The sequence below is a fragment of the Hoplias malabaricus genome, chromosome 15 (genome assembly GCF_029633855.1).
Source record: "Hoplias malabaricus isolate fHopMal1 chromosome 15, fHopMal1.hap1, whole genome shotgun sequence".
NCBI classification, from domain to species: domain Eukaryota; kingdom Metazoa; phylum Chordata; class Actinopteri; order Characiformes; family Erythrinidae; genus Hoplias; species Hoplias malabaricus.
In genome coordinates, this window is record NC_089814.1 from 23,677,952 (window position 1) to 23,927,634 (window position 249,683).

General features: G+C 41.3%; 7 protein-coding genes across 16 annotated transcripts in view; 3 read left to right on the forward strand and 4 right to left on the reverse strand.

The window, feature by feature from the left end:
* shroom3 (shroom family member 3) overlaps positions 1–64,455 on the reverse strand; it is a 76,055-nt gene extending 11,600 nt beyond the window's left edge. For 2 of the 3 annotated variants that reach the window (XM_066645738.1, XM_066645736.1), the window contains exons 1-8: positions 63,669–64,455; positions 50,233–50,383; positions 27,155–27,268; positions 17,665–17,799; positions 12,159–15,201; positions 6,755–6,816; positions 3,510–4,280; positions 2,247–2,639 (exon numbers count right to left, since the gene is read on the reverse strand). In XM_066645738.1, coding sequence (XP_066501835.1) covers positions 2,247–2,639; positions 3,510–4,280; positions 6,755–6,816; positions 12,159–15,201; positions 17,665–17,799; positions 27,155–27,268; positions 50,233–50,383; positions 63,669–63,801 — 4,802 coding nt within the window. In that variant the 5' untranslated portion in view covers positions 63,802–64,455. Of the gene's footprint in view, positions 1–2,246; positions 2,640–3,509; positions 4,281–6,754; positions 6,817–12,158; positions 15,202–17,664; positions 17,800–20,485; positions 20,608–27,154; positions 27,269–50,232; positions 50,384–63,668 lie in introns of those variants that run through there. The other variant, XM_066645739.1, reaches the window with a different exon arrangement.
* Positions 64,456–75,788: 11,333 nt separating this feature from the next.
* On the reverse strand, positions 75,789–81,955 carry stbd1 (starch binding domain 1). Its single transcript, XM_066646586.1, has 2 exons — positions 81,464–81,955; positions 75,789–79,687 (listed from the first exon to the last, which is right to left on the reverse strand). Exons 1-2 carry the CDS (start codon positions 81,738–81,740, stop codon positions 78,066–78,068), a joined length of 1,899 nt encoding a protein of 632 aa, XP_066502683.1. The 5' UTR covers positions 81,741–81,955; the 3' UTR covers positions 75,789–78,065.
* Positions 81,956–85,886: 3,931 nt separating this feature from the next.
* pdcl (phosducin-like) lies at positions 85,887–91,865 on the forward strand. Its single transcript, XM_066645923.1, has 5 exons — positions 85,887–86,038; positions 87,192–87,375; positions 89,059–89,240; positions 89,365–89,640; positions 90,234–91,865. Exons 2-5 carry the CDS (start codon positions 87,201–87,203, stop codon positions 90,516–90,518), a joined length of 918 nt encoding a protein of 305 aa, XP_066502020.1. The 5' UTR covers positions 85,887–86,038; positions 87,192–87,200; the 3' UTR covers positions 90,519–91,865.
* Positions 91,866–93,857: 1,992 nt separating this feature from the next.
* On the forward strand, positions 93,858–117,582 carry sec16a (SEC16 homolog A, endoplasmic reticulum export factor). Of its 3 annotated transcripts, none has more exons than XM_066645453.1 (31): positions 93,858–93,974; positions 97,890–100,839; positions 100,946–101,076; positions 102,111–102,202; positions 102,694–102,829; positions 103,125–103,299; positions 103,391–103,553; positions 103,873–104,015; positions 104,163–104,224; positions 104,331–104,469; positions 104,597–104,836; positions 104,945–105,042; positions 106,559–106,640; positions 106,761–106,878; positions 107,009–107,120; positions 107,436–107,541; positions 107,767–107,907; positions 108,027–108,140; positions 109,300–109,489; positions 109,644–110,044; positions 110,260–110,310; positions 110,715–110,879; positions 111,453–111,530; positions 111,664–111,720; positions 111,836–111,971; positions 112,877–113,017; positions 113,107–113,198; positions 113,305–113,358; positions 114,419–114,478; positions 115,699–115,773; positions 116,511–117,582. In XM_066645453.1, exons 2-31 carry the CDS (start codon positions 97,945–97,947, stop codon positions 116,574–116,576), a joined length of 6,513 nt encoding a protein of 2,170 aa, XP_066501550.1. In that variant the 5' UTR covers positions 93,858–93,974; positions 97,890–97,944; the 3' UTR covers positions 116,577–117,582. The 3 variants fall into 3 exon arrangements, with proteins under 3 accessions (XP_066501550.1, XP_066501549.1, XP_066501551.1); XM_066645452.1 differs by having other exon boundaries at positions 93,867–94,030; XM_066645454.1 differs by lacking the exon at positions 114,419–114,478 and having other exon boundaries at positions 93,867–94,030.
* A 152-nt stretch (positions 117,583–117,734) lies between these two features.
* Positions 117,735–127,899, reverse strand: LOC136668828 (uncharacterized). 6 transcript variants are annotated; one of them, XM_066646550.1, is made up of 8 exons: positions 127,768–127,899; positions 125,109–125,252; positions 123,783–123,891; positions 121,944–122,062; positions 121,688–121,787; positions 120,758–120,891; positions 119,798–119,892; positions 117,735–119,460 (listed from the first exon to the last, which is right to left on the reverse strand). In XM_066646550.1, the coding sequence occupies exons 2-8, from the start codon at positions 125,197–125,199 to the stop codon at positions 119,443–119,445; spliced, it is 666 nt and encodes a 221-aa protein (XP_066502647.1). In that variant the 5' UTR covers positions 125,200–125,252; positions 127,768–127,899; the 3' UTR covers positions 117,735–119,442. The 6 variants fall into 6 exon arrangements, with proteins under 6 accessions (XP_066502647.1, XP_066502648.1, XP_066502646.1 ...); XM_066646551.1 differs by lacking the exon at positions 127,768–127,899 and adding an exon at positions 125,758–125,768; XM_066646549.1 differs by lacking the exon at positions 127,768–127,899 and adding an exon at positions 125,715–125,735.
* A 715-nt stretch (positions 127,900–128,614) lies between these two features.
* On the forward strand, positions 128,615–131,727 carry rpl28 (ribosomal protein L28). Its single transcript, XM_066646555.1, has 5 exons — positions 128,615–128,653; positions 129,700–129,790; positions 130,473–130,596; positions 131,341–131,459; positions 131,576–131,727. The coding sequence occupies exons 2-5, from the start codon at positions 129,710–129,712 to the stop codon at positions 131,663–131,665; spliced, it is 414 nt and encodes a 137-aa protein (XP_066502652.1). The 5' UTR covers positions 128,615–128,653; positions 129,700–129,709; the 3' UTR covers positions 131,666–131,727.
* Positions 131,728–144,600: 12,873 nt separating this feature from the next.
* On the reverse strand, positions 144,601–217,478 carry col27a1a (collagen, type XXVII, alpha 1a). Its single transcript, XM_066645299.1, has 60 exons — positions 217,457–217,478; positions 215,985–217,131; positions 215,237–215,843; positions 211,578–211,631; positions 207,239–207,292; positions 206,672–206,725; positions 205,970–206,023; positions 200,863–200,907; positions 199,161–199,214; positions 194,909–194,953; positions 193,689–193,742; positions 192,617–192,661; positions 189,228–189,281; positions 187,702–187,746; positions 186,597–186,650; positions 186,412–186,456; positions 184,859–184,912; positions 184,476–184,529; positions 184,313–184,366; positions 184,125–184,178; positions 183,758–183,811; positions 183,582–183,626; positions 181,960–182,013; positions 181,044–181,088; positions 180,902–180,955; positions 180,736–180,789; positions 179,921–179,974; positions 179,560–179,613; positions 174,273–174,326; positions 174,103–174,147; positions 172,885–172,929; positions 171,667–171,720; positions 170,751–170,804; positions 169,983–170,036; positions 167,658–167,711; positions 167,522–167,575; positions 164,539–164,646; positions 164,231–164,284; positions 163,550–163,657; positions 162,702–162,755; positions 162,472–162,525; positions 162,031–162,087; positions 161,106–161,159; positions 160,341–160,394; positions 160,163–160,216; positions 159,784–159,837; positions 159,479–159,586; positions 158,779–158,886; positions 158,574–158,681; positions 157,644–157,697; positions 157,016–157,078; positions 156,221–156,274; positions 149,524–149,559; positions 149,418–149,435; positions 148,510–148,545; positions 148,365–148,391; positions 147,120–147,288; positions 146,779–146,888; positions 146,123–146,323; positions 144,601–145,059 (listed from the first exon to the last, which is right to left on the reverse strand). The coding sequence occupies exons 1-60, from the start codon at positions 217,476–217,478 to the stop codon at positions 144,913–144,915; spliced, it is 5,367 nt and encodes a 1,788-aa protein (XP_066501396.1). The 3' UTR covers positions 144,601–144,912.
* Positions 217,479–249,683: the final 32,205 nt, after the last annotated feature.

The following is a 249,683-nucleotide window of genomic DNA, read 5'->3' on the forward strand; positions in this document are numbered from 1 at the left end:
AACACTACCTGCTGCACCACCATGCTGCCCGACCTAATTATTTATTCCCATTAATCTATCTGAGAGTGATGATCCTGTCCGGGTCTAGACTAAGGTCTGTCATTTGGTGATGCATGCTCTACAAAGTTTGTGAATATATTTCTACCTTAAAGATAGACTTGTAATGGGCTGGCAATTCATCCGAGGTGTGTTCCTACTTAGTGTCCTGTGATTCTGGGTGGGCTCAGTACACACCGTAACCATAAGTGTTTACAGAAAATGAATGAATGAATGAATGAAAAAAAGGGGTCCCAGTATTTTAATATACATCCCAATCAGAGCTAGAACAATCACACAGCAGAGATGAAAGATATGAAAATATAGCAACCTAGAAATGGAAATGAATGATCTTACTAGTCTTTTGCTTTCTGAAACCAGTTTTCTGAAAAACACCCCAGAAAGCAACCATATTTGAGATTAATCTCTCAGTTTTGAAATTTACAGCATTTACGGCAGGTGTTGTGTGGGCCAAACATTGGCCTACGTACGTTTGGTCCACAACACAGTTCATACCTGGCCCGAATAGGCAGCCAGGCTCACCCTGAATTAGTGCCATCATTCAAGGTCAAATGTAAGCCATAAAAGCACTGAAGATGTACCAATTATGGGCCAAACATTCAACGCTATCTGAAAAAACAATGCTACATAAAAGCTGTGTTCAAATCTATGGATGTTTTTTACTGTCGCTTTAATGTTTTGAATTCAAGTTTGAGTCAAAAACAAAGTCTTCATCACACCGAATGCTGAAGATACCCATGTACAGGTACAACTCAGAACACTGCCTGCCTCTCACCATGACACTGGTGAAAAGTCACATAACGCAGCAGCTCCAAAATAAGAGGCCTTGTGTTAATTTTTTGTTGCGTATCGTATTCCCCAGTGGCCTCGTGTCGCTGTTAATCTGTACGGCTCCTGCTGACAGAAAGGCTTGTTGTGATAACACACAGCTAAAGCAATAATCTGAGTGCTAATGACATCAGCTTCAACAAAGAGCTGCAGTGTTTACTGTCCCTGTGGGTTCAGAATCACCCACATCACTGAGTTACATAACACTCACAGAGCCTCTCCTTCCTCAGAGCCACCCCCCTTCCCCTACTCTCTCACTCTCTTTCTTTAAGCTCTCTCTCTCACTGCAGACATTATGTCAGAATTGATCAAGGCAGTCTGTAATATATTATTTTTAAAGATGTCACCCATTTGATATTAGGCATAAGGATGAATATCAGAGGGAAAATATTGTAATTATAACATTATATTTATAGCTGTATAGTTATAATTGTAAATAAGTAGTTTATAATGTATTTCAAAACTTGGATCAGAAAGGATAGAGCAGTATCATTCATTCACTCATTGTCCGTAACTGCTCATCAAGTTCAGGGTCACGGTGGGTCCGGAGCCCACCTGGAAACACTGGGCGCAAGGCAGGAACATGCCCTGGAGTGGGCACAAGTCTTTTAAAGTCTTTTAAACCTATGGACAATTTTGAGTCGCCAATCCACCAACTAACCTGTGCTTTTGGACTGTGGAAGGAAACTGGAGCACCTGGAGGAAACTCACACTGACACGGGGGGAAAACACCAAACTCCTCACAGACAGTCACCCAGAGCTGGGCTTGAATCCACAACCCCAGGCGCCTGGAACACTGTGAAAGTAGCTCTACCTGTTGACTAATGACTAATAATATAATATAATATACAATAAATTACACACTAATTTTTAAGTTGCACTCTCAGTCCATTAGTGTATTCATTCTTTTTTTATTCTTTTGTCTTATGTAAGCAGTTTGTCCAGATCAGGGTCTCTCGGAGGGTCTGGAGCCTTTCTGGATAATTGGTCCTACGCGTCCTAGACAGAGCACTATTTCACAGGGTTTTTTTTAAAGTCTTTTTTAATTGAATGAATGGCAAGGGTGGCACGGTGGCGCAGCAGGTAGAGTTGTAGTTACACAGCTCCAGGGACCTGGAGGTTGTGGGTTTGAGTCCTGCTCTGGGTGACTGTCTGTGAGGAGTTTAGTCGCTGTTTATTTACTCATTTACAGACATTAGGATTCCTCAAACACATTAAACCAATTTTGAGCAGGCAAACACACTGGAGAACAGCAAATGGTGAGAAAATATCCTCAGAATAAAAAAAAAAAAAGTTATTTTAGATTAAAATCATGAAGGTATGAGGCCAAATAAATTAGTGGTGGACACCATGGTCCTTACCTGTCACCTGGACCACTGTAGCTGCTTCTTACAAGTTGCTGTGGCAATGCTGACTGAGAAGGGAAGATGTTCTCCAACAGGTCCAGTGTACTGGTGCTTGACCAGGCATCTAGGAGTGGAGCTAGATCCTCATCTCTATGCACTAGCTCTCGGGCCAGAGCCTCCACTTTCACCTCCGCCGCTGAGCGCTCTCTTCTGGCAAGTGGGGGAGACTCGAGACCCAGGATCTCTGAGGCCTCCTCTTTCTCCTCGGAACTGCCTTCAGGGTGGTGGACAGCAGGCTCAGCTTCTGAGGTCGAACCACCTCTGAATAAGGCTGTAGTAGGGTCGAAGGACACTGGGGCTGAGGACAGGTCATTCGGTAGTCCACCTCTCTCTTGAAGGTCAGAGACACTGGAATGGAAACATGCAACCTGCAGTCATCAGTTTATCTGCATCTGAACAAATGATCTCTGCTGCTAGAGAGCTGAACCTTCTCAAAACTTTCTTGCACAAACACAGGAATTGAAATAAGTAGTTGAGGAAAGTTGTTTTGCCCACACACATTGCAGTATCGTAGTGTGCTCTCACAGACTGTTTGGCCAGAAAATATTTACAGAGGAAACTTTCAGAAAGTGGTGGGGACAATATCGGCCATTTTAGAATGTGATGGGGACTGATAACGCTGATTTCACATCAGAAATGGTGCACAAGGAGTGTCAGAAACATTCCATGATGTTTGCTATTCTGTTTGCCCTGCATTTTCCAGTGATAATACCATCTACAAAAGTCTTTATTACTTTATTAGCCTTTATTAGTACATTGCTTTAATAATCGTTATACTGACTAATATTAAACACAGCTTTAAGTAATGAAAACATGCAAAAATAAAATCTGACTAAAATCAGCCACATCAGGCTATTGGTCTCTACTTGTACAGGATCAGGGTTAAACTCTTGAAATGCTGTTACAGCTTAAAATATTGCTGTCTGTTGACATGTTTATTGGCTTAGATTGTACTTTCAGCAAGATTACTGACTTCTTCACAGAGATTGCGTGTGCAGCATGTGTCAAATATAGATCCAAAACATATTTTATGCACGTAATTTATGCATTACTACTCCTTTTGCCTTGTGATATCTACATTCATTAATATAGTAGTGTATTAATATAACAATGCTGCCTGTTTTTAAAATTAGCTCAACTCATTGGCTATCATCTCCAAACATAAATCCAGTGCTTAAATGTAAATATAATATAGAGTATATTTGCATGTTCAGCTACCTGCTCAGCATCAGTTCCTGAGGTGGAGCAATGTCCTCCATTGTTTGCAGTGTGAGAGGCGGAAAGGGAAAAGGGAGGTCTTCTGTGATGTCCGTCTCTCTGACTGGCAGCTGGGTTGGTGGTGGTGGCGGTGGTGGTGGTGGTAGAGGGGGAGAGGGTGGGGCTAAAAATACCTCATCATCCTCCTGAGACACAGAAGGGGTTGGAGTAAAATGGAGATTGGACTCTGAGATCCGTAGTGAATAGAGGGGCTTGTTTGAAGAGCTGAGCATTTTGGGAGAGGTGGGACTTTTAGGTGAGGTGGGTGGTCCAGACTGAGATGACCTGGGAGGTGGATCAGAGAAGAAAGGTGCATGTGACGCACTGACCTCTAGGTGTGGAGGCATAAGATCAGAAGTTATCTTTGGTGCTGTGGTCTTCTGGGGGTCAGAGAGGTCACTGGATGTGTTAACATCATCACAATGTTGTGCCATTTCTGCGGTTCCGAACAAGCTCTCGTGATCTGTGCCTGGGAAAGTAATAGTGTCCAGGTTTGGCTGGCATTGTGGTTCACCGGTAAGATGGGAACCTGGAGGAGAAAATGGACACGGGAGTCCCACAGAAGCAGCCAGGCCGGTGGCGCTGTGTGCCCGGGGCCGGTCCGAATTCCTCTGCCTCTCCCTTCTTATCACAGGAGTGTTCATCTGACTCGGACCCGGGTTCAGCAAGTAGGTCCGTTCCACAGATACCGAGCCTAATGACGATCTCTCAGGTGCTGCATTCCCCAGTGCCCTGCTCCATTCAAACACATCAGAGTCAAAACTGGCTGCATGTTATCAGTGTCTACAAACATTCCTTGTTCATATTCACTCAAAGCCAAAGATGATCTGCTGGATTTTGCCAACTCAAAATTCTTTCACATGACAACACAAGATCCAAAATAGCAACAGGGCCCTGTTTTCAGCTAAAAAGGCCCTGACCAATTAAGGCAGAGGGAAGGTCAGGATTGCCATAAAAGTCACTAGGTTTTAAAGAGTTTCCAGCTGCCTGCTTACATTTTGTAATGAACAGATCTGACACACGGTCTCCCAGGATTTCTCCATTGTCTGTTTGTTTATTTTGTGTTAAAAATCCAGAATATCCCGGTTAAAATATTCTAATCAAACCTGTGGCTAAAGTTACAGGTAGAGGACTAGGACAACTGATTCAGCCCAAACCTCTTTTTACACTCATTGACCATTTTATCAGCTCCACAGATCATATACTCCTCCAATTCCAATGAAGTTGGGACGTTATGTAAAACATAATTAAAAACAGAATAAGATGATTTGCAAATCCTTTTCATCCTATATTCAATTGAATACACTACAAAGACAAGATAATTAATGTTCAAACTGATAAACTTTATTGTTGTTTTGTGAATATTCACTCATTTTGAATTTGAGGCCTGCAACACGTACCAAAAAAGTTGGGACAGGTGCATGTTTACCACTCTGTTACATCACCTTTCCATTTAACAACACTCAGTAAGCATTTGGGAACTGAGGACACTTATTGTTGAAGCTTTGTAGGTGGAATTCTTTCCCTTTCGTGCTTGATGTACAACTTCAGTTGCTGAACAGTCTGAGGTCTCTGTTGTCGTATTATTAATGCGCCACACCTTTTCAATGGGAGACAGGTCTGGACTGCAGGCAGGCCAGTCTAGTACCCGCACTATTTTACTACGAAGCCATGCTGTTGTAACACATGCAGAATGTGGCTTGGCATTGTCTTGCTGAAACAAGCTGAAAAAAGACGTTGCTTGGATGGCAGCATATGTTGCTCTAAAACCTGTATGTACCTTTCAGAATTAGTTGTACCTTCACAGATGTGCAAGTTACCCATGCCATGGCCACTAACACACCCCCATACCAGCCAGATATGGGCTTTTCAATAACTGGCTTCTGATAACAATCCGAACAGTCCTTTTCCTCTTTGGTCCAGAGTACACAACGTCCAAGATTTCCAAAAACAATTTGAAATGTGGACTTGTCAGACAACAGGACACATTTCCATTTTGCGTCAGTCCATCACAGATGAGCTTGGGCCCAGAGAAGCCGGTGGTGTTTCTGGATGTTGCTGATATATGGCTTTCGCTTGCGTGGTATAGCTTTAACTTGCACTTGTAGATAGAGCAACGAACTGTGTTCACTGACAATGGTTTTCTGAGGTGTTCCTGAGCCCATGTGGTAATATCCGTTACAGAATGATGTTTTTAATGCAGTGCCGCCTGAAAGATCGGGCGAAGGTCACAGGATTTCAGTGTTGGTTTTTTTGGGCTTGCCGCTTACTTGCAGAGATTTCTCCAGATTCTCTGAATCTTTTGATGATATTATGGATAGTAGATGATGAAATCCCTAAATTCCTTGGAATTGTACATTGAGAAACGTTGTTCTTTAACTGTTGGACAATATGCTCACGCAGTTGTTCACAAAGTGGTGAACCTCACCCCATCCTTGCTTATGAAAACAGAGCCCTTCAGAGATGCTCCCTTTATACCCAATCATGACAATCACCTGTTCACCTGTGGAAAGTCCCAAACAGGTGTTTTTTGAGCATTCCTCAAATTTTCCCAGTCTTTTGTTGCCCCTGTCCCAACTCTTTTGGAACCTACTGCAGGCCTCAAATTCAAAATGAGTGAATATTTGCAAAAAAACAAAGTTGATCTGTTTGAACTTTAAATATCTTGTCTTTGTAGTGTATTCAATTGAATATAGATTGAAACGTATTTGCAAATCATCATATTCTGTTTTTATTTATGTTTTACACAACTTCTCAATTTCATTGGAATTGGAGTTGTAGGTGCACTGAGTACTCTGATTTGTTGCTGTACATACTTCATTAACCCCATGTTCTTCAATGGTCAGGACCCACACAGTGCAGGTGTGGTGGTGTATGTTGCGCTGGTACGAGTGGACCAGACACAGCAGTGTTGCTGAAGTTCTTGAACTTCTCAATATCATTGCTGGACTGAGAATGGGTCCTGACCATTGAAGAACAGGGCTAAGTGCACTTGTATTATTAGTGGAGCGTATGGACAGTGAGTGTAGAACAAGGTAATATTCATGTTTTCGCTGGTCATATTATTATATAAATACACACTAGTAACAAGGCAAATAAGTGTAACACGGTACTAAGAAAATCGGTGTTTTTATGGGTTCTGAGAAGCTGTGGGTTGGAGGACACTGGGTCATTGGTCATTATAAAACAAAAGTGCTCACACGCACCTGTTTGCAGGCGGCTCTTTAGAGACGATTCCAAACAAGCTGAGGTCTCCAGCCAAGAAATCCTACAAGCAGGAAAAAAATATATAATAGTTACAGTGGAACAGTACCAGCAACAGGGAAATGAATCAGAGCACAGGAAGTTAACCATTATTCTGTAATTACAGCAGGGGCAGGAGCGTTCGCAGTCCAGGGGCCCCGCTATGTGGAGCATATCATGTTAATTTTTGATCTCAGAGGCATGCCACGATTCCTTAATCACCCAACCATCGTTAATGAGAAATATTTAATACACTCAAATGGTCAGCTATTACGCGGAAACGCAGCTCTGCTGTGGTGGTCAGCTGTGTGATTTAGTTGTGCTGAAAAGTCTTGTTCTCCATTTAGCCTTGTTGATCTACTCATGGCCCTTTTGTTGATATTGTTCTTCTATTTGAAACCAAAACATTTCCTTAATGTAGTTGCTGCTCAGTTCTGATAAACACATACCGATTTAGCTCAAAATATTTTTGTGAAAAGGTCATATATTTGTAATAAAAAAACACATGCATTAAAAAGATTTTGATCGATTCTGTCACAATTCAGCTTCTCTGAACATCATGGATGTCATCAGTGCTTTAAGAACAATAAAAACTGCACTATATAGTATAATACTAAATACTTAATACATTGATCTTTACTTAGCGCTTTCCAGAGAGCAGACACATTTGGGCCTAATTTTGGCACTTATAGCTCAGTTATCGCACTGGAAAACTTTGTGCAGGCCAAAGTTGGGCCAAATGTTCATTGCTATCTGGGCTCATTCTGTTCAGGGTCACAGAGTGTCCAGAGTCTGTACACAATCACCGGGTGTTAATTTCATTAATTATAAGGAAAAACCTTCGTTGACAACCAATTTTCACATAGAAAACTAAAGAGAAACATGAAAGACAAAAAAATCACAAGTAAATAAAAAATGTTGTCTGTTTGCTGTTGTCAGGGCAATGAGAGCGGCTGGGCAGAATAGTAAAGAGGAGTCAACTACCAAAGAATTGATTTTTCGAGTGTCTGGGAGGTGCTCGTAACAATTGTTGGCCAATGATTCATTGAGTTGAATCTATTGGAGGCCACTCAGGCCCCATCCACATGGATATTTGAGGAAATGTTGACATCACTCTGTGCATTTATGGCTGAAATGCAAATAACTCTTCCCTCCCTACATAGTGAAGTACATTAAACAGTCATTAAACAACAATTTGCATGCAAATAGCACTAGATGTAAGATTCCCACATATGAATAAACATAAATAATGCTGTATTAAAAATATATAATGCACTATTAAGTTCTAGATTCAGTAATTAATTACTTGTGTAGTACACTACATAGTATGGAGTATGGAGTGATTTGGGATTAACACCTTTTTTAGGGATTAACCTCTCATGCGTTGTGGTGTTCTGATACCTCTATTTAAGAGGGGATATGGCCCCCTACTGTTCTTAAAAATAAATAGATCCGTGCGGACGAGGCCTCAGTCAATGTATTTAAAAAAGTGTTTATGTACCTTCTATAGTTTTGGATGTTAACATGTTTATTAATGTAGCGGCATTTTTAAGCTATTATTTATAACAATTAGTAATGAAAATTCTGCTTTTTTTTAATTTATTGAACTAAAATGAAACAAAATGTTTTAGTTTTTGTCAACTAAAAATAGATATACAAGAAAATAATTAAATGACTAAAATGAGACTAAAACTATTACACATTAGAGTCAAAAGACTACGACTAATACTAAATCTAAATCAGATGAGAACACTGGGGCAAAGCCGGAATAGAAGCTGAACAGAGAGCCAGGCCATGACATATTCACCTAGTCACTCACACACTCACACTTGTGGACAGTTTCACACAGCCCCTCAGTCAATCACTCACACAGTCAAATTGTGGATAGTTTCAGACACTCGCCCAGTCACTCACAAATTCATACTTGTGGACAACATCAGACAGCCACTCGACCTAAAAAACATGTGTTTCGAATATGGGAGGAAACGGGAGCGCCCAGAAGAGACCCACATGCACACATGAGGAGAACACACCAGTTTTTACAGAGTGAAGAGAGGATCCACTGAGCCGCTTTGTACTTGTTTACAATAAAACTATTTTTTTTCAATTGTTGTAGAACATGTCATCACACATACAATACTGCGCAAATGTTCTAGGCACCAGAGATGATGAGATTTAAAAAGATATTTATCTGCACAGTAAGTGTTTATTTGCTAAAACCAAACAAACAAACAACAAACAACGTCCAACATTAGAATAAAACTAAATAACATTATTCCAGTAAGTGTGATATTCTATGTGTGAATGTGTTGGTTTAAAGTTTTCCAAATCTCTCCTCGTGGCTGTCCGTATTATTTGAGGTTATCATCCAATACCTAGTTTTAACGGTTAAAGAATAATGATTTTAAATAATGTGTGCTGTTGATTTCACAAATTCATGCAATCAAGAAGAATCTGAAAACTCACTCACACCTACTACTGTGATTATATATAACTCCATACAAGCACCACGCTTACTGAGAATGCATTAGTTTAAATATATATAATTATCTTAGGCGCCATCCCAGTACTGTATATTAATGAGCTTCAAATTCATGATCCTAAACATTTATTTATAGGTGTTTGGATGCTGTATAGAAGCTACCAGCCCTCATCTCTCACCATCCCTTCAGCAAATCTATGTCATGTGAAAATCCCTGATGTTTATATGAAGCGTAATCGCTCTCAGAGATAAATAGCCGCTTCTTAACCATCCCAAATGTTTCCTCCCTGAAACCCTGGCAGTTTGTCCGTTATCTCTCCGGACTCCTCCCCATGGTCACGGAGGGAACACATTTATCACTTCAGCATCTATCAGCACCCTGTCTACTGCCAGGCTTAGTGGCACCAAACAGGAAATCAAGAGCACTGAACATTTCCTGGAGTGAACACTAAGCAGTTTATCTGTTCCTCGTCCTTCTTAGCTGAGGATAAATGGGAGATGGTCACCCCTCCATCACTAGAGTCTGACCAATGAATGTCTGCACTAAACCTGCTGTGATTTTGTTGTTTTGCTAAACCCCATGTGTTTATCTAAGTTCCTCCAACATTAATTAGGAAATGGCATCAGATAAAAGGTTAATTCATAAAGAAGATTAACAAGATCATTGTAAATTTGGACATGACTAAAAATACCTCAGAAGTATTTAATTAAAATTCATTAAGGTGCAATTAGAGACTATTTCCTCAAGCCAAGGTCCAGAATATTATATCGCTTACTTGCATTATGATCAGTGCCATATTCTGCATATTGCCTAGTATTTATATTGACATGTTTTGTAGTAAAGGGCAACACCAGCAGCCTTTTAACCCTGTCTCTTTTCTCCTTTCTCCTTTGGGTTCATCTGTCGTGACGTAATCCTGGGGAGCCATAACATAATAACTAGGAGAGTCAGTGTTCCTGTACAATTACTTACACTGAGTGTAGTTTACCTGAGCCAGGGAATGAACATTGAAAGACCATCCCAAGGTCCAGTTAACTGGTAAGTAATTTTACTTGTAAGACAATCTCTAAGGATTTATAGTTCTGTAGTGTTATTTAATATTTTCATAATAATCTTATTTTACTGTAGTAGTTTTAGTAATATCTATATAACATTCCTTTTGCACTTCATTAAATTTTATACTTTTTTGATGACAGTTGTAATTAAATGTCAGAATTTTATTTAAGGCTCTAAATGTGCAAGAGCAGTGGCCATTTAGTCCTGCTTCATAACCAGCTCATGTGGATTTTAAATAGTTAATGTTGACTTCCACTGGTAGCTATGTAAACCATTTGACTGTAGACCTTGGTAAAAGTAAAAATGCACTTTTTGTATATAAAAAGATTATAAAAGTAAAAATGCAATAATGTCACTGGCCCAAAAACAGTTGCATGGATTCTTCAATGGCATTTTCTTGTGTTAAAGACATTAAAAGGCGTTCTGCTCTCCCTGAGCACCGTGACCGACTCATTGCTTGTGTGCATGTGTGTGTGTGTGTGTGTGTGTGCATGTGTGTGTGTGTGCACGAGAGCCAGTACTCTCATGTATGTGTGTGTGTGTGTGTGTGTGTGTGTGTGTATCTCTGATGTTTCACATTGTGTTTATCCCTGCCCAGAGTACTCTGTGTCATCATGTCAAGTGATTTTAATGAAAAGTTAAATGGAGGGTGCTAACAGAGCTCACTTGTTAGAGAGCCATTTCACACATCAACCATCATTAAACAACCAAAAAGTTTAATTTCCAAATGAATTTTTGTTACTTTTTTTTTAAATCCCACTGATGTTGCTCTTTAACAACTGAATGTCATCAAATTTAATCAAATTACTAACAAAACCCATTAAATATGCTTCAACAATATGTGTTCTTTTATCACTTGAAGTAAAATGTACTTCTTTTTGTTGAAAGATTGGATCTTATCCGTACCCAGCAAGCTTATTGGCCCCTTTGCAGAAGTGAGTTTCCTGGACCACTAAACATTAACCATAAAGGAAAATTTACACTCAATTCAAAATTAAATAGCTCTCAATAGTGTATCAGTTACAGGTCAAGGTCCGGCTACAGTGTCTGGGACTGGACCCAGACTGCAATGCAACTATTAGTGACCCCTGCTCTTGACAATTCAGATACTGCAGGGGGTATCACCACTGACACTGTACTTCAGTCACAATAATACTCAACTGTGCCTGTGCATATACAGCTGTTGATTACACTTTTGCAATCTTGAAACTTGACCATAGATCTTACTAGAGAGGTTTTGCAGAAGGTACTGGGGCTTTTTAACACACTCAGAAGCTTTAGGTCAAAACTACAGCAGGGTTGGGATCCTGACCTAAGAGGCTTTTATGAGTGAGGTTTTGTTATGACTAGGTGTGGAGTGCAACCTTTGCCTCCTCTTCTTAATAACAAGTGTCCTTTGAATCTTGCGTTTTGATATTGCAGCCAACAAAAACTGGTCCCACTGAGAAATTTATTTTTCTAGTTGTTGGTCAGTGCTGCTGAAGAATGGTCGGCAAAATCCAACCAGACTGTTCACAACCCTGAAGGTTAGTACAAAACAGAGCAGATATGGGGTGGATTCCCAGACAGGGATTAAGCCTAGTCCTGGACTACTTAGCATTTTGAACTGTGATTTTCCATTGAAAGGAGGATATAGACTAGGACTAGGCTTAATCCCTGTCTGGGAAACCATCCCATGATGTCCTGCCACAAAGGACTTTTCCCAAACTTGACCTTGTGTTCACAACCAAATGACAATTTTCAGAGCATAACTCTAAAACTACATGGTGCAAATCTCATGAGCCATTTTGCTTATTGCTAATGTTATTAAAATGAAACAACAAATTACCTTTTTGTAGTTCTCCACAACGGGAGAGGATCTCGATCTGAAGTGCTGAGTAACTGGACGCTCTTCAGTGCAGTCCAAGAGGTCCTCTGCAGAAGCCGACTTCCCTGAGCTTCTGGCTGGGACTGATCTTTCGAAGACTCTATCCATGCTTTGTGGAACAGAGCCCCTGGAGAAGTGGTCCAAGATTTGAGCTGGAAGGCGGACTGGGCCCTCTGGCCACCTTTCTGGCTTCTGAGGCTCTGCGGTCTGACCCGGTGGCCTAGGATGGTAGATTTCAGGTGGAGCCTGTACCTGTGTGCTCCTGTTGGGGTAGCAAGCCCGCTGCATATTGACCATGAGTGCGGAGGGCTGGCGGCTTACTCCAGAAACACCTTCAGGTCCTGGTTCTTGAAGAGAGCACAGACTGGGTGTAGATGTAAGGCTGTAAGAATCTGTAGAAGAAGAGGAAGCTGACTGCATGTAGGCACTGTGAGGACGATGTGGACGTCCGTCCATCCGTCGACCTGTCTTACGCTCCACATAATCAGCCAGAGCATCTTGCTGCATTTGCTTCAGATCAGGCCTTGAAGTCACAGGTTTAAGGATAGCACTGCGACTAGCTGCGAGTTCAAACATCCTACGGCGATCTGCAACGCTTGTCTCTGGAAACAGAAGCTGTGGAGGTGCTTTCCTCTGAAATGGACCAGACTCTTGATCAGAAACCCCAACTTCATGCATGTTTTCTGGCTCAGAGTATGACATTTTTTTCTGCTCCATGGTCAGTCTTTTGCGTCCACATATCCGTACGACTGGAGGACCTACTGGAGGAATGCTGGGGAGCTCAGGAGGAATCACTCTATCTGGTACCTCAACAGGGACAATATGTCTCTCTTTTGGAGTATGTGGAGAAGTGGTGGGTTTGGGACTTGTCTTAGGGCCCTTCCTTTCCAGAGACATGTGCTTGACAGGGACAGGTGGAGGGGTGACACTCAAGTCTCGCCTTCGGAATGACGTAGATCTAAGAACTTTGGACTGAGCATCCTTGATGCTATCCCTGTATGCACGATTGAAAGAGGTGTCTTGAACTGTGCCTAAGAAATCCTGAAGATCGTCTTTGCTGTTTTCCCCACCAAGTTGAAAAGTGCTCTTGCTCCTGTGGAAGTCATTTCCATTTTCTTCTCCAAGCTGGAAGAAACTCTTGCTCCTGTGCAGGTCATGCGGTTTCCTGTGTTGAGTATGATCAGTGCTTCCATACCTTGGTCGCAAGTCCAACTGTTCCTCTGAGTTTCTCTCATGGAGTGCCATAGCAGAGGCACTCTGAGATCTTCCGTGAGAGAAATTGTGATTTTGCAGGTCCTCTAGACCAGAAAAGGAGCTTTTGGCACTGCGGGGAGCCTGACTTGCCCGTGTAGAGGAACTGTAACTGGAAAGGCTGCTGTGACTGCGTGGTTTGGTTTGTTGCCTTTCAAAATGACTGATTTTCTCCAGCACAGACATGCTACGCTCACTCTGGACGCTGCTCTGGGGGCTAGTACATCTCTGGACTTCTGCTAGTGCATTCTCTAATCGGGTTAAGGGATGCTCCAGATCCTGTTCCCTCTGCTGATATGAACAGGAGTCGCTGTGATGCCTTCCTGAAGAATTGATTTTCATATCATTTACAAGTGCTTGGGCTGTGCTCCCTGGGACAACCTGTCCCTGTCCAATTTTAATGCTTGTTTGAGGAAGTTGGGGATGAACATTCTGCTCTAGACATCTGGTTAACTCCTCCTCTCTAGGCTGTCTATAAGATTCCATAATATCCATGCCATGGGTGTATCTGGGTCTCTCACTTCTTGGCTGAACAGGGGTGTAAGGGTCTCTCCTCTCTGGCCCTATGGATTGTGCTGAGGGCATGTACCCCTGCGGCTGTAAATGCGACTTATAGAAACCATATTTGACTTGGGGGTCATCTTGCACTTGGTTGGACAGTTTAGGTTGCGCAGAAGCATGGGGCTGGACAGAGCCACAGTAGGGAGCTGTGCTTTGGTAACCATTTTCTACCTCCATTCTGACTCCAGTGTCTGATGCTCCACAGTGGTCCCTTTCAGGGATGTGATTGCTCTCCTTGGCAAGGGCTGGATACACACTACTGGAGTTGGGGTTCGTAGTAGGTATCTGTGCAAAATGGGGCTCTGGCAGTGGAACTGGGTAGACACCAGTAGGCAGCATGGCCCTTCCAGGCTGTGAGGAAGTAGGGAAATTCTGTTTGGGTTTAATGGTGGGGCTGCTCTCGGGACTCTTTTCGATAACAGTGTGAAGCTGACCCTCAAGGCCAAAAGATGACTTTCCTGAAGCCACAGAACCACTGGAGTGATGCCAAGACCCCCTGTGAAGGGCCCGCAAAGACCGAGCATGCTCAAGACTCGACCATGAGTTGGGGCGCTCATGGTTCCGGATGGCCGCATAGCTGTCACTGCGTAAAGGGGGTGCTGGTGCACCCTTCAGGTTTTCATAAGAGTTACGGTTATGCGCTTGACCCCATACTGGGCCCACGCTGTGACGCTGAGCCACAGATATGCCACCACTGCTGCTTCCACTACTACCACTACTGCTGCTGCTACTGCTGGCACGGTGACAGACCCCACCCTGGACACTTCGGGACTGTGCCTTTGTTTCATGTGTCCTCAGCAGTGCCACAGAAGGGACCTCGTGTTCTTCAGAAACACCTTGTTGGGAGTCATACACAGTGCGGACGTAACGAATATCAGCCTGCTGCATGCCCTCTGCAATTCTGTGCTGTGGAACATTTTCCATAGAATAAGAGCGCTCCTTGCTGAATGATGGAGCAGCCGCAAGGTACTCTGGGATACTGGAGCTGGTGGAGAAGGAGCTATACGCAGAATCCCTCTTGCTGTGCAGGTGGTCAATGCTGTTAGAAGACTTGGAAGTCGAGAGCTGGTTGCAGGAGCTGTAGGCGGGGTGAGGGGGATCTAGGCTCTCCATGCTGCCCCTGGAACTGTACTGGTCAGGGCTCTTCCTCAGAAAGCCTGTGTCATAGCTGGACAGGTCTGTGCTGGAGGCACTGTGTGAAATGATAAATAACAGAAATCAATTCTACTGTTCTGAGAAGACTTTTCTGATAAGGCTTTACACTAAATGTTGGAACATTGCTGTGAGGTAGGGCTGGACATTATGGCCAAAATTTATATCATAATATATTTCTTAATTTTGGTCAATACTACATAATTCCAATATCAATATGAACAAAATAAATGCCACAAAAAACTGACAAAAAAACAAGGAATTTGACATCACTGTCAAACCTAAAGCTCTTGGCTTTGTCAATATTCATATTTTTAAACTTGTGACAGATCCTGTAAACGTATACTATAATACTGAAATGTGTTTTAATTGTAATTTTGTTACTGAAACATTACATATTGCAAAATATATAGATACTGAATTATTGTCCAACCCAACTATGAGGATTTGATTACATGTAGCCACAAAAGCCACAGTGAGTCAATGTTGGGAACGCTGGGAAGGGTTTATACTTCCTTAGCCCACATTTGGCATTGGTCCAGGTGATCTAAGCCTCATATGCAGCTGCTCCAAGGCACTGAAATCTTTGGACAAGCTTTTTTTTTCAGATTATTGCCTGAACTCCTGTGTTAGCTTATCCAGTAAGTAGGTGTCTATAAACTTTAGGCCATACAGCATAGCAGACCACTGCAAAGGAAGTAGTATGCTGTTCCATAGTTATTCAGGAATTTAGTTATTAAATGAATGGTTGCTATGACCTTGGATTACCTTCAAAGGCAGTAATTTGGCCCCTGTTTAGAGATAATAAAACAGCATATCTTTAAACAAGGTGGCATTATTTTCACTCTTTGTGTTTGCTATCTTTACGGCTTGACCTATTATTCTTTTGAAGATTTTATATTAGATTCCTGATTGCTGCACTATAAACCATCACAAGGTCTATCTCTGATAAACATCTGGTATTTTTACAGCCCTCATAATGAACATTTGGTATCGATTACATTGACAATACGAGCAACTCATACTTCTTCCTGCTCTCCTGCTTTGTCCTGTCTTCTCATGTTTTAACCTTTTAACTTTGATTTCTCTGTTTTCTGGAACAGCCACCTTCTTCCTTTAGGAATCTGTCAAGTAAAGGCTGCTATTTGCATGTCTCTCTCTCTCTCTCTCTCTCTCTGTCTCTGTGTATGTGTGTGTGTGTGTGTGTGTGTGTGTGTGCGTGTTCGAGGCCTTGATCCCATGGGGATGCAGTGGCGTCTGCCCTTGTATGGGGTGGGTGAGCTGGCACCAGCACGCCGGTATTTCCACGGACATAATTAACATGATGTCAGTGACCCTTCAGTGGACACAATAGCTGTGCCCTCGCTCCTCCCTCAACCCAGAATCGACCAATTACACGCCAGTGTTTTGAAAACCTGCCAGCTATCCGAAAAAAGAGACCCCCATTAAACCATCAGACATGCAGAGCTTTGAATTTAAAATCTTAATATATGCTTCAAAAGAGGGTACTTTTTAAAAAAATGTTATGTGTTTTTTAAATGGTTCTTCAGAGTTATGGAGAATATGCTGTACATGGTTCTACATGTAGCATCTTCTGATAATGCTTTTATACAGCAGCAAAATCGTTCTTTTATTGATACAATGTACAAGAAATATTGAGGTGCTATTTAGAACCATTTTCAATAAGGGTCACACAAAACCATGTACAGCCCAAATTCCATCAATCTAAAGAACAATTTAATCATAAGAATAGTTCTATGCCAGCACACATTGTCCTATACAAAGCCTTTGACTTTATTAACGAACCCTTGAAGAACCATCTTTTTTAAGTATGTACAGTTATACACTTACTGTCTACTACAGTTCAACCAAGGCATACCGCCTCTCCCCGAACACATTTATATCTAAAATGCGTTTGTATGTGTACTATGTACAAGTTTTGTGTGTGATGTGTGATGTGTGTGTGATTATAAGTGGTACTTAAAGGTTTTGGTTGGATTTTACTCAGTGTAACATAAAACAATAAAAAAAATGTTCCTGTTAATGGAATCAGTTACAATGGGTGATTTGGGCACTGAGTGAAAGCATTTTGCAAACTCAACTTTGTGTGGTGAATTTTGACATGCAAATTTGCATTCTTGATCAATAGCACTGCCAAATTGGAGCAAATGCTAACAGTAGCTGTGTTTACACAGGACATTATGTATAGTTAAATATTAAACAAAACGGCCTAGAGCACAGCCATTGTGGATGTGAGATCAAAGGATTTACATCTTTGCTGTGGTGCATTTTTAATTCTTTGTATTTGATCAGTTATACAGTTTGTTAGCTAGCTGCATCAAAATGGACTGTTAGCATCACCAATTTTCTGGCCCTGACACAGCCCTAACTTCAGTATTCCTACGTCTGTGGTAAAGTCTTCCTTGAAGTATAGAGGCTGTTACTTTTAGCCATATAGTGTAAAACCCTGATATGCCCTGGTGAAATCTGTAGAGACTCTGACCTGGAGTGGTAGCTCTGGTGCCAGGGAGCCCCCACGGCACCCTGGGTTATCTGCATCATGCTGTCGGGGTCCAAAGGGCCCTCGCCCAGCTTAGTGGAGTGCCAGGAGTGTGGACGGGACCCAGGCTCACTGCGCCTTAAAGGGAGATGGAGAGAGAGAGACACAGACAAAGATAAGGACAGTTGCCAAAGTGCCAAGTAGACAGGGAGCAGGCATTTAGGCCATGGACAAAGGACATCCAACAATAGGGATCACTGAGACCCACACCACCATTCCCTCTGTCTGCTCATGCTTCCCACAACACACACATACACACACAAACTCTAACATGTTAATACAGGCTGTTGTTGTTAAAAACTCAAGTCTTAGCATATAAAATGTCCGACAAACTGACATTTAATAAGGAGACCCTGAAAGATAACCTAGAGAGCCCTAGGAATGCAATTTAAACACTCGGCTCAAATTGACCAATGACTGTGCTGAATTTTTCTAGGCCACTGGGGATGTGTCCAAACGGCCTTTTTGCAAAGTGCAGGAGGAATGTGGAGCTGGCACTCTATCCGAGCCAGACCAGATAAACACCTCCAAATAAACACTTCCTGGTCCAGAGCATCACACACAACATCTTCAAGCAAATGATAACAGCTTCATCTTAATTCTAGACATTCTTTTTGTCTAAATGAGGACAGTCAAAAAGTATATGTTGTCCTGACAGAAGCTATGAAAAGGATAGTTTTCCACCATCTGTATTGTTCTGTTCTCTTAAATATACATATTTGTCAGTGTTTTACCACTATACAGAACAGTCCAAGCACACAGCAGAAAACCTGTTTTAGGATTTCCCAGCATCTACAACATATGCAGAGCATTATATTCTTTCATTCATCATCTGTAAGCCTTTCATCCTGATCAGGGTCTCGTTGGGTTCAGAGACACCCTCGATTCATCAGGACAAGCAATATAGGAACATAACCTGGACAGGTTCAGTTTTGATACATTATGCTAATAAGTGACAGTACAGTACATGCTTTAAACTCATAAGGAATTGAAACTCGACTTGCACTCATGATCTAAGACTTGACTTGGACTTGCTCTCAAAGACTTGAGACTTGACTTGGACTTGTGAGCATCTGTCACACACTCAGCCATTTACACGCACACACACCTGTGGACAAGTCACTCACACAGTCAGGACAATGAGACTCTGCAACTGGGTGGCTGCAAACCACCTGCAGTGCCACCCTTAAATCTATTTAAAACATTCTAAGTATGTTTATAAATAACTAAGCTACTGATCTTGCTCCAGCCCAGTGATGAAGCTGATCTGACTGGGCACGCAGCACTTAAAAGTGGGTGGGTAAACAGGAAATGGTTTTGTCCAGATACATAGGAAGACGAAAGCTGTTATCTCATCAAGGGAGGATAATAACCACATATCTGACATACTTGCTCCACCAAGTAATCACACATCCATCAAATTTTTTTGCTCAAGCGCATTTAGCTAGGATTTCTAAAACAGCTCTGAAGTACATGAATACAGACTTCCAACAAGTACTTAAACAAGAAAGGCAGGAACAGTCATAACTTGTCTGTTTGTACTTGTTTGGAAGCATCGGGCCAAATCTTAGCTTCACATAGATTTCAGAGTTAGCCACCTGATCTAGGACCAGTTTAACGAAGTGAACTCTAGTCAATGGTAAATATATTTTTTTGGCAATTTGTAGTTTACTACATCAATTAAACACAGCAGCTGTCCTTTCCACTTCAAACTTCATGATGAACGGACTAATAGAAATGCTCCAAAATGAAATGAAATAAAATTTTACACTGATTTCACTGAATGTTAAGGTTTGTTCCTTCTCCTGCTCTTGCTAACAGAACAATTAAATACCAAAGTACACTGTTGTACTCCCACATTTCAGTGAATCAAATTTAATGAAGGATCTAACAAGCTAACTTGGCACCTACTCACATTTATATAGCAAAAAAGAGCCAAGGAACAGTTGTACAGACACGCACACACACCACCACTAACCACAAAAACTGTTTAATGGCCATTACTGCACACAAATGCCTAGAGACAGCTAAAATACCCAAAGTGTATTGAAAATTACTGGGCAAAGCAAACACATCCAGTCAGATACATTTAAGACCAAGCACCTAGAGACCATTACTGACCACAGAAGTCTCCTAGAGTCTGTTGTGTAACACCACTTAGACAATGACTTGACCAACCCAAGGCCTTATGAACCATTAATGGGCAAAACAAGAATTTTGCAGATAGCTATTTGCAAAACTGATGCCCACTGACCATAAGACTACCACCAAACACCTGGAATGAAGACCTAGAGGGTGTTAGCTGGACCTCAAAATTAATTAATTAATCATTAATGATCAGTATGTCTATGAGCTTGTTGCTGTGGTGCCTACGGACCAGGCAAACCAAGTTCCTAGGGACCAGTAACAGGTAAATCAAGCACAAAAACATAGTAGAACACTTATTTATTAGGTACCATTACCAAGCACAATGAGAAACACCTACAGAACACCTATTGACCATAAACATCACTACAAGCAACATTAATTGAAACTCCAAGAATCTAGTGGTCATACCATTCACAACAAACTCGGTTAAGTGGAACGGCAAGAGCCTAGTGACCATACCAGTCACAGCACACGCCATCAACTGGAACACCAACAGTCTAGTTACCTTATCCATCAGAACAAGTAGTGTTAACCGAAACGCCAAGGGCCTAGTGACCATAGAAGTGGCAACAAACCTGTCCAATATACCAATTTACAAACCCAAAGGTTTGTTTACCTGGCAGTGAACCTGAGCACCTTGGAGATGAGGCCAGTGGCCAGACTGTTGACGCTGGTCTCCGAAGGCGCCTTGCATAGCGCTCCGTCCGACCTTCCGAGTTCTGACCTTTTCTGCTTCCTTCGCAGCTTCCTGCGGTAAAACGCACCCAGCAGCTCCATGCTCTCCTTGCCCACTGAACTCTCACACTCAAATGGTGGACTGCGATGGACAGCGGGCAGTTAGCGAAACGGAGATTCAAACTGTCCTTAAACCACGCAATTAAACGTCATTACGTCTCGTATGATAAGGCTGTAAAATAAACATCCTGCCTCTGACGAACCAGCACCAGAGAGGGCGGGGAGAAATAAGGAAAGAAAGATGTGAAAACAAGGTAGAGAGAGAAAAAGGAGGGAAGGAGTGGAAACTACTCAGATGCAGAGCTCTATTCTGTTTTGAACGCTGGGAGCGAACACTAACACATGATAGCATGCGCACCCACAACCAAACAAAGACCACTCTGTGTTTGCATCTTTCTGTCTTTCCTCTTCTTCCTCCTTTTTTCCCTCCTAACCTAGCTATCAACACATGACCCCAGTGTGAATCCACTGGGCACATCCAGTCCCTGGAGCTTCTAAAGGGCCAGAAAGGGCAGAACCAATGTGTAACACTGGTTTTAGGTTAGTGTGTTTACTCCAGCTGTATTAACTCACCAATGACTGTGAGACAGTGCAGGTGCAGTGCAACAGGTGTCTTCGCCTGTCTGTTGATTTAGGGCAGTAGGCTGGAGCAATGTGATGACTTGAAGCCCACACAACACCCTTCCACCCCTATCAACCCCCCACCCCGCTCCTTGTCTCACATCTCTCTCTAGAGAACAAGACCGAGGGTGAAATTGGGAAGGAGAGTGTTTCACAAAGCCATTGCACAGCCCCAGCACCTCTCTTTCAGCTCTGACACAATAGCGGCGGATTTCCGCACTGTTCCATGGTGAGTCTCCTGGGAGACTCTAGGATTTTCCCCTCGGACACGCGGAACCTCCCAACGTAAGCTGAGCTCCAGGAATGCGACAGATCTGATACACTCCCTTATTCACACCCTGGGCTCAAAAACACCTCACACTCTCTCACCATCTGTGGACGTCTTGAGTCTCTTTCTCCCTATCCATCTGTCTCTCTTTCTGTCTGCTTGGCACCCTCTTTCCATCAGTCCCTGGCAATATTTATTCTGTCCTGTCTCTTTTTCTCTCTCTCTCTCCTTCCATCCCTTTCTCTCTGTACTCTGTGGGTTGGTCTGTAGCAGGGTGTGTCTGGGTGCAGAAACCTTATCTGAGTCTGGGGAACGCTGGCTGCAAATCTGTTTGATCTGAGGAAACTGAAACTGGAGAGAGAGGATTATACAGTGGGAAGGAGAAAGAGAAATGTAGAGATGGAGAAGAGAGAGCATGGGGTTGAGGACAGAAGAGGGGTTCAGATGCCTGGTTACTGAGTGACATGTTCAAGGTTCCTCCTAACATTCCCCCAATCCTCTACACTGAATAATCACTGGATTAGGAACACCTATCTACATTTGTTGTCCATTTTATCAGCTCCACTGACCATACAGGAGCACTTACACCCTGCTCCTGAATTGTCAGGACCCCCACAGAGCAGGCATGATTTGGGTGGTTGATCAGTCACTGCAGGACTGAGAACAGTCCACCAACCAAAAATATCCAGCCAACAGTGTCCTGTGTCCACTGATGAAGAACTAGAGGTCGACCAACACAAACTGGAGCAACAGATGAGCTACTGTTTCAGATTTCATATCTACAAGGTGGACCAAGGAAGTATGTGTGTCTAAAAGAGTGGACAGTGAGTGGACTCACTTTTAAATACTCCAGCAGCCCTGCTGTTTCTGATCCACTCATACCAGTGCAACACGCTGACACACCACCACCACGTTAGTTTTACTGCAGCCCTCTGTGGCAGTCCTGACCACTGAAGAGCATGGTGGAATGAGGATAAGAATGCATGTAGAGAATTAGGTGGACTACAGTCTTGTTTTGCAATTGTAAAACTACAAAGTGCTCCTGTATGGTAAGGGAAGCTAATAAAATGGGCAATGAGTGTAGATACAAGGTCCAGTGAGCATTAAGTGAAGAAGCTTCTCTATTTACAAACTCATAGGTTCCACCCTGCTAGAAGAATCATCACATGAACAGGGGCATCTGTTCAATTATGCATTTTATGGTATAAATTATACAAAGAACCGAATGTAAATACATAGGCTACACTGACCAATGTGAACACCTGCATTGTCTCAGCTTCATTCAAACCACTGTAACAGACAAAAAGGTCAAACACTCCCTGAATCTGCAGGACCAGTCCTTTCCACTCCCTCTCATCACCAGAGTTATCAGGATTTAAAGAGAGGCTGAGATATACCAGAGGGTTAAAGTCCACAGACCAGAGTGTGGTAAAGTCCCCAGACCCCAAAGGCTTCAAGTCCTCAGACCTTATTAGTCCTTAGATCACAAAGTGGTAATGTCCTCAGACCCCAGAGGGCTAAATCATGTTTTAAAAAAACAATGTCATTTCTTACATTGGTAAAAACATAAGGAGAAGTCTCAGAATAAAACAAGATTAACTCTGATAACAGTCTCCTTGAACATTCCTTGAACATTTCCAAAAAGAAACTCAAAAAAACATCCCTGAGGTTTTTAAAATGTCCTGACATCAAAACGGCTTCATAGCCACACTCTCAGACATGTTACTCCGTGATTCTTTTCTTGTAGGGAAACATGTAGAGATAGGATATCAGATGGCAGACAAGCCTCGCTATTATGATCTTTGTGAAGAAGAGGACGTTGGAAGGGGCAGATCAACAGTGAACCCCCCCCAGACTCCCATGGGGTCCTCAGGTTCTTATCTCTAGCTCATTGCTGAATGATGCTGTCACTGCCCTGCTAGTCAGATCCCAGGGGAACCATGGCTGTAATGGTCTACACTGACAGACAACAGAAGAAGAGAACCTGGGCTCTGGGACCTGGAAATCTAGGGAGAAGAGGAACCGTGATTAAACCCGGTCACCGCGGAATAATGGATAATCCTGCCTCCGAGCTGGTGTTCATAGATCTCAGGATCGCATGGTTCATGAACTGTATGTGAACCTTTTGGCATTATCCTCATGGTATTAGTTTCTGGGAGGAAAGAATAAAGGAGCAAACATGGACGAGAGAGTGACTTGTTGTGGTCATTCCAGAGAACATATTAGCACCTGATGCCTTGATAAGTGTCCTATTTTGAGATATGATCACCGACTGACAGATACAACATTCATTCATTCATGCTCTGATCAGGGTCTGAAGCCCACCTGGAATCATATTGGAGCGCCAAGCAGGAACACACCCCAGCCCAAAACCCCATCTTTCTTACGTATTCCTCAAGTGTATTCTGAAGTCTGCATCCATCTGTGTGTTTGTGTGTGTGACTGTGTGCATTTCTACCAAAACAAGCAGCACGCCCTCTGTTGGACTACGCTCATCTCATGACTCAAAGATTGCTCATCAGGCAACAAATCATATTCCTCATGAGAGGAAGTCATCTGCAATCGCTGGGACGCATGTTCATTTTCTAAAGTAAAAACAAGTTAAAACATCCTTAACAGACAAGAAACATACATTTGGGTTTCTATGGGACAGGGTACATATGGAAAAATATAATTAAACCATACATATTGAAAAATACATTTTTACTTAAAGGCCATTTTGAAAGGAAACAAAATAAGGGGTCTTTGACTGTGGTCAACACGGTGGTGGGACTGATGTGAGTCATACAGTATCATATCTACTACGACTGTAACACTAGAACCATTAACAGCAGGAATATATTCTCAGACTCAGATCAGGTCAGAGAGAGAGATTCTACTCTCAGAACATTAAGATGAGATTATGGAGTCAGTGATAGCTGTACCTTGAATCTTTGTGTTACACTCATATACCCAGTGCACGTAGATACAAAGTCTCTGGGCAGCACTCCACATAGTGTTGCATAATGACTGATAGTGTGTATCTGAGGGAGACAGGAACTGTGTGGGGGTGTGCGCATCACACTGATGAAACTCTGTACTTATAAAAGCATCACTCAAACTAACAAGGGCAAGGAGTGAAGTGTGGGTTATAGGAGTATGTTCTGTGAGATCTTGAAAAGTTTGCATGTGTGCTGTGTAGAATCAGGCTTTCTCTCTCTGCTTAAGGCAGGGAAAATGCATCTGGAGATTTTAAACAAAGGAGAGAATAACAAACGTTGAAAAGCATGAACCGGGATAAGAAGATCCTGCTCTATTCCTGCTCCATAGGTGAAGCTCCACATATACAGTGACCCAACGTGAGGACAGACACCTAGACCCCTAGGTGCTGTAGTATTGTGACACCTGATCTCATACATGAAGAAGTACCCAAACACAAATATTACTACTTCATAATAATGATCCCATATTAAGCTCCATATAAAGGGGAGGTCACTGGTGGTGGTGGAGAGGGAATAAAAAGGAACCTCTATGATTGTGGGGGAACGCTGTTTTCTGTTTGGTTTACGTTCACTGTTTGAATTACCAAAAAAACTAATTTGTTGTTTAGTTCTGTAGTACTTTCTTTGTTACCTTTCATGCAGTTAGTGCTCTCAGGAATTTACTGTCAGTTCCCCCTAGAGCAAAATAAGTCAATTTCATCCTACTATTGAGCAGGAACAGAGCAATATTCTCAGCTTGATTCATGTTTTTCAATGTTTGTAGCGCTCTTTGTTGTCTAAAATCCATCAAAATTCTGTTTTATTGCTGTAAGCTGAGAGAGAAAACCTAGCATACTGTTTTTGTACCCATTTACAGACACTGGGGCTCTGTAAACACATTAGACTGGTTTCAGTAAATGGTGAGGAAACAGAACCACTCTGAAAAGTGTTTTTTGATTAACATCTTGAACGTCATCTTTAAATTTTGAATATATGTTGTAGACATTTAGACACCTAGTTGAATTCAACACCATGGGTGAAAAATCATAGACATTTCTGTAAACCTCATAATTTGACATGAGTCAAATTCCCTATGGCTTATCTACACATGCTAAACATGCTAACAAGTGTCCCTCTGAAGCTCCTGCTGGTTAGTCAGCTGAATCCTTTCCTGAAGTTGAGGAATCCAGTTATTGAAGAATTTCACTACGCAACCTTTCCATCGCCACCTTATTAGGACGAAGCAGAGCTGGAGGACGCAGACACAACTGTATTTATAGCATGTGGTCACAGAACAAGAAAGGAAACTACAAAAAGAGAGATGGTGGATACAAAATGATTAAGCATTCTTCACTTTTTAAAGGGTACAAATACTACACTGTTCTTTCTAAATCCACATACACTTAAACTGTGGTGAGTTTCCCAGTAATCTCAGATCAAAACACAGCTTGTTTACCCTGCTGAGGTTTCTTTCCTCCATACCCTTCTGTGAAAAAGCCATGCAGTATCTTGTGAGCTTCTAATACTCTAAACACAAAATGTATCTAATTTAAGTTAGACTAATGTGCCTAGTACAAGCACTTAGGCCTTTTTTGTACTTTCCCTGCACTATTAGTTTTATTACTTTTTCACTTTGACATGGGTCTTAAGAAGCTCCACAACAATACACACCCACCCCCCACCTCCAGCCCAACACACACACACACACACACACACACACACACACACACACACACAAAGAAAAGTGAATATTTCAGCAGTATCTTTATCAGATCTGATGATGCCAAAACACCAGTGCTGTAAGGCTTACAGAAATAGAAGCCTGGTTAAATGTAAACACACACAGTGTCCTTGTCATTTGAGATGGCAACAGTATGATTATCAAAAATGTAGAGAATAAATCTGATGTAGTGTGTAAAGGATGCATGAAACTGGTGATGCAGAGCGTGCATGAATGATGCCAGTGAGGCTAGGTAGTTATTTAGTCACCAGGGGGACAAGTCTGTGAAAGGAGCTTGGAGGGGCAGATCTCACTCTGGAGCCATCCCGAGGGGCTGTGAGCTTAAGTGCTTGTCTGATGATCTTTATAAAGAGATATTGAGAGTAGTGGGTGTTTACGGATGTTAGAATATAAATGAAGGGGGTGTACTGCACACTATGTGTAACCCCAAAGTAAAGTTACTGGGTGAAGGATATTTTTTTCATATGGTTTACAGTACATATTTCTTGGCTGACACTGAAACCAAAATTTAGGAAATTCAGCTGAAATGGAACACCAAAGCTGTCAATGACAATGCAGCTGTTATAGCAGTTCGTTCCACCTTAAGTGACGCAGACACTAGAATATAACTGCTTCACTATTTAAGGTGGAAAGAAAAGTTCAAGTGGCAAATAGGAATGGCTTTTGTTCATAAATATTTGGCCATTAATAAAACTACAAATGGTGGTTTTCAATGGTAAATCTCTCAATACGCAACCTGATCAGAGATTACAGATCTCTATGTAGTTTCTCATGGAAACCTTTCACACAGAGACATCAAGGTGCTGCTGCTCAAATAATTTGCAGTGACCAGTGAAAGGAAGAAAAGGGAAACAGAGCATCCAGTTTCATCCGTTTCTTGTTCTGATATCCCAAATTTCAGCACATTCTCATAAATGCAACAAAAGCCAGGGAGCAGAATAACACAGAAATAATGCAGACCTGTGTTTGATGCGCAGCTGAACTCCTCCACTGCACCGGTCTTTGCGCACCCGCTGGGAGGAGGATGGAGTGAGGGGACGGGGCTCACTGTCGCATGGATCTGCACAGCAGTCTCTACAAAAACACACACAGAATTACAACTGTGTCACACAATTACACACTTACAAGCAAATATTACCTTTTATTTTCCTTTCATTTTGATATTTTCATTGATTTCATTGATATTCAGTTAACAGCTGCATGCTGAAACATGCTGAGGGACACGCCACACACAGACACAGACAGATGCTGCAGTAGCAGACTTGCAGGGTCATAAACAGTTGGAGGGCAGTATATGTGTCTGTTCACATTTCCTGGCTGAAACAGACGAAAGCCTATTGTTATCAGTTTCAGACGCTCCCTCAAGCTGCTGGAAGTGGTAAGTGGTAAGTGCTTTAAGTGGTAAGTGGTAAATCAGGACCACCACAGAGCAGGTAAGATTTAATGTTCATTTAATGTGTGTATTGCTGGTACCATTCCATTCTGAGTGGATCAGACAGAGCAGGTCAGGTACAATTTTTAAAGCCCTCAGTGTCACTGCTGGACTGAGAATTGTCCGCCAACCCAAAATATCCGGCTAACAGCGTCCTCTGTCCACTGATGAAGGACTAGAGGATGACCAATACAAACTGTGCAGCAAACAGATGAGCTACTGTCTCTGACTTTACATATGGAAGAAAGTATGCAGAGCAAGAAATGAACTACAATCTGTAATTGTAGAACTACAAGTGCTCCTGTATGGTCAGTGGAGCTGACAGAATGGACAATGAGTGTAGATACAAGGTAGGTGTTCCTAGTCTCAGCGTAGCTGAGGTTCAGCATGGAAAGAAAAACCTGTGCACCTTCCGCTCTGTGAATCACAAAGACAGCAGTGCAGGTTGTCATCGGCTGTAAGTGTATGTGTATGAGAGTCTGCTTCTTGGTGGCTTTGGCTGTGAACAGCAACTTCTGTTTGGCAATTTAAGCCTGTATTTGTCTAAGGAGTTACCACACACACATGGGTCTTGTGGCATTTGAAATGTTATGTTGTCTCTGGCACACTGTCCATACAGGATACAGGAAGAGATGAGAGCTTGACACCTGCTTTCCTTGTGCAAGTGTGTGTGTGTATGTTTGTAAGTATAATAGATTGGTTGTTTCAGAATCTTTTGATGTTTGGATAAGCAAGAAAGCACCTTTCCCATCACAACCTCATGAAAAGGTTGAAGCATTGTGGGTAATGTAGTCTCCTGCTGGTCTACACGGATCTACATTGAGAGACTGAGTCTCATTTGTATTAACAGAAACTGTGCCAAGTATGGAAAATTAACATGCACATATTAATTATCATCATCATATACTTTCATTCCATTCATAGAGAAACAAAACACCAGATATCTTTTGAAGAAAAGGGTGTTATTAACAGCTACTGTGAGTTACATACAATAAATTACTGTCTGGTGAGAACAGATCCTTATTGTGAATACTTCACTGATGGTCTCCTCTTTATCCCAAATGTGGCTGATCAACCAAGACATATCCAGCCTATACTATATATTAGTGCTGTGAGATATGAACGCAAATCAATATCATGATTAAATGTTGGACGGGGTAGAAACATGTGACTACATGTGGAGTAGTGTGATTTAAGGGGACAGTACATGAACACACAGTGGGGGAAAGATTAACTGCGTAAGGGGCCGCTCGCGCCGTGGTCCTCCCACCAACAGGGGGCGACCACATCTCAGGAACCGTGTTAATCTGCCTGATTGACAGCAGCTGGGGCTTACCCTTTATTAAGCCTTCAGTCTGTGTCTTGAGTTTGCAAAAGCCAGACCTTGCTGGTAATTGGTATTTCTTTCTTGAAAATAAACTGTTGCTTACTTTTGTGCTATTTAAATGTTGGGTTTAATCTCCCATGATATATCTTTTCTCTGTTCTCTAGTTGTCTGGAGAACACTGCCCTGTTGGGATTCTATATCCCACTGTTCCCCCTTTTCCTCTTTAAATTCTCTCCTCTCCTTTTTTACATCTGTTTTTCTCCCCTTTTGGTTCCCTGGTAGTCACACGCCCCAATACGTATTTAAGTTAATCTATTTACATTTGGGTTTATCACAATCAGTCAACAACTATCTGTATCCAGATAGCTGTCCCATTACAAACTGAATAAATAAAAAATGTTAAAGAAGAACAGAATTAAAAAGAAAAATATATTAATTGATATAGGTCAGATTACATATGTACTGTAAAAAATGTCTCTACATTTTATGGTGAAAAGCTATACAACTTTGACAGTAAATGACTGTAAACTCTAAAACAGTTGAAAATTACTTAAATACTTTTATTAGCCAAAAATTACATTTTTATATCTCTTTACTGTATAAAATACATTATTTCACTGTTAAATGCACAAACCATTATGGGCGGTACAAGTGGCCAAGGACTGGAGGGAGCTGAGGCTCATTAGGGGGCTTCCAAATTTTCTGTGATTTTCTTTCTTTCTTTGTTTTTCTCTGTCTTTGAGACTTTCAGATTTTGTGTTCCATAGGGGTGATTATTTTGTGTGTTTGTGTTTCTGTGTGTGTTGTGACGAGATAGATGAGTGTTGGTCAGGAACATTCACCATCAGCCTGTGTACCGAGTGCTGGGGTGTGGCACCCAGATACTACACATTTCTTTGCTCCTTTCGGCAATACCGGTATGGCTATATCTCAGTGTCTGTATTCTCATTACTATTACTATTACCTATGGCAAAGCAATGTTCTTTTTTTATGTAAATACTAACAGAAAGGTACTATAAAAAAACAGTTCTGGAATGTAAAATTTACGACTGCCAAAAATAATACTGTAATGTCATTTAGATTTTGACCATATGTTTTATGGTGAAATTTTGGCAACCACAGCTGCCTTTATTTTATTTTACAGTGTGGTAGAAGTTCTGAATATGGACTTATTTTTCCAGATTATTTATCCCTATTATAAATATGCCTGCCACCCTTCTAACGCCACACTTAGATCATCCCACACTCACCTCCAAGCTGTTGTGTAATCTCTAACAGACCTCTAAATGTTTCTATAACTGTGTCATATAATGTTATCTATATAAACAACATCTGTATATAACTGTATATAACAACATCACATGGCTGAAAAAGGCAGCGGCAACAGCCATAAAAAAAAATCCTGAATACCTCTGTGTGCAACACTGACTGCTTGCTTTTTGGCTGAAGAGGAAATCTAATACGTTTTTTCAGGTGACAAAGAATGACAAAAAACGAAAGACAAAAAACTAGTCAGCTGTTCTAAGGAAAATGCAGTAGGAGAACAGGACTTTGAACATTTCACAAAAATGTGTGCGCGTGTGTATGTGTGTGTGCTGTCTCTATACAAAGCACCTCTAAGACCTGATAAACTGATCAGTGAAACAGCTACAGATAAACACACACTTCCTCGTGGATACTTGTTAATAAGACACCCACCCTGCCACACACACACAGACACACACACACATAAAAGGAAGTGTGTGTCTGTCCTCACAGACCTACTGGAGGCAAATTCAGTCCCACTCATTCAAAGCAGGTAATATCATTTAAGCTCAGTTCAGGTTTTATTATGTTTAGTTTCATTTCTAAACTAGACGAGTGTAGAGAGATTAAAATCTGACATAATGTTTCACAAGACACACACACACACATTCATATTACACTTAAACACACTGGGCCACTCCTTTATCTGATTAGATCCAAGATGCCGTGGGAAAGTACACTTTTTACTGACTTAGCATTCCTTTAACTCTACCCGCTCTGTGTGTGTGTGTGTGTACACTGAACAACCCAACATTAAAACTACCTTCCTGTTTCTAAGCTGTCAACTGGCTATTTAATATTTTTGTTGGGTGGACTATTCTGTCTTTTAAATACTTCAGAAGCACCGCTGTGTCTGATCCACTCATACCAGCGCAGCACACACTAACACACCACCATCACCACGGCACTCTCACTGCAACACAGATCCACCACTCAGATCATACTTATTCTGACCACTGAAGAACAGGGTGAGAAGGGGTAAACAAAGTATGCAGAGCCACAGATGAACTACAGTTCTTCAATTAATTTTAGAACAAATAAAATGTAGAACGAATAATTGAACATCTGCACTAGGGCTGTGCCATATCGTATGATTCGCGATAATATCGTCATAATTTTTAAAATGTCAAAATCGTGATATTGTAATGTTCTAACACATCTTACATAATGACGTCATGCAATTAGGCATAATATGGCATACGTTCTTTATGAGTTATTTAGGCACAGTGAAGTACAGTGGAAAGTGACTCTGAATGATTGAAATTACAGTTTTAATAAAAAAAATATTTTAATAAATAAAACCATTTAATACTTTTAATATATATTATATAAATTTAATACAATTAATATATATATTTTTGTTGCAATAGTGTGACCTTGAAATTACTGAAAGTATTTTTCATTCTTTCATCATATCACCAAGGATATTGTTACCGTGAATATACCCTAAAATATTGTGATATTATTTTAGGGCCATATTACCCACCCCTTATCTGCACCTGAGCTCTCTCTCCCTGATCAGGCTCTAGGGCAAATATCTCAGCCCCCAGGCAAACATTCTTTATGCAACAAACTTAGAAAATACAGAAACACAAGCTCAGTTGTGCCACACGCAGCCATCCAAGGAAGCATGAAACACACACACACAGGCACACACACTGGAAAAATCCTAATCGGATTCTAGAGATGTTATTCGAACATCGATTAACACAATTAACAAAGCTCAAAGAACAAAAGGACCCTGTGCTGCCAGAGCCTATTAGAGGACAAACATGTATCCAAACCTCTTAGTGCCTTAAGATCAGTGTCCTGACTGACCACCAACCTTTCACTGGTCAGGCCTTGCTATTTTTGTGTATTTTGTATAGAATGTAAATTAATTTTCTTATTTTCTGACATTAGACCAGCTGGAGTGGTCTAACACACGCGCGCACACATAGTTGCGTGTCTTCGTCTGTTCTTTATTCCCCTTGCTCTGTACCTCTCACTTTAGAAACAAAGGCAACAGCAGCTAAAATTAAACGCAAAACTAAACAGAGTACAGTAATCTACATTCCATTCTGAAAAGAGAATTCTTTTCATTCTTTTCTTTCTCTCTTTCACCCACCACCCTCCCACCATCACCACTTTCAACAGGATTTAAAAGGGAAAGTCATGATTTTAATTAAAAACACTTTTTATAAATTTCTGAGGATTTTTCCTTAACATATGCTAGCTCTCCAGTCTGTCTGGATGCTGGAAACCAGTCTGGTGTCTGTAAATGGGTAAAAAAAAAAAAGGTCTTGGTCCGGTGTGCTAGGTTTCTCTCTCTGTTCACAGCGGAGCAAATGTATCTGGGGTTTTTAGATAACGAACAAACCTTCCAAAAGTGGATAATATTGACTTATTTTTGCTTTTTCTTATTACTGAAGGTGGAATGTCTTCAAATTTGAGAGACAATTAACTGCATTACTGCAAAGTGCTACAAAACTAAACAATTCTGGTTATAAATGAGTTTCTGTGGTAATTCAAACAGTGAATAAAAACATACAGACAAGTTACATTTAAGCAACTTTTTTACACCTCAAACATATTTTTCCAGCTTTAAAAGAAGCAGAGCTTCTGGACAGTGTTTCTCAATAATCACAGATGTCCCTTTAAGGAGGTACTCGGGTTACGTCAGTCCCCAGTTACGATGTTTCGTGGTTACAACACATCTCCCATTTACTGTATAAAGCCTTGTTTCGACTTAAGTGGTTTTGCGTCGTAAACGTCGTAACGCGAACATCGTGTGTGGTGTGCGCGGCGGAAGAATACACGGTTACGCGGCTCCGGACCGAGGAGGATAGGTATTAGGATAGGATAAGTGCTTACAGTAAGTTATTTACGTACAGTATGTACGTATCTTCCGACTTACACCGAAAATCGATTTATGACGTGACGTAGGAACGGATCAACATCGTAAGTCGAGGACCCCCCTGTATTATTGTTATTATTAATAGTAATAGTAGTGGTAATAGTGTAAAGCAGGAGTCACAATAGACAGACCCCTACTCACCCAATCAGATCTGAGCATTATGATGAATGCTGTGACTTGAATTAATGACACACACAGGACAGGGCTCCAGACACCACTGTCCTGGGGCCAATAAAAATAGCCCAAGGGACATGACAAAAGGACATTTGGGATGCTTTCAGGCCGACATTGTTGTGTGGGGTTAAACCAGAAACTTTAATAAGAAGGGGACAATTACCGGTTGAAATTCTCATAACGCTGAACATGGATTCTGTTTACGGATAAATTCCTGACCTACAGCATAAAGAACCAAATCAGCTTGCTGTTAACAGATAGCAATAAGAGCAAATTAGATTGTTGGTTATGGAAAATCAGTAAAGTCAACTGCAACTACATTTTTCAAATATCATATTTTTATTTGTAAACTTTATTTGAAATGAAAAAATATGTTTTTAAGAGTAGTAGAGTATTTTTAATTATTCATAATTCTTTTTGAAATATAATGAAATGTTATTAAAAGTGTAATTTGATTTGACATTCAGTTGTTAACTACATAAATCGATGTTATATCTATAAGACTATTTTAATGTACAGGATATGGCACTGATCATACTGCAAGTTATACATTATGTTTCGGACCTTGGCCTGAAAACATTTCTCTAACTGGAAAACCTTAATGAATTTAAATAATTAACCCTGGTGTAAAGCAATGAGACCCCCTCTCTCCTTCTGAAAGAGACATTCCAATCCACTGATCTCACAAACCTTGCTGTTATCACCAGAGATAAAAAGAAGCATGGTGTAATTCGATATTACTCCTCACTGCACTTTCATGTAGCCTTGTATCATATTTATGTACACACAGATCAGCTATAACATTAAAACCACCCAATGAGGCCTAAATGCATGACTTTCACAACCACTCTGAGGGTGCCCTGTGGTGTCCGGCACCATTATCAGCAGATCCTTTAAGTCCTATAAGGAGGTAGGATCTCCACGTAGCAGACAACACATCCCACCGATGATGGATCGGATCAAGATCTGGGGAATCTGGAGGCCGAGTCAACACCAGGAACTCCTCTTCATGTTCCTCTTACCATTCCTGAACACTTTTGGCACAGAGCATTATCTTGGTGAAGGAGGCCACTGTTGTTAGGGAACACAGCTGCCATCAAGTGTGGGACTTGACTGAATCCCATTTCACCCGTTAGCATTTCCACTCAGCCCTACCCCCATTATGCTTAGGTAATTCCTGTTTGGTAAGAGGTGTAGGGCCTGTGGGGGGCAAATATTTTTTAGGGGCACACTTCAAATCTTCAAATCAAAGGCTATGAGTGCCTTGTGAATCATGGTGTAAGTTTAAGCGGTCAAAGAAAGCCAGAAATATCAGTAATTTCTCATTTAAAAATCACAAGAATTGGATTATCTTAGAAAAAGTTATCTTAGTAAAGCTTTGTGCTTTATGTCCCTTTAATTCCTAACAAGCATAAAATATCTCCAGCAATTTACAGATGTCTCGGAATTTCTAGGGGGTAAGTGCCAATGGCTACCGCAGCATTTAAGTTGGAACTGAAAGTCTGAACAAAAAGCTGCCGAACAAGCAGCTGAGTTAAGTAGCTGTCATGCATGAATTCAGAAGAATTTAGTAGATGGCATGTATGGAGTATTTGGGATATGTCTCTGATGACATATCAGGCTGTTGAAGTATAGTCCCATTTCTTAGGCGAAGATTTTAACTACATCCAAGGGGGTAAGGTAACGTGAAAATGAAGTGCGGGGCTCAAATTAATAATTGGAATTCACCATTGGCCTGCAGTGTTTAAGGAAGTACTAAGTGGGAAAGTCATCAGGCATCAGGGTGCCATCTCATCCCCAGGTCAGTGGTACACGCTCATATACTTGCCGACGGGTTAAGTAAGCGAAGAATTAAGACTACAATATGTGTCTGTTTTGGAGAGGTCAGGGGCCTTATGGTCAAGAGACGTTTCCCAAACATTCCATACATGCCATCTACTCCACCCTGGTCACTAGGTAGTTTTCATAGACTTAGCTTCACATGGTCTCCTCCTGGTACAAACACCAAAGCGTCTCCTTACAATCCAATCAAATGACTGCATCATGTCTCACATTAATAAACAGCACCTGAACAGAGGTTTAATCAGGCTTTAATCAGGCTTGAAGCTTGGCCTGAAACCTGAGAGTGTTCTGTTCAACCTGACCCGACACACAGCATCATGTTTTGAGTCAAACTTTAAATAACCATGCCAGAAAGAAAAAAGATCAGGTGACCAGAAATTCTTATACAAGCAAAACGTCCACACAGGCCTGGAGCCATGATTCAGATTTCAAACAAAGCAGCTTCCAGTGACTGCTGTATGTTTCCAGTGATGGTACATATAACACTTTACCAAGTCCTCCATACAAAAAGATGGGTATCATTCATGCACTCACTCCTACATCCACTGTAGCAGCTTCATCCTCACCTGTGTTGCTGTTGGTCGAGAGTTTACCTGACATTTTTGGGAGCAATGCAGGTACACATACAGAGAGAGCATCAGTCCATCACAACGCATCACACACTCACCCAGTCACACATGTGGACAATTTCACACAGTCACACACACACACCCTTCTGGACAATTGGACAGACTCAGCCAATCACTGACATACATAGGCCTGTGGACAGATTCACACACTCAGACCTGAAGACAGTCAGACACTCAAACCCGTGGACAGGTTCACACACGTGCAGCCACACACACATTCAGCCAGTCACTCACACACTCACCGGTAATGCACACTCTCAAACCTGTGGACCATTTGACACACCCTGACACTCTGGACCTCCACACCCACAAAACGTTTAAGTCTAAGGTGTTGGTGTGACATTTTCTGCTTTTCATGGTCCTCGTAAGACAAAACCATTCAGTGACGTTGAGGTCTGGGCTCTGGGGCAGTCAATTAATTGTTCTGAGCAATGCCAAAATCTAAGGTCACCACACTCTATGGGGGGTGTGGGACACAGGGATGTGAAATACCGCAGACGCAGTGGAGTGTATTTCCACCCGCTACATCTGTAAAACTACAGTACTCCAGGACCAAGCCCCAGACATAAGCAACATCCACTGTAACAGACTCGATACACACATGGCTATTCAAATCCATACACTCAGGACAGAAATTGGCTTTTAAAAAAACCATTTACACTCACACAAACACACACCCTGCATGTGACAGAGAAAGTCTTTAAAAAGTTAAACCAGCTCTACTTGTTACTGGAATGCTGATTTGATGAGTGTGTGTGTGTGTGTGTGTGAGAGAGAGAGAGAGAGACTGACAGAGTGAGAGAGACACTACAGTGTCAGAGGGAGCAAGATAAGGAATGATAGAATAATAGAATAGAGAAAGGAGTTAGAGAAAGAGTAAAATGGCAAGAAAGTAGAAACAGGGGAATACATAGAAGGATGGGGAGGGGAGAGATTGAAAGAGGAAGAGAGAGACAGAGATATATAGTGCAACAAGAGACAGCGCATGAGCAATGACAGAAAGAGAGACAGAACGAGAAAAGCATAGTGAGTGAAAAAAAGCTAGAGAGAGAGAGGGTGGGGGATTAATGTTTGTAAACAGGTCTTCAAGGTCAGGAGAAAAAAATTTTTTTTTTTTTGAACCGCAAACTTCCTCAAGGCATTCAATCCAACTGGACACAACCTGATCATGGGATCATGATATACACATGTGCAAAGATTACAACACACACACACACACACACACACAGAGCTAGGCCTGTAACAATAATTATATCATCAAATTATTGTACGATATACAGACATTTCCTCAATATTTTCTGCTGACCTCAATATCGCCCATGGTGTCTAGTTACATGTTTGTTTACATAAGAATGAACATCAGCCTATCGTGAGAGACTTGAACTATTTTCGTGCCTGACACCGTTTGGAATGAATTGCCAACCTGAAGAGCTTCTTCGAAGTGCAAAGGCCAATTGGTCCATAAAGCAGAACAAACATCAGGCTTTCTCAGGTAGGTCATTCTTTAACCTGAAAAAAACATCTCTGTTTGGTCAAAGTTACTGAGTAAAATATCTCACAAATAATAACTGAATAAAAGTTCTTTAAGATTTTATGTCTCCATTGAATGTAAATGCAGTGTGTGTGTGTGTGTGTGTTGTTTCTAAACTGACAGTCAGCATACACAGTCTACATTCATGGTCCATTTTATCATCAGCACCACTGACCATACAGGTTTATTATGAAATTCTACAATTACAGAATATAGTGCACTTCTTGCTATGCATACTCTTTTAGCCCCCTTTCACCCTGTTCTCCAGACCTTGACTGGACAACCAGAGAGCAGGTATTATTTGAAGTCATTCCTACTAACCCGTTGCAGTGATACTGATGTGGTGGTGTGCTTGTGTCTGTATGTGTTGTGCTGGTACAAGTGGATCAGACACACCAGTGCTGCTGGACCTCAGGGCAGCGTCCTGTGTCCACTGATGAAGGACTAGAGGATGATCAACACAAACTGTGCAGCAACAGATGAGCTACTGTGTGTAGTAGAGTGGATAACAGATAATAATTAAAAATTCCAGGAGCACAGCTGTGTCTGATCCACTTGTAGCAACACAACACACACTAACACACCACTACGTTGTCAGTATCACTGCAGCAATGAGTATGATCCGTGGTGGATTCTGGGGGTCCTGAGCATCGAGGAAAAGGGTGAAAGGGGACTTAGGATGCATGCAGAGCTACAGATGGAAAGAAGTCTGTTATTGTACAACTACAAAGTTCAACATTTTGGTCAGTGGAGTTGCACAAATAAGGGTGAGAGTAGAGAACTGCAGATCATATCAGTCAGTAAAGCTATGTTCAATGAAATCTACAGCAGTATAAAATTCTAATCTAAATAACTATAAATATAAATCTAAATATAATCTTAATAGTTTTACCCTCGAGAAATCAACATCAACCAAAAGGTCGTCATAGCATTTAGTCTCTGTTTTGTTTTGCTGTTCTGCCCAGGTCAGACAGACGAGATTGACCTCATACCAACCGCCTTGAGACACAAAGAAAACAAAAACAAAGAAGGGAAGAAAGAATGAAACACGAGCTCAGCCGAGAGAGAACAAGAGCAAAACAAGCCATGAAGGAGGACAGGAACGAGGGACGAGGATGAGAGAGGATAATCTGGACAATGGCAGGGATATTTTTGTAAAACGTCTCTGTGAGGAAGCACTGCGGAGGATTAGAGCCGACCGCATTCCACAGCTTTTCTAAAGAGATAATTAATTACATGACAACCAAATATGTCTCACTTCTGCTAATGCCGTTCAAATTAAGTCTGACACGTTAATACACATGCATACACACAAATATCACATTCTGAACGTCTTGCTAATCTTCACTCATCTGTCTTCTACTCCTCCCTTTTAGCCTCCCCTTTTGTTCTATCTCTTTATTTTCTTTTTTTTAGGATCAACTAATTATTATGTAATAACTACTATTAACTGTTTAGTAACTGTTATGAAGTTTTTTTATATTATTATTAATATCTCTATTGATTATCTGCTGTGAATGTTTTATTAAATACACCATACATATTATTCATTATTTAGAATCCACAATACATTGCTTATTATCTAGATTCAGTAAATACTATAAATTATTCTTCAATATATAAAACTATATATTATTCAGCTGCTATATATGGAATACTCCTGTTTCCTCATGTGTACAAGGTGCTAGTAAATAGGTGTTTGCGTGTGTGTATATGTGTTGACAAAAACTAGAACAGGGATGAGGAACCATGCCAAATCAGCCTATACATTGGTCAAAATGCTGTGAGTCATGTATGTAAACATGGGGTCCATATACAAATATATGCAAAAATATGGAATGAGCGAGCATCACATTGTCATCTCATCTCTCACTTTACACAAAGTCAAAGTCAAAGTTAATAGAAAGTCAAAGTTTTCTCTTAAAGAGGATATATTCTCCAGTTTCTCGACACATGAACGCAGTCCTGGGGTCTTTCTGAAATGTCCCTCACCTGGTCAAAACACCACAGAAGTCCCCATCCCCCGAACAGCCCTGTTCAGAATGGTCAGTTTCAGCACCTGTTCCTTTAAATGATAATGCTCACTGTTCACTCCGATGCTGAGTACACAGAGGTAAGGAACGAGGAGCAGAAGCTCTGGATTTTAGCCATTTGTGCACAGTTCTCTTCTGCTACATGCTTGTTTTCTCAGTTTTTACTCACAACTTTTAAAAATTTCTCTGCGCATATCTTTATAAAAATCCATTTAACCTCGTCTTTGTGCTCTCACAGAGGAGTGACAATTCCAAACCCTGCACTTGACGTTAGAGGCTGAGCAAAATTGTGAAATGGCTTGTTTCATCCCACTTTTTCTCAGTTAGGCAGCCTACAGAAAAATGACAGGGTGGTCTTGTTTCACAGTGTGTGTGTTGGTGTATTCCGGACCCAGAAATTAATGTACAAATGCCTTGAACAAATGAGGATTTCATAATTGGTCCCATTTAAAATATGTATGAATAACTACTAGCACGTCTTCAGCCATGTAGAACATATCCATGTGTGTGTTATATGTGTGTATCTGTGTTTGTGAACCTGTCTCTGTGTGTCTGAGCGTCTGTGAGAGAGAAGGAGGTTTCACCTGCACAGGTGAGTAGTCTTACCCCTGTAGCTGGAACTGTTTCTCAGATCAGGTGTCGCTGTTTTTGTTTCCAAGACAGAAGTCCTTTGGTGTGAGCCAGCAGCGGGGAAAACCATAAACCGGTCACTGAGTGGATGCTAAATGACCAGGAAAAGCACCTGGACAGCCAACTGCAGCTACAGAGAGCGAGCTAAATCTGTCACACACACTCACACACTCTCTCTCTCACACACATACACACCAAGCTAAACTTCACATTCATATTTGGAAATTCCAACAACACTCAAGGCAAAATAATGTCCGACATCCACTCCGTTCCCCTCCTTTTCTTCTTGTACTTGCTCTCTCTCTCTGTCTCTCCCTCGCTCTCCCCAAACACTGAGCGAGAGAGAGAGAGAGAGAGAGAGAGGAGTTCATATTACTGCCCTCCCCTCGGCCAATCAGCATAACCACAGGAATGAATGGAAGCCACAAGTGTGATGTCACTCAGCAGGTTCTTCATAAACTACAGGCAACTTCTCTCTCTCTCTAAATATATATATATCATTATACACCATCCTCTCATATCATTATGACCACCTCCTTGTTTCTACACTCTGTTGCTGTTGCTCTGTGTATTTTACTGTCCCACTTTCACCTTGTTCTTCAATGGTCATGACCCCCACAGGACCACCATACAGTAGATATGATTTGGGCGGTGGATCATCTTCAGTGCTGCAGTGACACTGATGTGTTGGTGGTGTGTTAATGTGTGTTGTGCTGGTATGAGTGGTCCAGACACAGCAGTGCTACTGGAGTTTTTAAACACTGCATCTACTCACTGTCACTGTTAGACACACCTACATTGTTGGTCCACCTTGTAGATGTAACAAGACAGTAGCTCATCTGTTGCTGCACTGATTTTATTGGTCATGCTCCATTGGCATGACCGTGAGTGATTTAAACACTCCAGCAGCACTGCTGTTTCTGATCCACTCAAACTGGCACAACACAGGTTCTATTTTACTATAATACATTTATTCATTCATCCATTCATTCATTATCTGTAAGTGCTTGTCCAGTTCAGGGTCACGGTGGGTCCAGAGCCTACCTGGAATCACTGTGCGCAAGGCAGGAATACACCCTGGAGGGGGCATCAGTCCTTCACAGGGCAACACACACACATTCACACCTACGCACACTTTTGAGTCGCCAAAACACTACCAATGTGTGTTTTTGGAAGGAGGGGAAGCTCAGTTTCCTACATCATAAAATTTGTCGGTTTATTTATACGTAAATTCTACCCTCCGTTCCTTTTCAAGAAAATGATCTGTGATCCTGTCGTACCAACAAGGCGTCTTTTTCAGAGACTTGACTAGTGTCCTCTCATCGCCGCTTTGTTAGAGGGGCTCAGCAGCACCTGCTGGACAGAAACTGTGATAGAAGTCAGAAAGGGTGATAGAAGTCTCCAAACACAAGCAGCTACAAAAAAAACCCACCAGAAATAGAAGCTCAATTTGTCGCTAGTCGTTTTTAACAAAGAAAATGCCGCTACGAGGCTTAAAAAAGTGTCTGGTTCAACTCAGAACAGAATGAAAATGTAATGCTCCCATGGATCTTTAAACCAAAGGATCGCTGATTCGTTCATTTCGCTGTCAATCAAAAAGGGATTCAGCCTCAGACAGATCATCCAATCATCATGCAGAAGCTGAGCGTCCGGGCCAGCCGAGGCCAGCCGAGGCCAGCCCACTGCCCCATAGACCCCCAGAGACGCTGAGCGTCTGATGGGCGGGACAAAGCCCAGCATTTATCCAATGACTCGTCTCGTTTCGCTGAACTTTGCTGCTTCGCTATTGAACTCTGTGGACGCTCAGCTTCCTCACTGTTTAAATCACTGTGAATCTGCGCGAATGATTGAGAGGAAAGCCACGTCTTTACCAGTGATAAGAAGCTGATTCAGAACAAAAGTTGAGCCCATTGTAGTGCATATTAATTCAATGACATGTACACACAACAGTATATATTTGATCACTTATTTTTTGACATTTTAGGGGAAGCTGAGCTTCCCTTGCAGTCTTAGAGCAATCGCCACTGGAGGAAACCCATGTGGACACAAGGAGAACAAACCAAACTCCTCACATACAGTCACTTGGAGCAGGACTTGAACCCACAACCTCCGGGTCCCTGGAGCTGTGTGACTGTGACACTACCTGCTACCGTGTTGCAGCTATAATAATACCTTTATTTAACTCTTTTTTTTTTCTGTGGGCACCAACATATCTGTCCGGGCCATATAGAATTGATGGCTTTAAAACTACAAAGATGGGGCTGAAGATGGAGGCTGTAGGTGCTCAAAAGTGAAGCATGTGGTACATGAGTGGATGTGTGCGTGTGCATGTGATTTGAAACCTAGAAGCACCTGCCCTATTCCACACCTGTCCCCGACATTATATCTTTGTCTGTGCTGGGCGCCACCATAGCAACACACACCCACACACATAGGCTGAATGCAGAGCCCACTTGACTGTCCATAAATGTATATGGGTGTGTTAGCTCACGCTGCACTAACACAAACATACACACTAAACATTGCATGCTTTGGCTGCCCATTAGCATACAAAGCACCACTGCCCCAAGCACACATTCAGCTCCCTGAAGGTGGAGTTGTATTGATATATGCCCCACCCATTGTCTTGAAAAGCCTCCTAGCATTAGTGATGAGGTGTGGAGCAAAGGAACTGTGTTCTGGAACTGATGGCGAACCATACAATAAAGAACACCCTCTCTTTCCCTCTCTCACTTCATCATCCCTCTTTCTTTCTCATTCTCTCCAACCTTGCATTCTATTGTTTGCTCCACAACAGAATGCTCTTTCTCACATGCCCATGGTCTTGTCTCTTGTCCTCTGACTTTCGAACCTGTATCAATGTATGGGTCTGTGTGTCTGTGTTTGCACCTGGCTTCTCTGTCACTTTCTGACCACTGAGGCAGAAGGAAAGCCACTCAATGGCTGCACTGTTTATTTTATGTCAGCAACAGTTTCCCAGTCTCTCTGTTGTTCTGTCCTTTCTCTGGCGAGCACGCTACACATTTGAAACAACAGGGAAAAAAAGGATTCATTATCTGTGAAATATAGAGATATTGGAAAGATTGCATTTGCTGCTCGCTACAATATGAACAATGGCAAAGGTTTATACGGTGTCATATCAATGTCAATCGTTGAGGGCTCAAAAATACCAGGTGAAAAATGGTGTTAAGTGTGCAAGTGTTAACATTTCTCGTGTGGAATTATATTTCTCGTGAGCGCTAATGTGAAACCCGCGAGCACAGAGAGAGGAATTGTGTGTGCACTGATCATAATCCCTCAAACGCTCTTCATTTCATTCTCAAATGGCTTTTACCACCTTGATTTTAAGTTTCCCTTGCACTCCAAACTCATTTCCCTCATCTTTCTGCGCTCGAGAGGATTTTTGGCGCTCGCATTTTGTAATGAGACAGACTTGGGGGCAAGTTTCTTTCAATCAATTCTATTGGCTGATGTCATCTGGTTCTGTGGCTCTTCCCACCTCATAAACTCTACATGGCCTGCCTAATGGGCGGAGTCTCCTATAAAAAAAAAACAAACATGAAATAAGTGTACCTTGTGATTTTTTGTTTTGAAATGGGGAAAACAGAAAATAAGATATAACTCAGTATCCAAAATCATTTCCATGAGTATGGTTTAAACGCCGTCCCACACCATCTCATCAGAGAGAGCAGGCAGAACACAAAGCAAACATAGCTAGTGAACAGGAGTTGACTTCCAAACAAATCGATTCTCTGGGCATCTGGAACTAGGGATCGACTTTTGGCAAATGATTCAGAGAATCGACTCTTTTCCTACACAGCAAATTCACCAGTGTTAAATCAACACTATTAGGGTTAACTTAACACTGAGAGCATTAAATTATTACACTAACTGTTAATTTAACACTAATAGTGTTGATTTAACACCTGGTGAATTTGCTGTGTAACACCTTCGTTCAGCAAACATCATTTCCACATGTTTATCACATATTACTATGACCTGACCCCGTTGTAAACAGTGGATTATAACCCTATCCACAAACTGCCAAACCCTACCCCTTTCAAAACCCAACTGAGGAAAATCTCCTAGAGAGCATAAAGAGCCTGAAGGAAAAGCTTGGCGGGAGGGAAACTTTAAAATCAAGGGAGTAAAAAACATCAGACAATGAAAAAAAGCACAATCTGAATGCACAATTCCTCTCTCGGTGCTCATGAGTTTCACATTTGTGTTTGCGAGAAGGATATTTACATGTGAAATGTTAAGATTTGCAGGTTTATATTTTCCTCTTGGTGTTTTTGCACCATCTACTTTTGACACTGATGTGACACCACAGGTCTGTCCCAAAACCTAGTGAGCTGACTAAGTAGGCAACTATTTAAGTAGGTAGCATTCTAATGGACATCTATTTTACTATGACATAAAATGCTCTCTATGTAGACAGCCCACAGAGTTTTGGGTCAAACCCCATGAGACTAAAGCCCCAGTCACATTGGGGTTTCTGTGTTTCGCATCAGAAATCAGCCTGGCCAGAAATCAGAGCTGTAAACAGACCTCAATTTTTGGTTCAGTGAAGATGTTTTCTCGCCATTTACTATTTCTCCAGTCTGTTTGTATGCTTGAATTTTTTCTAATGTGTGTATGAAGCCCTGGCATCAGTTTAAGTGTAAAACAAAAACAAATGGTATCAGTCCAGTATGCTAGACTCTCTCTATCTCATACTGCTTATGGTAAAGAAATGGTCTCCAACAGTTGGTGAATGAGAATGAATGAGGAGTGGACAGGACAGGTGGTGCGCTGCTGCTGATGATTTGCATAAGCAAACAGGTTACATATTAACAAGTGGAAAAAAAACAACAGATATAAACAAAAATGCAAAATGAGTGACTCAGGGGTGGACAAGTCTATTGAAACCATGGAGAGAAACAAAGAGAAAGAAGAAGATAATAGTGTTGGAGAGAATGAGAGAGAAAAATGTTAGAGAATTTGGGCAGGTGCTAGGCGAGGCACTTGGCAAGGAAGCATCGTCTAACAGGACATTGTTAAATATTTACAGCATTCCTGACTATCACACTGTGGCTATCTCTCTCTCTCTCTGTATAATTCTCTCTTGTTCTTTGTTTTCCTGTCTTGTTCTTTACCTTCCTCTAACTCACTCTTTTCAAAAGCTTTAAAAAGGATGTGGTCCCTCCAGTTGTTTTGGTATCTGTCCATGTCTGTCCATTATTAGTCACATGTTACTGTGGCTGTGGGCAAGTTGCTAAAGACAATAAGCCAATCACTGCTCAGCTTCAGAAGCAACAGACAACAGCAACAGGTGAATTATGGGTCAGGATAATATGCTTAGCATGGTATTGGTCTTCACATTGCTGCTATGACAGAAGGCTGCAAAATGCCAGCATGACTCTAACCCAGGGACTTTTGCCTTCAGAAAACATTCACAAGACAGTGTTTTTAGACAAACACACACACACACTAATGAGCAATTGTAGCACAAACACCCTTTGAGCAGTAAGCAGCTACATCAGCTGCAGTACCCAGGGAGATGTTTGTGGATAGGTGCCTTGCTCAAGGGCACCTCGGGTGTGGATGTTGAGGGAGGATAAAATGCTGTTCCTTCACTCCAACATCCCCATTTTTCCTGCCAGTCCAGGTGACTGAAGCCCCCTTCTCTCACCTCTAGGCCAGTGGTCTCCAATGCTTTACGTATAAGATCACTTTTTGAAATCTGAACAAATGAAAGATCTGAACAAATGAAAGATCTGCCAGACTTAAAATAACAAAGCTGTATATGTCCCCATAGCCTCTAATAACATAAAATGAAACTGTTTACTTACTTCATTGCTGAATGTTGGCTAAGGTGGTGCCTGAAGCTGTACACTTGTTTTGCTGTTTTCAAGCGCAAAACAGGTGTCCTAAAATGTTGTGCTATATATTGATACCTATCCTATAGCAGCTCATGCTGAATCATTCATTCATTATCTGTAAGCCTACCTGGAATCATTGGGCACAAGGCAGGAACACACCCTGGAGGGGGCACCAGTCCTTCACAGTGCAACACAGACACACACACACACACACACATTCACTCACACCTACGGACACTTTTGAGGCGCCAATCCACCTGCAACGTATGTTTTTGGACTGTGGGAGGAAACTGGAGCACCCGGAGGAAACCCACGCAGACACAGGGAGAACACACCAACTTCTCACAGACAGTCACCCGGAGCTTGAATCGAACCCACAACCTCCAGGTTCCTGGAACTGTGTGACTGCGACACTACCTGCTGCGCCACCGTGCCGCCCCATGCTGAATCAAATGTGCTAAAATTATTTTTTGTAAACAATTTATAAATAATTGATTATCACTGTAATTACCTTATCTTTCCCCTCCTATAGGGATTAAGACCATGCATATCTCCTGCTTATATTTCGTTTGGGAGCATATTCTTACAGTTATATTTAGGTGCCTGTATTTATAAAAGTACACAATGGTAGCATATTTTGACAAGGTAGCACACCTCAACAGAACACAGTGCTATGGTGTGACACTTGCGCTTGGTGTAATTTGTAATCCGCATTAAATATCTGCATAATGTCTCCTGTTTTGGAACCGTCAGCGCTGTCGCCATGTTGGCTCAGGCACGGACAGCAGCACTATTGTTTAGGATTGAGAATTTGTTTGTCAAAATTCACAGACACCATGGCTTTATATGTCCCTGCTTAACTAGCTAGCGAACCACTGTGGCTACAGAACGTCACGGCTATAATAACTTAAACAAGATAACTGAAGCAGCTATGACATATCGCGATCGACTTGCATGGTCTTGGATAATGACCTGTCGATCGCGTCTGGTTTGAAACCAATGCTCTAGGCCACAACTGTCCCCAAAACCACAAAATCCCAAAGTGTCTAAATATGAATCTGCCGTCTAAAAAGGTCACATAGGTATATATTTGTGTGTGTGTGAGTGAGAGGGGACCTGAAGAACAGGTGATGTTACATACCTGTCAAAGTCAGTGCTGGAGTCTGAGCTCTCCATGCCAGCCTCCTCTGTTTGATCTGATTCCAGAGTGTTAACACGTGCATCACAGTCTAAAGTGCACCAGCTTAGAAAGAAAACCTTGCAAGTACAAAACTTGCAAGTGTGTAGTGCACTAGTTTAAAAACTGTCCTCTGAGCCACTTTAAGAAGTGTTTAGTGCACTAAGTGAAAAAACACCCCAGATATGAAATCTCAAAACATGCCTTGGGAGGAGCTGAGAGCACTTGTCTTGTCCAGGTCCGTCACCACGTGTTGTATGCCTCCTCCTCCTCCTGCTCCTTCCCAGAATGCATAGTCCTAAGTCCGCTCTTGTGTAACTCCTCGAAAGAGGGGAGCAATGACATCACAGGCTGCGTGGTAACAGTTGCCAGGTTCTGCCGACTGTTTGCTGAAGCTGGCGTCCTCATGTGAATGTATGTGTATGTGTGTGTGTGTGTGTGTGTGTGTGTGTGTATGCGTATGCGTGTGTGTTTGACAATGTGAGACTTGTACAAAGAGCCATGGAAAGTGTGTGTGTGCTTGTACACAATTAAACAAATTCAATGCAGCACTACATTTATGGTGCTTTTCCACTGCATGGTACCTACTCTACCCAACTCTATGGGCTTTTTGTTGTTGGTATCTGGATGGATTTCCACTAGCAGCTCCTAACCCCCCTCCCACACAACAAAATGTAGCCATGATGTTAAGCCAATTTAGCTTCTGTGTCAAACCTAAACTTTAGAAAGCGAGACAAACTGAGGAGGTCCAGAGGAGCAAATTCACCACCAGCGATTTCTTCAATGTTTGGATGTCATGGAACATCTCCAAAAAAACAAATGCAACGAGAGGAAAAAACACACAAGAGGAAGATGTTTGAGAAGGTTTGGCGGTGTAATTGCAGATTTATTCAAACACCAATGCACCATTATAAATGTCGTGGGCTCAGCGTACAGTCAACAAAGAAGCATAAATCTGCCTTTAGTCTCTACTCTGTTCACAAAATCAATTGCTGTGAGCTGCATGTGTGAAAGACCACTCCGGGACACCCCACTCCCCCCCCCCCCCCCAGTTGAGTATCAAGTTTTAGGCGTTTGCATTACATATTGTCTTGACATGAGGTCATATTGAGCATGACCTCATGACCTATATGCAAATGAGAATCCTTCCTTATCCCAGCTCCTCTTAGACCTGTAGATGCAGTGTCTATCTCTCTCTGCGTCTGTCCATCTGTCGCTCCGTTCATCTTACTTCCTCTGCCATTAGTCTCACTGTAATGTACTAAGGTCCGCTAAGCTGAGACTGAAATTCAATATCGAATACCAAATCTCTCTCTCTCTCTCTCTCTCTCTCTCTCTCTACTTCCTGGTTCTAAAACACTGTTGAAACCCCAAATCCACCCACCCCCCACTTCTGCAGGTGTCAGACAATGCCTGCTATTATCACTATGCTGCTAGCCTGAGAAAGGTCATGTCTGAGTGTCTGAGAGAGAGAGAGAGAGAGAGAGAGAGAGAGAGAGAGAGAGAGAGAGAGAAGGGAGAGAGAAAGAACGAGAAAGATGTAAATCAACTAAAGAAATAAAAGAAAGTTTAAATAAATAAACTAGTAGGTAAAGAGGGAGAATTTAAAATGCATGTGTACATACCCAAGTACTTACTCATAAAGCTTATACAATGCTGAATCGTTCGACCATTACAAACATGTCTGCCAAAAACATCACAGCCACATCCACAATGAGAATTTAAAAAAAAAAACCATCAGAGCATCATAATAATCATCGTACAGAAAACAGCACTACACCTACTACTACCAGTCAAAAAGCTATAAACATTTCAAGTAAAAGTGCATGTGTGTGTAAGTGGGGGCTCTCTGTGTGTGTGTGTGTGTGTGTGTGTGTGTGTGTGTTGGGTACCTGACAAAGAGGTCTCTCTCTGTGCTCCATGTCCCAGTTTCACCCACTTTAATTACACATTATCTCTGTCTTCTTCACTTTACACCCCACCACACACACACACCTCTACACACGCACATTTACAAAGCAACACACACTTTGTCTTTGTACTGCAGTGTGTTCTCAGGGGATTAACTCCATATAGTGTTCCCCCTACAGGCAAAGTTGTGCTACTGCCAACCACCATGACTGGACTGTATTAAATGTCTGCACCTGCACCACAAGTGTGATGGAGCCAGTGTGGTTTCAGCACAACTAACTCAGCAATCAGTAGTGCCGTGTGAAGTCAGAGATCAAGTGCACTGTCCATTCAAACCAGTGTCCAAATTTAGCATCTGAAAAGTTGCTTGCAGGATTTTAATCAAAAAGCAATTTTTATAAAATTCCGAGGATGTGTTTCCTCACCATTTGTCAGTTTTTGTGCTGGAAACCGTTCTAATGTGTTTACAAAGCCCCAGTGTCTGTAAAAGGCTAAAAAACCAAAGCATCTCAGTCCCGTATGCTAGGCTTTCTCTCCCTCTGCTCATTTTTCCAATTTTAAATACAAACATTCATCTCTCAAATATGTCTTTGCTGTTGATGCAAGCGCGTGCATAAATGTATTAATGTGTGCATGCATGCCATTTCAGAGTCATATTACAGATACAGATACAGGTCACTTACATTTTTGATGGTGAACTGTCAAGACAGCCTAATCCTATCTAAGCAAAAAAGCTGAACTGATTAATGGGGCTAATACACAGATTTATGATTGGTTTAGGTGTCTACTGGTGCTCAATGCTACGAGTTAATGTTAGCCTCATGGGAAAACCAAAGGAGCATTATTTGGAGACCAAACCTCTTGGCTTTTTGTAGATGTTCTTAAGATGGATGTTCTTAACAATTCCTTCAAGGAAACATTCATTCATTATCTGTAACCGCTTATCCAGTTCAGGGTCACTGTGGGTCCAGAGCCTGGAATCATTGGGCGCAAGGCAGGAATACACCCTGGAGGGGGTGCCAGTCCTTCACAGGGCAACACACACAAACACTTTTTGAGTTGCCAATCCATCTACCAACGTGTGTTTTTGGACTGTGGGAGGAAACCAGAGCACCCGGAGGAAACCCACGCGGACACGAGGAGAACACACCAAACTCCTCACACAGGAATTGAACCCACAACCTCCAGGTCGCTGGAGCTGTGTGACCGCGACACTATTTGCTGCACCACCGTGCTGCCCTTCAAGGAAACAGTGAGTTTCTAAAATGGATGGATGTGTGTTCTTACCTGCGGATGGTGAGCTGTAGTGTTTTGTAAGATCCTTTGACCAGAGAGATGGCCTCCTGTCTGAACCCACTAAGCTCGACGCCGTTAATAATTACCACTTCGTCTCCCACCTGCAGGGGGCGATCTAACTGAGCTGCTTTGCCATCCTCTTCTACCTGTACACACAAATATGAGAAAAGACCATTTTAGTGGATCCCACACAGTCTGAGCATGGGTCTATGATACACAAAAGATAGTCACACACCAACATTTCAAGGAATGTTTTCTTTGGAGGTAGGAACACACACACACACAAAAACTAATAATCTTCTGACAGAGTTATTGAGGTACATCATGCTCCATGCAGAGACCTGATACTGAAATACATTCTTCTGCCAAAAATATTAACAAGGCTCAGTTACTCACTCCTTGACCTGGAGAGATCAGACTGAATGTTCAGAAGAAAAGCTCAGCAATATATATGCCCAGGAAATTTGGACATCTTCACCACAAAATATGGGTGAATTTTACATAGATAATTCACACATAGGAAAATATTAACCCTGTACAAATTGAATACAGGTGGAGTGGTAGGTTACCGGAGCAGATCGCTTTTTTTTACTGCTGTACAGCTTGAATATGGGTGGAGTGGATTTTTGCCTTCATCCGTAGCCTACATTTACCCAAAAAAACCTGTGTGAATCTCAAAATTTCAAAATCTCAAAACACACCACACTCCTTGCAGACAGTGACCAGAGGAGAAGCTCCAAAACAGGACTCCAAGCCACGAGCTGTGTAACTATGGTGGCCACTAACGTGACCCAAAAAAAGAGGACATTACACCCCAAAAATGAGGACATGATCCCAGCAACAAGGATGATATTATGGATATTGGTTCCCCGATGGGTAATGAAGTATGTGTGTGTGTATCAGGGTGGGGGGTCACTGGAATCAGCTTCTGCTTTCCTTTTCCAAAAAACACAACTATACTGACTGATGTAACTTCTGATCTCAGGTCAGCATTCTCTGTTTTCTGTGTAGGGGGTTTCACATTAGCAACAGTGCAGCGTGTATCCATTACATCCACCTAAAGCCCCTGGACGTGTCCATGGTCCCAGATCCCTCCGATGCCCACACTGGCACTGCCTTATCTAAAGAGTCTAATGACAGGAAGCACTCAGGCAGTGTAACGGTTAAAACGGTCCCACTGGAGGAGCGAGGTATGCTGCATTTACACTGACCTTAATGGATCAGATTCAGTAAAAGCTTCTGGGACCTGCATTAAGCCTTCTCACAAGCTGGAGGGCCATTTGAGCAGTGATAAACATTGAAAGAGGAGGCTTTATCTGCGGTTTGTGAACAGTCCCCTGCAGAGCTAGAACAGGCAGAGTAGAGGCTGATGCATTGTATCCTGTAAACACAAGACATGGGGGCTATTAGGAGTACTCCATGTTTAAGTTCAGTTTATCTTAGAACTCAGTACTCTGGACATTTCTGGAAGATTCTGACTCTGTGGGGTGTGTACCAACTGGATAACAGCACTCCCATGTTCATAATCGCATCTCCTTCCTCCAAAGCAACCTTCAGGTGTTGTGGTTGGACACATATTTACAAATTTATAGGGACTTCCAAGTGGTGTAAGCATTGACCCCATCATCAGGAGTTTGCTGGTTCGAGCCCCAATGAAATCCTGAGCTGCATTTCAAACCTAATTTTTTACTTCATACATTTCCACTGACCAACTGAAGGGCTTAGCCACTCACAGTGCAAGGGGAGGAGGGGGCAAAGACGAGTGGGAAAACAAAAACATGAATCCTGTTGAACTGATTTCTTTGTTGATTTGCACATTACTGTTGCTACTGACTGTCTACACTGTCCTATCAATGAAACGGACATCAGTCTTAAGTGTTTTCAACAAAGTCAAGTTTAAAGGATATATGTCCGAATACACATTAGTAGATGTCTTTTTTTCTTCAGCAGCAGTTCCGTCAAATTTGGCGGAAGTTGTGAGCCCTGAATTCTGGAGCTGACCAACAGCCCTGACCCAAAGGGTCACGTCTGTTAGATTTGCGTCACTCTTCTCTCTTAGCTCAAACAAATAAAAGGTGCCTCCTGTTGTGTTTCACTTCCTGCAACATCCTCCCTTCCTTTTCTCTTCCTCAGCATTTCCCATGCCATTGCATTCATTCACAAAACACAGGCCATTGGAATTCATGACACACATAAGCCCAATATATACTTCTGTGTCTATCCCACACTGGAGGCAATATGTCGACACAAACCCTGAAGCACACATCTCCAGAAATGTAACGCATCACTTCAACACAGACCTCAACTGTGGTCAGCAATCAGAGGGACATTGTTTATGTTGAACCAAGATGTACAGAAACATGAACTCCTCTTCTTCACACCACAGAGAATGCAGCGAGCAGCAAATTCATGGCGAGAGATTTACTCAGACATGGTTTGGACGTCAGGAATGAATAAAAATGAAGGACCAAGGAAAATATGGATGTCTCTGGGAAAAAAAATAACTCAACAAGAGGCAGGACCATGCAGGAAAACCTCATGTAAACTATGCTAAATCTAAAACATCCTACTCCCTAAATAGTGCACTTAGATTTTACTAAACTAAAGATTTAGAAAATGAATACTACTACACCTCTACATTATGTACTATGTAGTGTAGAGGTAGATGTTTGCGATTCAGCCCTAGTGTTCAGGCAGTAAAATTGCAGAGTAACATAGTTAGTAAGCGCTCACAACAGCGTAAGGCTCTTGCACAGCCTAAGGCGTATGCTCTGCTTTGGGTCACCGCAGAAATATAAATCAGCCTTTAGGATAATCGGAAAATCAAGCACAGTCTAACCCTCTGTCTACGCCACTGCCGTCGAAGAAGTCATGGCCAGTCCTTTCAGTCTACACCACTGTTTCCTTAGAGAAGCATGGCTGATCCATTCAAACTACACCACTGTCAGGGAGAGAGAGGCATGGCCTATCCCTTCATTCTAAATCACCAACATTGGAAAGAGCCAAAGCCTATCCCCTCAATCTATGCAACTGCCGTCAATGAGAGGAATGGCCAACCCCTTCTACAACACCAACATCCAATAAAGGCATGGCCAATCCCCTTAGCTTACACCACAGAGAGGCATGGCCATTCCCTTTAGTCTGCACTACTGCCATCAGAAAGGCATGGCCAATCCCTTCCGTCTACGCCACTCCTGTTGTAGTGAGAAGCCCACAGAAAAGTTTACTTAACTTTCCGGCAAAAGGCTGTGAATAGCAGCCTTTAACTACAGAAGTGGAGCCAAAACCACCACAAACAAAGCTTTTAAAACCAGGCTGAACAAAGCGTCTAATTCTCTTAACCTTCCCATCGCCCTCGGCTCTGAGGTCAGGGGTCAGTGTCCCTTGGTCTGCTTGCTCTAAAGCGAGGCGACAGAGCTGTGTTTGGAAGCGGGCCCAGAGAAAAAGCAGCATCTTAAGAGAAGAGGTTGTATCCATTATCCAAGCTACATCAAGTGTGTGTTTGGCTCATCCTTGTATGCATGTATGAGTGTGTGTGAGTGTGTCCATCTCTCTTTTGTTTTCAAGTAAAAAGCTCTTGCAAATTCCAGCACTGACATTCCACTCTCCTCTCTCAACTCGCTTTACCTCCCTCTCCTCTTCCTCCTCCTCTCTTGACTCAGTCTCTTGTCCTCTCTCTCTCACACACACACACACACAATTTTGGACTGGTGCCAGAGTCCAGGGCTGCATTCCGGTCTGCACTTCCCAGTTCTTGTTGGGAAGGTGAGGAGGGCAAGAGGAGTGTATGTGTGAAGAGAGAAAGACTAAGACGTGTGTTTCAAATGTTGTGGCGACAGGACATGGAAATGGAAGTAAAGCTTTTTGGACTGAGGTATGCAGAAACTGTGTTTGCAAATGTGTGTGTGTGTGTGTGTGTGTGTGTGAGTGAGAGAGAGAGAGAGAGAGAGAGAGAGAGAGAGAAGAGTGGACTGGATATGTTCCAGCTGTTTATGTTCGGATCTGGAACACAGACCCCACAGAGACTCCACATCAACAACTCAGCAGCTTGACCTCCCTACCTCCCTTATTCTATCTCTCTCTCTACCCCCCACCTCCCTCTCATTACCTCTGTTGCTTTCTCCCTCTCTTTCACTATTCATCACTTCTTTCTCCTTCATTTCCCTTAAACACCCCCTCTCCTAACTTCTTTCTACAGTTTCTACAGTCTTATTCTGTGGAAAGATGAAAATATCTTTATGTTTCTAGCAAAATATAATGTACATGTAATATGCTGTGTAACTAGATATGAATGGTATAATAACATTTTCAGAGTACAGAATAATGAGGGCAATAACTAAACAGCTTGATTTATGGGGGAGACCGCTTTTCTGCCATCAGTGAACAGAGGCTGGTGCTGACACATCTAAACAAACACACACACACCACTGAAGAGCATATTAAAGTGTGAGGCACTGAAAGAATCTGCTTAGTGACATTTACACCACTACATCTCATTCTTTCTCACTCAATCTCTCAAACAAAGAACAGTGTATTAACAAAGGAAAGTAGGTTATGAATAAATAATCCACAAGTTATAATGAGTGCACAGTAGTCTATAACATTATGTAAAGGCTGTATGAAATGTGACGTTCAAAAACCACTTTATAAAAGTCTGAGGATGTTTCCTCACTCTTCGCTGCCCTCCTGTTTTTGTGCTGGAAATCTTTCTAATGTGTTTACAAAGCCCCAGTGTCTGTAAATGGCTAAAAAAACCCAAAGTGTCTTGTTATGGTATGCTAGGTGTTCTCTCTCTGCTCATGGCAGAGTAAAGGCATTTGGAGTTATTTAGAGATATTTGGAGAGAAGTACAAACATTAAAAAGCACAAACAGAGTTAAGGATATTGTTCTACTCCTACTCCATATGAGGGTAATATTGTCTTATTTGTGCTGTTGCGGATTACTTAAGGTGGAATGTCTCTAAATTTGGGAGGAGGCTAACTGCCTGAAGTAAGTGAATTAAAAAGTGAATTAAAACCCACAGACAAGTTAAACTTCAGGCACGCACAAACAACAGTCATTTCTCTTAAAGATATTGTTCCACCTTAAAAGGCACAAAGCTTCTGAACATAAACAAAGCAGAGAACAGTGTTTTCCTACAATCGCAGACATCCCCTTTAAGGACAGTTGTGATAATTCTAGTTCATTCATTGTCCGCTTATCCAGTTCAGAGTCGCTGATGCTGATGAGTCCAGATCCTACCAGGAATCACTGGACACAAGGCAGGAACACACCCTGGAGGGGGCGCCAGTCCTTCACAGGGCAACACACACATATTTACTCACACAATCACATATTTTGAGTCGCCAATCCACCCACCAATGTGTGTTTTTGGACCTTGGGAGGAAACCCACGAGAACACACCAAATCCTCACAGATCCGAAGTCACCTGGAGCAGGACTTGAATCTACAACCTCTAGGTCCCTGGAGCTGTATGACTGCAACACTACCTGCTGCACCACCGTACCATCCATAGTTCTCACTAGTTAAAAAATGTAAAATGTGTTTGTTATATTTATATTGATGTGACTAAAAACGACCATTCAATATCAATATCGGCATTGATACTCTCCAATGGTATCGTCCTGATAACAACAACACTATATGGCCCTTATAACAGATGTTAGTACACTTCAAGGAGCTGGATTCTTCAAGTCCACCATTTCTCCCTTTCCTCACTCGCAACCCCATTCCACAGTTTCTTAACCCCTCCATCTCCTGTGCCCCCGCACAAAGCATCCGGGGGTCGTCCTGTTGCCACGGTGACAACAGTATGTCGGCAGCAGCTATGTTGTTTGTGTGTGTGTGTGTGTGTGTGAGTGTGTGTAAGTGAGTGTGTGCGTGCAGTGGTGGGGGGTTCTCTAGCTATTGTTTCAGTTCTGTTCAACCATTCACCACCATGCTGTCTACAAAAGCCCTGCAAGCCACAGAGTGCCACATCAAAGCCCAAATAGCCCGGCACATTCAGACTCACCAAAAGACCTGCCGCTCAGCGCTAACACTAAACTCGGCGACCTCAGCAGATATTTCACTACAATCAGTTTTCTAGAGCCTCTGGATTCAAGCTCAAATATAGGGGTTGCACTAAAATTAAACCAATTAGTCCCAGACAACAGATGAAAACTTGAATTGAAGAGAACAGGTTGCTGATGATGAACCCAAATTCTAAAATGTACCTCACTCTCCCCTTAAAGGAGACATCTACAATTGTAGGGAAACACTGTTCACTCTGGTTTGTTTACATTCACAAGCTCTAAGCTCTAAAGCTCTTATAAGTTGGAACGCTATGTTTGAGGAAAACAACAACTACAAACAGTTGTAAGTGCGAGAATTCTGGTGGCTCATATTCAATATTATACATGTACATATCTGCCAGTACAGATTAACATTACTTAAAACACTTATTTGCATATCATTTTAATAACCAACGGTTTATAAACCATAAAAAGAAAGGCATCTCCTGAAACAAAAAACTTAACCAAATTTATTTAGCCAATTAAATATTTTTAAAAATATAACAATGTAACTACAGTATACGAATACAGAAATAAGAGCTCCTGTCTTTGTGCTTCTCCACACTGTCTGAGGGGAAACAATCTGAGAAATTTATTTCTACAGGTTCATCGGTCTACGTTGTTTTTCACCCAGTCTATATCTGGTATAAAGTAAATGTGTCAACAATTTTTTGACATACCAAGGTAATGTCAAATTCCTATACCAAGTTAATTCCAACATCATTCAGAATCACTATCTGTTTTACTCACTGTTTGAATTACCACAGAAACTCAATTGTAATTAGCTTTGTAGCATCTTCTGTCTGTTTTTACTTTCATGCAGTAAACAAACACCTGAATTTGAAGTCCTGTAGGAGCCCAGGAGTCCTAGCAAACAAAACTGGCTTTGTTCTTTGGTTATGTACAAGTGCCCCTTTTGGCAGATTCACTAAATTGATCAGTGGCAGTGGGCAGCTTGATCGCCAGCTCGCCACCCTTCCTAGCACTGTGTGTGATCAGGAGAGATTCATAGATGTGTGTAAGTGGAGATGACTTATAATTGAAGGAAAAATTCAGGAAAAACTTGGATGTCTTAATTCATGGCCAATTAATATTACTATCATCTGCAATGTTGGCTATGGTAGCTAAATCACAACGAACACCACTCTTTAAAGCAGCCTTTAAAAAGTAAAACATTTTAATGGGATTCACTCACTGTAAAAAAATGTCTGTATATTTAACATTAAAAAAACTGCCAACCCGTTACAGAAAGACAGCTCCACACGTTCTGCAGTTTTCTGGGTTTATTCAGGGTTTTTCATTGAAATGGGGTATTATTTTATGAATTTGTGTTTGCATTTATATGTTTGTGTGCATGTTTGTGGTTGGTGTGTGAAGTGCTGGTCATGGGAGGTCACTGTCAGCCTGGCTCAATATCTTATACATTGCATCCGTACATTTTACAGTTAAATTACTTGTGTTTGTATTTTGTTTTTATAGTGTATGTAAAACAACAGTGATTACTCTAACACTAAAGCTTTAGACACAAACAGTGAACAGCACTGTGTATTCTTGTGCAGTCTATGAATAAGCACGTGGTGTTCTATGTCTGATTTTTGATGGAAAACACTCAGGAGATGTTTGTATGTCTGTGGAAATCCTTCAGTGAATCCTAAATATTGCTTTTGGTTGCAAAGTGACCATTCTGAAAAGCTATTCTCGGTTCTCTTCTTACAAAACATCCTTCTTAAACCAGAAAACATCATTGTCAGGGATTCCTGTTTGCCACTGCCATAAAGAAACACAAAACAACAGACAATAGAGGAGAACCTGGCAGCTGGGTTTCCACAAGCTCTTCTGATCAGTCCTCATAATTCCTCTCAGACTCCGGCCATGGAGGAACCGTTACTCATGCAAAGAAACCTGATTTCCAAATAAGGGCACAGGGTGCCTTGTGTGCTTGTTTTGCCTCTTTATACTAACAGTTCAGCCTGAGATTTACTGTCTGTGGAGAAAATGGGGGGAAAGCATCCACAAGAATCTCACAAACACGACCACTTCAGAGAACATCTCACTGCAAATTGGAGATGGATTTGGAGTTGAAAAACACGCATTTATCATCATGCCAGGTTAAGCCCTAAAACTCAGGAGGCCTATACATGGACCCATATTTAATTTCTTCATTCTGATAAACAGAGAACTTGTACACAAGATTCACAATACTGCATTATACAAAATGCCTACTGAACCCAATCTTTAAACTTGAAACTGTACTGGCAGGTTTTAAGAAAGCATATTCTCTCCATTTTTCAACAATGGAACACAGTTCCTGGGTCTTAAAAAATGTGTGTGATGTGCTTCAGTCAAAATACCTTGAGCCCCACAGCAGCATTCTCCCCCTGTCTAAACAGCCCTGTTGAGAACGGATGGTTTCAGTACCTGTTCCTTTAAAGTGAACTTCTACAATTGTGGGGAAATGCAGTTTAAGCGTGTTTGAGGGGGGGGAAAACAGTTGTTTGTATGTGGACGCAGTTTAACTTGTCTGTAAGTTATACTGTAAATAAGTCAATCTTACACACCAATGACGCAGGAACAGAGCAAACCTCACTTCAGTTTTTGCTTTTGCGTTGTCTAAAAACAAAATCTCCAAATGCCTCTTCCATGTGCAGAGAGAGTTGGTTTATTTTTCTACTAATTTACATACGCTGGGGCTTCGTAAAACACATTACACTGGTTTCGAGCACACAACAGAATGGAAAGCTAGCAAATGGAAAGAAAAACTCTTCTGAATTTTATAAGTAAAAAAAAAATTGTTTTTTGACTATGCTTTTAAATGAAGTGAGCTGCTGTTCACTCAGATACTGAGTGAGGAGAAGAAGCTCTGGGTTTTTAATCATTTTCAAGCAGTTCTTCATTTTTATTCATCACTCTTATTTCTCTGCCCTCATTTTGCTTGTTTCGCAACTCTTGAACTTGTCGTTGTGTTCTCACATAACTTCTGGTCCAGTGCTATGATTGGAGAGGCTTAGACAGGAAGAGGGACAATTTTGAAGTGATTGTACTCTACATAAAATTCAGCACAAAATCAGAATGACTTGTTTTATCCCAGGTATTTTTTACTTAAACAGTCTCTGATTGACTGGGTTGTTTTTAATTTACAGTGTGTAGGTTGTAGGATTTGGACATTAAAGACAATGTTTAGTTTGAATCAAAAGGGTTGGTAATCATCTAGGGTTGTTTAGACAACTCAGAGACCTCCAAACGTTGAAAAGCATGAATCAAGATTGCGCCATGGGTGACAAATATTAACTTTTTTATTCTTTTGCTGCTCCAGATTACTGACTCTAATTTGGGAAGTTGCTAACTGCATGATACACACAGACTGAATGCGACCCTATACAACTCGAGTTACAAATAAGTTTCTGTGGTAATTTAAACAGTGAATTAAAAACTTACAAATTAAGTTTCAGCCATGTTCAAACAACAGTCAATTTTTCCCTCAAACATACTGTTCCACATTAAAAGACACAGAGCTTCTGAACGTAAACAAACCAGAGAGTACTGCACTTCCCCAAAACTGTCATCGTTCCCATTTACATATCTCAAACAACAAACCTTAAAACACTACACGTCATAACAGTCCCTCTCTCTTGTGTCTCTTCTAAGAATTGCCATGTTCATGTTCAAGTCTCTCCAACTATTCCAGGGACTCCAGGAATTTATACATAAATGGGGCAAAAGGTTTTGTCAAGTCAGAAATAATTAAGCAAATGCTTAATACCAAGGCAGGAGAAAGAGGAAGAGGTCAAGAAAGGTTGCCGCCTCTCTTCTTCACTCTCTCATCCCTCCCAGGATTATTTAGAGGATTACAGTCTAGCTCCAGATATATTGCTTCCTCCGGGCTTGTGTTACAGCAGTAATTTCACCCTTTTTTGCCTGTCCTTTCTTATCTAGAAAGCGAGACATAACAGCTTCAACTTTTGGGAACTATTCCAAATATCTGGCTGTGCAGACTGTTACGGCTGGCAATTTCTCTGCATAAATAACCCAACAGGACAAGATGTCTACTAAGTTTCCAGTTTTGGTAAAGGCATGTCAAACTTTTGCAGTTAACATCACTTCTGCAGTTAGCTTTACTCTTTCAGCAGTGTGTGCTGCGTAGACATGAAACTGTAGGAAAATGTATTTTACCTGAAAAGTTAAATAAATACTAATACTCAAATTTAGCAGAACTATAAACTTAAATCAAATATATACTACTTTAAATAAAGTTTTAAAAAATAGACCTAAATGATAAATATGTTTTTCCTTTTACTTTTTTTCTTTTTTTTTTTTGCCATGTTTAAAGGTGTAAGATTTATTGTGAGATTTTATAATTTTGTTGTTAGAAATTTGTTGTTATCATTTTTTTCTAATTATCAATTTTGTTGTTTTTGTGGAAATATTTTCTACCCAGACAAAATTGAGGTCCCTTTTTTAAGAGGCATATTTATTTCAAACCGGTTCTAGAGCACAAAGAGGGTTTATAATAAGATTAAACCATTTAAGATGGATCTTAATTTTGCAGAGATAAAATGACAACAACAAAAAACACCTTTCTACAGCCACGCATGTATTTACAAGGTTAGGCCATTAGTTTACACTTCCCTGTCCTAATTGTACCTCCCCTGGTTTCGAGGGTCCTTGGGCAGTGAAATCAAGATGGGGAGGTGAGATTGGGCACCACACTGAGGCATTGACTCTGCTCAATGTTTTCCTTGACACCAAACAATCCCTCTGGGAGACTGTTCCTAATTTTAAATGATGGTATAACTTAAATATTTCAAGCCAAGTTAACCATTGTCATTTACATTGAAATGGTAAAAACCATTAAGGAATTTTAGAGTAAAACTTTTTCCTATCTAGTGCTGCAGTAGCTTTTCTTTGGGATTGGAGCAGACAGGATATCCTTCAGTCCCTCACACATCAATAAGCCCTGAATGCCCATAACCCTACTTTTGATCTGTACTGATCACTGCCCACCAGGAACACACAGAATACCTGCTGTTTTGGAGAAGCTCTGACCAAGACACTTATGACCACTACAATAAGGTCGTTGTCAAAGCAGCTCAGATTCATACCCTCACCCATTTCTCCTGCTTTCAACATCAACTTTAAGACTGACAGTTCAGTTGATGCCAGTGTTGATCAGGTGCATTAGTGTTTTTGCCACCATGAGCATCCCAACCAGGTCATATTTGTCGCTATGTGTGACTTTCCTAGAAGGAAATGAGTAATGTCTTTGTCCACACACCATCTGCACAATGAAATTTGTCCACACACCATCTGCACACATCACCTTCAAATTCAATGAAATTCATATCACTCTCAAGTAGCAGAGTTTAAAGTCAATGATCGACCTGGTCTGATTCATCCACACACAAATAGAGGAACTACAAAAGCAGGGTAATGGAAACCTCATGATGTGCACGTACAGTTTCGCACTCTTTTGATGAGCTGAGATGCCTCACTAGGCATCTCAGCTGTTACACTAAAACAGCTGTTACACTAAAAACGATAAGGATTTTAGTCTTCTGTGTCATTCTCCTCCTCTCTTCTTGGTCATGTCTTCACTCCTGCATGTCTCTATGTCCCTGTACTGTGTGAATCAGCCACAATGTTCAGAACAATCAGAATGAATGCATACAGTGTGACTAAGATTAAACTGAACACGACACGTGAGATTAGCTGACACGCAGAAATCACCAAACATACATGCAGTCATCGCCAAAGACATACACACACAGCTCAGTGGAGCAAAGGAGGAGGTTTAATAAGGAAAATGTGTCCGACTGGAGCTGTTCCATGCTCCACCACCCACAGTGTTCTCGGGCACTTGTAAAAAATGTTACAAACTTATCTCATATGTCACACACAGACACAGTTAACCTCAAAGGAGGTTCTCCTCTTATCTTTTCCTAAAATCAAGATGACAAAGCCAGATCAAAAGGAGAGCCAGACCTTTTTCTGTTTTTTTCCTAGTTAACATGTAGCTGGGAACTTGGCACTGAGATTCTACACCGTGCAACACGATTCATATCCAGGACAAAGACATGGTAAATCATAAGCATCAAATATACTGGAGATCCAGATGCAAATTTTGGTCCCATCAAGAACCCTCTATGGTAAAAACCAACATTTTTACTGGGCTTGTCGTAGACTTGCTCATTACTCCATCGCTTCTGAAAACGCTAAATGATGTCTGACTGTAATGTGGAATGAGTTTTTATGAATGTAAACGGTCAAACTCTGTTACTCACGCTAGTCTGAATGCCACACCAAGAATCTGACCTTGTACTCCTCAATTAGGATCTGGATGCTCGTGGCCTTCAGTTGCATTAACAAGTGCATGTGACACGCATTAATTGATGCGGAATCTTGTAGGACATTACTGTACATGGGACTGTACAGTGCAGCGGGGGCGTCTCGATTCATATTTCTGCTGGAGCAGTTTCCAGAGAGGGCTAGAGCAACATAATTCAATTCCTAAATCAATGATGGTCATTATGCCTCAGAGATAAGTAACAAAACAACAGCATTCAAACACTGCTCAAGTAGTAGGTTCTCTACAGTGTACATCCAGCATCTATCAGCATCAAAAATTAAGTTTGTTAGAATTCTGAATGCTTCTGGTGAGAAAAAAATGTGCATGCCCCCCCCCCCCCCCCAAAATCACATATTATTAGTGAATGGTTAATTGGTTGCTTATAATACAGGCTTTGTTCCTCAGATATACACTAAAGAACAGACAACACACTAGCAGTACACAGAGAACTGGTGTAGATAAGCTGCACTATGAAAATTTAGCACATTTGGGGAATTGGTGAAATCACTGTGAAAACATGTAATTGTACAAAAACACGTGGAAGGCCTTTTTTGTAAGGACAGAAACACTTAGTGCTCCATTTCCCAAAGTGGACTTATCTGATGAATGTCACTCAGGTAACTATAACCTTCATTCTTAGCCTGAGATATTTCTCAACTCAATAATGCCACTTCTTATGTTTTGAATATCAAATATAACGTAGCTTCAAATTTTGAGAGAATTTGCTTCATTTCACCCTTTGACTTTATACATTTTATTACAAACCAACACATATTTTACAATATTTTATTTGTTTTCAAGCACTTCACACTGGGCTGTTAGCTGCGAGAGGGAAAATAGAGGACTGCAGACTGTTGCATCCTTTTCCCCCACTCCTCTAATGGTGATTATACTTGGGAACTGAAGGATGGAGAAGGGAAAATATTGTGTGCAGAATGATATGTGGCCTGATATAAGAACAGGACTTTAGAGAATGGAGGAAGAAGACTTGGTGAAAAGCGACAACAAATGGGTTCCTCCGTGGTGAAACCTACCTTTGAGATGATGAGACTTTCCCCGTGTTCCAGACCACCTTTGAGGGTGAAGCCCCATGGCGCTCCGCCCTGCAGCAGGACTTCAACCAGCTCCTGCTTTCTGTGGCTCTCTGAGGGGTTGCTAGCCATGCTAGCCACATAAAAACAACCTTAGGGAGAAACACGCCGCTTAAATCCGGGGTAACTTAATTCTGAGGGAGGAAAAGTCCTTATACCCACTGTACTGCCTTTTATTTTCTGTTTCGGTTTAGGGGTGTTTGTACCTGTTAAACGAAGCCCATTAAAAAAAAAAGAAAAAAAGAAAGAAACGTAAACCCAAAACGGTAACGGTCCTCCTCAGCCGTTACTGAGCGTTGTCACGAAGCGAGGTGAACTACTGCACCTCTCCCTCATTTTTACCACAAGAAAATACATGAAAGAAGCAAAAATGCCGGGAATTTGAAATCCAGTTTAAGTTAAACTTAATTTCTTCTTAAAATCCCCGTCGTCATCAGTCAACACCCATTTTCTACTCTCTTCCGACTTCATTTTAACATTACAATAGAAATTTGCTTCGATCCACTGCGTCCACAGAAAGAGAGAGAGAGAGAGAGAGAGAGAGAGAGTTAGTTCCTCTTCTGTCCAGAGAGCGAATTTGGTTCTTTATTCCGTTTTGTTAGTTGGTTGGTTGTTTTCCCTCTCCCAAAAAAGTGAGCGACCAAATTTCCACGGCGATCCCTTTTATAATCCCCTTTCATTCGTCGCTTGTAGTAAAGTTCATGCCAGAGTCCGGTGGATGTTTGACCAGGACTCCGTTCACACACTTGTTTCCTTTCTCCTAGAGTGTCTTCCCGGAGGGAGCGCTGGATATGAGAGAGAGAGAGAGAGAGAGAGAGAAGAGAGAGAGGGAGAAGGAGAGAGAGAGAGAGAGAGAGAGAGAGAGAGAGAGAGAGAGAGAGAGAGCGAACTCCAAAGCTCCACGCCCAGTGTCCGAATTTGAGAGAATGTTGAGGGCTGTGAGGTGATGGGGAGATCGATTCAGTTATAGAATCGACTCTTTTGAATGAGTCGACTGTTTCATACTGTTTCAACTTATGGGAAGCACAACCATTATTCTAGCTCCTCAGAGACATGTGAAGCCATAGGCGTATTTAAGGTTGTAAACGCTGGGGACATGTCCCCTCACTTCCTGAAACTTGTCCCCTTGCCCCCTTATGTCCCCTTAGCCACGGAACTGCTTGGAAGAACCAGGGGGATGGGTTTTTCTACACAAGTGCTGACTGAGCAATGAGATATTAATACCTCTCACAGCTCCATGCAAATGAAGACGTAAGCTCCAGATAATAAGTACCAGACCTATGGAGTCTTTAGATGAGCTGGAGTTCATCATCGAACAAGAGTATCTGACCTCACTAATGTGCATGAGGCTGAATTCCTCATAGCATTTGCGTATTCTAGCATTGTGGGTAAACCCCATTTCACTCCTTACCTTTCCACTTAGCCATGTCTGATTGCCTAGGGGTAGGGGTGGTCTCAATTCTTATTCAGAAGGAGGAATAGGACATAAGGCGAGGGCTATATACCCTTTCAAGCTGAGATTTTTCATGGCACACTTAAGACATAGGTCTATGTATGCCATGTGAATCAGAGGCAAGATGACAAAAGTGACACAATTGACAAAAGAAAGGCAATAAAATAGCAGTAATTACTCCTATAATAACTATGATAACCACTGTATTATCATAGTTTAATACAGTTTCAATACATCATGTCCCTTTACAATATTCATTCATTGTCTGTAACCACTTTCATCCAGTTCAGATTCACAGAAGTTCTGGAGCATACCTGGAATTATTGGGCCCAAGGTTGAAACACACCCAGGAGGGGGCATCAGTCCATAGTAGAGCAACACACATTTATTCACAAGTTCACACCTATGGACACTTTTGAGTAGCAAATCCACCAACTAACGTGTTTTTGGACCGTGGGAAGGATCCTGAGCACTCAGAGGAAGCCCACAAGGACACGGGGAGAACACATCAAACTTGAATCTACAACCCCAGGACCCTGGAGCTGTGTAAAAGTGGTACTACATGTAGTGCCTCTGTGCTGTCCCTCTTTACGTCCTAACAAGCATAAAACATTGCTAATATTTTGCTGATGTCTCAGAAATTCCAGTTACACTTTTTAAATGGCAAAGCAATTATTTTCTAGCACCTGTGGCTACGTTAAAATTTAAGGTGAAACTGAAAGTTTTGAACAAAAAGCCGCAGAATAAGAAGCTGCTTTTGTGGGTGATAATATATGATTAGGGAAGGCTTTTAACAGCACGATGCCCTAAAATCCAAAAGCTCTAATAATGCTGCAGAATGCCATTTAAGCACTGTTTTTTATTCATGGTCTAGAAGGGTCACCCTGTTTTCTTAGGGAAAGATTTTAAACACTTCATCTTGTAAGTAAGTCACACTCAGCAATAAGGGGTAAAATTAAAAGACGGGACTCACCCATAGTGTAGTGTTATGCCTGTCAAATAGAAGCTGTTCCTGTAGTACACAGTGGAGAAAACTCAGGATTAATACTCATGAAGTGAAGTTCAGAAGAGATGTTGGATAAAGAGATATCCATAAACTTTTGGCCACACAGGGTAGTGTTTTGCCAGTGTGAGGCTTGCAGTTTAGGCCACACTCCTTTCCTGACAACCGAAACATGCAATTACAGAATGGTGAAAAAACGCTAACAAACACCTTAGCATAATGTTACCTTTCATGCTAAGTGCACCCTAGTGTCCCTTTCATATTGAAGTACACTCAAGCGTAGCTTTCCACCCAGGGTGTGACTGGGTTGAACACTGGACGGGTTTAGCAGAATGGGCAGGACATCACGTTTTAGTAAACACACTGAACGTTCACTGTAAACCCGTTGTCCATTTTATTAGCTTCACTGACCATACACAAGCAAATTGTAGTTCTCTCTAGCAGTACTGCTGTGTCTGATCCACTCAACCAGTACAACGCCACCCAAATCAATCTCAGTGAGGGGCCTGACCACTAAAGAGAAAGGTGAAATATGGATAAAAAAATATGCAGAGAAACAGGTGGACTACACCTTGTAGCTATAGAACTTACAAAGTAGAATCGTTGAGAGGAACCAAGATTCAAAAGAAAGGCCTAGAGGAATTGAGATTCAAGGGAAACCCAGAGTGTAATTTGGATAATTCATATTTTTGGAGAACATTATCCAGAATGCACAAAGCATAAAGGGGTGTAGTCTCCATCACTCCTTCTCCTTTAGCAGCTAACCTTAGTGCACTGTTCCTCAGGACAATAGCACACCTGGAGCATGACACAGCAGGTGTGGCCACCACATTCTCAGCCACAGGACACATCCCAGCATGTTTACTGATGACCTCACAGCCCTTCCTCTGATGAGGTCATTCATCTGATACTGCTTCACAGAACAAAAGGAAATTGAGAATGAACCTTACTCTGTGTGTGTGCGTGTGTTTGTGTGTGTGATTTGAAATTGACACTGTTTGCCATTGATTGATCTCAAATGAATGTAAACTTTGTAAGACTCAGTGATTGAACAGCAACATGATGTGAAAATAGCTTCACTTATTCATGGGACCAGGAGTAAAGGCTCAACACCAGACACTAGGAGATGTGGGTCAACTTCATGGTCTACTCAGCTGGGCTGAAATGCTGATACAAAGAGACGGAGGAGGACATGATTTTGTGTGGTGTTCGGTTGCATTTTCTTTTCTCACAATCCAAGTAATCCCAGATACAAATTTAGACACAAATCCTCACTCCACTTCTCAGATGTCCAGCTTCTGAGATCAAGTGCACCTTTTCTGCTTTTGGGTCAATTTCTTTTTATCTTTTCAAAAAGAGGTTTGGTTTTTCAGCTCTACATCCTTTCAGACCCACATTGTTGAGCTGTTCATCTCACAGAGGAAGAATGGACACGTTCAGATCTGAAGTGTGAATGGAGTTGATATTCTCTTTCTCAAAGATGATATCTGTTAAAGACATCTTTCACAATTTTAATTGAAAATAAGTTTTTATAAAATTACTGTTTCCTCACAATTTGCTGGCTCTTCAGTCTGTCTGCAAGCTTGACATCGGTCTAGTGTGTTTACGAATGGGGTAAAAAAAAAAAAAAAAGGTTTTAGTTTAAAAACACAAAATTAAAAAAAAAAATTATTTAAAAATACATATTATAGCAGTGTAAACATACCCATCTCTCCAAAACGCGTTCAATATGCAAACTCCTCATGCAGTATGTCTGTGGGCATGTGATCCTCGTCTTTGAGGAGGAGTATCATGGAGGACACACATGGTTGGGTAATAGATGAAACAAAATATTTAGCATAAGTAACATAAATAACTGGTCAATTATACAAATAATTGTATATCAGAATACAATTCAGATACTAATCACATGACATGACCAGGTGTAAACGGGGTGTCTGTTGAGCTATGAAGGATGAAGGAAAAGGGCTAAAGACCCCCAGGTGTGAAACCAGTTCTTGTTTTGCTTATATAAAACGTGCTGGCAATTCTGTGCTGAACAGTGCACATGTACTGAACTGTGCAAGGCTTAATGCTGATTACCCGGCATTATACGAGGGCAAAGATTACGGATATTGTGTGGAATCTGGCCTGTAATCTGTCACCCTGTGTTAGTGAGCATAGAAAGGGAAAAGAAAAGAAAGGAAGTAACTACATTGGATTTTTACTAGTTCTCTGACCATATGGTGTAACAGCAAAATTAACACAAATATCCCACTGGATTTATGAGATTAGTATTAAGCAAGGTAATCATTTGACAGTTCTTTAAAGGCACATATTATACCCCCTTTCTTACAAGATTGCACAGGTCCTTGAAATGCTTTAGTCAAAGTACCACGCAAACATGGTGGCTCTGTGTTGAGCTGCTAGTAAGCAACAAGGGGTGACAACCCCCTGCTTTGAAAATAATAGTAACAACAAAGGAGACAACAAGACAAGACACAGAATACTTTCCTTGATGGACACAGTGGGGGTCCTGACCATATAACTAATGCTATACATATTTAGCAGTGCTCATATCTCTAGGGCAGTAGAGAATGTTATTGTTATTACTGCGAGTAAACCTCCCACACTGTGACTTAATACACTTAGGAATGCACTGTGTTGATGTTACAGATGAGTGCTGCTGACTGGGTGATCTCTGGGGTCATGACCTGGGCAGGAAAGGGTAAATGGAATATGATCATACGAGACTTATGAACGAATATTTCAAACACACACACACACACACGCGCACACGCACACGCACACACACACACACAGATAGAGAGAGAAACACCAACTCCTGATAGCATGCACATAACATGTATCTAATATTGCATATTAATATCAGTTCACTTACAGCTCAGGAAATGGCATGTAGAGAGAGAGAGAGAGAGAGAGAGAGAGAGAGAGAGAGAGAGAGAGAGAGAGTCTGTTTCTGTGTAACATATATTGATATACAGTAAGACTTATTAAAATGGCCGGCATCTTTAGACATTAATTACATTCTTTCAGCTCCTATACAGGCGAATTTTGTAATTGTACAATTACAGAATGTAGTCCATTTATTGTTCTGCATACTTTGTTGGCCCCCTTTTGTTGAATCCTCAGGACCCCAAAGACCCAGAAAGAGCAGGTGCTTTTTGGGCTGTGGACAGAGGTCGAAAGTAACGAATTACATGTACTCACGTTACTGTAACTGAGTAGGGGTTGTGTGTGTGTGTGTGTGTGTGTGTGTGCTTGTACTTTTTTAAGTTGTTTGTAAAATTTGTAACTTTAATTTTACTTAAGTACATTTTCTTTAAGTGCTGTACTTTACCACATTTTACATCACATTCGTTACCAGGTAGAAATGTAAATAAAAATGCAAGAAAAAAAATGCGCACCGGAAACTACTGGAGTGGAGTGAATCTACCGTTAAAATGAAATGTGGAGACCGTCACCGGTGCAGACCTAACTGAGTGTGAAACCCTGTCGAATTCTGGGTTGCTCTGGAAAGAATGAACCCCTGGCCATAGTTAAGGACCACTTAGGCTTCAAGTGTGAGAAAGGGAACATCTTTATAATGCAGTGTAAGCTGTGTTTGCCAAGAGAGTACCAGCAGCTTTTAAAACCCCATATAATCCTGCCCAATGTAGAGCATGAACTAGTACGTTAAATAATAGTTGCGTGATGTTTTTCGTTCATGGACTATTCGCAGTTAAATCGTGGTAGTGCAGTTAGGATATGTTAAGTTGACTGCCATTTTTCTGTGTTACCGTGTTTGGACAGGAGGGGGAGTCCTTACATTGTGACTCTGGAGCCTTTGATTCAATAAAGACAACTTGGAAAAAAACAAACCCATGAGTTTGATAGAATTTCTGTACCGTGTTTAGTCACAAGGTATACTCTATTTACACAGTAGGAACAGTGTGAGGGTTTTCATTCAGCCACAAACTTGCAAGGTCCGATATTCATGCTGTATAATCTGTCACAAGCACCACTGTAACTCACCCCAGTGGCATAGGAGAGTTCCAGAGAACACCCCCTCAGCCCCTTTTAACTGATGTGCTAAGGCTCATGTGCAGCTGCTCCCGAGTTCATGATGACACATTCTCCTCCTTTTACACAAGGGAACACTGTTCTGTGATCTGCTTTGGTCAAAGCATTTCAAGGGGTGGTTTCCTGCCCTCCTCCAAATGTTACACAGTGAAGTTTCTGCACTGCTGAGACCAGATAGCAGCCTTATTCTATTACAGGTCAGTGAAACATCACAATGATATTTAAGCTGTAATTGTAGGTAGAAATATTACACAGTGGTCCTTTAAGAAATGCTGGTTTAAGTGCCTGTTCTTTTAAATGATAAAGAGCCACTGTTCACCCCTACCCAAACACACAGCAGTGAGAAGCACAAGCCCTGGATTTTAGTCATTTTCACTCAGTTGTCTTTTTTTCTGTTCCAACTTTCTCGTATTTACTCAGTACTATTATTTCTCAGTGAAATTGCTGTTTGTATGGTTTTGCTCCCTTCAACCTTATTTTTGCACTCTCACATAAACAAGGGTCTACAGCCTTGATTTGGAGAGAAACAAAGGGACAGGGGGAGGAAGCCTAACATGTCTGACCAAGCCCTTTTGTTTTTTTACTGACACTAGGGCTTTGTAAAACCTTTAGACCTGTTTCAGGTTTGCTGATTGGAGAGCTAGCAAATGGTGAGGAACTGATTTTTTATTTTTATAATATGTCCCCTTTAAAGCAGCAGAAATGACTAGAAGATTTGTCCACAAACTTTTTGACATGTAGTGTACCTTACCTAAACATTCTGTTGGACATATTTGTCTGTGTGTTAGACTGACCTACAACAAAGACAACAGAGGGCTCTAAACTCAAGGCCCAAAATCGTCACGTGAGCTATGGGCCATGCCGCTCTGCTCTATTTAGCAACGAATGACCTACAAACCAGCACCCCCTGCTTTAAACTACAGAGAGAGGGAGTGAGAATGAGTCAGCACATTGTGAACGACACATGTCAAAAGCTTCTATGATTTTTGGCATACCTCTATGAGATTTCCAGATATGCGCTGGCTATTGAAGTACTTATATATAATCCTGGGATCCTGCATTTTTTCCTCCACTTGTTTTATTTATGAAGGCTGCATTTCTAAGCACCGTTTCCAAGTGTGTAATGTAGTCAGCGTTATTTTTAAATTCTTCCAAGACCAAGAGAGGATACTTTTGGATACTAGAGAGACTTTCATCTTATCAGCAGACACTCATGGACCATGGTTTCTCAGCGCCAGCCCTGGGATCCTGACTTCTGCAGATTTTTAACCATTACCTTCCCCAACACACCTGATCCAGCTCACAATGGGCCATCCTATGTCCAGTAATAGTTGGTACAGTGTAGATTTAAATGCTGCAAACCTGACACACAAACAGCTCCATGGTCTCAGAATTTCCTCCTACACACATATATTGGTAGGTGGATTTGTGAGTGACTGGGTGAGTATGTGATATTGTAATGGGCTGGCACCCATTCTCGGTAGGCTCCAAATATATTATGACCTTAAACAGGATAAAATGGTTACAGATAAAGAATGAATGCAAGAATAACTGAACAAGACAACAAAATTAAGCGATAAACAAATGCATATATACAATTATTACCTATATACAATATCTCTGACAAGCCCCACTTTGAGTGACTGTTTGTGAGGAGTTTGGTGTTTTCACCTCATGTCCATGTGAGATTCCTCAGGGTGCTCCCTTTTCCTACAGTCCAAAAACACACTTTAGTAGGTGGATTGGCTACTCAAATGTGTCCAGATATGAGTGTGGCACTCCACCAGGATGTGTTCCCGCCTTGTACCCAGTGATTCCGGGTAGGCTCTGGCTCCACCACGACCCAGAACTGAATAAGCAGTTACAGACAATGAATGAATTAATGAATTTCATTATAAACAAGCGTGAGCTGGACCAGATAGTGTCCAGGCTGATGTCCAATGTACACTTTTGTTCAGTGGAGTTGTTCTCTTTAACTTGAGGCTTAAATGTACATTAAATCTGTGAAGTTCTGTGGGTGATTCCTGTGATCTGGAGTGTTTATTTCGCAGAGAGATTCGCTCACATGTGCTCACTCCAATTTTAGCACTTCCCAATTGAGAAAAAAAAGAGAGCGAGAGAGAGAGGTGTTTTATTAATAGATACTGAAGTGCCAATGATTCTCCATTAAGGTCAGCTAGAGCTGTGTGTTTTGTGTGTGTGTTTATGGACCAAGTAAACAGAGGATATCATTTGGGTCAGTGTTAAACCCTAGGCTTGTACCTTCATTGGTTTCAGTGTCTTTAATCATAACTTTAAAAAAAGTGCTATGGAATACTATGAGCACTTGTGCATTATTAATGCCAGACACCCTGGGGTATTTATTTAACTCCTAATAAACAGATACTATAGGGATGCATGTTTGTAATGGTGGAAATACCTCTTTTGTGTGTGTGTTTACAGAGCCAAGGTTCAAAGTGAAAACCATGTGCATTAGAAGAAAGGTCAAAGGTTACTCTAGAGTGCATCTAGAATTACCTTCTGTCATGATGTGACACATATATATACACACACACTGTCTCAAATGTATAATTTCATAGCACTGATCATTAACAAGTTTATCCATTAATGATTCTCCCACTACAAAGTCCAGCATTACACCAGCACCCCAATAGCCTGACCTTCTACACTCATTGTCCATTTAAACAACTCTGCTGACTATTCAAGAGCACTTTGTAGTTCTACAATTACACACTGTAGTCCATCTTTTGCTCTTTATTCTGTGCTAGCTGCATTTTAGTGTCCTTCAATGGCCAGGACCACCATAAAGAAAGTGTAATGTAGGTTATGGATTATTCTCAGTGCTGCAGTGTCATTTTGATAGAAGGGGGATCAGTCACAGCAGTGCTGCTGGAGTTTTTAAACAATAGTCCACCAACCAAAAATATAACTGCATCTTGTTGGTGGACTACAGCAGAAGGCAACAAATCCGGACCTTGAATCCAGTTCCAGGCTTAGGTTTGTAAATGGCTGGCTGGCAAGAGACTATTTTCAGGAAGTCAGGTACATTATCAGTTGCAGCAACACTGGCCTGGAATTCTGAACTAAAGTATGACTAACAAACATGCAGCAACAGATGAGTTATTATCCCTGATGTTACATCTACAACCCCTGGCAAAAAGTATGGACTCACCAGTCTCTGAGGATGTTCCTTCGGTTGTTTAATTTTGTAGAAAAAAAAAAGCAGATCACAGACATGACAAAAAACTAAATGCATTTCAAATGGCAACTTTTTGGCTTTAAGAAACACTAAAAGAAATCAAGAAAAATAATTGAGTGTGCCAGTAACAGTTAGACTTTAGAACAAGCACAGGGAAAAAATTATGGAATCATGACAAACAAAATAACACTCCAACACATCACTAGTACTTTGTTGCACCACCTCTGGCTTTTATAACTGCTTGCAGACTCTGAGGCATTGACTTAATGAGTACTCTTCATCAATCTGGCTCCAGCTTTCTCTGATTGCTGTTGCCAGATCAGCTTTGCAGGTTGGAGCCTTGTCATGGACCATTTTCTTTAACTTCCACCACAGATTTTAAATAGGATTGAGGTCTCTTTAGGTGTTAGTGATGGCTTTCTTTTAGCTTTTCTCTATGTAATTCCCAATTCATTTAGGTGGTTTCTTACAGTTCGGTCACAGATGTTGACTCCAGTTTCCTCCCATTTGTTCCTCATTTGTTTTGTTGTACATTTTCTGTTTTCAAGGCATATTGCTTTAAGTTTTCTGTCTTGACGCTTTGATGTCTTGCTTGGTCTACCAGTATGCTTGCCTTTAACCACCTTTCCATGTTGTTTGTACTTGGTCCAGGTTTTAGACACAGCTGACTGTGAAAAACCAATGTCTTGTGCAACACTGCGAGATGATTTACCCTCTTTAAGAAGTTTGACAATCCTCTCCTTTGTTTCAATTGACATATATGGTGTTGGAGCCATGATTCATGTCAGTCCACTTGTTGCAACAGTCCTCCAAGGTGTGATCACTACTTTTTATCTGCATACTAGCGAGGAGCTTTAATCTGATGCAGGTGTTAGTGTTTGTAATGAAGACTTTCAGGGTGATTCCATAGTTTTTTCCCTGTGCTTGTTCTAAAAATCTAACTGTTACTGGCTACCACAATTATTGTTCTTGATATATTTTAGTGTTTCTTAAAGCCAGAAAGTTGCCATTTGAAATGACTTTAGTTTTTTGTCATGTCTGTGATCTGCTTTTTTTCTACAAAATTAATCAACTGAAGGAACATCCTCAGAGACTGGTGATCCCATCATTTTTGCCAGGGGTTGTACAAGGTGGGCTAAGGAGATGGCTGTGTAAAAGGGTGGAAAACTAATGAACCTATTGTTTAAAACCTCAGCAGCAGTGCTGTGTCTGTTCCACTTGTACTAGAGCAGGGGTGCACAACTCCAGGAGGGCCGGTATCCAGCAAAGTTTGATGATTCCTCTGCTAAAACACAACCCCGTCAATTAACAGATGAGTTGAATCAGGTGTGTATGAGCAAAGGAATCACCAAACTTTACTGGATACAGGATACAGTTGTGCACCCCCCGTACTAGAGCAACACACTAACACACCTCTGCCATGCCAGTGTCACTGCAGTACCCACCACCCAAATATGTATCCATTTATAATCGTTTCAGGGGTTTTAGTGACAGTCTCTTTATTTTTCTTATTTCTCCAAAACCTTAATCTGCTCACTCCTGTTGCAGGCCAAATGAATCATTTACAGAGTCTGGCAGAACAGCTTGTATTTCCTCATCTATCGCCCTGTCTTGCACACAAACACACACACACACTCTTGATCACATGTATGAATAAAATTTGAAATCAACATTCAACATTTCTCAATTCTGAAGATCCTTTAGTGGTGTTTATATATATATATATATATATATTCAGTCTTCATGTACTATAGATGCTTTACTGATTTTGAGTTCTCAAAAATGTCCCAACCACCAGGACCAACCCATCAGATAGACAGCTCTTAAAACTTAATTTTTGATAGTCTATGCTTCCACCATTAAAAAGGTAAAACTAAAGGATTTATGTAGTGAAAATATATAATTCACTGTAGTTTTATATGTGGTGATGACCCATTGTAAAACTTAACAGCCCCATTTTACTGTGTAGTGTTAAAAAAGGTGGTCTTAACCCGCTTGTATTTTTAACTTGCTAGTTAGCAACATGTCTAGCTTTTTGCTAATTTCTGACATTAAAGGAATCAATATATAATCAAACATCAGAGCAGCAGCCTAGAGTGTGCACTCTAGCATTAGTTGTCAGGGCCTGAATCTGTGGTGCTTTAACAAAGTAAACAGGACCCGCATAATGATTTCATTAGTGTTAGGGCTGCTGAGTGTGAAGATATATCATCAAATATTATTGCAGCATTTATATAAATAACTAAAATAAATGCATCAAAATACTGCTATTCCTGTTCCTTCTCGACTTTAGAGCTGAGGACAAACTTCAGGTAATTCAGGTAACTTGAAAAATTCACTTTATTAGATTCACTGATCATCACCAAAACTAGAGAGAACTGAAATATCAACCCATACATGACAACAAACATCCAAAAATACATAAAAGATGAGTAGAAACACTATTTCACACACACAAAAAAAAGCACATTGGTAGTGTCTTTACACAGAACATCCATAACATAATACCATGACCATGTTTGTAAATTCACTATCCATTTTATCAGCTCCACTGACTATAAATGGTGTATTTCGTATCATACAATTAGATGCCATCAGCTGCATCTTTCTGGTCAGTGCACTGTTGACAGTCTAGCACTACTATGTCTGATCCAGTGTTACCAGTGCAACACACCACCACCATCGTATCAGTGTTACTGCAGTGCTGAGAACGGTCCAATCAAAATAAGAAATTAGATGCTCTTAATTGGTCTTATGAGGGCCCAAACTATTGAAGATTATGGTCTAACGTTGTTAAACTATGCAGTGCAACAACTGGGCAACAGTCTGTAATTGTAGAACTTTGAAGTGCAGCTGTATGGTCAGTGGAGTAGGTCAAATGGATAACGAGTGAAGCCCCAAGGGGGTTATTTGAATGTTTTGGCTGATGGCGTACAAGGCAAAGGTGTGACATTAAAATATGCATTACACTTATTTACTGATTTTACATAGCAGCTTTATGTCAGTCTTCACATTCTCATCATACTGTAGGGCAAACCATAAAAAAAAAAAAAAAAAAAAAAAAAAAGAAATCAGGTTGCTGTATCCAAACTGTGATGATCTGAGACACTTGGGTCTTTCAATATACAGTTATTCAAAAAGATTTTTATTAAGGGAATTTTCACAATTAAATAACATTCCCATTGCACAGTCCTGATTTATAAAAATAAATGCTGGACCAAAATTTACCAACACTTAAAATGCTCACTCACCTCTTGAAGTGGCACTGTACTAGAATTTAAGGGCAAATTTTCCCATCTGGCGATGGATTTTAAGGTGGAAAGGACACTTGAAAAATAGCTAGCATGTTGCTATGTTAAAGTGCGGGCTGCTTGATTATTGAATTTTTTTTTAAACTAGCCTGGTGAAAGCAGACAAATGTGAGATAGCTACTTTTACAGAATACAGATATTTGTCAAATAATCCTTTCAACATAGAAAATCGATTATGCAAGGAACAAAATGTTCTCCTCTGGCTAAAAGCTAGGGTTAGCAATCTAGAGCTTCTTACTGCTAAAAGGCTAATAAAACTGCCAGTTGTGTCAATTTTAAGGCCTGGATAACTGAGTAATATTATACAGGCCTATTTGAAACTGCAGGGATTCCCAGTGGCATGTATTTGTGTAATCCATGCTAGAAATTTTTAGAGGACACATGAAATGGATAGAAAATGGAAAAATGTGTTTTAAATTAATGAGGCTAAGGGATATAAAAGTGTGCTATGCAATGAATTTAATATTTCACTCTAGTTTTAGACCAGAGTGGCCTTTTAATTTGTCCACCAATTCAAAAATTATTTTGTGCAAAAACTCAGAGGTTTAAATTTGGATAAACTGGTCACAGATCAACCGCTCATCGAAGCGTGTTGCCAAGCTTTAAGGAACTGTGGGAAAAGGGATTTTGGCCGTTCAAGTGGCACGCTGCTGTGCTCCAAAAGCAGGCCGATAACAGACTGGCCCAGTGCGCTGGCAAAGAACGAGCTGCTTTCCCACATTACATAAACAACAGCGACACATGCAAATCCAATTCATTCACAATGTCACAACATGAGGCAAAGCTACAGCACTGACGCTGAGCAGTTTTGTGCAAATACAAATTAGCACGGCTAATAGCTACAGATGCTGCCGATTTCTTAAAGATATAGCTTTGATTAGCTTACATATAAAATATTCTGAAATACATAAACATCTATTTGGCAAAACGATATCACAACTGTCTCTACACCAAAGTCACTGGAAAAATAAAATATATTTCTGAGAACGGTGGGACAAGCCATTTTCCAGTTAGTGATTTAAATACATTTATTGCTGTTTAAAGAGCCGAAGCTTTGGACAGGACAGATGTTTCGTCACGATCAAATACGAATAAACATACAAGCAAATCATCAACTGAAAGGAAAATGTGTGTGTATATATATATATTTTTTAAGTATATTTGATTATTGCTACATTAACAGTACCAAAGCCTCATGCTTCATTTGGACAGCTTGTTAATATTAGGCTAACGTCTGTTTAAAGTAATGCACCTGCGATTATTATTATTATTGCTATAGAGGAACATTCACTGCATCCTCTTTTGATTTCAAACATAACCCCAGCTCTTATCCATCTGAATCTCCTCCTCTTGTCCATTCACTACAAAATGGCGGTTTTCACATTCCTCCCAGCGTCTAATCTTGCCATCTTCTACCAGCACAAACTTCCACTCCACCTGCTTCTCTGTAGGAAGGGCAATGGTGTTGGCCCAGAACCAGTCTTCGACCCTCTGAAGCGGAACGAAACTCTCCCAGGTGCCCAGTTCCTGTTGGTTCCCAGTCACTGCAAGCAGCTGACTCGGGGAGTGTGTGATGTAGTGTACCCTGAAGCTCACTCGCACCATCTGAGGCATTGGTGACACTGCAGCCACTTTCTTATTCACACAATCCTCTTCATCTCCTACCACCGCAATGACAATGTCCTCTGGAGCCACTGTGAAAAAATCTACTTTCTCTTGGTGCAACTGGCTCACTTCAGGACTACAACCATAACTGGTGTTGTTTGTAGCAGGAATCAAAGATGTGCCGGTCTTAAATCCACAAACAATGTTGCTCTGAGTCTGAGTTAGCCATGGTAGTTCCCTGGTGTCTGGTGGCCCAGTGCTAAGCCACTCATTACTGTCCATAATGGCCTCCATGATGTTGATCTCATTTTTGTCATGGCTTGCCTCTATTTTGGCACTCACACTGGAGCCCACTGTCACCTCTGACTTTTCCCTGCTCATGTCTGGGACCTGAACCTGTCCCATGGGTTCTCCTGGCAAGCTAGGTGTGGTGAAACCTAGATAGCTCTGTGGTGGATGGTCGAGAACAGGTTCGTACCTACTCTTAGAAGACTCATGACCACTGTTGTTGACAGTGATACCCTGTGTTGCCTCCAAATGTTTGCTGCTGCCATTAGAGTCATTTTGATCTTTTCCCAGATCCTCCTGGCTCTTAACTTTATCTGATGCATTGTTAAGCTTCGATAGATCCAACTGTTTCTCATAGCATCTGTGGTCAAACTCATTTAACTGAGGAACATCACGGTCAATACTGTCCTTAAACCCTTTCTCATCTGCCTTGTCGTCCTCAATCTTAGTCATTTCAACATCCATTTTTGACTGACTCACTGTTTCAGATGAATTGCACATCACTGGCTCGTTTACAAGCAGCTCAATCTTGCTAGGCTTGCTCACAGCATCTTGCGCCAAGAGAGTGTTGTCAAGCAGATCCTCCATAGACTGGCACTTGTGAACCGGAACATTTTTAGCTTCCAAGGTCTCCTGGGCACTCTCCGTTTCAGATGGCTCATCCACATCTCCATGCAGTTCAGTTTCACACTCCTCAATATCACATATGTTTGTCTCAAGCTCATTTGGAACAGGTTTTTTACCTTCAAACCGATAATCAAGCAAGTCTGACTCCACCTTAATACTTTCCACAGCATCATCCTCTGGTTTGGCAAGACCTGTGTACTCTGAGCACCTTCCGACTTTACTGATATCTTTCATGTCAGATATGCCTGCTAGAAGATCCTCAGAAGGTTCATTCAGGTTCTCATGGGAGGTTTCCCTCAGGTGTTCCTGGAACAGGCCTGGAGACATTTTTGTATGGTTCACAGAGGACAAGATAGCCACTTCACTGGAATCAGTTTCACTCTCCTCAGAGCCTCCTTCAGTGCTTTGTTCTGAAAACAGAAGCAAACACAATGTCAGAGTTTATGTCTGTGTTACTCTGCAAACTCAAATCAGAACCACCTGGTAAGTAAAGTATTACTGGGTGGTAGTAGTGGGGTTGCACTTATACAGGTGAATCCGACACAGCACAGCTGCTTGAGTTTTCAAACACCTCAGTGTCACTGATGAACAGAGAATAGCCCACTGCTCAAAATTTTTAGTCAATACCATCTTGTCAGCAATATCAAGTGACCACTGATGGAGGACTGCAGCAGAGGTCTTCAAACCCAAATCTTGTATCTAGGTTCCAGGCTGGGACTTTAAAACAGCCAGCAAGTACTACATTACCAGTTGCAGCTATGTCATTCCAGTCAGCTAGGTTAAAATCCCAGCCTGGAACCTGGATCCAAAGTCCTGATTTGAAAACCTCTGGACTAGAGTATGACCAACACAAACTGTGCTGCAACAGATAAGCCATTTTCTCTGACTTCAGATCTACAAGATGAGCCAACAACATAGGTACATGGGTACAGAGTCACTTTCCACCGTACTTCGCTGTGGCTAAATGACGCATGTATAGAACGTATGCCATATTATGGGTATCACAATATTGAATTTTATCATTTTAAAAATGACAATATTATTGTGAACGATATATGGCAAAGCCTTAATCTATAGGAAGACGTAAATTTGAGAAAGTCTATATAATTCTTCATAATCAAGTTTTGGTAGCTCATCATATTTTCTCTTGTATCTTATAATTTCTTATAATTTTGGACCTATTGTGTCATCATTAAAAGCTCAATGGCATTTCATGATGTAATTTTCTTCATTATTGCCGAGTGTCTCATAATAGTAAATAATTTTCAGAATTAGCACCTCATGAAATTTGCTTAGCAGCTCAAACATGATTTATGTCAATCATGACATTATATCTCAAAATCCTCAGTGTATTTTATAACTGTTACTTTGTATCCCAACTTAATGCCTCACAATCATGATGTTATTATATATCACATAATACTGGCTTTATCATCATTACTTTACATATCATAATCAAGACTTAAGGACTCATTATCTTGACTTATATAATTACAACTATTTCTCATGAGTATAATTTGAGTATATGAATATATTCTCAATTAGTATCTCAGTCATGATTTGCTACCTCATAATCATGACTTAATATCTCAAAATCTTGACAGCGTTTTATAACTGATTTAGTATCTCAATCATGACAAGCTTTATCACGACACTGACATGTCAAAACTTCATGTCATAATCAATAATTCATCATCATTATCACATTTTTTAATTAGTACCTCTCATTAGATTAGTATCTCATAATTACTTAGCATCCTGACTTGCTGTCTCAATCATTAGTATCTAATAATCATTACTTAACTCATAATCCTGACTTGCTATCTCATTATCATGACTTAACATCATATAATTATGAGATTACTTATTATGAATATGATTAGTATCACGATTCTAGCCTTTCTGTTTTGCAGGCGTGGAACCTGAGTTGGGCTGCAGTCTCGGAGCTAAACCCTAAAGTGGAGGCTGTGTTGAGACGACTGAAAGGGGCCGCTGAGGACAATGAGATAATCAGGTTAATACGAGGGCCTGGACACGGTGCTGTGCGGCGAGTCCTCCAAGGACTCCGAGGACAACCGTGGCTGACGTGCGTGCCGTGCAGACGGGAACGAGCTCAAAGAATCCTCGCGGTCCTAACCTCCTCGTGTTTAACCCACACACCCTCCATTTTCCGCGCCCGGTTTTACCTGTTGACTCTGCGACGGCGTGCTCCCGCTCTCTCGACGTGTCCTCCGCCTCCTGTGTTCGCGTCCTGAAGAAGCGGTAGAGCAGAAAGACGAAGGCGAAAAGCGCAGCCATGAGCATGCACAGCGCGAGCAACGCCGAGACTCCGGAGTGTCCCCACCACACCCCGGGGGAAGAGCCCGGGAGTGAGGCCGGGAGAGAAAGAGGGTCCCGGTCAGAGGCTCCCGGCTTCTCCGACTTCATCACCGCACCACTCACTACAACAACAGCACACAGCATCCCACACACTGAAAGATGAACAGAGGAAACAAGGCTGCACAGCTCTATATCAGTCTCTGTCCACGCCTCTCTGCCTATCACACTCTGCCCCCTCTCTCTTCACGTCTCAATCACGTTCACTAACTCATGTGTGTCTCTGTTTGTTTGTGTGTGTGTGAGAGAGAGACAGAGAAAGAGAGAGATCCACTCAACCTCTCCTTTTCTCTCTTCCTCGCCCCTCCTCCCTCTTTTTAGTCACGCTGTCATTCCCTCCTTCCACTCTCCCTTTACTTCTCCCTCTCTCTGATGCTCGTGTTAACCCCTGTCTTGATGTGGGTCCTTGATGATCCCCTCTGATGTCTGTTTATTTCTGTTGGAAAATCTGCATCCAGCTCCATCTGTAACGTCAAGCCCTATTTATTGCTTTTTTATTTATTTAAAAATACCCAGCAATATTCCAGGAGGCTGTAACACAAAGCAGGATTTCTCACGAGTTATATAACTTAAGCCACAATTCAAATGGGTGCCGTAGGAAAAGAGCTGGGGTACATTCCAGTTAAACAGTCCCCAACTCTGGGCTTAAATGATCTTCATAACTTCTAAATCCTGCTTTGTGGAACAGCCCCCAGGTCCTTTGCCAATCATGGAACCATAACAACACAGACATGTCCTCCTCTAGAAAAGCTCTGAGTGCTGCAACGTTGCTGTGAGGATTGGAATTTGCTTAGCCACATTGTACGTAAGTGACCGGTTTGCACATCAGACATCAAGAGTATTAACAGGTGTTTGCCCCAAAATGTCTATTCTTCTGAAAAAGTGTTGCAACATTGCGGTAAGGGTCTGATTGCATCCAACCACATGACCATAAGTGAGTGATTGCGTTATCAGTGCCTGTAATTGATCAACTCACTTGAGCAGAAAAACAGGTCTCAACAGATCGACTACGTGTTGCAGTTTAGTAGCTCAGGATGTGGGTGTGGTGCACTTCTGGAAAGACAACTGCGCTATTGGCCCATTATCCACTGCATGTGAATCCAAATGGGTCCACATATTAAAAATGCTCTTTAGGTCACACGTCACAAATTGATCTAGCCCACTTCTAGTGCAGCAAATAGGACGTGAGCCAAAAGTGGCCCAAAGGTGACCTCTGGCGAAATATATGGCCCTGATCTGATTGTTGTGTGGCCCTTGAGTGCCCTCATTCCATGTGACAATTGGGCCCTAAAAATGAGAAATGTGAGCCAGAACAGACCCAGAATCATACAGCTACCTGCACAGTAAACAGAAGAACTGTCACTGTGGTAGTACTCTCAAGGATACATATTCACCTTTAGTTAGAGAAAATAACTTTACCATTTTATATATTAATTGTCGATTTTACGTCCAATTTCATCCCCAGGACATTATTTGAATAGTTCTATAATGAAAGCTTACAAATATTCACCTCTCTTAATGGAGAAAAGAATGTAATGTATCTTTAGGCAACATAACTGGATTTTAAAGTCCCTTTAAAGGTACATTTACACCGTCTGTACCTTTGGTGACAGTAATGAACATCTATTCCTGTGGGACACAAGCATGTTTAGGTTTTTAATTTTGTATAATCTGTGTATAATCTCCGTAGAAGTCCTAATCCTTCAACTAATGTGCTGCTGCACATTAACCCATGGCTCTCATGCAATGCCAAGTGGCAGCTAGAGGGATAATAAAGCTCCTTTCATTGAGCATTTGTGTAGTGGACCTGTGATTTCTGGAGCGGTGGAGCTATATTAAATATCTTAGGGAGGAGATGGAGTGGTGTATGTTATTTAAGGTGGTTTTATGCTCTGTTTTTGTCTGGGCTGTGCTTCAAATGAGGTAAAATATAACTGTTGTTATTCACATGCATTAATATTAAAGGCTAAAGAAAAGAGAGCTATGACGAGGTCTGCCATCTACTGGTGGGCACTGAAAAGTGCAGTGTGGACACTGAACGAGCTGCTAAGGGTAAACACAGCTCTTTAAAAGCACGGGGTCAGAGTCCAGCAGTGTTTGGTGATACCAATCAACAGGTTCAGCAGGGGGAGTAAGGCCATCCTGGACTAGAACTGATGACCCCACTTTCTGTGTCATGTCCCCTGTCCTGGATGATTGGATTAGCTGAGCAATCACATCCTTTGTTGGGCTCATTGTTCTGAGGTGTGATTACTAGATTAAACCAGTGCGTTATGTAAGATACTCCCAAAGAGCCTATAAAAACTCAAAAGAAGACTCCACTCTTGTTCTGACCCTCTCCCCTGGCTCTCAATATGTCATACTGCCATCACAGATTCACACCTGGGTCCCAAAAAGAGTGTCCCAAGTACCCGAGCAAGTGCTCAAAAGTTTTACAGCGGCATTCAGAGGGAGAACAGAGAGCCTTAACTATGAAGTTTGGCTTTCCACCATGAACCACACACAGCTGAGATCCGAAGCAAGCAAGCCCTTCCCCTGGAAGACCACAAGTGCCCCAGCCACCAAGAAGAAGTCAAGCGATCTGGACAAAGCCAAGGAGGTGCACAAGAATAAATTCCAAGCCACACTGGATTCACTTATTAAGGAGTTTGAATGTGGGGCCTTTGGAGCCAGGATCCATTCCCACCTAATTCAAGAGAAGGTAGTCTCTCAAGGAGATGTCCCCATGTGTTTCACCAATGAAGAAGGAATCGTAGAAGTGCCTCAGTTGGTGCGGGTGAGCTTCAGAATGCGTTATATTGCACAGTTCCCGAGCCAGCTGCTGGCTGTGACGGGGAACCAGCAGGATCTGGGCACCTGGGAGAGTTTTGTTCTGCTCCAGGAAATCAAGGATGGGTTCTGGGTCAAAACCATCCCCTTGTCTGCAGGGAGCTGTGTGGAGTGGAAGTTTGTGCTGGTGGAAGATGGCAACACTGGGAGGAGTGTGGGAATCGCCTCCTGCTGGTTCTGAGTAACAGAGAAGAGATCCAGCTTCACTGCACATGGGCCTGCCACTGAAAAGTTTTAAAAGTAATGAAAATTGTGCCAGTTCTGTCAGGACGAAAGTCAACATAAAAAGATGTAAACAAAGTCACTCAGAATGGTTAAACATTCTTTACAATGATGGTGATAGTAACTGGGCGTCTGTGTTTACAACACATCCAGCATTTGTTCTCCTCTCAAATATGTCTCAAATATAAAACATGTAGCTTTTTCAGTTGTTAAGCTCTTCAGGTGTCTGGTTCCATTCAACACCACTGTGAGATATTCTGACTCTGTTCGACTGTCTTCAACGAAGCAACACTCTGAACCAGCTTTCTAAAATCTCTGGTCACACAAAGATACGTACCTGTATGGTTGTGCTCTTTTCTGTATTTAAAGAGATGTTTTGATTAAACCTTTAGTAAGAGACATTTCTGTCTTTGCAAATATATATTCTGAGGTTTATCACCTCAGAGATCAGGTGTTTTAAAACATTTCAGCTGCATGTAATAAAAATGTTAAAATCTGCCATTAACATTTATTTGTTTACATTAGACACAGAGGTTTTTAATTCTCTGTCTCACTGGGGGAATATTCTCTGATTATTCTGAACTGTTCTCAGTCCAGTAGTGGCACTGGGAGTTTAAAACTCCAGCAGCACTGCTGTGTCTTATCCAGTTCTACCAGTGCAGCACACACTATCAAAACACCAGCATGTCAGTGTCACTGTGGTCCTGTTGTGGTACTCACCACTAAAGTAAAGGTTGAAAGGGAGATAACAATGTATACAGAGAAACATATGAACTACAGGCTGCAATCATAGAACTACAAAATGCGAATATACGTTCTATTGTGATTGGTTATTGCGGATGTCACTCACCACTTCTATATTCTGATTGGCCTTAAACTGTATAATTACATACTAACCATCAATGATGAACGACATCGGATTATCTGGAGTCGACTCTAATCCTCGACTCCTCAACTGCATTTCATTTAACCGAAACATTATGTATTAATATTCTCAACTCATTTTAACTAGGACGGCGCCAGAGCCACATGTAAAGGCCACAGACGGAACCGTAACATGCTTTACAAAATTTTAGAGCTTGTACAATGATATATTACTCGCATTTGTAAATTAAGCCGTATTTTTGCTTTTAAATTCAAAGTGCGCTGAGGAGTCGACTCCTAGCTATTCATATTCCTGAACTGTTGTGAGCGAATTGATTCCAACTTCGAGACCATTTGGAGTCGAAGAATCGACTCCTTATGGTTATTTACAGTAGCATTAGGGAAGCAACTGGAAAGACAGTCGCCTTCATTTCAGCGGAGATTTTTAGTGGCAGGTATTTTCATTTTCGGTGAGTCCACAGGGGTATTGTTCATTTAAGCAGTGTTTAACTCTATTGCTAAAGGTTCCGATTCCGAGATTTAAGTCTTGAGAATTCGATGAAGCAATCTATAGCACAGTGCTTACTTACTTAGCCAGCTAGCTAGATAGCTAGCTTCCTGGCTAAGGAAGGTAAATTCAACAAGAAATGGTGCTTGGCGTTATATTTTCTCGTTCCTTGAGTTTTAAAGCGAGCTGAGATATATAGCTAATTAGCCCCTGTTTGAGAGAGTTTACACAGTGTTATCGCAATGTTTAGCTGTCAGTTTTGAATTATGTCGTGTCTCAAACTGTCACTGTACCCTACATAGGGCATATAGCTGGCCTTTACGCTCAGGCAGAGTTCCAAACAGATGTTCAGTAAAGGCGTGGTGTAACGTTAAGTGAAGTATTGGTTCTATAAAATTTACTAGTGAAATGCCTAAATAGAGGTGTGGGAATGACTCAATAATACGTGGGAACGACTTTAAAAAGCAGAGGAAAGAGATATATAAACTCTTCCTCCTATTAAACCCCTAAAACCCATCTCTCTGTGTCAAAATGACAGATGTAGAATTTATGTCCAAGATAAAAGTGTCTTAACACTTCAAAAGTGACTTGGTTCTTAACTCTACAGGTTATCATGTATTTGGTATGCACAGATCTGTGAATATGTACTTATTCTTCTTCTCCATCTCCACCCAACCCTTCGCTACTCATATGCAGCTAGAGTTGACAGGATTGGTTCATTGGGTGTGTGATGTAAGAACTGAAGTCAGATCGTTTTTGGCCTTTGTTATAACACAGACCTTGACCTTCATTTTTAGAAGATAAGTGGAATTTAAATCACAGTTGCAAAATGGGTCAGAGACATCGCCATATCGTTCAGCCCTGGCTGTCAACTATGGTTTCATATGGGAGACATAATAGCCTTAATTGGCCTTGTTATGTACTGAGTGACATTTTGTTTTCAGTGGTTGTCGCCAAGAGTGACAGCCATGCCAACTCACTGGTCCAGGCCTGAGAGAGTGGTTTTGTAGGTGCTGTATTTTTGTCACATATGATGGACTGACAACTACAAAGCAAACCCTCTCTCTGTTTTATCTCTTTTGCTCTTGTTATGTTTCTTCCTTCTTCGTTCACAGCATTGTACCATGACGACTTTGGACGATAAGATTTTGGGTGAGAAACTGCAGTACTACTACAGCAGCAGTGAGGATGAGGAGAGTGACCACGATGAAGAAGAGGGTCAGTCCAAAACCATCCGAGACCAGGAGGTGCTGGAGACACAGATAGACTATAGCCCTGATGGCACTGCTGTTAACACTGGTACGCTCCTTATGCCACTGCAGCTTTCTGTGTTCTTATTCTGATTGCATCCTGACACAGCAGATTCTGTTTAAGACAGGTGTGCACGGCTCAACTTGCATACTAGACTACAGGGCAAAGAGAGGGCATCGTGCACAAATTCAGACGCAGAATCCCAAATTGTAGTGTTTTCTGGTGACACAAACAAATTTGAAACTGAACCATTCTTTGTAGATTACTAGCCGTAGATGGAAATCTGGATATGGTTCTGTTGTGTTGGATGATTTGCTACAGACTACTCCACATATAGTTTGGCTAAAACTTGTATAGTACCTACATATTTTCACTCCTACACCCTCAGAAAAAAATGTCTGGAGGGGTTCATAGTTGTCACCAAAGGTAAAAAGAGGTAAGTGTACCTTTTAAAGGTAACACAGTGGCTTTAAAGTCCAGTTGCCTTCCTTAAAGGTACTCTCCAGGTTCTCCAGGAGAGGCAAATATTTGTCAGTCATTATAGATCTGTGTAAACTATAGTTACATAGTATTAGTCCTGGAGATAAAATGGGGTGTATGGAAACAACACAATTTAAAAATCTACTTTTGTAATACAATAAAGTACAATTATAATACCTAATTAAAAGTACTGAATGTGTCCTTGTGGGTGCCACCACAGTGACAGTTTTTCATTTTCGTTGTGTTTGATTTACTGTGTTTAACCTCACCTTTGTGCTCTCACATACACATGGATCCAGCTCTGAGATTGAAGACACTCAGATAATGGAGCAGGACAATTGTGTAGTGTTTGAATTGTTCATAAGATGCAGCACATAACCAGAACATCTTGTTTTATATTCCATGTTATTTGATTTAGGCAGCCTGCAGAAAACTGATTGGGTAGTCTTGTTTTATAGTGTTGGTGTTGGTGGGCTCCATATCCACACATTAATATGCTCATATACTGAACAAGGGTTATTCATGGGTTCCTTTTATATAAATTCCAGTGGATATCATTGTCATAGGGGTTCATGTTAGTGTAATGCCGCATTCGCATTCAGTATTCAGCCACAGTAGGAAAGGGTGCTAGGGTGGATATATTAGCATGTGTTTTTTTTCTTTACTAGTAATGCACAATGATATTAGAGTTATATCAATGATTTAGGCAGCCACAATATGGCTTTATTTACAAGTGTGTATAATATATAATTACACACCAGAGAATGTACAAGCTCTAAAATTATGTAAAGTATGTTACGGTTTAGTCTGTGGCCTTCATATGTGGCTCTGGCGCCGTCCTAATTAAAAATAAGGACATTCATACATAATGTTACGGTTAAATGAAATGCAGTTGAGAATTAGAGTCAATCCCAGATCATTCAATGTCGCTAATTAATGACGGTTAGTATGTAATTATACAGCTTTAGGCCAATCAGAATATCGAAGCGGTGAGTGACATCTGCAAGAAGCAATCCCAGTTGAACGTATATTTGCATTTATAGCACTACAGTTGGAGCTTGTAGTTCATATGTTGCTCTGCATACATTATCTCCCTTTCAACCTGTACTTTAGTGGCGAATACCCCTGCAGGACCACCACAGAGCAGGTATGATTTGGATGTTGGATCATTCTCAGTGCTGCAGTGACACTGACATGGTGGTGTAGTTCGTGTGTATGCATGTATGTAAACGTCCATGGACATTCTTGTAGGTCCGAAAGGTGTGATCAATGACTGGCGGAAGTACAAGCAGCTGGAGACAGAGCAGCGGGTGGAGCAGCAGAAGGAGATGGAGCGGCTGATAAAGAAGCTCAGCATGACCTGTAAATCCAACATGGATGAGGAGCTGGACAAACAAAAACAGAAAGAGCTGCAAGACAAGATCAACGGAAAGGTGAGAGTTCATCTTGCGTCACTCTTTATCAGCCCTTTTTTCATGTGCATTAAAGAAGAATGTAAAGGCATGCTGGACACCCTCCTCGTCTACACCACAAACTATTCCTCCCCTCCTCTTTCAGGTGAATCTCCGGGTCGAGGAGGAAGAGGAGGATGATGATGATGAAGCCTTCCTCCAGCAGTACAGGCTGCAGAGGATGGAGGAGATGAGGAGGCAGCTCAGTGGTGGGAGACGTTTTGAACGTGTGATTAATATCACTTCTGGGGAAGAATTCCTGCACTGCATCGATGAAGAGGGAAAAAGCACTCTGGTTCTGGTTCACATATTCGAGCCAGATGTGCCAGCCTGCCAGGCCATGGAGGGCAGCCTGCTGTGTCTGGCTCTGCAGTACCCTCAGGTGAACACCCTCATGCAGAACCTTCCAACTACATGTCAGCCAAGCTCAATCTGATAAGGCCAAGTGCCTACATCGGATTTACCCCCTCTGACAGTGTGGAGAAGCTCTTAATTCTATTACTGTATTGTTGAATAGTTAAATTGCTAAAGGTCCACTAGTATTTATTTGTTTTTAATCCTTTGCTTTGAGTTGTAAGGAACAGCTAAATAAATGTGGCTAACAGTATTCATATCTATAATGTTACTCTGGGATATCTTATTTTTCTGTACTTTAAACGTGTACATCTGCATCAGTATCGACATATAATATAGAATATAGGCACTGGCCTAGAATTTCTATTTCAGTGCATCCATATTGGTTACAAAATTAGATTGAGAAGGATTGAGGAGGACTCCTATGGCGACGAGCTCCAGATTCAGCCAATGACAGAAGAACGTTCCACTGTAAATGCTACAATGTATTCAAAAACCATACTGGATTTAAATCCCTCCAAAAAATTACAGGTAGTCTAAGTTTAGGTAAAATGAATCCAGGTGGAATGTCATTTTAGTTTCTGTAGTAACTCTGCTTTTATTTGTGTATGTCTTCTGCAGGTAAAGTTCTGTCAGGCTCAGGGCTCAGTTTTGGGGACCAGTGCCCTGTTCCGCAGCTCAGCTCTGCCAGCCCTTCTGCTGTACCGTGGAGGCGAGCTGGTGGGGAACCTGGTGCGTGTCTCTGATCAACTGGGCGAAGATTTCTATGCCACTGATGTGGAGGCGCTGCTGCAGGAGTATGGGCTGCTGCCTGAGAAGCATACACAAGCAAACACAAACTCGTCCATCCGCAACGCAGCAGTTACACAGGCTGCAGACTCCGACAGTGATCTGGATATAGACTAGACACACACACACAGCCACACACTCATGCACAAGTATGAATACACAACATGCACAATAACTCATCACCAATCAGAGTGACCAAAACCAGACTCTCACATGTATGGAAACACACGCACAGTCAAAAACAATAGGGCTGGCCCCGAATATTCAACTATTCAGATATTGGCTCATTGGGTAAATATCATTGGGTTGTTAAAAAACAAACACCCGTACCCATACGCTCTACTCTAGGAAACCCACCACTCCCCCTCTTATATTCAGGCTGATCAACAAAAAATCCTTGTACATGCTAAAACAGCCCACTTACAGCAAAGCATGGTGATGCCATAAGTCAACTTCATACCTCCATTAGAGCACCTCCACGAAGCAATGGTTAACCTGGTCATGCACTGTGCCCTTAGTAGGTCGCTCCACAGCCCTAAAAATCCTATTTGGGACAGCCCTAACACACACACACATACACTGACCTGGTCCAATTTAATTGGATTGATTCAGACAGAGTCTATTCCAATTTAGTTTTATGCTTAAAGAGGACGCCATGAAAATGTCTATGTGATACTACAATTAAACCTTGTGTGACATCAGAGAAACAACAAATATCATTAAACACTTTTACTGGTGAGTTGTTGCTGGATGTTCACCTAAGGTATGTGTACATGGGCGTAGATGGACAACAATCAGACAGAGAAGGCATGCTGTGTTATGCTTGCTAGGTCAGCTCCGGGTTTTTAAAATTGTGTTTCTGTGTGTCTTTTCAGACTCAGACAGACTGAGTTTTTTTTACAAGCCATGTGAGAGGACTCCTTATCAGCAGAGTGATTAGTACATACTAGCCAAGGTTAGCACGGCTGGGTTAACATTATGAACCATGGAAATATATACCAGACATTTTGTGGATATTAAAAAATAATTTACAGAACATAATTTGTATTTTGAGCAAGATTAACCCACAGAGAAATAAAACTTGGGTTTAGATTCTGTGGGCTTTTAAATTGCTGGACCAAATGATCGGACAGGTGTGTGTGTGTGTGTGTGTGTCAGTCTCAACCTATAATCATATCAAAAACCTGTTATGCTTTAGTATGAATTATTTTGTTAGTAATTTACGGACCTTTTAGTTTCTGCTGTATGCAATTCATAAGGCAGAACAACATAGAGCCATCCATTCATGTGAAACTATTTATTCTTGTTTTAGTTGAGTGTACATTTTGTTTGTTTGTTTTAAATGTGCGTCCTTTTATTCCTCTTAGATATGAGCTTGATTCCTAAAGCTTCTGTTAGTTTTGTATATTTTATAACTGTCCATTACTTTCACAATGAATTAAACACCCATTTTTGATGTTTATCTCAAGTCAAGGGCTCTTGATTTATACCTGTAAATCAGCACTAAGTTGCAGGTTTTAAGCTGTAAATTACAGTGTCTTTTAATGTGGAATAGCATGTTTAAGTGAAAAAAGTAACTTGTTTATATGTGGCTCAAATGTTTATTCACAGCTTGAAATACCACTCATTTGTAAATCGAGTTGTTTAGTAACATTTGGCATTTGTGTACGTTCATGCAATTAGTGGGTCCTACCTTAATCATTTTAAACAACAAATTTTTTTTTTTTTTTTAAAGGTCTATTAGGTTTATTTATTATTTTTAGACATTAGGTCTATTAGTGTCAGCAAAAAAATGTATCCAATACACAGAGTGCTAGCAAATGATGAGGAAGAGGGCTTTTTTATTATTATTACAATTTTGAATGAATGTAAATTCCATGTATTACTTTTTTCTGCTCCTAGAAGCATGTGTATAGACTAATACATTTTTCTTCCAAGATCAATTTAACAAGGTCAGGCCAGTCTACACATACATTTCTACAGCGCTGTTCTAAGCCCCCAAGGTGGTCACCTCAGCTTCACCAGTGTGCGGTATGTATCTGAACAATGCCACAACAGTCAAACAATGCCAGTAATTTTGCCACACAATGGCTATTAGGTGAAGTGAGTACAAGGCAGGAAACATGCCCTGAGCAGTGTGCCAGCCTGTCACAGGACATCATAAAGGTCCAATTCTATTTCTTCTTTTTACCCCTACCCCTTGTTTCTGAGTATCCCATTGCCCCTTGAAACTGAGTTGCAGGGTAGAGTGGTTAAAAACCTTCCCCAATGAAATGGGACAACCTTTAAAGAGCCAGATACATCATCAGCATCTCTGCCAGTCTGCAGTGCTGTCAGAGGAGCGATACAGTGCTGCGATCTTGCTGCTGGACTTGAGATAAATGTAGGGCATCATATGCCTCCAGAAGTGTTCATATAATCATATATCCCCCATTCTGTGATATGAAGCTGAATTTAGCTTCTCGTTTGGCAGATTTTCTTTAAAACTTTCTTTCACCTTAAATATTGCAGTAGCCTCAGGTGTCAGAATGTAATGGCTTCACCATTTTAAGGTGGGACTGGAAATTTGCTAACTAGCTACCAAGGCATTAGCAAACTACTAAACATGTTTTATGCTTGTCATGTAAAATGGGTCAATTTATTGTGGATATTATTTTAATAAATAATACGATAAAAAATATGTAAATCAAGGCACCATATTCCTAGGTGAAATTGAGGGGTATGGCTAAGTGGTAGGGGTGATGCTAGAATGTCTTCTTTTATAGGCATTTAGATAGCACAATGGGTAGTGTCCCAATCACACAGCTCAAGTGACCTGAAGGTTCAAGTCCCGCTCTGGGTGACTGTGAGGAGTTCGGTGTGTCCGTGGGGGTTTCCTCCGGGTGACTGGGTTTCCTTCCACGATCCAAAAACACACTCAAAAGTGTGTGTGTGTCGCCCTGTGAAAGACTGGAAGCCCCTCCAGGTTATGGGCCTTGCGCCCAATGATTCCGGGTAGGCTCCCCACCCACCATGACCCTGAACTGAAGGTAACAGACAATGAAAAAATAGATTTCATTGGTCAATTACTTTTTTGATTATGTAGATTATTCTCTGAACAATTTGTACTTAATACTAACAGTGTTGTAAATTATAATCACAGAAACTGCTTGAATGGACCAAGTCATGGCAAAGACTTAGATCTTGGAGGAAACCATCAGACTTGCACTAGAATACAGAATAAGTACAAAAAAAACTACCAAAGAGAATTAAGAGTAACATTAGGAGTTAGTATGTGATATAGGTTCAAATGTTTTTTTAGCACTTGTTGCATCCAGGTTGGTCAAATTAAGAGCCGTTATAGATGTGTGAAGTAGAATTCGATTCTAATTCGAATTGGATCCGGAATTAACGTGAGGCAACTCCGTCCGGAGCGCTGACGTCGGGAGCGGTGACGTTTCATGTACACGTCGCTCTAGCGAAGATGGCGGAGGAGCGTCAGAGTGAAGGTCCCTCGCGGCACTAGGGCTTTAAACAGCGGATTAAACTCACTCTCTCTCTGGGGCTTGGCTCCACGGCGGCGGAGGATCGGAGGTGACAGAAAGATCTTCGCGCTCAGAGCTTGTTCTCAGCGCCTTTTGGACTCTAGGGTCAGTTCTCCGAACTAGTGTTAGCATGCTAACCGTTAACACTGCAAAACCAGTTGACTGTGCTAATGCGCTAGCATCCTAACTGTTTACGTTATAAAACCCATTGCGTATGCTAAGCTAACGTTCTCGACCGTCCAGTTGCCTTGTCAGCAGTTAGCCGTAGCTGTCAGTCCTGAAGAGAATAATACTTTCGGCTTTATTTTGTAACCGGTCTGATCCAGTTCATTGACACTTCCATAGCTCGTTTTATTAACAATTCCTTATCAGGTTAAAGAGAAGCTTTCTGGATAAAGTTAGATGGATAACGTTGATCCACACTTGGCTTCCCTTTTTACTCACCTCAGCTAACTGTTCAACCTTAAGCTCATGTTTATGTCTAGTATTTAGCCTTGTTAGCATGTCCGTGTGGTGTGGTTTATACAATAGAAAGCGTATTCTGAGTGACAAAGCGGTCAGTGTTATGTCTGAGCATTACATCTAGGGCATTTTTAAGGCGTTAGAGAATGTTTATCTTGGATATGATTTCTATATTTCTACCTCTGTAAAGATAGGAGTTTGTAAGTGGTTAATTTGTTACCAGAGGGGACTTTAAACTGGGTATTACTGTTGAAGGCAAGACTATATAGTCAAGACGGAGACAGGAAAACTTAGTTAAAACTGATACTGGGACCAGAACACATCTAGTCTGAGTTAAGACCAAGACTGGGACACATGGGATCTGAGTAGTCTACTGTATTCATGTTTCAGTCTATACATTAAGGTCCAGATCTTCTGTTCTGATTAAAAAAACCAGAATGTTAACTTATTCTGGCTTGAGGATGGTGCCATATGGTCAGTCAGTTGAGATTTGTTGTCATGTACACAATGTGCGCATGTTTGATTACTTCCTGATGGTCTAACTCAGCGTCAGGCAGTTTACTGACTGTTATGTTCAATTCACGCATGTTGTTATTATTGCTGTGTTTACAAATGCTGTTATTTTCAAATGTCCATTTTCAGTTTCTCTTTCATGGGGATGCTGATAAACTATTCTATCTCTGTCTCAAACCTTCTCCTGGATTGGTGTTTTTTCTATTTTAAAGGGGACAGATTATGAAAAGGTCACTTGTTCTGTGCATGTCCACATTAATATGGGGATCTGGGGTCCACCAAACTACACACTGTGAAAGAAGGTCACCCAGTCAGAAGAGAAAAGTAGAACAGAAAAGAAAGAGAACCAGAAAAAAAACAGCTAAAAACCCCAGAGATTCTGCTGCTTGCTCCTTACTGCTGTGGACTCAGGGTGAATGGACTGAAACTGTCCGTTCTGAGCAGGGTAATTTAGACAGGGGGTGATCACTGCTGTGAGGATTGTATTTTGACTAAAGCAAGTGGCAGATGTTTCATTAAGACCTCAGAACTGTGTTCCCTTGTGGAGAAGGGCCAGAATACGTGCCCTTTTAAGCTCTCAGTCAGTCTTTTCCCCAGCTTAAATCAGCATATCAAGTAAATCACTGATGTGTTCTGTGTAGCCTACAGGTCCAGATTATCAAACACTGCCTAATCTGACTGCTAGGTGGACAAGAGACTGCAGAGAGTGTCTGTATCGTCTTGCTCCTGGAGATCAGTAAACCTGTCACCAGCCTTGGGAGCCGTGACATTTGTAGAGATAAATGCAGGTCACGCAAGCAGTAGCCAGAGCTCCCACTCTGCCTGAGGATAGTTATGGGGTTCAGAGAGAAGTTGGCAAGGTTTCAGAGTTCATCGTAACTTAATCTTGGTCTCCTCTCAAGCAAAGCATATCTTGTTTCCCGCAGTGTTGTTATGTACTATCACCCAACAAACCCTTGTGGTGTTCATCAAAGGGTTTACATGTGTTAGATGGCTAGGTGTTAGATTCTCATAATGAGAATAATATTCCTAGGATAAATCCGTAATCTCCTTCGGAATTTAAATTCCCTGTCCCTCCCTTTTCCCCTTGTGCACTGTGAGAACAATGACGTGGTACACCTCCCATGTCTCTGAAAAATGCTAAAAGTGCTAGAGTCAGTTTACCATGCGTATTTTGGGTTTGAGAAAGCTGTAAAATGCAAATCACACCCAAAGCAATCTCTGTTTTTGTTAAGGTTAGTAGTATTTTGACCGGTCATAGATTTAGATGAGTGTTTCTCTGCTTGTGCAATCTAAGATAATGAATGAATAAATTAATGTTTATTTTACTTCAGAGGAGCAGAACAGTTCTCTGTATATTACCTAATAGAAATCAGTGCTAAATTTTCTGTTAATGCTAATCCAGGTTACAAGCTCTAGTTGAACATAACATTGGTTCCTCAGTCCCTGTTCATTAGAGCAGGGTTGACCTACTGGGGCAATCAGCACATTTCTCACATTATGTTAAGTTGCCCTGTGAGGTTATATATTGGAACACTCTAAAGATTGGCTACAAACTGCATGAATTTGAAGTTGGTGTGTGAGAGTGTGTAGATAGTTAAAGAGAAGCTCTGGGTAACTGCAGTGACTACCATACGGAATATGTGCAGGTGAATGGTCAACATGTGTTTTCTTTGCTTTCACCTGTGTTTGTGAGAACTGATGTGTACCCATGCCTACAATCAGGTTTCAGTATACATTCATCAAGCTACTGAGTAAACTGAGCAGTTGTCATCACTCTACATTGTTTCCTTTCCCTTTCTTTTCCTGCTCTGCTCTGTACAAAAAAGGAAAGCATGGTTGGGTGTGTCAGTGAATATCCTAGGTTACTTTAAAAGACTGTTAATTTAGATACTTGTAGCCCAAAGTTATAGATTCCAGCTCTGTTTTTGTTTGCCTTTGAAATAAATGTTTCCCCTGGGTAAACACTTTCTGTCCCTGACAACAGCAGTAATATTCTGCTATCATTTTCATCAAAACAGAAACAGCTGTTTTTAAGGTAGATTTTGATATTGCGAAAATAGGAAAATAGCTGTCAAAGCTTGGTTTGGGGCAGCAGTGTTGGACTCTGGTCCCGGGTGGTCATAACACTGCTCTTTGCTGTTGACACTGCTCTCCAGCACAAATTTACAAAGTGCTTTGCTATTTAAAAGAAAAAAATCTACACCTTAATTGCCAGGGGCTGCAGAGGACTGCATTCTGTTATCCCCGAACCTATAGTGCTTTATGATTTAGTTATTCTTTTTTTTTTTTTGCCGTTTAAGGAAATCAAACAGTTAGGCTAATTAGTGCAAAGCAAATGTACATACAGAGGCTGTTAAGACATACTGCATTTTTGAAGTTCTGCATTAACTTCTGTTGGTCATCGTGATTTAAAGCTCACAGAGTCAGGTAAAAGTTCTTGCTGAAAAGACTGAAGACATCTGTTTTGTCCCAACACTCAAAGCAATTCACCTGCAAGGCGGTGTGCCATTGCAAAACAGTTACACCTGCACTATATCCTGATTGTTCATATTTTCATGTGTAAAAATGAATGCAGACAATTCAAATAAAATGGGGTTTTACTCTGTGATGAGACTAGCTGCCTACAGGGGTGTGTATGTGTTTGCATACTTTTCACTGAGTGCACGTTAAGGTGACGTCATGCCACATAATTAATCAAACACTACAAGGAGGAAGAGAGATCACTTGGCAAAGAAGCGTTTCTAACATTTCCAATGATACAAACTAGTAACACAGTACATGTTTAATGAGCTTGTGTTTTTTTTTTTTTTTTTTTATTATTATTATTCATTTTAGCAAGTTAGCAGATGATGTCAGGATCAGTTATAAATGATGAGCATAATGTTAAGAGACACTGGCAAAGAGACAAATGTATTTATTTATTTATTTATTTTAATTTGATCAACTTTGCATTTTACTGATGTTGTGCCCTATTATTTCCCCACAGGGACAGTTTTCACACAACTCTCAGTGTCTTGAGCTCTGAGAGTAAGGAAATAGTGATGCAGCCCCCTCCTCGTACGGCACCCCCTGGAGCGTGTGGCCCGCCCCCACCTACCTCCGGTGGCCCCAACGCGTTTAGGAGGACCCGACCACACAAGCATGGAGCAGCAGCCACTGCAGCAATGCCTGTCCCACCCACACAGCCAATGACTGACCCTTTCGCTTTTGGGAGGCAAGCTGCTCCTCCACTGTCAACAGGCAGCCAGGCTCCGCCTCCAACCAGCAGTCCTCTTCCTATGCAAGCCTCTCCACCAGCAGGTTTGAACCAGCCTGCTCCACCTCAGCTTTCAGCGTCTGGAGCACAACTGGGAACAGCTGGTCCTCCACCCACGTTCTTCACCCCACATCCTGGTCCTTCGGGACCTTCACCTGCTCCTAACCCACATCCTGCTGAGGCTGGCTATTTCAACTCGCAAGAGTCAATGCCATATATTGCACAGATGCCTAACCCTGCTTCTCCTTTCAGTCAATTTCAGCCTCCTCCTGCATCCTCAACACCACCTGTTCAAAGCCCACCTTCCTTTCAGCCCACACCCCCTCTTCCTTCACATTTGGTGCCTGATCATGGGAGTCGCCCCCCTTCGGTTCAGAACTACTTTCAACCAACCAGTGATCCTCCTCAGCCTTTCCATGCGCTTCCCCAGACACAAGCCCCTCATCCTGCCCCCTCGCCTCATTTTGTCCCACCTCAGATGCACCCTCAGAATCATAGTCAGCTGAATGCTAGTGGGCTGCCTGATCCCCAGCAACAGAACTCCCACTTTTCAGCTCAGAATTATTTCAACCAGACAGGTGGACTCTCTGAGCCATGGTTCAGTCAAGTTCCACAGGATCCATCACAGCGTGCCTGTCCTGTGCCCTATATCCCTGCGGACCCCGGATCTCTATCCATGTTTTTCCAGGGCAACGATGTGGAGAACGAGGAGACGCTTTCTGGGGATGGCCGTGTGAATGGTGTCTCTCACCCTCCCCATGCAGGGGCAGTGAAAGAAGCCCCTGCTCCATATTTGAATGACAGTGGTAATTTGAGAGCTGGTGCTGGTCCATGTGACTCAGTTGAGAATCTGGAATGCATTCCGAACCAGGAGGTACTCTCTAGCGAACCACCACCACCACCACCCCCCCCAAGCCATGCCTATGAAGCAGGGCCAAACTTGGAGACACCAGATTCTGCCTCTCGCCCTACACGTTCAGCAAGTGTCTCCTCGAGCTACAGCAATGTCAGTCATGGAAGTGGTCATGCTCCCCACAGTAGTGGCCACCCTACTCGTCGCCATCAGGGTGTTGTTGGAACATTTATCCAACAGGAAAGCCCCCACCCCCCAGATCCACCTGTGTCTCATTCCTCTGCCGCTGGTTATTTTGAACAAATAGATTCTGCTCCTCCACCAGAGCTGAGTCCCACATTTCCCACCCCCAGCCCTCCAAAGCCGGTGGGTGTGTTCCAGGCCAGTGCTAACTCCTCTTTTGAGCCTGTACGATCTCACAGTGTTGGTGTCAGGCCTGCTGAAGTTGATCGAGCTAGAGTGGTTATGGAAAAGGGTGGAGTAGATGTGATACCTGGCAACCTGGAGCAGCCTCCAGACAACATGGAGACGATCTATTTTCCAGGAGGGCAGGATCGCAGACCGTCATCTCGAGCCCAGGGGTCCCGTAGACCCTCTGATAGCCCTGCTACAACCCTCTGGGCTCAAAGTGACCCTGCTAATCTTGCAGCAAATATTCTGCTAGCTCCTGCGGCACCCCCTCTGGCTGCTACTCTTGTTCCAACACGTCAATCTAGCTCAGAGGTCATCCAGCCTCCAGAGGACGTACCCCTGGATCTGCAGTCACTCAGAGTACATCCTCAGCCTCACTCAGAGAACCTTGAGAACCCACCAGACTCTGCCCCTCAGGCAAGTCTGGGTTACGCTTCCTTGCTGGTGACCACACCTCCTGTAGAGGCTTTGAGCCAACCTGTTTTGATCGCACCACCTTCGACCAATTACAGTGTTGTTTCTCCTCAGAACCCTTCTCAAACGGCCAAACAGGCAAGTCCCAAAGAGGCCACATCACCTGTTCGCCTGGTGTCTCAAACTCCAGTATCCAATCAGTTGCCATCGAGTTCCTCATCAAATCAGCAACCTCCGCTTTTCTCGCAGCCAACAATGAACTTTCCCCCTACTTCTGATCAGAGTCTATTGAATCTGGCTCGAGAGGTTAGAGAAGCTCCACCTCCTGCCCAGCCAGTCTGCCCACCACTCTCAAGAGCCTTGAGAGGAGATGGTCAAGTGATCCCACCTTCTAATCCACAAATTCAGTCTTCTGCTTCTGCTGCCACCCAGAATCAGCCCTCCAATTTTGAGCTGCTTGATTTTTCTATGCACCAACCACAGAGCACAAATCAGTCCTTGGCTGCACCCATTTCTCAATCAGTTTCGCTCCCTGCCACAGTAAATAACACACCTGGCTTTTACCTGCAGGTCACCAAAGATGCACAACAAGGTGGACGGGCTGACACAGAGCCTCTGCTTCAGCCACAAGCCCCAAACCCCCCAAGACCCTCCAGCAATCAGACTACCAATGAACCATCTGGCCCCACACACCAAACCCATCCAGCTTCAACCCAATATCAGCCTCTGCCACAGACGACACCCACTTCACAAGCTGCCGTGCCCCCAGTATCTGGACCAACCCAACCTCCCACTTATCCTCCAAATCCTGGGAATTCTGCTCCCTTGCAGGATCCTCAGCGGCCCCCCTCTACTCTTGGAGGCCAGCCTGGTTATGGAGCTCCCCCTCCCATGCCTCCTGGGCCTGGATATGGCAGCTATTATCCAGAGTACCAGGATGCAAGAAATCCCTACCTGCCTCAGTACCCGCAGTTTGACCCAAGGGCTCCGATGTACTATCAGGTATTATTTGTATAATATGCTGATTTACAGTAGTTTCTGCTTGTAGCTTTATTTCACCTCTTTAATCTCATTTTCAACTCCCATTCTCTTCTTTTTATCTCTGCAGAATGATCCATATCGAGCAGATCCTCGGTACAATCGGTATAACGGACCAAACCCCGGTTACCGGGAGCCAGAGCGGCAGCCAGAAAGACCGAGTTCAAGAACCAGTCAGTACTCTGATCGTCCTAACTCAAGGTGAGTTTAAAAGTAGAGGGCAGGCTTTCCTCACAGATTCATGAATTCTTGACTTGAGAGTTTATACACTGAATGTGCCACAAAAGATCGGCTGTAATAGCTGAACTATGTTTTTCATTTCTAAACCATACATGCATTACAGGGCTTAGCAAGCCTGAATATCTGCAAGTAAAAGAAGACTTACTTTGCTACTTGTAAAACAGGCTGATTGTTTCACTGCCTCTTTCAACAGCTGGAACATTCAGAGCTTTAAGACAGAGCTTGGATTTCTCTAAAACAGTTTGTTTTATCTTTGGCCGACGTGTGTTTATTTAGTTATTCCTATCTGTTCGATATTGGAATTTTGGCTGATATTACAACCGATAATTTTTTGTGCTTTGCATATGCACTGTAACTACTCAACTATGTCTTTTGTGTGGACATTTTTCACAGTTTTTGCAGAGAAGTTCTCTGTCGCTATGGTGGATTTCCATTTGATTGTCAGTTTTGAGGGTAAAATGAATGTAAAATAGCAATGATGCTCAGTGCACGCACACACAGCGGCGTAAACGGAACCATTGGTAAATCTTTGATAGACTATAAATGAACTATATGTAATAAATTTAAAGATACAATTAAAAATTACAGAAAAATTACACAACTTATGATAAAAAAATTATATATTTGTTTTTTTAATCCAATGTTAATTTGGTTTAAATACAAGCAAGATTAAATTATTAGTTATTAATACAGTTATTGGCTACACCATGTGCTAATTATCAGTTATTGCATCGGCCCATACAATTCATTATCGGTGCATCCCAAGCTAACACCATCTGTGACAAATCAGAGTACAAATTCTGACTTTAATGATTTACAGTTCTTGGCACACAGCTGATCTGGTTAACCCTGTTATTGCAGGGACAACTGAGAGTAGTCAGTGAATTCCGTGTTCATAGTAAAAATGCCCAAAAAATCATCTTAACTGCAAGATATGTTTTATACCCAGATGTTACAGATGTTCTTTAACTTGTTTTGAAACCGTTCTCTCTCAGGCAAGGCTATGCTGAGGATTACCCCAGGCCTAACCGCAGTGCCTATGAAGACTATGCAAATTATTACAAGAAACAGTACGAACAGTACCCAGGTAAGCGCCATATTAGAGATGCCATGTCTGTGAAAAAGTTTATTTTCATGCTCTTATTTCCCAAATTTCTAATGTATATAATTTTAATGCTAAAGATTCAATGTTACTGTGAGCAAAGGAGGACTCTGGAGGAAAAGGTTTGAATACCTCTGAGCAAGTGGTTGTGCATACAAAGTTTTGGGGGACAGAATCTGGAATTACTGACAACTAGTGGAACATAAAGGAACTGTGGGTCACATCATAAAAAACTTTTTAAGACTGGGGACATGGTGCCCCAACAGGTAGTGTTCGCTGTCTGGGGTTGTGTGTTCAATCCCTGCCTTAGGTCACTGTCTGTGAGGGGTTTCTGCCTTGCACCCAGTGGCTTCAGGTATGATCTTGATCCTCCACCACTACTGTGAACTAGAGAAAATGTTTTTGTTTGTTTTCTTTTTAGCATTCCCGTAGGGCCTAATAAACCGCTCTTTCTGTCTTTGTGATTCTGTTTGCAGATCGGAGTGGGTGGTATGACCTCAATGCTTATGACCCCCGTTATGGTTACTATGGTCAAACCTATGACTGGTATAACTATGGGTCCGAGGCCTACAGAGCAGCTGACCCTTACTATGGCCAGCGGTATCCCAGCAGGTACACGCACACACAATGGATCATTGCTGATATTTTTGTTGGTGGGGAGGTCAAGAAGGACAGTTTATTCATTTGCTTGTTTTTAATAAAAACCACAATTGATTATTAAGCTATTGTCAGTTGTCATAAGACATTTCTTAAGCAGATTTAAAAACTTAAATTCAGGCTTCCTTTTTGAGAATCTTTGTGTGAGATGCCAATACATTTCCTTCTATAGTCTTTTCACCTATGCTGTCTTACTTTCTTGTCATGCTTTCCTTCTGCTTCCCACTGTGGCACCTTCAACCCTCTCCAGGCAAGGTTACGATGACCCCTTTCGCTACTATCCTGGCTATGACCGCAGCTTTGACGATGAACGTTACTTGAGGAAAGACGAGTTTGACTGTCGCTCTGTTCACAGCGAACAGTCTGCTCACAGCGTCCACTCAGCACACAGCCGCCGCAGCAGCTTCAGCTCCCGATCACAGCAGGTCTGTGTGTTCATATGTCGATTTACTTGCGCGTGTGTTTGTGCGCGCGATGCCCTTCTCACTCTCTGGTCTCTCTCTCTCCTTCTTGTAGAGTCAGGTGTACCAGAGTCAGCCAGATCTTGTTGCTAGTTACGATCTTACAGCAAGCACACTGCCTGTGGATTATTCCTACGCTCAGTATCCTGACCAAACAGACACCCAGAACAATAGCATTTACAACATCACAGAGAACACCTGGACTGCCCCAGAACAGCGTAATTATCTCTCTCTCTCTCTCTCTCACTCTCACAGATATACACAGAATTAATCTTATGGAGCTAACTTATCAAACATATTTCAATTATTATTTTAAATATTATTTAAAAATCAGAATTAAATACTTATATCAATTACACAGCTCCATATATTCCTTATTATTTCAGGTTTACCTTTGTCTCAACAGTTGAACTAATCATCTAGTTCAACTGACTAACTTTTGGCACAATCACCATTTTCTCTCTCTCTCTCTTCTCTCTCTCCTCTCTTTTTTTCTTACCTCCCCCACCCCATTCAAATTATCTCTGCCTCTCTCAGCTCCTCCAAGGCCGTTGACTCCTGAGAAATACTCTGTCCCACACTGCTGTGCCCGGTTTGGTCCAGCAGGTCAGCTAATTCTGGTCCAGCCAAACTTGCCTTCTGCAGGACAGCCAGCTCTCGTAGAGCTCCACGGCATGGAGGTGATACATGACATACAGCATCAGCATTTTTATTAGTTTGTGTTAATTCTAATGTTGTGTGCACTGACTAGCAGGATTTTCAGCACTGTTTGTGCAGACATATAAAGACATATGAACAATACTGATTTTGGTATGATGTTATTGCAGACAATAATGCAGGACTCTGCAGAGCAGACGGATTTACGAGCTTTTCCAGGACCACTTGTCAAGTAAGGCTGACATTTGCTGGCTGTATACACTGTAACATATTTCAGCACAGCCTCCTGCATACACTCCTGACTTGCTCTTCCTCATACATGTGTGTTTTTGTATCAGGGAGGAGACCCACAAAGTGGATGTTATAAAGTTTGCACAGAACAAAGCTCAGGAGTGCCTACGAAATGATGACCTCATTGACAAGGACTCTGCTGTCCTCATCTGGGAGTTCATAGTGTTGCTGTGTCGACAGAACGGGGTGTGTGAAACTGCACGTGTGTACATAGACACTTTTTATTCCCTCTCATACTATTTAATTTTGGAACATACTATCTCTCTCTCTTTCTCGCTCGCTCTCTTCCTCTCCTCCTTCCTCACTTACTCAGACGGTGGTGGGTACAGATCTGGCCGATCTGCTGCTGAAGGAGCATCGTTCCGTGTGGCTGCCAGGTAAATCGCCCAATGAGGCGAATCTGATTGACTTTAACAACGAGGCACTGGAGCGTCCTGAGGAAGAAGAGTCCGGCCCCCTGTCTCTGCTCTCGGACACATACATGGGCACACCTGAGAATGTTGGGAAGGAAACTGAGCGCTTCAGGGAACTGCTGCTGTTTGGGCGAAAGAAGGCAGGAGAACATGCACTCATACTAGCATGCTTTGATGCTTTACTGTGAGCACAAAATGAGAGAACAGCAAACTTTATATGTCAGCTGTATTTGTTACATGTGTTTTAGGATGCTCTTGAGTCTGCTATGAAGAATGCGCTCTGGGGACATGCACTGCTACTGGCCAGTAAGATGGACAACAGAACCCATGCCAGAGTCATGACCAGGTAAATAATACACACATATTCCAATTCCTCTTACATTTTCCTAATAATATTGACAGAATAGAAATTATTAAGCACTTGATATAGGAGAGGCATTTTTGTTCTTGGGTCTTCTGGCTTGACACGTTTCACTGTTGAAGTTAAATTCCAAACCTCAAGAACACAATACACCAACGGTAAAATTATCCGGATGTTGTTCTCACTTCGCCCCAAAATAACCATAATAAAAGGCTTTGTTTCATGACTTACCAATGAGAAAATCCTGAAAATCCCATCATTCAATGCGGCATCACAAATTTACTTTGTTGAGGTGACATTTACTGAATCCATTAGTCCATTCTTTGTGTTCTTGCTATTGAGAAACCACAATGCTGACTAATTTGTTGAATGAAGCCTTACCACCTTAAATGGCCAAAAGGGAGCATTGTTGAAATGCACATGTGCAAGGCCTGACAGAGGAGCTGAGGTTCATTTTTTACATAAAATGAACAAAGAACAAACTGATACTGCATATTATGCAGGTGCTATTACATACAAATACTGCTAATTTCTTAAAAATGAATTGCCTTACAAATTAAAATGATCACACAAAAATGTTACATCTATAACTGTGGGAAACTTTTAATTTATGTATTTTTTTTCTATAATTATTAACTCTGCCCTACATTTTCCTGTACCACAATATCACAGAATAAAAAACAAATTTATACAAAGAAGCACCAAAACGTCTCAAGCACCTCTAATAATAAGTGCACGTTGTAAGGAAGCGGCCTATACCACCGGCCACCAGCAGGGGGACTGACCGTCACAGTAGAGGAGCTGGTGGATCTGGGTCAAAAGACTCCAAGTCCCAGAATCCCCAGCGGTAATCAATGCTTAGCAGGTTCACCTGTAAGGCATGGTATAAAAAAGCCAAACCAACAGCGCTTTACTGCCGCACCTTTGTAGAGGGTTGAACGGTAACAGTGGGCATTAAGAAAAGAGGAAGAAAGCAAGGGCTGAGTCGGTTATAGTCAAGCTCATCCCAACATATCCCTTTTCCACTTCCCTCATCACTACTCAAAGCAGAACACACAATAAACAAAATAATACATGAACAGATAGTAAATAATAATCATAATTTAAAAAAAATAGTGTATATAAAACTATAATTTATAAAATAAATTGCTAAATAAACTCTGCACTTGAGTCTCCCTCTCACACTACACCACAACAAATGTATTTTGGACCCAACCTTCCTAAAAATGAAATTCCAGAAGACACATTTCTGACAAACACAGATGGCACTGTGGCAACACTAGGCTTGCCTGGTCTTGTTTATTTATGAATGTTTGTATGAATGTCTGATACTGTCTGTATCTATCTGAATGTAATAGCATACTACGTCCACAGGTAGTTTCTGTGTGGTAGGGAAGTGTTTGAGTAGTTTGAGCATGATGATGAATTTGCAAACATGCTAATTGGGTTAAATCTGATCTTAAAATTGACTCCCAGTAATGTGATTGTGTGTGTGTGTCAGGTTTGCCAACAGTCTTCCCATCAATGACCCTTTGCAAACTGTCTACCAGCTGATGTCAGGAAGGATGCCAGCTGCTGCTACGGTAATGCTGTGCATGTGGTTTTTTTATTTATTTATTTATTTATTTATTTATTTTATTTATTTATTTATTTATTTTAAATGAAGCATAATACGTGTTTCTCACTGTTTTGTTTTTTGACAGTGCTGTGGTGATGAAAAGTGGGGTGACTGGCGCCCGCACTTGGCCATGGTGCTCTCCAACCTCACACACACTCTGGATCTGGACACACGCACAATTTCCACTATGGGAGACACACTGGGTAAATATGTGCTTGAAATATTTAATGTTACTATCTTCGTTTTTCATCTGTAGGGTCATTTGAGCATTGAGCATATTTTACATTACATACACACAGTTGTGACATTTGGGTGGATTTGGCTGTCTTACAGCTTCCAAAGGTCTTGTTGATGCAGCGCATTTCTGTTACCTGATGGCACAGGTGGGTTTGGGTGTCTTTACCAAGAAGAGCACCAAGATGGTACTCATAGGCTCCAACCACAGGTAAGATACATCTACGCAAATACGTTTGAAGCTTATGCAAGTCAGTTCTATATACAGTTTGAAGATGATATAGGCCTCTGCACAATCTATATTTATTTTATACAGTTTATATACAAGTGTCATTAGTATTTAAGGATGTATTTACATAGCACTACAATTTATTTCATAAATTTTGCAAACATACAATTTGACATTGTTAAAAAAATGAGTGATGTCAGTGAACATAACTGTTACTTTGTCTCCAAGAGCTACTGCATATTATTAGCATGATATAAGCTCACACTCTTTCATTCCTTTGTTCTTTCCCTCCCTTAGTCTGCCATTTGCAAGGTTCTGCAGCTCTGAAGCAATCCAGAGAACAGAAGCTTACGAGTATGCTCAGTCTCTGGGCTCACAACCTCTTTCATTGCCCAACTTCCAGGTGTGACACACACACACACACACACACATTCTCTTCGATTCTGATAAGAAAATATGCATCATACTATCTTTAGACACTCACCCAGTGTTTCTTGTTTCAAACCTCGAAAAATAATAAGGATTAAATGGATTAAACATTCATTCCTAGACAAATTTTAAGCTGTGTTTAACAATTAAGGGAATTGTTAAAGATTCTGATGTTTCTTTCAATCCTTCATCCAAACAGGTGTTTAAATTCATTTATGCGTGTCGGCTGGCAGAGGTGGGGCTTTGTGCTCAAGCCTTCCATTATTGCGAGGTCATTTCCCGTGTACTGCTGACCTTACCTAACTGCTACTCACATGTGTTCATCAGCCAGCTCATTCAGGTACACCCACCACTTGAGAGAGTCTGAGCTCCTCTTGCATTTCATGTTGGGTTTGCATCCCATCTTGTTCTCTGTCTATGCACCTGAGAGACGTCTGATCTTTCTCTTTGTGATTACAGATGTCTGAGCGGTTGAGGTTTTTTGACCCGCAGCTGAAGGAGAAGCCAGAGCAGGAGCTCTTCCAAGAGCCAGAGTGGCTGCTACACCTCCGTACACTCAGCAGTCAGATTAAGGTGTGTATTTTAAAAGGCATGTTCTGTTAAAATGCATAGGTCTGATACGTCATTCACTAACTGGATACCGGACGGACAGGGCAGCTCCCTTTACCGATTCAAATTCTAGTTTTTAGTTTGTGCTGGACCATGAATAAGCCATAACATAATGTAATATGGGAAGCCATGGCCTAATATTTAGAGAAGAGACCTTAGGACTGAAAGGTCCTTGGTACGATTCCCACAACTGAGCAACTTGCACCCACAATGGCTCCACAGGCACCAGAGATGGCTGCCCGCCACTTTTCGTGCGTTTACAGCTCACAGCCCTATTTTGTGTGTGTGTCTGTGTGTGTGTTCACTGCCACAGATTGTTGTACAATGACAAGCAGTTGCATATTACATTAATGAATCACAGATCCAGATTCCATTCTACATTGTACCATGAACCAGCGGCAACTTCAGTCTGTAACTGAGGCCTCGTACACAGGGAAAACAGTGTTGGCCTCCTGTCCACATGAAAATGGGGTCACTGAAAACAGATTTTGCAAAGCATTTTGGATATTTTTAAAAATGTGGAGAAGTTTTTGTGTGAGAGAGAAAGAGACTGAAGAGTCTTCTATAGAAGGATAGGTACTATAAGGGCACAGAGAGAGAGACTTTTTTGACAGCTGTTTATTTTAAATCAGGTTTTTGTCACAGTGTCATTTAAAAAATGCATGTAAACAAAAAAATAAGTAATCAGTTAAAAACAAAAACAATAGCGCATGTAAATGGACATCAGTAAAAACAGTGAATTCTGAGGTGAAGTGGAACTTATCACACACAGAGCACACCACACCTCCGCAAAAAGTCTCCAGATATCTCATACTTCTCTCGTAAGGAGAGAGAGAAAAGGTGATAGAGAGAATGAAAAATGAGAAAAAAACTAGATAAAGTTAAACAGAGAAAAAAAAGTTATTTCTGCCTCATGTATCTTAAACACAAAACTTGTAATAATGACAATAATATTTGTACCAAATCAGTATCTATATCATCAGTTAAGTACTGGAATCAGATAGGAACATAAAAAAAATGTGGGTCAATGTTAGTTCTTTTTTTTTTCTCTCTCTCTCTCTCTCCTTTCTTTCTTTTTCTTTCTTTCTTTCTCTCTCTCTCTCTCTCTCTCTCTCTCTCTCAGGATGGTGTGTTAGTGATGCATACAGATCGCAGCTCTCCCCAGCCATCTGCTTGCACCACACCGAGTTCAGAGGAACATGCCAGTCTGCCTGACCACTCAGCCTTGCTCTCTGACCCTCGCAACCCCCTCATGACCTCCCTCATGCCACAGCCAGGACCATCCACGCCGGCTGTGCAGCTCATGCCACCAGGTATGTGTGCTTTTGATTTCTGAATGTGCAAACATCAAGAGGATGTTCCGAAAAAGAGGATTTCTACTTTTAACAAGATCGCTTAATCTCTCCAAAAGTCAGAAAGGTAGAAGGCATTTTAATTAAAAATGTCCTTAATGTTTGTCTCTTCTAGCTCCGACAACCATTTTACAAGATGGGGTGGTTCCACTGCACCATGACCCTCCTCCGGGTGAGAGTGTTCCTTTTTACCACGCAGCCCCTGTTCCATCTCAGCCTAGCTTCATCCCACAGTACCAGCCTAAACAACAGGAAGTGTACTCTCCTGTGCCAACGCAGAGTCCCACCCTAATGTCTCCTAATATGGCCCCACAAATACCCCTTTACACACCAACAGAAATCCCCCCTCAGATGCCTGCTCTGATGCCACCCGGTATGCCACCAGGCATGCCCCCACAAATTCCAAGGACAGAGTCTATGCCTATGCCTCCTTCACCTCAACAGCTTCCTCAGCCGTCTCCCCCGTCACACGGTCTCCACTATCAGCAGGACTTCTATGACAACATGGCGAACATGGTAATTTAACACACAGTACAACTAGTAAATGCTCTAGTAAAAAAAATTCATGCGCACATATACTTCAAATTTTCATTCAAATTAAAATACTACTTTTAAAATATTGTGGAGGACCCTCAATCTGCTTAATGGCTATACCTTACATTTATTCAGCCCTAAATAATAATAGAACAATTTTAACAAATTGCTGGCATGTTGATCTTGTTTGTGTTTAGAGCTCAGGCAGAAGATCCAGATCCACCTCTCAGTCATCAACAACACAAATGGTACAGTCTCTTTCTTTGTCTCTCAGGTCCTGGAGTCGTTTCACACATTCCGCACAGCGGGAGATTTTCTCTGTCAAATTCTGCATGTTTTAGGCATAGGGCAGAGCCTGTGCAACATTTGCAGGACATACTCCGGGACATTAGACGCTCTGTTCACACATGCGCTCACTCTTGCATTACAAGGAGCTTTTACTAGGGTGCAAGTGGAATAAAGTCCACGTTAAGTCTGGAAAAATTTTTTTTTAGTGTCTTTGCATTCACACATACAGCTTCTCTGGGAAAACTCTGGAAATTTCTTACCGTGCATATGTGAGAGGAACTGATATATTTGAGTGTCTTCACTGAGATTGGCTGGGTTACTATATACATGGGCTTTAACAGACCCTGACCTGTTGTTCACTCAGGCACCAGGACGTCGCTCACGCACAATATCAGAATCGTCCTGCCATTCTATAGGACGAGAACGGAGCAATTCTACAGTCAATGTAAGCTCTCCTCCTCCTCCCCCAATTCCAGAGGCTCCACCACAGGAGGTGCCAAAGAAAACCAAGAAGGAGTCACCAAAGAAGGTTCACACATTCTTTCTCTCTCACACATATACACACACACACTAACTGTGAGTTTATGTCAGAGTTAAAACAGTCAGATACACTAGCTTCTGTGAAAACAGTGTGTTTATTTTCTGTTTTATTGTTCTTTGATGAATACTACACTGACAGACTCTGTGTAAGCATTCTTTTAATGCAATTAAAATGTGATTGCTTTTTTTCTTTTAAAGATTAACAGTTCTTTTATTCCATTGCGATGACAAACAATATGATGTTCACAATCTATCAAAATGAAACATTATATTTCTAATCCAAACAGAATGCAATAGATATTTGTTTCTTGCCTGATTATATACCAGTTTTTGATTTCTAAAAAAAAATGAACCTGTTATGTTAGCAGCAGTTCAAAAAGAAGCTTGCTCCCAACCTCCCAGTTTGGGTGTCTTAGTGTGTGTAACTGGGGGACTTCTAGCTTGAAGGGGTAACTGTCAGTGATTAATGATTTGCAGTGGGGACGTACCAGCAGTCCATCAATTTCTCATGATGCTTTATGATGCTCAAACTGCGTTCTCTCTCTCTCTCTCGCTCTCTCAGGGAGGAGGTGGAGGTATTCTCGGCTGGTTCCTCAGAGGAAAGAATGAAGTTCATCTCCCAGATGATAAGAACAAAACGGTAGGAATCATGTACATTTATCTTTGTTCTCTTTCGTTTAATTTTGTGTGCTGCTCTTTTATTGCAGAGTATAAATTTCTATTTATTAAGGATACTTGTGTATAAAAATTATTATTTATTTTCTGTTTTACAGATAGTTTGGGATAATGCTAAGCAGAGATGGGTGAATCTGGATGAACCAGAGGAGGAGGTGTGTGAAATCAGATCCTCACTGTTAACTGTGTGAATAGAAGTTGTTTTGTTGGCACTAATGTGTGTGGTTTTTTTTCCCCCTCCCCCCTCCTGTATACTTGTGTTTCTTTCAGAGTAAGCCTCCACCACCACCTCCATCAATGTTTCCAAAAGCTCCTATGGGTGGTCCAGGGGCTGGGCCTGGAATGGGTGGACCACCTGGTCCACCGGGGGCAGGGCCAGCATTTAATATGTTCTCTAGGAAAGCAGGTGTGTCCCATTTTTATCATGTTTTAGCTTATTTAATGGAAAAGGCACATTAAATGTATACTTATAGATTTCAACATCTGAGACGCCTGCATTGTGTGCATCCCATATTTTTGACACTCAACTCAAAGACCTGACTTTTAACTCACTCATTGTTCTTTTCCACTGCGTGGGATCACCTTAAGTCATCTCAGTCATTTTTCCACTAGCACTGCTCCCATGCGAAATGGGGCAGGTGACATCAGAATTAAATAAATGTGAAAGCTGTCATAACTTCACAAAAGTGGCTTTTTTTTGTGCTGGAGCCCTGCATTTAATGACCAGGTACCAGATTTCGCCAATGGAAAAACAAAAGAGCCAAAGCGAGTGCTGTTAACGGTTAAAATGGTGCTATGCCACAGGGATAGTGAGAAAATGTCTTCCTGAATAAATAACTACTTCATGCATCATTAAAGGAAATTGTTTGTTACTTCAGTTGTTTAGATTTGTAGCACTTTCAATTTGTGTATACTTTTGTGCAGTTAGAAGCCTCCCGAATTTAGAGTGGGTTCCTACATAAATAATTTGAAATCCAGCAAAAATAAGTTGGTATTGCCCACCTATGGAGCAGAGATGAAGCAATATCCTCGTCTCTTTTCATGATTTTCAACCTTTGTAGGGGTCTTTTACTGATTTTCTGCTGTGAGCAGAGAGAGAAAAGCCTAGCTTCTCTGACTGAGCCACTTTGTTTTTATACTCATTTAATGCCATCAAAAGGCTACAAACAGGGGTAGTAAATGATGAGGAAACATCTTGTGAATTTTATTTGAATTGTATTTATTTGATTGAAGTGTTTGGTTTAAAACACAATAATAAAAAAATGTTCACGTATAAAAAAAACAAATGAATGTATTTGCATGGTGTTTCAGGCACTAGGGCTCGGTATGTGGATGTGCTGAATCCTGGTCGTGGGGATTCTAAACCCACAGCTGTAGTGCCTCCCCCTGCTGACCTTTTCGCTCCTCTCGCACCCATGGCCATGCCTGCCAACCTCTTTGTTCCAACAGCTGGTAGGAGTGTGTTTATTTGACATCTGTTTATGTACACTTGTATACTTCAGTACAGGGACATAGGTTGATTTAACACTCTGTCTCTTCAGCTCCTGTGGACCAGCAACCGATAGAGGGAAGTGTTCCAAACAACAGTGGAGAAAATACAGAACACACTCAGCCTAGTGCTTCAGTTCCACAGGTATATTCACATGCGCGCGCGCACACACACACACACACAAATACACTACACTGCCTGGTGAACATGATTAGGATTTTGTGTGTGTTATACTTATTTTTCTCTTCAGATGTTTAATCCCACACTTTTGCCTCCGGGTCAAGAGGGCACTCAGTCAGGAGAGGTAAAGCCCCCGTTTACTGCTTGGCTACTTAAACACTTAAAATGAGTTCTGCTATGCTCTGTGCTGTTTCTCACATTCACAAATATGGATGCCAACAAGTGTAGATAATCTCACACACACACACACACACACACACACAGCAAATGTAAACGTGCTTGAGCTCCTTGCCTTGCACAGCTGAGGCATTCCTCGGATCAATCTCCCATCATTTCTCATGATATCCCCAATTCTTAAATCTCTGCACCACAAAGGAGCCCCCTGAACCACACTAATCCGCTTTAGACGTGATGTATTGACCTTGTGATATGTCATGTCTGGGTCCAAACTGCTATTCATTGTTGCCAACTTTGTGACTTTTCAGACTCTTCTAGTGAGTTAGTTTCCAAAATTGACTACCAACATATCAAGCAAATTTTCGTACAAAAATGAGCTATTCATCATAGAAGAGAACTCGTAACAACATCGGGACTGACCATGAGCTGGAGACATGGCTTTCTCTGCTGCCCCTCTGTTCACAGACACAGAGTAGCACAATCAGTCCACACAGCAGCTCTCGCAAATTAGCTGCAAAAATGCTGCCAAAGACACGTTTGCTTCTTTCACATTTAATTTATTCCTTTTTCTGAACTCCTGAACTGAGATCACATAATTTTATACAGACATTCTGGTTTATCCAAACAGTAATCAGATAACTTAAGAATGTATGACACCTGAAGATGCAATTGGACCCGGAAATGGCATCACACTTAACAAGACCATGCAGTACATCACAGTAAATATAATTTGCTTTTACTGAACTCCCTGCTTAATAAGACTTAGATGCTGCTCTCATCCAGAATGTTTGTGTGTGTGAAAGAGAGAGATTGTGAAAATGCATGTCTCTCTCTCTCACACACACACACACACATATACACACACACACTCTCACGCGCTGATATATGCCACTGAAACAAGAATTTGGTGTAATGAGTTGATTGATGGGTTGGTGGGTCAATCTGCATGGGATTAATTTTGGTTTGTGGTGTTTTTGTTTGTTTTTGTGGATTTCTTGCTGTTCTAGCTATCACGTTCTAGCTCAATGAGTTCTTTATCTCGAGAAGTGAGTCAGCATTTAAACCAGGTACCTTCAGCTGGATTTCAACCTATATAGATACCAACACAAATATTCTCTCTCTCTCTCTTTTTCTCTTTCTCTCACATCCATTCATTCTCTGTGTGTCTTATTTTCACTCTCACTTAAATACACACACACACGTCCCACATCTCATGCTTCTCGCCACGCCTCCAGCACAACTCCACAAACTCTCACCTGTAGCAGCTAGCCCTAATGCAGCTCAGTGATTGGCTGAAGGCTGAACCAATAGAGAACTGAGCAGTGCTGAATACGTGCACCTTCTGCTCTGCTTTTCATCACGCATGCTCACACTAACCACTCCTCTGCATGCTAATGATCACCGTTTATGTTTGGCAGTGAAATGTATAGTAGATCTAGATCAGTCTTCTTCAGAAATTATGCTTAGATTTAATCGTTAATGTTTTACTTTAATTACTCAAATAATAAGCCACATACAGTTCTGTGCAAAAGTCATTGACCATCCTATTTTTTTACTTGTTTCCAAGTCAAAACAGGTATTAAGTGTATCTCAGTATCAGTAGTTGGTTATATTTCCTCGCTTCTCCCGATACAAGTAATGCCAAACACGTTCAGTGATGAGGTCTTGGATGGTTGGCTTTTCAACAACAAAGGGGTCTTGTATTCTTTTGGTCTGTTAATATATATACATTGAACAGTCACTGGATTAGGAACACCTATCTTGTATCTACACTCATTGTCCATCTTTTGAGTTCCACTGACCATACAGGAGCACTTTATAGGTCTTTAATTACAAACTGTAGTCCGTCTGTTTCTCAGCATATATCTTTTTGTGTATCTAGGGAGTTTATTTGTGTAGTGGTTCATTCTCAGCGCTGCAGTGACACTGATGTGGTGGTGGTGGTCCACTTTGTTAGACACACCTCCCTCATTGGTCCACCTTGGACAATAAGTGTAGAACACGCCCACAGTTAATGGCTCTTTGAATGAAATATGGTCTTGACTTTAGCACAGTGCTGCAATCAAGAGAACTGATGGTAATCAAGAGAACTGATGGCAATCAAGAGAACCGATGGCAATCAAGAGAACCGATGTTGAACATCATATTTTTTTTTTGACAGAGGAGTTAATGCCATTTCTAGGGTGCCCCCTCTCAGGTGTCTAGATGTACTATGCATATAGCAGCTGTACCATGTGCTGAAGTGGTTGACTGCATTCTCTGTGCCAACAATACTGTGTTCTCATAGGTTCCCACACAACCTCCCCAGGGAGCTCCACCCACAGGAGGAGTGACATTCTATAACCCCTCACAGTTTGCACAGGTAAGAGCTTTGGATAACAGCGTACAGGAATTTAATTAATCCTGCACTTTGTGTTTGGAAAGTGCAGGCAGTGTCAGTGAATACTGGAGATGAAAATCAGAAACTTTTCACTGTGCTCCAAATTTAGATACCCTAATCTTATTGAATTATTAGAATTATTCTATTTATTTGTTTATTTATATATTTACACACATCCCATTATATGGCATTAATTAGTCTCCAACTCCACACTTTCATTGCGTCTCCTTTGATCACACACAGTTGAGCATGTGCTTCCTTCCTCCAGACAAATGGGTGAGATGTCAGTCACTCCGTCTGGCTAGAACTTTTATTGTGTTTTATTAATTGGCTTAAAAAAATAAGTAATAAATGCAGCACATTAATTTATGAGTTCCCTGTTCACATAAGAACAGTACACATCGTTTTGCTTTGGGCTGCTTTCTCTCCTCATCCAAGGTTCCATTAGCAGTTGGACCATAATCATGTAACACATCTCACCTCATGTTAATGTTAACTCTTCTTAAAAAAACGAAGAATGAAAATTGAATACCTCTGGTTTGTATTATATATTACAGCACTGCCCTGTAGTTAATAATGTAAGCAATTTGATTGATTCTTTTAAATGCTGTATTTGTGTAATGGTTGTGCTGATGTATCAAGTATATAGACTGAAAAAATGGTCAGCATTTATAGGTTAACCCCCCCCCCCCCTCTCTCTCTCTCTCTCTCTCTCTCAGTCTGTTCCTCCAGCTCGGTCTCGTCCTGGGCGACTGGGGCAGCGAGAGTACCCTGCGCTAAAATAACAAAAAAGGACTGCTGCGGCTCTAGATAACGTCAGGACAAATTTTTTTTCGGAAGTGCTGGTTCACCGTCTGGCCTCCCAGTCTTTTTCCGTAATTTTCATCATCATCACCGTCTTTATCGCAGTTTATTCCATGCATTATACTTTTACGGAGTGTATGATGGTCCAGTCAAGCCATCACTCTAAAGACAAAACCTGTCTCTCATCCTTTTTCCAGCCATCGTCTCCTCCTCTCTTCAACTTCTCAGACTCTCTTTGGCTCTGTCCAGTGTCTTGACTGGAGCGCTCCCCTTGGAACAGTGTGACATTTAAGTGCAATAATATTGTGTCGATAGTTTGATTTCTTTGCCTGATAGTAACTGCATTTCAGCCCATTGTGTTGTATGAGCGAACAAGTGTGTGTGTGTTTGTGTGAGAGAGAGAGAGAGAGAGAGAGAGAGAATGAGTGCCAGTGGGAGGCGGCCAGTGCGGGTGTAAGGTGTGGTCTCCTGGCCCAATGTTGTCTTGATGTAACAGTGAGGCAAGGGTTGTTGGAGAATTTTAGTTATTTATTACCACTTCCTGTTGGAATGAGAAGCATTTGTGAAGCTTTTTTTTTAATCAATCCCCCCACTTCTGTATATGAGAATGAATATTTATGAGCTATAGTCTGCGTGTGCTAACTCACCCACACCCCATTAATTCTCTCTTGTTGGTTTATATCTTCCCTGAATCATACATGTATTCATAGATTTTTCTGATAATTCTTTTTTTTTTGAAGAACAATGATCATCTTTTTTTTTCTACTGTTTGTCAAGAGTTAAATCTGCTGTCATTAATTTTTATCATAATCCCCATCTTTGTTGCTAGTCTCGTTCCACGACAACAGTGAGTTGTTTTGTAATTCCAAAGGATGGCGCACTCTCTCTGAAGGAAGCCTGGACTCGATCCATTGTGTTTAGAATTGACTCTAAAATTCTCCACGGGACGAGAAACATACTGATGAAAATAAAGATATTTTTGAGCTCTTTAGCACTCTTTGTAAGGTGTGTGAAATGTGTATTTTCCTCATTCCAGAATTGTTGCTGTAAGACTGAACCTTTCTTGTTCAAGTGCAAAAAATCAGAATTTCACTCACTCATCCACTCATTTATTTATTTCACCAACTACATAAAATCAGACTAAGGGCGGAACTAAAACATAAATGCACCAAGTTGGAAGTGTATTAAATTGGTACCATTTTGAAATAAGACTACACTCATAAATGTTATGTTGTAAGTAAATCAAAAACAATGTTAAGGCATAAACACAGAGGGCAACAGTGACCTGTGGTTTGCCAAACACTGAAACTTCATTCATCTACAATGTTAGACTTTATTTATTTTTTTTCCCTCATCTCCATCAGTTAACGCTAAGCCTGTTAGCTTCGGCACATTTTTTTAAATACTCCTAACCATTTAACCACATCGTGATTGCCTTGGTGGTTGCCTAACAAACAGATTGCCTTTTTTCTGTATTAAAGATAACGTGCATCTTAACATGAAGTCACTAAATTCACATTCTCACATCTCAGTGTTTTCTTTGACATTTTAGTACGTTATCTGATATTTTCACTATTTAGAAACATCAGGTCACTGTTGCCCTTTCCAACCTTATTAATAATCCTTTAATAAGCTGATTTTTAAGTGTTGCCTTATTGTAAAGTGGTGCCATTAAATTATATTTTATTACAGATTTAATATTTAGTACCATAATTATACAAATATACTCAAACTGATGAAAAGAGGCATTTTGTGTAAAGTTTCACTGTGCTAAAAAACTACAGACAATGCGTTTGAAGAGCAGACGCCTCACTCGTACTTTGTCCTTTTAAAATGTAGCATCTTTAGAGAGCAATGAATATCTGCTATCATCCTGGTTCCAGAGCCAGAGATGCTACTGTTTCTGGAAGTGTGGAATTATTAAATAATGAGTGTACAGTAAGTACAATAAGTACAGTGATTTACTCCTTACTGTACTTGCTGTGTCTGTGTTAAAAAAGTATTTGAGATGTGAGGACCACGCCTGATGTAAGTAGGGCATGGAAAAGGACCTCAGAAGGACTTGGGCTGGAGTTTTGGGCAGCTTCTGCTAGTGAGGAGTGAAACCGGACCCCCCTTTGCCAGGCAAAGTCGTTGGTAAAAGAAGAGTAGGGGTGGAGGTGAGGAGAAAGGAGTTGTTGTATGTGGAGCATAATGGTGAAGAGGAGAAGTCTGGGCATGGTCCTTCTCCCAAACTTAAGTTATTTCATAACTCCATTTATGTGTAAAGTTTTGAAGTCCCCTTGAACAAGCAACCTAGCTCTCACCTGCTCTGCACTTCAAGTGTGTGTGCTTTCACTGCCACAGATCCAAATTTTATTATACCACTGTGCAATGATGATTTCATTTAGACTGTTCCTCCTAAAGGTGATTGTAGAGGATGTGAAGTATGCAGTTTATAACAATATTGTAAACAAAACTCGAGGGACGCATGTTTGTTTATTGAAACTAATGTAACGACTCGTTTTTCATCACACCGCAAAAATGTATGCAGCATAATTTTGAAACAAACACCAGCATCCTTCGCATAACATAGTAAACAGGGCACTACTAAACAACATGGGTTTAAATGTGGAAATGCGAAATCTGAAAACAATCCCCATGCTCGAGTGCAAGAAGGAACAGGAATAGTTAGTTCTATGCTAAAACACCCATCTGAACCTTACATAGATGTTTTGGGAATTTTCTGAAGGGCGTTCCAACAGGAACAATAAGAACTGAGGAGACTTTAAGAGGACTTGGGAAAACTGTGCCTGGCAATCATGCCTTTTCATTTTCCAGTGGTCTTCAGTTGCATTCCTGCCGTGTTCACCTCAAAGTGCCCTCCTGTGGACAAGGAGGGAAATCATGAATAACGCTGAAAAATAATATTATTAATAATAATCCATGTCCCATAATACTATTCATTTTAATGTAACATTGCTGTGACGTTTTGATGGCATTTGGTCACATAAGCATCAGTGGGTTATTGGATATCACAAATGCTGCAGGTGAGATAATGCTGAACATAAAGGAGTGGTTTCCCACACAAGTATTAAGCCTCGTCCTGGACTACGTTCTCCTTTTAAAAGAAAAATCACAATTCAAAATGCTTTTTAGTCCAGGACTAAGACTAGGTTTAATCCCTGTCTGGGAAACCACACCTAAGTAACTTGTTGTTTACCAGAGCATTCTTTGCTCGTTGCACTGCGACTTCAAGCTTGGCCCGATCAGACAGAATCTGTTGCAGAGTCCCAGAGTCCATTTCTAACAGCATTCCTACACACACACACACACACACACAAACACACCATTCATTATACTCACATATTAAAACACAAACTACATGCAACTAAACTGTACTATGAGTTCTACACACACATGTATTAGTTGAAACAATACATAAAGTTCTCAAGCTGGAAATCAACATCAGTGTCTTAATTGTGCACTACACACTTATACTATACAGCATTTTCTATGCACTAACCTTAAAAGTGTGAGTTCTGCTGGATAGTACACAAAATATGAACATACTACACCGTTTCTTACTAACAGGATGTGATGAACTGTTGCTATTACAACACACACCATACCAAGCTGCAGCCACAGTGCTGTCTGCCATTTTTCACAAGCTGAAATTCTAATAGCTCCCTCCACACTGTGTACTGCACAGTGGACGTCATAAAATAATGGTTTCTGCACTAAAACAGTGCATTGTGTGTCAGAATATAAAACCATTTAATATTCCTCTCTAACATTTAGTGCACAATCTGTAGTAGTATTAGTTTTATTATCTCTAGTGTGTACTGAGTTGGTCACTATTTGGGACAGAGCCAATATTTTCCAGCTGTAAGAAGCTCCTTCGTTTCTGTTTCCCATTGTATTCTAATCAAATATAGTCAAAAATTGACTGGTTCTAAGTATGCCTTGTGGATTTATTAGTATACTCTGCTTTGATGGTTGTGAGTACACTACATACTACATGCTCAAACACAAGTTAGTATTAAGTGTGCAATTAGGACACAGCTAATGTGTTTTCTACTACTTTCTTTTTATACTACTTTCTGCGCATCACACACTCACCCATTCACTCACATTTGTGGACAGTTTGCTCACACGTGAAGTGTATGTAGGACAGTCTCACCTGTGATGTCAGCACAGTGGACGGGCTCCATGTTCTGTACGAGTCCGAAAAGCGTCTCTCCAGTCGCTTCTGCTTCGTCTTCGTCTTTGTCTGAGCTGTCACTCACATCTGTGTCCTCCTTACACGGCCCACTACTAGACATCACAACATCACACAGATGGTTTGATCAGTTGGCGATATGACATTATTAATCCCGCTTCTATACACATTGTCCATTTCATCAGCTCCACTGACCATACAGGTCCACTTTGTAGTTCTACAAAGTTTACAGACTGTAGTGCATCTGTTGCTCTGTATACTTTGTTAGCCCCATTTTTCCCTGTTTTTCAAGGCTCAGGACCCCCAGAAAAACCACTGCAGAGCAGGTATTATAATCATTCTCAGTGCTGCAGTGACAATGACGTGGTGGTGTGTTAGTGTGTGTTGTGCTAGTATGAGTGGATCAGACACAGCAGAACTGCTGGAGTTTTTAGACAGTGTCCACTCACTGTTCAATCTATTAGAGAGACTTGCCATGTTTGTCCACCTTGTAGATGTAAATTCAGAGAGAGTAGCTCGTCTGTTGGTCATCCTCTAGTCTTTAATCAGTGGACACAATGCTACTCACAGGACACTGTTGGCTGGATGTTCTTGGTTGGTGGACTATTCTCAGTCTAGCAGCGACACTGAGGGCTTTAAAAACTCCAGCTGCACTGCTGTGTCTGATCCATTCAAACTAGCGCAACACACAATAACACATCACAACCACGTCGGAATGAGATTGATCCACCACCCAAATCATACCTCAACTCTGGTGGTCCTGTGGTGGTCCTGACCACCGAACAACAGGGTGAAAAGTAGCTAAAAAAAAAAAAAGAGTGAACCTGATGAAGTGGACAGTAAGTGCGGTTCATATGTCTGCTCTTTCCCTGTCAGATTTTTTTCACTCACTCTTGTAAAGTTTTTAGGGCTGTTTTCACTTTCTCTTCCAGCAGGACAGGGTCTGACATCAGCTGAAGGACCGCCTCCTTTTTCTGCTCCAATAGCATTCCTGCACAGTTTTCACAACTAAGTTACAGACACAGAATTGATGCTGGTGAAGTACAGGTCTAATCAGGCTGTTTCTTATTAATGACCGGTGTGTGGACAGAAGCTCTGAGTTTGATTGGATGTATGGATGGATGAACGAAACAGATGACAGACTGACCTGTTATTTTCTGAGTATGTCCAGTCTGGTAGAGATCGATGAGGTCATACAACTGTTCCCCCAGAGAGTCGGAGGACACAGAGTCTGTGTCTTGGATGTCAGCTTTGGACTGTTGTTTGCTGAGGAACCAAAAAAAAAAAAAACAACCACCATGCTTTAACATTACTGTGCCCAGTGCTATGTGTCCACTAAATCCAAACCTTGGACCCTGGATACAAGTTCCAGGCCTGGCTGTCTGGCATGACACTAATACAGCTGCAATTATAAAATCCCTGCCTGGAACATGTATCAGAGATCCCGATTTGAAGACCTCTGCACTAGATACTAGAACACTGCTAACAGGAATTTATGGTAGTCAGCCACGAGTGTAAGTACTGATTTAAATTATCGAATCTGGATCATAAATACCACTTCAGGAATGTTTTCTTGCCCTATGGAACTGAGTGACAGGATGTAGTGGTTAAAGTCTTCCCCTATAAAATGGGACACCCCTTCAAAAGCCTGATATGTCATCAGAACACAAAAAAGAGCAGTGCTTCAACGGCGCTTGTCGGTCTCCAGTGTTATCAGAGAAGTGCTTCTGGACTTTAATGTAGGTACGTTTAGGGCATCATGCCTTCAAAGGCGGTCCACAATTATATACTACCACCCACACCTAACTTTCTGTGATATGAAGCTGAATTCAGCTGCTTTCCGTTCCACCTTAAATGCCACAACAGACAACAATGCTAGAATGTACAGACACTAGAATATAATTGCTTTAGCATTTAATGTGGAACAGGAAATTCATGAACAGAGAGAGATACTACAAAAAAATTTCTCCCCCTAGGCCCTTATCCCTCTTTCCCAAAAAGAATTGAGACACCCCTACCACTACACAAAACAGAGGGGTGAAAGGCGATTCTGTCAAAAGTAGGATTGACCAATAATTCAATTTAAATATACATCACAGTATAAAATGTTTCAATAACAATGATATGATTTTATAAGACATTTTCATTCATTCATTCATTCATTCATTGTCTGTAAGCACTTATCCAGTTCAGGGTCGCGGTGGGTCCAGAGCCTACCTGGAATCAGGGCACAACATGGGAAAACGTTTTAACTCTGACACCTACGGACACTTTTGAGTAGCCAATCTACTTACCAACGTGGGTTTTTGGACTGTGGGAGGTAACCCACATGGATACAGGGAAAACACACCAAACTCCTTACAGACAGTTACTCATAGCGTGGCTCAAACACACAACCCCAGGAACCTGGAGATGTGTGAGAGTGACACTACCTGTTGCACCACCATGCTGCCCAACACATTTTCAATATATCAATATTTCAATATTCATTATTTACAGAATCTGCCATCAGTTCATTGCACTTTCTTGGGAGTTCTGTAGCTTTTATATTGTCCATATCAATACTGAAATTATATTGTATTGACCAAAATTTTAAAAATATACAGTAATCAAAATGTTGGCCATATCGTTTAGCCCTATCCCAATAGAACTGAATGGAGATCCATCGCTCCAGAGAACTCAGTATCCCTGCTCCTCAGCCCACTGCTGGGTGTCCCCTTTTGCTCATGGTAAGTACTGAGCATGGTAAGTATGTGCAGCTACTTCAGAGGGTAGATACAATCAAAGGGGTATCTGAATACATCTGAATTACATGAATGTAATTACATGTGTCTCTATGTGATTTGAGGCCCTGTGTATGTGTGTGTGTGTGAGAGAGAGAGAGAGAGAGAGAGAGAGAGAGAGAGAGAGAGAGAGAGAGAGAGAAAGAGAAAGAGAAAGAGATAGATAGATAGATACATACATACATACATACATACATACATACCTATTGTCAGGTGTCAAGGCTGCCAGTGCTCTGTCCAGTGCTTTGGTGAGGAGCGAATCATCCTGAAGCATCTGACCAATCACAGTTCCCGGAAGCTCCAGCAGCATTCCTGCCACCAATCACAACAGAGAACATTCAGCCAATCCAAAGTCTCAATACGGAACTTTAGTGCGCACTGTCACTAGCAGGCACGTGCATAGACATTTTTGGGGGCAGGTGCTCAAGCCAAAAAAAAAAAAACATCACAGAAGGATATTTAATGTATATGTTTATTTTTGTTAACACAAAGTTATGCATCTCTTCGTACGCAAAGCAAGCGTTTTCAGCAGATGTGACGCCTATTTTCCAAATGAAACGCCAGACCAGTAGCCACGTAATGTTTTCAGCGGCGCTATAATGTTAATTGTTGTAGTTAATTTTGCACTGAGCAACGTCAGGGATTGCACAAACACTATCATTACCTGTCTGTCTGATGCTGTTGGTCAGAAGTGTGTGTAGGAGCGGTTTGGCCTGGCGTTCAGCACTGAATGAGTGTTAACCGCAGAACAGACCGGGGCATAATTCTTCAGATAACTCAGATAAATGCTCGACAGGTATCAAAACACTTTTGTGGGGAATCGATGACAGATAGGGTGTTTTTTCATGTTTAAATACTGATGAATGAAGAAAAAAATATTCTCATCCTGGGCAAAAGGGCAGGTGCTGGAGCACCACTAGGGGTCTATCTGTGCACGTGCCTGCCAACTAGCAACTACCCTAACAACCAACTGGAATACCACAGCAACCATCTAGCATCACCTTATTTATTTGCAACATCTGCAACATAACATTTGCAACACATGAGCAACCACCTGAAATATCTTATAAATCGCCCTAAAACCACCTGGAACACCTTAGCACACGCCGGAAATATCTTAACAACTTCCCTAACAACCACCTTGAAAACCACATAACTGCCCCAGCCTCCACCTGGAATATCTTAGCAGCACCATGGCACCTATTTTGCAACACTAGAAACTACCTGGGGTACCTTAGCATACATCTGTAATACCTTAGAGACTGCCCTAACAACAACAAGGGATACTACAGTAAACGCCCTAGCAACCACTTTGGATGCATAGCAACCATCTAGCAAAAAGCTTCTCCCTAGTAACCGTGTGGTGGTTCGGTGTTATTTTCAGGTAGCACGCTTCTCTATGTTATTTTCGTAAAAATATCGTGGAAACTTTGTTTAAACTCGAAAATTAATACAAATGCCATTTTTATAAATGGTGTTAACTTTGATAACAAAGGCAAGTGATGTGTTAGCTTCACTGGGATGTTCACCTGTGAGTTTTGGAGCCATATCCGCGTGTTTAGGATAAATCAGATCATAAAGCTTCTCCCCAAGAGACTCCAGGTCCTCTTCACTCTCCATCACTCGGGTGTGTTCACGGCCAGCACGGAGTGAATCTGTTCATCGTGCAGAAACTGTGTGCAATGGTCAGACAGACGGTCAGCTGCCCCCCGTTTTACCGCTGACCTGCTTTAATTTCCATGGAGCTTCACCCTGTGTTTCAGCTTAAATTTAGCGGTTGCCTTCACATTGGCAGCAGTGCTTTAACTTTCAGCTCCTCAGAAGGTAAACATGCACGTTCATTGGGCTGGAACTCGATGAACAAACAATGAACAGGTCTTCAGCTTCAATCACTTTAGTTTAAGACATGTCCGTATTTATTTTTTTTAGCTACAACTTTATAGAAACAGAATAGAAACACACAAATGCACAGTTGATAATCTCAGCATAAAATGGTGCATAAATAGTGCAGCCCGCTAAAACATGTCCACAAAACTGAAGCTAAACTCCCCGTAAAACCAAAACTATTTCAAATGTGTTTATTTAAAAGTACGACTAGAAATATTTCATATATCTGATTAAATAACAGTTATAACTCATTTGTAAGCAGAGACAGAGGTAACGGCCCCAATCGCTCACAGCGCTGTTTGTCGTGGTGAAATCAAAGATAACTTTAAAAGATAGTCTACTTATCCAGTTTCTATCGTTAAACTATGTAAATACAACCCTAGAGGGCGCCAAAAAGGTAGACCTCAATGTGGGTCAATGGAGCTAAATAGCTAACACATGAAACATACTTCTAATCATACATACAAAAGCTTTACATATATTCTGGGATGTGGAAAGATGACTAATATTAATGAAAGCAATATAAACCTTCTAGTAACTATTAGTTTTAGCATTATATTGACATTAGTATTATTAAATATGCATATTCTCTGTGGCGCAGCAGGTAGTGTTGCAGTTACACAGCTCCAGGGACTTGGAGGTTGTGGGTTCAAGTGCTGCTCTGAGTGACAGTCTGTGAGGAGTTTTGTGTGTTCTCCCTGTGTCCACATGGGTTTCTTCTGGGTGCTTCCATTTCCTCCCACAGTCCAAAAACAGAAAAGTGTACGTAGGTGTGAGTGTGTGAATGTATGTGTGTGTCACCCTGTGAAGGACTGGCATGTAGGCATGTGAAGGACTGGTGTGTTCTCCAAGTGTCTGTATGGGTTTCCTCCGGGTGCTTCCTGTTTCCTCACGCAGTACAAAAACACATGTTGCTAGTTTGACTGGCCAGTCTACATTGTCCATAGGTTTGAGTGAATGTGTAAGATCATGATGCCCTGTATTAGACTGGTGGGTCCAAGGTGTGTCCCTGCCTTGCACCCAATGTTTTCAGGTTGGATCCCAACTTACCATGACTGAACAGAACTGGATAAGCAATGAATATGAGATTCTGTAACTGAAAATCAGAAAACACTGAGAAGTTCTCAGTGTGAATGTTGCATTCTGAAGAAGGAACAACACTGGGCATCACACAGTCACACCTGTGGATACACTCACTCATTCACATGCATGCGTGGACAATGGAACACCCACTCAGTCCCTCAAACACTCACACCTGTGAGCACTTTTGAAAATCAGTCCACCTAATGTATGCATGTTCGGACTTTGGGAGCAAACTGGAGTACCCAGAGGAAACACACAAAGACAGAACACACCATATACGTCACAGTAAATGACCCGTCTAGGAAAGTACCCCCGCATAGACCCTGAGCCCCTGTAGCTCACACCACCTACAGCACATATTTGACTCACCAATCATATTTAAATATATACAGCTATGTTTTTATACAGAACTGTAGTTTCAGCAGGTAAAATAACTCATGAAAATGATTAATCTAAAAAAGAAAAAAAAAACTGTCTAAAGGAAAGCCTGTTGATATTACAGCCTCTCTCCGGAGCGCCCTCTAGCGCCCGAGAAACTCACAACGCGTTCCCGAGTATCAGCAGACTGGTGAATATCCTGCTTTCTATAAATTCTGTGGTGAAAGCGCGGCGCTCAAATATGACGTGTATCTTAAGTGACAGTGTCTCAAATGGAGCTCTACTGCCTTAATAGTACACTTCATGAGCTCTGCACTCTGGTGGGATATTTGTTGCACTGTTTGATTGTAAAAGCCATATATGTTTTTTGTTTTAAATTCTTCTGTAAAGAGTTATTTACGGAGCCCTGCTGGAGACATTCTCTTCAAAATAAAAATATAGACATGGGCATGACTCAATTATGCGTGGGAACATAAACACCCCCTGCTACATATTTCTGCTGCTTGATAAGAAAGAACATTTCACACACATGGAGACAAGGTTATTGCTAGTGAATTACACGTGTAGGCTCTGCATGCACAAGGGACCACAATCACGGTCACTTCTTTTCAGTTGATTTTAGCCTAGATGATAGTATCCTCCAGCATCACTTGTCCCCTGGCCAACAACACTTCAGAAAAGCAGTGTCTTACATTCCCTAATGTCCTCTGTTCAATTTCAGAAAAGCAATTCCAGCATGTTCATGCTGCGCTGTAACCAATAGGACAGCATTAAAGGAACACTAGATAGAATTTTTACATTAAAATTGCAACTTTAAAATTATTGTGCTGCTTCACTGACCTGTAAAAGGGAAAATAGAGCTTCTGTCATTGCTACTCCAACCTCAAAACTGCAGATACTGCACTATGTAACTTTTGAAGGATGGTAGGAAACCTACACCACCCCTTGATTTCTGACCAGTGCTGTAAATGTTAATTGAACTCTGCAGCAGTAGGGGGAGCCCAGGATTAAAATACCAACTCTTACCTAGTGGTCCTTGAAAGTTTGCACTTACAATTCAGAGACAAAAGCTTCTAGCTTTGTTTTATTTATATTTTCATTTTCTGTGCAGATGCCCCTTAACATACATCACCCATAATTCCAGAGTAATTAATTCTATCTTGAATTCTTCAAGTCCTTTGTTAAATCTGCCTTTTTGCATCACAGTTAACACCAGAGAAAAAAAAAAGATCTGAATTTCAATTCTGTTATTGGTTGTCCTTGTGCATCTTAATATGCAATGTCACAACTTTCTGTTAATTTTTTAGTAGTTTACTATGGTTATTTTGAGCCCCGTGTTCCATATGTGTGCGAAATTTATGTTTTTACAATTTAATTCAAAGGGGTTAAAGTCTTCATGGAGTGCACTGATGTAGGAGGCACGGCGCCATTTGGGGCCGAGCCGACCGCTGAACACTCCGAGCAGATTACTGCCTATTGCAGTATCCTTCCGCACCGTAGTCGTACACATATAGATCCAATATTAAATATAGTTTTATTCGCATTTTACTATGTTTTCAACTATCATCGTGAGAAATAACCAGTAAATATACACGCTTGTATTTTCAAGAGTCTCAATCACAAGCGACATGAACCCGTTTGGTGTTTTAGTTTAGGCGTACTGATCTATAAAGTTTCCCCTGACGCGCTACTCCCTCCTTTCTCTCTCTCTTCCTCCGCTGAGAAGGTAACGTGGTCGGCACGGTGTTGGGTTAAAAATGCGACTGAAAACACAATTTAACGTGTGTTTTGTCGATAGTTTTTTTGTTAAATGTGCCCATTAAGGGTAGTGCTTGGCCACAGCGTGGAAAGCGAGGTTGTAATTGCAATTCGTATCGCGTTTAACACCGAAATGATTCCGTGGTGTGTGAGGCCTACGGGGCTCTATCTGTTTACTCTTGCACTCAGATGAAGTGACTGTGTGTCCGTTATTAAAGAAATAAACACGTCTATATTTATTGTTTGATAGACTAAAGCTAAGAGGTTTTTTTTAGTCTTAACATGCGCTTTCTATGTTTGTCTCTGGTCTTGCCCTAACGTGTCCAGAATGATCAGGCCACCATTGGTTCACTTTCTCATTGACGGGTCCCGCCACGTTAAAACGGGTCCTTTGCAGCAAAAGGCTCGTGTAGTCACGATTTCATGGAGACTTAACTGATTATATTGATTAAAGAATTAACTGACGTCACGAAAACAATCACATGTGCTCGTGTGTACCTGTAAAACATGACGAGTGTGTGCTTTACAGAACATTTAGTTTTGGTTCAGAGTGGTTCAACATTACATACAGAAGTCTAGGACCTGACATCTTTGATTTTGCATGAAACAATATGCTGGTGTGTTTTTTGATCAGTGCTTATGCTAGAGCTCTGTTAAAACAACTGACATTGTAGTATTTTTGCTTAGAGGGATTTTCAGACTTGGTACATGACTGTTTTGTAAGAGGGGGTGGCACAGAGGTGCATAGAATATTGAGTATTAAAACAATTACTTTACTCTCTCAAGACTGAGTGTCTACTGTCCTTTTCCGAGCTGTAACACTGGACAAGGTTTCAGCTCAGCACTCGGACAGAATCACAGCCTGTGGGTCACTCACTAGCATCAGTCTCTGACCAAGACCTTAAGTGGGAGCAAATGATGGTTGAGCAGATGGATTACATATAGACATGAAGAAAATGAATATGTGAGGCGTTAATTACATGAACATATTAACCGGTTTTCCATGTCTTCCAGGAACGCCATCATGTCGTCTCACCTGCAGTGGATGGTCATCAGGAACAACTCCAGTTTCCTCATTAAGAGGAATGGACAGACCTACAGCACTGTAAGTAGCCGGATCCTTCTGAATTAACTCCAGCTTTTGATTTGTTTGTATGTGATTCAGTGTTGGTCTGATGAAGAATAGTGCTGACCTGTGCTTTTCATGCTTGGCTCTGATGTCATACCCTAACATAACTAAATTTATCTAGATATATTCTCCCCACTTTGCTTGAACGCTTGAAACAGTGTAGAGCAGCTGGTCCTGAGAACTGGGGTTGGACTTGTTTGAGATTGTTTCCTTGCCTTGTAAAGCTGAGATTTCTAGATCACCAAACCTGTGCAATACACTAAACCCATGAGATAATAGCATTAATAATAACAACAGTAATGCATTTTCATTTAGTTTGGTGCCTCAAGATGCTATAAGGGCAAATTCAATACGAGAAAAGCATGATTGTAAAGAGGTTAGGGGGGTGGGGTGAATAGGCCTTCAACCTTCAAGGAAAGGCATTTCTAAAATTGATATTTCATAGCTACTTTTCGTGGCTCTCCCCATGATTCTCTCGATTCTTGGATACCATTGTGAAGCCCTAGCATGTACCGAGAGGATTAATGGTCTGCTGTTACAAACATGAACACCTCAATCATGACTGTCCTGCTATGACTGGCCACTATTCATGACCGAAAACATTTAAATAGAGCTTTTGAAAGTGAATATTTGTTTTTGGTTTGTTTTTCTGTTTTAGGAGCCAAACAACCTGAAAGCCAGGAACGCTTTCCGTTTCAACGGCCTCGTTCACCGCAAGACAGTTGGTGTGGAGCAGGCTGCCGATGGCAAGGGTGTAGTCGTCATCCTGAAGAAACGTGCAGGTGAACATAAGTCGTCTTGTCTTTATTTGTAGTGTTTCAGGGTCTGGTCTGTAATGTGTTCTAGATCCAAGCTTGTTTGAGATTAATTTCTGGTCTTGGGTATGTTTAGATATGTTGTTAAATTATTCAGATCAGTGCCACAATCGTATTCCCTTAAGAGAATTTGTTTTATGACCAACAAGGCGTAATTCTTGTGCTACTTGAAGGTTGAACTGAAGTGTTTACCCACACATGGAGATGTGTAAAGAACCTTTTTTATTTACATGCAACAGTATTTGTTGTGTAAGTCTGATCCAGAATTGATGACTGTCAATTGCATTCCTCAGTTGAAGCTGTGGTTCTCAGGCCTGAGTTCTCACCTGCTCATTGTTTGTTTTCTGGACCATTTTATGTCCTTGTCAGGACAAGCATTCAGGCACAAATATTTATCATCGTCTTAAAATCCCACTTCCATTCTCTCTTGGTTATACACTAGAGGGTTGTTTTCAATTTAAAAAAAAAATTTCACAATTTTTTTTTCTTTGATTGTTTTCAGTCCTGGTTCTGGACTATTGCGGCATGTTGTAGTTTTCTCCTTGTTCCATCTCACACTCTTCAGTTTTGAGTGTTTGTGAATTTCAGTAGTTGCTTCAAGAGTGTTGGGGGCAGAATTGAGTGAATCTCTGTGTACGCTTTTTGGTTGCTTTGATCTGTAATATATGTAAGTTATTTATTTTTTTGGTAACCAATGAAAATGTGTCATAGGTCAGCGCAAACCAGCCAAATCCTATGAGAAAATCACCATCAACAAGAACTCCCGGACCACGCTCAACCGCCTGAGGAACATCATCCGCAAAAACAAATACAGGAAGGACCTCCGCATGGTCAGTATCAGCTCCACCACAGACATGAACTGTGTGAATGCAGTTGGAATTGATTGTGCAGAAGTTTTTAACCAACACTGAAATCAATCTTTCTCTCTGGGTGTTCTCTCCCCCAGGCTGCTCTGAGACGTGCCAGCGCCATTCTGAAGAGTCAGAAGCCAGTGGTGGTTAAGAAGAAGCGCTCCAGAGCTGCCAAGACTGCATAAACACCTCACAGTCACTTAATAAAGCGTTTTGGTCAAATATCAGCCATGTGTTGTTTGAATTCATCAGGCAGACTTCGAGTCTGTGGCCAGATGAGAGATCAAAGGGGACGTTCTCACAAGGGAACGCACTTCTGGGGACTTAATGAATCCACTGTGACTTCATTTGGTCAAAACATCACAAGCCCCACAGCAGTGTTCTCTCTTGTCTAAACAGCCCTGTTCAGAACAATCAGCTTTGGTGCCTGTAAAAATTAGCCTCTTTTCACCCTGCCCTGAGCACAGCAATGAAGAGCAGAATTTTGTGGTCTTTTGCACTGACTTACACATGTAAATGGCTTTTTAAGGTCCTGAAAACACATTTTGAATAACCTCATCGTGGTTGTAAAGTTAGTAACTGATGCAGTGTTCAACTCTAGTTCCATGAACCTTGTATCTGCTCATATGTAAATGTGGGGGTGGCTTGGATTATCTCGTTTTCAGACAAGCAACTCGGTTTTTTAAGGTTGGGTGGTCTTGTTTCACAGTGAGCGTGTTGGTCAGGTCAAAGATGCACCACAGGCACTGAATAAGGGATTTTTTCCCCCTGTGTCTCCTATAAGGCTGCGTTGTGTTTTCTGATCACTTGGGGTCCAAATGACTCTAGCTCAGTTTGTATTGCAAGGTAGGAAGAGGAAATCTGGAAATGATGAAACGCAAAGTCCTATTACAATATTTTGCAGTCTAATTAGTTGTTTTGCTGTGTGGTGCAAATGGGTATTGTGTCCTGTTGGATATTCCTTCAGGTTGTTTAATGAATGCATGCTTTGTCTTATTTTCCACAGCTTAACCCTGAGGTGTGAAATGTGGAGCGTATTAAGATGTGGCTCTGGAAAAAATGAAATGTTCAGATGCTGCAGGAAGTAGGAGGATAACCTGGGTGGATATTAGCCTGATCCGAAGTTCATTCTCCAGCACCCTGTTAATATAGCACAGTGCTTTCCAGCTCTGTTAGTGTAGTTTGCCGTCTGCTGTATTTCAGCTAATCAGCTGAATAAGTCTGAACTTACGTTTTTGTGACTGGTGCCTGTAATGTTTTTACATAATGCACTTATACGTTTACAGCAGCTTTTAGAAATAGTGTAAATCTGTATTTTGTGACGGTATGCCATCTTACTAAATATTTATGAATTGTGTTCTATTTTTGGCTGCATAGAACCTTTTATACTGGCCTGTAATTCATGTACTGCTCTGCAAGTCCTTATGTGTCAAATATAATTGATCACAATAAAACAAAACTATTGTTGTAAGAGTGGATCAGACACAGCAGTGCCTCTGAAGTTATTAAACACTGCCCACTGTCCTCTCTTATTAGACACACCTACGTTGTTGGCCTACCATTGTAGATGTAAAGTTAGAAACCCTATCATCTACTGGTACATGGTTTGTAGTGGTCAGGTTCTTTTAGAAGTGGTCATACGATGCCACCCACTGGCTGAGTACGTTTGGTTGGTTGACTATTCTCAGTCTAGAAGCAGATCTGATCCACTAGTACCAATGCAGTACACTAGTGTCAATGAAACGGTGCATAACCCAGATGATACCTGCTCTGCAGTTGTCCTCTGGAGGTTATGACTCTTTAAGTACAGAGTGAAAGTGGGCTAATAGATTGACTATGCTCTATAATTGTGAAAGTACAGAGTGAAACATTCAGGCTTCTGGGCTCAGTTCTTAGGTAGGGTTCTCTTTTACAGGGAATATGGGTTAGAAACGGTTGGACCAGCACCAAGTCAGTTCCTAGAAAGAGAGTTCTTGTTTTGTAGCCTACTTTGACCCATTGTCCATTTTACCTCTGTATGGCCGTTTCATGTATAAAGCATTTACACAGCTGTGATGGAGTGAATGTGTGGTCGTTGTGATATAACCTAATGGCTGATTGAGGGGGACAAATGGCCTGTGTTTAATTACACATCGACTGGCCTAGAGCTATGTATCGATTGTGTTCTCATTCTCTCTCTCTGTCTATTGATGGATACAGTGAAAAGCTAGAGTCGGTTAGTGAGCAATGTTTTTATTTTTTGAACCAACAGAATAATGACATCCACAGTTCAGCTCAGTGATATAATGTCCTTGTCATTTTATAAGTATCCATCCATCTTTAAGCATTTAATTGTGATCAGGGTTGGGGGGAGTCTAGAGTGTACACAGAATGACTGGTCACAAAACAGGTAAAATACTTGGACAGGGCATCCCACCCTCACCCAGTCACTCACCTCCACCTACCAAAGTAGCCAGAGAAGTGAGCTTGTGGCTAGATGGTCAGTGGTTCAATTCCTGGGACTGGCAAGGATAAATTCATTCAATGGCTGAAGTGCCTTTGAGCAAGGCACTTAACCCCCAAAGCACAATAAAGGTGTTTCTTCTACTGTGTGTTGGGATTGTTGGATGAAATCCACGCAGAACTGGGGAGAGAATGCACCACACTTAAACAGCATTTAGGAGTCTTGTTCTTGCACTCGTACACGTGTTTTGTGGTGTTTCTGCCTGAGCTCGGAATTGAGGCAAGGGTTATTGATGACATACAATGGCATTATTTCAAGTTATGTAGTACATTTGTATATGTCCTTTTGAAACATGGAGTATTGGTGGTTGATTTTTGCTAAATCGATTTCAATCAATTGTGGCAACAGGGCAAACAAAAAAGCCCAGGCATCTCTGTCACCTGGATATTCCATCACTTTCTGTGGGACACCCAAGCCAGCCACAAAATATAATTCATCCAGTGGGTTCTGGATCTAGCCCAGGGCCTCCTTCCAGCTGGCCCGGCCTGGTATACCTCCAGTGGGAGGTTTCTAGAGGGTCTAATCAGATATATGAAACACCCCAGCTGGCTCTTCACAATGCAAAATGAGCAGCAGTTCTACTTAGGACGTCACTCAGATCACAGAACCCTTCACCAGATCATGTAAATTATCTGCAGGATAAATTGTGTGTATTCAGTGTACCAACTGGGCTTTGCAGAGGTGCAACAATTAAAAATAATGTTTATCATATAAAATGAACGTTAATTTACCTTTTAGTTATATTTTTTGCCATTCAGATTTTACAAAACATTAATAAAATGCTTAAATTTGTATCAGCACAGTAACTTTGCCATCTTTAAGTTATTGTCAACAATGTTATGATAAAAATGAGCATTTCTACTAATTTAATGGTTCAGAAGAAAGCATTTAGGTCACTTTAGCAGACACAAATCTTACAAGCCCCAGTTCTAACTCTAATGTTTTAGTATTAAATAAAGCTTTATTAACATTTGCATTAACCAGAGCTCAATCGTAAGGTTTCTGACATTAGCCAACAAGCTAATTGCATCTATAGTTTTTACATCTATCAATTCACTTACTGGTGTGGACTCACCTGAAAAATCTCTCTGCTGTTCACCAGCAGTCAGTGTTGTTGACTGTGTTGAAGTTGAACCACTCCTCTTCAAAACTTTACGTCCATGTTTACTATTCAACACAGTTTGATCCAGTTTACTGAGGTGAACGACTGACAGGGTTTGCCAGTTCTAGTGTTTGTCAGAACTCCGGCAACAATAACCAGCTAAAAGAACTTCCATGATTGTTTTTAAACCTTTTGTTAAAATTAATTAGAAGGTGGTATGTTTTAACAGTCCCATGCCATTTTACCTGTCCAGTTTGAGAATTTTAATGTTTATTTATTTATTTATTTATTTATTTTTACTTTAGTTTTTAAAAAATAATGGGGGGAGGTTTTGGCAAATCTTCCAGGGCTTAAGCCCCATAAGCTACACCCTGGCTTCGCCCCTGGTTCTCACCCTGCTACGTGATAGGAGCATGCAATCTTTTTTTCTGGACATAGCCTCAGACTCGGTAGTGCTGATCTGCATACTACTTGGCTGCAAAACACTCATGTACACTAGACGCCTTCATATGAGTAAGCCAGAATTACAACATGGTCTGCCAATAGATGACACCTTTGATCCCCCCAACAGAAGCCCTCCTGTCCCAGGCTATGCCTCACCACTCTGTCTATGAATGTCTGTAACAGGTGTGGAGAAAAGACACAACTTTGACAGAATCCAGTGCCAACACTGAACAAGCTGGATTTCTGCAGTGAATGTGGAAATAACATGGACTGAACAGGTCACTTTAACAAGCCCAACACTCCATTCTCCTGGAGTACATCCCACAGAATATCTTGAGTATCACAGTCATATGCCTTCTCTAAATCTTCAAAACACATGTAGTGTGGATTAGCAAACTCCTATGCCACCTCAATTATTGGAAGATTGAGGAGATTTGAACTGCTGTTCCACAGCCAGGAGGAAAATTGCATTCTTCCTTAGTTTGAAGTTCAGCTATCGGACGGGTTCTCCTTTCCAGAACATTGGCATAGACTTTTCCAGGGAGGCTGGAAAATGTGATGCCTGATAATTGGCACCAACAAGCACTTGACCACAGCTATACAGTTTCCACAATAGAGCTCTTAATGAGGGTCCATTCAGACTCCATGTCCCTTACCTCCTCCTGAAGATGAAAAGAGGTGAGGGTTGAAATCAGTCTGGACAGAATTGTCTGCCAGCAATTCCCACCAAATGTTTGGGCATACCTGAACTCTCTGACATTTTATCCAGCCATCTGATCCAACTCACCACCAGATAGGGTTCAGCTGACTAATCAACCTCTCTCTTTACATGAGTGTGAAAAACATATGGCCTCAGATCAGAACATATGACCAGAAGTTTGATTATTGACCTTTGGCACAAGGTGTCTAAGTCACAAGCAACTGTGTGTATGAGAACATTGTGCTTGTTATGGACAATTACTAGCAGAGTCCAATAACATCTCACCTCTCTGGTTTAGATCAGGTAGTCCATTCCTCCCTTGTGTCCTTGCCGGGTTTCCAATATAGTATTGAATTCCCCCAGCCACCACGTCCTCGAAGGCCAAATACTCTGAACTGCTATTGGGTGCATATGTACACACATCAGTCAAAATACTCCTCTTTGTGAGCCAAAGAGGCATTGAAGGAGCCATCTTGTTTTCCAGGACATAGTCCAACTGTATGGGGACTTGTAAGTATCCCTGTTATATCTCACACTGTGCAACCTCTGAGTAGGAGAGAGAGGATCGACTATCGAGAAGCAAGTTTGAACCTGTCCTGTACCTGATGGGCACAGCAATGCACCCTTTATCTGGATCTTGTGGGTGGTGTTGCCTTTTGATTCTCAGCCTGGCAAGGGTAGTTGGCCTGCACACCCACCAGGCATTAACCACTAGCCCCAGGGATAGGTCCCGGGTAGTGTCATGTCAGGTTATTTATGTATGTATCAATTCAGCATTTATTATTGAAGGCCTCCGCTTTCTCTCATCCATGGTGGAATTTTTATATCTGAACTCATGAACCCATTCATACACATACAGTTCAGCCACTTATTCATGTGGAATGATTGTATTGATCTCCCTTTCTCTCTTGTCAGTGTGTGTGTGGCGAGAGAGTGTGTGTCCACTTCCCCCATTAGTAACAGGGAGGGTGGCACTAAGAATGACTGGGTGATGGCATTTTGTCTGAACACAGTTGGCAGTAAAAGACTTCTCCAGCTGTCTGTGTGTGTGTATGTGTAGGTTTGAGGGTGTATCCAGCATGGACGGTGTTTATCGTTCCTGGGCCCTGTGCTGTGTAAGTGTGTTATCTCTCATGTTCATGTGTTGTCATGCATTTGAGCTGCAGGACACCATCCATGCTCTGATTGAGGAAAACATCCGCCTTCACGACCAGCTGGAGAACCTCACAGCTGCTCTTCGAGAACTCCGTCAGCTCCTCTTCCACCACAGCAACGGTACTGTCTCTGGATCACATTTAAAATGACATTCAAATTCTCTGCATCTCTTACATGTAAACATGGTCATTGATAGTGAAAGTTAAAATTGTTTACTAGTGGTGGTGATAGGAACCAGAATTTTCAAGCTGCTAATGGTGCATTTCCACTGCATGGCACTGGCTCGGTTAGGCTTGACACCATTTTCTTAGGTCGCTTTTCCACTACCATAGCTTTGAATTGTGGGGTTTGAAGAACACAACAACAGTTAGGCGCTGTTTACTCATTGTATATTAATGTGTTGTTTTTGTTTTTTGGACTGAACATGGCTCCATGCCCCCGTTCTCTCCGAGTTTTTCTTGTTGCACATCCAGCCATTGCTGGAGTTTTTTGTCTGCCACCGATCCAAGGAGCATTTGAAAGTCTTCAAATGGCCACAATGTAATTCTTACGAGATGCTGTTGTGAGCCCATTAAAACATAGGTGATCACTACTGTTGCTTAGATTAATTTTCATGCAGCCAGTTTGTGCTAGAGGTCTGCATTTTGCTGTGTAAACAAATGTCTCTTGCCAATCAGTGCTCTGCAAGGTTTCCACATCACATTTAGTATGTATTTAGCAAGAACTAAAAAAGTGCCTGGTTGCAGGGACCAGATTTTCCTAATGGAAAAACAAATGAGATGAGTTAGGCTGAGATGTGTTTTATTACATCAGAGTTATTATATATATATTAGAGTTTTATTACATCATGTATTCATGAATTCATGATGTTGTTTTTCTTAGATCATGAACATGAACACAATGCTGATCTGCAGCATCTCTGGGAAGAGTGGTCACAACACAGTGAGTACATTGCTTTCTCTCTGCCATCACAATGTAACTGGACAGAAATGTGGGCAGAAATCACAGGAGTGAGTGAGTAACCCTGTGAGTGTGTGAAACAGTCCGTAAGTGTGTGAGTGCCTGAGTGAGTATATGAGATTGTCCATTGTTGTGAGGGTGTGAGTGACTGGCAAAATAACATGTCATCACTAGAACTCAGCACCCTTGGAGGAGAGCAGTAACAAGCCCATTCTCTCATGTCTCATGCCTGTAATTGCTAGAACTGTGATGGAGAAGAGGGAGGGTATTTCCAAAGCATTTATCAAAACAATATTTAACCAGGACTTTGTTGGAACTGAACTCAGTCTGATCAAAATTCCTCGACACAGAAGACCACATGTGTAACGTCTAGTTGTTATCAGCATGTCCTACTGATATATGTGCCTCCAACTCCTTTAGGACCCAGTGCCAGTCCCACATTGAATGACTGTGTCATTGTGGACACAGCAGAAAGGACACAGTGGTTGATCATGGCATGTGTTTTTTTCCCATGGTCTTTATAAAGCCTCGAGGTGAATGTATTGACCAGTGTCCACATGCCAGTTTCTTGATGAGGCAATAGAGACTGTCCAAAGATATATCACCAAGTATACTTTTCCTTCCCAGGTTTTGTATTCATGGTGAAGATTTGTGAGATGCTAGTCATATTATGAGCTCAGCTATGGCTTATTGATTCATGTGCGTTTGTGTTTTGTAGGTATCAGTCCTGAGACTCACCTGCTGTTGGCGCAAACTTTGTGTGGACATGACCTTCACGGCTCAGCCTCACTAACCATTGACCACACCTCCACAGTCCTCACATTTGCTTTCATTATTCTCACACATCTACTACTCTGAAGATTGTCCTGTGTCTTCTGATTTTATATTGTCACTGTCCAGAGAAAAAAACACGTATCTCCAAAATTGTAACTTTACAGGAGAGGGAAAATAAAACCTTCTGAACTTTGGAAGAAAGTGTATTTATATTGGTCGATTCATCATGAGATTTTAACACAATGTGAAGGATAGCTGTTGTTTCAAATGATGTAGTATATTAACAATTGATAAAAATGGCAATACATGTTTTTCTTTGGACAGCAAAGATATGGTAAGATATGGTAACTTCACCCTGTGGGATCTGAGTAGGTTCTTGTTAGCAGCATACAGACAGAGCATGTTGTTTACAGAAGTGTATGAGTTTGGACTAGATTCCCCACCATTGCTTATGGTCAATTGTATTTAGTCATTCTCAGTTTGTTTATTTTAAACTGTATTAAAATTTCAGTTTGTACAAATGTATGACTGATGTTACAAACAGTCACAGAACGCCACTTAGCATTTTTTAAAATTTAAATTCCTTAAGTAGTACTTATCCAGTGAGCCGCCTCTTCACAAATCACTCATGGCTGACTTTGGTCTCTTTGCTTTTGCTCTAGAGCGTTCATTCATTCATCTTCTGTAGGGGCTTCTTCCGGTTTCAGGCTGTGTGGTTTTCAGGGCCTATCTGGAATCTCTGGGTGCTAGCCAGGATTTCAATTCATCACAAGGCATCACACACTCACCCAGTAACATACTCATACCTGTGGACAGGTTAGCGTTGTTGTCTTCAAGAATATAAATACTTAATAATGTATGAAAAATCTATCCATCTATCCAAAAAGTCCTATACATCGCTTGCAGTCACATGAATGTTTTGGCCTGGGTGCCATATTAGGGACCTGTTGTCTGGTTTCAGAGCACAGCACTAATGTAAACAGATGGGAAAGATGGATATAGTTCTCATACCCAGGTCCTCACTCTGCGCTGGAGTCTCACAACACGCACTGAGCCCACTGCCTTTGTATTGGGATAAAGCATCTCACAGTATTGTGTAATGAGGAGAACTCTGTTAGTCATATTAGCATTTTTGTCAAAGGATCTAAGGGAAACCTGTTAGCATGTTAGAATCCATTTCTCTGCTTTCTCTGGAATCCGTGTGAGTTATTCATACAGACTTTATACAAGCTTCAGTAATCGTGTTATTTCACTTGGGTTTTGCTTTAGTGTGTATTCTTTTGTCTCATTCCCCATTTACAGGTTAAATAATGTGATCCTGCTGCCCTTGCACTCAGAAAATGCACTGATTCTTGGACAATGTTTTATTACGATTAGCTGCCTGAAGTATTTCTCTGATTTGGCTTAAAATTTAATAAATAGTTCTTGTGCCTGATCAGTGTATGAAGTTTCTGTGCCATAGAAAAATCGAGGCACACTCCTTACACCCTTAAAGTGTAGGTCTGGGTGCAATAAGGTTTAGATTTATTATCTGTGATATGCACAGGGAGTATGGTGCTCTGTGGGACACAGCCTAAGCCCCTCTACAGACTGACACAGAGGAACAGAGCTGTTTAAATATGTGATGTGGATAAATGGCTCAGGTGTCTATACTTTATTTCTTTAATTTCAACCTCTGAGAACTAAATGTGTTGAAAGAAGCAATAAATATTTAAACATCAGTTTTTATTGAGTCCTGTGTTTATTAGTAGTCATGGGCAATGTGTAAGTACACAAAATGGTGGCTACTATACACAGTGATGTCACCTGCAACCCATAATTATTCTTCAAAAAAGGTTTCCTTGTAAACATCCTAGTTTTATATATGAAAGTCACAGAGATGGATGGAGACACTGCAGCATGTAAGAACGTCTTTATTGGGTATGTAAGCATTTATTCCAGTTTTGAATCCACATTATTTAACCAAGAATGGAAAACAGCAATGAGATCAGCAAGGTAAATTAGACTGAGAGTGATGTTAAATAAGATAATAAACAGAAATTTTTTTAACAAGCTGGAAGAGGAGAAACACTCAGACTTATTTACATGACATGGATCAAAATAATCACAAACGGGAGCTGATGGATGGAGAAGGGTGAGGTAAGTTAAATTCCAAAAATGCCGGAAAAGCTAAAATTCACATGAACTCTTTGATATTTTAATACGTCTGAAGGCAGTTCCATACAGTATGGTTCTGATTAGACAAAAATAAACATAGAACAAAAAGAAATATAAAGGATAAAATATAAACAACAACAACACACTGCAATATATTGTTCTCTGGAGTCCCAAATTTACACACACACACAAATCTATTAACTCCAAGACCAGTTGGGATGCTGTTGCTTTATTCTGGAGACATTTCCTCTCTTGACAAAAACTATTCCCAATTATGTTTACAATATTTAAATAAGATTAAATTAGCTGAAAAGAAACCTGCTGTATACATAAAAGCTTAAGAATTATAATACACATGAAAGCATAGAAAGAAGAAACTGTAGCCTTTCAAACATATCCTTGTTTGTTGCACAGATAAGAATTCTCAGCTCTAGAGCTAACACCGTTTAACTGAAACCGTCTCTCCGTATCCGCCACACGTCTTTAAAATAAAATCTCAGATTTACCCCACAGTGTGTCTCCTAATGTCTGCCATGCACTGGGAGTCTGGTGTGCTCACACATGGTCTACAACAGTAACTACTGGAATCTAATACTGTATCAATTTTTGGCTAAATTCTAAGGTCCAGCACATGGTGAGGCTATTATATTATAGTTGAATGATAATTACCATTGCATAGTTGAAAATGATCTTCCCCTGGAAGTATGAATAATTAATTCCCCAATTTGTATGGATTGCTTTCTTTGTCATGATCTGCTGAGCTAGCTTGGCTAATGGCACAGTCCAATCTTTCCTTTTATTAGCCTTACAGACCAGGGTTATCTCAGTAGTTTCCCCTGAAGACAGATCCCCTTCCCAGGAAACTCTGTGAGGTTATACTACCATGACACACTCCTGACCAGTCTGAATGAGGACACCAGACTGATGAAAAATAACTGTCACTTTAGAACCGGGCAAATGCTAATTAGTCGCTGTCTGAAGAAAAAAAACGGAACTCCAAAATAGCACCTTTACAAGAGAAGGAAATAAAACCTCCTTAACTTTCAATGGAAGTCAACTTAAGAAAAAAAAAGGTTTCATTTTAAGTAAGTTTGGAGCACTTCTATTGGTCAATTCATTATGAAATTTTCACACAATGTTAGGGACAGCTGCTGAGCTCGACACAATAATGGAGATACATGTTTTTCTTTGAACAATGATGATATCTTTGGCCTCTTTTGCTCTGCAGGGCCGAACAGTTCTGAGCATGCAGGGTAACTGTTCCGGTAGTTTCGCACTTCGTTTCATGTGTTTCGTACCTTTTGCCACTTAAGTGGCCAAGAACTGCCTACTATTTCAGGAAAATAAATTTGACTGACACACAAAAGGACAAGTCTGCTAATTTGGAACGGTGCGTAGAGGCCACCGCTCACATCGGATTAGTAGCAGAGCTAGTACAAAACAATACACAGACATGCGTATGCGCGGATGAACAGACGGCCAATCAGAATGCAACTGGCAGAATCCGAGGCCAGATATGTGCACTCAAGATATCAAGCGCTCCGTCAACTGGTGGGCAGAGCCTCTGTGGCTGAGACTACTGTTCCAGTGGCTTTTCTACATGGACATGGTTGGCCATGGAATGCTTAAAAGCCTAGCTAAGGCTGGCTTTTAACTAACTATACTCAGGGCCATAAACCCATTCTGTGAGAGGGCTTAAATGACATAGGGTTCCATGAACTGGCTCTTTAAGATATTTGCTGCTCAAACATGAAGTTATTCTGTAACAAACGTTTTTTACAGTTGAATGAAAAGCACAATCTCTCCATAATTGTTTTAAATTGTCTATTATAAGACATGTTAGTAACTACAACATAAATATAACTTTTAAATTATAAATTAGTTTGAGATGCCGTGCACTACATGCTCCTGATTTAGCAATGGACAAAGACATAAACCGGGCAAAATGTTCTGCAATTGCACAGAATGGCTTTGAGGACCATTTGACCCTGCAGTAGAAAAGAGGCCTCTGAGTTGTTTTTTTATAATACCATCTGGATTAAAGCGTCACAGTGCTGTAGATTCAAAATGCTGTTTAATTAACAAAAATTTTACCAGCATGGCCTCCTTGGGCCTAATCCTTTATATTCCGTGTGGCTGGTTAGTAATATAGCAAATGCATATTTAAGACACAGACAAAAAATCTATTGCTTCAAAGAGGCAGCATGTTTCTGATTGATGCTCTTGTTGCCTGGCTGAAACTTTTGTCCAAATCTGACAGATAAGACATCTCACACGGTTGACTCCCATATCAAGTATTCTCAGCACTGCTGCTACATAAAGACAACGAATGGCAGATTACCTACTGTCACTTGTCATATGTTAATGCTTAGTGCTCTGCTCTGCAGGTACCGTGACTATAGGCTGATGAGGGCTTCTTCGCTGCTGAAGCACCAACATCTGTTAATAAAACGTTAGCACCCTTTATGCTGCCAGGAGTCGAATGTCTTGAGCACCCCCTGGACGACAATTTAAATAGCACCTTGTCACACCGGAGAAGCTGACCCACCCCTTGGTTTAAGATGCTCCCACAGGACAGGAACACCCACACAGTAAGAGCATGTACCCTTCCTCCCTTAAGACACACCCTGTGGGAGTATCGGATATTTGTTGACTAAACACTCCTCCTCCCATTTGCCTGAGAAAAGCCACTGGGCTGCCACGGAGACGTGTCCGAGGCACAAAGAATGTGGCCTAGGTGATGTACAGAGAACTATATTCATGGATCTGTGACACAGACACACACACACACACACACACACAAACATACTACACTATAGGATCATCTCCCTGACTGGTCACAATAAAATGCCCACAAACGTGCGCATACACACACACACACACACACACACACACACAAAATGATGCATGCATATTTATTCTTCCCTGTTTGATACTGTGTTTAACCACACACATTTGATACTGAGAGTACCCCTGAATATCCTTCCATAAAGACCCACACAATACATAATCATAATCTAATAATCAATATCCTTCTGTTACCTATTGCACTTTCAGCAATTACTGAAGTTGATAATGTATAAAAGCTTAGAAATAAAGAATAAGTACATATATATATATATATATATATATATATATATATATATATATGTATATAATTTTAACCAATAGTTTTAAATCTTCTTTAAAATAGATCATAGTTCCTTGATACAATAACTTATTATAATATTCAACATGACGAGAGAAAGAGGGAGAGAGAGAGAGAGAGAGAGGGAGAGAAAGAGAGAGAGAGAGAGAGAGAGAGAGAGAGAGAGAGATTGGCAGTTTCTCCCTGACCATAGATGTCCTTTCTTAATAATGACCAGATCATAATTAAAGGTCTGCTCTCCTTGGACATCCGTGGCTGGAAGGGCAGAATTTCCTTTCCACAGTCTTTAGTGCTAAATCCCTCCAATGACCTGCCCACTCCGACTCATCCCACATCTGCAGTCCAATCATCGGCTGAATACTGAAGAAGGACGGATGGACATGGGCTGCTTCAACTGGACATTGTGTGAGGAAATGTGGTGTGGATGAAGGTTTTGTTGCCAACAATGCGCAAAACACACACACACACACACACACAAACATATACATACTACAGAAAGCACACAGGTCCAACCTCCATGTGGTAGCGTGACAGGAGTGTGGTTTCAGGCAAATTGGCAATGTGTTTAACAGGGAGGAGTGAGGCGTCTGTCACTTTAAAAAGGAAGATTGCATGCTGCCAGTGTCCATCCCGTTGCTGTAAAAAGAAAACAATGAAAAAGGGGATCAATTACAGGAGAAACAAGAAAAATATATTTTGAGAGCTGATTTTAACAGATTCCGGGTAGGCTCAGATCCACCATGCCCCTGAACTGGATAAGTGGTTACAGATAATGAATGAATGAATGAATGAATGAATGAATGAATAATTTTAACAGCTTATCTGTATTTGTCAGAGAAGTGTGAACACAAACTTCTGATTTTCACAAATAATACGTGGCCATGCAACTACACTGAGAATGGTCAGATTGGAATTCATGTTTGTTTGCTTTAACGAAGATGAACAACTTTTTTTTTTTAAATAAATAATACAAAATAATACAAAAAACAAGACACAGGGGACACATGGGTGCCCTGGTTGGTATGTTGTGGCTCGGGGACCTAACATCCCAATTAGACGCAGGACCATAGCTGTGGCTGTGTTTGTGTGTATGTGTGTGAGTGTGTGTGTGTGTGTGTGAGAGAGAGAGAGAGAGAATAGGATAGAAATATCTCTATAATTATGCAACTATAATAATGAACATTAACAAGTACATTTTGAACATTAACATCAACACTGACTAATTTACCAAATCTAATAAATAGCCTTAATGGCCTGTATTGCTATATTTAAGCTTTCATTTCAGTTTATGTCTTAAAATAATCTACATAAAATAAATCAATTAAAAAATTACCAGAAAAATCCAAACTGATTTTTTTCAGTTAAAATTTGTGTTGAGGCATTTTAGGCTGCGGTCAATTGGCTGTGGTTGGAAGCAGTTTGGCCAATGGCTGAGCAGTGAGATCCTTAAAAATAAGTTATAAATCCACACACAATTTAGAAATCCTGGCTGGGCACATTTTTCACATTACAAAAAGAGGATATGTCCAGGCAAAAAGAGGATATATGGTCACCCTAATTTAATCTTATTCCACAGATAAAAACTAATGATGAAAGTCAGCTTTTATCCCACTGCATGGAGAGGCTACAAAAGACCCGAATTTAACAAACAAGTCACATCAAAGTAGCTTTAGATGTTTTGTGGTCATGTCGTTCTCACCCAGCAGGTGTCTTCTAACACGTCTGGTTTGAGCGTCTCTCCGTTCCAGGCCTTGAACCTCACAGCATTCTGGGACGGGGGCTGAGTTTGACCAGAGCTCCAGATGGAGACATTAAGACAGTGGATGGTGATGCGCTGTTCAGCCCCTGAACTCAGCAAATGCAGGAAGCTCATCTGAACATGCCCAACACTGAACTCCAGCTAAAAATCAACCAATCAAAGTATTAGCAAAGAAAGCTGAGCAACATGGCCTCATTCTCATTTAGAATCCAAAAGGCTACATTTTTTTGTACATACTTTGTTAATCCCCAATGTTTTGCTCATTTTTCGCATACAAGTATTAATTGTGATAAATTCCTCTGGTCAGCGAGTCTCCCCCAGTCAAACAACAGCCTCAGGAGGGCTTTGGGGAATGGCAGGTACATCTTACTCATACAGACAGCTAGACTGCGTTGGGACTAAAAACTTGGGAGCCCCCCAAATACACATTCTAAAAAACCCTGTTTGTGATAAGCAACATTATATATACAATCTGTGATATAGAACATTTCTTACAGTTAGTGTCTAATCAAAACCTAACTCTGTAGAAAAGTGAAAATGACATCTTAGAGGGTAGTGTCTGTCCCTCTTTCATTCTTATTGGTTAAGATGAGCACCTTGGAAACTGTGATTGGTCGGAGGCAGGTAAGTCCACCTCCTGTGAAGTTGCAGGTCACTTCTATAGCGTCGGAGGCACAACCCATGTTTGGGTCAATCCAGTAAGTGCCTAAAGGAAAGACACAAAGTTACTGCTGGCATATACACAAAAAAAAAAACCACACACATACACACATACCTGACCCTCATTAGTTTTTGCCAAAGCATAAGTTTCTTAATACAACATAACATTTGCACACCCACAACTTTGTTTAAAGAATGAAATATTAATAAAAAAAAAGATTTTGACCTCTATATTTAACTCATGGTTACATACACACAGACAGACAGAGACACACACCATCGTAGAGTTTAAATTGGCAGGTACGTAGGTCCCGGCACAGCCGAGCTGGGTGGTCCCGTGTGCCCAGAGGATTCTTCAGACTCTGCACCAACAAACTCAGGTAGTGCAGTGTCCGCAAGATCTCTGGAGCTCGCTCCAGCACGGACTGATCCAACATCGCCACAGCCTTAAACAGAATGACAGAGAGAGTGAGAGAGACCAGTGTGTTCATTCACAATATTGAACAGATGAGGTCAAAAATATTGGTACCCATCCATGTTATACCTCATACATGAAGTCTTTTATATTATATTATATATTTATTTATTTAAATATAATTTTTTTAAATAATGGTTTCTGGAGGTGTCAGAGAGACTGCAGTAAAAACAGCAATCTGTGCTGTATTGATCCTCTTGAAACTTTATTTAAGGAACAAAGAAACATTTTCCAATGTTGTCTTTGAAAATCTTAACTGAATTCTGTAAATATAAACATTTAGAATCAGCAACACAGTCCAAAAAAGTGAGACATAAGCAAAATAAGAGTTAAAAGTATATATAGAAAATTCCAGTTCCACCATTTTGAAGTGTTCCACTATATAATATAAATGGGATAAAAAGAGCATCCAGCAAAGGGTCAACATCTGCACAAAGGTCGTGGTCAACACCATAGGATGAAATCTATGTGAGAATCAAACACTTCAAAAAGAACATTTCTAAGCATTTGATCATGAGTTTAGGTCTCTCACGGTCTACTAACACTGTGGAAGAAAACCAAATGGAAATCTCAGTCCATATAGGATAAGGCTGGACACCACTGCTACAGGCCTCTGACCTTTGTTGCCCTCAGGCAGCACTGCATAAGAAGTAAAGTCACATGGGTTTTGGAGGGTATCAGAAAACAGCTGTCTACTGCTGCATGAAGAAATGCAAATGGAAACTCTTTTAAAGAATGATGTCCTAATTCCAGCTCTCCAACTTTTTTTTTTGTTTTTTTTGGAGCAAATAATTTTTATCTATTTTGGGTTCTGAATGCATTAATTTCCAATAGGCATACGCAACTGGACATGACTTTGATGTTAGTATACACACCTCAGGCTTGAGCATGGTGTCGGCGCCAGGAAATAAAGGCAAATGAACACCGCTATCATCCCTCTGCTTTAAAGTGAATATAAAAACACCATAAAATTTTGTTTCCAAGACAAACACATTACATTTTTTTCTGCAAAAAAAAGTATAAGCAGCAAAACAATAAAATACTTACAAATGACAGTGGGATACTGGGCGGCCCCTGGATTAAAAAGAATTAAGTATGTATCTTACAATCTTAAGGTTTAGGATTACACTGCATTTTTATGTCTGTAAATGTTTTATGATAAGGTTTATGTATATATAGACATGGGTCTTACCGGTGGTCCAGGGGGACCTTGAGGCCCAGGAGCACCCTAAAAAGCACAGACAAAATGGCGTTACATCTAGAATTGTGCAGTTGGGTGTAGCCCTATCTTGGTCAGGTTGTTGTGTTCTTTCTCTCTGTACTGTCTTTCTATCATGGTCAGCTGATTGCAGTGACAGTTACTTGGACTGGACTGAATGACTTCTTGGTGTGTCAGCTGATCACCAGTAGAACACAGGATTGGCCATGCCTGGATGATGGGGCTTTATAAACAACTATGATGCATTGTGGCCTGCCCCATGGTGTTGCCTGTCACTGTGTGGTCTGTGGCAGATTTATTTTAAAAGCTGGTTGTGCTACTCTGGAGTTAGACTGTTATGTAAAGGTAGAACATTGCTGATTGAAGGGTTTGGTTACAGATGTATCTTTGTAAATCTCTTAGCCATTGTTACTCTGTCTATTTAGTGTTTGTACTGTTAGAAACTTTAAAGGTTAATCACAAGTGTAGGGGTGAGTGCCATTTTGTTTTGTTATACTTCTTCTCCTGTTTATACATAAGGGAGGTAGGTTAGTTGGTGTTGTTTTTCTTTTATCTATTTTTATGGTTAGGTAAATCAGTTTTGGTTTGTTCCTTAGACTATTTTGTCTGTTGTTTTGGCATACAGCTCACCCTGAAGTTTAACTTATGACTCCAATCTGCCTTGTTACAGTTCCAAATACAGAGTTTGATGAAGGTATTTCTGTCTTGTCTTTATTCATGTTACTGCCTCTCTAACCTTAGACTGGCATGGGCCTTAGTATTTGAAAAGGAAGTTGTAACAATGGGAACTATAAATGTACAATTCAATTAAATTCCTTTGATCCTATTTGACTGAGAAACATTAGCATAAAGACAATTTGACTGCATGCACAAAGACTCACCCTCGGACCCTGTGCACCCTGCAAGAGACAAAAAACATCACAATGGGTTAAGAGTGGGTTTTCAAAAACACAATATTCAAAAACGCAGTCTCAATCACAAGCTTACCATTTCTCCTCTGGTACCAGCATCTCCTCTAGGTCCCTAGAGAAAGTTCAAGGGTAAAGGAAGATGATAGGTCATTATTAAAAACACAGTGGTATCCTTTGATAAAAAAGACACACAGCTGTTTTAGGAGGAAAACACCAAGATATACAAACTTACAGGGACACTGCATATGAGCCCCATGCTCAAATATACTGTGAAATGATCAAGTTTACAGTTGCGCCATTAAAGTTCAGTTCTAATTTCATCTTTGTAGTTTGACCATTGGTACAAGTGTGAACTCTCATTTTTCTATGACGTTCATGGTCACCTACAGGTCAGCAGTAAACATGATAGGGTTGAACTGTGAAATTTAGTTTTAGATAAATAAATAAATATATAATATGAAAGACTTCATGTATGAGGTATATCATGGATGGGTACCAATATTTTTGACCTCATCTGTTCAATATTGTGAATGAACAAACGGGTCTCTCTTACATATTAAGTTTGCAGTGAACTATGTGGACAGATGTAATTTATGGAACCGTTTGGAATTTTACCATTAACTCAATAAATTGCAAAGAGCTAAAGGTCCAAACGTGAGTTGGTGAGCTTTATACAGTATTGCGAAATGGTTTAACCAGGCAGTAAATTTGAATTAGTTTTGTGATAATTCATGTGTGCTGATTTAACATGACCTTTTAAGTTATACAGGTTATTTAGGGATTGTTTTGGTGTTATCCAAACTAGGGGTGGGTGACATGGCCCTAAAATAATATCACAGTATTTCAGGGTTAGGTGATAATGATATATGAACTGGTGTCAGGAGCGAGGGGCGGATTGAAGGAGGCGGACGCATTCGCTAAAACACGGGATATATTTAATAACCAAAGATATAACAAAACACAGGCAAACTACAAAGGGAACTACAAGACGAGGACATAAAATACTGAGACAGAAAATACACTAAACGACAAAACTAGGAAACAAACATGACTTGACTAGAAACGAGAGATAAACGACGCGACATGACAAGACCGGAGAACAATACATAATGAAGTGAAATGAACGACAAACAGGACGTGAAACAAGAGGGCTTAAGTACTCACACAAACGAGACGCACCTGAGACAGATAACGAGAAGGACGGGTTAACAGATGACACGGACAAGGAGGCGGAGACAAGGACATAAACAAAACAGAGCCATGTGCAAATAAAGCACATGGCGGGGACAACAGACTGACAGGACGAAGGCGTGACAGATGCCCCCCCCAAGAACGCGCAACTCCCGGGCGCGTACTCCTAAACCCCCCAGGAGCTGGCACTGGAGAGGGCACGGAAAACAAGACAGGACAACAAACCAACGGGTGACAGGACTCAGGACAGGACGGGAACAGACACAGGAGCTGGGGACACGACAGGACCGAATATACGAGACGGGACATGGGACATGACAGGAGACTGACAAAGGGGGGCAGCAAGAGACGAGAACGGACTGGACAGGACAGGAATGGACACATGGGACTTGACAGGGTTTTTGACATTGGACATGACACTGGATGGAAACAGGGACTGGACAGAAGACGGGACAGGTGACATGACTTGGTGCTGGGACTGGACGGGAGCAGAGACTGGTGACAAGACACTGGACAGGATAGGAACGTTAGACTGGACAGGGGTACGTGACTGGACAGAAGACAGGACAGGTGACATGACACTAGACTGGAACGGAGACGGGACTGGAGACTGGACAGGGGATTGGAAGGGAAACTGGGCCGGAGACAAGACAGGTGATTGGACATTGGACGGATACGGGAACTGGACGTGAGACAAGACAGAGGGTTGAAACGGTGACTGAACAAGGGGTTGAAACGGGGACTGGACAGGACTGACAGGGGACTGGACAGGAGACAAGACAGAGGGTTGAAACAGGGACTGGACAGGACTGACAGGGGACTGGACAGGAGACGGGACTTGAGACAGGACCGAGGGTTGGAACGGGGACTGGACAGGAGACGGGACTTGAGACTGGACAGGACTAACAGGGGACTGGACATGAGACTGAAACAGAGACTGGACAGGGCTGACAGGAGACTGGACTGGACTTGGTAGGGGAACAGGTACAAGGACATTTACAGGGACTGACACAAACACAGTGACCGGGACAGGGACAGAGACAAAGGCAGACACGGGTACAGGGACAAGGACAGAGACGGGAACCATGACAGGGACAGACAAGGGAACCAAAATAACAGGGCGGTGCCCAGGACTGGCTAATGTCTGTGTGGCAGTCTGAGGAACCAGCCTGGGCACAGTTCTGGGGATCGGCCCTGAAGTCCTTCGGGCCGACCTACGGACATGGACAGGGGAGGCCGTAGCCACAGTCACGGGGACAGGAGAGGCCGTAGCCGCCGTCACGGGGACAGGAGAGGCCGTAGCCGCCGTCACGGGGACAGGAGAGGCCGTAGCCGCCGTCACGGGGACAGGAGAGGCCGTAGCCGCCGTCACGGGGACAGGAGCGGCCGTAGCCGCCGTCACGGGGACAGGAGCGGCCGTAGCCGCCATCACGGACACTGGAGCGGCGGGTGCCGCCATCAACGGGACAGGAGCGGCGGGTGCCGCCATCAACGGGACAGGAGCGGCGGGTGCCGCCATCACGGACACTGGAGCGGCGGGTGCCGCCATCACGGACACTGGAGCGGCGGGTGCCGCCATCACGGACACTGGAGCGGCGGGTGCCGCCATCACGGACACTGGAGCGGCGGGTGCCGCCATCACGGACACTGGAGCGGCGGGTGCCGCCATCACGGACACTGGAGCGGCGGGTGCCGCCATCACGGACACTGGAGCGGCGGGTGCCGCCATCACGGACACTGGAGCGGCGGGTGCCGCCATCACCGAGACAGGAGCGGCGGGTGCCGCCATCACCGAGACAGGAAGCCCTGCGACGTCGTCCACGGAGGCAGGGGAACCTGCGACGTCGTCCACGGAGGCAGGGGAACCTGCGACGTCGTCCACGGAGGCAGGGGAACCTGCGACGTCGTCCACGGAGGCAGGGGAACCTGCGACGTCGTCCACGGAGGCAGGGGAACCTGCGACGTCGTCCACGGAGGCAGGGGAACCTGCGACGTCGTCCACGGAGGCAGGGGAACCTGCGACGTCGTCCACGGAGGCAGGGGAACCTGCGACGTCGTCCACGGAGGCAGGGGAACCTGCGACGTCGTCCACGGAGGCAGGGGGACCTGCGACGACGTCCAAGGAGGCAGGGGGACCTGCGACGACGTCCAAGGAGGCAGGAGAGGCGCGCGTCGCGCTCACGAAGACAGGAGAGCCGCGCGCCGCGCTCTCGAGGACAGGGGTTTGTGCTGCTCACCGGGCTCGCGCTGGAGCTGTAAAGGGTTTAGGGGGTTCCACAGGCGCACCCATTAGATCACCTCGAGGTGCGCCCCTGTTAGCCTCAGGCCTCAGAGGTACGGAGGTGAGGCTAACAGCCCCTACCCTTAACGCCCCCCCAAAAATTTCCCCGGACCTGAGGGGGCAATCCTCGGGAACAGAGGGTCCTGCGGAGCTGACCTCGAGAGCCGATCGGGAGAATCTGGCTCTCAATAGATCTCTGAAAGTCTCCACCGAAATCTGCAGGCCTCTCTCTCTCAGCACGCGATCAGCCCACTGCAGTGCTATCCCTTTAAGAAGAGATCTCATGAACATTACCTTAATAAATTCGTGTGGCGCAGGAACAGTCAGATAGTCAAAGTATAAGCGGCATTGGAGCAGAAAACCCTCAACGTTTGAAGTCCCCTCAAACTCGGGGGGAACTCCCATATGAGATTGCAGGGCAGCAGGTTGATCGCCCACCTTTGCCGCTAGAAACTCCTGTACTCTCCTGAACGCCTCGTTGAGAAAATAGTCCGTGCTAGCTGCGTCCTTTAGTGGGTCGTTCATTCTGTCAGGAGCGAGGGGCGGATTGAAGGAGGCGGACGCATTCGCTAAAACACGGGATATATTTAATAACCAAAGATATAACAAAACACAGGCAAACTACAAAGGGAACTACAAGACGAGGACATAAAATACTGAGACAGAAAATACACTAAACGACAAAACTAGGAAACAAACATGACTTGACTAGAAACGAGAGATAAACGACGCGACATGACAAGACCGGAGAACAATACATAATGAAGTGAAATGAACGACAAACAGGACGTGAAACAAGAGGGCTTAAGTACTCACACAAACGAGACGCACCTGAGACAGATAACGAGAAGGACGGGTTAACAGATGACACGGACAAGGAGGCAGAGACAAGGACATAAACAAAACAGAGCCATGTGCAAATAAAGCACATGGCGGGGACAACAGACTGACAGGACGAAGGCGTGACAACTGGTGATATGAAAAAACACTGAAAATAATTTTATTCATTTCAAGAACACACTACTGCATCATAACAAATGTTATATTAATACTAAAACTAAATAGAATTATTAATGCTTCTTATTTAAATTAAATGTAATTATATTTTACTTTAGTACAAATCTAACAATTTCAAACATTCAGAATGAACAACAAATAAATATGTAAACATTTCCTTATTTTGTAAACAACCGTAAATTACCAAGGTTCTGACATTGTATAAAAATTATTTAGAATATTCATATATTATATCTAAACCACCACCACACGAGTGAAGTCATTCCTCTTTAGGAGCACATTTTTGAACGTAAATTTCCACCGTACCTATCGGTGTGCCTAAAATGACGTAATGAATGTATGCCATATTATGTGTAATGGCAATGGTACTTTACGTAAACTAGAATATCACAAGAATCCCGATATAGATTTTGTATAGAGTTTATAGATGATATTATTGTACATGATACGATACGGCACAGCCCTAATCCAAAGGCAATAGAACTAGCGAGTGAACAGTTAAAGGCACTAACTTTACAGCAGAAAGTTTACAGCAAAACCAGTAACATCAAGTTCATAGCATAACTGTAAACTGGTGAAGTTGACAGTCAAAATAAACTGTGAAGTAAAACTGTCAACCAAGTCAATTACCATCAAAAACCAATTAAATATTTCATGGTCAAACTGAAATTTCACATTAAAACTATCAAGCAATTCATAGTTCTATTATAAAAAAAAAAATTTCCTGGGCACAGAGCTGCTTATGTTTAGTTTTTTCTTGTTGCACTGCACAGATGCTACTCAACGCATAAAGCAAGTGGCACATTTACCCACTGCAAAGAAAGCATCTGGCACAGAAAACCTCTTTCGCTGTGTGCGGCATATATGAAAGCCAACCCTGGGACATCTCCAGACCTGATACTCCAGAGTTTTTCTAGAATTTCTCCAAAGTTTATATGGGACTTTATATATTTGAGGTGATTTAGAGCATTGTTTGTGAGTCCAGGCACATGTATGTTTATGCTGCACCAAGTGTAATTAATCAGAGCAACATCAGAGCTCTCTATGTGCTCCATGTGTCCTGTCACTGTAGAAATGATGTCCAGGGCTTTTCATCCTTTTCAAGGTTTTGTGTATATATTGTATTGAACACAAGAGCTTCTTTAGGGCGGAGTTTGGAGTGGTCAGAGGTGACCCCTGTTGTGTTTATTCAGAGGAAAGATAAACGCAGTCCCTATATTTATTCTTGTCATTTTCCAGTGTTCTTTTTTACAGAATAAACTTTTCTGACCTCAACAAAATAAACATCTAGGAATGTCTGGCTGTTTTTGACTGCAGTCAACAGACATCAAACACATGCACAACATCAGCAACACTTCAGACTGTTAACAGAGGACAAGGGATAGGGGCCACAATGAAAACGGATTAAAACAAGGTAAGCTACATGTCACATGGTAAGTGACAGTTTACCTGGCTTATGAGGCATGTTTTCAGGGCTTAATTGTTTCATTTGAACTGCTTTTGGTTGAGTTTTACAAAGAACGTATGTGCTCTGAAGTCTATATTTTCACTTGTCATAGATGTGTAACCTGCATGTAAGCTGCATGCAAGTATGAGCATTAAAAATGCAATACGTAAGATGCGTGTGTGTGTGTGTGTGGGGGGGGGGGGGGGGGTTGTCTATCAGAAGAAATAAAACAATATATACAAAACCATGCTTCCTTTAGTTAGATCCTTTTCCAACAGAAGCCGCTATATTGCACTGCCATGTTTTTACAGTAGCCTAGAAGGGGCAACCCCAAAACTGGCTCTAGAGACTGCCTTTCACCTTTTTATGTTGAAAAGGCAGCTTGGTAAGTAAAGGGTGAGGGAGGGGTATTCAGTTGGTTGCACGATGCAACATAATTACTAGAAGCCACTAAATCTTAGACTATACCTTTAAAGGCAATATTCAGGATTATTATTATTATTATTATTATTATTAAGAATGTTCCCTCATTTGTTAGCCCTCCAGTGTGTTAGATAGATACTTTGTTGATCCCAGAGGCAAATTCAAAACAGCCACTTGTTTACCACTTGACCTACTTGCAGACAAGCTAAAAGATGCAAAGCTTCTGAATGTAAAAACCCCAGAGAACAGTGTTTCTCCAGTTCTAACAAAATTTCCCTTGTACAGACTATATTATGAAACGTATTGTTCTCTTTATTCTACTTTGTAAATACATCACAGTTCTTCATGTTTATTGTATGTTTATTGTCTATATTATAACACTTAATTGAGATGTGGTAGAGAAAGGACACTCACAGGGCTCCCAATGGGACCAATTATACCCACAAGACCAGGAGCTCCACCTTTCCCCTGCAAAAACAAAAACAGAGAAATGAAGAAATTGCATGGCTGCAAGTCTTAGGACTAGGCCCTGATCACACTCTATACTAAAATTAACCCAGTATCTGGATATTGTCTCCATGCAAAAGAGAAGTGCAATATTAAGCCATATTTATTCACTCAGAATTCACATTTAATTTTATGGTGTGATCCAATAGACAACTGAATGCGAAAGCTGCATGTGAAAGAGGTAACTGCTACTCTCAGAAATACACTCAAGGGTACCTTTAATTTGGGAACATAATTGTATCTTTATCTATTTTAATTGCACATTTAAAATAGTGTTGATGTCATACGTCCAATTTCATCTCCATTACTTATATTATGTTGGAATATATTACAGAGTTCTATAAGGAAAGATTAGAAATAATCACCTCTCTTTCTGGAGAAGAGAATACAATGTACATTTATGGAACACAACTTGACAATAAAACCACTATTGTACTTTTAAAAGGTACATTTACGCTGTTTGTACCCTTAGAGACGAACTACAGTACCTCTACCATACCTTGTGTGTATAAACGTGCTGTGTCTGTATTTGAAGATCACTAGGATCTAGGATGACTAGTACGTAACTAGAATCCAGAACCTTTCTGGATCACTTCATCAGACAATATTCAGGACAGAGAGCTATCTGAGAATATGTTAAACTCAAAGATCCCTTAGTGTGAGAGTTAATGTTAGAGAAGGAGAGAGTGAGAGAAGTCTCACCATAGTCCCAGTAGGTCCCTTTGGTCCCCGAAGGCCTTTCAGCCCAGTGTCTCCTGGAGGCCCCTGAACAAACATCAACACTTTTAATTAAACATAAACACACCCACACCCACTATGGTAATAAGTTTGGTACACTGGCTTGCTCAGTGTTAGTGTGTGTTTTACTCCTTGGTATGCGATAATAATGATGACATTAATCCCATCTTGGACAGAATATCCATTAACCACAGAGACCATTTAAACATGAAGGTATTAGCTCCACAGACCCCACTGTGTGTGTCTGTTTTGTCGACTGACTGTCCCTAAATGATCTCAATATTGTGCCCCCAGTATTCAGCCAAACATTTGGAAACGTTTCAAAATCAGAAATGATCAAAATACTAAATGACTTCTACATTTGTGAGGTCTTGTATATTTCCACACAACCATCTAGTAATAACAAATGGAGCTCTGAAATTCTTCCCTGAGCATTTCTCTGAGTAATATATCCACTTTCTGTGAAGAAAATGTGTATTCCTTAGTTTCAAATTCATTCATCCCTTCAGAGAGATGCACAACAAACTCAATCTCTTTTGATGTATATTTGGATCTACACACAACAATCAATCAATAAATAAATAAATATCACCTTTGGTCCAAACATTCCAAGTATCCCAGGAAATCCGGGTTCTCCAACATCCCCCTGGAAGAAAAACACATCACTCACTCTCTCATGTGGAAAGAGCATCATTCAGTTATAGGTGTAAATAGAGCTGTTGCTCAGTTGTTCCATCAGTTTGGGGATAATATGGAAAATACTCTGACAGTCTGATTTTTCCATATGAACATTAGGGAATTAAACCTGTTTGGCGTTTTCTGATGCAGTAAATGAACCACAGTTGTAGCAGAATTGATCAAAAGTAAACAAGACAATAAAATTGATGCATTAAAGAACATTTCCTGGTATTTTATTGCATTTTATGATGTCAGTAATAATTGTTATAAAGTGCTTTGTTATACATTTATAGAAGTGTCTAGAAATAAAACATCTGTAGTACCAGCTCCTTGCTTTCACAAGTGAGGGATGCTTCAGCAATTTAAGTTTGGCTGCATGCTCTGTCCATGAGGGGCATTTAATAGTTGACAAACACATCTATGAACTTTAATTCCCCAGGGATTTGACCCTTGGTAAAAAAATTCACATACACTGAGTTCTGGAAAACATACAGGCACTTATTATACCCTGAATACCTTAAGAAATGAATCCATAATCCACAAGGCTTGGTAAACTGCCTGTGAGTTGAATATGTGTGCATGTGAGTGTGTGTGTGTGTGTGTGTGTGTATGTGTGTGTGTGTGTGTGTGTGTGTGTGTGTGTGTGTGAGTGTGTGTGTGTGTGTGTGAGTGTGTGTGTGTGTGTGTGTGTGTGAGTGTGTGTGTGTGTGTGTGTGTATGTGTGTGTGTGTGTGTGTGTGTGTGTGTGTGTGTGTATGTGTGTGTGTGTGTGTGTGTGTGTGTGTGTGTGTGTGTGTGTCTGTGTGTGTGTCTGTGTGTGTGTCTGTGTATATATAGTACTCACTGGCTGTCCTTTAGGTCCCACATCCCCCTGAGCTCCTGGTTGGCCCATCACTCCTTTAAAGCCTCTCTTTCCTGAAGGGCCAGGATGACCTGGAAGACCTCGCTCACCCTGCCAAGGAGTGTTTGATTAGTTATCCTAAGAGTAAATACCCTGGACATCACGGGAGATGGTGGATGTTCACTCTTAAATTTTACAGTTCTCTCACCTTTGGACCAAATGAACCCTGATCTCCTGGTAATCCCAGGACTCCCATTTTACCCCGTGCTCCAGGTTTTCCGGGAAGTCCAATCTCACCATCATCTCCTTGGTCACCCTTTAGAAGGAGTGAGTGTGTGTGTATGAGTGAGAGAGAGAGAGAGAGAAAGAGAGAGAGAGAGAGAGATTCACATCAGCAAGAGTTCATTAATGTCCTCCTTGACCCACTACAGGACACACATAAAGAAGTTAAAGAAACACTGGGTGAAATTTGACATTTTTACTCCTGGGCCTCTTTTACTCCTTACCTCTTACAGTTTCAGAGTGTAATTCATATTTACACTAATGTCCTGAAATTAAGATGGAGGGGAGGGAGATGGGGTGTTTTTCTTACCATCCTTCAAATGGTACATAGTGCAGTTTCTGCAATGCTGAGCTCAGAATAGCAAAGAGTATTCATACTATTATCTATTCACCCTATTACATCTATTACATCGCAGTGGAGCAACACAACTGTAATTAAAAAAAAAAAAAAAAAAAAATATATATATATATATATATGTATTCATTCATTCATTCATTCATTCATTCATTCATTCAGAGTCACGGTTTTATATATATACTACTGTAGTGCACTGCAACCTAGTGTTACTTCAAATGCAAACATATCAGACATAATGTCACAGAGCATGTCAAGAAACAAGACCAACCGGAATTCCTTTACTCCCATCCTTCCCTGGAATGCCATCTGCTCCAGGAACACCTTCCCGCCCTTCTCGACCAACCACACCCCTCGGCCCAGGAGACCCAACAGCACCCTGAAAGAGAGAGAGGGATATAGAGAGAGAGGTAGAGAGAATGTGAATGATTAAGGTTCCTTTTTCATGCAAAATGAGTGTTTGGGATTTTTTGCACTGCAGGAATATGTTTTTTTTTAAAATTATTTTTAATAAAAGAAAAACATTGGAACCAAACACTGAATTAAGAAAGCTCGTGAAAGAGTTCTGATTCTTACTGGTGGTCCTCTTGTTCCGCGTTCACCTTGTTTACCAGGTTTACCCGTTTGACCCTATTGGAGACAGAAAGAAGGAATGAAAAAGTATGCTGAATTCCCCATACTCAAATCCATAAACAACAAAACACACCTCTCTCCATCACTCACATACAGGAGCGGACACACACACACACACACACACACATACACACACGCACAGCTGAATTTTTCCCATATGTTATTTACAGTTAACACTTTCAGAGTGTAAGTGATAAAATGTGAATTTAATTTCCACCAAACAGAGACATATGCACCCCCCGATACACACACACACACACACACACACACACACACACACACACACATACATATACACACACACACAAGCAAAAATTCTTACCAGATCGCCTTTTGATCCTTTGGGCCCTTGTTGTCCACGAGGTCCAGGATGGCCCTATAACATGACAATATATTAGTACACATGAATGTGTGTGTGTGTGTGTGTGTTTGTGTGTGTGCTTGCGTTTGTGTATTTACAGGTCTGTCCAACAAGAGACTAATTAAACTATGTAACTCACAGGTAATCCAGGTGCACCAGATTTGCCTCGAAGTCCATCCACCCCCTGCTGACCCTGGACATCAAATCATAAACCACTGAACGATAATACTGTAGATAACAATACAGAGAAATAAACAACGATCCAGGGCTGTTTGGAAAGCTATGATTAAAAGTTACAATCTCAGAATCATAATATTCATTTATTTCTTACTTAACCGCAATTTCAAGCATTTTGTTCTGTAGTTCAAAACATGAAAACAAATTCTGTCAAAAAAATATTAATTAATTAATATTGTAGAATTAATTATTAATTAAATCGTTTTTTGTTGGTGTTGTGTGTCCATTCAAAAATCTTAATAAAAAGTTGAATCATAAAAAAAATACTAAACAAAACAAAACTGTAGTTCAAAACGTGTCCAGTAGGTGGCAACAGAATATTCATAGTCTAGCCGATGTCTAGATGTGATATTACAGCGATTGAGCCTCTCATATGAGTCATGTATAAAGACTCTAAGTGTATCACAAATTCAAATACTCTTTTAATTCACAGTCGCACAGTCTGGGTGAATTTAATTCAGGATTATTATATATTTAGAGTGCAGCACTGCAGGACCTATTGCAACTATAGGCCTAATTCAGTGCGAGGAAACACCACTTTGACGGAATAGAGACTGAATCGTACTCAACTCAGTCACACATATATATGGTGAATACCACACTGAGGAGCTTCCACACTTGTAGCCTGGATGGTGTAAGCTCAGATATGCCCCGTATGTTAACTCACTGGGTATCCTGGGTCTCCTGACTCTCCTCTGTCTCCTCTGTCTCCAATTCTACCCTACAGACACACACACAGTAGTACACTATTAGTAAATAGACAGAAACCTATGAAAGTCCAGACCTATTTAAACTGACAATATCAAACAAACAAAGAGAGTTTCTGCATTCTACATTTTCCTATATTCCTATTTGAGCTATAGAGAGAGAAGCAGGTTTTCCATCCACTGAGTTTCTGCAAATTATGAAAATGTACATTAAAGGAACAGTAGGTAAGATCTGCTCTGAAATCAGTCGAGAGGGGCAGGAAGGTGGGGTGATTTCCTACCCTTCTCCAAATGTTACATAGTACATTTTCTTCTGTGCTGAGCTCAGAATAGCAGCAGGTGTCTTTATTCTCCCAATTACAGGTCAGTGAAGTATCACAATGGGTTTGAAGCTGTAATTCTAAGGATATTACATAGTGTTCCTTAAAAAAACAATAACTGAATGGAAATGGCTAAAAATTCACAAAAACACATAAATATTGCAAAAAAGTGTTTTATGCTCTGACGTAAAAACCATTGCTAAAGTGCAAATGCACACCAGAGCACAAATCCATGCTTTAGGACTATTGAATCTGTTTTCACACCTCCACCAACACCTGTGATTCATATTTTAGTGCATATGTAGAATATTGTACATATATACAGCACTCACAGCTTTTTACTTCCCTCGCAAAACATTAAGAACAGTCTGCGTCACCTGAAGTTAGTTTGCCAAAATGTAATGGATGGAAACACCACATATTTTGCATTTTTTTCCTGCCAAAATTTCTTTACTGCACATAATATTAATGAAGGTTTTTGGATGGAAACCCAGCTAGCGACAGAGAGACAGAGAGAGCAAAAGAGAGAGAGAGAGAGAGAGAGAGAGAGAGTATATGAACTCACCCTGAGTCCAGGTGGACCAGGAGGGCCCTCCGTTTTCCCATCGTCCCCGTGTTCACCCTGAAAGATGACAAGATGAAAGTACAAAAAAATACAGCATTTATTAGTTTCATAAATTTCCCACGTTGGTCTTTGTGTCACATGCCACAACTCAGTATCAGATGAGATGAGAGTGTGATCTGTATGATGCCTATTTACTGTATCATGTACCCATGCTCTGCGTGTGTGTGAAGATTTAAATGAAAACAGCACAGCATGTCTGTAGTCTGAGCCCTGATAACGATCACACTGTTTTTGACTGGGTCACACACTGAGAATCTTACAGTGTATAAAATTCAGTGTCGTCACCTAAAGGTCACGGTCTGTTTAATCAGCATACGGTCAAGTCAGGAGTTAATCATGCATGTGCGTTTTCTGGAGGTCATAGGGAGGCGTGATTTTTACCTTTTCACCTTTTGGTCCCGGAGGCCCCTTAGGACCTGATGGCCCCTGGTGACCCTGCAGAGAGAGAGAGGGAAAGCGGGAGAGTGGGGAGAGACACAGAATCAGACGTGTTCATGTCGGAAACACCTTTCCGCTGTATGCTTCATGAATAGGAGATCATGAACGTAGGTCAGTAGACGGTATGGTCAGTCACGAGGAGAGCGGGTTTAAGAAGCTTTTATCCTCCTCACCTCGTACCCCGCTATGCCTGGTTCCCCCTGCTGACCCATCCGTCCTGGAGCACCCTGAGAGACAAAGAAACAAAGTGAAAGAGAACAAGAGAGACAGAAATGCCCTTTGTTTAGTGCTGGACGATACAGCCAAAATTTATATCACAGTATATTTTTTAACTTTGGTGGATAAGATATTCAGATATAATATGAACAATATAAAAGCACAGAAAATCCACCAAGTACAAACAAGAAACATCCTTGTCACACATAAACATCTTGGCTTTGGCAATATTAATATTTTTAAACTAAATGTATAATTGAGTTCAACGAACTGACATCAGCACCCTGTAGTGAACATCAGTCATTGACAGATGCTGTAAACTATTTATATTGAAATAGTAAAAATGTTTTAAGATTTTATTCCCTGTAGATTCTACTGAGCAGCGCCATTGCAAACCTGTTAGCCTGGTTTAATTTTTCATCAGGAGCTGCTAAATCAGGAGCTGGAAGTGCACAGTGTCTCATAATAATGATTTATAAAAGTTAGCATGCTAAATAAATGGAGAACTATGAGTTTTTTGGATTGTTATTTTGTACTTTATTTTGTGTGCAGCACAGACCAACGTTGCACACTGTGACTACAGAATGAAGATGGCAAAAAGAAGGCCCTGCGGATGCTTGCAGGATATGTGGCCAAAAGGTGGTAGAGCAGCGAAAAGTTTAAAGAGCCAATCAGTCATTTAAGCCCTTCCACAGAATGGTTCAGTGGCCCTGATGACCACTATCTAACCATGTTGAGAAAGCCAGGTTCAGCATGTTTTGTAAGCATTCCGTGGTGAACGATACCTTGCTATTACTGTCCTTACCACGGCTCCGATGGTTCCTCTTGACCCCTTGGGTCCTATGGTTCCAACTGGTCCAGATTTCCCTACTGTTCCTGTCTCACCCAGGTGTCCCATGTTGCCCTTTGCTCCCTGAAAGGCATAGTGAGGTTCAGAGGGAATGTAAATACCAGTGTGGACAAAGTGGACAGCACATTAATCAGTGCAGAACGATGTTGGGGAAATATGTAATTTAACTATTTTGATCAATATTTAGATTGTGATTTTAACTGTGAGTATTTTCTATAAATCAAGGACCAGTCCTGCGTTTATGATTGTGACCAAGAAGACCTGGATTTAGCTCTGAACGCTGAATGTAGAGTGCCAGATATTCAGTCAGTCATGGTTGTGGTCATGTACACAGCATAGTGTTTGGGTGCTTCTGACTGATCTAACTGTGATACAGGCTAAATGTCCCCATGTATAATAGGCTAAGACAATGTTGTTTATAATGTAGGCTAGAATTAAAACTGCAGCTCAGCATTTTGAAAACTGCACTATTTAAATCTGTGATTGCAGTATGAACACCAAAAACTACCAACTAGCCTCTAGTTGTACAGAAGCTAATCTAATGGGAGGGGTTAACAATAAAGTATATAATAAAGTGATAATGTTAAAAAGTGAACCCATGTATATACTGGCACAAAGGCTCACTCAGACACTGACCTTCAGTCCAAGCTTTCCTCTCTCTCCCATTTTCCCCGGCTTTCCTTCAGGACCCTGAGTAAGGTGAATACGAAACATGCACACAAACTTTAGTCAAAACAAAATCTTTATATATGTTTTTAAATATTATATATAATATTTTTAGTTGATCATTTTAACCTAGTAACTGTTATACACACTGTAGACACAATAGAAAAGACTTGGGATTAAATCTTTTTACATCAACTTCCATTTACACTTAAGAAGGTCTTTTCCTTTCATAAAGATACTCTGTGTGTGTGTGTGTGTGTGTGTGTGCATGCACTCACTCTGACGCCAGTAAGCCCAGGGTCGCCTGGTGGTCCATCTTTTCCCTTGACTCCGGGGTCCCCCCTCATACCAGGCTCTCCCTCTGGTCCCATGTCACCTTTCTCCCCCTGATCAACCCAGACAAAAAAAAAAAAAAAAAACTAAATTAAAATAAAATAAACACACTTAAATTGGAGGCAGCTGCAAATGACCTATGATGCTTCAAGGAGGGAAGTTTGCAAGAAAGAAATAAAATCTGTTCTATATCTATAGAGGAATAAGGCACACCAAAATCCCTAAGGGAGAACACTGTGGGTTCTGCTTATCCTCAAGTCCACTGTTCCAGGTGTGATGTCTGGCAAGGTATCTATGTGCTGATGACAATCAAATTACAATCTTGTTTAAAATTGTCTTGTAAGTCACTCACTCACATATATACTCACTCATATTTAGGAATTACACCACAAGGGGGTGTTATTCAAGGCTTCCCATCCAAAACATTGTTTCCTAACACTATATCACACTTACACAATATTGCCAAAGTATTCATTCACCCATCCAAATCACTGAATTCAGGTGTTCCAATCACTTCGATGGCCACAGGTGAATAAAACCATTCACCGATGCATGCAGACTGCTGCTATAAACATTTGAGGAAAATGGGTCGCTCTAAGGAGCTCAGTAAATTCCAGCATGGTACCATGATAAGATGCTACCTGTGCAACAGGTTCAGTCATACAATTTCCTCGCTACTAAATATTTAAAATTTAACTGTCAGTGTTATTATAACAAAGTGAAAGTTATTGGGAACGACAGCAACTCAGCCACACAGTAGCAGGCCATGTAAAATAACAGAGTGGGGTCAGCGGATGCTGAGACGAATAGCACACAGAGGTGGTCAAATATCATGTGGCATTCAGATTAGCTCAAGACAGTGTGAAGAGAGCTTCATGGAATGGGTTTCCTTGGTCAAGCAGCTGCATCTAAGCTTTACATCACCAAGCATAATGAAAAGCATCAGATGCAGTGGTGTAAAACAGCTGCCACTGGACTCTAGAGCAGTGGACACGTATTCTCTGGAGTGACGAATCACCTTTCTCTGTCAAGCAATCTGATGGACGAGTCTGGGTTTGCTGGATGCCAGGAGAATGGCACTTGTCCGACTGCATCATGGCAAGTGTAGTGTTTCGTGGAGGGGGGATTATGGTGTGGGGTTGTTTTTCATGAGTTGGGTTTGGCACACTAAGGAATCTTTAATGACTCAGCATTCCAAAAGATTTTGAACAATTTCATGCTTCCTGCTTTAACACGACTGCGCACCAGTGCACAAAGCAAGGTCCACAAAGACATGGATGTGTTTATGAGTTTGGTGTGGAAGAAATTGACTGGGCTGCAGAGAGTCCTGACCCTGAACTGAACAGAAAACTTTTGGGATGAATTAGAACGGTGACTGTGAGCCAGGCTTCGACCTCACAAATGCGCTTCTGGAAGAATGGTAAAAAATTCCTCTAAACACACTCCTAAAACTGGTGGAAAGCCTTCCCAGAAGAGTTGAAGCTATTATAGCTGCAAAGAGTGGGGCATTCATTCATTATCTGTAACCACTTATCCAGTTCAGGGTCGCAGTGGGTCCAGAGCCTACCTGTAATCATTGGGCGCAAGGCAGGAGTACACACTAGAGGGGGCGACAGTCCGTCACAGGGCAACACACACTCACTCACACCTATGGACACTTTTGAGTCACCAATCCACCTACCAACATGTGTTTTTGGACTGTGAAAGGAAACCCACACAGACATGGGGAGAACACACCAAACTCCTCACAGACAGTAACCCAGAGCGGGACTCGAACCCATAACCTCCAGGTCTCTGGAGTTTATATATGTGTGAAGGCAGACAAGTGAATACTTATGACAATAAGTAATAAAGTCTAAGTTGAGGTGCTTAAAATAAACAAGGAATGTCCTGCTTTTTCCTCCTTCCCTCAATTCTTTTGTTTACTGCTAATTCACACCTGCAGTTTAGCCATGTTCAAAATGGTTCCCTATTCAGTATTCCCTGCATTATTCATTATACAGTACACTGTACTATAGTGAACTGAATTCAGAACAGTAGTGAAGGATTTCTAACATGCAGTTTTTTTTGCTTGTTTGTTTTTTAACCAAACAACACTGTGGATTAAAGGTAATTTCAATGTTGTACATGGGTTGTACACTATATTAATCACTGTGGGATTATTTGAGTGCACCGATTATGGTCTACTATGTTTTCAGAGAGTACAACAAAATGGCAGATATGTCCTAAAATAAAAGTGAACTAAATAGTGAATAGGGCACAGTTTCAGACACTGCTCATGACTCCTCCGCCTATCACTTGATGCTCCTAGGCTGTGGGAGTGAATGCTTCCTACAAGTGTCATGTCACCACCAGAATTCAACACAAACTTCTGATGGCTGGTGGATTAGGAAGTTGCACTACTTGAGTTCAAAAACATCAACTCAGAGTATTTTCTATTCATACTAAGCGTTTGAGTTAGCTCAACTTCTCAAGAATGTAAACAGTTTGCATCCCTAACAAAACAATGTTCATTTATTCATTCATCATCTGTGAATCTTTCACAGTAGCTCATCTTTCGTATCAGGGGTGAGGTTGTGTTCAGAGCCTACCTAGAATCAGAGGTCCCTGGGCAGAGTGCCATTCCAATACAAGGCATCTCACACACACATCTATATATCTAGAAGGACTAACAAGGTAGGTGTGCCTAATAGAGTGGACACAGTGTTTAAAAACCTCAGCAGCACTGCTGTGTCTGTTCCACACGTACAAGCACATCGCACATTAACATACCAACATAAAATCAGTATCACCATAGTGCTGGGAATTATCCAACACCCAAATAGCTGCTCCATTGTGGTTCTGTGAGGGTCCTGACCAGTGAAGAACAGATTGAAAGGGGGCTCAAAATTGGAAAAATACTTGTCTATAAAGAGATGAAACACATACCTTGGTGCCATCAGGACCACTTGGACCAGCCTCCCCTTCCAGACCTGGTTCCCCCTACACACACACAGGTCAGTTTAATACATAACACAGAAATAAACACTATAGCATTTTGTACAAATGAAGCACACACACACACCCTGGGTCCAGCAAGGCCTGGCGATCCTGCATTTCCTTCCACACCAATTGCACCCTACAACACATTAAGATAACAAACATCACTTAGCAATTTCACACAAACACACATACACCAACACACTGTCTCCTGTCCATTCCTGGGAGTCAGAGATTTTTCATCCAGACACCACCATGAGTCTACAATGGTAGCAGAACTGGCATTATGATGTGTAAGCTATGACTATAGTCTCTGTAATGGCAGCACTGGCTAGCACAGACTAACATTAGCCTCCTTTTAGGAGCTCTTTTTAAACACAAATATAGTTTTACCACTCCTCTTCAAAGTGGCAGTCACCCTGTCATTACAACACACAGTCCTGGGTTGTGTAATAACAACAAGACAACAAAAGCATATTTGGTAAGTCAGGGACAAAGGCTATGTGTAATATGGTCAAGGTCTCAAAGGAATGTATGCCCACTCTCACAGTGTATACAACAAAACTATGTACACACCACAACTGGTAAATTTAAAAAGTCACCGATGCAGCAGGTGATGTGTCACTGGTGTGTGTCCAACAGCAGGCAGGCAGCGTGCTCAAGAAGCAAACTTGACTAAATTTACTAAAACATTCACAATTCTGACATCACCAATGTACTGATTAAAACAGTTTGTAATTGTTTATTTTTTCAAATATGTCCTTAGACACACCATAAAGCATGTTAAAAGTCAGACACAGCAATGATGTGTCTCTCCTCCATTTTAAGAAAACATCAAATCTTCAGGAATCATATGAGACTGCTCTGATTGGTAGATACAGCTGTGCATCACTGCTCAAAGTTGGGTAGAGCTCAACTTGGTCGCGTCACTGAATTCACATCTCAGAATGCTGCTGTGGGTGGCTGACTCGCATTGAAAATGAAGGCCTACTGGTCGCTGTGTCACATGCGTTTTGCACACAGGGTAAGACAGTGTCCATATGCAGACAGGGTCCATGTTTTTAGACAATAAGCATAGATTTAACTATCCTAAATGTATGTACATTTTTGTTTGACATGAGATCAAATCATTCAGCCATATATGACTTTTTTAGACATAAATGAATGGAGTGGAGTAAACAGTAACATCAAAAAATCTTGGAACATATGTGTAGAAACCTTCCTCAAAATAAGCCACAGATTAGACTAGAAACAGTATGAAAATTTATTATCAAAATTATGGTGGCCATCATTATCAACAGTTATCAGTATTATCTGATTTTATCTGTGCTGAAACTTCAAAAAGAACTGATATTAACTTTTAAATAATTTGACCATGTTTTATATCGAATAACAAAAATGAACAAACTATGAATACTGATTTAAATAATGTTTAAACAAAAATAGACCTAAATTAACAATAAATTCTGTAGTATTGTTTTTTTGTTTGCCAAAGACAATAATCACTGTATTAGAATTTTTAACAGGTAATCAGTAATCATAACTATATAAACAGAAATGTTATTGCTTGTTTTGTTTTCGCGGAAATAAATTTGCTAGAGACAAAACCGTGGTCCATTTTTAAGAGGCAAAGGAAAATGCACTTGAATGATTTAAGGTGGTACTAATGTAATTATGCTAGCAGAATATTATCTAGGTAGAAAGTGTCTCAGAACTTAATTTTCTTCCCTTAATTTAAGGGTTTGTGGGGTGCTCTGCAATATAAATATAGCAATATATTTACATGGCATTGCAATATAAATATGGCACCCTTTTGGGTTGGAACTGGTCATGGCACCATTTAATATTAAATGGGCAGCAAGGGTGTAATTTTGATTACAATTTGTTCTTTTTTTGCCTGAGATGTTGTTTGTTGTTAAAAATTAAACAAAATAAGTAAACCAGCACACTTCTACAGCCACACAAGTTTACAAGAGAATCAGCATCAGTTATAGCTCATTAGCTTACTACTCAGTGTTCACTCAGTCCTGTGTGTACCCAATATCACCTCCCAATTCTGATATAACCTCCCTTGAAGGGTCCTTGGGGATTGAAACAAGCATAGGGAGGTGAGATTAGGCACCACACCATGGCTCTGTTGCTGCACCACATTTCCACATCACATGATGGAACAGCGGAGCAGCATCTGCGAGACTCTTCCTAACTTTGTTCGAGGCTGTAATTTACGTGAGTGTTTTAAACAATTGTAATTACCATTAAAACTGAGGTTGACATCAACACAGATAACCATTTCATGTCTACATAGATTGTTCAAATGAATACAGCAGTGCTATGTGCTTTGTTCACTGCATCATCGTAAACATACTAGCTACTTTACTGTTTTTAATCAAAGCGTGTAAGATCCTCCTACCTTCTCTCCTGGTTCACCTGGGACTCCAGAGTCTCCCACTTTTCCTGGAGGGCCCTAGTAAAGGAAAACGGAAGCACTTCTGATCATGCCAGTAACACGTCTTAAACTGAACAACACTGAGAAATGTTTTCTGGAAAGAAAAGCCATTAACTGACTGATGAATGTATTTCTTGTCCCATTGTCTATGTTGTGTTTAGGAATCCTGTCCTTTTTATGTCAGGCTTAAAGATATTATCAGTGATGAATGTGCTCAGTTTAAATGAGTGATGATACACATAGAGCATCTATTACCATAATTATATCTGACCCAGTTAGACTTATAATAGAATGAGATAAGAGAATGTCTGCATGACTTTGTTCTAGGTTGATGTTTGTGGGGGCCAACTGTTTTGTGGTTGGGCTGTGAGCTGGTGAAGGTGAGGAGGCAGGATGCACATTGGTGAAATGTGAAAGTTACCAAACAAAGCTCCAAATATAATCACAGATCTTCCTGCCCAAAATGATGTCATAAATGCTGCCTTAACTTAAGTAAAAAGACTTTTTTAAGCGTTTGCACTGTTGCAGACAAGTTTCCAACGTTGGAATAAAGTCATGTGAGTCTACAGTTGCAGCATGCTCCAGACATCTGGATCATTTGGTGTAATGTGGTCAAGACATCAAGACATCCATTTTAAGTATTTTTAGTGTTTACGTTCCCATAAAATCAATCGTGTTTAATTTGATCATTTTTAAGTCTTTATATGTGGGTGTGTATATGCAGACATTTACCTTTGGACCAATGTTTCCGAGAGGGCCTATTGCTCCTAGTATTCCTGGGGGTCCCTTATAAAGACATAGATATTCCAAACATCAGTTAAACACACACACACACCATGGTCTCCAGCTCTTAAATCTGACATGCGTTTATTCTGTATTCTTGTACTTTCTGTATAAGCCTGGCCTGTAGTGTAACACCAATCAAATAGGTACTACCCATGATGGTCAGGGATAGACATAAACATGTGAAAATCATGAGAGAGAGAGAGAGAGAGAGAGAGAGAGAGAGAGAGAGAGAGAGAGAGAGAGAGAGAGAGAGAGAGAGAAAGAGAGAGAGAGAAACATGCATACAGCAAGCATAAATAAAGGACAGAGGAAGAGAGAATTCTTCAGTTGAGAGTATATATACGACTGAGGGACCATGTGGGATAAGGAAGTAAGAAAATCAGTAAAATAGAAACCCTCTTCTTGGAGAGGAGAGAGAGAGAGAGACAGACAGAGAGAGAGAGAGAGAGAGAGAGAGAGAGAGAGAGAGAGAGAGAGAGAGAGAGAGAGATAATAGCTGAAGCAATTGTATAGGACAGCGTTCCAAGTTACTTTACAATTAAGAATCAGGGACAAGACTAAACTACAACTGTCTGGTCCTTGTTGGTCTTGAAACATCTACACTGATGAAGATGAGGGAAAGAAATGGAGTGAGACATGAACAGTAGGATGTTGTTAAACCTAGGCCTGTGTCCTGCAAATTTTAGTAGCTTTCCCTACTCAAGCAAACCTACAGGAGATTGTATTCATATGTGTCTGTTCAGGGACATCTCCAAAATATGACCTGATTTGGTTTGACTAGGTTTGGTCACCACTCCCGAACTGGAGCTGAGCACACCATAGAGTTGGAGTTTAAAGGGTTAAATTTCAGTGTAAAACTCACAGGCTCGCCAACAATTCCTTTGTCTCCTGGAGGTCCAGAAGGCCCTTGTATTCCCTGGAATAAAATAACATTTATTAAATTTATAACATGAAGAAAACATAACAAAAACAAAACAAAAAAAAATTGTAATGTTTAAATGGTTTTTTTAGATTTTTTAAAATTAAAGAAATATATATATGGATCACTGACATATTTATTCATGTCATTTTGTAAACAGAGCTCTATTCGTCTGTGTCACTCAGAAGAGGAACTAGGGCTCCTCCAAATTTCACCATTCTCCCTACACAGTGCCCATCATGGATAATAACACTAATAATACTGCATGTATTCGACAGGGAAATATGAACCTTATAGCTTGCTAAAAAATAATTGCATACAATACACTACACGAGTGCAAAATCCATTCATTTATGACAGACTCTATGGACACAGAGGGTGTAGGGATACATTTGGAATTAGGCCATGGTCTCACTGTGGTGTGAAAACATCACTAATCACTGATCACTCACACATTCAGAGAGTGATCAAAGGAGAACTAGAAACAGTGCAGTGCAGAAACAGTGTGATCAGATTATTTACCCTGTAAACAGACGCAAAAGAATGAAACAAAGGAATATGTGGATTGTGTCTGAAATCTTACAAACAACACGAGTGAAATAAGGTGATTGTATTTGAAGCTTGTATATGATCTGTGTATGAATATCTCAGGCGTTCAGTCACAAAAGGAAATGAATTTAGAGAGTGTAATGCACTTACAGTTTTTGATTAGATCCTATGAAAAAAATGCTAATATGGCTAACAGAAATATCTGTTTTTCCCCTCATTATTCAACTACTATAAACCATGCCTGTGTTTATTGTAATACAAATTTCTAAAGCTGATGTCTGTCACATGCATTACAGCACAATTTCTGACAACAACACAACTGCTAACCTCAATATACAGTAATTAATTGTGAAATATTCTCAGTATGGCAGTGACATGGACATAATAATGGCATGGCACTCAGAAATCACTGCCTGGCTGATCCACCATCATACGCCAACCACCAGCTTAGAAGTCACAAACTGACCAGTAAAATGGGCTATGATCTCAAATGTCTACAACAACAAAGAGCCAGAAGTCTTTAATAAAAAGGATGAGAAGTGATGTGCAACCACAATATGTACAATATGTCCAACTGAATATTAGCCTAGAGTCTTATTTAAAGGAACGTACCTGGAATCCTTTCGGCCCCACTTCTCCAGGCTCCCCAATTTTACCCTGCACAGAAAGAAGAAAAATCCATTAAGATTAACTTTAGAGACACACCATCATCTTCATCAATCATCCTGTTAAGTCCATTTCAGGGTCACAGTGGTTTATATGCAAGCTAAGAAGCCCAGGTGTCTCAGTCCCCACACAGCTTCCACAAGCCAGCAGACAAGATCCCTCCAGCATTCTCTAGGGCCTCCTCCCAGCTTGCTGTTCATAGTATACATCCCCACCCGGGTATACATCACATTTGTTCTGATGTACTGTAGTGGGCAAGGTTGTGGTTTGCACTGACACTTCCTTAACATTTAATTGTATTGTGTCTCTGTCCCACTCCTGAAGCACTCACCTTCTTACCTACACCTTCTCACACCAGCCCATTACACCTGTCATATATAATCTTCACTGGCTCCCTGTTAAATACTGTATTCAGTTTAAAATCCTGTTGCTCACATACAAAGTCTTAAATAAATGTGCCCCTTCCTACCTCTCAGACATTCTTTAGCCCTGTAGATCCTCCCACACCCTTAGATTTTACTGGCTGACTATCCATTCCCTCTTCTAATATTTGCAGCCTAGGAGACCAGGCTTTCTCTGGAGTCGCTCCCATCTCTGGAACACACTTCCCTCACAAATCCCGCAGTCAAACTCTCAAGTCTTCTTTCAGGTCCCAGCTTAAAATTCACCTTTTCATGTATTCATCGTAGAAGTACTATATGTTCGTTTTCATGTTTTCTTTATGTTGCCTGTGCTATTGTCTACATTAACTGTAATTTGTAAGCTGTAAGCTTGATAAATGTAATGTGTTGTTATTATTATGCTTCTTTCTGGTCTCTGAATGGACATGATATTGGCATCTGCATTTTTGTGTGAGGAGTGAAAGGATCTTCAGTGCCTGACGAAGGCACATTTTTCTGCTCATTTTGAACCAGTTGAACATGTCATGACTGGGGTGATGGTCTCTCTAACTTTGTTCACAGTCCTCAGAGCCTGAAGTAGACACACTGTTCATCAACACAGTATATTTACTTATCACCATTTTACTTTCAGTTTGTATTGTTTCTATCTGACAGTGTTGGTTTTATGCTGCATCTGTATTTTTGGAATGTAGACATTGGTTAGCTTGGGTCAGAGTAGGAAGAGGATGACAGACAAAAAAAATAAAGATTCAGCATGTTTCACCTGGTCTCCCGGGAAGCCAATTTTTCCAGGAGGACCTTCTAGACCCTGTCAGAGGAGGGAGGAGGAGACAAGAGGACAAGTGAGACATGAATTAATAACAGTGTGATATTTTCAAATGTCATTTAGTTTGGTTGGAGATGTTGTGCTGTTTTTAGGATCAAGACACCTACTTTCTTTCCCTCTGTACCAGCCTCACCACCTGGGCCATCCAGCCCCCGTGGGCCCTGAAATGCACACACACACACACACACACACACACACATTTCATCAGCTGCCTCTTATTTGCATCCAATGACAATTACAACACCCATTCAGACACAGCCTCCCTTTACACATACTCTCAATACACAACCTCCCTGTGTGCACAGAGATCTTAGCAAGAAATCTAAAATTCCATTCAGAATTCTATTCAATGTTCACTTGTCTGTGTTGATTATACAGACCAGTGGTTCTTAAACTTTTTAGACCAAGTTCCGGGGGCATAAGGCGAAGTCTTGCTTAAATTTTTGCATGTTCCTGTTGCTTTTTTTTACTTGAAATTTGCATGCCTTACACAAAATGTTTCTAAAAATTTTAGTAAAAATGATAGAGAAAATACATTAATTTGGCCTAAACTGAATATTGTATATACAATTATACATTTATGATACATACAAAAAGTAAGAATTTTGAAAGAAATATATCTTCAGTTATGTGCTTTAACAGGCTATAAGTTAAAACAGCATGGTGCTTGGAGCAGGTGCTCAATGTGGTTCTCTGTGCTTTCATCAGTACGTGAAGGAGGTGCAGCGCTGTGTTAATGATATGAAGAAAGCCTGCGGCTTTGTCCTTCAGCTAAGCATTTTCTTCTATTTTGTCTTCACTTTTACAGAATTCTCGCTTTGTTTTTCTCTATTTTTGCCTCTAAAATTAGTCCCTCTGGGCTCCAGAATATTTCTCAGGCTTTGTCTTGGCTTATTTTTCTTGTTTTGGCTTTGCCCTTTTTGTAATATAGTCAAAATTGCTCGTGTCTCTATCTAGTCTTTGTTTACACCCAGTAAGCAACTGAAACTGGGCTTTCTTTCCCAAAAAAACTGGGAGATGGTTCCTTCCCTGGAAAAATGCTGGGGAAGGCTGCCCCCATTCCCTTAGTCATAATCAACCAAAGCATGCTGTACATATTTTAAACACAAACAAATGATTTTTAATACAGAAATGTTGGCCTACTGAAAAGTATGAACAGTATATACACTCAATACTTGGTTGGGGCATGGAGGCGATCATCCTGTGGCACTGCTGAGGTGTTATGGAAGCCCAGGTAGCTTTGTTAGCAGTATTCAGCTCATTTGCATTGCTGGGTCTGGTGGGTGACAATATCCCATAGATTCTTTATGAGATTTAGGTTGGGCGAGTTTGCTGGCCAGTATTGGTACTTTTGCCAATGTGGACAGGTGCCAAGTCCTGCTGGAAAATTAAATCTGAATCTCCATAAAGCTTGTCAGCAGTAGGAAGCATCAAGTGCTCTATAATTTCCTGGTAGACAGCTGCACTGACTTTGGACTTGACATAACACAGTGGACAAACACTAGCAGATGACATGGCTCCCCAAACTTCACACTAGACTCAAGCAGCTTGGATTGTATGCCTCTTCACTCTTTCTCCAGACTCTGGGACCTTGACTTCCAAATGAAATGCAAAATTTACTTTCATCTTAAAGTGGACCACTGAGCAATTGCGCAGTCCTTTTTCTCCTTGAACCAGCCAGTGTCCTGGATACGTCTGTGTGTGGTGGTTCTTGAAGCACTGGCTCCACTCCTTGTGAATCTCCCCCAAATTTTTGAATGGCCTTTTCTTGACAATCCTTTCAAGGCTGCAGTTATGCCTGTTGCTTGTGCACCTTTTTCTACCACACTTTTTCCTTCCACTCAACTTTCCATTAATATGCTTGGATACAGCAGGAGGGTGCCAATGACTGCCGTTTGAACATCTGTCAAGTCAGCAGTATTCCCCATGATTGTGTAACCCATTGAACCAGACTAAGGGACCATTTTAAAGCCTTAGGAAACTTTTGCAGGTGCTTTGTGTTGATTGTTTGTGTTGAATTTTCTGAGACAACGACTTTTGGGTTTTCATTGGCTGTAAGCCATAATCATGAACATTGAAATAAATAAACACTTGAAATAGACCACTGTGTTTGTAATGCATCTATATATGAGTTTCACTTTTTGAATTGAATTACTGAAATAAAATATATATATATATATTTGATATGATATTCTAATTTGTTTAAATGGTCCTGTATGTTCATTTTATTGTGATATTGGTTTGCAGTTATATCGCCCAGCACTAATACAGAGTAGAAGAAAAAGAGAAACAGCACTGAGTATTATCTGTATCTGCTCTCTGTATCTGTATGTATAAGGTGTGTTTACTTGTGTTTGTTTTATGTGCCTGTATGAGTCTAAGGGAGAAGGGTGTCTATCCATGGTTCTCATTTACAATAAAAACAATTTACCAACACAGCACCTAGCCATAACTCCAGAACACCAGAACATGCACATCAACCAAAGCTGGCCAGTTCTTGGGAGAACCTCTTCCTAGGAAAGCCTGGGTGGCTGACGGAGGTGGCGTTGGTTGGACCAGGAAGGGGCACTTTCCTTGTGGTCTGTGTGAATCCCACACGTCCCAAAGAATATAAAGTGCTTTGGGTGTCTGGAAAAAACTCTGCATACGTGGGACTACCGTTCATTTTGGTTTCAAGCGAGCAGAGCAGGGATTAAACGTGACGTGTAAACCTTGCAGAGTTTGAGCAGAGAGACTTGTCAAACACAACAGAAAGCAGACCTTCTGCACAAACGACCTGTTTGTAAAATTTTCAAGCTACAGTTTACCGAACAATTGTCACCTTTAGTTAGGGGACATAATTATACCATATTCTATTATAATTGTAGATTTTAAAATTATGTTGATTTCATACTCTCCATTTCATCTCCAGGACTTATATGTTATAAAATATATAATTATAATATATTATATGTTATTTTATTTTACATAGTTCTATAATGAAAATATCAAGTATCCATCTCTCCTTCTGGAAAGTACACTGTTGTACTTTTAAGGGTACATTTACCCTGTTTGTACATTTAGTAAGCAATAATGTTCCTGAGAGTGTAGATATCACATTTATTTTTTTCTGACACACAATGGCTGCTCGCAAAATTACTCTATGCCCTCTTGAAAAGGTCCAAACGTTCCTCCAGTGGGAGCTGGATGGTGCAATAAATAATTACTGATCTGCCTGAACTGATTGCGCAGTGAAGCTGTGTTCAGCTCCAAAACTCAAAAACAATCAGATACACAGTGAGTAAGCAATGTTTAACTTCCAAACTTCCAAAGCCTGCATTTCCTGTTAGCGATGTCACCAGATGAAAAAAGCAACCTGTACCAGGGACCACGTACAGCACAGTACACTCAGTATAGACCTGTGTAAAATTAAAGAATAAAGTACTGGAGATGAAATAGAAAAATCTACAATTATTATAGAGTGGCACATTGGTGCAGCAGGTAGTGTCGCAGTCACACAGGTCCAATGTTGGTGTGTTCTCCCCTTGTACACGTGGGTTTCCTCCGGGTGCTCCGGTTTCCTCCCATGATCCAAAAACACACGTTGATAGGTGGATTGGTGACTCAGTAGTGTCCATAGTTATGAGTGAATATGTGTGGGTGTCTCGCCCTGTGAAGGACTGGTGCCCCCTCCAGGGTGTATTCCTGCCTTGTGCCCAGCGATTCCGGATAGGAACCGGACCCACCGCGACCGTGAACTGGATAAACAGATAATAATGAATTATTAATGAATAAAGTATGATTACATTCCCTAACTTAAGGTACAGAATAATACTACAGTAACTTTTTCTTTGACAGTGCAGAGTAGGTATCGTGCAGTGTAAACGCAACATTATACATACTCATTGCTGTAAAAGGCCAAGGAAATCTGTCTATAGACAAGGCCGGGCAATACATTAAAACAAAGCAGCTGAAGCAGCTGCCTATGAGGCTAAGGAGTTGGAATGAGAGTTCTAATCCCTGCCTTACCATCCAACATCAGTAACTGACCCACTAACATTCCTGTGGCCATCAGCACTTTTAATACAGATGAGTAGAAACTTAGTGCAGCAAAAAGGAGTCTGAATAGTACCTGTCCTTTCAGAAAGAAAGATAAAATAAAAAAAAAGAAATTCAGACCAACACATGAAGGGCTTTGCTCTGTACTGGAACATTGTGCATCTTTAGGAGTTATAAACTGGATGTGGCATGCAAGTAGCCAGCTCTTTGGGTACATACTTTATCAGGGTAAACTGAATCATGGCCATATGACCTGAATTAGAGGCATCAGAATTGAATCTTGGCCATGTGTAGGTAATTGGAGACTGATGGACTAAATCTGAAGAACTGAACTGGGACCTTGGCAGCTCCAACTCAGTCTCATCTCAGTTTCATCTGAATGAGATCTATGGACTGAGTGAATCACTAAACTCGCCAGTTCACTCAGTGCTCATGCTACTGTAAATACCCCACACAAACTGAAACTCTGTGGCCAGTGAGGATCTAAAATGAAGGTCTGGGGACTGGAGACTACAAGAAGAATGCATGATCTGCACAAATGTGCAGGAAAATTGGTCAATGATTCAGTGAATCTTATAGATCATGACTCACGAATGATTCACAGAGGAATTGACAGACTAGTCAGATTTTCCATGTAAACACAGAGATTCAGATCTCAGTTGTGCTCTCTCTCTCTCTTTCTCTCTCTCACTCTCTCTCTTTCTCTCTCTCACTCTCTCTCTCTCTTTAAATCTTTCTCTCTATAAATTTTTTTATTTAAAAGAGCTGCTGTGAGAAATGTCCTCTAAGGGTAATGCTCTGTGTGTATGTGTGTGTGTGTGCATGCTTGTGTGTGTGTGTGTGTGTGTGTGTGAGAGAGAGAGAGAGAGAGAGAGAGAGGGAGAGAGAGAGAGAGAGAGAGAGTGTGCAGACCTTTCCCATTTTGTTAGCATATATGATTTTGAGGGGTGGATCATTCTCAGATCTGCACTGACACTGATGTGGTGGTTGGACCACCTCCTTGGTCCAACTTGTAGATGTAAAGTCAGAGAGAGTAGCTCATCTGTTGCTGTATAGTTTGTGTTGGAAATCCTCTAGTCCTTCATCAGTAGACACCAAACACTGCTCATAGGACAGTGGATATTTTTGGTTGGTGGCCTATTCTCAGTTCAGCAGCAACACTTAGTGAGTTTAGAACTCCAGCAGCACTGCTGTGTCTCATCCACTCATACCAGCGCAACACACATTAACACACCACCACCACCACATCAGAGAATGATCCTAATGATATTTTTTGTATGGGAGTACAGGCAACTGAAAAACACAAGGCTGTTCATGCATATATTTGGGTGACACACACACAGACAATTATCTTACCCGTCTCCCCTTAGGTCCTCGAGTGCCAGCAGGGCCACGTGATCCAGGGGGGCCCTAAAATCAGAGCAATAAGCTTTCAGCTAACACAAATATAAACATATATTAACAGCATGGTTTAAAAAACGGACCAAGAGATAGACATCCTACTAAGACAGGATTATTTAAATGAAGGATTTAGGCAGTATGCATTCCTCTAAGCTAATTCTTCTTCGTAAGTTACCCAACAAATAATGATACCACAGCCACATTAAAACACAAACATTGAAACATCTGTCAACAACTATCTGCTTTGTGTAATGTTAATATATCTGTTTTAAATGTGATACAATTGTAATACAATATTTAAAGAGTTGAAACTTACTGGCAGCCCTGGTGGACCGGGCAGTCCATTCTCCCCAGGTGTTCCTGGATGTCCCTATCATAAAGAACATATCTAAGTACTGTACTGCAATTGAAAATATTCAGATTAATGTACAATCATCTCTACTCAATACTACTCCTGAGACATATTCACCCTATTTTCTCCCAAGAAAACACAGTTCTGAGGACTTAATTAAATGTCTGTAACCTGCTTCGCTCAAAAATATCTCAACCCCACCACCACTGGTTCTTTAAATGGTAGTGAGCCACTGTTCACTCTGAACCCAAGTGTACAGCAGTACGGAGAGCAGAACCTCAGGATTTTTCTGTTGTTATCTTTTTGTTTTACTCAGTGATCTTATTGCTCTGCACTCAATGTTTCTGTTTTGCTCAGCTTAACCTCATCCTTGCTCAATCAAATAAATGAGAGTCAAGCGCTGTGACTGGAGAGACTCTGATGAGGGGGTGGTCCCATACTAAAGTCTCTACACTTGACATCAGAAGCAGAGCAGATTCAAAACAGCTTGTTTTATCCCATGTTTACTGACTTTAGTAAAACATAAAACCAACTGGTTCGTCTTGTTTCACAGTGTGTGGGTTGGTTGGCCGGATTTACACATTAATGTGCACATGCACGGAACAAAGAATTTCCTCATAACATTTCCCTTTTAAGAGCTGTTTAGAAGATGTATATGAAGGAGAATCCTGTAATTGTGAATTACAGCAGCTGGGCCTCAGCCTTTACTAATAGACATACTCTAAAGGGATAAACTAGGAAATTAATCAAACAGCTTTAAAAGAAACAAGAAATCTTACTTCAGATCCCTTCTCTCCTGGTGGTCCAGGTAAGCCCATCTCCCCTCGATCACCCTGGAACACAAAAACACACAGTTTATCAAGTGACAGAAAACTGTTAAGCTGATTTCTGTTAAGCTTCAGAGATGCTATGTGGAGACATTGCACTTCTGTCTCTCTCTCTCACCTTTTCCCCTGCCAATCCTGGCTCACCCACTGGACCCACAAAGCCAACCAGTCCCTATATATACACACACATGCAACTTCATAAGTAACCATCAAATCAAAGGAGTGTGTGTCTATCTGTAGGTAGCACATGAAGCACTCACTTTCTCTCCCATTGGCCCGACCTTCCCAGTGATGCCTTGTTCACCCTGAAAAAGAAGAGTTGCATTGGGCCGAGTTGCGTTTCGTGGGCAACGAGTACGCAAAAGCACCAGGTGGAAAATATAAACCTGCAGTTTTAACAGTTCACATGCGTAAATATCCCTCTTGTGAATGCAAGTGTGAAACTTGTGAGCACAGAGAGAGGAATTGTGAGCACTACTATATTTTAAAGTTACTCTCACACACCAAGCTCTTTTCGTTTCTGCTCAAGAAGATTTCAGCGCTGGGGTTTCGAAATGGGTGGGTGGGCAGTGTCAGGGTCATTTCTCTCAGCGAATGCTATTGGCTTTGTCTGCGGGTGCTGTGAGTGCCCATCTAATAGACTGTATATGGCCTGCCTACTTCCAGGACAGCACCAGGCCCATTGACAAACAGTGTCAGGATAAGGTTATAAACCATGTTTACAGTGGGTTTAGATCATATTAATATGTGATAAACATGTAGAATTATGTTCACTGCATGAAGAAAACTGAGACTGAGTCAACTCTTGAGTTTTGACTCTCTGCATCATTTGCCAAAAGTGAATCTCTACTTCCAGACACACAAAGAATCAATTCATTCTGGAGTCGACTCTCTCCAGCACAAAAAACGCCAGAGGGAAAAGAGCTTGGCGCAGGAGGGAAACTTTAAAATTGAGAGGGTAAAAAAACATGAAATAAAGACAGTTATTCTTTATTTTGTGATCAGTGCGCACGCATTTCCTCTCTCTGTGCTTGAACATTTCACATCTGCACTTCTGAGAGGGATAATCTTAGAAAAAAAGACTTTAATCTTAGAAAAAAAAGTATTATAAATATTTTCTGATTTTGATGCATAGGTGATTTCACTGTGTGCTTGTGTGCATGTTTGAGATCTGACCTTAACACCTTCAGGCCCCACTTTTCCTGGAAAACCTTTTTTGCCCATAAGGCCCTAAAAAGGATGAGGAAGAGGAGGAGAAAGGAACATCAAATGGAGAAGAATAGGAGAGAGATCTTAAAACCTTTAAGCAAAAGCAAAATGGTGCCAATTTCCCAAAAGTATCCTGGCCCCAGGATGTTTTTCATTGTGAGACAGAGAGACACTTGTTCCTCCATCTTTTTATTTTATGTTTTGGGAGAGAAAAAAAAACACTGCCCATATGCTCCTTAGTCTTGGACAGGTTTAGGTCAGTGAACTTCCAGAGCACATTACCAGACACATGTTCTCACACACAGCCAACTAAACCACATCAGCCCCCGACTATGTGTGTGTATTGCTGAGAGGAAAACCAGAAGCACTGTGGTCACAGGGAACACACAGATTGACCACGTTACAGACCAGACAAAGAGAGGGAGAAAGAGAAACAGAGTAGAAAATGAGGTAACCAGATACCTGAAAGAATAAAAGAAAGAAACACTGTAAGCAATGATGGCAGACACTCAAAAGCCTAATGTAAGGACCAGCCATGGAGAAGCTGGTTCTTGATGGAAAACAAAAATGACAGAAGATCCTAGGAGAGTCTGGAACAGAGGAAGAGGAAAATGTTGAACCATGTTATGTAATGCATGTTTGCACTTCACTGTTCTCATTAACAGAGGACGATTCAGGGCATATTATGAACTGCCTTTAAAAATGACAATAGTAGACAAATCAACGCATTTATACCCTGATGAAAATAGTGCATATCCATAAAGGAAAATTAGGGCTATCGATGAAAAAAAAATACATTAACGAATCAATCACAATATTGGTTGAAATTCACACTGTCCTTTCTTAAGCCTGAAGCTTTAACAATGTATATTTAAATGTAAAATAAATGAATAGCTGTTGACTTTTATCCCTGATACAACTCTAGACACAACCACACACTAAATCCAGTGGATTAAACCTCAAAACACAAAGACAAATCACTTTCAGGACACGGTAGTGGGGACAGGGTGTACTGTGATACCAGCTGCAGACAGATCGTTCTTGACATTTAGAGAAGGTAATTTCACCAGAGGTACCTGCCCATATCTAATACACCCAATTCAAAGCAGAGGCTGTTAAAAATCAGCACCATGTGATGTGTTATATTAGCACTGAAACTAAACTCAAGACGGTTAGGATTTGGGCAGCCATTTTGAAATCTCAGTTCCTTACCCCACCATCTGGTGGTCAGATGCAGGTACTGCAAGGTTTTATTAGGTTTGTGTACTTCAGAACAAATAAATAAATGAAACCCAGGAAGTTAGAGATGCCAGAGAAGGGACAATAATTTAAACGTATCACAGTAAAGTCTTCAGCATAACACAAACAAATACTCACAGGCACACAAACTTCTGTTTTCTGCACACTTTTTAGGGTGTAGTCAATAAAGAGCATTTAAATGGCAGTATGGTTGTGCCTCAATGCCCATCTCTGGCAACTATTATTGCATTACAAATGGTACTAGCATTAATACTCATAGTATTACTACCACAGTGTTAATGCTACAACACCTATATTTCTATTCATTCTACCTGCCAATCAAAGCTCACCTCTAGTCCACTTGGCCCAGGTGGTCCAATAGGCCCTTCCTCTCCCTGAAAACAGAAATCAAAATGACTAATTATAATGTTTATTACAGACGGAAACATACAGAGTAGCTACTCTAAACCGATCTCCATTCCTCACTGTCACAAACACACACATACACACAGACATATACACATACGTCTAATCCAGCAGCTCCACGAGGTCCAGGTAACCCTCTTGTTCCCAGTTTGCCCTATGTGAAAAAAATATATTGTGAAGTTGATAACACAAGCTTAAATTTGCATGAGTGCAGTGACAAGGGCACTGTACTGAATAAACAGAAGGGAGCCATGAATCCAGGGTCCTGATGCATAAAAGACCCCAGAGCATTTCCTGGAAAAGACTCAGGTGTGACCATGTAAATCTGCTCCTGTGGTCATTTCTGCCCTCTTTATCATCCCCAACCTCAATAAACTGGATAAGGTCATTCCCTCTCCTATCCTCTGTACATGTCCCAAAGAATGTTCTCTAATGTCCCAAAGTATGTGAAGCACAGGTTTACTGACCTTTGGTCCTTCGGGGCCATTAGGTCCAGGTGCTCCGATGTCACCGGGAAAACCCTGAAGTCAAACCAGATCATTTCATGTATAATTGTTTACTCCAATCCACAAATAAAACAAACAGAATTAACATATCATGAATGTTAATGCATAGCATTAAGAATTATTTTGTATAGTTGTGATATAGATTGTACCTCAGGACCAGGGGGACCAGAGACCCCTGTGAGTCCCCTCTCTCCTGCATGGCCCTGGAAGACAAATATACACAGAGAGAGAAAAATTCACTGTAATTTGAATTGAACAAAGAGGCTAAGAATAGGAACATGGCCTTAGTAATTTTGCGGGTAAATAACTGACCTGAGGTCCTGGTTTTCCTCGTGGACCTGGCAACCCTGGCAACCCCTGTGCACCCTGAAACAATTGGGCACATAGGTAAATTATAGTACTCTACACACACACACACACCTAAAACAGCATTATGGTCCTATGTTTGTCCAGTTATTCAGTTTAGTAGTTTTTGCTACTCCTTCCTCTGCATGAGCTTTGTCTGGCTTTGTTCGAGTCCATCACTGTTCAAAGTTCCAATATGCTTCAGGCCAACCACTTAATATGAGGCCTTTAAAATGTAGGGAGTTAAAGGAAGCTATTAAAGATTAACTCTACAAGCCCAACAATGGTCAATTATCAATAGCAGTTTACAACAAACTATTATGGGTCACACCTCCACCTAAACCCCACACCTTGTCTCCTTGGAATCCCCTTTCCCCTTGGTTTCCTGGAAGTCCAACTTCACCCTGGGAGGCATGGAGAGAGGGAGAATGGGGGGAGAGAAAGAAGAGGGTGATTGAGGTAGAGAGAGGTTTTTTATTTTAATTTGAGAGAATTCATAATTTCACTTGTGATTTTGACCCTATTTTCAGCCTATATTTTTAACATAAGACCCAGACTGGCTTTTGTGCAAAATCAGTACTCAAAATGGTTCTGGAGACAGCACTGCCTTTGAGGAAGAAGGAATGTTATTGGTAACCTGCCTAAAAGCAGGGACGAACGTGATTGGACTGGGTGGAGATTTTCAAATACGGCACTATAAACCTGTAAAGCTCTGTCTGGACATTTGTGGTTTCCCTGCTCTGATGGCCATAAATAACTTTGGAAGAAATATATGTGCAATATTTTTTTTTTGTTACTGTAGACTTAGTTCTGTATTATAATCTATTTAATATAAGTGCTGTAAAAATCTTTTTTTTTTTTTTTATTAAAATGTGTTAAAATTCTGAAGAATATTCTGAAAATTCTGAAGACGCAGATCCTCTCCTGCACATGTTATGACTGCTGCCTCAGAGGAAGCTGCAGTCCTGCTGCCTCTGAGGCAGATTTAAAAGAAGTACATTGCGCATACTTGATTCATGATTGCTGCCTCTGTAAGAGCTACAGAATGTTATACCATAATGCTCTTCCTTAGAGGCAGCAATTATGTGCTATTCCATTTTGACTTAGTACCTGCCTCAGAGGAACAGAGCATTATTGTATAATATTCTGTAGCTCCTTAAGAGGCAGCAATCATAACTCAAATGTGCATCAGAGTACTTTTTTGGGATCTGCCTTAGGGGCAGCAGAACATTATAACAATCTGCAGATTTCTCAAAGGCAGTTATATTATCCTCCATTCAAGCAAAACTAAATACTGAGATTTTTGAAGTGTTTCCTACGGTCTACAGTAGTCTACAGTAACAGAAAAGGAAATTATTTTGCACATATATTTCTCCCAAATACATTTCTGAAATTCAGAGCATGAGGGTCTAAGCACAGTTTTACTGTTTTACAACACAGTATTTCAAAATCATCACCCAATGTATGCTAACAAATCAGGTATATTCCCGCCTTTTAGCTGGTAACCATTTACATACTTTCTCCCCACAAAAAGTAGGAGTGAATTTGCTCACAAACTCAACAACCATGTACTCTATTCCAGTGTAAACAGAGTACTCTCCTATCCACTTGTTAAGGTAGACTTAACAAATGCAACAAATGCAACAAATGCAACAAATGCAACGTCTGGGGCAAATCTCAAAAACAATAACAACAACAAAAAAAATCAGTTCTCAACGACGAGTAACAAAACAGATCCTCACTGACCAAAACAAGCACTCTCAGAGCAAAATCTAAAATTGTTGACCAATAGAGGAGCTTCTGAGAGCACATGTTCAATACAGGCCTGTCTATGAGGGAGGAGAATGGGTGCATTTCCATCACATGCTGCAGTATAACAGGCCAATAAGAGCATTCAGATCACCTTATCACCTTTCAGTCCAGGCTCGCCCATGTTCCCAGCCACACCCTGGGTTAAAAAAGGCACACAAAAAAGTACATTTTAAACATTAAAATATGAACAATCCCATGGTAAATATCAGAAAAGAGACAAATGTAGTGCGAGGTTGCAATTAGCAGATAAGCTTGTGCATGTGATTTGCTTCTAACCTTCAGTCCCTCCAGTCCTGGTAAACCAACGACACCGGCTGGGCCCATGTCACCCTGTAGGCAAGAAACAGAGGTTACATTCCTTTAGTAGTACAGAAGTATGCTGTCCAATAAAGTTTTAAAAAAGGATCATTATTTGTTTTTGCTAATTAAACTATGCTATCCCTTCTCCTCAAGCTACCCCAGTGCATTTAATCCTTGTCATGCCTGTCATGAATCAGCAAAGTTTGTTCCCAGCCAAAACCTAAGGGGAGTTGGTTCTTCCATGCAAACAGTGATGTCAACCATGGGTGTTTTGAGCTTAGGAAACTTTAGAAAGAGCCCAGAGCCTTAAATAAAGTATATATGTGGAGCTGGACACTGTGTGTTATATAAATAATAGAAACCAAAACAGAAACATGCTCCGTTTGTGTGTATTTCCAAGGCTGTGTTTAGCGTGACATCAGACGTTTTGGCTACTTTTCTCCACTCTTCACAGGCTCCGCAGTATAGCTCAGAACTTAAAGTAACTTTTCAAAACATGTATCATATCTCACTCTGATCTGACCCTGCTGTAAAGAAACCATATAATACAATGTAATATAAAACAATATAAACATTTTTTTTGGATGACTCTGTCCATTTATTTATGACTCTGGTACTATACTGAGCCACAGCGATGCTGGAACCAAGCATTTCTGCAACACTTCCCCACTGATGACGTATCCATGGTTCCCATCTAAACTGGTGGAAACACAAGTCGGTTTGCTGGATAGTACCACGTTTCTTTAAACCAGAATGAGCCACAGCTCAATTCAGTTTAAGAGCACAGCAATGAGGAGAGAGGTGCAGAAAATCTATATGTCGTAGCAATTTTTACTCGTTTCTCTTTCTTCTCCATTCTCATTTTCACAATGCTCTTGTTTCTTTGCACTTGTGTCTGTTTCACTCCATTTTTTTGTACTCTCTTTTTCACAGTAAGACCTACTCATGTTCAGGAGGGAGCGATATATTTTAATTCACACAGGACATAGTTTAACACCTTCGCCACTAAAACGTGTCCCAACTTGGGCAGAATTCACCACTACTTTTAAAAGAAATATTTGTCATGATGAATATTACTCACAATCAGGCCAGTAACTCCAGGAGGACCAGGGGCACCAAGAGCCCCCTGAAAAAAAAAATAAGAGAGGGATGAGAAAGAGAGAGAGCGAGGAGGGGGGGAGTAGAGAGAGTTATAGGTTTGGAGTATTTCTCAAACAAGCACAGTGGGGGAAAAAAGAGACTCAGTACCGGTGCATGAGTTTGCAGTGTGCACACGAGTGTGTGTGTGTGTGTATACACACTGTGGTGAAAAATGGCTATGTGCTCAGAATGAATAGATATATTTGTGTATGTATTGCTTGGTGTTTTACTGAGCATTTTTTGTCTGCTTGTGTTTATGTTTACAAAGTTTGTGCTGTTTGTGTTTATGTATTTAAAGTCTAAACATTTACACACAGATACAGTAGTGAGTCTGTTGGACACCTTTCTTTGTCTCTGTGGGTGTATATGTCACCACATACTTATCTGCATATACAAGTATGTGTCTGAGCAAGTAAGTGTGTGTGTACATTTATTTATGAATGCATGTCTGCCCTAGCATACAGAGCTCGTCTGTTGCTAGCGCCACCATGCCATGCTGAACCCATTTCCTCCTCCATCCCTGGTGTGATGGAAGAATGAAAAGGCTGCTTCACTCTGCGTCCAGTAACAGAGAAACAGCCTGGAAATAAGAATGTGCGCAACGCAGTACTTCCTGTTTTTAGCCTGAAGGAAGCCTGAGACTGAGGGGTGAAAAGGGGGAGGGGCTTCATCTAAAGTGAGGCTGTGATGTCCCCTCTTAGACTCACTTCAGTGGAGCTGATAAAATGGAAGAGGAGTGTAGAATCAAAGCTATAGTGTTACATTTCTGTATGCTCTGTATATCTGTTGTTGTTCTCAGGTAATCTATTAGATGAATTTGTGTGTTTGGGATCTCTATGTTCCTTGTATATTAACACACATCTCCACTTAATCAGGGTACAATAGGGATAACTACAGCTAAAACACATCCAAAGGTAGAAGTGTCCAGAGAATGTGTCTCAAGCTGTGTGTGTTTGTGTGCGTGCATTTGTGTGTTTGTAGATAACTGATGTGTTGGCTAATGGAAAATTGAGCACAGCCAAGTGAAATAGCTGCATTTTATTTCGAAATGTGGTGTAAAAGCAGTGGTCTACAAGCACTAGTCTTACTAAAATCATCAGCAAAATCCAGCAACACCCACCCCTTCCAGGGCATGTTTTTGGGGTGCCGACCAGACCCTGGAATCTATTTTCACATATGCATTTCTCATTATCTTGTGTGTGTGTGTGTGTGTGTGTGTGTACAAGCAACTGTGGGATGTTGTGGTCTCCCTCAGACTTCAGTCTGCTTTGAAATAGCATGCCAACAGACCAATGGAGAGTAACAGTGAAGGAAAGAGAAGGACAAGGAGTGAATGACTGAAGAAGGAAGGAAAAGGAAGTACAGGCATGGTAGGAAAACATGGGGAATAAGATGACAAATTAGTTCAATATAGATTTCTCAGTAGACTGAGAGTGAGAGAGGAAAAATAATACACAGAAGACTTACTGGTTCCCCATCAGCTCCGGGTGGCCCCCTCTCACCGAAATCTCCAGGAAAACCCTAGAGAGAGAGAGAGAGAGAGAGAGAGAGAGAAAGAGATGGTGATGAATGAAAACAAAGACACAAGAAAGATAAGAGATATATTAATTTCATTCATTTTATAATCACACACACTTTTTCATGTTACAGTCAAGCTTTGAATTTGCATTGAGTTCTGAGTCTTTGTGTATGTACAAAACCAATTTCCAAGAGAGTTGCATGCTGTGCAATATGTAAATACAATCAGAGCACAATAAGCTATAAATCATTTAAACCCTATTTCCAGAACAGTTGGGACATTATGTAAAGTGAAAGAAAAACAACATGTGATTTATTCTTGATTCTCTTGAAAATTTATATTTATTCAAACTTTATTTAAACTCACACTGTTTTGAAGCATTACACTTTAAGAATGTGAATATAAAAGAGAGAAAATGAGCATTTACCAAAGACTTGGCCTTTACAAACAGAAATGGGAAATTGCTCATCACTTTATACCAAAGTTCATGAATGAATTCTAAAACAGAGGGAATGCAAACAGAATTTTTTTCATGGAAAGTATAGCATCCTCGATTCCCAAACAATTAAACTGTAATGAAAAGAAAATACGATGTAACCCACTGTAAACAATATATTTGGAATAGGTCCAGACATAATTTTTTCCAAATGTGTATATTTTGACAAAGTACAATCAAGATATTTATAAACTGAAAAAAATGGTGTGCTATTTTCAGCTAAAAAAAGCTTCAGGAAAATGATCAAACTACAGATTATTTTTTTATTGCATTTTACAAAAATTTCCCAACTTCTCTGGACAATAGGGCAAGCATGGAAACCCATGCATCTCTGCACCCTGCAACTTCCACAAGCTCCTCCTGGGGCATATATGCCCATTTTAAATTTGAAGCCAGCAACATGTTACAAAAAATGTAATTATTCAAGAATCTGTGGTACATAATATCATTAAACAATTGAGAAAATACAGAGAATATAGAAAAGTTTCTATATGCAGGGGGAAAGGTCCAAAACCAGTATTGGCTGGCTGTGGTCTTCATGACCATGTTTTTGTAGTGGAAATCACTAGATAGGCTAAGAAACACTTCCCAAAACCACTGTATATGAACACAGCCCATCAAATGCAGTCCTGTTAAAACTCAAATGCAAAGAAGAAACCATATATAAATTATTTTTGAAAATCATGGATTCGGTATCCTCCAGGCTAAAGAGGAGTGGGACCATGTGGCTTGTTATAAGCACAAAGTTCAAATGTCAGAATCCATGATGGCATGGGGTTGCTTTAGTGTACATGGCATGGTTGACTTGCACATATGTGAAGTCACCGTTAATGCTGAAGGATATACACAGGCATTGGAGCAACATTCTGCTATCCACACCATGTCATTTTCTGGAAAGGCCTTGTTTATTTTAGCAAGAAAATGCCAGTCCACAATCTGCATGGATTTTAACAGCACTGTCCCATAGTAAACCATATTTACCATATTATGAAATGAAAAACACTATAATGGAGACAATGATTTACAAAATAAAAATATTACAAGAGTGACAACAACATCAACAGCAACATTATCAGACACTGAGATGGCGTTTGATGGTGAATGAATTTTATACATGAGAATGTGTATGATTAAGAGTGTCTGTGTATCTTTGAGTGTGTGTGTGTGTGTGTATATGTCAGTGAAACTGTGCAGTATACTTCTAAATATTGTGCGACAGACATACTGAGAGAACAAATCAAACAGACATTCAAGAAATCCATGGGTTGCAGTGAGTAATGTTTTTGGCATGGGTGCCACATTGGGGACTGATTGTCTGGTTTCAGAGCACAGCACTAATGTAAACGAATGGGAAACACAGATTAATTTGTCTCCCCATTGTGTGCATGTGTTTGTGTGTGGTAAAACATCACACTGTGTAGTATAACGAGGAGAAAAGCAAAGTTAAAAATCAGTAAATGAAATATTTATGCAAGTCTGAAAGTGTGAGTGATCAGTGAGAAATGGTTCCATGCTGCAGCAAAGCAGAGTCATCTACACCCTTCATGGGCATAGTCTGTCATAAAATAAAAGTTTGTGCATTAACGTAGTGCGTTGTATGTAAAATGAATTTTTAGTGAGCTGTAAGGTTCAAGTTTCCCTGTTGATTGAGCGTCTTATTAAAAAATTACGTCTTTTTGTAGTATTAGTTTTATAATGTGTGAGGAGCACTATGTAGGGAGTATGGTGCTACTTTGCGATGCAGTCCCAGATCCTTTACTCACTGACACAGACGAACAGATCTCATTTAAGACGGTGATGTGGATAAATCAGGGATACATACTTATATTTCTTTAATTGTAATTTCTAAATGAGGACTAAAATTGCTGGAAGAAAGAATAAATAAAATAAAATCACAGTTTTTATCTGAATGTGTGTGTTTGAGTAATGAGTAAGTCACCAATAACATGGTTACTCTGTACTGTGACAGAGCTGTGATAGATATCCACTAATAATTATTCTATTATAAATTATGTAATATCATTGAAATATTATAATGGAAGATAAATTTTATTTGTTGCAAATTAAAGAGTGTATGTTGATTTGATTACTTTGTGTGTGTGTGTGGTCCTGTGTGCATTTTGCATCTATTGGTGTTCTGTCTCCGCTGATAAGTTCATTATACTTATGTATCCCAACCCGCTCATGGCTACACAGCCCCAAACCACAATGGCACTCCCCGCAACCGGCACCAAACATAACTGTGTTTCGTTCCCCCAGTAGGATGCCTTCAGGAGTGCATTTACTGCAACATTGTGATGCCCAAAACAGCTTAATGATGCCCAATAGTCCATGGCTAGTTGGCTGGTAGTCAACTCAATCCCAAACCTCTTCCAGCAGGCCCCCAAAACTTCTACCTAGAGCTCTTAATGGGACTTTTGCTTGTGAGATAGTTTTACATCCCAGATTCCCAATCCTGGAATCCAAATTCTTCCTGGTCACTCTAGCCGTCCATCCCTAATGCCCATTGCAACAGCTTTCCTGGAAAAAGGTTTTTTCACTGAGAATGAACTGTGTATCTACTGATGTCATCGCACTGGCAATGGGGGAATAGTCTCACTGACACAGCAAGGGTTTGAACAGGGGTCTATTAATGATGGTTGATGAGATTTTTGGTTATGTCCACCTCAGACTCTTTTCATGCTGCAACTAATGCAGGTCCATTACATCATCTAAAACATGTCCACACTGGGTCTCACCATGATGAATATATAAACCAAATCTCTCTCTCTCTCTCTGTCTCACAGATACAGCAAACACACACACACACACTTAATAAAATATGTTAAGACAAAACATTACCGGCGTACCCATCGTGCCCCTCTTCCCAGGAGGACCAGGACTACCCTGAAAGTGAGAGAGAGTGAGGGGGGGGGGGGGGGGGGGGGGTTTATATAGATAGTTAGAGAGAGGTTACATTAAGATGAATGCTGATTGTAAAGCCTGGGGCTGGTCTGCCACACACACAAACACACCCTCTGTGAGCACTTGCTTTATGTATCCATGCCCATGTTCTGAGGCTGGAGCAGCTACACAGGGTGTGTAAGTGGTGTGGCAGTGCATCCCAGACATACTACAGTATGGTGTCATCTAAAGGCCAGGGGCAGTGCCTTTAGGACTTTAGGAACACTATGTAATATTTTTACATTTAATTCCAGTTGACCACCAGACAGAGATGGTGATGAATGAAAACAAAGACACAAGAAAGACAATATATATATATATATATATATATATATATATATATATATATATATGTGTGTGTGTGTGTGTGTGTGTTGGGGTGAGGCTTACAGTCTTACCACTGTGAGAGAGGTAAGTAGGCTAATGCTTTTAAGGGGGAAAGCTTAGCACCCTGTGGAGTTCAGGGTATTCAAACCATCATGTGTATGGATCAGTATTTGTGGGCGTAGGTGTCAGTGTTTTGAGGTTGTCATATAACTCATCTCCCCCAACTCACCCCTTACCCCACTTGCCACACACCCATCAGTATCATTAAACTTTGATTCCTCTTCTTGCACTCATTGGCCACTTTATTCAAAACTACACACTTGCAGCACATTACGTTCCTTGGTTGCATGTCTGTTTTGTTTTGCTTGGTGTCTTTTCTTTTGTTTTCTTTTCATTGCTATTCGCGTTAATCAGGAACCGCCCTGGCGCTGACAAGAGACCCTGTGTTCCAGCTCTTAAGGGCCGCCCCATTTCAAAGGATAAGTTTTTAACCACTAATCTTAGTAACTCAGTTCCAATGGGCAAGATAACACTCGAAAACGAGGGGTAGGGTTCAAATTAAGAAATGGGATTCACCCTCTATATATGTCTCATGTTTAGGCAGTGTGTCCATAGGCAAAATAGTAAAGAGAACAGGACTCACTCTTTCACCGTCAGGTCCGGGTAAACCAAAAAGGCCTGGGATCCCAATAAAGCCCTGCAGCAAATGTAGGAGAGACAGAGAGAGAGAGAGAGAGAGAGAGCCAGAGAGAGAGAGAGAGAGAGAAAAAAAACAGAAACAAAACGAGAGGAAATACTTTGAAAACCCTAGACACTCTTATGCATTCACAGGTCAATACAAATGGACGCCTGAAGGGTGGCATGGGCAGATGAATGGATGGACAGATGGGTGGAAGTCTCTCTGGAGACGTAGAGGCAGGCCTTGAGGAAAGTGTATATGCCCATGGACTGCATGGTGCTGGCCTCCACAATGTAGTCCAAGGGCACATACCCTCACACCAGGGATACACACGATGATTCACGGCAACTGTGGAGTGGAAGTGCATACACATACACATACATACATACATGCACAAGCTAATTTATGAGCATGCATGCACATGCAATTGTGCTCGCACACACACAGACACACGAAATTCTATAAAACCTGACAGAATGAATCTACATAAATCTGACTTTAAAATCACAGATTATGTTAATGCTAGTGCCATGTATGGTGCACCAATTAGAGGTCAGTGTGTGAGTGTGTTTGGTGGGGGTGGGGGGTGTTTAAAGACAGCAGGGCCTCAGTCTGATTTTAAACAGGAAATTCCAGTCAGTGTGGGTGGAGCCAAGTTTGATAAAGAGCTTTTAATACGCCTCAGCTACAACACTACACTGTGTGTGTGTGTGTGTGTGTGTGTGTGTGTGTGTGTGTGTGTATACACAACATATTCCATATGCACTGGAACAGCAGTGGCTGCAATACAAATTGCATTTGTGTACATCAAAAAGGACCTGCGGCTACACACTCACATACAGTTTTATGGCTTTACCAGCAGTCCCTGCAATTTGACATGGTGTAGTCTCCTCAGGATAGGGGGAGGGAGAAAGACAGCAAGACAGACAGGATGAGGGGAAAGAAGGGAAGAAGACAGAGAGGTAATGAAGCCTCTAAAATCCACTCAGGGTCAAACCACTTAACTTCAACTGCGGAGAAGTGCCCTACACCCTGTAATGAACATAGACAACAGGCCCAGTGTTCAACAACAACACACCCCCCTCACTGTTCCAGAGTGTTCTGTGGGCCATCAGGTTATTACTGTCGTATTATCAAGCAGGAAATGCAACTGGAATTAATGAAAGAGGAACAGCTGGACTCACCCGTGTGCCTTTTGGCCCACGAGGACCTATAGGACCAGGAAGCCCCTGAAAGATAAAAAATATGGATATTAATGATACATTTATTTACATATATACAGCATTCTGCAAGCAGTCTAAGCACCTGAAATATGAAAAATGCTTAAAAATGATTTAAAGCTATTATTTCTCTCAGAATTAACAAATGTTCTGCTCAAAAAACACAAAAAAGCCTAATATTAGAATAATGTTATTATTATTAACTATAATAGTGGCTTTCTGTGTGTGAATGTGCTGGTTTAACCCTGTCCAAACCTCTCCTCATTGCAGTTTTATTTGAGGTTATCATCCAATGTCTGGTTTTACCAGTTGATAAATACTGTTATGTTGATTTGATCACTCCACACTCACTTGATCACTCATACTTGTTCTTCAGGGTTTTCCTTTATAAATCATTGGTTGTTTGGATCAGCAATTTCAGTTAAATATATCATATAGCTGATGAACACAGTGATATTTGAGAAGTGAAATGAAGTTTATAGGATTTACAGAAAGTGAGCAATATTATTTAATCAAAATTATGCTAGTGCATAAATTTGTGCACCCTTGTTGCTAATTGATTTGAATACCTTTAGCACTAATTATTGGAACACAACATTTGTTTTGTAAGCTCATTGACCCTTGACCTACATTAACAGGTGAATCCACTTATGAGAAAAGGTTGGTCAATTGCCAACTTGCCAATTGCATGTTTCTCTCCTCTTTGCATCTTCTCTGAAGAGTGGCAACATAGGAGCCTCAAAACAACACTCAAATGACCTAAAATCAGAGATTGTTCAACATCATGGTTTAGGGGAAGGATGCAAATAGCTATCTCAGAGATTTCAGCTCTCAGTTTCCACTGTGAGGAACATAGTGAAGAAATGGAAGACCACAGGCACAGTTCTAGTAAAGGCCCGAAGTGGCAGGCCAAGAAAAATCTCAGAACAGTCATAGTCAACCCACAGACCAGCTCCAAAGACCTACAACATCATCTTGCTGCAGATGGTGTCACTGTGCATCGTTCAACTATTCAGTGCACTTTGCACAAGGAGAGGCTGTATGGGAGAGTAATGCAGAAGAAGCCTTTTCTATGCACATGCCACACGCTTGAGGTATGCTAAAGCACATTTGGACAAGCCAGCTTAATTTTGGAGGTGCTATGGACTGATGAATCCAAAAGGTATTTAATTTGTTATTTACATAACAAAGGGCATACTGCATGGCGGACAAAGAACACAGCATTCCAAGACAAACACTTGATACCCACAGTAAAATATGGTGGCAGTTCCATCATGATGTGGGGCTGTGTGGCCAGTGCAGGTACTGGGAATCTTGTTAAATTTGAGGGTTGAATGGATTCCAGTAAATATCAGCAGATTCTTGAGAACAATGTTCAAGAATGAGTGACAGGGTTGAAGTTGTGTCGGGGCTGAATACTTTAACAAGACAACGACCCTAAACACTGCTCAAAATCTACTAAAGAATTCATGCAGAGGAACAAGTACAACGTTCTGGAATGGCCACCTCAGTCCCCAGACCTGAATATTACTGAAAATCTGTGGTGTGATTTAATGCAGGTTGTCCATGCTCGGAAACCATCAAACCTGACTGAACCGGAGATGTTTTGTAAAAAAGAATGGTCCAAAATACCTTCATCCAGAATCCAGACTCTCACTGGAAGCTATAGGAAGCATTTAGAGGCTGTTATTTCTGCGAAAGGATGATCTACTAAATATTATGTAATTATCTACTAAATAGTATGTAATTTTTCTTTTGAGGTTCCCAAATTTATGCACCTGCCTAATTGTGTTTAAATAATTATTGCACACTTTCTGTAAATCCTATAAACGTCATTTCACTTCTCAAATATCACTATTTTCATGTGCTATATAATAATTTTAACTGAAATTGCTGATCCGAACAACCAAAGATTTATAAAGGAAAAGCCTGAACATTATCAGGGATGCCCAAACTTTTTCATACCACTGTGTATATATATATATATATATATATATATATATATATATATATATATATATATATACATACTCACCCTAACACACTAACACTACTTCAGTGTAACTGCAGAATAACCCACCACCCAAATACTAGTCTATGTGTTGGTCCTGTGGGGTTACTGACCTGACCCTGTAGAACAGTGTGCAAGGGGGCTAACAAAATTTGAAGAGCAACAGATGGACTACAGTCATCACAATCATCACAGGCATCCACATAACTCAAAAGGCTAACTGGTGAATATAAGTGCTCGAACTTGTGTTAAAGACAAAGACAGAGGGGCAGCCTGAAAGTCCAGTGCTGGGCTGTTTTAGAGTCATGGCTCTACAATTGCAACAGCTCTTTTGCATTTGAGATTCAGCCGAGATTGTGGAACAGCTAAGAGCAGTTGATCACAAGAACTCAGGGACCTGGCAGAAGCGTATGGTTTCAGCAATGCTCATATAGGAAGCTCCATGCGGTGTTTGGAACTGGGTGAATATAGAGTGAGTGTGGGTGCTCTCTTTACTTAACATACATGAGCACTGCTTATAGCTGCATTTTGTTGTAAGCAACACCAAATAATCTAAGAAGGTCATTCTGACACCAATGTAGAGTGGATTGTGATAATCCAAGCCAGACTAAGGGTGAATCCCATTTCACCCCTTAGCCCTACCCCTCTATTATTGTCAGGGGCACACTTAAAATGAAGGGCTATGAATATCTTGCGAATCAGTGTCAAGATGGTGGCACAAGTGACCAAAGTGAATTTAAGGTGGAAACTGGTAGTTTAAACAAAAAACGTCAAATAAGCAGTTGATTCAGGTTCTAATCACAGGGAGTTAAGAGTGGATGATTAACATATGATTGCAGAATGCTTTTGAAGGCCTGTTGCCCTAAAATGAACTGTGCTAATGTCCTCAAGCTCTGATAACGCTGCAGACTGGAAGCAGATCCCCACTAAAGACGTGCTTTTTGGGGTTTTGATGAGGTTTCAGTTTCTTGAAGGGTCGTCCCATTTCATATGGGAAGATTTTAACCATTACACTTTGTAACTCAGTTCCAAGGGACACGATAACACTCAGGAATAAGGGGTAGGGGTAAAATTAAGAAATGGAATGCACCCTAAATAAGGGTATGTGTAACTTTCTCCTGAGGAATAAGAAATGATCAGGACCCCAACATCTACCCATTTATTCGTTATTTTTTATGCCTCTTTCACACATGAACTCCAGAGAATTTCTAGAGAAACTCCAGATTATTATGTCTGGAGATGTCCCGGAGTTTCCCGCACTGACTCCGACTTTACCCAGACTTTTGATTGGTAGCGCCCTAGTAATGTCCACGATGTATGTTGCAGGTGGTCCTGTTTACACATACAGCTCCTCCAGGTGAAATCAGTAATATTTCTGGATTACAGAGCATCTCTTATTGAACTATACCTCAAATTCAAAAGCCTTTCATCTGTTCAACAAGACTAAAATTGGCCTTCTGTGGTTTAGTGTAAACTCCTAAAAAGCAGTGTAGTGTGGAGCCTTCATGCCTGAAGCTCTGAAGTACCCTCTGCACATTCAAGGGGGAATAATAATTGATAAGTATATTTCCTCTGTATTTTAGAGTACAACTACATGAACTTTCTTTTTTGAATGAGCGCTGAAACCACTGTTATGAGTTCAAGATGCAGAAAGCAATAGAGGTTTTGCCCGGGAACTTTTGGTTTTACTCTGATTCCGTTCCAAACTCCGTCAATAACAAAAACAGGATATTTAAAACAGGACTGAAATGTGCAATCATTAAATCAGCTAGAACTAAGACAGCTTAAATCTTTTAAATTCTTCTTCTTTATTCAGATTACACCACTCTAGACTCCTTCTAAACACATCGCTAAGCAACAATAGGGAGCATCTCTTAGGGAATGGGTAATTGAGGGAGTAGCATACTGAGAAACAAGACAATTATCCATTTCCTTCACACACACACACACACGTCATATGTGTGTCAGATGGACGTCAGATGGACAGACACAAACAAACACATCAGTGGCCACACACTTAGAAACAGATGCAGACGGACATGAAACCTAGTTGTTGTGCTCTCAGAAACAGACACAGATAGACAGGAAAGCTGACAGACAGACATTTGCACAGACACACAAAAATCAAACATACAAGGGGCAGACAGACGCAATGAGACACACACAGACAGACACAGACACACTTCAGAAGAAGATCTACTGCACCTGCCTGCCAGGATAACCTTTGGCACCAGCACTTCCATCAGGCCCTTGTTCACCCTGCAGAGAGAGAGAGAGAGAGAGAGAGAGAGATAGATAGATAGATAGATAGATAGATAGATAGATAGATAGATAGATAGATAGATATGGACATATATTAGACATCGTCAAGCAATTTATTTTCTCTATCTCTTTAATACCCCTAATCCTAAGAGGGTGAAGACAAGCATGCACTTTCTCTGAGATATGCAATGTCCATCACCATTTATTATCGCATGCACTGGAGGAGAGTGCTAACTGCCCAGTTCACTCAAATCTGTTGTGTGGAGGAGAGCAGCAATACACACTACACTAATACTGTTAATACTGATTTTAGCTAGGAGACATTATTGTAGAGGACAGAATGTTAAAATCAAAAACCACAGCAGCACGTCTATTACAAAATGTGGTAGTTTAGCGTGTGATGATCTAGGCCTGGGGCTTGGTGATGAGATATAAGCTATTGTTACCTGTAAGACTGAATCACAGTTTCCCTATGTTTGAATCCGTAAGATTGAAGTCACAGTGAATGTGATGAATGGGATATCTTAACACTAGGCTCCACCAGAGGGCAGTGTAAAGCCTGAGTACTACATTTGGTCAGGGCTTCGGATCAGTTTCAAAGGAGAAAAATACAAATGAGGACTACTGCGGCCAGCTAGGTCTCTGGGACCGTTTTACACTACGCTGGAAACTGGGAGTGTGGGCGGAGGAACAGCACATTTCTCCTCCCTCAATACAATGCTTTGAGCAAGGCATATAACCATTAACTGCACGAGTGTGTGTGTAGGTGTCTGTGTGTGTGTGTGTGTGTGTTCATTGCCATGGATAGGTTATATGCAGAAGACACATTTCATTGTACAATGACACATTCAGTCAGTGTGTGTCAGTGAGTCTGTATGATGTTACTTCCACATTTGTGTGTGTGTGCGTGTGTGTGAGCAAGAGCAAGAGCGAGTGACAGACAGAGCAACTGACAGACAGAGATACACAGAGACAGAGAGAGAGAGAGCAGACAAAGAGACAGACAGAGCAGAGACATAGAGCAACAGAGAATGTGAGATACACAGACAGAGCAACAGAACAACAGACAGAGCAGAGACAGAGCACAGAAAGACCGAACGAAAGACAAAGAGAGCAAGATAGAGTGACAATCTGGGAGGCAAAGTAACAGGCACAGAGCGACAAACAAAGTGACAGAGACAGACAGACAGAACCACAGATACAGAGCGTCAAACAGACAGAGCAACAATGAGCGAGAGAGACAGATAGACACAGCAACAAAGTGGGGGCGACAGGTGGACAGAGAGTGCCAGACAGACAGAATGACAGAGAGAGACAGGCAAACAGAGAGAATGCGACAGACAGGCAGAGCAACAGAGACAGAGCGACAAACAGAGCAGAGACAGATTAACAGAGACAGAGCAACAGACAGACAGAACAACAGATATAGAGCATCAAACAGACAGAGCAACAATGAGCGAGAGACAGATAGACACAGCGACAAAGTGGGGGCAACAGAGAGTGACAGACAGACAGAGATATAGATAGAGCGATAGAGAGCGGCTGACAGAGCCACAGAGTTGGTGACAGACAGACAGAACGACAGAGAGCGACAGAGATTGGGAGAGTGACAGACAGACAGATGGACAGAGCAGCAGATACTTACTGATTCTCCTGGGAGGCCAGGTGGTCCAGGATGGCCTTTCAGCCCCTTTCAAAAGAAAGGGAAAAAAGTGAGCACTGCTTTACAAAATACGTACTGCAGCTAATAATAAGCTTTGGTCAAAGGTCTCTCTGAATCCTCAGGTATTATACATTTGAATTATACATCAGACCTAAACAGATACAGACACACAAAATAAACATGCCCATTGAGTATGACATTACAAATCACAGACCCCATCTGCAGCTAATCAGCCAGAACGGCCAGATACTTTCCACTGTGTGTGTGTGTGTCTGTGTGAGAGAGAAACATGGACAGAAGCAAGAATGTGTCTGTTTCTGAACATGTACAGCTTTGTGAAAATGTCAGACTACTCTTTATTGATTGGTTTGCATCTATAGTAAATAAGAGAGAGAGAGAGAGAGAGTGTGTGTGTGTGTGTGTGTGTGTGTGTGTGTGTGTGTATTTCTAAGTATCCTGTGAACCTTACAATCGCAATGGACGATTCTGCTGACTACTGAAAAAAAAGGTTTGTGTGTGTGTGAGTGTGTGTGTGTGAGCGTATGTACATGTGTTTCTCTTTCCTGGTTTTCCACTAACTCCCATTGGCTCCGTTTGGGGCAACTAGTCCCAAAATCATTCATCATAGAATTGCTCATTCTTTGTTTGTTATGAAAACCTGCAGCCGCACCAGCCCTTTACGGATAAGATTGGTCACCCGTGCCCTAGAATATAATCCTAATCGTTTCAATAGAACTGCTTTAAGAAACTAAGGATTACATTCTTACTCTATGATCCATCACTGCTCTGACAACCACAGAACAGCAGCTGGGTTTATGTTGACGTCAGTGTATTCCATCAATGTAGACGTCTCTTGCTGATTCTCTGGATTTAAGGTGAGGGGGTAATTGAAATAATTTTGGAAAAATAATTTTTTTTCCAAAAGTGATTGACTGGAATGAACCTTTAATAGACTTAAACTAATGGAGCTTTTGCACTGCATGGAACCTATTCTGCTGGTTTCGGCTTTTTTGCTTTTCCATTGAAGAAAATCTGGTACATAGTCCCTGGAGCCGGGTTCGAGTAGGTACAAAACGGCTTTTGCATGGCATCGGCTCGACTCAAGTCAACTCGGCATGAAATGTAACCAGTGGTGTTGCAAAACCCTGTCTCTAATAAGAAATGCAACCTTCAAAATCCACAACAATGGTGACAGTTATGTTAATTGTTGTTTGTTTATTCTGTATTCACTTGTTGCTTTCGTGTTTTGGGACTGAACATTGCTGGCACCCCAGTCCTCACAGATCAGTTTGTCTTGTAACAGCGTCCGACTCTCTAAGTTTTTTTGTTGGCACTGATCCAGGAGCGTTTGAACCTCACACCATATTTTTACGAGCAGCCATAGGGTCAGATAAAAACTAATATGATTGTATGTACTAGAGGTGAATTTCACTGTGTAAACAAACCTTTCTGGCCAATTGGCATTCTGCAAAGTTTACACATCAAATGAAGTACCTACACGGCTCGCTTCATACCAGGCATGAGCAGGGACTAAAAAAAGTACCTGAATCAGGGACCAGATTTGCCAAATGGAAAAGCAAGAGAGCTAAGCCAACCCAAGCTGCATAGGTTCCATGCAGTGAGAAAGCACCATAAATGTGACTAATAAACCTTACAGAGCGCTGACTGGCCTGAGAGAGATGTTTACAAAATGCAGCATGCAGACCTCTAGCACAAACTAGCCACTTGTAAAAGTTCCAATTTGCAGCAGAGGTCACAATTGTTTTGGACTGACAGCAGCAGCTCATAAAATTACACCATGGTCTTTTGAAGAGGTTCAAACGCTCCTTGGAGCAGTGGACCATGGAAAAACTCCAGTGAGAGCCAAATTCTGCAACAAGGAAAACTGCTGATCTGTGAGAACTGGGACCACCATTCTTGTGGTTTTCAAAGTCTGCTGGTACCAGAATTTGACCGTTGGGTGGGCCTTGACAAGTGTGTGGGCAGAATTTTTGTGATAATTGGGGAGAGGATGGGTTGCAAAAAACAGCAGAAGGGTCACCTCTGCCTTGCTCAGAATCCGATTAGTCGAAGTAGCAGAGTGGAGCAATTAGCAACGGCTGACTTGGTGGGCCTTGGTCCAGTTTGGGCCCACACAGGGCTATACTTCTGGCTTAAGTACTTCTACCCTAAACTATGATATTCCCTATATTGAGCTCTGCTAGGAACACCTCTTCTGTTTCAAATCTTACTTTTCTTGTTTACACTAGCTATAACAGAGATAGTGTACGACACAAATGACCAAACTGTGTCTGAAACGAATGTTAGCGCACTCCCCTCATCTGTATGGTCAAGCACTGTGTCCAAAACAAGATCAATCTCCTTGGCGACGGATGAGGAGGATAATATCCCTTTGCATTAATTCAGAGCATTAAATCTGTTCTTCCGGTGTTGTGAGAGATGTTCCCCACTCTTGCTGTGACTCAGGTAGACATTATTCTGAGGATGAATTCAGCTGCTCAGTCCTTCAAGGTTAGTGCTCAGCTCTGCTTTTCAAAAAATCCTGGGGGAGGTTTTAACTACAACAGCATTTAAGGTTGAATGTGAATATCCACTGTCACAGGCCGCCAGATGCCACACAGCAATGAGTAAAGAAAAAAATTACCTGAAGGGGGTAAATGGAGAAGTGAACCCAGTCTTTCCAGTGCACCATCGCACCACAGATTGCAAAACAAATGTGGGGAGGGCATACGTTTCCAGAGGTTGGGACTATAGACCATCCTGAGGGTAGAAACAAGGCCTTGAGAAGAGCAATGCAGAGCAGTGTGTGGCTTCCATCTCTGCTCCTGACACCTTAAATCCACAACACCTTTACACAGATAGTAGATGTTTGCTGCTATATTAATGTTTAAAATTTGGGATAGTTCATCTTTAAGATAAAGCCATGAGGAATGTATTGAATTAACAGTATTTATACTTCACTTGCTTTATTGTTTGCCTGAGTCACAGCAAGAGATGTGGAACATCTGTCACAACACCAGCAGATCTGATTTAATGCAACGAAGAAAAATCCTCCTTTTAAGATGGTTTAATTTATACTTGTTCATTTGCACTCTGAGTTGTTCATTTACCATTCAGGGTATTGCCATTCATTCATTGTCTGTAACCGCTTATCCAATTCAGGGATGCGGTGGGTCCTGAGCCTACCCACAATCACTGGACGCAAGGCAGGAACACACCCTGGAGGGGCCGCCAATCCTTCGCAGGGTGACACACATTCACACATTCATTCAGGGCATTTAATTAATTTTTTTTATATTAAGGTTCATAACAAAGATGTACCACACCTATTTTTACATCTGTAACCCACTTCTATATCCCTGCTATATTTACTGTTATTTCTGTATGTCTTCTCTTGTACACCATGTACAGTACTGTGACACTATTTCCCTTGGGATCAATAAAGTGATTTCTTATTTACACAGCATTTTATTTACATGCATTTCTTAGCATTAAAAGCGAGACTGTCAGTTTCTTATTCACATTTCCCGTTCCACCTTAAATGCTGCTCTAAATTAAACTTGTAATGTTACCATTGTGTTGATTAATTACATTCAGAGGGTTTACAAAGGGCTTTATTTACTGTTGCAGTGTTATTTACCTTTACCATTATTAAAACACAGTGTTAAAACAGCACCATTTAAGGTGGAACACGAATTTAGAACAAAATAATGCAAAGAGGGAGAGCCAGAGTTCAATGCTACTTGGCTTGCCATGGTTCATTTAGTCTCTGTTTTTTTCCTGTGATCTGGACCTATAGAAGCCTGATTCAAATACCCTTGTGGCCATGGGAGAATGTCTTTGAATATTTTTATCACCTACGTTGAAGGGCATTGCTGAATAACTGTAGTGCAACCTCTTGTGGCACAATCTCTGATAGTGCACCTTAAAGCATAGGGTTGGCCCAGGTGGCCTGCGGTAGTAGACATCATATGTCTAAGAGGAAGCACCTGTTTGTCCTCACCCTCCCAGTGTTGGGGGTAATGTGTGTGAGAAAGGGGGACTTTACCTAATCATTAAGTGGGTGGAACTGGAATTGGAAAAGAGATAAATAAATTAATAATAAGTTTTCAAATACAATAGCCTTGGGATTGAAGGTTATGCCAGCGTTTCATGAATGATCTGATGCAGAATATCCTGCTGAGCTCAAGATGGCTACCGTTTTCCACAATGCGTTCCAGATCGTTTCCAGATCATTAAACTGTATTACTGTCTCTGTTGTGTTAGGCTCCATCCATTCACCATCACTCCATCACTCCACCGTTTATTATTTCACTCCTTGGTTCCCACACTCATCCCTACATTCACTCGTTTGCTGCCGTCTGTCCGTTTTCCACCGGCTCTGTTCTACATTCTGATGTCTCTGTCTGCCGCCTTGCATACACAACCAGAAACACATGGGGCCACAAGTGTGCCAAGTGTTCAAATACATATACACACACACACACACACACACATACAAACACACAGATGCACATAACGAGCTCAAACTGATAAAGCATGTACACGCTCCCTCCCACACAGACACACACATATACAGTAGACAAGCGCACACATACACATTTACTTCATGTTCACACAGCTGTCAGAAGTGTTGAGAACAGCAAAATGTCGGGCAGAGATTTTTACAGTAATCATGAACAGCTGTATCATGCACACACACACACACACACAGTCATAAAGAAAGTTACTCATTGTGACCTCCTCAATGTCTCTCAGCAATATCATCTGAAATTAGTGTGTGTGTGTGTGTGTGTGTGCTGCAGGCAGGGGTGATTCTGAGTCACAACTATGAAAGACTCAATGGGGATTCCCTGCTGTATTTACACTAGGTTTCCATGGCATCATGCACACATTAGGACAGTGTGTGTGTGTGCCTCTGAAAAAATAGAGTTTGTATGACAGAAGGAAAGGAGGAGGAGTGTGCGAAACATGGAAAATCCTGTGTGTATGTGTGTGTGTGTGTGTGAGTGAGAGAGAGAGAGAGAAATTCCAGAAAAAAAGTATCACTGTAGTTTCCTTTTGGATTGTCAGCAAAAATGCAACATACCATTCGACCCTCTACACCAGGCAAACCAACAGAACCCAGAATTCCAGGATCTCCCTGTGAACAGACAAACAGTCTGTCAGCCAAAGACGAGCAATAATCAATTCTGAGTGGTAATGCTACATTTTTTATTTTGTGGATTTAAAACCAAAAGGTACATAACAGTTACGTGTTCATTTTAGTTTTAGTTTAGATTTTAGTTTTGGAAAAGGGAACCAGATGTTGCAACCCAACAATGAGTAACTGGAATGGTTTCCATTAATGAACCAAATTTGGAACCATTCTGCACATTTCCACTGACATAAATTGGTTTGTAAACAGGAAAAGTTAGTTCCCAGCTGTAACCAAAGGAGAGCTGATAAACCATGACATCATCTGTGGGTGTTTCAAGCTTAAGAAACTCAAGAAAGATCTCAGAGCCTCAAATAAAGTGTTACTGTATAGTGGAGCTTGACGAGGGGCATGTACAGCATGTCATATAAATAAATAATAGGAAATAAAACAGTAACACATTCTGTTTGTTTGTTTGTTTCTTGGGCTGTGTTGAGTGCTACACTAAGTGCAATGGCTATGTTCAGCAGGATGGCTCATAACTCAGCAACATTCACACACTTGTATCATATATCACTTCTAACAACTGAGATGAAACCGACGTCTAGACATAGGTCTGAACATAAAGCAGAATTGAGAGGCTTTGGCACTCACTTTCTCTCCTTTAGGAGCTTTTCCAGGAGAGAGTCCAGGGTCTCCCTTTTTCCCCTGAAAAGGACAAAGGCAGAGTTTCTCACAGAGTGTAAAATACAACATTACCAGTACTGGTCAATACAGCAGCCTGAATTAAAAAACACCTGCAGAGAAAATGTGTACGAGGTATAGAATGTGGCTGGGAGTGGAAGAGATGTGGTATCATGCACCTCACTCATGTAGATTGTGCTGACCCATTTTTCCAGTCATCAAAAACAAACAAACAAAAATAGGCAGATGATACCATACACATATAGCAATTTTAGTCTGTATATATTTGTTAATTTAATTAGACACCGAATGTTTACTACTTATGATGAGAAAAAATACTAAGTGACATCATGAAATTTAGAACGGAGAACACATTCTACTATATCTGGGTTCCTCTGTTTCTCCAGAAAGGGCACAAAGCTTAAGTGTGAGCTAGGTAAGTAGGTACAGAGTTAGATCACCACCAGGAACATCAGGGCTGGATTTGGCAACAAAACACAGGGTCCAAACCTTTTCCTGCACATGAGAGATCCATACCTTTAACCCCGGGGGACCAGGTGGTCCTGGTTTTCCATGCGGTCCAGGTGGTCCCTGTGACACATAAACACAGTGAATATCAGTAATATTCTGTGTGCAGGTCACAGTATTTCCTAAAATTATGTTTAAAATGTAGATCCCAATTAAAGAGTAGAATGGTCTCTGATTTTTGAACTCTTTTGAACTCTACAGAACAAAACCACTATGATCATAGTATCTAGTACCCCATATCTAGTACGCCATTTCCTGGTTTTATCAAGGGTCCCACCAGAGCTCAAGTACAGAGAACTTTACATGTCTGTGACATTAACGGGGGGTGGGATGTACCTCAAACATAATGTGGAGCAAAGTATGTGACACCATGTAAACTCTGGACTAAGACCATGAGGAGCAGTGTGTGTGGTCAGCCCACACCTTTGATACTGATTAATGGGAGCAGGTGCCTGGCAGGTGCATGGTTGACAGGCCATGGAGCTCTGTGCTGTGTTTGGTAGGAGGTATTCATGGGTCTCAGTCACATGATTTTAATTATTTATTTATTTATTTTTTACTGCAGTCCCCATTTGGGACCAAGTGTCTGGTTCTGTAGGACACTAATGGTGGAGAGTCACTTACAGCACAGAAGACCACTGCTTCTTCATGTTAGAAGGGCAAATGATTCGACTGTGCTTCATAATAAAGAGAACATATGCAGTTATATCTGTTAGTCAAATTAGTATTTCCATCATAAAATCTAATGAAAAACTGCACATTAGCCTTTAATGGATTTCTCTTCAAATGACTCATACATAGACGGAAACACAGTGTGTTATTTCACTCGTTTTGTTTCAGATTGTAAGCACAAGCCACATATTCTTTTATCTAATTTTTTACACCTTGTTTACAGTGTAAATAATTTTGCTTAAGCAGCTATATCAATGACATGAGTATTTGAACCTGTATTTTGAATATTTAAGTTATATTTGTCTGAACATTTTACAAAAATAAACTTATACTTTTGAGGTGGTGATTTATTCAGATTTGAAAAATTCATATTAAAAAAAATTCAAATTTACAAAATACAGACATCTAAATTCTAAAAAAGTCTAAGAAAAATTCTAAAAAAAAACAAAAAACAAATTCTAATCGCACTAATACAAATCTAGGACAGAGGTCAAACTGCAGGCTTCTCAGGAAAAGTAAACTTCCTCAGAAAAGCGTCTGAACGCAGCATTAAGCAATCACAGCGCCCTCTTCTCAAAGCCACCAATAACAGAGCAGTCTCACACTGTCCCAAATCCTGCCTGGAGCCCTAAGTACTTCTTTAAAGTGAGTACTTTAAAGCGTAAACGTGACCAAAAGGGGCACAGTGTTCAACTGAAGAAGGGGTCTGAGAGTAGAACTGGGACACACTTCGCTCATCTCTTTGTGTCCATCACTATGGTTTTAAACACAGTTAACGTCATGTTAATGCAAACTCTTCTCAACATTACAGGGGTTTACTGGGCTCTCAGACAAAAATGTGTTAAAAGTTGAGATTTTATCATAATCTCTTATTCATAGGTGGAGGTGTTTCTGTGACACGTGCCATTGACTTTGATTGAATTCATCTCCTCTATCCATAACACAGATTGTTACTGCCTTTCTGACCAGTTCACCACAGATTTCTGTTTAACTTTATGCAAAAACAGGCGAGATCTCAAAATTAAGCCACAACACCCAAGAGCGAGAGCTTTAATCAATATTTTAATCTCCATTACAAACCACACGGTTTTTCAATCAGACCCATCAAGTATACATTATTTAGGTTAAATAAATGTAAAGGTGCTTGCCTTTAATGACACTTCACCATTAAATTTGAATATTTTCAGCTCCTGCTATGATTGTTTTCTTTTGTAAAAGAATTGTGGCATTTAGCCGTGTCTTCAATTTTGTAGTCTGTTATAAACAAACAGGCTTTCCTACACTGCATGAACTGCGCTTATATCACTATGACAAGTAAATACAGAGCTTTTCCCTGAACTCCAGCATGTCATAAATAAAAATAGACACTCATTTGCATATCATGAATACATTTTAATTAATCTGTGATATTTGTTACATTAGTAAATGAAAATACCTTTATATATTTAATAACCAGAATAATATGGTACAGGGCATGGGGGGAACACGTCACACGTAGAAGTGTTTACATTTTTGTAAATGTGGTCATAAACATATAAATTTTTTAATGTTTTATATGCATTTTTGAAATCTGAATATAAATTTATAAATTTCAAATTTATCAAACAAAAATAAGTATATCATGCAAAACTAATTCAAATATAACATACTCAGAAAAATATAATTAAAATATTAAAAACTAACGTTGAAATACTTATGTAACTGATTTAGCTCTATACTGGCTGACTCTGTACTCAAGAATGGGCTTGATTTTTGGAAGATTTTTGCCCGTCTAAATTATTTCTCTGTTTTGACTTAAAAGTTTAAGAAAGTGACTCCAACATTTGCTGATTGTGTCAAGGCTTGTTTCCACCACTGCACGATTGACATCTACTCCTCTCAGTTCAAAAATCACCTCCGTTTATGAATCATATTTTTATTGATCCTGAATTCATATCAGTTCAGGAAAAAATCTGAGGAATGGGAAGAAATTTAAATGTGCTGCTTTCAAGACACTTAACTGTCAAAAAAAACAAAAAAAAAACAAAGCTACTCACCACTCATTAACCAAACTACTCTAGAGGTAAACTTTCCTCTTAATGAGGGGGAAACAACTGTAAACACTTTCAGCCATCTTCAAAAGAAAAGTCATGCCTTTATATGCTAAGAAAGCATCCAGTGCTTGTTTAAGGTGATATGATAAAAAGATCCCTTTTAAAAGTAGCATGTTTATAGTACTTTACAAATGGGAACTAATATTCATATTACTACATAAACAATTGTCCAATAGATAGCATTCTAACATTTGAGGCAGACCCATAGATAAACACACAGATTACCATTATTTTTTTTCCATAGGCTTAACTAACTTTAAACCAGAGTTGGGACTGATCCAATACTTTATCTGTATCAGGTTTGATATTGAAGGCATTCATGCATCAGATAGTTGACAGAGAGGGCCAATCCATTTACCGCTCTATATTCAAGTCTGAAGTATGTGCTAGACCATGAACCAGCCTTAAGGTAATGTAATGAGGCATGTTACTGATCCAGATTCCGTTCCATATCTTACCATTAACCAAATGGCAAATTCAATCCATAAATGAGACCCAGTACACAGGGAAATATATATATATATATATATATATATATATATATATATATATATATATATATTATATATATAAACATGCTACCTTCAACTTCAAGGAGACCTTATTATCATATCACCTTAAAGAAGCACTGGATGCTTTCTTAGCATATAAAGGCGAGACTTTTCTTTTGAAGATGGCTGAAAGTGTTTACAGTTGTTTCCCCCTCATTTAGAGGAAAGTTTATATAAAATTAAAACTCTTGTATCTGGTATCGGAATCTTTTTCTCATCTTTTGTATCGACAGTTGTGAATGAATCGGATCAGACCTGAAAAAATGTTGATTGGCCCAAGACTACTTAAAACATCTACACCTTAATATTCAATGTTTTACATTGTGAGGACCAGCCAGACAAGGAAGGCAAGTGTTTCCACTGTTTCCAACCTTCCAAGGAAGGTAAGTGTCCCCATAAAGTGTTCAGACAGGTTTTGGTCCCCATGTGATATATTCCTGGTACACACATACCACTGGATTTGACATATTGGCAGATCACTAGTGCATGTTGACCACAGTTGCCAAGGCAACACTTTACACTCTTGTGTGTCCCTGCCAAAGTTCAAGGGTCAGCTTCTGAACCGGTGTGTGATATACAGGTGAGAGGTGCGGACGTGCAGACAGAGGTGTGTGAGTGTGTAGCCAAGGTGACCATCAGACACAGAAGTGAACATCCTCAGATGCCCCTTCTGTCTTTGCCTTTCAAAATAGTTTACAAATGTGTAGAGTGTACAAATGCATGATACTAATCCATTTATTATAAAAACAAAATACAGCAACCACAATTTTTTAGCTTATTACGATTAAGCATATACTATTTAGCTCCCATGGAAAGAATTGACAGACAAAGATTGATCGAGGGAGGGAATTCGATTTTTCCTGTGTTCAGACACCCTGATAAAAAAAATTAAATAAATTCCACACAGAAAAAAAATTATGTGTGTTATTCTCAAAATGTGTTTATACGCCAGCACATGTGCTACAAACACACACACACACACAGAGAGAGATAACACAAAAACCACATGTGCACACACACACACAAACTTACCTGTGGTCCTCTCTTCCCTTGCGGTCCTGGTTTTCCTGGAGGTCCCTGAATTCCCTAAACAGACAAGAGGAGAGATTTACACACATATACATGAACACCCACTCCCCACTCACTGCTTCCCTGTGAAAAATGGACTCTAGTTTCAGGAGAGTATATTATAATCATGCTCACCATGACTGTCTCTCTGTTTCTGTATGTGTAGGTGTGTGTGTGTGCATATATGTATGTGAGTGAAGAGCTACAGTTTGAATGTTTAGAAACTAAACGAAATAGAGAGGAAACAGGAGGTCATTATAATGAATTTCCGTTTCCTGATAAAGAAATAAAAGAGCTCACTCTTTGCTGTGTGTGTGTGTGTGTCTGAGAGAGAGAGAGAGAGAGAGAGAGAGAGAGAGAGAGAGAGAAAGAGAAGTTTGCCCCTATTTCAATCTTGTTCCACTTTGGACACGGATGCTGAGTGTGTAGAAAATCATGAAATGAAATGGGCCTGAAGTGACTAAGTGACTTGACTTTGGAGCAGTGTGGCTGTGTTCCCTGGAGTGATGGAGCTCCGGTACTTTCGGAATGGGTTAATGTTTGTGATCCAGAACTAATATACTAATATAGCTGATTGCCATCAAATCCTCTCAGCAGTGTTCCAATGTCTGTTGTGTGGGCATTAATGATTCTCAGCGCTGCAGTGATTGTGTGTGTTTGTGTGTGTTGTGTTGGTAGACACAACAGTGCTGCTACAGGTTTTAACCTCCTCAGTGTCACTGCTTGACTGAGAATAGTTCACCAACCAAAACGTCCAGTCAACAGCGTCCTGTGTCCACAGATGAAAGCTTAGAGTAGGACTAGCAGATAAGCTACTTTCTCTAACTCAGCATCTACAAGGTGGACAAACAATCTAGGTATGTTTAGAGTGGACAGTGAGAGGAGTGTTTAAAATATCCAGCAACACTGCTATGACTGATCCACTCAAACCAGCATCATAACCACCATGTCAGTGTCACTGCAGAGCTGAGAAAGCTCCACTATCCACATCATACCTGTTCTGTGGGGGTCCTGTTGAGTGAACAGGGTGAAAGAGGACTATCATATTACGCCACAGTCGGCATGAAGGACATTCAGGGATTGAAAAGTACTTTTATTGTCACTGAACTGAATGATTTGGTAAAAACAAACAAGCTGAAAATTTTTAAATCTCTCTCTCACTGACACCCCACCCACACAATGCCAAGTGGCAGAGGATAAAAAGGTCTATTCAGGAAAGCACTAAAATGTGTGTGTGTGTGTGTGTGGGGGGGGGGATGTTTATGCAAAGGTATGCAATGTTAGCGCTCTCTCTCTCTCTCTCTCTCTCTCTCTCTCTCTCTCTCTCTCTCTCTCTCTCTCTCTCTCTCACACACACACACACACAGCTGTGTGATTACATAATTCCAATAGTGCTGAAATTGCACTGATGCTAACAGCCACTCTGATGTATGCCTGTGTACGTGTGTGGGGAGGGGTTAATGTTCTAGTAAAATCAGGTTAATATTAGGGTCTTCCTCTCATTACATGTGTGCCAAATGTGAGTGTGCTTATGCCTGGGTGTGTAAGTTATTTTAAGACTGTAAACAGGTGCACACTTTGTGTGTGCTTGTAAATGAGAGGGTGTCATCTTCAATAAATGCGTCTGGGGTGTGTCAGCAGGGTAAGTTAGCATTAGTGTGTGTGTGTTTAGCTTGGATGATGGTGTGCGTCAGCTAATAAACCTGGAGTAATGACAGAGAACGTGCAGCACTCTGACACACTCACACACGGTCCTGGCAATTTCAATTCAGCACTTTACCCTTCTAATTGTAGTGAAACACACACACAGGTCTAGTCAGTGATTTTAAAGAATCTCTGCACCGTCTCGCTTTGTGTGTGTGTCATCACAGCTGCTTGTTTTCTACTGAAGCCTGTAATTCTCTCCACTCGCTCCTCCTCTTCTCTGAAACCTGCATAAGACACAGGGTTTATGTAGCTTTTCCACTGCATGGTACCTACTTGGCTCAGCTTTTTTGTTTTCCACTAGACAAATCTAGTAACTGGTAGTTGAAACCAGTGCCATTTATCAGTCCTTCTTTCTAGCGGTACCAAGTGGAATAAAGTTGACATGCTTTATGATTATTGTACAACAAAAACTGACGTCAGTATTAAACCCATCCGTGGCATTGAACACGACATGTCAACAGCACTAAAAGTTGTTGTGGTTTTCAAAGCCCAAAGTTCAGTATTGTGGTGTTTCTAAGTGTTCCTATAATTTTGCCCACTCTGGATACAGGACCATATACCTGCAAATGTTCAATGGTCAGGACCCCCTGAGGACCCCCACAGAGCAGGTATTCTTTAAGTGGCATGTCATTCTCAGTGCTGAAGTGACACTGAGAATGTGTATTGGTTTGTTGTGCTGTTTTGAGTGGGTCAGTTAGAACATATTAATAATATTAATGATACCTGGAAAATTGTGAACAATGTTTAGTCTCCAAATTATTCTTCTAAATCTCTGAAAACCTATGTCCTACAAAGATGACTCCACTGGCCCTGGACCTACCATTGCCTTATTGTAAAAAGGTTCAGGGAGAATGGAGTTTTCCACTTTCCAGTTGGGATTCCTTGTTTCCATGCACATATGAAGATGAGGATTTCCATGTGTGTGTGTGAGTACGTGTGTGTGTTTAGGGGGGCACGTCACATGAAATGTTAACTGTTTACTGTTAAACCTGACCTTAGACCTAGCTATGAAAGCCATGTCCGACCCTCTCACAAAAAATGAGGGGATGGAGGAAAGGGGTGGGGTGGGACACGTCAAAGCGTCAAACACACAAAAGTGCAATGGCACCCAGGTTCATACAAACTCACCAGACACACACATGCAATCACTATTTGTTGCACTGAATTGTGAGGACTTTGTGAAGACTTAACCTAGATTTATACTTTTCGAACCATAACCTTAACACCCTAACCCCAACAAAAGTGTTTAAAAAGGCTTTATTCGCCACAATATTTCATTTCCCAGGTGCATACAAGAAATAATAAAAAAACAATCACAATAATAAACTTTAACAGTTACAGAATTACAGAAAGTACTACAAAACTAAACAACTCAAATGAGTTACAAATGAGTTTCTGTGGTAATTCACAGTACAAATATGTTTTTTGTTTCCTTCAAAACAGACCGTTCCACATTAAAGAACACAGAGTTTCTGTACATAAGCAAACCAGAGAGAACTGTGTTTCCCCACAATCACAGACATCCCCTTTAACCTGAACCTCTTCCTGAGCTGAGTATGTTTCAATATTAAATTGCATGGGAATGCACTTCGCAAGGCCAGAGAAAATAAATCTAAGTTTGAAACCTGGCAATAAACAGGGTACTTCAGTAAATGGCACTGCAATTTACTTTGATTTTTAAAAACATAGCCATTTCCACCTGCTCCCAATAGTGCCTAGGGTGCGATCTAGCTGGGAAGGTGAGGGCAAGAATGGGTTTCTGCTCAGTAAATGTAAACCACCATCTCACAGTTACAATTTTAATGACAATGTCTCTCTCTCTCTCTCTCTCTCTCTCTCTCTCACACACACACACACACACACACACACACACTCAATATGAGGACACTACATCTGAGACCTGTTCGGCAACTTACCCGAAGGCCAGGGTCTCCCTTTTGTCCTGGTGGTCCCATTAGCAAAGTGAACTGCATTGGATCCAGATCCCAACCTTGGTGTCCATCTGCAGGCAGAACTGTTGGCGCCTCCAAGGTCAGTGTGATTGTTGGAGGGGTAACAGAAGGTGTTGGGGTCTTTGTAGGGATTTTATGTGTTGGCAGGGGCTTTAGGGGCATCTTTGAAATAAGAGGGATGGATGGTGTGGACCTGGGTGTAGGCAGGGTGTGTCGAGGTATGCGCTGAGTGCTGGGTTTAAGCCGTGGGTTTTTATTACCTGGGCGAGGGGTTGGTTTCTTGGCAATGATAGTAGTCCGTGCAGTAAAAGACACTAGCCGGTCTGTATGTTTCTTTGTGGAGCTGGCTGCAGGGGGTGCTGTAAAGTGGGGGGTTCTCTGTGAGTTTTGTTTGGCTGTACTCTCTGTAGTGGGTTTAGGGAAAGAGGGTTTAAGGGTTGTGGTTTTGACTGCTGAAGATTTTGTGGGAGTGGGCTTGGAGGGCTTCAGCAGTGCTGGTTTGAAGCCTGTAGGTTTTGAGCTTGTGGGCTTTGAAACAGCAGTGGGTTTGGCCCTGATGGACTTTGATACGCTGGGTTTGGTGTTGTTGAGCTTCAACATGGTGGTTTTGGTATTGTTGGGCTTTAATATGGGGGGTTTAGTACTTTTGGGCCCTGAAAGTATGGATTTGGTGCTGTTGGACTTTAATATGTTGGGTTTGCTGCTGTTGGACCTTGAGAAGATGGGTTTAGTGCTGTTAGGTTTTGAGAGAGTGGGTTCTGTGCTATTACGTTTTATGTTTGTGGGTTTTGAGACAGCTGTTTTTGAGCTGAAGGGTTTTGAGACAGTTTTCTTTGGGCTGAGGGCTTTAGGATCAGCTGGTTTCATACTGGTGGGTTTGGTACTGATGGGTTGTAACCCTGAAGGTTTGGCTGTAACAGGCTTTGACTGAGCTCTTGCTGTGGTGGACTTCAACCTTGTTTCTTTGGTGACAGGCACTGGTTTTGAGGCAGTGGGTTTGGGGAGAGCAGTACTCAAGGGTTCTTGGGATGGTGATGGTTTAATTTCTGTTCCAAGTGAAGCTAAATGCATAGGTGTAGGAGAATGGGTTTTGAGTCGTGGCCCCACGGCCACATTGTTCACTCCTAAACCAGGTCCAATAGTACTTGATGTCACAGATGTGTGGCTCCAATTTAAAGGCAAATTGTGTTCTGAAGTGGGCGTGACATGGCGATGTGGAATGGGCAGTAGGACAGGGGGTGGGGCTGGCCTGTATGTGTCATTTTCCCTACACTGCCTGCGGATGGCACTGCAGTAGTTTGTTTGTGCCCGTGCTGTTGGCACTATATCAAATTGGCATATCGCACCCTCAAAAGGGGCGATGCCCGGCAACAGCGCACTGCTGCCACCCAGTCGGAATGTCCCTCGTGGGTCCAAGCGGGCTGGTGGGGGCAAAGGAAGCTCCTGGAATATGCCGCCATTGTCACTGTGGTTACAGGCAGGCAGCAAGCCGACCATCCGGCCAGCCAGGACAATGGCCAGGTTGTGCCAGCGGCCGTCATGGAGGTCATACGGGAAACTGACAGAGTTCTGCGGTCCAGAGTGTAGTGTTAGCGTCCCAGGGGAAATCTCCAGGCCCAGCTGGATTTTGGAGCCAGAAAAGACGGAGAAAAGGAAGGCAGAGTTGACACGGTGTGATCGGACACTTAGCAGAAGGGTGCTGTTCCAGATCAGGTCCAGCGGGAGGAAGGAGCGTGTTGCAGTGGTGACTCGTGCTCGTGGTGTGAGGATGACTCCGGAGCGAAGAGAGATGACCCCAACCGGGATGGAGCGGGACCCCTGCTCAACGCGTAGAGACAAGCGCTGCAACACATCCACATCTACAACACATAGATTCAATCACGTTAAATAACAAATCCAACAACTCCAGATTTTGGATAAATATTCCAATATTCTTGATTTATTACTAACTTTTTTGAATATCAAGTATGGCTAATAAATCATTCAAATGTCAGATATTTAGTTCAGAGAGAATTAATGTCTGAACCTCTTAACCTAACGAGGCTGTGACTGATACACTCAAACCAGCGGCACACAAACTAGAGCTGCAACAACTAGGCGGAGTAGTCAACATAATCGACAACGTTGATCATACAAAAATTGTCGACTTTCACTGTTGATGCCAATCTTTGCTCAACTGCCTACCAAGCTGTCCTAGAAAAGGCATTTTTACTTACTAACTGACTGACTGACACCTAATATTGAAACAAGCATGCATGAGTAGGAACATTATTTCACATTCTGCTGTTAGTTCAGCCGTAATTCAGAAGATACTACACCTTCTGTTGTTAGTTCTGCCATATTTCACATAGTGCTTTTCCACCAGTGAGGAAACAGAATGGTTACAGTTGGTGAACTAAATTTGGAACCATTCAGTGGCCCTAAACCTCCGTCGTGCTGCCTTTCTCGGGAAACACACACACCCCAAAAAAAATTCAGCCACTCTGCCCAAGTGTCCCTTGTATATGTCACTTAGACAGTCCCAAGCCTGGATAAAGGAGGAGGGTTGGACTCAGAGCCAGCAATTTCACCCCACATTAATCTTGATTATAATTGATATTCTAACATTTAACAATACAGGACAATGTGGGTGTAAACAAAACATTAAGTCATGGCATTATTTTGATAAGTAATAGTTTATTTTAATGACAAAAAACAACAACAACAACAATAAAAAACAAAGAATCAACAGAAAGTACTTCTAAAAAATTTGGGGTGTTTTTCATTCACTTTTTTGTCACTCCCATGAAGTTTTTCTTCTCTTCTACAGCGTCAAAAATGGACAATTATGCAAATTAGCTGATGGTGCCATTTAGCGACTTCTAGACCCTTTCCTTACTGAGTTGGCGACACTGATCAGAGCTCCAGTACGGAACTCCATACAGGCGAAAAAATTTTAGAACAAACCTATGTTTATTTGTTTTTTCACAGAAAAGTCTGTGTAACTCCATAATGCTGTTGAAATGTTATGGACAAACAAGAGGTCTTATACAAAAAGAATGTGTTCTAGCCAAAATTACAAATAACTCACTGGCCCATTGCAACTGGTGAAGCAGCTCACCTCCCCGTTCCACCTAGAACTATTTTTTAATTCAATCTTTCTTTGTTTACTAATTAAAAAAAATAAAACCATGTAAATCGACTCCCAAAATAACAGTTAGTTACAGCAATACACTCACACAAACACACACTCCAGTGTCACTGTTCTGCTGAGAAAGCTAAATGACAGTGGTCCTGTGGTCAAAAACTGATGACAAATGTAAGGGGGCTGATAAATTTCTGCAGAGCAACATAACACAACAGTCTGTTATAGTCTTAAGTCTTACGGTGGACATTTAAGTTTAGTGAATCTCAGCTACATTTTCTCATTTCAGTTAACAACCCGCTGCAGTCCCACAGCTACAGCTCTCCTGCTACAATGCTGCTGCTGCAGCTCCTGATTATGAGACACATGACTGTGTTTAATCATAATATCAGTCTCTCTCTCTCTCTCTCTCTCTCTCTCTCTCTCTCTCTCTCTCTCACTCTCTATCTCTCTCTCTCTCTCTCTCTCTCTCTCTCTCTCTCCGTCTCTCTCTCTCTCTTTCTCTCCCCCTATGGAAACATGACTTAAGACAGTGTTGTAACCACTTCTGAATGTGTGTGTGCATGTGTATTTGAGACCCAATTGCTCTTTAGTACTGTAAAAATGGCCCTAAAGGACGGAGTGTTAAAAAGCCAGAGTCAGCTAGTGTTGTATGAGTGTGTCTTTAAGAATATCTCTGTGTGGATGTTTGTGTTTGTGTGTGTGTGTGTGTGTTTGTGTGTGTGTGTGTGTGTGTGTGTGTGTGTGTAAGGAGAGAGAGCGAGAGAGAGAGAGAGAGAGAGAGAGAGAGAGAGAGGGAGAGAGACCGTGTTGAGAGGGCTCTTGCATTGATAGTCTGAAAGCTGGCTTCATTGGTTACACACACACACACACATACACTCTTTTAATCAGCTCTGAGACACAAACCACATTTATAAGGACTGAAGATACTAGGATTTTTGGCATCCATACCCCAACACACACACCTTTTCTTTAAAACAGGAATTGTGTTTTTCTGGTTGTAAACTAACTGTGTAGCTTACTGGCAGGCTTAGCATTACTCTGTAAGCATGTGAGGTAGCACATGTTTCCAGCTTACATCAGCAAATCAAAGGGCAATAAACACTCAGACACACACACACAGAGAGAGAGAGAGAGAGAGAGAGAGAGAGAGAGAGAGAGAGAGAGAGAGAGAGGAAACATACTCTGAACATCTATAAAACTACAGAACAGAAAGAAAAAAGTACAGTAAGCAGATTGGCATGTGTGTGACATCATACTGTATGTGCACAAGTGTGTGGTTTGTGTGTGTGTGTGTGCGTGTGTGGTTGGGTGTTAAGAAAAGTTTAATACAAGTATTCCCAATTTAAACATGTGCACCAGAACTACATTTAAAGGAAACATCTAAGATTAGTATCAGTTCTCTCTGGTTGTTTACATTCAGAAGCTCCATGTGTTTTAAGGTAGAACCGTATGTTTGAAGTAAAAAATGACTGTTAACCACAGTTAACTTGTCCATGGTTAACTTGTCTGAAAGCTTTTATTCACTGTTTGAATTACCACAGAAACTCATTTGTAACCCAGTTTTGTAGCACTTTCGGTAATTCAGAGACATCTCCCAAGGTTGGAGACATATCCATCTTAAATCCAAAACAGCAAAATGAGTCAATAGTACACATCTATGCAGCAGAAATAGATCAATATCCTTATATCAGTTCATGCTTTTCAATGTTTGGAGCTCTCTCTGTTATCTAAAGAAATCCACATGCCTCTGCTGTTAGCAGAGAGAGAGAGAGAGAGAGAGAGAGAGAGCGAGAGAGAGAGAGAAAGCCTTGTATTCGAAACCGAGACTGTTTTTTTTTTTTTTTAATTTACAGACCCTGGGGTTTTGGAAACACATTAGACTAGTTTCAAGCATGCAAACAGACTGGAGAGCTAACAAAGGGTGAGGAATCCTCTGAATTTTATATATATATAAAAAAATTACAATCGTGAAACCTTTGGCCTTTAACCAACTTTTTTAAAAACAGAAAAGCTGACCTCATTTATGATGGGAAAAGTCTAAAACTGTGGGGTTTAAATCCCAGTGATGCTTGTGAGTCTGTCATGGACATTTTAAGTACAAAGGGAGAATAATACACTAATCAGCTATAACATTAAAATCCCCTCCTTATTTCTGCCCTCATTGTCCTGTTTATCATCTCCACTGACCATACAGGTCGCTTTGCATACTTTGTTAAACCCCTTTCACCCTGTTTTTCAGTCATTAGGCCCCACCAGTCTCCCATGGGCCCACCACCTGTGGGAGAGGTAGTAATCCGGGTCTGGTGCAATGTGGATCGGGTGGCGGTCGGGGTCGGGGGCCCTGGTGTTCTGATCCTCGGTTACTGAAACTGGCTTTTGGAACATGGAACGTAACCTCTCTGGTGGGAAAAGAGCCTGAGCTGGTGCGCGAGGTTGAGAGGTACCGGCTAGATATAGTTGGGCTCACCTTGACACACAGTATGGGCTCTGGAACCAATCTCCTTGAGAGGGGCTGGATGCTCTTTCACTCTGGAGTTGCCCAGGGTGAGAGGCGTAAGGCAGGTGTGGGCTTACTCATCGTCTATCACTGGGGCTGAAGTGGCCAAGGTGGTAGGGAAACTCCTTGGCGGTAGGGCCCCGGGGGGTGGATGAGGTTCACCCCGGGTTCCTCAAGGCTCTGGATGTTGTGGGGCTGTCCTGGTTGACACGTCTTTGCAACATCGCGTGGACATCGGGGGCAGTGCCTCTGGACTTGCAGACTGGGGTGGTGGTTCCCCTTTTCAAAAAGGGGGATCGGAGGGTGTGTTCCAACTATAGGGGGATCACACTCCTTAGCCTCCCCGGTAAGGTCTATGCGGGGGTACTGCAGAAGAGAGTCAGACTGATCATTGAACCTCGGATCCAGGAGGAACAATGCGGATTCCGCCCCCGGTCGTGGAACACAGGACCAGCTCTTTACCCTCGCTAGGATCCTGGAGGGTGCATGGGAGTTTGCTCAATCAGTCTACATGTGTCCCTCGGGGTATTCTGTGGGGGGTGCTCAGGGAGTATGGGGTACTGGGCTCTTTGTTACGAGCTATCCAGTCCCTGTACAAACAGAGCAGGAGTCTGGTTCGTATGGCTGGCAGTAAGTCCGACTGGTTTCCAGTCAGAGTTGGACTCCGTCAGGGCTGCCCGTTGTCACCGGTTCTGTTCACAATTTTTATGGACAGAATTTCTCGGCGTAGCCAAGTGGGGGAGGGTGTCCGGTTTGGTGGTCTCAGGATTCCATGTCTGCTTTTTGCAGATGATGTGGACTTGTTGGCTTCATCAAGCCGGGACCTCCAGCTCTTGCTGGACCAGTTTGCAGCCGAGTGTAAAGCGGTAGGGATGAGGATCAGCACCTCCAAGTCCGAGTCCTCCAAGCCGGAAAAGGGTGGAGTGCTCTCTCCAGGTTAAAAGTGAGATCCTGCCTCAAGTGGAGGAGTTTAAATACCTTGGGGTCTTGTTCAAGAGTGAGGGAAAGATGGAGCATGAGATTGACAGGCGGATCGGTGCAGCGTCAGCAGTAATGCGGGCTCTGTTCCGGTCCGTTGTGGTGAAGAGAGAGCTGAGCAAAAAAGCAAAACTCTCAATTTACCGTTCAATCTACGTCCCAACCCTCACCTATGGTCACGAGCTTTGGGTAGTGACCGAAAGAACGAGATCGCGGGTACAAGCGGCTGAAATGAGTTTTCTCCGCAGGATGTCTGGACTCTCCCTTAGAGACAGGGTTAGGAGCTCGGACATCCGGGAGAGACTCGGAGTGGAGCCGCTGCTCCTCCACGTCGAGAGGAGCCAGTTGAGGTGGTTCGGGCATCTGGTTCGAATGCCTCCTGGACGCCTTCCTGGAGAGGTGTTCCAGGCATGTCCAACGGGGAGGAGGCCCCGGGGTAGACCAAGAACACGCTGGAGAGACTATATGTCTCGACTGGCCTGGGAACGCCTCGGTATACCCCCGGAGGAGCTAGAGTCGGTGGCTGGGGAGAGGGAGGTCTGGGTTTCTTTGCTCCGACTGCTTCCCCTGCGACCCGGACCCGGATAAGCGGTGGATAATGGATGGATGGATGGATGGAGGCCCCACCAGAAAGCAAGTATTTATTTGGGTAGTGGATCATTCTCAGCACTGCACTGACTCTGAGCTTGTGTTGGCATGTTGATATGTATTCTGCTGCTCTGTGGTAGTCCTGTGGGGGTCTTGGCCATTGAAGAAGGTGGACTACTACAGATGACTGTTGGACTACAGTCTGTAATTACGGAACTACAAAGTGCACCTATATGGTCAGTGTAGCAATGGACAATGGACAATGGCTGTAGAAATAAGGAGGTTATTTTATTGTTATGTATGCGCTCTGTATAGTTACACATAAAGAAACATGATGTGTGTGTAGATCAATATACAAGGATGTATCTTACCTTCAGGCAGCACTTGAGCGAGTCCTAAATTCCAACTACAGCACAGAAGAGCACACAGAAATAGAGCGTTCCTAAAGAAAAATTAGGGAGAAACAGAGAAGAGTTAATCTTCTTAATCATTCCCATCACTCCAAAAAGCTTCATACACCCAGCAAAACTTAACTGATGTACTGTGATGAACTCAGTGAGCCAGCCAGATACTGTCTTCTGTGTCTCACACACATACACAAGTTGTCCCCAAACCAAAGATGGACAGTATTTGTTTTGGCTCACGTTTTCTTTACACAAAAATGAAACACACTGAAGTAAACTTCCAATTCAAGACAGAATTTGATCCAATACTGTAACAAATCTGCCCTGAAATAGCACAGAATTATGAAATAGTGGTGTGTCATTCATTTTCTTTATCCACTTGAGGATCACAGTGTCCACAGCCTACCCAGAAATAAATGACACAAGGCGGGAACACACCCTGGACGGCCAGCCCCAGCTCACACACTCACACAAACACACACAATCACACACACGCACACACCTGTGGAAACTGTAGAATAGCCAGTCCACCAACTAGCATGTATTTCCAGTGGGAGGAAACACCCACACCCAACTCTTCACAGACAGTGAACCAAGGCTGGGTTTGAACCTCAGAACCTGGACCTGTTGCCCACCCCGGAGGGTGAAAATATTCCTAAAATAATAGATGTAAACCCTGTGCTATTGTGGATTAGAGGCTGTTGCTGCACCCTCTGCGTTTAGGAGGAGATTTTGGCCGGTTGTCAATCAAAATAAAATAAAAGCAAAGTGGGGAGTGCAGTGTCTGTTTTTATCAGTGCACATGTAAAAAGAACTACAAACAGTTTAAAATACTCAAAATATTTAAATCTCTGTTATTAATAAAATGGCATTATGTGTTAGTAACAGCTGTCACATTTGTCAGCCCACTGTACCCTCACTACTACTGGGGTTGTGTGTATGTTGTGTGTGTGGTGCTGCCACAAGAGGCATAGGAGGTAATTGACAGCTTGGCTATACATAGCCAGACCCCAAAGGTGTGAATGTATTTGTGTGTGTGTGTGTGTGTCTGTTTTGCACAGCTGCTTTTTCCATTATCCATTACCAGTAAGCGCACATACACACACACACACTGAGGTAAGACATACCTGCAGGATGTCTGTGGTCATCTGACCACAAAAACCCTTCCACCAATCAGAACAGAGCAGACCTTGCCCTTAGTAAGCAACAAATGAGTGAGCAATAGAGTGCATGTGTGTGTGTGTGGGAGGGGGGTTTTGGTGACCCGGAATGATGTTTGACTCACTCACAGCAAACAGAGTAAAATAATTCTGGCACATAATTTTTGTGTGTGTGTGTGTGTGTGTGTGTGTGTGTGGCCGGTAGAGGGCACTGAGCGTTGATTCAAGGGAACTGAGAGATGCACCAACTCAGGGAAAAGAAAACAAACTGTCACCAAAAAACAGCAGGACCACACACACACACACACCATACCAAAACCCCTGGGTACTTCCTTTGCTATATTAGAAATACATGAGGTAGAAAATAAGTTCTTTGTTTGGCTTTACAGTAGGGCTGGACAATAATTCAATATCAATATATATCACAATATTAAATGATTCAATAGAAATTATGATTTATTATGAACATATCTTCAATATTTCAATATTCTTTCTATACGACATCTTTCACTGACTGACGTTCATTACAGGGCACTGTTGTCAGTTAAATGCTCTAAATTTAAAAATACGAATATTGACATAGTTTATGAGGTCATGTCTCTTGTGTGTTTTTGGATGTTTTTCAGTGGATTTTATACGGTTCATATCAATATCTGAATTATACTGCATCGACCAAAATTAAAGAATAAATAGTGATATACATTTTGGCCATATTGTCCAGCCCTACTTTACAGACAATTTTATAATACTTTAAGTCAGACGTGACTGAAGTTTTGGTCTTTTGCAATGATTGTGGTGATCAAGACTGTGGGTACTTGGTTAACACAACTGTAATAAATGTAGTATTAAAAATGTCTATGTTTACTGTAGGGTAATGGTGGTGACCTAAATCATTTTCACATGCCAACTTAACCCTTCAAGTCACAATATTGATAGCTCTGCATTACAGCACACTCTAGTGTAAATGTAGAGTTTAGCCTTGCTAGCATGTGCGTGTGGTGGTTAGCCTTGTTAATATGTGTCTGGTGGTGTTTAGCCTTGTTAGCATTTGTGTGTGTGATGTTATGTAGCTTTGTTAACACATTTTGTGTGTGTGTGTGTGGTGTTTAGCCTTGTTAGCAGGTGTGTGTGTTGGTGTTTAGTGTTGTTATCTTGTGTGTGTGTGTGTGTGTGTGTGTGTGTGTGCGCGTGTTTGAGTGTGTGTGCGTGCGTGCGTGTGTACGTTCATGGGTGTGTGTGTGTGTGTGTGTGTGTGTGGTGTTTTGCCTTCTTAACAAGCGTGTGGTGGTGTTTTGCCCTGTTAACACAGGTGTGGTGGACTTCAGCCTACACAGCAAATTCACCCGTGTTAAATCAACACTATTAATGTTAACTTAAAACAGAGAGTGTTACATTATTACACTAACTGTGTTAATTTAACACTAAGAGTGTTGATTTAACACTGGTGAATTTGCTCTGCAGTTCTTGTGTGCGCATGTGGGTGTTTATCCTATACTGAGTAAACATGTGTGTTGCAGCGTTTGTGCTATTCTGAGTATATTGTCAGCTCAATGGCTGAGCATTCCCATTTCAACTGCATTATTCCAAACACATTCTCAGGAACACATATTCAGACAGCCACGGTTTCATACATCATACACCTAAGGGGAAACCCCCTCTTGGGGTGGGAAGTTCCAGCTGCAGGCTAGTGGTGGAGGGGTGGGTGGTGAAAGGAGCAGCGACTAGTTGCATATTCATAGATCCATTGGTACTGAATGAAGATTTTTTTTAAATTACAGCATTAAATGCTATAATTCAGTTGAACAACAAATGAGTTTTTAGGGCTGTAACTGACAACCAGAAATTAATCTCACGTGCTGAAATCGAGACTGAAATCATAATGCTTTGGTTCCATTGCACACTTTTTTTTAATCTCCTGCAACCATTGAGTGTGTTTGAGAGCATGAAATTGCATGGAGTAATTCATGTTCTCTCCCATCAACACATCCTTCAGGTAAACTGTGGAAATTTTCCACTACTTCTGGGTGGATGAGTGTGCCTGTGTGTGTGTGTGTGTGTGTGTGTGTGTGTGAGAGAGAGAGAGAGAGAGAGAGAGAGAGAGAGAGAGAGAGAGAGAGAGAGAGAGAGAGAGAGCGCAAGAGAGAGAGAGAGAGAGAGAGAGAGAGAGAGAGAGAGAGAGTTTGTGTGTATGAGAAACTCCCCACTCACTGATTGACAGGGAGCCGGAAACAGAAACCTTAGAGAATACTACCATTCATAAGAGACACTCATTATGTAGGTGTCATTTTTTTAAAGTTGTGTGTGTGTGTGTGTTTATATCTTTGTGAACACCAACATCCTCCAGGAAGATTAACATGAACATTTTGTGATTGGAACATCTGGATGCTTTTCATGAAGAGATAGGAGCCAATGCTAGGGTTAAGACTGGATATTAAGTGTGTGTGTGTGTGTGTGTTTCTTTGAATATTGTTACCATCCCAATAACAATAAATATCCAAGATAATATCCATTTCTATCTAGGACACAGGACTGTAAAAACTCTGTGCAATCATTTCATTTGGACTAAACCAAATAATTGGACGCCCTTTTGTAGTGGATCTGTCTGTCCACAACATTACTCTACCCCCATGAATGGGGAGGCACAGAGTGGTACAGATGCTACGGCTAAACAAAGAAAAGAAGGATAGAAGGAGAAGGCTTACAACAAAAAAAAGGCTAATTGAAGCCAGAGGTCAAACTAGAGTGAAGTCTAGTGTAGCAGTTGGGTCTTACATATGAATGAGACATGAGGTAGGTTGGAAGGTGAAGCATTGTGCTACTCTCTCTGTGTGACCAATGAAGCCATATCATTCCTGAGTTTTGGAGGAGTGGCTTTGGAAGCACTGTAGAGGGTGGGACTTTTATTTATTGGTTTATTTATTTATTTGTTTATTTATTAGGAATGTTTCAAATACTTGCTTACAATTAATAAAATCACCTACTCTAGTTTTAAGATAAGGGTTGTGTTAGGTGGAGCATAGCAACATTTACACACCTGGTGCAAAAACACATAAAAGCACCAGACACACATAGTATGAGTGTACAAATGTGTGTGTGTGTGTGTGCGTTTAATCACACCCTGATCTTAAAGAACAGATTCTGGGCTCTATTTATATAGTGCCCTCTGGTGGAAGTGCCAAGAACAGCAAGAATAACCATTACACAAATCCAGAACACCGTTCCTCATTTATTTATGTGATAAGAATATGTCTCATATCCAGCTATCTCTGAAATCCTACTGTGTGTAACACCCTCAGTTTTTTATGCTTTTCCCCAATCAGCTCATAATCACAAACACACACACCACAAATCTATAAACCTAAGGATCATGGATACCTCTCTCTCGCTATTTCTCTCTCTCACACACAATCTCTCTCTCTCTCTCTCTCTCTCTCTCTCTCTCTCTCTCTCTCTCTCTCTCTCTCTCTCTCTCTCTCTCTCTCTCTCTCTCTCTCTCTCTCTCTCTCTCAGCTACACATGGATCCTCCAGACCAGCAGAGTATAGCACAACACTCCATTCATACAGAAATAGCACACACGCACAGACACACACCTCCAATTCATTCATCAGTTCATATTGTGGAAATTTACCCTAAACTTAACCATGTACTTGAAGTCTAACCACAATCCGATTGAAACCTGGTCCACACACACACACTATATATATTATAAGCTGTTTCTCTCTCTACCGCAGACATGCCAAAGTTTTACACACGCACACATCTTTACCACCACAAACACCAAACATCACCACAAACATCACCCAGTGACCCAAGAAGTTCAAAAAGTTTGTTCACCCCTGCACACAAAAGGCTAATCTACACACTCTCATTTATAAACACATAGCAAACACACACACACTCATTCACAGACACAAAAACTCTCACAGTCTTCAGTGTACTTGCCCCCTTCCCTGTCCACACACCCGCGGTGAGGTAAAAGACGCCTGCACTCACGTTGCCCACTCGTGAGAGGTCCCGCGCTCTCTCCTTGGGGTCGCTAAATTCATTTGTATTCATTTGTCCCGCCGCTCCAAACCCTGAGCCGTTACCGTCCGCGTGCTCGCGAGCGCCAGGCGACGTCCTCCCTCTCGCGCATCGGTTTGAGCCGCGCGCGAGCGATCCAAGGCGTGTGTGTATGCGCGTGTGAGAAAGAGCCCCGTAAATCCAAGAGCGACGCGGCGCGAGCGAGCGTGTGTATGTCCCGCACCATGGACGGCGCTGCGCGAGGCTTCGCTCCCGGAGGCGCGAGCGCAGATTCAGCGCCGGTAAGACACCCCCCCACATCCTTTAAAGAGTCGCGGTGAGGGGGGCTCCGGTTACAGCGCGAGACACGCACAGGCATAAACCGCCCACCACACATACACACACACACACTCACACACCGCCCACCGGGGGAGGAGCGGACAGTAGCGGCACGAGCCACTGGATACAGGACTGAAACTTCACACATGTACACACACACACACACACACACACACAGAAGACATTACATTGACATCCATTTCAGTTTGTGTTCAGAACAGTTGTGTTTAAAACCTAACTCTAACATTTATATTTAAAATGAATAATAATAAATGACACACGCACACACTTTACCTTACAACTGTACATCACACTACAACACTAATAAAATAAAGCAGTGAGAAAATAAAAGGAAAAAATGACACAATACAGATTAAAATACGATTAGCCTATTGTAAGAAAAGAGGACAAATGTGTATAAAACAACAAAGCATTGGGGAAATAAAACTACACATTAGGAAAAAGAAAATTTATAAAACTGTATAGTGATGGGCAGAGATCATGATGCATGAGTTCAATAAATGTCCATACCCTAGCCCTGACTGTTACTAGTCTAATACCTTGCCTTCTAAACCAACTCTAAATATAAATACACTGAACGATCACTAGATTGGAACACTTCTCTTGTATCTACACTCAGTGTCCATTTTATCAGTTCCACTGACCATGAGTGTGGATACAATGTAGGTGTTCCTAATCCAGTGACCATTCTGTGTAGATGTAAAGTCAGAGAGAGTAGCTCATCTGTTGCTGCACAGCTTGTGTTTACTTGTCCTCTAGTTCTTCATCAGTGGATACAGGTCGAGGCCCACAGGACACTGTTGAGTGAATACTTTTGGTTAGTGGACTACTCTCAGTCCGGCTGTGATGCTGAGGGTTTTATAAACTCTAGCGGCCCTGCTGTGTCTGATCCACTTGTACCAGCCCAACACTTAATAACATATCACCAGCATGTCCTGTCATTGCAGCTTTGAGAATGTGAAAAGGTGAAATGGGGATAAGAAAATATGCAGAGAAAGAGGTGGACTATGGTCTGTAATTGTAGAACCACAAAGCTGATCAAATGGATGGACAATGAGTGTAGGACAATGGTAGGGCATTACCACAGACCCCCCAGAGCTGTTCATGAAACTTGGAAATGCGAAAGACAAGGACATTTAGCGAGATGAAACCCTATCTCAGAGCAACAGGGCAGCCTTGCATTTAACTGAGGGAATGACTCTCACCCAAACACTCAGTCCCAATAAACAAGCATGAATTCATCAGAGATGTTTGCTGAGTTGTAAGTTGTGGGGTGATTTTGAAGAAACTTGTCAGTGAAACGTTTTCACCAATGTCTATAAATGTTGGGGAGTGGACTGCAAATGAAAAAAGACAAAATGTAACGCTGAATTATGGAGGAAAGATCACAGGCATATTCCCAACCACTGAGAACTTGTGAACAAGCCTTGTTTTGTTGATTTGAGCTCATTCTCTAATTCAGAGTGCAATTATTTCCCTCAATGGTGTGTTCAGTGTGTAAAGAGGTGGACAGGGCAGGAAAAAGTGACTTAAATGACTTAAACGCTTCAGTACAGAGCCACTCCTTTCATTATAGGCACTTTCTCCTTAAACGTGCGCTCAAGCTGTGCAATTTTCCACGGAAGGTTAGCAGCATGAATTTGGCACTGAATTTGGATTCAGATCTAAATATGCCAAAACTAAACGGCCAAGTCCATTCCAAGCAGGCCTTGACCTCTTAATGGACACCTTTTAAACACACCTTGCACAAAGCTGAGATTATGAAGGCTGTATGGGGTCCTACCTGAGTGTAGACACTCATGAGTGTACACATTCACAGGGTTTTTTCATGTCCTTCTATGAGATGTTATGTAAATACTGCCAAGATTAACCTGACACAGTTCTGATCTTGATCTCAGGGACCAAGCTAGCGAAGAGCCATTTTAGCCTCTTTAAATTTATGTGTAATTAAATCCCCACAACTTTAAAGTGTCCCCGCAAAGTCACAACGCTCATGAGGCCATGCACATTTGATTCGCATGAAACTTGGAATACAAGTGATGTGAAGTAAAATATAGTACTTGTTCATTTTGTTTCCTGCTGCCTGCCGGTAAATAGTGAGGTAGTTAAACATCTGGATGTTTCACACACATAAAACAGTCACTATATTGGATGGTGCGTTCATTCATTCATCTACTGTAAGCACTTCATCCGAATCTGGGTTGGGAGCTTACCCAGAATAATTGGGTGTAAGGCAGGAACACACCCAGGACAGAGTGCCAGTCCAACACAAGGCATCACAGACTCACACATGTGAACTATTTCACACATTCACCCACTCACCTAACAGTATGTGTATGTGTGGACTATGGGAGGAACCCATGTAGAAGCAGAGAGCACACTCCACACTTTGTGCCCAGAGGAAAGGATCTAACCCAGGAACCCGAGACCCTGCAGATGTATGGCAATGAGACCACCTGCAGCGCCATCATGCTGCCATTTTGATGGATTACATTTTTAATGTGTATGTATTTATGAACTGCATCACATTCAACTAACAAGGTGACTTGTAGCTCTTTTGCCCAGGTCTGAATCAGTTGAAACGTTCATAATCTTAGAGCGTTTCTCCCTTAGTTTAATTTGTTAAAATATAGCCACTAACCAGAGTTAGAGCAACAGAACAGAAACCTGCACTGGTTCACAGGACCTTCTTTCTGTGTTTACTTTCTTGCATGTCTGACCAATCGGTGTTGAGAACATTCTCACTTGGGTTGCGTGCACTTAGACATTTCCCGGTGTGAAAAATTAACCAAACAATGGGAAAACGCTCCAAGATTGGGAACCTCTTAACTTATTCAGACCAAACTACAGATGTGAAAATGTCCTAAGGGTGTGTTCAAGCATCCAGTCAAGTTCCCTTGGTCCAGACCAAAAACGAAAATGAAACATTGTTACTTTTTAGTCCTGGTTTGTTTAGTGTTTGCACTGACACAATTACAATGGAATGCATGTAAGTAGTAAAAAGACATCAGCTGGGCCTAAAGGCAACGTTCACAATGTTTATCTGGTATGCTAGGTTTTCTCTTACTTTGCTCACAGCAGGAAAAAGGCTCCAAAAGATGTTGCTTTATTGTGATCCATAGGTGGATAAATTTGGTTTATTTTTGATGTTTCGGATTGCATAAGGTGGAAACGTCTTCAAGTTCAGGAGAGTAGCTACTGCATTAACGTAAACACAGACCAAATGTGGTACAAAACTAAACAACTCAAGTTACAAATGAGTTTCTGTGGTAAACCAAGGAGTGTATAAAAACTTCCGGACAAGTTAATCTTCAGACACGTACACGTTTTTTCATCAAACACACCGTTCCACCTTAAAAGATGCAGAGATTCTGAATGTAAACAAACCAAAGAGAACAGTATTTCCTCACAATCATAGACATTTCCTTTAAAGCACTTATCGGGGTTGTGTGTCTTTACATGGAGGTGATAAAATGTATAGAGGAGTCAAAACTGCCCCAGAAATTCCTCCCGCCTTTGGTTGATAATGCATTCGCACTTGAAGCGAGAGTTAGTTTAGAGACTTGTTTGGTGTGCAACAGAGTTCAAATCACTTACTCTAACAGACATCACTAACAGATCAATCTCAATAGGGCTCATTTTAATCGATGAGTCTGAACGACCAAACAAGAAAATCAAACACGGTTACATTTTAGTCCTTTTCTGGTTAAGTCCTACACACGTATGGCTTTTATTTTTTCGAATCTGTCATCAGAATCCTCAGCTGGGTTTAATGCAGGGTTGTTTGTGTTTACCTGGAGGTCATTTTACCAGTGAGAGGTGAAAAAATGGGATGAAAGGAGACAAAACCTGAAATTCTTTGTTTGTCTTCTGCATATTGTATGTTTTGAACTTCACTCTGTCCCCTCACATTGCTATTATTGTTTTACCTTGGTTTTATATAACCATTATATAAAAATACAAGGCATACCAGACAGAATCTGTAGCAATGCAACTGACGCTTGTATTTCAGCCCTAGTTCAAAATTATCTTCCCAGTCCAGAAAGCACAGTCTGGCATCTCGGTTCCAGTGGTGGAGACAAAGCTGCAATTTCTAGTGACTGGCAAAGGCAACCCTATTGACTGGGACGAGTGCGAAACGACTTTGGTGCACAACTCTTTCTTCAAAAGGCTTCTCAAAGCACATTAGAGTCTGGATCTGCCTGTGAAGTGGCCTGGTGAGGTTTGGTGAGTGTTCACAGTCAATCCATCGCTGTTTTTAGAGGGAACTGGGCTATTCCCCAGCAGTTTGCTGGGCAGCGGAATATGCCAGACTTCAGCACCACATCAAACAGGACAAAGCCACAGATTTACACAGTAGTAGGGAGACTTTCTGGACACTCCCTTAATGAGAATGCTTATGGACTGCACAGTTATTCTATGTCCATTATTAACTGACTAATGTGTGCACTTGTCTTCCATTAATTGGTAGAAGTAGTGAGAACAGTGAAGGGGAGGAGGGGTTCATATCATCAGTATTTCTTGTCCTATCTGCTGCCTTCTCCTGATCTGAATTTGTGGTGTAAGCAGAGTTGACCAGCATATGCATTCATATGATTAACAGATCCTTTCATTTATTCATTAATTGTCTGTAACCACTTATCCAGTTCAGGGTCACGGTGGGTCCGGAGTCTACCCAGAACACACCCGGATGGGGCGCCAGTCCTTCACAGGGCGACACACACTCACACATTCATTCACACATATGGACACTTCTGAGTTGCCAAACCACCTACAAACGTGTTTTTGGACCTTAGGAGGAAACTGGAGCACCAGGAGGAAACCGAGGTGGACACGAGGAGAACACACCAGACTCCTCTCCTCAACAGACAATCACCTGGAGCGGGACTTGATCCCACAATCTTCCCTGCTGCACCACCATGCTGCCCATTAACAGATCCATGGATTACCAATCTAATCGGTAAGTGGTAAAATTTGTTTCTGTTTTATATTTTTAAACCCTTCTGTAAGGTTAAAGCATAATCTACAGGCAATAGATTCTAGTGGAACTGGGTTTTTTATTGATTAATTTGCTTGTGAATAAGATGCAATTTTGTCTGTGTCCGCTGTGTCCACTCACAGTGTGAACACACTACCGTGTCCCCTCCCTACTGAAAATGCACTGCACACAAACTGTCACTCCACTAAAAAATGCACAGCACACATTCTCACAATTCTTCTCATTTCTCCATGCTGTGCTGAGCTACAATGTCACATAACCCTTTAAAACCAGTTAAATACAAAATAGTCCTTCTGACATTTGCATGAGCCAATAACAAACCATAAAAGACATCCAAAGTGAAATGTTAAACTAGTTTACTCCAAAATGGAGGAATATTAAAAGTGACATTCACAATTTAAACCAATATAGATTAGTTTGTGTGTTAGTTCAAGCTGAAAAACATATAGTAGCCAAACCATTCATTCCTTGCCATCAAACATATTGTTGCAGTTTTAAAGAACATAAACATACTAGAGAGAACATTGTTTTCTCACAATTGTAGATGTCCACCCTTTAAAAGACATGGAGATTCACTAAAACAAACCAGAGAGAATGATGTTTCCCCACAATTGTAGACATTCCCTTCAAGTTGTCTATCCAGGCAATGAATGGGATGGAGGACTGGTAGCTGAGAAAAAATATGGACTGTCTTAAAGCCAGGCAACTGGCCACCCTACCCCTGCTGTATGCCTTCGTTTTTGTGTATTAGTGTTTCTGGTTGTTTTTCTTAATATAGCAGTGGAGTGTGATTAGTTGACAGTGGTTTTATGAAGTCCTTCCAAGATCATGAGGATATATTTATCACAGTAGCACAAATGTTTCTCATGAAGTGCTGTCAGGGGGCTTGAAAGTCATGCTAATTATCCATAATGTTATTGCATTATCCTTTTTCAGAGGAGATTTTTCACCGTCTTTGACCTAATCATTATATTCCCCCTTTTTACTGAAGATACTGACACTTTGGTGGACACGCTTTTGTTTTTTACATTTTATATTCCTCTTATTATAGTGGAACTGAATATTCTATAAAAGCCTGCATAAACTACTGGTTATACAAAATATATAAATACAGATATTATGTGTCTAAGGGCCACAAAATTGCCCCCATTCATTGTGAATGAGAGCTTGGCTATGTTTTTCAATTGGGTTTGTGAAGCTGTTTTTGTGTGTGCCACAAAATCCTATATACTCACTCCAAACACACCAACACACCCAGTCCCTTAGGCAAACATGCTTAACACACACACATACACACACACACACACACACAAAATTATCCAACCACAGTCATGTGATGTTGAGGCCCACAGTACAATTTTAATGCACTCTCTCAGTCATCTATCAGTATTTTGGTTCCTCCCTCAGTGTTTCAGTCAGGGTTTTATTCACTGTTGCACTAAATTATAGATCATCATGTGTGCACACATATGCATGCATGTGTGTGTGTGTGTGCTCGTGCGCCACCCAGACAGCTCTGATTACGCTCTTTCTGACCAAATACTCTAATTACACTCCAAACCATACGATCTCCCCAAATAACCCAGCCAGACCAGATCAAACGCTTACAAAGCACACAAACCATCATTAAGCAGGACACGCCCCTCTGCCTGCAGTACCACGCCCAGAGCCAATCACATTGAAGCCTGATCTATGGATAATGACATATCATGACTCAAATGTCAGTTGTAAAAAGATGTGATAGTCATAAATAACAATTACTCTTTATGAGACGGGGTAAAGCTGGCAAAGACAGCAACGGTCTAAAACATTTCAGTACCAAGCTTTTGTAAATGACCATCAAACCAACCAATAATAATACCTAATAATTGAACCTAACACCTCAGGCTTCACTTGAGGTGCAGTTATGTCAGGTATAAAATTTGTGACCTCAGCTTTTAAGAGTAATTGAATATTAGCCTATCAGCATCTGCTACATTCCCTCTTGACTCTAGGGAACAATGGCTTAATAAAGGTGGAGGAGATCAGTGGATGGACCCTCAGGCCCCCACAGAAAAATGAAGCAGAAAGTAGACAAAACGTTCTGGTCTAGTAATGCTGAAAGATCATGAAAGAATATAATTTAATCCTGTTTTTTTTTTTTTTTACATTTACAGCTGTTAATAATTCAGTGGCAGATTACAGATTTTTATAAATGTTAACAAGCATTTACCAATATCTAAGACACGTTTTCTAAACTCTGAATGCAACTACATCACACAAGACGCCAAACAGATCATTTTCTGCCCAAAAACATTTTGTTCATTAAAAACCAACTCTATGTTTCAAAATGCAAACAATACTTTCCCTACATGCACTAACTCAACTAACACAACCACAGCTTCATGTTTCAGACATGAAATCACCAAGTGAACAGATATAATGTTAAATTTTAATAGAAAAGCCCAAAAAGCCTGTGTCCTAAAAATCTCCATGACCCCATGAATAAAAGAGAGGAAATATTGGCCATGTGTTTGAAAGATGGAGGAAGCATAGAAGCTGCAAGAATAAAATACAGATCCAGAGTTGGCTCATTTTTTTCCACAACAGGTAAGCAAGAAATAAACAAATATATATATCATGTATGTACAGACACCTGTGTATCATAAAGGTGTAATAATAATAATGTGTTTTATACAAAGAAAATTTGGGATAGCAATGATTAAATGGTGTAAATACTGTGTTTTGTTTTATAGGAAGAAGGTGAGTAACAGCATGATTGAAACGTCCATCGTTTATTGGTTTTAAAAAAATTGAGGCAGATTAATGTGTTTCTCTGTGGTGGGTGTGTGTGTTTTAAACTAAATACTGAGTAAGATTTTATCTATTTAAAGTGGAAAGGAAAATTCAAGTTGGCAAATAACATAAGTGTTTCACTAAGGAAGGTATATGTTTTAGTGAAATGAAAACACTTGGTTGTGTGTTTTAAAAGAATAAGAACTATTTTTAGCATTGCATAGTCATCAATTTAGGGTGGAAAGGTTTAGTGAAGTAAACATGCTGGCGAATATTGCAGAAAAGACTTGTAAATGAACCCATTTCAGGTGGAACTAAATTGCTTTGAACATGAAAATTGTATATTAGAAAGAAGCAAAGATGTGCCTCCTACAATGACATTTACGGTGGATGGAAAAACAATAAGCAACACCAGCCTTGCCTAGTCAAAATATTTAATGTGGATTTGGAGAATAAACCCTTGTAAATGCAAGGAAAATGGTGGCCATAAACCATTTTCTGTGTAAATGGGTTGATTATGGCACATTTTTGTAGCTATTACACTCTATTACAAAGTTCTTAGACTTGCCCTGTATTAATTCTTGTATGTATGGGATTCTTCAAACTGGTAACCTGTTCGAGCTTTGCTGGCGAGGAGTGGGAGGAGTTAGATGGCTATCTCCACTGTGTTGAATATGTATTATAGCTCTCGTTTTAAACGCTTGGTGTCAATATTACAGATTGCTCCTTTAAGGTTAGGGTTAAGGTATGTGTAGTTCTACAAATAAGGTTGGGATTAGGCTTAGGGTTAGTAGTATGTATGGATAAGTTCAGTGTATGTGACTTTGTATATTTTTTTCGTTTAATCTGTATCATGGTAGCGCAGTATGTTTGCAAGTTCAAACATTCGGAATGACTGTCTTCATCCTTAAAGTTAATTTATACAAAAAAATTCAACATTATCTTTAAGAACGCCATAAACTCTCTAAATAGAGCAGTGAGTTTTCATGGTGCTGCACCTGTGTAGAGCACTGGGCGCATGCTGTAGGCTGGAAATGAAGGGCATTGGATAAAAGCAGTATAATGTTGAGAATAAAAGAGAAATGCTTAGTGTGTTGGGCGTGTGGGTGGCTCCACCCTGCATGGTGCTTGGTTATTTAGGGAGAAGCAGTTCAAGATTTAAAACAAACACACAAACACACGTACACAGCATAATGCATGCATACCCACACAATACCACCCAACCTATATACACATTCATACACAGATATCCTCACATCACAGTGACTACAGACTCAAAACATAGACTAACAGCAGTCTAACACACACACACAAACACACACACACATTTATAACACACACACCACAGGCATTTCCAAGTGTGGAGGCCTAAACCATAGTGTGGTCATCTCTAGAGCCATAATCACTAGCATGCTCTCTCATAACAACACCAGAATAACCTACACACACACACACACACACACACACACACAGAGAGAGAGAGAGAGAGAGAGAGAGAGAGAGAGAGAGAGAGAGAGAGAGAGAGAGAAAGATCCCCCACTCCTTTTATTTAAACATGTTTTACAACATTCAAAAATTCAAACTAAAAAAAACACATTTAAAAAGAAGAAGAATAAAAAAAACTCAAGACAAGACAGGACAAGATAATGTGTTTATTCACCATAATGGTTAAAGAGGAGGAAAAAAAGCTGTGCTGCTGTTCTCAGAACTATTGACTGGCCACCCCAGAACCCAACCAAAGTCACTGAATGAAACCCACACAGACACGGGGAGAACTCCTCACAGACAGTCACCCGGAGCGGGACTTAACCCCACAACCTCCAGGTCCCTGGAGCTGTGTGACTGCGACACTACCTGCTGCAATAACAATTATACATCTCTCTCTCTCTCTCTCTCTCTCTCTCTCTCTCTCTCTCTCTCTCTTTCTCTAAACTCTAGCCTTCATAGCATTATAGGGAAAGTTATGATAATTATAATCATACTTCTAAACATCGACAGCATGCAATCTTTACATAGCACAGCCCAGAGGAAGTGTGTGTGTGTGTGTGTGTGTTTTTTGCAGCTGTTTGTGGTATGCCTGCTTTACATAGTATATATCAGTGTCTAATGACTATGTCAGTCTTTTACTAATTATTTAAAGACACCACAGTGCAGTCAGATGATAATAGTCCATTTATATTTGTCTGCTTAAATACTATGTATATAATAGGCGTAATTCATGCATAGTTAATCCTTAAATATATAAATACATACCACCTCGCACACTTTAATCTCACAGTGGTTTGTTTCAGATCCAGTGCTCCAAAACAATAAAAGCCATGTCACTGTCCAGTCCTCTACAGACAGGACTGGACATAGCAATTATACTCCTCGGTCAAAGAGTTGTCTTGTTTTCTTTTCCTTATTGGCACAGGGACATGCCTTGCATGATTTTCAGTAAAAGACACAAATTGATGTTTGTGTTAGATTACAGACTGGAGTCCATCTGTTGCTCTGCATACCTCGTTAACCCCCTTTCACCCTGTCCTTCAGTCATCTGATGTGGAAAGACACTGATGTGGTGGTGCTGTGTTAATGCTCGTAAGGCTGCTACGAGTTGATCAGACACAGAAGTGTCACTGGAGCTTGTGGACCAACAAGGTAGATGTGTCTAACAGAGTGGGCAAAACGTCAGCACAAAATTTTAAAACTCCAGTACTGCTGTGTCTGATCCACCCTTACTAGTACAACACACACTAACACATCACCATTACGTCAGTGTCACTGCAGCGCAGAGAATGATCCAGCACCCAAATCATACCTGCTCTGTGGTGGTCCTTTAGTCAATCAATCAATCAATCATTCATTCATTCATTGTCTGTAACAGCTTATCCAGTTCAGGTGGGTCTGGATCCTACCCGGAATCACTGAGCGCAAGGCAGGAACACACCCTGAAGTGGGTGCCAATCCTTCACAGGGCGGCACACACTCACACATTCACACCTACGGACACGTTTGAGTCGCCAATTCACCGACCGGCGTGTGTTTTTGACCGTGGGAGGAAACCAGAGCACCCGGAGGAAACCCACGCCGACATGGGGAGAACACACCAAACCTGGAGCGGGACTTGAACCCACAACCTCCAGGCCCCTGGATCTGTGTGACTGCAACACGCCCTGTGAAGGACTGGCACATCCTCCAGTGTGTGTTCCCGCCTTGCACCCAGTGATTCCAGGTAGGCTCCGGACCCACTGTGACCCTGTACTGGATAAGCGCTTACAGACTATGAATGTGAGAGGAGGTAAAGCAGGAGAGGAATCACCCTGCAAGAAGCATTCGGGACCAGGCAAGGCAAAAAACAAGCAACAGATATGCAAGAGTAAGTAATACAATAGTGATAATATGTAAAACAGGCCAAGAAAATAGCACCAAGAAAGGAGTAACCTGAAAATGGATGATTAACCAAAAGCCTGTGTGAAAAGGAAGGACTGAAGGAGACTGAAAGATTGAGAATGCTTCTGAACCCCAAACAGGAAAGCTATTCCAGGGTTGAGGAGCTTTGTGAGAAAAGGCTCTTCCTCCTGCAGTGTATTTCCTAATGCAAGGAGCCAGCATCCTGTAAACGAAGTGTACATGATGGATGATAGGGTAAGAGAAGTTCAGTTCAATAAGATACTGCAGGCCAGAACCATTTAGAGATTTAGGGCAAGAGGAGTATTTTATAATCAATGCTAAATTAATATAGATAGCCAATGTAGGGACGAGAGAACATATTTTCAAATTTTGTAGCTTTAATGTGCACTCTGGCTGCTGTACTTTGCACAAGCTTCCTACTAAGAACGTATTGCAGTAATCTAGCTGTGAAGTCCATGCATGAACTAGTTGTTTTCTGCATCTTTTAAAGACAAGATATGCTGAATTTTGCCAATATTGGGTGATAAGAGGGTGAAGGTGGTTTTGACTGTATTGGATAAATGGGTGTCAAATGTGATAGCCAAATCAAAAGCGACCCCTTCAGATCAGTATCTGTACCTAGTAACAAAACCTGTTTTATCTGAATATAACGTGAGAAAATTATACATCATCAAGTCTTTAATTTCTATTAAACACTCTGTTATTTTAGGGTGGCACGGTGGTGCAGCAGGTAGTGTCGCAGTCACACAGCTCCAGGGACCTGGAGGTTGTGGGTTCGATTCCTGCTCCGGGTGACTGTCTGTGGGGAGTTGGTGTGTTCTCCCCATGTGGGTTTCCTCCAGGTGCTCCGGTTTCCTCCCACTGTCCAAAACCACACGTTGGTAGGTGGATTGGCGACTCAAAAAACTGTCTTTAGGTGTGAGTGAATGTGTGTCTGTGTTGCCCTGTGAAGGACTCCAGGGTGCATTCCTGCCTTGTGCCCAATGATTCCAGGTAGGCTCTGGGCCCACTGTGACCCTGAATTGGATAAGCGGTTGCAGAGAGATAAAGGCTGCTATATACAGTTGTGTGTCATGAGCGCAGCAGTGGAGTTGAATGCTTACGGATTACTGTACCCAATGGCAGCATATTTCAGAGATTTCAGTTCATATCCAATACTGAGGTATGAGTTCATTATTGCAAGGAATGGTCTAATGACTTTAGGTAAGATTTGTTTAAATAACTGTTGGTTCAGGGTGCAGTTTACATGATGTTGATTTAGATGAGCTAATTAAACTAAGCGAATCATATTACTGACAGGACTGAAGTAGTCTAAGTGAACCTAAGGGCTTTTTTTTATTGCCAATTAGGTTTGACACAGTGCTAAAAAGGAATCTAAGATTGTTTTTGTTTTGTTTTTTTCTATAAGGGAAGAAATATACTGTGATTTGGCTTTAGATACGGCATGTTTGTAGTTGGTGAAGCTATGCTGCCATGCTATTCTGAAACATTCTAGTTTTGTGTGTCTCCATTTATGTTCATGGTTACAAGCAGCCTGTTTTAAACTACGTGTGCAATCACTGTACCATGGATGTAGCTTTTTATTCCTAAATTGTTTGGTCTTGACTGCCTTTGGTTTGTACACAGCACAGCCTGTAAGTTGTCTGTTATGAGCTCCAGGTCATTAGAGTGAGCTAGAAAAGAGAAGATGGTAAAGTCTGGACGGTTACTAATAAAAGCACTAAAAGTTGAGGTTGCTATAGTGCGCTTTCTAATTTTGCATGGCTGTGGACAAATGTAATTTGTGATTAGATAAAATATATGATTAGATGGTGATCAGAGATGGGTTAAGAGACACTGGACAGATCTCAATGCTCCATGTTAACACTAGGTCCAATGTGTGTTTGCATTAATGAGTGGGCCCAGTAAAATTTTGAGTGACCCCTAGCGCATCCAGAATTGATTTAAATGCAATTTTAAATGGATCGTGATCCTTGTCAGGATCGCGGAGCAGACTGACGGAGGCGGACACACTTGCTAAAACACAGTGACTAATTTTATTTACAACACAAGATAACAATACAGAGACAGACTAAGATAACTAGACAGAAATACTTAAAGAAAGACTGACACAGAGACTTGGACAGGATGACCTGGACAGAGGGGCTTAGACAGAGAGGGAACAGAATTGACAGGGAACTGGACAGACAAACCTAGACAGATAGAGCTAAACAGAGAGAGCTTAAACAGACTAATCCTAGACATGGAGATAGAAAGACAAACCTAGACAGAGAGAACTGAACAGAGACCTAAACAGAGAAAGAGGTAAAGCAAACTAAACTTGAACATAGAAATAAACAGAGTAAAGACACAGACATGAGACAAGAGAGATACTGTTATGAACATAAATGAGTGCTGCCTTTTTGAGTCAGTAACTGTAGTCAGACATCACACCCTGCAAAAAAAAAAAAAAACATTTCAGGGAGTTAGTATTTATGCTGTGTTCCATTTACCTCGAAAACCAGGTGTTAGAGCTTGGAATGACATTACACCCAAGCCAGCCACGTTCCAGTTAAACCTTCAGAAAACCCTACGCCCAAGGTTATCATTGTTAAATTGTTCCCGGTTTGCAATATTATTAGCAAACACAATCGAAACATGCCCATGTACAGCAGCTATAATGAGATACAATTGGTAGAGGTATGCTAAACTTGGGATTAATAAGCCTTTTCTGAATTTCAGAATAGGAAAATTGACTTTTGGGGGTGTTCCAAGTGACAATATCTACTTGGAACTCGGAAATTCCCACAAGCAAGTTCCAATGGAACGCAGTATAAGAACCCAACCCTGACTTTCTATTCCAATCCCCACCCACAGAGAAGCCTCATAGGTCTACTGGACACAAAGAGCGGCTATGTTCACACAGCAGGTAAAAGTGACTGTTTCCATGTCCTAAACACTTCAAATTAAAATGAATATGCTTTCCATAGTGCAGAGATAATTCTCAACAGCTGGAGTGACATAGAAGTCAAACGAATTCTGGTTTGATTACTCAAACGCATTGCCACAGGTCGGATATGGATCGGATCTCCATACCACATGTGAAAGTGACCCAAATCTGATTTAAAATTCAGATTCAATGTGATTTGTGCTGTTCACACAGCCACACAAACAGCATGTCCATGTCACCTGATGAAACAAATCAGATTTTATATGCTGTGTGAACATAGCCTTTGTCAGTATCGTGTGTGTGTGTGTGTTATTTTCTCTTGCTCTTTCTCAAGTGTGCTCTTAAAAAACAATTAATAAACAGTTTATATGATTTGCAGGCATCACGTGGGCCCTATTAAACAAGGCAGGATGTTTGCATGGATATTTTATTTTGGATGGTTCCAAGACATCTTCCTGACACATCCAGTGACTGGACACATCACATCTGAGTTTTTCAGGATTTCTTACAAACCAAGTCCTGCTGATCAACAAATGGCATTGTTCGTTATTTGTATTGTCTATCACGTGAAGTGTCTTGTGTATTGACAGACATTTGATCAGAGCTGAACTGATCTGAGAAGCTCTGACGTGGAAGCCGCCCTGCTGCTTTGTAGAGTTGGCCCTTAATGACAGAGAGAACAAGGACAGTTTCTACTATAAACTTAGAAAGTGTGGGATCTGCCTTAAAAGCCTTACCGAAGCTGTAAACACTCCAACACACATCAGGAGAACAGTTCACACACACAGGAACACACACGTCCTCTTTAATTTAGTGATGCTTTATACGCTAGTTTAAGGGCCTTTGTAAGAAAGCCGCAGAGCTCTAACATAATGCTACACAAGTACATAGACACCAGCATAGTGTGTGTGTCTGTATGTGTTTATTGTGTACTGGCCACACCACAGTAGGCTAAAGGCTGTGACGCTGTATGGACCAGAACAGAGTTGAAAGAGACAACCCCATAGGCCTAGCTATAGTCAGACAGATGTGGATGTGTGTGTGTGTGTGTGTGTGTGTGTGTGTGTGCCACAGTTCCTTTACAAACTCGCAAAGCCTTACTGACTTATTACTGAATATCATTGACAGTTGAATGTTTTTTTGAGCTGTCAATATTTTAGCCATTGAATTACAACCACCTGCACTTTCCGTGTTTAAGAAAGCATCAGCTGCTACTGGTTGGGGTGTGTGTGTATGCGTGATGTGTTAGGTTACTTGCAGCTCGATAACACTCTGCTCATCTGTCCCTCCTGGCTACAGGAAATGAGTGGATTTACCTCAAGACCCAGACCACGTTACCTTGGGGCCCTGTTGATTCTATATATTCCTTTTTCTCTTGCTCTCTCACACGCACACACACACACACACACACACACACACACACACACACACACAGGCATACATGCAAAAAAAAAAAATAATAATAATAATAAATAATAACAATACTACTAATAATAAATAAAACACAAGCATTCATTACCCTCTTTTATTAAGGAATGACTGACAGATGGTAAAAGGGGTGATGATATCTCTCTCTCTCTCCCTCTCTCTCTCTCTCTCAAAAACGTGCACACACAGTCCTTGCCCCTGGGGGAGGACAAACAAACATTTCATTTCCCCTGGCCAGCATACAGGATGGCTTATATGATGTAAAGAGAAGTAGAAAGAAAGAGGTGTGTGTGTATGTGTGTGTGTGTGTGTGTGTGTCTGTAAGGTGGAGTTAGAGATTAGGTGATTATACAGCTCAAACAGAGGGTAGCTGTTTCATTGCCTCTTATGTAAGGAGCACAGAGGACTCTTATTCTGTACAAGGAGTTGGAGGGTCACTCTGACTGCGAGGCCCAGCATGGAGTTGAAGGAGGACATGTGCTCAACCTCTGGATGAGGCTCTTCATGGTGCTGCAGTATAAGGCCCATGAATTTGCATGAGGGTATGTGCAGCACTACACAATGGGGCCTACTGCCATGATCTCCCCTGAAGTGATGGATGAGTTCCAATTTAGGCCTCAACAAGGAGGAACATGGCTGGGTTTAGTGGACAGTTTTGGGATAGGTCTTAATGTGGAGCTTCAAGAGCTTCAGCTTTAGGCACCATGAACTGTAAAAGGGGCACAATTGTGTTACACCACACTATAACTGAATCTACTGCTGAGCTCCATGTAAGGGCCTCGTATGGGGCTGTTTGACCAAGTAGGTCTGCAATAGGTTCTGTTGTGGAGCTGCATGACATAACTTACTGAACCGTTCTTTTATTAATCCCACCATGGAGCTATTTAATAATCTCCAAGCACATTTGTTTTTATCTGGCTGGAAAATAATGCCAAGGTCTGTTGAAGAAGTTAAAATGTCCCTTGGATTGGTGGCTGAAGAAAGAATCCAGTGAGAGCTGGACTGTCCAACAAAGAACATTAAACCTTACCATCGCTATTGTTGCAGTTACAAAACCTAGCAGTTCCTGTTAGAGAGTGTTCAGTGACGTCACCGCTTACATTTCAGGGTGAGCCAAAGTAGAGTCAACTAGAGTAGATACCATGTAGTGGAGAAAAGTGTCATTACCTCCAGTGGAGCTGCCTGAGTTGGCCTTACTCCCCTACTAACTGTCTGTCATCAAGGTTGAGATAGGTAGGCCCCACAGCAGAGCTGCATGAGGGTACACAGCAGGAAAAGAGATGTGGTGCTGAATTGTTTTCCTTTCAGGTCTGTGAGCTGGACATGACCCTGCTTACTAATGTTTACCCATTCCATCCATTTACCCAGGAAATTAGCCATGTACCCTCACCTCTTCCATTTACCATACCCTCCCCATCTGTCTTGTAGGAACCTCACTGCTTATTTTACTGCTTTTTTAAAGAGCAAATCATTTTCAACTCAATTGAAGTAATATGTTGCCATTACTGCTGCTTAGCAGCTGGCAGCTTGCTTTAATTGCTGTTGCTAATTTTTATCCCTGGAGCCTGTTACATTTCTGCTGCTAGGCAGTTAGCGGCCTGCTAACACTGCTGCTACATGCTGCTAATGTCAACTGAGGGAGTTATCATTGCTGTTGCCTGGTGGCTAGAAGTGGCTATCATGGCTAATATCTTAAGTGATTCTCAGTTTAGGGAGCTTGTTTTACCTAACTGGCTCTGCTCATTGGCTGGCAACCAACTTTCCACTGTGTTGTTATGTGTACATTTTGGTGTAGTTTGTGCTTTGTACTCAAAAACAAGAAAGGTGAGAGAGGGAGAAAGATGGAAAAACAGAAAGAAAAGTGATCTAGACTGTATTTTCATACATGTGTGTATGTTATTTAGAGAATCATCCCTCTATTTGGAGGTTGGCTCTATAGGACCCCCTGCTGATACAAAACCCCTTTTATAATATGGTGTCTTACTTGTGTGTAACCACATATCGCCAGTCCTTATCTATAGGTCATTGATTATCCCTAAAACAGTAGAAATGTTCTAAAGAGTACTGTACTGTATTGCTTATGGAACAAGGAGAGAGACAAGCAGCTTGTACATATTCAACACAGATGTAGCCATCATAGCCTGACCACACCACAAGCCCCAGCAACATATGACACAAGGTGAATTTTGCTCACACGGGAAAAGGCAGAGGATGTGTGAAATGGCAGCGGGTATGAATATATGTATGTTTCATTATTTCACTTCCTTTGTTTATCTTATAAAAATAGTTAAAGCTGGAAAATGGAGGTGCATCGTTTCAGTAACGAGCTGCAATGGAGCATTAATTAATTGATTAAATCTTCTGTGTTCGAGGCTAAAACTCTCCTTGAAACTTTTAGTCAGCAGAGACTCTGATTCAAAATCTAATTCAAAATAATGGATGATCATGAGATATATTTAAAATAATAATAATAATAATAATAATAATAATAAATAATAATAGTAATAGTAATAAACAAGATTCTTCTAGACAGTTCGTCATGCATATCACACTATACATATATCTCCTTCCCAAATTATACATGAAAGTATTAGTATTCTAAATTTGTTAATGTGGTTAAATTTCTTTATCGATACTAATTATATAATTCCGCTGTGTTGAACTTACATTGATTCTTTAATTTTACATTTAATGATCTATTAGGGCGGCACGGTGGCACAGCAGGTAGTGTCAGAGTCACACAGATACAGGGACCTGGAGGGTGTGGATTCAAGTCCTGCTCCGGGTGACCGTCTGTGAGGAGTGTGGTGTGTTCTCCGCGTGGGTTTCCTTCCACGATCCAAAAACACACGTTGGTAGGTGGATTGGTGACTCTAAAGTGTCCATAGGTGTGACTGAAAGTGTGTGTGTTGCCTTGTGAAGGACTGGTGCGACCCTGAACTGGATAAGCGCTTCCAGATAATGAATGAATGATCTATTATTAAAATCCTAAGCCTTCAAGATGGGACAATATGCTTAATTGCAAAACTGTGTGATAATGATTATTAGTGTTTATTTATTTATTTTTTAAGATATACAGGGGTTGGACAATGAAACTGAAACACCTGTCATTTTAGACCACAATAATTTATTAGTATGGTGTAGGGCCTCCTTTTGCGGCCAATACAGTATCAATTCTTCTTGGGAATGACATATACAAGTCCTGCGCAGTGGTTAGAGGGATTTTAAGCCATTCTTCTTGCAGGATAGTGGCCAGGTCACTACGTGATGCTGGTGGAGGAAAACGTTTCCTGACTCGCTCCTCCAAAACACCCCAAAGTGGCTCAATAATATTTAGATCTGGTGACTGTGCAGGCCATGGGAGATTTTCAACTTCACTTTCATGTTCATCAAACCAATCTTTCACCAGTCTTGCTGTGTGTATTGGTGCATTGTCATCCTGATACACAGCACTGCCTTCAGGATACAATGTTTGAACCGTTGAATGCACATGGTCTTACTGGTGCACTGTGCAATTAATGAAGATTGGCCACCAGGCTGGTCCAATTTAGCCATGAAACCTCCCACACTAAAATGACAGGTGTTTCAGTTTCATTGTCCAACCCCTGTATATATTTACACACACACTGACATAGAAATTTTCCATCCTCTGCTTCTTGGCCACTGCCAACTCACATAGTATGAGCTAGGCCAAGCAAACCTGTGTCTGTCTGTGTATGTGTGTGTGTGTGTATGTTTGTGTTGCCCGGTATGCCTGTGGTTTGGCTTGGCATTTCTTATACACTGGACAAACTGCGGCTGCAGTCCATTATAATTTTACCCACTGCAAAAGTCAATACATGAACTAAAATAAGCATTTTAAGCTGTTGTGCTGCTGCTTGGTTCTGTACTAAGTTACATAATTTAGTGTGTGTGTGTGTGTGCAGAATAGAGTCTTGAAATAGCAAATGAACATTAAAGTGCACATGTTGTAAGCTGCATTAAAAGAACAGCAGCACATGTTCAGTTTACAGACTGGAGTATGACGTTCATATATGGATTGATGCATCTGTGTGTAGCTATGGTTAACACTCATTTAACTTTCATCATCTTCATGGTATGTCTCTCAGTAATTCTGCATAGCTCTACTCTTCTTCTCTATCATTCTGTTCTTCCCCTTTCTGTGTCTTCTTGGCTGTCTTCAGCTTAACACTTCTCTGTCTCCTTTCTTTCTCATCATTCTATTTTTGTGCCTGTCTCTCTGACTGTGCATTCCATGTTCTCGCCCGTCTCTCTCCCTCTCTGTCTGGTGGTTAGGTGTTGGTGGTGTGTACCGTGTGATTGTGGGTTTTGTAGTCTGTAAAGAGCAGTAGCACACCATTAACTTAGAACTCCCTAAACTACAGTGTGTGTTTTACAGAGAGAGAGAGAGAGAGAGAGAGAGACATCACTTGTATCATGGACAGTGTTGGAATGTTTATTATAAAGAACAGAAATCTTACTTAACTTTAATTTGAGTGGTGAATTCACCCTCTTTTATCTCACCCACTCCCTCTCCCTTATTTGTCTCAGTCTTGAACACATACACGTATGCACAAAAATATGATTATGCATCTAGCCTTTGGAAAAAGTAATTTCTCTCCCTGTGTGTGTGTGAGTGTGTGTGTGTGTGTGTAGACATAAATGCTACTTAAGCGAAGGAAGTTATAAAATGAAACACATCTTGGCACAAAAGTTACATTTGACAGATGGCAGTTCAGAGAACCAGCTGTTTACAAAAGGAACAGAATCCAGGCACAAAAATTGTGCCGTTAAAAACATTGGTTTAACATTTAGGGGAGGACAAAATGTTTGGTTAAGTGTTAGTTTTATGCAGATTTATCACAATTTTTATACACATATTTCATGCTAAAGTCTTTGATGCTTTTCTTTTCCACAGACATTTTTACATCACTGTGAACTGAACTTTCCTCCCCACTGCCATAATACTCTGCACTGAGTATCCTCTAGTTTATGGACAGCTCTGCCCCTCAGAGAGAAGGGTCTATCTGCAGAGACACTTATTAAGGTAGCACTTCCTGGCGCTGACTAACTGAAGCCCTATCCACATGGATCTGAATATTTTTTAAAAACTACATTTTGGCCTCCTGTCCGCACAGAAACAGCAACTCTATAGTTGGTGTTGGGTTTATGGGCAAAACACTGACGTCACGCAGTGTGCTTGTCTCTGGATGAAATTCAAATAGCTCCTCATTCATATAGTGATACATCATAAAACGACAATGCGGATAGAACTGAATGGAATTCTGATTCCAACACATGAATAAATAAATAAAGGTGATGCTGTATTAGATATAATGCACTATTAAGATCTAGATTGAGTAATTTTATGACTTGCGTAGTGCATGACATAATGAGTATGGAGTGATTTGGGATTAAACATCTGTGTTTTTCTCATGCTCTGTGGTGTCTTTAATGGCAACGTCAACAACTGTGGTTGCTGTTTCCTCTGGTTTGTTTACGTTCAGAAGCTAAGCATATTTTAAATTGGAACGGTAGGTTTAAGAGAAAAAATACAACTGTTTTTGTTGGTGGCTGAAGTTTTTATTCATTTGCGTTGTTTAGCTTTATAGCACTCTCTGTCTGTTTACTTTCATGCAGTTGGCACTCCTCGTACTTTTGCTGAATGTAATTTGCCTTTAAAGAGTGTACTATTGTAAAAGGAAGTCTCACACAAACACCCATCTCTCTCTCTCTCTCTCTCTCTCTCTCTCTCTCTCTCTCTCAAAC

Bases quoted from the DNA above. Each gene is read 5' to 3' on its own strand.
- LOC136668828 (XM_066646550.1), bottom strand. From the start codon at position 125,199: ATGGAGAGTGAAGAGGACCTGGAGTCTCTTGGGGAGAAGCTTTATGAT. The intron at 123,892-125,108 runs GTGAACATCCCA...GATTGGTGGCAG, and splicing joins TATGGCTCCAAAACTCACAG to GAATGCTGCTGGAGCTTCCG. The intron at 122,063-123,782 runs GTATGTATGTAT...TTGGTTCCTCAG, and splicing joins GCCTTGACACCTGACAATAG to CAAACAACAGTCCAAAGCTG.
- sec16a (XM_066645453.1), top strand. From the start codon at position 97,945: ATGCAGCCCCCTCCTCGTACGGCACCCCCTGGAGCGTGTGGCCCGCCC. The intron at 110,880-111,452 runs GTTCACACATTC...TCGCTCTCTCAG, and splicing joins AGAAGGAGTCACCAAAGAAG to GGAGGAGGTGGAGGTATTCT. The intron at 114,479-115,698 runs GTACCTTCAGCT...GTGTTCTCATAG, and splicing joins TGAGTCAGCATTTAAACCAG to GTTCCCACACAACCTCCCCA.
- pdcl (XM_066645923.1), top strand. From the start codon at position 87,201: ATGACGACTTTGGACGATAAGATTTTGGGTGAGAAACTGCAGTACTAC. The intron at 87,376-89,058 runs GTACGCTCCTTA...ACATTCTTGTAG, and splicing joins TGGCACTGCTGTTAACACTG to GTCCGAAAGGTGTGATCAAT. The intron at 89,641-90,233 runs GTGAACACCCTC...TGTCTTCTGCAG, and splicing joins TGGCTCTGCAGTACCCTCAG to GTAAAGTTCTGTCAGGCTCA.
- rpl28 (XM_066646555.1), top strand. From the start codon at position 129,710: ATGTCGTCTCACCTGCAGTGGATGGTCATCAGGAACAACTCCAGTTTC. The intron at 129,791-130,472 runs GTAAGTAGCCGG...TTTCTGTTTTAG, and splicing joins ATGGACAGACCTACAGCACT to GAGCCAAACAACCTGAAAGC. The intron at 130,597-131,340 runs GTGAACATAAGT...AATGTGTCATAG, and splicing joins CATCCTGAAGAAACGTGCAG to GTCAGCGCAAACCAGCCAAA.
- col27a1a (XM_066645299.1), bottom strand. From the start codon at position 217,478: ATGCCTTTTCTAGGACAGCTTG. The intron at 170,805-171,666 runs GTGAGTTTTACA...TGTCTTTATAAG, and splicing joins AAGGAATTGTTGGCGAGCCT to GGACCCCCAGGAATACTAGG. The intron at 160,395-161,105 runs GTGAGTTAACAT...TTTGATGTCCAG, and splicing joins CAGGAGACCCAGGATACCCA to GGTCAGCAGGGGGTGGATGG.
- stbd1 (XM_066646586.1), bottom strand. From the start codon at position 81,740: ATGCTGTGTGCTGTTGTTGTAGTGAGTGGTGCGGTGATGAAGTCGGAG. The intron at 79,688-81,463 runs GTAAAACCGGGC...TTCTGTTTTCAG, and splicing joins CGCCGTCGCAGAGTCAACAG to AACAAAGCACTGAAGGAGGC.